Raw genomic sequence first — 274,371 nt, forward strand, 5'->3', positions numbered from 1 at the left:
TTAAGAACCTTTGCTCCAAGGCATAATTTTGTTTTTCAGATTAAAATGCCATTTTTATAGTTGTCAAAAAAATAAGTAGTGGGAATAAAAATAATATTTTGCATAGTCATAAAAGTAGAGTGGGATTATGTATTTGATGCAGTTTTCAGTCAGTTGTATGACTGTAAAGGGGTGTTCTGTTGTAGAACATCAAATGAGGAAGTCTTCATCAAGGATGCCATTGATAAGTGTATAGATTATTCTTATAAAAGGATCGTAGAGCTGGGAAAGTAGATGCATAGGTAAGTAGTTATTGATTACCTTTTGTTAATAATAAAGAATTCATATCAAGGAGGCAGTATGATACAGGGGTTAGGGCCCTAGACTTAGAGTGAGGAAATTTGGGGTTAAAATCCTATTTGTTTCACTAGTTGTAAGACAGGACAATTCACTTAATCTTTCTTGATCTCAGTTTCCTCAGCTCTGAAATGAGGAGGTTGATTACATGTCTTCTGAGGTCACTTCCAGTCTAAATCTAAGATCCTGTGATCCTTTCTCTCTGATATCTTGAGAACTGATCTTTCAATGCCCACAAAATGTATCCCTTCTAGCAAAGAGTTCCTGTGTATATGCTTGCTCTGAAAGCTATTCTCCTCAAGTTTGTTTTCTTTAGTACCACCTCTATTCCCTGAAGCAGAAAATTAGGGACTGTGATGTTAGAGTCCAAATAGAAAGGTCTTACTGCCCTTGATGGAAGGAGTGATTTGTTACATAATCTTGACAGATATTTTGCATTTTTTTTGCTTATCATCCTTCTTTAAGTGTCATTTTCTCAGGAAGATCTGCCTTAATTGGGTTTCTTGCCAACTTTTCTGCAAGCTTGGTCTTTCTCTCCACCAATTCTCATTCTCTTGTGAGATGATATTATTCATAAACTTCAAATATCCTCTTCTATAAGATCTTACAAATAAGTTTTCATTCTCAAATGGTATTGTCTCTGACTGCCCCACTCTCTTCTGAGCAAGGAGATTAAGTGTTTTCTGGCTGAAATCCTTTCCAAGGTCTTGGCAAATGGTTTATAGCAATTAAACTTCCTTAGGATGTGATGAGTGTGTGTGTGTGTGTGTTGATTTATATCTGTTCTTTTATCCATTTCCCATTTTTCAGAGTCAATAGTTTGTTCAGTTAAATCAGGTTGGAGTTACTTTCATTGTATGCCATATCTTCATTTTTAATACTCAAATTTAATCTTTGCTTTATTGCCATGTAGGTAATTGTTTCCTGTCAATTTCATTTTTTGTGATGCTATGTGGTACTCTCTATAGACTCTCCTTGAAGGAAAAATTATTTATAGGAGCGAAGTTTTTGTGTAGCATACAAGCCTCTGGCCTCTTTTATTTCTTAATTAACTTCTTGATTTAACATTTCCTTACATCTTCACCTTTGTTTTAAAATCATCAAGTATTTTAAGTCCTTGCTGTTATTTGGAGGATTACTTATCAAGTTCTTTATAGAATTTCTGTGCAATTAAACTGCAGTTATTTCAGATGGTCTTTTTACAATTTGGTGGGGTTTTTTTGTTTTTGTTTTTTTACAATTTTACAGTCATAGTGGTCTCTGTAATATGAGATAACCAATGGTCCTGTCAAATGTTTTTTATTACCTTTGGGCTCATTATTTGTCTCTCCAAAGAGGACCTATGAAATAGCCTCCCATTTAAAAGAATTTTCTTTTGTCTCCTATTTTAATTTACAGTTAGAATGTCTAGATTGCCATTTTTCAGTTCCTCTACTAGTAAGTCTTCTTATTGGCCACTGGACAAAGTTCTCACATTTATAGTGTTAATAGCTAAATTAATGTTTAAGACATTCTGAAAACTATACAGCATTTAGCAACCTCTAGCCCACTTTTTCTTAGCAACTTCTAGCCCATTTTTTTAAAAAAAAGGTTTTGATACATTCCATTTTGACAAGGACACTTCTTGACACGACATACGTAGACAAAATACTGATTAGTTTGTCCATTGCTAACAGAAAAGAGGAGTAACTCCTTTAACATAGACCATGCGGCACTAACACTGACCTTTGTAATTAACCTGAACTTTGTTGTCACTCTGCATTGACTTCATTTGCAGCCATTGTATGTCTCCCATGTTTCTCTGCCTTCTTCATATTCATCATTTCTTATGACTACTTTGTGCCCCTTTTCCTGTTCTTCCATAGATGCTGAAGAAGTGTAAAGTATCTATGCAGGACAGAGGACGATTTTGTATTTTTCTTTGTTCCATGTGTTGCTATGCCCAAGAATGCATCACCAAGTATCCATAGGGCTGTTGATGGAGCTTTTCTATACTTGCTCAGATTATTTCTCAAGGAATAGGCACAGTTGATTGCTGGGACTATACTCTAAGTCTTTCCAACATGGTAGAACTTGCCACAGGTGGAATTGCACTAGCAATTCTGAGAATCCAGGTCCATGATATGATGATTGGAACTGGGCATTGGGATAGAATATGGTAGAGGGTACCTGTTTATCATGCCAGAAATCCAACTAAATATTCAGGTAATACATATTAAGTATCCATTCTGTGAACACAGATAGACAAAAGGAAAAATGGCACAGTTTGTGTTCTTAAAGAACTTATTTATATTCTATTTATATGATTATACATTGATATATTGTACAATGTAGAGTATAGTTTATATGGGGCAAAAGAAGATCCTAATAAAGACTTAGAGGAGGACTGATTGAAGAAAAGAGAACTTTCAGCTGAGCTACATCTTCCTTGAAGATGAATCTCAGAACCAGAACAGAGGAAAGAATGTATATTGATGGAGGGAAGGGGTAGCTGCCATGAAAACATAGGGGCAAGAGACCACAGAACAAGATCAGGAAATAAATAGTCCTATTGGAAAAGACTGGAGTTTTTGAAGGAGAGAAAACAGAGCTATACGTACTAGTTTTGACGCCTAGGACAAGTAACATCCTACCTTCAAATCTACTTTGAAATTCATGATGCAAAAATAAAACAAGTCATCAAGACAAATTCAGGGCAATCAGTTATTTTAGAGACTCATAGATTTCTTTTTACAATCAAGAAGCATTCATTGAGGGGCAGAGTCAAGATGGAAGAGTAGAAAGATGCACACACTCTAGCTCTTTCCCCGTAGCCTATAAAATACCTGTAAAAAATGACTCTCAACAAATTCTAGAGCAGCAGAAGCCACATAATGACAGAGTGAGATTTCCAGTCAAAGGTAACATGGAAGGCCAACAGGCAAGGTCTATCGCACAGGACGTGGAGTGGAGCAGAGCCCAGGCCTGGCCATGTGGCACTGGGAGGATCAGGACTGGAACAGGACTCCAGGGAAAAATCCCCAGCAGCAGAGGGTCTCAGATCCCTCAACTCACAAGTGCCAAAGAAAGCTTCAAAGGTCAGTGAGAGCACTTTCCCAACTTGACAAGAGGAGAGTAGGGTCCCCTAGCACTAACCCCAGGTGGTGGCAGCAGTTGTGGCAGCATCTGCAGCATCCATTTGTGAAGCACTCCACTTAAAGGCCCTGGGGGAATTGAGTAGTTGGGCTGACTCTCAGCCCTGAGCTTGGTCCTGGGGGGAGGAGGAGCACTAGGACCCTCCTCTTTACAAAGGACTCAGAAGTCAAGTAACTGCTTGGGAAAATGCCCAAAAAAGGGGAAAAAAAAATAAGACCACAGAAGGTTCCTTTCTTGGTGAACAGGTATTTCCTTCCATTCTTTCTGATGAGGAAGAACAATGCATACTGTCAGAGGAAGTCAAGGCTTCTGCATCCAGTACCTCCAAAATAAATATGCAGTGGTTTCAGGCCATGGAAGGGCTTGAAAGGAGAGTCAACAGCTTGCTAAAGGAGAACCAAAAAAGTGCTGAAGAGAATAACACCTTTAAAGATAGGCTAACTCAAATAGAAAAAGAGGTCCAAAAAGTCAATGAGGAGAAGAAGGCTTTAAAAAGCAGAATTAGCCAAATGGAAAAGGAGGTTCAAAAGCTCACTGAAGAAAATAGTTCTTTAAAAATGAGAGTGGAGCAGATAGAAGCTAATGACTTTATGAGAAACCAAAAAATTACAAAACAAAACCAAAAGAATGAAAAAATAGAAGATAATGTGAAATATCTCATTGGAAAAACAACTGACCTGGAAAATAGATCCAGGAGAGACAATTTTAAAACTATAGGACTATCTGAAAGTCATGATAAAAAAAAAAGAGCCTAGACATCATCTTTTATGAAATTATCAAGGAAAACTGCCCAGATATTCTAGAACCAGAGGGCAAAATAAATATTGAAAGAATCTACTGATCACCTCCTGAAAGAGACCTGAAAAGAGAAACTCCCAGGAATATTGTAGCCAAATTTCAGAGTTCCCAGGTCAAAGAGAAAATATTGCAAGCAGCTAGAAAGAAAGAATTTGAGTATTATGGAAATACAATCAAGATAACACAGGATCTGGCAACTTCTACATTAAGCGATTGAAGGGCTTGGAATAGGATATTCCAGAAGTCAAGGGAACTGGAATTAAAACCAAGAATCACCTACCCAGCAAAACTGAGTATAATACTTCAGGGGGAAAAATGGTCATTCAATGACATAGAGGACTTTCAAGCATTCTTGATGAAAAGACCAGAACTGAAGAGAAAATTTAACTTTCAAATACAAGAATCAAGAGAAGCATGAAAAGGTAAACAGGAAAGACAAATCATAAAGGACTTGCTAAAGTTGAACTATTTACATTCCTACATGGAAAGATAATATTTGTAACTCTTGAGACTTTTCTCAGTATTTTGGTAGGTGGAGGGATTACACATACACACATACACACACACAGACACACACACACATATATAGACAGAGAGCACAGGTTGAGTTGAATCAGAAGGGATAATAGCTATAAAAATAAAATTAAGGGGTGAGAGAGGAATATATTGGGAGGAGAAAGGGAGAAATGGAATGGGGTAGACGATCACTCATAAAAGAGATAAGAAAAATCTTTTTCAATGGAGGAGAAAAAGGAGGAGTTGAGAGGGGAAAAGTGAAGTTTACTCTCTTCACATATAGCTTAAGAAGAGAATAACATGCTCACTCAATTTGGTATGAAAATCTATCTTACACTACAGGAAAGTAGGGGAGAAGGGAACAAGTTGGGTGAAGGGGATGATAGAATGGAGAGCAAGTGGGAGAAGAGAGTAATTAGAAGTAAACACTTTTGGGAAGGGACAAGATCAAATGAGAGAATAGAGTAAATGGTGGAGAGGGTAGGATAGAGGACAATATAGTTAGTCTTACATAAAAGACTAATATGGAAGTCTGTTGCAAAACGACACATATATAGCCTATATTGAATTGCTTGCCTTCTCAGTGGGGATGGGTGGGGAGGGAGGAAGGGAGAGAAGTTGGAATTCAAAGTATTAGAAACAAATGTTAAGAATTGTTATTGTATATAACTGGGAAATAAGAAATACAGGTAATGGGGTATAGAAATCTATCTTGCCCTACAAGAAAAGACAGAAGATGGGGATAAGGGAAGGGTGGGGTGTGATAGAAGGGAGGGCACATTGAGGGAAGGGGTAATCAGAATGCAAGGTGTTATGGGGTGGGAGTAGGGGAGAGATGGGGAGAAAAATTGGAACTCAAAATTTTCTGGAAATGAAAGTTGAAATCTAAAAATATATAAATAAACATTAAAAAAAGAGAAGCATGCATTAAGCATTTTCTATTTGCTAAGCACTGGGAATAAGAAGACCAAAAAAATCCTTACTCTCAAGGAATTTAGAAGGCAAGTGACTACATTTAACACATAGAACACAATAAGTTCCAAATGCATATGTAGCTAAATATAAAAGGTAACATCACAAACAAATTTAGAGGAGGTAGCTCCTTCTATTCTAGAGGAAGAATGAAATAAGGGATAGAGGTGATCATAAAAAAGAAAATAGACAATTTTGAATATATGAAATGTTAAACTTTTGCACAGATCTTCACCCAGTCTTGTTCAGTTCTAAGAATGCTGGTCTTGGGGACTTCTATGCTCACCTGAATAGTTTGCATATGCCTGAATGTATCAAAGGCTGAATGAATTCCACGTCCCCTATAGTTTTCAGACAATCATTGATCTTTCCCTCAACTCAGCCTTCCTTAGGAAGCACCAACTTATCGTCAAGGGGTATGTGGATTTGTGAACTTCCCCAGTTAGTAAAAGCTCTGAGCTCACCTACAATCCAAACCCTGCCTCCTTCTTAGACTTCCCATATTTCAGTGAGCCTAGTCACATGGCCTTGGCAAAATGGAATTGACTTGCTATAGCAAAAGACAAACGTGCTCAGATAGTTGACATACAATTGGTCTTACCCTTAGCAAAGAAATGATAAACAATTCAATAGTACAAAGCAAAAGAATGGTGCTCAGTGAATGCCTACCAAACACTATTTCCAACCCAATGCTTTCAGAGACCCCGGGAATCCTTCAGACACAGAACTGATCTGAAAGTAGGAGTTCTAGGAAATGTACAGTTTGAGTTTGTCTAATTCCTCACAGCTGCATCTGTGCAATCTGTCAAAGAAACACAAGCACTACAAATTGAGAAGGCTGTAGTGGTTGCAGGGGTTGTACATTTGTCTACAGGCTCCAGATAATGACAGAAGTTCTAGGATAAAATAGCAGCAGAGGTATGGCTTTGAAGTTCCCAAGGATATTGTTACATAGGTAATAAAACACAAATGTATAAGACCAAGGACCCAATATATGACCATTTCTCCTCAATACGTAAATAGTCAAAGAATATGAGCTATTTTCAATTCTTCTTTTCAAAATTATCAAAAACTAAAAGAAAGATTGTTCTAAATCACTAAGAGAAATGTGAATTAAAAAGTTCTACTTCATCCAGCAAACTTGCAAAACTGACAATGAATGGCCAGTGTTGGAGGAGAATACACTGATGGTACATTGAATCAACCATTCTGGAAAACAATTTGTAATTATGCAAAAAAGTGATTAAATTATTCATTACCTTTGAACTAGAAATCCCAGTATTAGATTATGGCCAAAGAAGTTTAAGACAGAAAGAAAGATCCAGTATGTACAAAAATATAGCCATACTTTTTTTGAGAGTGAAAAAAAATGAGTACACATAGATTAGGGAATGACTGAACAGATTAGGATATACAAGTAAAATGGACTATTATTGCAGAGAAAAGAACAATGAATGTAAGAAATTCCAAGAAGCACAAGCAGACTTGTGTGAACCAAGGAAGAGTGAAATAAACAAAAATAGGAAAACAATATACACATTGACTACAATGATATTAACAAAAAGAACACTAAAATAAGACCAAACTCTTAGTAATTGTGATGACCAATTAACAACTCCAGACAACAGGTAAAGAAACAGACCTGTCCCCTTTTGGTAGCAAGAAGGGGCACTAAGGATGCAGAATGCTACAAGCATTGTCAGATGAAGTTGGCTGGTTTGGCTTAACTGTTTCTCATTAATATGAGGGAGGGTTCATTGGATAGGGGAGTGATATATCTAGTGATGACTATGTTATAATAACAAAGGCATCTCCAAAAAACATCTGGTTCTTCAAATTTCCTCAAAAAAAAAAAAAAAAGGATGGTTCATCACCTCGAAGTGATTATAGAGCAGCAGAAACAAGCAAAAGTCAGAATAAAGCAGTTGCCCTCATAGGACAATATGAGAAGACCCCGGGGAAAGACTTGTCCTCCAAGGATGAAGGTTTGGCCTGAGTAAAGTGCAAAGACCTCCAGGCTGATTCCACACAATCAACAAACAACAAGCTCTGGGAGCAATTGAGTAGCGAAGGTAGTGTCAAGAACTTTCACCTAAACAAGAGGGAGGGGGTGCTGATGACTGAGTAGGGGAAAATTGAAGGACCTTCCACTATTGAGGGGCACCAAGCACAAAGAAGGTATATAAGAGGATGTCACCACTCTACTCCTTTGCAAAAGGACAGGAGATGGGGTAGTCCACAGGTGGTGTACATTGCACAGAAGATCAGATCAGATTTTTTTTTCCCATTTATTGACCAGTTTCACTAATTTTCTTTTCCTTCTCTTTTTTCTTAAAACAAAACAAAATAAAAACCTTGGTAATACAGAATGATTCTGGGGGAGGGGGGTAAGATAGGCTAGGATACAAGGGGAAATCTAGGAGATATAAAAAGATATCAATAAAAATTCATTTTTAAAAACCAAAAAAGTATCAATAGGAACTATTTTTTAAAGACCAATACTAGTCATCTCAGTAGCTTTCTTTAACATCTTGCTAACTAGATTTTAAGTTCTTAGTTAATGACTAGACATTTATAGCTGCTAAAAAAAAAAGTTGCTAAATCTTGTGTCCCTCTAAATTTCAGTGCCCTGACCAAAGATCTGCTTTCTCTTCCCTGAGGTTGATTTTAGAAGTAATAGGGCCAGTCTTTCTGAAGGCACAGTCTTGTAATCACTGATACTTGGATTTCAGGAATTCTGAGTTGTAGTAGGATTAAAATGAAATGTCTGGCACAAATATAGCGAACCTGGAAGCAGAGGGTCACTAGACTATCTAAGGAGGGGTGAATAAGCCCAGGTCAGAAAAACAGAGCCGATTAAAACTTCCATGACAATCAGTATAGGATCCAGCTATGAGTAGCTACTACACTTGTAGCCTGGGTAAGATGGCAAGACTCAGTCACAAAAAAAAAAAAAAAAGAATTTATCTAAAAGTAATATGGTATCATATATTTTGGGGATTCAACAGGGAGGGGTAGCAGGAGGGACATATTGTAAATGCATGTTAAAATGAATCTTTTTTAAAAATGTAATATGTGCTGTAACATGTAAATTCTTAAATGAAAAGTTAAGTTGCACAGAAATAGACATAAAATCCTAATAGTGGAAGACCTTAATTTACTCCTCTTGGACCTAGATAAGTCTAACCAAAAAAGAAATTAAAAATAAGTATAATTTTAGAAACGTTTAATATGATTGCTCTCTAGAGGTAGAAAGGAATACACATATTCTCAATTGGAACCTTTATATGAAACTTTCACAAAAATTAAGCATATGTTACAGATTAAAAACCTTGCAAACAAAGGAGCAATACTAAATTCATATGTTATGGTCCACAATACAATAAAATCATGTTCAATAAATGACCTTTGAAGCAAAGATTAAAAATAAGTTGGAGGCTAAATAACAATCTTAAAGAATGAGTCAAAGAACAAATTATAAAAACAATAATTTCATTAAAGGTAATGACACCAATGAGACAACATACTAAATTAAAATTCTGGGGATGCAGCCACAGTGTTCCTTAGGGGAAAATGTATATCTCTAAAAACTTCCATCAGTAAAAAAGAGAAAGAGAAGATCAATGAATTGGATATGAAACTAAAAAAACTAGAAAACTGATAAGTTAAAACCCCCTTGGTTAAACACTAAAATAGAAATCCTAAAAATTGAAGAAGAGATTGACAACACTGAAAGAAAAAATAAAATCAATTGAATTAATAAATAAAACCAGCAGCAGTGTTTTAAAAACAAAAAAATAAATAAAATAGATAAAGTATTAGCTAACTTGATTTCTAAAAAACAAAAAAAGAAAAGAAAACCAAATTATCAGCATCAAAAATGAAAACGTGAGTTCATAATCAGTTAAGAAGAAATTTTTTAAAATTAGGAACTATTTTTTCCAATTATATACCAACAAAACTGATGATCTGAAAAACTGAAATGGATGAATATTTGCAAAAATACAAAATTTCCAGATGAACAGGGTAGGAAATGTAGGGCTTAAATAACCCAATCTAAGAAAAAGGAAATTGATCAAGTCATAAAGAATTTCCAAAGAGGCCGGAGGGGGAAAGACAGAATCAGATGGTTTTATAAGAAATTTTTACCAAACATTTAAAAAAAAAAGAAAGAATTCCAAAACTACACAAATTGTTCGAAAAAAAAAAGGAAAAAAAGGGGTCTTGTCAAATATCTTCTATGATACAAAGATAGTCTTGATACCTAAACCAGAGAGAGTTAAAACAGAGAAAGAAAACTATAGATCAATATCCCTAATGAATATTGATGCAAAAATGTTAAATATAATATTAGCAAAAGGACACATGTTGTATATTGTGTCTAGTATATACTGAATTTATACCAGGAATGCAGGGCTATTTCAATATTTGGAAAACCACAGACATAACTCATTGGGTTAGTTTTTTAAAATCATAGGACTATATTAATGGATACAGAAAATGATTTTTACAAGTTATAAGATTCATTCCTGTTTTTTTTTTAAAGCACTAAAATGCATAGGAATATGCTTAATATGTTAGGTATGTAGTATCTATATAATACCAAAAATCAGCATTTTCTGTAGCAGTTTTAGACTACAGGCCCTTCAATAAGACCAGATTAAGCAAAGATGTGCATTATCATCATTACTATTTCATAGGCTACAAATGCTAGCTACAGCAGTAAGACAAAAAAAGAGAAAAAAAAGAAATTGAGGAAATAAGCATAGGCAAAGTGGAAAGGAAATTATCACTTTTTGCAGATGACATGATGGTTTACTTAAAGAATCCTAAAGAGTCAAGTGAAAAAGCTAAAATGGAAACAATCAACAATTTCAGCAAAGTTGCAGGGTATAAAATAAACTCACATAGATCATCAGCATTTCAGTATATTACCAAGAAACTCCATTAGGAAGAGAAAGAGAAATCTCATCTAAAATTTCTACAGGAAAATTAAAATAAAATAAAATTTCTACAGAAAGTATAAAATTTGGGAGTCTACTTGCCAAGACACATAGGATCTATGTGAATACAACTATAAAGCACTCGACCCAAATAAAGAGAGATCGAAATAATTGAATAAATATTGCTCCTGGATAGGTCAAGCCAACATAATAAAAATCACAATATTACCTTAATTAATTCAGTTATTCAGTGCTGCACCAATTTAAGTATCAAAGGATTTGTTTATACAGCTAGAAAAATAATAACAAAATTCATCTGGTTAAACCAAAGATCAAAAATATGAAAGGGGAAAAATGGGAAAGGAGGGGTCCTAGCAGTACCAGATCTCAAAGTATGCTGCAAAGCAGAAATCCAAAACAATTTGATACTGGTTAAGAAATAGAGAGTTTGATCATTGAAACAGATTAGGTGTCAAATTTATAGAAGCAAATGAGCTCCGTAGCCTAGTCTGAGAAACCCAAAGATCCCAGTTATTGGGGCAAGAAATCATTATATTCCACAGAAACTACTGGGAAAACTGGAAAGTAATCTGACAGAAACTAGGTATATAGACCAACAACTCACCATATGCCAAGACAAGTTCCAAATTGGTACATGACTTAGACATAAAGGGTGACATCATATGCAAATTAGAGGAGAAAGGAAGGAATTACCTGTCAGATTAATGAAGAGGGGTAAGAATTCATAACCAAAAAGAGATAGAGAGAGTCACAGGGGATAAAATTGACAATTTTGCTACATAAAATTTTAATAATTTGCAAAAAAAAAAACCCAAAAACAATCCAGCTAAAAGTAGAAGAGAGCCCAGGTAACTGGGGATGAGAGATGGGCAGGGGGAGGAGGGAATCTTTGCAGCAAATTTCTCTGATAAAAGTCTCATTTCTGAGATATGTGATTCAAATTTACAAAAATAAAGAGTTACTGCCCAATTAGTGATAAATGACCAAAGGATGTGAACAGGAAGTTTTCAGAGGGAAAAACTCAATAACCTGAAGAAAAAATTGGGGGAATGGCTGAACAAGTTATGGGGTGTGTGTATATGTGTACACACACACACACACTATATATGTATATGCATGCATATGTATATATACACACACATACATACATGATAGAATAAGAAATAATGAAATGAATGTCTCTTCAGAGAAACAAGGGGAGGCATATATGAACTGATACAGAGTGGAGAGCAAAATCAGTATAATTTAGATAATGACAGCAACATTGTAAAGATATCGTTGGAAAAGGGCAGCTGGGTGGTACAGTGGATAGAGTTCTAGACCTGGAGTCAGGAAGACTGCTTTCCTTGAGATCAAATCTGACCTCAAACTTTTGCTAGCTGTGTGACCCTGGTCAAGTCACTTCACCCTGTTTGCCTCGGTTTCCTCAGCTGTAAAATGAGCTAGAAAAGGAAGTGGCAAACCAGTCTAGTATCTTTGCCAAGAAAACCCCTTATGAGGACACCACTGAAATGACTGAATAACAACTTTAAAACCAGGAGCTCTGATCAACACAATGACCAACCGTAATTCCACAGGACTCAGGATGAGACATTATTCACATCTTAATGGTGAAGTCATGGTCTCATAACGCAGAAACTTAACACACACACATATGTATAATGTGTGTATGTATATATGTGTGTGTATATATATATACACACATATACATATATATAGGAAAGGGCCAATATGGGAATTTATTTTACTTTGACTATACATATGTGCAACAAGGATTTTGTTTTTCTTGTTTTCTCAAAGGGGAAGGGGGAAAGAGAAAATGTAGATCTGAAAATAAAATGCAGTTTAATTTTTTCAAAAAAAAGAAGTGGTATGGGGGACAGTTTCAATGAAAGCAGAGAAAATGTGTACAAAATTATCCAGAATGAGGTGAGCAAGACACTAAGAACAATTTGGATGTTAATAACAAAATTGTAAAGACAACTGATTGTAAAAGATTTGGGAACTCTGATCAACCAATGACCAGCCACAATTCCAGAGAGTCATGATGAAACATGCCATTCACCTCCTGATGGTGAGGTCATGTACTCAGAGGGCACATGGGACATTTTTTTGACATGGTTAATTTGGGAATTTGTTTTACTTGACTATACATGTTTGTAACACGGGTGTTGTTTTTCTTGTTTTCTTAGTTGGGAGTGCCAAGGGGTGGGTGAAAAGGAGGGAAGACAGATCTTTAAAAATAAAATAAAATTTAATTTTTAAAAAGAAGTAATATAAAATAAGGTTAAAAAGAGAGGCTGAAGTCATATGTCCTTAAATGATTAGCACAATGTTTATAGAAATGCTAGACTGAGGATTTTGTCTTCTACTCTATAGGAAATAGCCACTGGAAATTTTGATGGAAGGAGGGAAGGAAAGGAAGGAAGGAGAGGAGAGGAGAAGGAGAAGAGGGGAGGGGAGGAAAGAGCATTTTTATGAAGCATTTATTAAGCACTTACAAAGTTCTAAGGACAGTGCTAAATCAGCAGATACAAATACAAGGAAAAGCTAATTCCTGCCTTCAAGGAACCTTTATTCTTATCAGGGGAGTCATTTCTATAGGGAAGCAGTGGACAAAGAGGCATATTTGGGGTTTGGAAAAGTACAGGGATTGTGAGTGCGGGAGGGGGTTGGCACATCCTTTCCAGGAACAATGACAAGGGTAATTTGATTATGGCTCCATGGCTAGAAAAGGAAGATAAGGTGGCAGTTCCCACAGAGCTTCATGATGACTGCAAGGATGGAGGTGGGGAGTGAAGTAAAGCCAGGCAGGAGCCAGACTGCCACCTATCAGGAAAGAGAACCTCCTTGGCAGAGTTCTGGAGAGGAAAGGGTAAGTCTTCTGTGCCCTGGATTCTTGTCCAGACAAGGAAATGGACTGGAAGGAGGTGGTATTGTCAAACCTGGGCTTTAGATTATTTTGGCAGCTGTGTGAAGGATGGACTGGAGAGGGGAGATGCTGGAGGCAAGGAGATCAAAAAGTGGGCTCTTCCAGCAGCACATGCAAGAGGTGATGAGGGTTTTTTGAGTGGAAAAGAGGAGACTCATAGAAGGGATGCCAGGAAAATAGAAATGAATCATGATGGGATATGGAAGATTAGGGAGAGGCAAGTTGCAGAGCTATAGGAACTAATGTGAATTTGGATTTTCCATCTTTGGGATCTTTGGGCGTAATAGTATTGTTTCCCAGTAAAATTCTTTGGCTCAAAGTTATCCTTCAGACACTAGGGGCTGGGGCCCCCCAGGGTAGAGTCTTTTGGGGGATAAGTCAACCACTGGCATGTGTTATAGGAAAGGCTCCAAGCCTCCGATGGACAATAACACACAGTAGACCCAAATGTTGAATTTTGCCTTGTCTGAGCTCCGACAAACAGTGCAGTGAGTGGTCAGGGAAAGAGATCTTCAGTGGCTGATATTATCAAGTGACAAGCATTGAGTAAGCACCCTATTGGGAAAGGCTATGTAGGAATGAATAACCTAGTGCTCCCTAGCCCTACTTCTGGGGAAATAGCTCAAAAACCACACCTGGATGAGGGTGGGGCACAGCAAGGAAGAGGAAAGAAACCCAGGTCCCTCAGCTCCATCTTGTGTTGAGGTTGACTCAGGAGTGAGGGCCCTCCTCTGCTCCCTGAGTCACTGGCCTCTGGGCTAGCATTGTTGTTGGGTGAGGATGAGCAAAGCAGGGAGGGGCAGAGACTCTACCCTGGGGGGCCCCAGCCCCCAGTGTCTGAAGGATAACTTTGAGCCAAAGAATTTTACTGGGAAACAACAGTATTATGCCCAAAGATCACAAAGATGGAAAAGTCAAATTCACATTAGTTCCTGATAGAGCCTATGTATCAGATTTTTGTTAGAAATACTGCAAATGTTTCCTACCCATTGCCTATTAGACAAAATATAAACTCCTCAGTCAGCCTGGCATTCAAAGTTCTCCACTCTCTGACTCTCCCTTACATTTCCAGCCTAATTTCATACTACTCACCTTCACAGACTTTCCTTTTCAGTCAAACTGGCTTAGTCGCTGTTACCTGAACTGGACTGTTCATCTCCCTTCTCCATGAATTTGGATGAATCATCCCCTCTGTCTGACCCTCCTCCTCCTTCTTCTTCTTCTTCTTCTCCTCCTTCTTCTCCTCCTTTTTCTCCTCCTTCTTCTTGTTCTTGTTCTTCTTCTTCCTTCAGGATCAGCTCAGGGGTCACCACCTCCAGAATTCATCTCTGACTTTTCTTCCTAGATATTAATGATCTTTCCCTCCCTCCTCAATCTTTCTTGTGCTAAATTTATTTGTGTGTATATATATATATATATATATGTATATATGTTTTATTCCTAAATGGCTCAGGAGGAAAAGTGAAGGCTGGTGTCCTGCACAGCCCTCTCTCACTCAAAACAAATTCAAGTGCAAGTCATGTCCTCATTTCTCTGATGGCATGGTTTTCTTCAAAAACAAAGGATGAACACAACAACAAAACAGAAACATTTTGGGGACAAGGCTTGTTTTGTTTCTCTCTTTGTATTCCCAACATAGTGCTTTGAATGTAGTAGGGGCTTAATAAATCATAGGATCATAGGATAATAGTTTGAGTGTAAGAAGGGACCTCAGAAGCTATTCAGATCAGCCTTCTCATTTTACATGTAACAGGAAGAGCCTGCCAGGGAGCATGTGTAGAGATTTCTTCTGGCTGGTATTGAAGGAACTCAGAGGGTTTGGGGATGATAAGGTAAACTGTTCTCACTTGTCTCTTCTTCCCAGTTGCAGATCGGGTCAGGAATATTAGCATCTCTCCCACAAGAGGTGGTGGATGGTAGTGTCCTTCCTGCCCCCACCCCCCGCACCCCATCCCCTGTGTTGGCCAAATGGCAATCGTATACCCCAGGTCACAACCACAGTAAACATGCAGCTAGGTAAGCTGAGCCTGGGCATTGGGGCCCCTTGCTACATCCTCCACTGCATTTCCTTTACTGAGTACAGCTGATGAGACAGTCATGCTGAAACAGATGATTCCAGTCTCTCGGAATCAACCCTGCAAATTGGAGGAGTTAGAGATTCTGAGTCTCTTGGTCATAGCTGATGTTGTGATGAGGGGAATTTTATCAGCAGAGATCAACAGAGGAAGCATGCAAGTCCCTGGTAAAGCTTGCCAAAAGATGTTTATCTGAGGGAGTTGTTTGGATGGTTCGGGGTAGATGTGAAATGCAAAATGAAAATTCATCCGTCTCACAAATTGCATCATTCGTTTCTTAGCATTTTAACTATCAGCCTCCTGAGAGAGTTTAACTACTTATAAATTATCGAATCCCATTTTTAAAGTATTTCTGTCAAAGCAGGCATGCTTGGAGGTCTTGGATGTGTTGAGCATTTCTTTTATGTATAGGAAATAAAATAGCTGTCCCATACCTGATTTGTGTTGTACAATGAATACTTTTCTAGTGTCCCTTTGACATGAACCAAATCTAATTCATAAATAATGGATTAGTTAATAGTTTTATTAGTTTAATTAATTAATTATTTAAGTGATTTTTTTTTTTCCCTATTGTGATGAGGTAGGGGTATAAAGAGCCAAAGAGCTCAGAAAAAAGAAGTTGATGCTCCTTCAGTTCTGAGTCAGATCCATTCATGATCCATGGGTTCAGTGAGAAAGATCCCTTAGTGGAAAGGAAGTGGTGCAGTGTTCAAGCCCCTTAAACAGAGCTGTTGTTAATGTTAGATACAGATGAGGAAACTGAGGCCCAGAGAGAGGTTAAGTGATTTACCCAAAGGTACACAAGTATAAATGGCAGTGGTAGAATTTGAATCCAGGTTCTCTGACTCCAAATTCATCGCTTTCTACTATTTGAGCTAGACTGAATAGAACGGAATTAAATTAAATTGGAACTGGCAGTTTTAGAGAAAATTCTTAAATAAATGTTTAATAATGGCAGCTCTGGTGTACCCAGAATCAGAAAACCTGGGTGTTGGGCCTGTCCTTGCTTTTTATCAGCTCTATGATTTGAGGCAGGTTATTTCCCCTTTCTGGGTCTGTTCCCTTATCTGTAAAACTAGAGGATCTTTAAACTTCCTTCTTGCTCTAATATTCTGGGATTCCTCACTTTCCACTGGGTTGCCCTCCTCTGGACTTTTCTCTCTGTCTGACAAGAACCTTTTCTTCCTGGAAGATCATATCAGCCCTGGTACTTAGAGGGAGCCTCACGGGTGCCCTCTGCCCAAGTGGAGGACGGAGTACAAAGACACCCCCCAAAAGGTCCACCTCTTCATTTCCCAACTGAATGTCTCCATCATGCCCCCACGCTGGGTACCTTCCCTCTCCCCCACACCTTTTCAGCTCCTTTTTTTGCGTTCTCTGTTCCCATTGCATTGGAAGCTCCCTGAGGATAGGGTCTGCCTTTCTTTTTCCTGTATGTATACCCAGAGCTTGGCGCAGAGACTTGTACCTCATAAAAGTTCATCGACTGACTGAATCTTTAATAAGAAACCAAGCTGGAGCTAGGAATCTCTCCCTATCTCAAACACTGGAGCTGTGGGTCAGGGCTCTACCGGTCTGTAGGGGAGTCCCTCACCTCCATGATACATTTCTCCCTGCCCACACCATCCATCTCAAAAATAAATGGATTCCAGCCAGGGACTCAGGTTTATGGAGCCTTGGGGATTAGCAGTGGCCAGCAATTATTTTCTGAACGCTTATGGTCTGTCTCCACCTATCCCTGTAGCAAGACAGGATGGACCTCATGACCTTTCAGGCTGACTCACTGATCCTCAGCTTCAGAGCCTGCTGATGTCAAAGTCCAGGGTTTAGGTCTTCAAACCCCTTGCTTGTTGGAGGGGGTTCCCTCCACCCTCCAAATCTCAAGAAATAGACACAAAAGACTGAAGTCTAGGCTTTAGAGAGGGGCAAATGTGTCCTCCTCTCAGCAGGAAACTTTCCCTTCAGAAAAGGAGGAAGCCAGTGAGTATGGTGGGCACAGGGCCAAGCAAGGTCCAGAGCTTATCAGATTCAGACAAAAGCCCTGGGTTCCGGTGACAGGCTCTGATGTATTTACTGGCACATACCAATCTGTGAAATTGGAAACAGTTCAGGGTATAGCCTGGGGCCCTGACTGAATTTTATATCCATGTAAGCCTTCTTCATCTGTAAAGTGAGGGAGTTAGTATAGATACTTTCTAAGATCTCTTCTCAGCTCTGAAATCCTCTGTTCTTAAGTTCCTTATAGTTCTGACATTCTGTGTTCTAAAGACCCTTTCAGTCCTGACACTGTGTTGTAAGGACCCTCCCAGCTCTGACATTCTCTGTTTTAAGGATTTCCCACCTCTGACATCCTGTGTTCTAAGGGTCCTTCCAGTTGTGACAATTCTGAGTCCTTTCCTTTTTTAGGGAACCAAGAGAGAAAAGAGCCTGGGATGGAGAGCTGGCTTTTCTATTGAAGCTATTAGAGGCCCCAGAGACACATATGACCAGTGGGGGAGGGGAAGACAGAGTCTCTATGGACAAGAGCTCTCCTCCACTCTCCTCTGTCCTCAAAGGTGCGCATAGCTCAGGGGGAGGCAGACTAAATGCTATTTGGATAGACCTGGGAAAGAGGTCTGGGATTCAAGGAATGGGGACTTAATAGAAGTTCAGTAAGAGAACAGGGCTAAAGTCAGGGACACAGAAAGCTCAGTAAAGGGATGAGGGGTCTCAGTTTGCCATTTCCTTCTCCAGTTCATTTTTACAGATGAGAATACTGAGGCAAACAGAGTTATGTGACTTGCTCAGGGTCACACAAATAGTATGTGTAGGAGGCTGGATTTGAACTCAGGTCTCCCTGCCTCCAAGCATGGTACTCTATCCACTGCACCACCTATGAAAAAAGAAAGTGAATGCCCATGCACTAGGAAATGACTGAACAAATTGAGAGACATGAATATAATGGAATATTATTCTACCACATAAAAGAATAAATGTGAAGGTCAGAAACATTTATGAAGACTCACATGAATAGACGCAGAGTGATATGAACAGAACCCGGAAAACCATCTAGGCAGTGACCACAACAATTTAAGGGAAAAGGAAATGGCAAACCACTCCATTATCTTTGCCAAGAACACCCCACGGACAGTATTGGCATGTGGTTGTCCCGTGGGTCACAAAGAGTCAGACATGACTGAACAACCACAAAAATAACAATTTAAGAGAAAAATAATCCTGAGAGACTTCAAAACTCTGATTAAGGCAGTGGTCAATTGTGACTTCAGAGAAGTGATGATGAACCATGGCTTCCCCATCTTGGCAAAGTGATGGTGGACTCCAGGTGCAGAATATGGTATACGTTTTCAGACTTGGGCAATGTGCTGTGTTGTGTTGCTTAGCTAAACTTACTTTGGGGCAGCTAGGTGGTACAATGGATAGAGCACCAGTGCAGGAGTCAGAAGGATCTGAGTTCAAATCTCACCTCAGACACTTGACACTCACTAGCTGTGTGACCTTGGGTAAGTCACATAACCCCAATTGTCTCATCCTGGGTCATCTCCAGTCATCCTGATGAATATGTGGCTAGTGGATTCAGATGGCTCTGGAGGAGAAGTGAGGCTGGTGACCTGCACAGCCCTCCCTCACTCAAAACAAAGTCAAGTGCAAGTCATGTCATCATTTCTCTGATGGCATGGTCTTCTTTGGCAACAAAGGATGAACACACACATACACTCACTATTACAAGGGAGGGTTCTACTGAGAGATGGGGGAGCCATTGGGAAGTGACAATGATGTAAAATAGAGAACAGAGCAATAACAAAACATCTAAAAAGAGGCAGGGAAAGAGGGTGAGGTATGGGGTCAGCAATTCCCAGACAAAGTGAGCTGTGGGCAGTATTTATGATTCCTAGCTCTCTATAGAGGGCTTCTGAGAGACAGTTAAGGATAGAACAGGCCTCTCCTTGGCCTCTCTACCTCCCAAGCCCTAGTGCCCTTCCGTAGGGCAGTCTTCTTCATGAGGGGTCTGTGGGAGGGATATGTTTCTACTTCCTTGGGCACAAGGGTCCCTCTCCTCCTGCCTGGATTTTGGGCTTTGGAGGAATATGTGCGTTGGAAGTATTGGTGGTGATGGAGGAGGGAGGTGGGGAAATGTCTGGCTCCAGACAGCCTCGGGCAGGGGAGCAGGCCCCCAACCGTGGGAATGAGCTGGGTTAGAGCACAGCTGACTCAGGCCTCTGGAATCACTGAGGGTTTAATGCCGAGACAGCTGTTGACATAGCCCTACTCCCTGGCAAAAGGGCTCAGGGAAGGGGGGTGGGAAGTTGGATTTTCTGGTGGGTACCTCCCCTGCCTGTAGCCCGGGGTCCTCTGCTCTGAAGTCCAATTTGAGAGATCTTTGGAAAACAGAGGCGGAGGAAATCATACTAGAAGAATAAGAGGTGGGGGTGTGAAGTATCTTTTATGAAGACTTCCCCAGTGCCCTAAAGGGTCCATCATCTCATGGAACTGTATATTCCCTCAAAACATGCAGGTCCCAACTTGTCCAGGCCTGCCCAGCCTGAACAAGGCTCATTCATGACATCCCATAAATTCCCCACGGGCCCACCCAAAGCTGGGGGTTCTCCTCACTTTCTTTGGACATGGAGAAGATGCCAGTGGAGCGCACAGGTTATCCATCAGTTATCTGACTAACCCATTTCTTTATTTATTTTAATGTTTTGTTAAATGGCATTTTTCCCAATTACATGTAAAGATATAGTTCCCAAGATTCATTTTTTACAAGATTTTGAGTTTCAAATTTTTTTACCCTTCCTCTCATCCCCCCTCCCTAAGACAACAAGCATTCTGAAATAGGCTATACATGTGCATTCACATAAACATATTTTCACATATGTAGAAATAAAAAAACAGAACAAAAAGGAAAAGTCACCAATAAAAAGTAAAAATAGTATGTTTTGATCTGTTTTTAGACTCTAGTTTTCGCTCTGGGTGTGGATAGCATTTTCCATCATGAGTCTTTTGTAACTGTCTTGAATTGTTGCAGTGACATGAAGAGCTAAGTCTAGCATAGCTAATCATCGCACAATGTAGCTGCTACAATGAACAATGTTCTCCTGGTTCTGCTCATTTCACTCAGCATCAGTTCATGTAAGTCTTTCCAGGTTTTTCTGAAGTCTGCCTGTTTGTCATTTCTTATAGCACAATAGTAATCCATTACATTCATATACCACAACTTGTTCAGCCATTCCCCAATGGATGGGCATTCCCTCAATTTCCAGTTCTTGGCCACCACAAAAAGAGCTGCTAGAAATATTTTAGTATATGCGGGTCCTTTTCCTTTTTTTATGATCTCTTTGTGGCCCATCTTCTTTAGTGACATTTCTTTGAGGATGGTTTTTATGTAATTTTTCTCCCATGATCCTTTTTTTTTTTTTGTGGTGACCTGCATGAGCCTCCCCAACGCATCCTTAGCTCTTGATGAGATTGTAGGAGTCTACAATCAGGGCTGTGCTGGTAAATATTTAACAACCAGCTCTCCAAAAATTCAGGACACACTTCTAAGGTAAATCTGCATTAGTGTCATTTTCTTCATCATTTTCTTAAATCTAAATATGCAACAAAACAATAAATCCAGCCCTCATATGTAACCTTTGCTGCTTTCTGAGGTGTGAACACTCACACTGAAAATCTAACAGCCTGAGTCATGTGGTTAAAACATATTCCAGCCATGACCTGAAGCCATCCAATTTCCCTGGAAGAATATTGGCTGGAAGGCTCTGCCCCCCTGAGTCATTGAGGTAGGATTAATATGAAAAGTAGCTGTCACCCCTAAGGAATACAGTCCAACCAGAGGCTTTGGAACCCACGGGCCCAGTCCTGCCCTTCCCATGGATATAAAAGAGACGGTAGAAGGAGAATAAGGAATTAAGAACCCTTCCCACTTGTAGTTCCTGATGTCCTTTTCACAGAGTGGTAGTAACTGATATTTATACTCTGCTACAGGGTTTACAAAGCTTGCAACAACCCTATGAGTGCAAGGATTACTATACCCATTTTATAGATGGGGAAAATGAAACCAAAATATGTCTTACCCAAGATCATACAGCTGGTCTGCAGTATATGACAGACTCAGAATTCAGACTGAAGTCATCTGGTTCCAAAACTAGATTCCTTCCTGCTATACTGTGCTCTTTCACATCCATACTATTTCTGATGCTACAACATCTCCTTTTTTATTTTTATTTTTTTGAGGTAATCGGGGGTAAGTGACTTAACCAAGGTCACACAGCTAGTAAGTGTCTGAGGTTGGATTTGAACTCAGGTCTGACTCCAGAGCTTGTGTTGAATCCACTGTGCTACCTAGCTGCCTCCCACATGCCTCTCAAGTAAATATGCCCAGTCCTCAACCATCATGCTTTATCTCCATTTTATAGATGAGGAAACTGAGGCTAAGCTTCAGGGACATTCATCCATTGATTCAATAAACATTTATAATTGGGTTAATTAGGGGTATAGCCTGATCTGCTGACTTGGCACTTGGTCATGCTCTCCATGGGGAGAGTCAGGAACTCTGGCTCAGCAATGACCCACTGACACTTTGAGATGGTGTGACCAGCCCCAGTGATTCCCCCGGTCCCCATCATGAGAGCTATGTCAAGATGACTGTCAAAAAGAAGCAGGAAGACCCAACCACCCATTCAGGAGGCTTCAAAGGTGAAACATCTTCCATTTTTTTCCCTCTCTTCTCCTGGGCCTGAGTAAGGAAGTCTCTTTCCCATTAAAGGTCCCAGTTTTGGGGAGATACAGTTTTTCTCATATTCTCTGGGTTGTTGCTGCAGTTGTTTCACTCCCACACTGGGAGTTATTCCAGGAAAAGTTCCTTGAACAAAGCATAGATTTGGTTCACAACTATGGTCTCCTTTGTTGTTAATCAATTGTGTCTGACTCTTTGTCACCCTATTTGGGGTTTCCTTAGCAAAGATACTGAAGTGGTTTATTGTTTCCTTCTGCAGCTCATTTTTTTACAGATAAGGAAACTGAGGCAAACAGGGTGAAGTTACTTGTCTAAGGTCACACAACAAGTAAGTATCTAAGGCCACATTTGAACCCAGGTCTTCCTGAGTCCAGGACTAACACTCTAGCTGTCCTTATTCATAAATAAATACGTTGTACTATACTAATAACTATAATTAGGCAGCTAGGTGGAACCTGCATTCAAATGGAACATTAGATACTTACTAGCTGTGTGAATCTGGGCGAGTCCAATGGAGGTAGTAACAGTATCTACCTCCCAGGATTCTTGTGAGGATCAAATGAGATAATTGTAAAGTGCTTAGCACATAGTAGGTGCTTAATAAATGCTTATGTCTTTCCCTTCCCTTTCCCCTTGTGGACATTAATAAAAGTTAGACAGAAACACAACTTAAAGATAGATGGCATAAAGAGAAAATAATTAGGGAAGGGAGAAAGGGGGAGAAATTTTGTAAGTCAAAATCTTATGGAAGTGAATTAATTTTTAAAAATTTTTAAAAGATGAAACAATTATTTGACCCTAGAGAATACAGGGAGACACTATATTTTATTGAGAAGGTGGGTTGGCATGGCCAAACCTGCACTTTAGAAAGATCAATGAGGTAGCCTGGGAAGAGACCTGAGGCAGTGAGAGTTGGGGGCTGTAGCCATGGGGTGAGGTGACAAGGGCATGCTCCAGGGTGGTAGAGAAAAGGGGTCAGATGTGAGAGATGTTGTAGGGTCAGAAGACAAGATCTGGTGACTGATTAGATGTTTGAGTGAGGGGGAGTGAGGAGTCCCATCCATGCTGGCTCATCCTGGGAGACCCACTGTCACTTGAAATGTAAGGAGAGGAGGTACTGGGGCTCGTATTCGCTACTGACCTGACTTTAAGTCCCTCCTAAAACCTCACCTTCAAGAAGCCTTTCTGAGTCCTTCCTACAGCTAGGGCTGTCTTCTGTTGATGATTTCAGTTTTATCTTCTATACAGTTTGTTTGCACATGGTTGTTTGCATGTGGTTTGCTCTGTTAGTCCGTCAGTCTGTGAACTCTCTGAAAGCAGGGGCTGGACTTTTTTCTTTTTTTTTGCCTTTCTTTCTATCCTTGGAGTTTAGCACAGTGCCTGGCATAAATTCTTAATAAATGTGCATAATAAAAGTGCTTAATAAATTCTTGTTGACTGACTAGGACTGTCCCTGCCCTGTACCACCTCCTAAGGGGCATCAGCTGCCAGTAAACTGTGGAAACGGTGATGGTTATTGGTTGTGGGGCAAGGGAATTCTTCCATTTTTTGCAGCTATTGTTACTGTTGGGTTATAGTGTCTGGAGGGATCAAAACTCAACCCAAAATGTTGAACGTTGGGAGACTGCACAAGAGAAGGGGTGGGGGGAATGTAGGGGGCTAAGGGTAGATGCTGTGTCTGAGACATGTCCCATAATTGGCTATTGTGGGGAGAATAACTGGTGCCCATCTTCCCCTCCCCTCTGGTTAGTGATCATAAACCTCTTGGGATCAGATTACAGTCCCCCAGGAGGTTCGAGGCACACTTTCAAGAGCACTAACCCAGAAATGCACATTCTGTCATCGCCATATGCATGTATCTTCCATAACTGCTGATGAGGAGGGGGGAAGAGAGAGAAATCCCTTTCCAATGTCCTCACTAGAACTCGTATGAGTATCTGGCAAGAGAGAGACAAACAAAAGGAAGAGAGGAGAAGACACAGAGAAACCAAGAAAGAGGGAATCAGAGAGAGAGAAAGGGAGAGAAGAGGAGAAATGATGGACAGAAAGAGAAAGAAGGGGGAGACAGGGACAGAGAAAGAAGAGAGATGTAGGAGAGAAAGAGAGAAGGAGGGAGGGAGAAAGAGAAAGAAAAGGGGGAGAGAGAAAAAAGAGGAAGAGAAAGAGGAGACAAAGATCCCCTACCAGAGAGAGGGACTTAAAATATAGAATGAGACATGAATTTTTTTTTTAAATGTGGGAATGGGCTTTGCTGAACTATGCATGTTTATTGGGAGGGGTTTTTTTTATTATTATTGTTCAACAGGGGAAGGAAGCAGATGGGGAAAATAAATTTTTTTCAATACATTAAAAAAAGAAAGACGAGGGAAAGAGGGAAGGGAAAGTGGAGGAGACAGATACACATGCACACAAAGACAGACAGACAGAGACAAAGAGGGAAGGAGAGTGAGAGATATGCAGAGAGACATATAGAGGAAAGAGGGGGTTTGGATTCTCCCTTTGCGTCTCCTACATTGCGTAGAGGGCTATTCCTGCTCCATCATTTTTGACACAGACCCCAGTGACAGAGATCTCAGGCACCCATAAGGGATGTGCATGTCTTTCCTCATGCATGGCCATCCTCCAATGAGAGGAGCCCCATTCCAGTTAGCCAAGGTAGCTTCCCTGATTACCACCATTACACATTTATTAAGCACCTTCTTTGTGCTTAGTTCCAGCTTCACAATGCTGAATACTATGAAGATCTCACCCTCAAAGAACTTACAGTCTAATTGAGGGAAAGACAATTATACAAAAAGCTGAGACAAGCCACGGCTCTAAGCCCAAAGTAGAGTTGATTGGAGAGCCTGAAGGAGTAGGGACCACTGTTCCTTTTCTGGAGGCAGGGAGGAATCAGAGAAAGCTCCCAGGAGGAGGTGGAGATACCTTAGTTACTCCTTGAAGTGAAAGAAAAGTGACAACAGAGAGAGAAGACACACATGCTTGGAGAACTATTCAAGTGGGCAGAGGGGATGTTTGGGATTTCCTGAGGCTACCACCCTGCGTCCCCGCTTCAGCCCATCACTGAGGAATTGGGAGGAGACGCTTGTAGGAAACACAACCGGGAGCCTTGAGGGAAGACTGGGACATGAGAGACTCCACAACCAGAGGAGGGAAAAGTCTACCATCCATTCCTTATTGAATCAGGTCCTATCTTGACAGTCTTCTCTGGTTCAATGGTGACCTCACCTTTACACAGCTCCTCACTCTTATCAATGCTTTTTCACAGCCACGATCTCATTTGATGCCTCACAACACACTCATTTACAGGGGCAGGGAAGAAATTAGCCCCATTTGACAGACTGGGAAACTGAATCCTAGAAAGGAGAGGTGATTTGTCTGAAGGGTCATTAGTGATAAAGCTGGGACTAGAATCAGAGAATGTCAGAGCTGGGAGGGCCCTTAGAACACAGGATGTCAGAGCTGAGAGGGTCCTTAGAACACAGGATGTCAGAGCTGGGAAGGATCATGAAACATAAAGTGTCAGGGCTGTTATTGTTAATATAATCCCTCTTTTTACAAAAGGGGAGCTGAGCCTCAGAGTGAGGAAGACAGTTCATAAAACTAATTAGTCGGAGGGGTGAGGCTAGAACTCAGGTCTCTTGTTTCTCAAAATGTCCTTTTCACCCAAGCATACCATCTAAGGCTAGAGAGTATAAGATTCCCTCTGAGATACAGAACCAGTGCTACATTAGACAACATATCTAATCAGTTCCCTCCTGGGAACACTGACCTCTCTCTTCCACTTTCCCCATCCCCATCCTAACCTAATTCTTGCTTTACTGATTCTCTGAACTTCATAGTGCAAAGGGACCTCAGAGGATGTGGAGTCCAACCATACCTAAACATGCATCCCTTCTACATCCTACCTGATTAGTGGTCATCCAAGTTTTGCCTGAAGCAAAGCCTCCAGTGAGGGGTAACCTACCATCCTGGGGCAGGCCACTCCATTTTTGGATAGTCCAAACTGTTAGGAAGTTTTTCCTTGACATTAAGTCTAAATATTCATCCTCTCTACTTCAGTAGCTAAGGGCTCCTGAAGACTAGCTAGCTGTGAATCCAGAAAGAGTATTTCTGCGTCCTGCAACCCTAGGGTGGTTATCTTCACAAACACTGAAACTCTGGCTGTAGCCATAGCAGCTGTACCCTGAACATAGTCCAGCCTGCTGGGTTCTAGACATGAGCAGAGTCTGTGAGTGCCCAGTAGGTGTTCCAAAACCCAACTCCAAGATGGTGCACCATCAACAATTCCCCTTCTTGCTTAGAGCTTAAAGCAAAGGGAAGGAAAAGCTCAGAAGCCCTTTTTAAGTCCAGCCTCAGTTGTGTGTGAGGTTAAAATCAACCACAAGGTATAAATTCTTTATCTATACTGCTTCCCTCTTGCTGGAAGGTAGTTCTGTAGGAAAGACTCTGCCTGTATCATTCTCTGACTGCAACTTTCCAGTTTTGTGTCATTTGTACAACTGGAGTCCTGATCTGGAGAAAGGAAATGGGAGAAAACTCAAGGGAACAGCACAGGAGAAGGGGTAGGTGGGAAAGGAGGGGCAGAAGAAAGTGGAAGAGGAGGATCCTGGAGAGGGGGAGGAAGGAGAAGGAGAAGGAGGAAGCAACCAGCCTCCAGAGTCTGCCAGCCCTGGGATCAGGTGAGCCCCATTGTGGGCCAGAAAGCTGATCTTTCTCCTTGAGGAGGGTGGAGTCACCCAGACGGGAGGGAGACCAGGCTAGGCAAAGGACAGAGTCTCCTTTTTCTCTGTCTTGCCCTCCATTCTCAGGCAGTATGGACTAAGGCCCTATGGACCAGCAGGAGCCCCCTCCTCGAGGGAGCCAAAGATCTAGCACTAGGGGCACAGCTGGCTGGAACTGTTTCCTCCCATGTAACCTGGGTTGTGCCTTCCAGAACTTCTGCAGTGAAGTCTCCACCAAGACTCCCCCAGGGAGTTAGAAAGGAGGGTCACATCTATATCATTTTCACCTATTTGCATATAATTTGCATATAGCTGACAGAATTTGTCCTGAGCCTTTCTCTCTCTCTCTCTCTCTCTCTCTCTCTCTCTCTCTCTCTCTCTCTCTCTCTCTCTCTCTCTCTCTCTTTTTCTCTCTCTCTCCCTCTCCCTCTCCCCTCCCCTTTGAAGTGTATAGAACATCAACACCCTATGAATTTCTGACCATCTTCAACTTGAGGAGTCCAGCAGTCTCTTGGCCAAGTTACTTCCCTTCTGTGGGACTAAAGTTTTCTCAACTCTAAAATGAGGGGATTAGATTGGATGCTCTTTTCTAGGAACTCCCCACCTTAGGGCCCAGCTGGCCAGATAAGTGAGTCAGTGAGAGCAACCTTGAAGCATATGTAGGGTAATAGACATCCTACCTTTCTTCCTGCCCTCCACCTGGCCATCTTCTTGCCATATACTCTGTTGCCAAGTACGTTGCCCCTTCTCCTCTTTCTCTGAGAACTAATTCAAAATACCGTTGCTTCTAGAAAGGGTGTACAAATGGACTTCCCTGTGGCTCTGCTCCCTGTCCCTGTGACTTCCTAGACCAAAGCACCCTTCCCCATTCACTCCAACCCACTGTGTTCTTTATTGCCAGTCAGATTATAAGCTCTTTGAGGGCAGGGACTATCAATTTTACATTTGTATTCTCAGTCTTTGGCACAGAGCCTTCAAAATCCATTTCATTTGTTTGTTCATTTTCATTCCATTTATCTGTGATCCTGTGCTCAAAGGTCCTTCCCTGCCCCAACATTATCTCGTCTAAGGCTGCTCCCAGCTCTGACACCCTGTGTTCTAAGGGTCCTCCCAGCTTTGACACTCTCTGTTCTGAGTTCCCTCTCAGCTCCAGGGTTCCATCTTCTAAGATACCTCTCAGCTACAAGGTGCTATGTTCTAAGGTTTCTTTCACCTCGGACATTCTATGTTCCAAGGGCCCTCCCAGTTCTGACATTCTGTGTTCTAAGGGTCCTCCCAGCTCTGACATCCTGTGTTCTAAGGCCCCTCTCTCCACTCTGACATCCTGTGTTCTAAGGGCCCTCCCAGCTCTGACATCCTGTGTTCTAAGGCCCCTCTCTCCACTCTGACATCCTGTGTTCTAAGGGCCCTCCCAGCTCTGACATTCTGGGTTCTAAGGGCCCTCCCAGCTCTGACATCCTGTGTTCTAAGGGCCCTCCCAGCTCTGACATTCTGGGTTCTAAGGGCCCTCCCAGCTCTGACATTCTGGGTTCTAAGGCCTCTCAGTGCTGACATTCTACATTCCGGGAGCTCCCTCCCAATTCTGAGCTCTATGAGGGTTCTTCTAGTTCTGACCTTCTGTGAGTCATTTATTGGTTATGATGTAAAGGAAATTGTTTTTCCAGCATGGGTGGGACTAGACAGCCTCCCTCCAAGGCTCCTTCCAGCTTTGACTCTGTAATTCAGTGATCTGGGTTCCAATCCCAATTCTACTATTAATTTATTGTGTGACCTTGGGGAAGGAATGCCATTTCTCGGGACCTCACTTTACTCTTCTATAAAAACAAAGGGTTCAGACTCATCACCCTCTGATGGTCCCTGCTAGCTCTCAATCCTAGGATGCTTCCAACCCTGGGTTATGAGAGGGGAATTTGGGCACAGTGGGCCTCAAGGGGGCCTCTTGCAATCAGACAATGTTAGCCATGTTATTCACAATATGGTCATGGGATAAGGTTCAGGTCTACCTCATGACTGCTTGGCACGAACAGAGCACAGAAGGCCTGCAGCCCCTTTGCCACTGTCCCTGGTCTCTCCCTCTGACCAGGGGCCTAAGTACAGCCCTTCTAGAAGATACTCCACTCCCATAACTTGAGCAGCCACTGGTTTTAAACAACTGGAGTCCCAATCTGGAGAAAGAGAGTAGGGGGTATACTTTTGAGGGAAAGGGAAGGAGAATGAACACCTGGAAAGAGAGTGAGCCAGCCAGAAAGCCTGGTGAGAAAATTCAGAGAGCTGGGATTATTTCTTAGTTTGCTTCCTGCGTTTTCATTCCAGGAAGTTTGCCACTGATGACTACACTGGTAATGAAGGAGAGATGTTTGCAGCCATGACCCTGATGGGGCCAAGTCAGCTCCAATGAATGGAGATGGAAATGAGGAGCAGAGGAGGGGCTGATACCAGGATAGGGACAGTGAGAGGACCTTCTTCACCTGATTCTGTCTCACTTTTAGAGAGAGCCATCCATACCCTATGGGAAAACCATAGTCTAGGGGATTTTATGATTCCTGGCTGATTGGGCACTTGGGGGGTCTATAACCCATGTGTTATAGGACCACCAGATGACAGGATCACAGACTTCACACTGAAATGGATGTCAGAGGTGACTGAAACTAACCTCCTCCTGTTTACAGATGAGAAAACTGAGTCCCACAGAACTAAAGTGACTAAGGTCCCACCACTAGTAAATGTTTGAGGCTCGATTCAAATTCAGATCTTCCTATGTCCAACTCTCTTTCCTCCTTAGAGATAATCTAAGCTGAGGGGCAGCTAGGTGGTGTGGTGTGGTGGTTAGAGCACTGGACTTGGAATCAGGATGACTCATCTTCCAGAGTTCAAATCTGACCTCAGACACTTACTAGTTGTGTGACCCTGGGTAAGTCACTTAACTCTGTTTTGCCTCAGTTTCCTCATTTGTAAAATGAATTGGAAAAGGAAATGGCAAACCACTCCAGCTTCTTGACCAAGAAAACCCCAAATGGGATCACAAAGAGTCAGATATGACCAAATGACAACAAAAACCTGATGAACTAACCATTTTGTGTGTGTCTTGGACCACTTGGGCAGCATCTGGTGAAGCCTATGGACCCCTTTTCAGTCTGTTTCTAAATGCATAAGATAAAATACATAGAATTACAAAGGAATCCAACTCTATTGAAGTACAATTATCAAAATATATATTTTTAAAAAATACTCCAATTCATGGACACCCAGTTAAGAACTGGATCTAATCCATCCCATTCATTTTACTGGGGAGAAAATGGAATTGTTGGGATCTGAAGGGTTGGCCCATTAGCCTGGAGGGTCCACAGGAAACATCTCTAGATCATGGGAGACCCAATTTTGACTTCCAACTCTAACTCTCCATATTGCCAGACAAGTAGCACTCAAACCCTTTCACTGCCTCAGTATTCTCCTCTGAAAATGGGGATAACAACCCCTGTGATTTCCTTATCCTGTTCATGAAGTTGGCTGACTAGAAAGATGTACCATGACTTGTCAAAAATGGAAAACTTGTAGACTTTGGGAAACTTGGGGAGAAAACAAAGACCCAAGGTGAAGGTTTTGTAGAATGGATTTTGAAAGTCGGGCAAAGAGGAGAAAGTATAGGGGATAAGGGGTAGAAGGTGGGCCCTTTTGACAGATCTACAACAGTCAGTCAACAAATGTTTATTAAATGCTTACTGTATACCAGGCACTGTGCTGAATCCTAGGGAGACAAAAAAGGGCAAAACAGGGCTTCCCCTCAAGAAGCTTACAACCTGTAAATAGGTACACATAAGAGACTGAGGGGGAGAAGATGGAAGTCAGTGGGTTATCTGGGCTCATTTCAGTTCAATTCAACAATCATTTATGAAGCGTTATGTGCCAGGCACTGAGCTTTGAAGATACAAAGACAAAATGAAAGAGTCCCTGCCTGCTCTTAAGAAATCCTTGTACTGGGGAGATTAGATGTATGCAGATAAATAAATTTCCAAACCTTGGATTTATGCATGAGTAGTTTTGTGCTGGAATTTTCCTGCCACGCATGAAGCCTGGGGTTCAGTTCCTGGTCTATGTCTTTTTAATGAGGAGAGGGGGAGGGACAGTTTGATAGAATGGAAAAAGCACTGATTTTGGAGGAAGGGGACCTGGATTCAAATCCTGCATCGACATCTATGAAGCTAGAATGATCTGAGTTTCTTCCTCTGTAAAAATAGCCATTTGGACCAGATAGCCTTTGAGGTCCCTTTGAGTTGTAGATCTCCAGCCCTCAGGACTGAGGGAGTCAGAAAAGGGCATCCCTCAGGAGTGGGCAATCAGAAAGCTCTCCCAAGTCTAGGGGTGATTTTAAGGGTCTTGATTCTCTTGGGGGTGTGCCTCTCTCAGTGCGGGGGGAGGTCCCCTTTGCTAACTCCCAGACAGCCGATCAGTGGAGGGGGCTCCTGTGTTGGGTGAGGGCAGTTTCACCAGTAGCTGCAGCTATGTGGTTTTAATCTGGGAGCACCAAGGCGGAAGTTATTGTTTACATCCAAATTGGACTCAGACTTCTCATTCCAGCTGCTTTGCTGAAGGCTCGCAAGGCCTCTGGAGAAGAGGTGTCCCTTGTCCCTTGCACAGGCCCCACACAGTCCTTAGCCTGTGGCCCCATGAGGCCTTCAGGGGACCATCTCTCGACAGCCTGAAACAGGCCCCCATTCTCTTTCTCTGCCAGGGCTAAGGAGGTCCAGGGAACATGTTAGCCCCTTTACAGGGCATTCATGGGGGTAAAATCGGGTGTGATGGCAGGACAGGAGGATTCAGAGAAAACTCAGGGAGGTAGAAAACCCAGGCGACCTGATTCCCAGCCTTGGGCTCAGCCTGCTGGCTCTCACCCAGATCCTTTCTCCAGGGGAAGGGAAATCACACCTCTGGGGGGACGATAGGGACAGGGACTCTCGGGACAGTCAGCAGCTGGGAAGGGGGTCAGCGTGGAACTCGGCAGTCATCCGAGGGGGCAGGACAGCAATAGGGGTGGGGTAGAACTTCTCCACCCTACCTGCCCCTGGCCAATCAAACCAAGAAGGGGAGGGGGGAAGACAGTCCAAGGAAAGGGAGAGGGGGATGGGACAAAGGGAAAGGAGGCTAGAGAGATTTCTGAGCAGTCAGAGTAGGGGAGAGGGGGTAGTGTTGGGACAGGGGGAGCGGGGCGCTGAGCCCCGGGGCAGGTAAAGGAGTTGTTTCCTGTCAGAGGTTCCCCCTAGAAGTCTTTCACCTTTTATGGTAAAGGGATTGCTGTGGGACCGGCTGGGAAAGAGGGAGGAAGAGAAGGGAGTGGGGGAGGGAGAGAGGGAGGAAAGAAGAGGAGGAGGGGAGAGAGGGAGGGAGGAAAGAAGAGGAGGAGGAGAGGGAGGGAGGGAGGCTGGCAGGCTGGGGCCGGGAGAAAGGAAAGGGCTGTGATGTCAGCGGGGAGGCTCGCTTACCTCCCTGACCCCGGCAGAAGGCACTGCGGGGCTGCCGAGAAGGCGTCCGGGACTGGCGGCGCCCGGAGCTCAGGTGAGCGGAACAATGGGGACTCCGCGGCAATGAAGGAACAGTTGGGGAGGTCCGGGCGGCCGCGCGGCTGCAGGTTCGAGCCCCAGCTCCCCTCGGGATCGGGGGAGGGGTGAGGAAGGAGTCTGGGGGAGACCCTCTGAAGGACAGAGACGGACAAAGCCAGGGGATCTGTCCCGAGTAGTGCCCGGGACCGGGGGAGGTACCGGTCCGGGGGTGGGATGGGGGAAATCGAGGAGGTAGGAGATAATGCTCACCCCAAGGGCAGGAAGGGGAGTGAGTGGCAGCACCAGTGCTCTACAGACCTCAGCTGCCCGAGCATCAGCAGACACCCTACCCAACTTCTTACCGATGGTAAAGGAATTGTCCCCGTCTCTGTAGAGACATCCCCCAGGCCAACCCAACAATCCAACAAGATTTCGAGCTAAAAGAGCGCTTCGAAGTCTTCTCGGCTAACTCCTTCACTCCACAGACAAGGAAACTGAGGCACAGAGGGGTTTAGTGACATGCCCAATGGAGATTCGAACCCACGTCGTCTATTGTAAATCCAGAGCTCTCCCACTATATTAAGTCGAAGCATCTGCTTCTAAATCCAGACCCTGGGACTCTGCCTGGTTCCAATCTCTACACTCATGGAGGGGGAGGGGAAAGGGGGAAAGGGAGAGGGAGGGGAATGAAGGGAAGGGGTAGGTGGGGGTTGGTGGTTCATAGCTTCACTAGTCCCTTCAAAGGATAACCTACAGTTCCCCTTGTCCGCTTGACAAGGACTGGGCGCTGCCTATCCCTGGGACACCTCCCTGGCTGGGAGTGGAGAGTTTGTGGAAAAGGTCAGCTCACAGGAGAGGACCTTCAGAGAAGGTTGGGGGTCTGAACCAATCCTCAAAGAGCTAGGGAACAGACGCCTTCCAGAGGGCTCCTGGTCCTCCTTGTAGATAATAGAATTTTAAGCTGGAGCAAGTGCAGAGGTCATTGATATGACCCCTTCATTTTATGGGTGAGGAAACTGAGACCCAGAGAAGGCATACATACCTAAGAGGCACAAAGCAGTAGAGCTAGGACTCCCTCAAATTCAGGACTTTTCCTCCTACAACAGTCAGGCAGGGGGTCCCCTCTCCCTGCCCCTCACTCCATCATCTCTGTGCCCACCCTCCCCCTGAGTAGGGCAAGACGTGGAACAGTCAGTGAACATTGCCCAGCTTCTTGGGGCCTCCCATCCACCCCCAAGCTCTGCTGAGTGGAAGGAGAGGCCAGAGAAAAGCTATTTTTGTGACTCCTAATTATCACAGAAGATTAAAGCCCAGTCTGTCCCCTGGGACAGGACCTGAGCAGCCCGAAGTACTGGGTTTGTGCCCCTTCTGGAGTACCACCCAAGCTCTGCCGCCCTCCCCAACCCCAACTCCACCGACTCTGTGTATGTGTGTTTGATGTCTCTTGTTTTTACATCACTTTCATTTCCAAATAGAATCATTCCTCCTTGTAGCAAAGAATAAAAAGGAGAAAAAAAGGAATTTATCAAAACTCACCAAAACATCAACCAAGTCTGACAGTCTATAAAACGTCCTTACACATAGTCTTTCACTTCTGTAAAGGAACACCCACATCCCTCCCAGTGATTAGATTAAAGTATTTATCAATCCCTTACTAGGTACCAGGCACAGGGTTGACTATTCCATACCTCTCCCCTTCTCAGACCCTCCTAGCTATCCTTTCTAGAACCTGTCAGTCAGTTAACAGGCATTTTAATGGTATTTTTCCTCATTGCAGTTCTTCCCATTTTCTTGCATTCTTCCCATTTTACAAAGAAGTAGACTGGAGTCTGGGAGCTGAAGTGACTTAGCCAAGGTCCTACAACCATTAATTGTAGAGGCATATTGCCTGGATTCGATTACTTGCCATTAGTGAGAATCCAGGCAAGTCCCTTTGCTTCTCTGAAACTTGATTGTCCATATCTGGAAAATGGGAATAACTCCATACTTGGACTACATCCCTCAGAAAACCTTTGTGAGAAAGAAATTTGTAAAAGCCAGAACTTTTTTTTTTTTTTAGCACAATTGAAATGGGAGTGGCAGAATGGAAGACTTGAACCCAGGTCTTGTGACTGGCAGATGGGAAGGGGAAACTTTCCCCCACTTGATTTCTCTAGACTAGCTCTCAGTCACTGTGTGGGTAGCTGGTTCCTCTGCTCCTTGTCTATTCTGACTTGGCTTATGCATGTATGTGTTTGTATGTTGGGGGGAAGTCCAGTTCTTGGGAAAATAAGAGAGGGCAGAAATGGTGAAAGGAAGAGTGGGGAGGGAATAAGCATTTATATAAGTGCCTACTGTGTGCCAGGCATTGTCTCTTTTAAAAGGAGGTGAAGGGGCAAAGTAGTCCATTTATCCCAACTCCATGACCCAGTTTGGGCTCAAACCAAAATGCTTTTTAAGCCACTGAAACATACAGACTGCATCCAGCTACAGATTTTCAGGGGTGACTTGAAACACCCCCATACTATTAGGCATTGGCAAAGCAAAGGACCAGGATACACCCCTCCAGTCCGTCTAGGTGCTTTGGGGATTCTGCTTCCTTTGCAAGTCTGGGTGGGGGCACGGGTGGGGGGCCACAACGCCTCCGCTGCCTGCTCCTGCTAGCACCGGCTCCTCCCTCACCCCTGGACTGAGCCCTGAGGCTCAGGCAAGAGCTGCGTCCCAGCCGGTCTGGTCTCTCTCTTCCTTCCTCTGGGCAGGAAATGACTTTCTTTTTCTTTGTTCTTACTTTCTCCTTCTCCACCCCCAAACTGGATATCCGCTTAGTCCATCGAAGGAGGAGCTGAATGGGGGACGTGAACAGTCCCAGGTTGAGGTGGGGTCCATTCAGATCCCCAGCCATGGGGTGAGATACTCCCTAGTGGGGAGACTAGCTGTTCTCCAGAGAGGTCTGGCCCTTTAAGGGAGGGAGAGGATAGGGTCTGACTACACCACCACCACTCCCCTCCCGCAGAATTTAGGGGATGACCATCGAGGGAGGTAGGGTTCTCCCCACCCCCCAGTCCTCGAATGGGGTCAGGCCTCTAGCTCTGCAGAAGGGTCTGGGGCTTTGAAAATTCCAAGCTCATCGTTCCCATGGGGACTGTCTGCTCCACCAGTAACCACAAGCAAGGCCAAGGGAGGGAGGGAGGCAGGAGAAGGGGGAGTGGGTTCGCACAGCTGTCAGCATCTGGTTTGCAGGGCTGGATTTCTCTGCTCCAGGCTGCTGTGCAGTTTTTGTAAAGAAATCCAGTAAGAATGACTTTCACAGAGAGAATGTGGTGTGTGTGTGTGTGTGTGTGTGTGTCTGTGTGTGTGTGTGTGTGTGTGTGTGTGTGTGTGTGTGTATCCCCATTAAGATTTGGGTGGATGAGGATCTGTCTGGACCTTGCTTGGAGGTGGTGAAGGGGTCCAGAAGGAAGGCTTAGGATAAGACTGTTAAGGAGTTTATATAACCACCAGAACTGGAAAAAGGATCCTCTTTTTCAGATGAGGAAACAGAGGCTTAGAGAAGGAGAGGGTCCCACAGCTAAGTAGCACATTGGGAGATTTGAACCCAGGTCTTTTGACTGAAGCCTTTTCCAACACCTCAGAACTGACCTGTTTGACCATCACCCCATCAAGGGAGGAGCTCATTCTCAATGACTATAACAGTTCTCTTGGGCCTCACTGCAACTTTCCCAATGGGTACAGTTACATAGAGTGATTTTCAGGCCTGGGGTATGAGAATTTGGGGTCTTTATATCATCCAGTAAAAACACAGAGTCTTAGTTAAAACCCCCTACGCTGAATGTCACCCTGCAGACACCTGGAATTCTAAGCTCAGATTCATAGGGTCATAGCCTCATAGATTTAGAGCAGGACTGAATTCAACCCCCCTCTCATTTTTAGGAAAGTGAGAACCAGAGAGCTTGGGTGATTTATTTGCCCAAGGTCACCTAGGCAGTAGCTGGGAGGCAAACCCTGGTCTTCAAATCCCAGTTCTGATGCTATCTGAGTGAATTTGGAAAACCATTAACAATCTGAGCCTCAGTTTCCTTATAACCATATAGAAATGGGAGCTAAGAATGGAACATGTGATGGAACAGTCTGAAAATCACATTTTGGGCCTTTTCCCCAGGCCTATAGTCTAGGATGTGCTGGTCAATGTTTAACAACCAGCTCTCCAGGGAGAGAAAAGTAGATAAGAGAAGGAGAGGGAGGGAGAAAGAAAGAAAGGAAGAGGGAGAGAGAGGGAGAGGGAAGGAGAAGGAGAGAGGGAAGGAGAGAGAGAGAAAGGAAGAGAGAAAAGGAAAAAGAGACACACACTGCTTAATTTCTCTCTGACTCAGTTTCTTCAACTGTAGGTTGGGATAACAATAGCACTCCCTCACCAGATTATTGTAAGGATCAAATGAGATGATGTCAAGTGCTTTGAAGACCCTGAAGGGCTCTTCATCAATGCTCGTTATTATTACGTTTATAACACACTGTGCCCCGACTAGGGAGGGAGGTTAAGAGCTGAAGCGGGCTGGGTGGGACCACAGAATTCCTATGTTCCTATTCTGATTTCCTGAGTTCCTTCCCCTAAACACTCCATATGAGGGATCAGGCCTCAATTTTCTGTCTCCCCACTTCTAGAGACCCTAAGTGGACGATTCCAGGGGACTTTGATCACGGACTTCAAATAGTTCAAGGATTGTTATATGGAAGATTGTCATATGGAGATTAATTTGATCAGTTTGGCCCTCAGGGGCAGAACAGGGAACAATGAGAGGAAGTTATATCAGCTCCACATGAGGAAAAGAACTCCTAACACAGCACAACACTTACTAGCTATGTGACCCTGGGCAAATCACTTCACCCTGTTTGCTCAGTTTCCTTATCTGTAAAATGAGCTGGAAAAGGAAATGGCGAACCACTCCAGGATCTTTGCCAAGAAAATCCCAAATGGGGTCATGGAGAGTAAGACATGACTGAAAAATAACTTAGCAACAAAAATACCTGAGCAGAAGTGAAAATCCACTGCTTTAGGGAGTATGAGTCCTGTCAATAGAAGGCTAGAAGCCATAGAATCTGATCTAAATATATAGATCGTATATATATATATATATATACATACATAGATCTATATCTAAAAGGGACGTTGAAGACCAGCTAGTCCAACCCCCTCACTTTACAGGTGAGAAGACTAAGGCTCAGAGAGGTGGTGACTGGCCCAGGGTCACACAGATAGTATCAGAAGTAGAATTAGAATCGAGGTCCTTTGATTTGTCAGGGATGTTTTAGGAGGAATTTTTGTTTAAGGGGACTAAGCAGTCTCCAAGGTCCAAGCACTCTGCTGTTCTGTGCTTCCATTCAAAGACTTCTTATAATTCCTAGCCCTTGGGGTTCCTGGGGCCTGGGTCAATGGCTGTAAGCCCCTAGATGTAAGAGATTTTGGGAACACTCTCCTACAACCAGGTAATCTGCTCATCCTTTTCCCTAGAATGTCTTCCTGAACCCTGATTACCAACTCCAACTACTCTTGGACCATTGTAATCTCCTCAGCAGAACATCACTGACCAGGGAGACCAAGAGCTAAGTCACCGAGCCCAGGAAAAGTTGGTAAGTCCAGGATGGGGATCCTTAGGCAGGGACTGGGTTAAGCAGGCATCTGTTCTTGGGTGTGTATGTGTGTGTTAGGTTGTGATGGGAGGCTGAGGAAAGCCTGGGACTCTTGCCTCCAGGCCGCAGAGCCCTTCCTTCTCCTGAGATCCTTGATGGAAGAGAGATCAATCATTAATGTGACAAGTAGGGAGTGGCTGCCCTTTGCTCCATCTGACAGGGCAGGTAGAATGGGCAGGGGGCAGGGTTCCTGCGTTCCATTCACATATCCTGGTGCCCTGAGGCCTTCTCAGAACCTCAGTGGATCACTTTACAAAATGGAGCTCCTGGTTCCTGCTTCGTTCTTTGGAAAGACAAAGAGAAGAAGGCAAGAACAGAGGTATCTGAGAAAAATCTCCTGCCCCTTAGGAGAGGAATGAATAAATCAAAGGAAATAATAATTTCTTGCCTATGTATATCTTCCCTCGCCCCATGCCATTGGAGGCAACTGTGACCTGATAGCGAAATCTTCTTTTTAATTGGGGCAATTGGGTTAAGTGACCTGCCCAGGGTCACACAGCTAACAAGTATCTGAGGCCAGATTTGAACTGAGGTCCTCCTGACTCCAGGGATGGTGCTCTATCCACTGCAACACCTAGCTGCCCTGATAATAAAGTCTTGGGGGTTTAGAGCAATGAAGATGACCTGACTTCAGACCTGCCTCTGACCTTTACTTGGCTATTTGACCCTAGGGGAAGTCATCTAACTTCTACCTGTCTAGGTCACCGCCTTATCTATAAAGTGAGAGATGATTCACAATCTGAATTGAGAATTTCCACCCTGGATTTCCTTTTTATTTTAACAATGACAAACTTAACACCTCCCCATCACCACCCCATACTCCGTATCTATATGATCACAATTGATTTAGGGCTGGAAAGAATCTCAGAATATAGAACATTAGAGCTGGGAGGAGCCTGAGAATTAGAAGGAACTTATAATATAGACCAGGGCTGGGGAGCCTAGTTTGGTTCAGTCAAAGGGCCACTAACTTCTAACCAAAATTTAGCATGTTTTTCAATAATGAACTTTTTTTAAAAAGCTATTCTAGGAATAATAATAGTTAGCACTTACATAAAGCTTTAAGAATTGGGAAGCACTTTATAATTATATCTCATGTGAGTTTCACAACAACTTTGGGAGGTAGGTGCTATTATTATCCCCACTATATAGATGGGAAACCAAGGCAGATAGAGGTTGTGACTTTCCCAGGGTAAATACCTGAGGCTGGATTTAAACTCAAGTCTTTCTGACTCCAAGTCTAGCCCTTTATCTTTAGTACCACTGAGCAGCCAGACTGCCCTCCCCCCAAAAAATCCAACACCCTCATTTTACAAATGAGGAAAATGAGACCCAGGAGGGAAAACTAAGGTCATTTGTTGTTGTTCATTCATTTCAGTCATGCCTGACTCTTCATGACCCCATTTGGAGTTTTCTTGGCAAAGATACTAGAGTGGTTTGCCATTTCCTTCTCCAGCTCATTTTACAGATGAGGAAACTGAGGCACACAGGATTAAGTGACTTGCCCAGGTTCACACAGTTTATAAGTGTCTGAGGCTGGACTTTAATTTTGGAAGATGAGTCTTTCTGATTCCAGGCTGGGCTCTATCCACTATGGTGCCCCAACTAAGGACATAGATCTAGTAAATGTCTAGATCTGGGGTTTGAACCCAGGTTTTTTGACTCTAAATTCAGTGTTTATTTGGTGTTTTTTTAACTACATGACATCACCCCCAAGTTTTTGGAGAGAAGGAACTGTACTAATCAGTCCTAGCCTCAAACACAGTACTATGCACACAGTAGGGTATTGCACTGTTTGTTGTATTTGAACTGCCCGACTCACATTTAAATTTGACCTTCTGCAGTTTATCCAGTGCTTGCAAGTCATAGCCCCCCTGTAAGACAGACAGTACAGGTGGTTATGCCCATTTTACAGATGAAAAAACCGAGGCTCCGATAGGAGTGATTTGCCCAGGACTGCACAGCTGTGCATCAGGGGGCAGCAGTTTTGGAGGAGCGATGCTTCTGTCTTCCTCAAGGGAGGAGCCCTCCAATTCATCACAGCTGGCATGTGTCTGAATCTGCACATATGTGTGCTGGCATGTAGGAACTTGTATGTGTAGCCTTGCAGCTTGGGCTCTTCTGGAGCAAGACTGCTAGCAGCCTGAGAGTGGGAGAAGTGAAATCAAATCCCTAAATGTTGATTAAGCCCAGATTAGACCCTGAGTTATAGATAGAGAAGGGGCTGACATGCATCAGGAGAAGGAGCTTCGTCACTGGGGAGGGAATCATGGGCTACGCTCTATCTTCATCACTCTCCTAAGTTCAAAGTACTGTGCTTTGTGCTGGGGTTTGTTGTTGTTTTTAAAGGGCAGAAACAACAACAAAGTTCTTGCTCTCAGAAGCAGTTTGTTAGAAGGTAGAATGTAAGAAGGGATGTGGGAAATCAGGGAGGACTGCATGGAGGAGGCAACTTCTCCAGCTATGGACCTTGAGAGAAGGGAAGGAATTCAACAGATAGGAAGAAGGAGGCACTGAAAGGTGGAAGAGGGCAGGACAAGAGTAGGGGATAGAAAATATTACTGTTTGTCTGGAACATAGAATATGTGAGAGGTTGTACTATGAGATAGGGGTGGACAGATAGATCAGAGCCAAATTGTGGAAGGATAGAAAGAGGGAAGGAAGAAAGGAAGGAAGAAAAAAGGAGGGAAGGAAGGAGAAAAAAGGAAGGAAGGAAGAAATGAGGAAAAGTAGGTAGGAAGGGAGGGAAGAAGGAAGGAGGGAAGGGAAGGAAGGAAGGAAAGAAGGAGGAAAGGCAGGCAGGAAGGGAGGGAAGAAGGAAGGAAGAAAAAAAGAGAGAAGGAAGGAGAAAAAAGGAAAGAAGGAAGGAAGCAATGAGGAAAAGTAGGTAAGAAGGGAGGGAAGGAAAGAAAGAAAGGAAGAAGGAAGGAGGGAGGGAAGGAAGGAAGGGAAAGGAGAGAGGAGTAAGAAAAGAAAGAAGGTGGGAAGGAAGGAGAATTAAGGTAGTTCTAAGGGAAGGAAGGAAGGAGGCAGGGAGGGAGGATGCATTTAGTAAGCATCTTCTCTGTGCCAGGTATCCTGCTAGGTGCTTTCCAAATACTCTCTCGTTTGATCCTTACAACCACCCTGATCATTCAAGGTAGCTGCTTGAATTCAATGCCAGGGTCAGGAGTTTGTTCTCTGTCCACTTGACAAGAGCGAGCCAAAGAAGGTTTCTCAGCAGAGGAGTCTCCTGATCCCATATATGTGCCCGGTAGATCTAGGCAATGGGAAGGAGTGAGAGCAGGGAAGGCTCATTCCCCAAGTCCCAGGCCATTACCTCTCCTCTTTGTTTTAGCTGAGCTCCGAGAGAAAAGCTGGAGAGAGATGATGGCCGCGAAGCCAGAGAAGAGGATGGCTTCCTCCATCTTCATCACCCTGACTCCCCCTCGCCGGGACACAGCCGTGGTGGATGAGGTGAGGCAGGCAGTCTGCTCAAGTCGGGCCAGTCGGGTTTGGGAGCCTGCCTCGGGCAAGACACCCCCCAGTGACTTCCTAGTGAGCAGACAGGACCCGAGGGTCCCCAGCATTCCGGCAGCACGACCTCCACTGGTTCTTCTACCTAATGGAGGTAAGACAGACATGATGCCAGGGAAAACCTGGGACAAAGAAGTGGGGCAAACATGGCAAAGAGAAATCATGGGACCAAGAGCTGGCCGGCATCTGAGAGCTCATCAGTGCATCTAGCAAAAAGCAAGCATCCACCAAGTGCTATGGGAGGGAGGGAATAAGCATTTACATGGCACCTACTATGTATGTACTGTTTCTAGTTCTGCTTGCTGCAGTTTTATAAGCCTTTCCAAGTCCTTGAATGCTTCCCATTTGGGGGTGCTCATGGCCCGCTACTCTTCCATTACATTCATGCATCACTGTGTTGTGTTTAATCAGGCCTCAGTCGGTGGGCTCTCTCTTCTTTTCTAGTTTTCATACAATTCAGTGAAATTCAGCAAGCATTCTCTAAATGGCCACCACATGTACTAGGTGCTAGCCTTCAAAGACAGAGACAAAAAGTACCTTCCCTCGGGAAGCTTTCTTTCTATTGAGAGGAAACAACTTTTAGGTAGAAAGTTAAATGCATACACAAAGCATTTCGGGAAGAAGGAATGAATGGCCCCTTCAGGACCATGGTCTCTCCCAAACTCTTCTCCCAACCCAGTCCTCTGTACTAATCATTATTTACAGACAATAGAATTATTAAAGGTTTTTTAAAGCACTCTATAAAGTTACCTTATTGGATCTCCACAACAGCCTTATGAGGGAGGGAGTAAACTATTCTTACCTCCTATTTTACAACTTTTCTGAACCCATATCTTCCTGACTCCAAGTTTACAGTATCTCATGAAAGGCAAAGTAGGAAAGGCCCTCAGAAATCATTGAACCCCTTAATTTTACAGATCAGGAGCCTGAGGCCCCAAAAGATCAAGTTATTGGCATGAAGTTACACAGTTAGTGGTTGTTTGGTGAATATGGCCCTCTTTTGAATGAATCTAAAAGATGAAATTTAATAGAGTTAAATGTAAAGTCTTTCGTTGTTATTCAATTGTTCCAGACATGTCTACCTCTTTGTGACCCCGTTTGGAGTTTTCCTGGCAGAGATACTGGAGTGGTTTGCTGTTTCCTTTTCCAGCTCATTTTACAGAGGAGGAAACTAAGGCAAACAGGTTGAAGTGACTTGCCCAGGGTCATATACCTACTAAGTGTCTGAGACGGTGTTTGAACTCCTGAAGATTTACTCAGGAATACTCCTGAAGTATTTGACTGCAGGCCCAGTGCTCTGTGCACTATGATGCCACTTGGCTGCATGTAAAATCTCAGAGCTGAATTAAAGAAATTCACTTCTCAAGATAAGATGGGGGAGACATGGGCACAGGAGTGTTCTAGTTAATATTTAACAACCAACTCCCTCCCTAAAGAAATGTATGCAGCACCCACTCTTAAATTTAACCTACATCGTTAATATTTTCTTCATTAGTTCCTTAAGTCTAGGTAATCAGCAAAACATGTTAAGTCCTGATTTGTAGCATTTTCAGATTTCTGAGACTGAAATGTTCACAGTGAACACTTAACAGTCAGGGGGTAGCTAGGTGGCATAGCAGATGGAGCACTGACCCTGGAGTCAGGAGGATCTGAGTTCAAATTTTGCCTCAGATGTTTGCTAGCTGTGTGACCCTGGGCAAGTCCCTGCCTCCAAAAAATAAAATAAAATTTAACAATCAGTTTTCCCAAGCTAGTTCAGCTGGCTCTAGCATACCCTTGCATGAACAATAGTTTCTGAAGAAATTTGGGGAGTTTTGTGAGGGGCAAACTCAACAAAAGTCATCAGCGTGACAAAAACCCTAATGTGATTTGGAGTTTTAATGAGAGAGGCTGAGCTCTGAGAAATGAAGTACAGATGACCCCACCGTCCTCTGCTGAGTCAGGTCACATTTGGATAGCTGTGGCCCATCCTGGGCATCAGGGTTTAGGAAGGACATTGCTAAGCTGGGGAGAGTCCAGAGGAGGCAACCAGAGGAGTGAAGGCCCTTTCCATGATATATCGAAGATGGGTGGAAGGAATCAGGGGGTTTTTCCTGGAGAAGAGGACAGGACAGCTAGGTTCCAGTGTCTGAGGACTGTTCATGTAAATGAGTGATTGGGCATATTCTGAATCCAGAGAACCATCAGGAGCAGTGTGTAGATCTAAGCCTATTGTCAGAAAATCCTCCTAAAAAAGAGTTGTCTGGAGAGCAGAGGCTGAATGGCCACATGGTGGAGATGCATTCCAGGATGCGGACCTCCATGGCTCCCCACCTACCCTCCAATTTCATCATTCTGTGTTTCCTGGGTACTCCCATCCTCCCAGAGCAATGGGGAGACATCCCTCAGGAGCTTGCTCCCTCTCCATTCTGGAAGAGGCTAAGTGAGGTGTGAGGGGGAAGTGAGGTGTGGAAGGGAAGATGACCCATTTTGGGAGAACCAGGGAGAGAGATAGCCTGGGACAGAGAAGATACGCAATGTGATGGGAACATGGTACAGCAGCTGGGAGCATGCATGACTCAGAGAGCTGTTTGGCCAGGGATTTCTGGAGACAGCAGCTGCGCCCTGGCTTTCCTCAGAATGCCTGGGCAGGCCAGCCTCTTCTCCCTCCCTGGCGGGGTCTCTGGGCCCAGCCTGAGCAGCTGCCCAAACCCACAGACACTAGAGCGGAAAATGCTGGTGACTGGAGCCAGGGGCTGCAGCTGGGGGAGGCCCAGGGGACAAATTCTGCTGTCCTCAGAATCCCAGCTGGGAGGGATCCTTGGGGAATGTGCTAAAGTGCGTGTGTGTGTGTGTGTGTGTGTGTGTGTGTGACTAGGTGGGCCCATATGTGGGGTGTCCTGACCAGACTGCTCCCAGTCCCTAGCTGTCCCAAGCAGAAGGCCTCCCTGTTTGTCTCAGCCCCTCCCCACAATCAGCACCTATGGGAATCCAGACAGGGCCTTCTCCCGATCACAGCCTTAGTCCAAACACCATCCTCTTCCTAAGAATAGTTTTCAGTAGACAGCTTTGTGTTGCTATCTTGCCAGTTCTCACAAAGACCTTATGAGATAAGGATGATCTTTTTATCCCCATCTTGCAAACAAGGCAGCTGAGGCTTTGACCCTAAAGGACATGATTGTAAGTCACAGTAAATAGTAAGAACCTCACATGCAGGATTTGAAGCTGGGTGTCCCAATTCCAAATCAAAGTCTCTTTCTCTGTAATACATTCATTTTAGCCATTTAGTCCTTGAAACTATTTTCAGTCAGTCAATTTTTAGGCATGTCTGCCTCTCATGACTCTGCTTAAGGTTTTCTTGACAGAGATCCTGGAGGGCTTTGCCATTTCCTTCTCCAACTAATTGTACAGATGATGAAACTGGGAATGATGAAGCAAACAGGGTACAGTGACTTACCCAGGGTCACACAGTAGAAAGTGTCTGAGGCTGGATTTGGACTCTGGAAGATGAGTCTATGCTCTGTGGCACTCCCTAGCCACCTAGACACCTGAGAGGGAGATTAGTTCAGAAGCTGTTAAAATAGCGTGAAATTCCTTTCCCTGCCCTTCAGCCAGTGCCAGATTATTTTGCCTAGAAGGTTGAGCATTTTAGGAGGGTGAGCCTGGCCTTCAAATCCCTTCCCATTTCTGGGCCTCAGTTTTTTCATCTGTAAGGTAAGTAGGTGATTTCTTTTGCTCTAAATCCAGTGATATCCTATAGTGAAAAGAGTCATAGCTCTCAAGTTGGAGAAGACCTAGGTTTAAACCCACCTCTAATGCTTACTACGTATGTGACCTGGAGTAAACCCCTCACCTCCCAGGACCTCAGTTTCCCCATCTGTAAAATGAGAGGGATGGCCCAGAGGGCCTCAGAGGTCCACACCCCCCCCCTCCCCCCAGGTCTAGATCTGTGATCCTATAAACTGGGAGGGGATGTTAGGAGGAGGGACTGGACCTGTGGTGGTGACATTCTTGGTGACATCATAAAGACAGAGATAGACCTCAGCAGCAGTTCCTGCCCTCTTAGGCTCCTAAATCGTGATGCCCAATGCCCCCTTGGGGCAGCCTGGCCCTGCTTCAGGACTGTCACTAGCCCAAGTGTCAGGGTTACCAGCAGCAGGTGGCCCTGGGTGGCTCCCTCCTTGCCAGCTCTTTCACTGGACTGAGATTTCCCATCCCTCCCATCTGTCTGGCTCAGGAGGTAAAGCTAGTGATCCATTCAGCCGCTGGCATTTGTTCCCACAGCAATTATCCACCATTGTTGTGGCAACCTGGCCGATGCTGGGCGTGGAGCTGGGAGGAAGGCTCCCTGGTGTTAATTACACCCGGGGTAATTGTTAGGAAACAAAAGGAGGAGGTTCAGAATTGCTGGGTGACCACTAACTTAATCCTGCTCCTCGTTCTCCATGCCCCATCCCTGGAGCTTCAGAGAGCCTGGAGAGGCAGAACATTGAGTGACAGGCAGGATTTCTGGGGCCTCTGCCTCTAGCCCCAGTCCCTTACTGTGCTGGCTCATCTTGGGCAAGGCCTTCCAACTTAGTTCTCTCTGCTTCTTGGTTTGTTCTTCAGTAAAATGACCTCCACAGGTCCTCCTAATTCTAACATTCTGTGTCCCACCCAGCTCTGACATCCTGGGTTCTAAGGATTCTCCTAGTTCTGACATTCTGTGTTCTAAGGCCCCTCCCAGCTCTGACATTCTAAGTTCTAAGGCTCTCTCAGCTCTGACATCCTGGATTCTAAGGTCCTCCTGGCTCTGACATTCTGCATTCTTAGCTCCCTTCCAGCTCTGACATCCTGTATTCTGATGCCTTTTCTAGTTCTTATATTCTATGTGTTAAAGTGCATTATCTCTTCAGATTAGCTGTTTAGCGCACAGGACCCTGAGAAGATTGGATTTGGGGGCTGGGATTTGATGGGGAAGAGAAAGAGATCTGAGGGTCGATGCTGCCAGTGCCAGGGAAGGCCTTAGTGGCATGAGATGCCTCCTGGGGTAGGGAGTATCCAAGACAACGTACACCTCATTTCACCAGGAGTCAGGCCCTTCCCATGAGGGTCTGATCTCTATCTCATGCTTCCTTACACTTATTCTTGCAGGCTCATCCCTTCCTCGGCAGGTCCCGGATGTTGAGGACAGCTTTCCTGACCTGGATCTCCTTCCTCCTCCCCCTCCCCCTCCAGCCTTCCTGCTCCCACCAGATGAGGAAGGCCTCACCCATGCTGGGGATTCACTCTCAGAAGACCTACAGCAGCTGCATGTAGTCCCTCCACCTCCTCCCCCACAGGTACTACAGCCCTGGGAAAACTCCACAGCTTCCCTGGAAGCCTTGTTGGGTGGGCAAGGACAGAGGCTGAGAAGGAGAGGGGGGATCTTGGGCCCTGGAGACTGTTGGACCCACTCCTTAACCTCCATGGAGCTCCTAAAGCCTGATCAGTGGAAGAAGATGTACCGTGCTTATCAAGGCCTCAGAGAAGGGGAGCCCTGGCCCTTCCCAGCATCCTTCCCAATATCCAATAATAACAGTAATGGTGACAATAGTAGTAGTCAGGATGACGATGATGATGAGTCACCTACATTCCTTCCTTATCAAGCAGCTCATGTCCTTCCCTCATTTCATACTTGCAATGTCCCAGGGAAGTTTGTCGTGGAACAAATACGGATAAAGAAACAGAGGCCAAGAGCCATGAAGTTACTTACCCAACGTCACGTAGCTTGTAGGTGCAGTCTGGGGCTCAGACCCATTCTTGATTCTTTGGTTCAGGCCTCTTCCCCTATACTACAGCCCGCACCGTTTGGAAGACTTTCCTCATGTCTGTCTAGAGCCTCCTATACAAAAGAAAATCCCTTGTTTCTTAATCTGCAAATGAGGCATTAAATGATTTCTAAAGTTCCTCCCAGCTCTGACATCCTGGGTTCTAAGACCCCTCCCAGCTCTGACATCCTGGGTTCTAAGACCCCTCCCAGTTCTGACACCCTGGGTTCTAAGACCCCTCCCAGCTCTGACACCCTGTGTTCTAAGACCCCTCCCAGCTCTGACACCCTGTGTTCTAAGACTCCTCCCAGCTCTGACATCCTGGTTTCTAAGACCCCTCCCAGCTCTGACATCCTGAGTTCTAAGACCCCTCCCAGCTCTGACATCCTGGGTTCTAAGACCCCTCCCAGCTCTGACATCCTGAGTTCTAAGACCCCTCCCAGCTCTGACATTCTCTATTCAAAGGCCCTCCAAGCTCTGATATTTTATGTTTTATGTAACCTTTTTTGTCATCGATCCCTTGGGTGGTCTGATAAAACTTAAGTACTCTTTTCAGAATAATGTTTTAGATGTTTGTTTCAAATTCATTATTGAAGAAAATAAGAACTTCCATAAGAAAAAGAAAAAGTTGTGATATTTTTCCATCCCCATTCATGCACCCCTTTGAGGTCTGTAGACCCCAGGCTTAGAACCCCTATTCTAAGGTCTCTCCCATCTCTGATATCGTGTTCAGAGATCAATTCCCACTCTCATCAAGTATCTGAAAAAAGATGAGCATTGTTCTTGGCCCCAGAGAGCGTAACTGAGAGCCATGGGAAGATGAAACTGGGAGGAGACAAACTGAGGCTTGAAGTCAGGGAATACTTCCTGTTAGAGCTGCCCTAGAGTGGAATTAGCTTCCCCACAGGGAGTAGGATCCCCCTCACTGAACATCTATAGGCCAAGCTCAGATGTCTTCTTGTCTGCTACAGCTGGCTGCTGACTCCTTTCCAGTTGTGAAATTCTGTGACTTGAACACTGATGTCCCCAGCTCCCTTGTAGCTCTGACATTCCATGTTCTATGGTGCTACAAAATCTATTTCTCTTGCTTTTGCCCTCAGCGGAGAGAGGAACCAGCTGGTTTCCCAGGCATCCTATGATAACCAGACAGTTTGGCTTGTTCTTAGGCCAGTGGGAGCAGAGGGGAAGGGTTGGAGAACGGAAGAGCAAGAAGTGCCCACTTGTCTACGGAGACAGGCTCAGGCCAAAGGCCAAAGGGCTCAGGGAAAAGCTGGGTCTTAAGCAATGTCTTGGGAACTAGGAGTAATAAGCTGTGGTGTCATGGGAAGGGCCTGGGGCTGAGAGCAGGGAGAACTGAGTTTTAGTCCTAATTCTGCCACTAATTTGTCCTATGACCTTGAGGATGTTGCTTCCTCCAAACCCAGGACTGTTTCCTCATCTGTAAAATGATGATGAAAATAGTGACACAGTCAGGGCGAGAGTCCCATTGCAATAAGTGTGCTTTGTCACTGCAGAGATGCGAAGGCCATTGATGCAAGGCATTAATGGTGACAGCATGTCTCTGCCCTTCGCGGGGCATGGGCACTGGTTTTTTTTCCTTTTTGCGTCCATTACAGGCCCTACCTGAGTCCCATCAATTCAAGCCTCAGCCCAATCACCTCAAGGGAGTAGAGGAAGAGTTGCCACTACCTCCTGAAGAGCCAGACCGTGTCCCAGAGAGGGAAGAGTCTACAGGTATCTCCATGGGTGGTGGGCAGGGGCAAGAGCCTTCTCAGGCAGTCAGGTCCTGGAAGCTTGCCTGCTCTGCTCTGGGACAGCTAGAGACATCAGGAACAAGGAGGAGAGAAGGGAGCTTGTCACTCTCCATGCAGGCAAAGCCTCAGAGGGCCCAGGCTTTAGCTTTCCCTCTCAGAAATGAGTGTTGGACTGTGCAATTCCTAAGGTCCTTTCTAGCCTTGATATTATGTGTCCCAAGGTCCCTCCCAGCTCTGACGTCCTGTGTTCTAAGTGCCCTCCCATCTCTGACGTTCCATGTTCTAAGGCACTTCCAAGCTCTGCTATTCTGTGCTCTAAGGGCCCTCCTAACTTAGATATCCTCTATTCCAAGGCCCCTTCAGCTCAATAATGCCTCTACATTCTCTGTTTTTCCAACAATTCAAGCCTGACAGACCACACAGTGTCCTCTCTTTGTCTGTTCACATCAGAGATTCTCTCTTAGCAGTAATTAATTTTTCATACCCACAAGGCACCACTGCAAAGGGGATTGTTGTTATCATCAGAGAGCAGCTTTCTTTTGCCTGACCTAGAACAATGCCAGGTTCTTTGCACCAGCTTTAGTTAAGGGTACTCTGGTGCTTTGGGAAAGGTTTTGTGTTCACTCGGGATGGACTCCTGACTCTCCCTCTGTGCCATCCCACAGACATCTGTGCTTTCTGCCACAAAGTAGTGTCCCCCCGGGAGCTGGCCGTGGAAGCCATGAAGAGACAATACCATGCCCAGTGCTTCACGTGCCGAGCTTGCCACCAACAGCTGGCAGGCAAGCGCTTCTACCAGAAAGATGGACGGCCCCTCTGTGAGTCCTGTTATCAAGTAAGTATCCCCTGGTTGGCCCTTGTGGAGTGCTGCTGCAGAAAGGCAGAAGGAGAAAAAAGGTAGAGGAGCCATGGGATCATTGGTTTAGAACTGTAAGAGACCTTTGAGGCCACTCTAAGAGTCCTATTCCCTCATTTTACAGATGAGGAAACTGAGGTCCAGAGAAGTTAAGTAGCAAGGGCCAGTTCAACCCAGGTCCTCTGGTTTTGAATCCAATATTCTTGCCCTTGAGCTATGATAGAATGGAGGATGGGGGGTGGGGGGAGAGAGGTAATGAGGGGAGGGGGATGGAGCTCCAGAGGAGCTCACAGTGAGAGAGTGGGAAGGGCCTGGAGGGGCCCTGAGAGGAGACCCTGTTTGGAAGAAATTTAAGTTTATACTGGCCCAAAGGGTGTTCACTGCACCTGGAGGCCTTCCAGAAGAGACTACAGGACCACTTTTCAGCCATGTTGTACACAAGGATTCCTACTGCACACCCAGATTTAATTAGAAGACTCCTGAGCTATCTTCCCAACTGGAAATGCTCTGATTCTTTAGGAAAACAGAAAGGCTAAAATCAAATAAATGGAAGAAAGTGAGGAAAGAAGGAAAGAAAGAAGGAAAGAAGGAAGGAAGGAAGGAAGATAGGAAAGACATAAAGAAAGAAAGAAATCTGGTCCATAAACTTCATGTTAACTGGGCATCCTCTGGCCATCCAAGGAGGAAGGAAAGGAGGAAGGGAAAGAAAGAAAGAAGAAAAGATGGAAAGAAGGGAGAGAAGAAGAGAGAAAGAGGAAGAAAGGAAAGAAGAAAGAGAGAAGGAATGAAAGGAAGGGAGGGAGGAATAAAAATAGAAGAAAAAAGAAGGGGGAGAGAGAGAGAGAGACAAAGAGAGAGAGACAGAGACAGAGAATGAGGGGGGGAGGGAGGAGGAGAGGGAGAGAGAGACAGAGAGAGACACAGAGAGAGAGAGAGGGAGAGAGAGAAAGACTTTGAGGGATTTGGGTTCTTTGCCTTCACTAAAACCTACAGACAAGATTCAATCCTTTCCCTTGGTCTCTTCCACTATACTTTGGTGGATAGTTTGTAGGACTTGTAATCAGGAAAACCTGAGTTCAAGTCTTTCCTCAGCCCCTCACTAACTATACAACCATAGTTACCTCTTTCAGCTTCTGTTTCCTCCTCTATAAAATGGGTTTAATAATAGCACCTCCTTTGCAGGGTTGTTATGAAGATCAAATGATTTGAAATATGTAAAGTGCTTTGTAAGGCCTGGGTGTAGTTTTGTTATGGTTTGGTGAGAAGAAAGGAAAAAGAGGGGAAGAAGGATATGCTTGAGGGAGAGGAAAGGAAAAGAAAGATAAGGGGAAATTATCTCATAATTGTTGTGTACTAGTAGATACCTACATATACAAAGAGAAAGGAATGGGAGGAGCAGCTGACGCAACCTCCCTCTCAGCTGAACTGGTTAAAGGAAGAATACACACACATGCATGCACACACACACATACACACATGTACACACATATGCACACATGCACACAAACACAGAGAAACACACATGCACACACATATGCAAATACACATAAACACATATGCACACACACGGACACATATACACACACAAACACACATACAAGGTCAGGTAATACATTTCGCTCAGAAACACATTTCATTCCACAGAAAAGTAAGAGGGAAAAGGGAAAAGTGGGGAGGGGAATTAGAGAAAGGGCAGACCAAGGGAGGGATTAGTCCTAAGCAAAACAAACTAAGAATGTACAAAATATATTTATAGCTTCTTTGAGGCAGAAAAGAATGGGAATTTGAGAGGGTGCCCATCAGTTGGGAAATGGCTGAAGAAGTTATGGTTTATAAATATGATGGAATAGTATTGTGCTAGAAGGAGTGATGAAGGGGATGGTTTCAGAGAAACCTGGGAAGACTCGTATGAATGGATGCAGGGTAAATGAAATGAGCAGAACCAGGAGCACAGCTTTGACAACAGCTATATTGTAAAGGCAAACAACTTCGAAAGACTTAAGAACTCAGATCAATATAATGACCCATCAAAATTCTACAGCACTCAGGATGAAACATGCTACTTACATCTCGATGGACTCAGAGTGCAGAATGTGATTTTTTTTTCAGACATGCCCAATGTGGAAATTTGTTCGCATTGACTGTACATGTTTATAATTGTGATGGGATTTTTTTTCTTTAGTTCTCAAGTGGGACAGGGGGCAGGGATTGGGTGGGAAAGTGAAAAGGCAGATTTATGTTCATTGAAAAAATAGAAAAAAAAGTGCTTTGTAAATCTTGAAGTATGTTAGCTATTATTATATTTGACTTTTTTGTAGAAAGTAAAATTTTGCAATAATCTCACCTCTCCTTTTCAGCATCCATGAAACCCCCAAGGATAAGCCCAAATAGTACCATGGTGGAAAGAGGACAAGATTTGTAGTCAGAGCCCGGGTCTTTTCTGGACCTCAGTTTCCATATGTGTAAAATGATGGGATCAGTCAAGGTCCCTTACAGCTCTAAATCTGATGACTCCCAGAGTTCTCTTTCTCTGTCCTCTGTCTTTTCAGGGGCAGCCCCCAGTGGGTAGCCCCTTCTTCAACTGTGGCCCTCTTCCCCCAGGACACTCTAGAGAAGTGTGGCCGGTGCCAGGCAGTGGTCCTAGATCATGTCATCCGAGCTCTGGGCCAGACCTTCCACCCAGAATGCTTCACCTGCGTAGTGTGCTCCCGGTGCATTGGGGACGAGAGCTTTGCCTTGGATGAGCAGAATGAAGTCTACTGTCTGGATGACTTCTATAGGTACATGTCCATTGGGAGGTGGGATGGTGGGAGGGATGACCACTAGAGTGAGAAAAGATGGAAGGAACCAAAGGAGAGAAGGTGGGGAGGGGAGGAAATGGTGAGGCAGGGAAGGAAAAAACATGACCACTGGCTTCAAGTATTTGAAGGATTGTCATTCCACTGGTCTCCCAGGACAAAACAATGGAAGAAAAAAAAACATGAAGGGGAAGTTATACAAACAGTCAAATGGATTCATGATTTCATTGATTTAGAAGTTCCCTCCTGGGAACTTGGACATTCAGGGCTTTCCCATTGTACTAGTCAACAGTCAATCAATCAACATTGATTAAGCACCTACTGTGTGCCAGGCACTGTCTTCAATGCTATTTATTAAAGTCTTACTAGGTGACATCATAGTGCATACAGCATTGAGCTTGGAATCAGGAAGACTCATCTTTATGAGTTCAAATCTGGCCTCACACTACCTATGTGACCCTGGGCAAGTCTGTTTGCCTCAGTTTATTCCTGTGTAAAATGAGCTAGAGAAGGAAATGGCAAACCACTCCAGTATCTTTGCCAAGAAAATCCAAAACGGGGTCACAAAGAGTCGGACATGACTGAATAACTGAAGAGATCAGATACCGTATTAATAGCAGGGTTGATGAAAAAAGACAAAAACGGCCCCTGTTCTGAAGGGGCTAACATTCTAATAGTGGAGAAAATATGCAAATAACTAGGTATATTCTAGTTATTTGGAGTAGATGGCTGGTAATCTCATAGGGGAAGCCACTAGCTGCTGTGGGGACTGAGAAAAGCCTTCTGAAGAAAGTAACCTTTGAGCTGCATCTTAAAGGAAGCCAGAGATTCTCACAGTCAGAGGTGGAGAAGGGGGAATGGAGTGTCATGTGATAAGGAGGCCAGGGCAACAAGGATTGGAGAATACCTGAAAGGAAGGAAGGAAAGAAGACTGGGGAGGTGGGGGTGGGGGGGGGCAGGTTATGATGAGCTTTAAATACCAAACAGGATTTTATATTTGATCCTGGAGATAAGAGAGAGCCAAAGGGGTTTACTGGGGGTTAGGGGAATGTGGTCAGACCAGTGCCTTATGAAAATCACTTTGGCAGATGAATGGAGGATGGGTTGGAGTGGAGAGAGATTCAAGGCGGACAGACCCACCAGCAGCTATTGTGGTGGTCCAGGTGTGAGATGATGAAGGCTGCCACCAGAGTGCTGGCCGTGTCAGGAGAGAAGGAGAGCAGTGAGGGTATATAGTTGTTTGTTGGGAAAGTAGGTGTGACAAGATTTGACAGTATGGAATGACTAAAAGGAAACAGAGGTGACACCAGAGTTGCAAGGTTAAGTGACTCAGAGCCCTTGAGTAATAAGGAAGTGTAGAAAGGGTTTGGGGGAAAAGATAGTGAGTTCCATTTGGGACATGTTGGGGACGTCCAGTTCAAGATGTCCAAGAAGCAGTTGGTGATAAAGAATTGGAGCTCTGGATGGATCCTAGGGCTAGATTTATTGAGTTGGGAATTATGTACGGAGTTAGGGGTCACAAAGTAAGAAGAGGGCCCAGAGCAGAACCTTGGGGGACACCCATGGTTAGGAGGGATGCCATGGATAGCCAGCAAAAGAGAGTGAGAAGGACTTTCCTTAATTCACCCAATTAAAACCCATTGTTTTTACTTTAGTGGAAAGGGAATGAGGCACAGCACTTAGCATGGTATTTAGCGCATAGCAGGTACTTAATAAATGTTTCTTGATTATTGATTGAGATAAGTTTTGGTGGGAGGAAATACCTCAGTGAGAAAGACCTAAACTAGACAGTGGTATCAAGCTCAAATAGAAACTCATTCCTGCAGACTGCATAGTGATTTAGAAAACCACAAATTAACATCATCGATATCCTATGTATTTATATTTTGTCAAACAATTCTCAATTGAATTTTAATCTAGTCTCGGCCTTGCTGGGGAATCCTGTGGGCCTCTTGAGGCCTGCTACCCACCAGTTTGATTCTTCTGGTCTCAAGCATGGAACCCTGCCCGGGCTCTCAGTTTTTTCATCTGTAATACAAGGAGATTGGGCTAGATCAGAAGTTCCTAGCTTTGTGTGTGTGTCCTGGGCCCCTTTGGCAGTCTGGTGAAGCCTGTGGACCTTTTCTCAGAGTTGTGTTTTTAAGTGCATAAAATAAAATATGAAACATTACTAAGGAAACCATGCATACTGAAAAATGGTTACCAAAATAAATAATACACCAGGTTCATGAAGCCCAGGTGAAGAGCTCCTAGACTAGATGATTTCTAAGGTCCCTGAGGACCATGAGGCTCATCCTTCTAATTTGCAACCAAAACTTCTTTTAGGTGGTATCTCCCCCTATTAGAATATAATCTCCTTGAGACCAAAGACTGTCTTTTTTAATGTGTATCTTTAGTACTTTGCATACAGTAGGCACTTAATAAATACTCCTTAATTCACTCTTATTCTCAAGTCCTCTGATCTCAAGTCCCTAGGGTCCTAGCAGTTCCCCTTTCCTCTTGGGGAGGCCTGAGATTCTGAGGGCTCAGGGGTCTTTAGTTCTGAGGTCTTTGGGTCCCACAATCAGGAAACCAGGTCCCTTCCCACTCTAAAATGTGATTTTCCTATTAGGTTAATAAAGGATTGGTGCCCTCATAGGAGGCAGGGAGAAGGACTGAACAGGGCTGAGTCTGAGAACAGTGACGATGGCTATTAACTAGCCAGATGACCGTATTTAAATGACCTTTCTTCTCTGGGTCTCAGTTTTCTTCTCTGTAAAATGGGGATAATATTTGTACTGTAGTACTTTTAATGACATCCCAAACTTCTTTATGAAAGACAGTTCCATCACTCCCTTCCTGGTGATGTAATATAGCCACAAGTCATGGAATACCACAATCTGAAGAATTATGGGCTGCTCAAAAAAGTAATAGAGAGGTGAAAGGTGGGCATGTGTGGGCTATTTCACATTACCAATGAAGATCCATTCAGGAGAAATGCTGTAAAAGATTATGGATCTAGAAAGTATCTCAGAGGCCATCTTGTCCAAACCTCCTTTACAAATAACAAAACTGATGCCCAGGGAGGCTATGATGTGAATTGTCCATAGTTATACAGGTAATAAACAGCAGAGGTATCATTTGAAGCCAGGTCTCCTGATTTCAAAGCCAGTATTCTTTCTACTGTCCTATGCTGTCCTCCAGTAGAATCAGCTAGATATGCTACTAGAAGAGGTGGGCCAGGTATGGAGTTGATGGGATGGATGACCAGTGGGATATCTGCATTCTGAGAGAGAGCTGGCGCCATGTCAAGAGATTCAGAAGAAGGCCCTTCCTCATTCATCCTGCACTAATCTTTCCAAAGTTACCAGTGCTCTCTTCATTGCCAAATCCAATGGGCTTTGCTCTCTCCTTCTTCTCCTTGATCTCTCTGCAGTCTTTGACACTGTGGATCCCTCTCTCCTTCTGATAATCTCTTCTCTCTAGCTTTTCAGGATACTTCTGTCTCCTGGTTCTCCTGCCTATCTTACTGTTGCTTCTCAGTCTTCTTTGCTGGATCCAGATCATGCTCTCTAGTCGGAGGTGTCCCTGAAGGTTCTCTCCTGGACCCTCTTCTCTTCTCTCTCTTTACTACTCTGCTTAGAGAATCCACCCCAAATATTCACATGGGCTACTTGTGCCTGATCTGTGGTAGAGCATTCCAAGCTCTGATCTGATCAGCCACAGTCAGACACATTGTAACTTGAATCTAACATAGTGATGCCATTTTGGTCCTCTTCAAGAATGAAGGACAACAACCAAACAACCAACTTCACTTGGAGATATCATCAGCTCCCATGAATTTAATTACCAATTCTATGCAGATGATTGTCAAATCTACCGGTTCTGCCCCAGCTTCTCTACTGCCCTCCAATCTGGCATCTCCAACTGCCTTTTAGACATCTCGAACTGGATGTCCAGTAGACATCTTAAACTCAATGTGTTCAAAGCTGAATTTATTCTCTTTCTCCCTAAACTATGCCACGCTCCTACCTTCCCTATTACTGTAGAGTGCATCAGCATCCTCCCAGTCCCTCAGGCTCATAACATAGGAGTTATCCTATGAGTGAATACTCTTTCACCCTGTCTCCCAAGGGTCTGTTGCCAAGGCCTGTTGATTTCACCTTTGTAACATCCCTCAAATCTGCCCCTTTCTCTCCTCTAACACGGTTACCACTCTGAGGCAGGTCCTGATCACCTCACCCCTGGATTATTTGGTGCATCTGCCTGCCTCAAGTCTTTCCCCTCTCTTCCCTTACACCTATCAGTTTGGCTAATATAACAAAAAAAGGAAATGATAAATGTTGAAGTGGATGTGGGAAAATTGGGACACTAATGCATTGTTAGTTGAGTTATGAACTGATCTAACCATTCTGAAGAGAGCATGGAACTATAGAGATATGGAACTATACCCAAAGGGTTCTAAAACTCTGTGTGCCCTTTGACCCAGCAATAATACTACCAGTTCTAAAACCCAAAGAGATTTTTTTTAAGAAGGGAAAAAGGATCTATTTGTACAAAAATATTTTTTTGTGGCAGGAAAGAATTAGAAATTAAGGGGATGCCCATTAACTGGGGAATAGTTGAACAAGTTGTGGTATATGATTATAATGGAATGCTATTGTGCTATAAGAAATGATGAGGAGGATAATTTCAGAAAAAAACCTAGAAAGACTTACATGAACTGATGCAAAGTGAAATGAACAGAACCAGGAGATCATTGTATACAATATAGAGTCTGAATGTAGATCCAAGAATATACTATTTTTCATTTTCTTTACTTTTCTATGAGGTTTTTTTTGTTCTGTATTTTCTTTCACAGTATGACTAATATGGAAATATGTTTTGCATGGTTGCACAGGTATAACCTAAATCAAATTGCTTGCTCTCTAGAGGAGGGAGAGAATTTGGAACTCAAAATTTTTTTAATGTTAAAAATTGTTCTTATATGTAATCGGGGAAAAAATAAAATATTATTCAAAATGAAAAAGTGTCTCCCTATTCCTGTCCATCCTCCATTCAGGCACTAAAGTGATTTTCCTGAAATGTAGGTATGTTACCCCCTACTCATTAAGCTTCACTGGCTGCCTATCACCTCCAGGAACAAATGCAAAATGCTGTTTGGTATTCAAAGCCCTTTCTAACCCAGCCTCTTCCTACCTTTCCAGTCTTCTTATACCTTACCCCCCAATAAGTATTCTTCTATTCAATGACACTAGCTTCCTGGCTGTTCCACAAAGACTCCACCTCTTAGATCTGGGTATTTTCTCTGGCTTTTCCCCCATCCTAGCCTGCTCTCTCTCCTCAGCCCGAACTATTGACCTCCCTGACTTCTTTTTAAAAAATAACTACATGATTTATTTATTTTAACATTCATTTTAATAAGATTTTGAGTTCCAAATTTTCTTCCTCCAGTCCTCTTCCACCTTTGAGAAGGCTAGTTATATATCAATTACACATGTGAAATCAAGCCAAACTTATTTCCATATTAGTCATATTGCAAAAAAAGGAAGAAAAATAAAATGAAAAAACTACACTTGAATCTTTACTCAGAGCTCATCAGTTCTCTCTGGAGGTGGGTAGCATTTTTCATCATAAGTTCTTTTGGAATTTTCTTGCATCACTGTATTGATCAGAGTAGCAAAGTCTTTCACAGTTCATCATTGTTACAGTATTACAATGTTCTCCTGCTTCTGCTCAATTCACTTTGTATCAGTTCATACAAGCTTAACTTCCTTTAAATCCAAACTAAAATCCCATCTTCTACAAAATGTCATTCCTAATCCCTCTTAATTCTAGGGGGGCAGCTAGATGGTGAAGTGAATAGAATGCTGAGCCTGGAGTCAGGAAGACTAATCTTCCTGAGTTCAAATTCAGCCTCAGACACTTACCAACTGTGTGATCCTGGTCAAGTCATTTCACCCTGTTTGCCTCAGTTTCCTCACATGTAAAATGAGCGGGAGAAGGAAATGGCAAACACCTCCAGTATCTTTATCAAGAAAACCCCAAATAGGGTCAGGAAGATTCCAACAGGTCTGAACAAGAATAAACTTAATCCTCTCTTTCCCTCTTAAGTATTTCCTGTTTATCTTGTATATATCTTATTTGTGTATATTTGTTTGTTGTCTCCCAATTAGATTGTGAGCTTCTTGAGGACAGAGATTGTCTTTTGTCTCTTTTTGTATCCTCAGAGCTTAGCACAGTGCCTGGCATATAGTAAACATTTAATAGATATCTATTGACTGACTTGACTGAGGAAACCCACAGAGGACATCCCTTTGTTTCATGGAGAATAGTGTTTTCTGGCATTTAAAATATATGCAGTTTTAAAAAGTCCCACTTAATATTTTCCATTGTTGACTTTACAGTCCTGTTTTTAAGTGGGAAGGGGGAGGGCATGTTGTGATTTGGCAGGATGAAGGGGGCTAGTTAGCATTACCGATGCCATTAAAAGAAGGCTATTGAATTGGACCACTAGGGGACACAGCGGATTGAGCACTGAACCTGGTGTTAGAAAGACCTGAGTTCAGATTCTGCATGAATTAGCTCACCTGTTCATCGGAACTCATAAGAGCACCTCCTGGGTTTGTTTTTTTTTAAGTGCTTTGTAAATCTAAAAGTTCTATATGAATGCTAACTATTAAAAACACACAAAGAACCAAAAATAAGTTGTACGGTTTTAAAAGTAACATACAGAATTTCTCATTTCCTTTCTTTTTCCCTCTAAAGTAAGCACTATAGAATAGAAATTCACAGTTTCTTATATTCTCTTTATGGCCTATTTTTTTTAATGAAAATGGTCATCTTTTGGGGGGCATTAAATTCAGAATTTTTAGAAATGAAAATAGTTTTATGATATATTTATTAAAATGATAATGCTTATAAAAGGGGAAAGTTGACCCTAGTGGTCTTTCTAATTTGTATTGCGCCCTAGGAAGCTGCCTACATGGCCTATCCCTGGTTTTCTTTGTCCCAACTTCACTGTGACTCTAGAACATGTAATATTTCTCTTCTTCTTCCTTCAAGGCAGATGGCCCCTCTAGCCATTTCCTCATCCCCAGGGAAATGATATCCTGAGAAACTAATTATACATGTCCCTCCCCTCAGCTCTAGAGAGAGACCACAGGGATGTCAGTGGTCAGAGTTCCATGAGCATCCCTAGAGACAACCACTTGGAAGCAGGGTATAATTGGACTATGAATTCCAAATGCTAATTGCTGTGATTGCCCATTTCCTTCCCTTTCTTCCTTCAGGAAATTTGCACCGGTGTGCAGCATTTGTGAGAAGCCAATCATCCCCAGAGACGGGAAGGATGCGTTCAAAATCGAATGCATGGGACGGAATTTCCATGAAAACTGCTACAGGTGTGAGGTAGGTCTGAGAGCTCAGAAACCTGTTGGGTACGAAATGAGGTTGCCCATTCCTCCATTCATTATTCACTAAGTGCTGACCACAGGTGCCCAGGAAAGGCAGGAAGTTGGGGCAACTGGGTGATCTCTGCCTTAGAATTGTAAATTTAGAGCCAGAAGGGACCTCAGTGGTCCAAAGCTGCTCCTTTTACATATGAAGGAACTCAGGAGTTCAGTGAAGGGAAGTTGATTCCCTGTTGTCCAGGAAATAAATGGCACAGTCAGGATTTGAACCCAGCTCCTGGGACTCCAAAGTTACCATTCTTTCTTCTTTTTCACATGTGTTCTCTTCCTTGGGCTCCCAATCTAGTAAGGAGATAAGATAAAAGCAGAAATCATTATAATTCTATTCAAGAGCCATTTACTACTTTGTGTGAGGCATTATGTGGTCTCACTAGTTAAATATTTTCATATATATGTGTACACACATGTATGTGTATATGTGTATACATATACATATACAAGAATATGTGTGTGGGTATGTATATACATACAAATACACACATATGGGTGTGTGCATGTGTATCTATGTGTATATATTCATATACACACGTATGCATGCATTCATGCACATCACACACACATATAATGGAGGAGTGGATAGAGCACTGGGCTTGGAACCAGAAAGACTCATTTTCATGAGCTCAAATCTGGCCTCAGACTCTTACTAGTTGTGTGACCCTGGGCAAGTCACTTAACCCTGTTTGCCTCATTTTTCTCATCTGTAAAATTTGCTGGAAAAAGAAATGGCAAACCACTCCAGTATCTTTGTCAAGAAAACCCCAAGACGGGGTCATGGAGAGTTAGTCACAAGGGAAAGATGATTTAACAACAAGATTTATAAATATATTTACAGATATAAAAACTCTATAGACACACACATATACACACAATATTACATATAGCTACATTCGAATGTGTTGTTGTTTTTTTAATGCCATGTGAGTACTTGGGGACAATATTGTTATAGGTGAGAAGGATTAGGGAAGGCTTCCTGGAGGAAGTGGGACTTATTTGGCCATTAAAGGATGGGTAGGAATTCAGCAGGCCAAGAGGAAAAAGGAGAGTGTGGTTGGCATAGGAGACAACTGGAGCAAAGGCTTGAGGCATTTAGGGGAGGGCAAGAAGTTTACTACTAGAGTAGGATCAGTCCCTAGTAAGAATGTGAGATCCTTGTGGCCAAGTTTTGTTTTGTTTTTGTTTTGCACACCAAGTGTGCTCATGGACATGGAATCAATGCTTATTGAACATATGGTTTTATGGGTTCTCCAGGAGGGGGTATCCACAGCTTCACATCCTCCTTCTCTATCCCAGTTGGAACTAAGAGCCTACCCTTGTGAAATGGTGAACCCCAAGTAGGTGTTGTCTTGGAGAGACTAAAATTAAGATTCTGCAGCTCATTCTAGGTTACACTATGGGCTGGAACAGTCACAGATGAGTAGGTAGTATTCTCACTTTTGGGATTCTCTCTCCTCTAGCAGGAACAGGTCACCACTCTTACTTAGAACCTCTCTGATCAGTCGCCGGTACTTGCAAGGATGCTGGCTGGGGCTGGGATGGGGAGAACCAATCTGTGTGGTTGAGGAGTTTCTCTTTTTTCAAAGCTAAGGTAATTCTGTGACCCTGGGTTTGCTCCCCAGTGTTTGAAGTGCGAAGGAGGAAAAGAGAAGGAAGAACTTCCTAAAAACTAGATTAAAAGTAAAATGTACTGCCTTGTAAGGTAGTGAGATCCCTGTTACTAGGGGCCATATGTTTTAGATCAGGAAGGTTCCTCAGAGATCACTTAGCTGATGATATCCCTCATTTTGCAAATAAGGAAAAGAGAGATTTGTCCCAGAAGCCTAGCTCAGAGTGAAGAAATTTAGACCCTGGGTCTAGAGTTGATTTGAGGATACACTGTGCTTGCCCCAGGAGCCAGAAAGGCTAGTTTTATATGCCTTTGGCAGAGCTGGACTTTGAACTGTGGTCTTCTGAATTTCAGTTCTATGTTCCTTCTACTGTACCACAATGAAGTCTGGATGGAATTTTTGGGACAATTTTAGAGTTGATTTGTGTGAAAAACGGTGTGTGACTCGAGGAGGCTGAATTAGAACCAATGGGATTCACATTTCTGTTAAGTATTGAAAGGGATGGCTGTAGAGGTGCCTTCCAAAATTTTATAATCCTTGCCATGACAAATTGTGTTAATATTGTGAACGTAAACAGATTATAAATTCAATAGAATGTAAGCTACTGGAGAGCAAGAACAGTTTCAGGTTTTTTCTTTGTGTTCTCAGGGACCTACTCAGTGACTGGCATATAAAAGGCGCTTAATAAATGTTTGTTGGATTGAATTGAATCGTGATTCAGAGGAATAGTATATCCTTATTCAAGACCCAAAATGATATTACACTATGGGAACACAAGAGGGTGCTCTAACCAACCAGGAATGAGACAGTTACGAAAGTTTATCACTGTAAGGCATTTCTAAAGCTCTTTAGAGTTTGCATCAGGATCATTTGAAAGCAGTACAAAGGACAGGGCAATGGATTTGAGGTCCTGGGTCCCTCTGCCACTCACTACTTGTGTGGTTTTAGGATGGTGTGCTGGTAAATGTTTGTTTTTGGGTTTTTTTTTAATCAACCAGGGGAAGTGTTATCTCCATTTTTAACATTTTTCCCCAATCACTTTCTTAAGTCCATACAGTCAACAGAACAACAAACCAAGCCCTGATTTGAAACATTTGCCTATTCCTTAGGTGTAGATATTCACACTGAAAATTGAACATTGTCTCTAGGAAAACCTATAGGAGCCGACCTCTGGCATATTACTCAAGTGACTAAATCTTTATGGTCCTTTCATTATCTACTCGGTAAAATGAGAGGGTTGGATTAGATGGCCTCTAAGTCCTGACCAGCTTTAAATCCTATGAATAAATTTTCCCCATCTTCAACAACTCATAGGCATCACTACTTAGTCTGTGTGTGATCGTCTGGGCTCTAGTTTATTCTTCAATAAAATAAGGGATTAAACCAGATGGACCGTAAGGTCCCTTCTATCTCTGCAGGAATGGTTCTATTAGGTTGATGGTGCGAGTCTTAACATCTCCATTTGACAGATGTGGAAACTGAAGCTCTGACAGCTACTGTGATTTTTGCACAAATCTAGCTAATGGAAGCTACACATCCAATCAGGAAATACTAGAAATCAGGGCTTAGTGTTATTATATTTAAGAAAAGGATATCGAAAATGTTAATAACTCAGATTAAACTTAAAAGTGTGTCCTAGGCATGTTTTTTTTTCAGAGGGCCAGTTGTTACACATTCACCAGCATATCATTGGTTGAATCTATATTAAGTTGGGAGTGAAGGAGGAAGGTTTATAGACTGGACTTTGAAGATCATCGTGTTTAATCTCATTTTACTGAAAGGAAAACTGAGCTCCAAAGAAGTGAAATAATTTGCCCAACATCTCATAGCTAGTAAATGCTAGTGGAAAAATAGGAAATAGGGAGGGGGGTGTTTGAAAGACCACTGATTGTGGAGGCTTGGGTTCAAATTCTGCTTCTGCTACTCACTAGCTGAGCAAGTGATTCACCATCACTGAGCTTTAATGTCCTTGCCTGGAAAATGGGAGTAATAATGCATCACACCTGACCGTTGGGAGGAAAGCACTCTACAAACCCTAATGACGTGCAAGAAGCTGAGCTGTTATCTAGCAGATTATAAACTCCTTGAGCACAGCCCCTGTCTTTTTCATGTGCATATATTCCCAGCATCTAGCCCAGAGCTTTGCACGGAGTCAGTAAGTACATCAATGCTTTGTGGAGTTGCTACTGGAAGACTTTCCCAAGTTTGGCTGATATCTTCCCTAGAATCCTCTTTTGAAGTTAAGGGAGTTACAGGAAGGAATAGACAGCAAAACTATACTAGTGGGGGATCTCAACCTCCCTCTCACTGAACTTGATAAATCTAACCTCAAAATAAACAAGAAAGAAGTTAAGAAGGTATATAGAACTCTGGATGAGGAAGATATGATAGACCTCTGGAATTTATCTCTTTTTCAGGATTGCAGGATCCTACTGTCTGTTGAGCCCACAGACCAAGGCTGCTATCCGCTGAATGACCGTCTCTTCTGCAAACCATGTCACATCAAGCGCAGTGCAGCAGGATGTTGCTGAAGGTGCTACATGGGCACCTGGCCCCAATCATCGAAAGGGGCATTTATGATGACTCCTGCCCTGGAGCCCTTCACGTACTGTTGCAGAAGCTTTCCTAAGGCATAGGGAGATGCCCACCTGTAGGAACACCAGAGGTATCTGAACAGAGTGATGGCAACTCCCCTCCACCCCCAAACTTATGTTTCCAGCTTGAGAAAAAGCAGCATGGTATCAGTGAATCATCAATAAAAATGTATTAAGCACCTGCTATGTGCCAGGTACCGTGCTAAACCCTGGGGATACAAAAGAGACAAAAGACGGGCCCTGCCCTTGAGGACTCACAATCTAATTGGAAGAACCTTGGATTTGGAGATCAGGAATCTGGGTTCAAACTCCAGCTCCACCACTTAGCTGTGTGACTATGGACAAATCCCTTCATCTCTCTGGCCCTTAACTTCCTCTGTCAGATTAAGGCTTTGGACAAGATTCTATCTAAAGTTCCTCCTGGGTCTAAAAAAAAGACCTTTTCTGTTCCTCAGGGTAATGCTACTTGAGGCATGAAGAGGAACATGTATTCACATCCCCTACAGATTTTTGGTTATTCTATGCCTCCCTCCTCTCTCTCCCACCCTGGAGTGAGGGATCCTTTCTCCATGAGAGCTTAGTTGCCCAAATCAATTATGGAAGGAAGGAAGAAAGGAAGGAGCGAAGGAGGGAGGGAAGCAGAAAAGGAAGGAAGGAAAGATGGAAGGAAGGAAGTAGGGAGGGAAGGAGGAAAGGAAAGAAGGAAGGAAGAAAGGAGGGAAGGAATGAAGGAAGGAAGAAAGGAGGGAAGGAAGGAATGAGGAAAGGAAGAAGGAAGGAAGGAGGGAGGGAAGGATGGAAGGAAGGAAAGAGGGAAGGAGGGAAAAAAGGAAGGAGGAAAGGAAGGAGGGAGGGAGGAAGGGAGGAAAGGAGGAAAGGAAGGGAGGGAGAGAGAAAGGAAGGAAAGGAGAGAGGGAAGGAAGGAAGGAAAGAAGAAAGGAAGGGAGAGAGGGAGGAAGGGAAAGAGGGAAGATGGCTTGGAGGAAAGGAGGAAGGAAAAGAAGGAGGGAAAGAGAGGAGAAAGGAAAAGATTCATTAGGGGCACAGAAGAAAGAGTCTGGGAGTTGGGAGACCTGGATTTGAGTTTTGCTTTTGCCATTTACCTTGCTATGTTACCTTGGACAAGCCTTTTACTTCTCTAGTGCCCAGTTTCTTCATGTACAAAATGAGAATGTTGACTAGAAGCCAAAGCCCTTGATCTCATGACTCTGAAAGCCCCTGACTTTTTGTGCTGTCATGGCTGGGTAGCCTAAGCAATATCATGGTTTCCCCTGGGGAAGCCCTTGTCTTTGCTAGATACCATGAGGTAGAGAAGGGAAACTTGCTGGTGGAAAGAGCCAGGAAAGTCAGAAGACCTTGAGCTCTTTACAGGTTGTTGTTGTTGTGTTTGTCCTTTGTTGCCGAAGAAGACCATGCCATCAGAGAAATGATGACATGACTTGTACTTGACTTTGTTTTGAGTGAGGCAGGGCTGTGCAGGTCACCAGCCTCACTTCTTCTCCAGAGCCATCTGAATCCAGTGACCAGATATTCATCAGGATGACTGGAGATGACCCAGGATGAGCCAATTGGGGTTAAGTGACTTGCCCAAGGTCACACAGCTAGTGAGTGTCAAGTGTGTGAGGTGAGATTTGAACTCAGGTCCTCCTGACACCTGCACTGGTGCTGTCTCCACTGCACCACCTAGCTGCCCCTCTTCACAGGTAACTGCAGGTACGCACGTACCCCCATGTACATGGAGACCCCAAGGCAAAGACAGCCAATATCTCCCTGCTCCCCTACATGTCAGCGCCTCGGGGCAAGTCTGTTGTTGAGAGTGTCCTAGAGGAAAGACCTCAGGAGCTGGCTATAGGGTGCTTTCCATGATTCCCCTCCTGCTTACCCCAACCCCTTCCATCCTAACACTCCTCCGAGAGCTTCTTGAGAGACCCAGGCTCTAGCCTGACCTTCAGCCCTTCACTAGAGGTTAGGTAGATGGATGACTTTTCTCACTCCTCCACCATGGACCCCAGAAGCTCAGTACTGGGAAAACCTCATTTTCAGGCCAGATCCAGTTAGCCTTGGGACTCCGCCTGATCACTACCCCTGCTCTCCCATTGAGGGTGGGGCATGAACTCCAAACCCTCCACCACACCTCACCCTACCCCTTTCCAGCTTCCTTAAGTACATTATCTTTCCCTAGACCTTGTAAACTCCTTGAGGGCAGGGATGGTATTTTTGTCTTTCTTTGTATCCCCAAGACTTTAGCATAATGCCTGGTACCTAGTAGTCCTTAATAAATGTTTATTGACCAACTGATAGGAGGGCAGGGTTGTGCTGAGCTCTGCCGTGAGTCCCTAGCATTGACAAGCCCTAGACTATGCACAAAGCTTTTTTAGGGTCCAGAAATACTAGTTTCAGAGTCAGAAGCATCTAAGGAAATTAAAATAACAATAATAAGCCTCAAAAGACCTATGGTTTACTTCAGCATAATTCAGAATTAATTACACTTAATTCAGAATAATGAAATTCAGTTCACCAACATTTATTCCCTGTGTGACCTTGGGCAAAGCACCTCCTCTCCCTAGGCCTCCCTGTCCTTTGTAGAATTAGGGATTTGGATGGTCTCAGAGACTCCTTCCAGGCTGAAATCTATAACCCTCTGTGCCAGGTATTGTGACCAGCCTGGGTGATACAAAAGCAAAAAATGGGAAATCGGTTATCATGTGCCGTTTCTGTCCTTGTCTTTCTACCAATCCTCCACAAAGGGTCTGTCCCATTCACTGGAGGCCTTCCTTTGGTTCCCTGCTCACTTCTTGGATTTCAGGGATACATTGGGAGCTGTCCATCTATCAACTGCATCAATGTGACCACTGCTTCCTGGCTAAATGACTGGCTCAATCCTTATAGTGGGATTTCCTTGGAGGAGACTCTTTCCCCCCCGACATAAGGAAGATGGTTTTCCAAATCCTGACAATGGCATGATCTGACGTGATACGACCATACCCCTGGTGCTTTTCAAAGGGAGGATTGTGCAATTAGGTTCTGGAATGAATCTTGGACAGTTTAGACAGAGCTGGGACACTTGTTGCCTGCACTTCTCAGCCTCCCACCCCTGACCCTTCCTGGCCCTCTTTCTGGGGTCTCTATATGCTCACCTGTAAAATGATGTCATATTCCAAAGGGTGTTTGTGACGTGTACTTAAAGTGCTATTCAAATGTCAGTGATTATGACTGTGGTTACTGTTGTTACACCGAACCCTATGTGACCGATGACTTTGCCACGTGCTCGAAAACTGGGGAACTCTGGGGCTGTTCCATGCCTAGGCCTTCCTAGGCCTAGTTTTGTCTCCCCTGGGGCAGCAATGTGTAGCTGGGAGCCTGCTTACCTCCTGGACAGAGTTTAAGGGATCACAGGGTACAGTGGAAAGAACCCCAGGTGTGGAGACACAGGACCTGCGTTCAAATTCTGCTTCTGCTGATTAGTTAGTTAACGGTGTTTATTAAGACTCATTGTATGCCCAGCACTGGGCTGAGTGCTATGGATACAAAGAGAGGCAAAAAATATGGTCCCTTCTCTCAAAGAACTTACATTCTTTGGAGGAGGGGTAGGGAAAGGAAGGAAGGACAGGTAACATTGGGACTAGCTATGTGCATGTAAAACATGTACAATGAAGATGTGATTGACAATTACGTAGCTTCAGTTTATCAGTAAAATGAAGACAATTGAACTGAGGACCCCTGTAACTCCAAATCTCTTCTGTGATGCTTTGAACTTCCACACTGAATCATGCAGGAAATGTCACTCTCTCCCATTCACCATCCTGGTTTTCACATCTAAGAATTCATTCATTAGACAAAATTGTAGTAAGTGACTCCTTGTCTCACTTGCACAGCCCTGTCTTGGGCACTGAGGGAGCTACCAAACCAGTCTAGTGAAGTGGGTGGTGAGGTTAAGATGCAAACCCACATAGCTCTGCTCCTTGACTACTCAATAAACCCATCATAGAGGGTCAGATCAAAGTGAGATCCCAGGGACAATATTCGTTTCCAAAGAGGGGAGGCTTTCTGCGGGAGATGGCACTTGGATTAGGCCTTCAAGGGTGAGCAGGAACTGAGCAAGCAAAAAGTAGGAGATGACCATGACCTTGCCTGCAAAGTTGTTCGGTTTGGCTAGAGAGAGTCAGAGCTGGAAAGGAGGGCCCTGAATGCCAGGCACAGGAGTTTGAATTATATCTAGTCAGGGATAAGGAGACACTGAAGACTTGAGAAGCGCTTTAAGAAACCCCTCCATCGTCCTTCTGATCTTGGAAGACAGCCTGGTGGAAATGCCTTTGGCCCCACAGAGTATGATTTATTCATTGACTTCCAGCTTGCTATTTGTGTCTCAGTACGAATCCCCAGTGACCTTTCTGCCCCAGGAATCTCAGCCCTATGCAGCGCCTTCCTCCCTCTCATAGAAAGTCATTGTTTCTAGGGGACTTCCAGCCAGTGCTGGTGTGGAATGAGTTCAGTGTGGGCTGGCTGTTTTTCATTTTGCTTTTGGTTTTAAATAAAGTGGACTTTCCCTTTTTGGAATGAGTTCCCCAGTATCACATGTGTCTGGCCAGAGAACTCAGTAAAGATGACTTGGATTCTCTGTGCCTGTGAAGTGTCTCCTTTCAATCTGAAATTCTGGGTCTGGGGATTAAGTCTCAGAAAGGGAGTTGGGCCAACTCACTTCAAAGAAGACCCAAAAAAATGGTGAGTATGTGTGCATTTTGGTAATGGGTGGGTGGAGTTGGAGAGCTTGCTTCAGTAGGCTTTAGTCCCGGCTGAAATCTCACCTGCTTCAAGAAGCCTTTCTGATCCTCTTCATGCTGGTGCCTCCCCTCAATTACCTTTAATTGACTATGTATGTATCCTGTGTGCCTGTGGTCTCCCCCATTAGAGAGTAAGTTCCCTAAGGGCAAGAACTCATTTTTTTGTTTGTTTTGTCTTACAGTTCTTAACATCCCCAAATCCCTATTGTTTAGCACAAAGTCTGGCACTCAGTAGGTACTAAATAAATGTTTATTGGCTCCACTTTCAGAGAAAGTTTCGGCCTTCAGAGAAAGTCCCTTCACACATTCCCTTTTCAAGCTATTTCACTTTGGGCCTTCATGGAATATCTATCCTTTTGTGAGGTCACCAGGGGCCACCCAAAGTCTGGTCCTGAGCTTTATATTGGCCAGTCTGCCTGGGTGATTCAAAGGAAGGCCCTTAGTAAACCCTCATGTTCTATAAAAATGTAAATTTTTATGACTACTGGTCCCCAAACTAGATTTTTATCAGTTCATAAAGGGGCCTCAGGAGTCTCGTTTCGAACTGGACCACCAATGTATTTGTTTACCATGGGAATATGGGTGTGTGGTGTGGCAGACTGAGTGCTGGGTGTAGACTGGGGTAGAGGAAGAGCAACCTGGATTGAAATCCCAGCTCTGATGCTTACTTCCTGTGGGGTCTGAAGCAAAACATTTTATTTCTTCATTGGCTTCTTTGTGTGTAAGATGGGGAAAAGTGACTGTTCATCATCTGCCTCCCACGGTGGTTCTGTGTTTTGTCCACCTTAAGAACTGTAGAAATTGAAGTTATTATTGGTAGCCATATTGTAGTAGTAGTACTGGTAAGACTATTTCTACCAAGTCATAACAGTCTGATAAATTGACTTCTCAAGTAATATCTCTACTAATTAGCCAACTAAGACGGTCCAGAACCCAAGCACCCTCCCCAACAGATGCCAGTGAGACAATGGCAAAAATTCACGACCCTATAGTTCTCTTTTTTCCTGTTCCTTATCAGTTGCTAAAAGTATATGACTCTTCCTATCCACTATTTGTGTGAATACTTTTCTGCCAGCTAGTGAGTGGATACCTCCTGACTTTGACCCCAAAACTATGCTTGGGAGCCCCATTGCCTTTTATGTGGCATTTATAAGCTGCCTGCCATGTATACAATGGTGTGATAGATGAGAATGAAAGAGGCAGAGAGAGGGGGAGGGAAAGGGAAGGAGAAAGGAAGAAGAAGAAGAAGAAGAAGAAGAAGAAGAAGAAGAAGAAGAAGAAGAAGAAGAAGAAGAAAGAGGAGAAAGAGGAGGAAGAGGAGGAGAAGAGGAGGGGAAGGAGGACAATAAGAAGGGGAGGAGGAGGCGGGAGAGAGGACATGGATAGGCACTGTATTTCAGTGAAAGCAGTTAATCTATATGTCTGGAGTTATAGGATTCTAGGTCCAGAGCTAGAAAAGAATTCAGTCCATTGAGTCCAACCCCCTCACTTTACAGATGAAGAAACTAACCTGCCCATAGTCAGCATCAAAGGTGGCGTTTGAACACAGGTCCTCTGACTCCAGAGCCAGATTTTTCTCCTGGACTGCTCTGCCCCTTCGTCTTGGGTCTCTGTAAAATGAAGCAATATTTGCTACAGAAGGAGGCCCTTATGATAATGTACTTAAAGGACAATGCAAATGTCAGTTATTGTGATATTACATGAATGACTGATTGCTAGATGAAAAGTTGGGCTTGGTGAGCTCATGTGAGGGAGATCATAGGAAGTCAAAAGGGTCTCAGAACACAGAATGTCAAAGCTGGGAGGGCCCTTAGAACACAGAGTGTCAGAACTGGAAGGGCCCTTAGAACCCAAATGTCAGAGCTGGGAGGGCCCTTAGAACCCAGGGTGTCAGAGCTGGGAGGGCCCTTAGAACCCAGGGTGTCAGAGCTGGGAAGTTATCTAGTACTTCATTTTACAGAGAGGGAAATTGGCCTCCAGGGAAGTTAGTTGGATGGAGTATGTATTGATACGGGAGGCCTGCATTTCAGTCCTATCCTAACTCCATTTTTAGTTGCCTGCTTCTCCCCTTGGAAAGACAGAAGCAGTGTGGTTTATTGGAAAGAGTCCTAAATTTGGAGCCAGGGTGGGTCTAGCATTCAACACCTGTGCTACCTTGGGCAGGTTGCCTAGCCTCTTTGGGCCTCAAAGGAAGGAGCTGTTCCTCCTGACTCCCAGATAAATAGTCTTCATTCTTCATTCTTTTCTTGTTTTTAACACTTTCCCCTAAAAGTGTTTTGTTGAAATATTTGTTTCTGTTTGTATGTTAAAAAAAAAAAAAGCACTTCAACAAAACACTTTCTCCATTGCAGCCTGGGAAATCCCCTTTCTCTTCTAGAAGGCTGAAGTCTCGGTTTAATCTACCCAAGAACTTGACATTGCCAGGAAATCCCCTCTCATTTAGCCTGGGGGCGGGGTTCCATCCCTTCTCAGCACTGGCATCTAGCTCCAACATGCTTTTGCCCCAAAGCAGCCATTATCGGCTGTCGATAGAGGAGGGAGTGAGAAATGGGAGGGGGATGCTCCCCTTAGCTCTGAAATTCCCCCCATGAGAAGGGAAAGGGCTGGATCATATGCTGAGCATTCCCCCTTATAGGCCAGCACAAAGTGGGTAGCTCTGACATAAACCAATCAAATCATCCGTAATGCCCAGGGGCTATTCTTAATCTCTGAGGTTGCCAACCCTTATGCCGTTCACCCTCCTGGGAGATGCTTCAAAACCCCAAACAAAGGCTCAGCATCCATTCAGCTACTTCAATTAATTTGGGACTCCCCAAATCAACCCTTTACATGCAAAACAAAATAAAGAACAGAAAACAAAAATCTTCCCCCTGCCAAAAAAAAGAAACTCCAACCAACCCAGATTTCTTTCTACCTGCCCAACCAATACCAGTATAAACAAACGCACCTCCCCATTGCCACCTGAAGACAGACAGAAAAAGACCCTGCTCTTTGTTGCTAAGTACAATTTGGCCTCCTTGCTGGGGGGACCAGAGAAGGGCTTCAGTTCCATTAAAAAAAAAAAAATCACCTTCATTTTACAACTCCCCCCTCCCTCCTCTCCAACCCAGGAGCCATAGTTCATGAGAAAAAAGAAAAAAGAACGTGGAGGAAAAAGCAGTTCACCAAAACTAATCAACAAATAAACTAAGCCTGACCTTAGATTGTTGAGTTCCAGACCATTAGTCTTCAAAGTTACTAGGCTGGGCAGCAGATGGAGTGCGGAGCCTGCAGTCAGGACGCCAGAGTTCAAATTTGGCCTCAGGTACTTCTTATGGTGTGACTGTGGGCAGATCACTGGCCCTTTTCCTACCTCAGTTTCCTCCACTGTTAAATAGGGATGATAATAGCCCTGAATTCCAGGAGGATAAAATGAGACCACCAGTAAAGCGCTAGGCAAACCTTAATGTGCAATGTAATTGCTAGCTATTATTAGTTTCCAGGAACTAGGCGTTGTCTCAATGACCCTTCTTCTGAGCCAAGTTTGGTCATTATAATTACGCGGTATTCCTTTCAATTTCCATTTTTTTGTTCTTTCCATTTACATTGTCTTGGTGGAAGTGGTTTTCAGTATCTTCTGAATTCATTCTGCATTCACCCAAACGCTTCCCATTTCCCATCACAAAGCTCCATCAACTAAGCCAGGTGGGTCTTACCCAGGGGGCTGCCTGCATATTACAATTTAAGGGGTTTCCGTAGCACTTCCACCAAAATACCATTCCCTTCAGAAGATGCAAATTTCTTTCACAGAGAACAAAGTCCTTTAATTTCTACCACTAAAAATCAGATTTGAAACACAAATGACTCTAAACTAGCTTCCATTCACGTGGAGCTAAGTGACTAAGTGTCACAGGAAAAAGAACTTTGGATTTGGAGTCTGAGGATTTGGTTTTGAATCTTCTCTGCCAGCCAAGAATGCCAAGAACTAGGTGTGTGACTTTGGAGAAATCGTTCTAGCCTGTAAACCTCAGGATAGATAGATAGACAGACAGACAGACAGACAGAGAGATATAGAGATAGCTATACATACATATAGAAATACACACACATATATGTATACATATATTTTTATATATCCTGTTTTATAAAACAGTAAAGAAGTTAGACTAGACAGCCTTTAGGGTACCTTCCATCTCTGATTTTGAGAATGTAAGTATAACACTAGATCCTTTTCTGAGAACAGGTCTTTGTGGTACATTGGGCAGTAGAACCTAAAGGAAAGGAAAAAAACCATTGGGAGGAAATGAATGAAGTGGAGCATTTATTAAGCACCTTCTATGTGCTAAGAGCTAGGGATTAAAAGAAAGGCAAAATTACAAGAAGCTCGCATACCAATAGAGAAGACAACGTGTAAATAGTGTGTACATACGAGATACATTCAGAATAGGTGGTAGGTAATCTCAGGTTCTGGAGGGTGGGGCAGAGGTGGGGGGAACCAGGAAAGGTCCCCTGCAGAAGGTGGAATTTGAGCTAAGTCTTGAAGAAAGCCAGAGAGACAAAGTGATAGAGTTGAGGATGGAAAGTCTTCCAGTAATGGGGAGACCCTGTGCAAAGACAAACTCAAACGCAAAGATGGGAGGAAGATGGAGTAGGCCACTGTGGATAAATCATTGAGAGGGGTACACTATCTCTAGTGTGGAAAGGTAAGAAGGGGCCAGGACCTAAAGAGCATTAAATGCCAATCAGTATTTTATCTTTGAGCCTTGAGGTAATAGGGATCTACTAGAGTTTATTGAGTAGGGGAATGAAATAGTTAGGTCTGTGCTCTAGAAGAATCACTTGGGTAGCTGAATGGAAAAAGACCTGAGGAGTTTGATTGAAGGCTGTTGTAATTGCCTTGGCAAAAAGATGATGTACCAGGTGGTGGCTGTGTGAGTGAAGGGAATGAAATCTAAATGCCTTGTTGTGAAACTAGAAAGAACAGAAATCTCACAAATGACTGGACACATTGAGTGAGAGAGAAAAGTCATTGAAAACCCTGAAGTTATGACCCCAGATTATGGGTTATAGGGAGAATGATGATGCCCTAGACAGGAATAGCAAAGTTTGGAAAAGAGATTGGTTTTGAAGGAAAGATAGTAAGTTCTATTTTGCCCTTGTGTCTGAAATGTCCACCAGGCCTGGAGGAGGAGAGGGAGATGGCAGACGGATTTGTTCCTGAAGGCACAGATGGCTTTAGGAATGGTTTGTCATCTCTAGATAGAAGGAAATAGGAGCAGAATTTAGAAGAATGGTTTAGGGGCTACTAGGTGGTACCATAGTGCACAGAGCAGGTCCTGAAATCAAGAAGACCTGAATTCAAATCCAGCCCCAGACACTTATTAGCTGGATAACCCTTGGCAAGTCATTTAACTTCTGCCTTCTTCAATATCCCTTAAAATGGGGATAATCATAGCACCTACCTTTCAGGGTTGTTGTGAGGATAAAATATAGAATAAAATGACAATATTTATAAAGTACTTTGCAAGCCTTAAATTGATAAATAAATAAAAGTTTAGAACTCAAAACCTTATACAAGTTAATGTTGAAAATTAAAGATAAAAGAATTATTTTAATTGATATATAAACAATACTGTTTTTATTATTATTTTTTAAAGTCTAGGAGTCATTGTGTAGAGATGATCATTTGATCATTGAATTTATAAGAACTGATGAGGTCACTGAGAGAAAAGCAAAGAAGGCCCAGAGTCTTGGGGGACCCCTAAGTTGGTGGGCATGTGATCCAGCAAAGGAGACTGAGAAGAAGCAATCGCATGTGTAGGAGGAGACCTCAGTGAGCATCGTTGTAAATACCTGGAGAAGAAGGTGAATCACCTTCTGAGCAAAGGCTGCAGAGAGTCAAGAAGGATGAGGACTGAGAGGCGGCCATTTGATTTGGCCATTAAGAGATCATTCAGTAACTTTGGAAAGAGTATCCAATGAATGAAGTCAGAAGTCACATCTTGGACAGCTTTATCTCCCAAAGGGGTGAACTGACAAAAGGTAGGGAAGGATAAAGGATATTTGCTGGTAGGGACGGTGGGATAAAGTGAGGGCTCTTTAAGGATGGGGAAGACATGGGAATATTTGAAGATAGCAGGGAAAGAGCCATCAGGCTGGGAGAGATTGAAGATTATTAACTAAATCTATTAAGGTCATCCTACGTACCAGCTAATATGCTCTGCTTAGAGATCAAATCCAGCTCTTCCATTTTAAAAATGAAAAAACAGAGGTCCCAGATGGGAAGGGACCTGTCCAACATCACATAGGGTAGTAAAAACATTTGAACTCAGGCCCTCTGAACCCAAATACAGTGTTCCTTCCAGTAAAACTGAGGTCTATTTTCGGTTGTTGTTCAATAAAATTTTTATTGCTTTTCAATTATTCTATTTAAAAACAACATGGAAATTCTTGGCTTTGGGATGCAAAGTAGTACTGAACTATAGTCTAGCAGTGTAGCCATCATCCCGGGAATCTGGGAAAGGTCAAGACTTGTGTGATTGAAGTCTTTCTTTAAGCTCTAAAAAAACCTATGATCCCTTCCTAGGGGAGAGAAAAACAGTGAAAGGGGAGAAGTACTGGAAATGCCAAGAAAAACTTCCCAGTTATTCCCTGGGCTCTTACACAAGCAGAGTCATGTCCAAATTAAGCCAGCATTACCCTGCTCACACAGGAGCAGGCTGACAGAAGAAGAAAGGGACTGAATAAATTATTGCCCTCCAAGGTATGCTGGGATGTTATCGTCTTAAAGCTTTACCTCTGTCCACCAGAGGTCAGGTGTGCAGTTCCTTAAACAAGAGGCTGACTTGGTTCATTTGCCTGAATGGTGCAGCCGTCTGTCCACCTGGAGCAAATTCCATCTGAGGTCACCGGAAAGTAGATGAGATCTCTCTTAAAGCAAGACTCCACTAAAGCCAGACCAGGGGCCCAGACAAGGGCAAGACTTTTCAGTCCTGTAAACAAGGCAAGCAAGACTTCCAAAGAAAGCACAATGGGGCTGAGAAATATGCTTTTGACCAAAAGAAATTCTACAAAGCAATTTTTAGCCTGGAGGGATGGGGAGGCTTGGAAAGATCAGTTTTGGGGGGCTGGATGAGAAGAAAAGGAAAATAGGAAAAACCCATCAAGGCGCAGGCTTGAGGAAATCCAGGTTGGTCAAGGTCAGGGTGGGCTAGAGAACAGCTTATACCCTTGGATAGACCTAGCCAGGGGAGATGAAACAGGGGCTCCCAAAGGACTGACCAGTTTATAATTCAAATTAATCATCTTCTCTTGTTGGCCAGACTACCCCACTCTGGCAGCTTTTGGAATGATCCTGACCTTGGAGTACTGCCTTCTGCCAAGAGATAAAGATGACAAACACCATTCCTAAGGCAGGCTGGGCCTTCTCTAACAAATCCTTTTGATCACCTCCCTCTCTCCCTCATCAGATCTTTAGTTCCCAGACCAAGGACAGCTTTATTTGTAGACTAGAAAAGCATGTCTGTCCTTGCTTGAGTTGTTCAGCTGTTCAAAGAGAAGCGGTAGAGAGGCACACGTTGAGAAAGAATGGTAAAAGAAGAAAACAAGCATTTACTAAGCCTTTGATAGATTTATCTCATTTTATTCTCACAACAACCCAGATGGTAGTTGCTATTATTATCCCCATTTTACAGATGAGGAAACTGAGGCAAACAAAGATTAAGTGACTTGCCCCACTAGTGAGTCCATATTTGAACTAAAGTCTCCTTGATTCACAGTCCAGCACCATCTACCTGACAATATTATACAGTCCTCTTTAAGTCATGACCTACTGTGTTCTCAGGTTCACTTTCAGCTTTGATATTCTGTGCTCTAAGGTCCCTTCCTGCTCTAACTTTCTATGATTGAGCAATTGTTGTATTAGGACTCCTAAGAGGGGCTTATATACCACCCCAAATATTCATGCGGACTATCTGTGCCCAACCTGTGGTAGATCATTCCGAGCTTGTATTGGTCTGATCAGCCACAGTCAGACACAATGAAACTTCACTTTATCATGGTGATGTCATTTTGGTCCTCTTTGAGAACAGAGGACAACCACCAACCAACCAAAGATATAATTTGGTGGGGCAGTGGATAGTGTGTTGGGCCTAGAGTCAGAAAGACTTATCTTCCTGAGTTCAAATGCAGCCTCAGACACTTAGCATCTGTGTGACCTGGGGCAAATCACTTAATCCTGTTTGCCTCAATTCCTCATCTGCAAAGTGAGCTAGAGAAGGAAATGGCAAACCACTTTAGGGTCTCTGCCAAGAAAATTCCAACCGGGGTCACAAAGAATTGGTCACAGCTGAACAGTAACTTGAAAATGGACCTGTCTCTGCCCCCAGGGCAGTTTATATCATAGATGGCAAAGTGAAACAGACCAGTCAGTCAGTAAATATTTATTAAATTCCTACTATGTGCTAAGTACTGTAAAAGCAAAGGAAGGTTAAAAGAAAATCCCTAGACTTGAGGAGCTCACAATCTAATGAGAAAAGTCACATGCAAATAACTATACACAAACAAGATATATTATAGGATAAATAGGAAACAACCATGAGAGGGAAGGCATTAGAACTGATGAGATTTTAACTGGGTCTTGAAGGAAGCTAGGGATGCGGAGGGAGTACATTCCAGGCATGGGGGACAGACTGGGGAAATGTCCTGGCAAAAGATGGAGTTTCTTGTTTGTGGAACAGCCAGGAGGTCAATGTCACTGGATCAAAGACTATCTGGTGGGAATATTCCTTGAACATATCTGTGCATAGATACTTGAATCTCAGTAGTATCAGGAACTTTCAACTACCTATTTTTACAAATGAGGAAACTGAGACCCAGAGAAGTTTAGTGTGAGTAGCCCAAGGTCACAAAATTGACATGATAGAGTTGGGATAAGAAACGAGGTTGCTACTATCCAGGCCTCTTTCTATTCTGCAATATTATCTCTCTACTACTTCATGCCTAATCTTAGGGGGGAAATCTATTGATACCTTTTGTTATTTCTAAATATACTCCCATGCTACCCAGGGAGCCATCTCTTGGAACAAAAAATAACAAAGAAAGAGAAAGAAAACAGTTCAGCCCAACTAGTTTAAGTCATCAACCTTATATGTTGTTATTGTTGAGACTTTTTCAGTACTATGGACTCCTGGTGAACCCATTTGGGGTTTTCTTAGCAAAGATACTGGGGTGGTGTGCCATTTCCTTCTCCAGCTCATTTTATAGATGAGGAAACTGAGGCAAACAGAGTTAAGTGACTTGCCCAGGGTCACACAGCTAGTAAGTGAACTGAGGTCTTACTGACTCTAGGCCCAGCAGTCTATTTACTTCCCACCTAACTTATATTCTTTTAAAGACATGCCCATTTGTAGAGGAATACTTCTGAACCAAGGTGGAGCAAGGCCAGTGGGTTAAATTGGAGTCAGTGGTGCAAATGAGTTTAACAATGGACCAGGACAATTCCAGTTTATTGTGGGTAAGAGTTTAATTGCTTAAGAAGGCAGGCACTTTCGGAGTTGGTTAAGATTTGCTCAGTTCTCTGATGCTTAGCTTGATGGATCTCCATTGCGTCTTTCAGTCATAGCCATTCAGGCTAAGGGTCCCTGAGCCAAGCCTTCATTATTTAGGAACCACAGTCTCTCAGGCAGGATTGTCTGACCTAAGGTTGTTTAGTCAGACCCTGAGTGTGGAGGGTGGAGGCAATCAGATAAACTTAGGGACATGGAAATTCTCTTGGAAGCCTCAGGAAATTATCTTGAAGATAGCAGTAGTGACTCTCTGAGGGACCACAAGCTAAAAGCTCCAAAAATGATCCCCAGATTGGCTTGGGGGAGACCCCTTCCTCTTCAAGGAAATGGCCAGGAGAGCTTTGAATCCTAAAGAGAAAGGTGTCTGTAAAGGACTTCACATTAAAAGGCACACAGAGTCTCCTTGTCTATATTTCCTCCTGAGAGAATGAGCTGATCTTAATAGAAGAAACAGTTTCCATCCTTAGGATCTGGAGCCCAAGCTGGAGCCTGTGACTGGTGCTTCTAAGGGCAGGGACATCTTCTTCATTTGAGCACCCAGATATGCAGAAAGGACCTTAGAACTATTATCAAAATGAACAACAAACAAAAACAAAGACAGTCTTAACATATCAGTATGGAGCAATAAGTTTCACTGATAAAATACTAGTCAAACTGGTCAAGAACCTGCCCAGTGGCAATCTTACTCAGAACACTGAATGTCACAGCTGGGAGGGCTCTTAGAACACAGGTCAGAGCAGAGAAGCATCTTAGAACACAAAAGGTCAGAGCTAGAAATGACTTTAGATAACCATGTAATCCAACATCCTCATTTAACAGAGTGGGAAATGAGGTCTAGAGAGGTTGGCTGGCTTGCCCAAACTTATACAGTGAGTTATCTGCAGCTCTGGGCACTACTTCTAAGTGCCAGTCCAGGACCCTCCTCTATTCCACATTCCTTTTCTACCTTTGGATAATGGAGTAGTGAGATCTGGCTCCTGGAAGATTTTCTACAGGTTTTATTTACAGTGAAGGAACTCCATGGAGACCAGTCACCACCCTCACTCTCCTACAGTTCAGGGCTTTTGAAAGAGTTGAGGTTTAGTCAGTAAAGATCCTCCTGGAAGGAGGAAAAAGGATGGTGTGGTACTGTGCATCTTCTCTGAGGTTCCTCTGTCTTGTTAATTCTACCTTCCCTGATTCTTGGATCTCACTTTCCAAGTCAACACACAAGGTGGGAAATGAGTTGATGTCCAACTCTTGTAATTCAATTACAGTGAGCCTACAGGGCCCCCAGCTGAATCACAGCTTGAATTATAGTTTAGACACAAACTTATTGGAAGAATCCTGACTGGACAGCTGGTTAATTTTTAGCCAAAGTGATTCGTTTGTCCAGTTGAGCTTCTCTTCCCTCCCACTCACTGCCCTTCTGTCTCCTTCTGCTAAGATTAAACTGTTCTTTCGGAGGGGAAGAAACTGGAGACTAATGGGAGGTGACAGGGGAGACTTTACTTGAATCCTGCATCCAGTACTGACTGACCCTGTGACTCCTCTCTTCCGAACCTCAGTTTCCTCTTCTGTAAAATGAAGACAATAATAGTCATACAACTTAGCTCTTTGATGTTGTGAGAAAAACACTTGTATACTGAAAAATACTAGAAAAACAGGAGCTGTGATTCATTTCTCCAGATATTTTAGTATCTACCCTGCTGTGGAAACAAAAAGGCCATATGTGTGTATAGGTAAATCTACATGCATATGTGTATGTGTGCATTTATTATACATGTGTGTATACAAACATATTTCTAACCCACGTTTACATAGTGCTTCAGGGTATGTAAAGCATTTTACAAATGTTCTTTCATTCCATCTCTGAGAGACTGTTGCTATTGTCTTCATGGACCATTGAACACCAACGGTGTTCATAAGGTTTTCTTGGCAGAGATGCTGGAGGATTTGCCATTTTTTTCTCTAGCTCATTTTACAGATGAGGAAACTGAGGCAAAAAGGGTAAAGTGACTTGCCCAGGGTCACATAGCTAGCAGGTGTCTAAGGCTGGATTTGAGCTCAGGTCTTCCTAACTTCAGGCCCACTGGGCTGTCTCCACCCTGGGAGGCAGGTACTATTATTATCTTCATTTTATAGATGAAGAAAATGAGGCAGACAGGTAAAATGATTTGCCCAGGGTCACACAGCTAACAAACATCTGAGGCCAGGTTTGAACTCAGATCTACCTAACTCCAGGTCTGGTATCCTATCCACCGTACCACCTACCTACCCCAATCACCTAATAACGAACATTGTCCAAAAGTGAAATGAATTCTCTCAGGAAGTTATGGGTTTCCCTTTATTAGAGGAAATTGAGGCTCAGAGATTTGCCCATTAGTGAGCATCTAAGGCCAAATTTCAACTCAGATCTTTTTGACTCCAGGTCCAGTGCTTTAAACACAGCCTGATTGTGTCTACACTTCTAATTCACGCATTATGTCCATGGCCTCACTACTGATGTCTCTCTGGACTTAAAGGCCAACATTCTATGTGGTTCCATGTGTTCCCTTTCCCAACTTCTACCTCCCCTGGTTGATGGGAGTGGATGATAAGGAGTCAGAAAAAATGATAAGGGCAGGAAATATTTTAGGAATTTAGAGTGGAGGAGGGTCTGGAGACCTTGAATATTCTGTGGGAAATGGAACATTTCCTGGGGCATTAAAGTGAGAGTGAGGAGAGACACATTTCTTTTTGCTGCAGTCAGAGGGACGAGGTAAAATAGGTCAGGACTAGGAGAGACCATTTCTGTTTCCTGTTTGGGCAAATTGGGTGGTATTGGGAGAGTCATCTGGACAGATGACTCTCAACTCGGGCCATGGAGACAGGTGTGGCTCCCCTTGTGGGCAGGTGTGAGTCAAGGCTGGGATAATGGAAAGATCTGGCCACTTTCTGGGCAGGGTGGATCTCTTTGAGCAGAGCCTCTCCACTCTCTCTGTGCTCCCATCTACTCAGCTGCACAATGAGACAACTGGACCCTAAAGGGGTCCCTCAGAGGCATCTTGGAGGTACTAGAAAGCACTCTGGACTTGGCCAGCCTCCTAGCTCCCTGGCTTCCTCCAAATCCCAGTTCAAAATACCCCCTTCTAAGAGGAAGCCTTTGTGATCCCACTTAATTTTCTGTCTGTTAATGATCTCCAATTTGCCCTTATATAAGTAAGATACAGAGTCGTTTGCATACGTGGAAAGCTTTGTTGACTGACTCCCTGATTAGGGTCAGGAGACCTGGGTTTGAATTGTGAGTCTGGTGACCCTATGCATCAATCAATAAATGTTTGTTTATTAAGTACCTACTATGTGCTAGTAAATATGCTAAGCACTAGGGATATAAAAAGAAGCAAAAGATAGCTCCTGCCCACAGGGAGATAGTAATCTGATAGAAAAGACAACATGGAAATAGGTACAAAGCAAGCTACATACAAGATAAATAGAAAATATTTAACCAAGGAAAGGCACTAGAATTAAGAGGGATTGGGGAAGACTTCCAGTGAAAGATGGAATTTTAGTGGGGGCTTAAAGGAAGCCAGGGACATCAGTTAACTGGACTTGAGGAGGGAGAGAGTCCCAGGCATGGGGGATAGAGAGAGAAAATGCCCAGAATCCAGAGATAGAGTGTCTTGTTTATAGAACAGCCAGGAGACCAGTGTCATTTGGATGGAAGAGTATGTATTGGGGAGTACAGTGCAAAAAGACTGGAAAGGTAGGTGGGAATAAGGTTATAAAGGGCTTTGAATGTCAAACAGGTTATTTTATATTTGTTCCTGGAGGCGATAGGAAACCACTGGAGTTTACTGAGTAGGGGAATGACATGATCAGACCTGTACTTTTAGGAAAGCCACTTTGGTGGCAGAATGGAGGACAGATTGGAGTGGGAAGAGATTTGAGGCAAGCAGAAGTTGTTGAAATAATCTAAGGGTGAGGTTATGATGGTTACCACTAGAGTACTGTCAGAGTTAGAGGAAAGATGCAGGGTGGGGTGGGGAGACTATTTGAGAGATGTTACAAAGGTGAAACTGATAGGCCTTGGCAACAGATTGGACATGGGGGCAGGGTGATAGTGAGGAGTCCTAGATATCTTTTAGGTTATGAGCCTGAGGGACTGGGAGGATGGTGATGCCCTCTATAGTTATAGGGAAGGTAAGAGAAGAGGAGAGTTTAGGGAGAAAGATAATAAATTCAGTTTTGGACATACTGAGTTTAAGATGTCTATTGGACATCCAGGTTGAAATGTCTGAAAGGCAGTTGGAGATGCCAGATTGGAGGGCAGTAGAGAAGTTGGGGCAGGATGGGTAGATATTCCATGGAAGTTGATGAAATCACCAAGTGAAGTAAGATAATGGGAGAAGAGAAGAGGGCACAGTCCAGAGCTCTGAGAGACACCTACAATTACAGGGTATGATCTGGAGAAGGATTCAGCAAAGGAGACAGAGATGGAGCAGTCTTCTAAGTGGGAGAAGAACCAGGAGAGAATGGTATCATGTAAACCTAGAGAGAAGAGAGTATCAAGGAGGAGAGAGAGGGTATCAAAGGCTGCAGAGAGGTCAAGGAAATGAAGATGGAGAAAAGGCCATTGAAGTTGGCAACTGAGAGATTATTAGTAACTTCGAGGAGAGCAGTTTTGGTGGATTATACTGACTTAACCCCTTAAGGGATTAAGAAGAAAGTAAGAGGAAAGAAAGAAGAGACATCTATTGTAGATGGCCTTTCCCAGGACAATGATACATGACAGGTAGCTGAAAACCAAGGGAAGGGGGAAAGAGAAACCCACAAAAGCAAGGTTAGAAAATGGAGAGTCAGAAGATAGGGTTGGCCTGGGCATCCTTCTTAAAATGGAGGTTCTGGGAGAAAGCAGCCAATCAGAGAAAGAGGCCACAGAAGGAGTGGGGTACTTCCAATGTGAGAAGTCTAAAAGTTGAGTGAACTTGCAGGAGTAAGAAGGCATGAGAAAGTCCAGAAAATCAGGAGCATGTCCTAGAAGAAAATGAAACCACGGTCATGAGGTGTTTGGGAAGGTCAATGAAACCTGTGCTTTTAGGAAGATTATTTAGGCAGCTGTGTGGAGATGCTACGGAGTAAAGGAGGCAGGGAGATCAATGAAGAGGTTATTGCAATAGTACAGGTGAGATATGATGAGAACTCAAGTTAGGATAGTGATTGATGGAGTGAAGACAAGGAAATGGATGGGAGAGATGTTATGTAGTTTGGATAGACTGGACTTGGCAATTGATTGAATGTAGGGAGTGGCGAGGGAGGAGTCAAGAATTGTTCTTAGGATGCAAACCTGGGTCCCTGGGAGGATGCTGGTGCCTTCAGGGATGTGGAAGGGAAGAAGAAGAATTCCTTTTTGAGTATTTTGAGTCTATGGTGAGTTAACTTCTCTTTTGAAAAATTTAATTTCAAGTTGACTCAAGCAAGCAGTATGTGCCATGTTGCGACCAAGCGAGGACATGGCATAATATAAGGAATTGCCTAATTCATTATCAATAGCTTCTAGATCTCTGTTGAGGTGACTTGTGGTTTACTCAGATGAGTTGCTTCTACCCTTGATGATCTTCCTCCAAATAAATATTTGTTTCCATGCTACTAGCCTTGTCTTTTTCCTGACCACTATTCACTCTAACTAGGATTCCTTCCTGTTCTTGGATTTGATTTGAGCTGTTCTAGACAAAAACAGCAACACAAGAGACCTTGTCTTACAGGCTATCCACTTAATGATAACAAGCAAAAATCACAGAACCCCAGCATCCAAGAGCTGGAAGAGACCTCAGAGGACATCTAGCCCAACCCACCCCAGATGGAAACTCCCTAAAACAGGTTTGCAGTCTTTCTTGAAATCAGCTACCTTACAAAATCACTCATTCCATCTCTACACCCCTTTTCTGGCATTGGTCGTCCTCCGAGGCCAAGCAGAAAAAGTGATTCTCCTTCCTAACAGGCCTTCACATACTTGAAGACAGTTCTCACCTCTCTTCACTTCTTCTCTAGTTTAAATATCCTCAATTTCTTTAACTAATCTTCAAATGGTAATTTGTTGAGCACATTATTTGACAAGGATTGTGTAAAAGAAAGCAAACTGGAGTTAAGAGTAAATAGGAAAAGTATGGTACAATGCAAAGAGCCCTGACAGTGGAGTCAGAGAATTTAGGTTCAAATTACACCTCTGACACCACTTATGTGTAAGTCACAATCTCTCTGGGCTTCAATTTCTCCACCTTTAAAATGAAGGGGAAGGACTAGATTTTGATTTCTCACAAGGATGCACTTCTGATGCTCACCCCAGGCACCTTCTCCCTCCCTCTGCTTTTAGGCTCTTTTTTAAGTATTTCACACACACACACACACGAATGCAAAGTTCTTGAGGGTAGGGACATCTTTCTTTTTGCTTGTTGTGTATCCCCAAAGCTTTCTTAGCACAGTGCCTGGTACAGAAGAAAGAGCTTAAGAAATGCTTGTTGACTTGACCTGACTTAACCAAACTAGCAACATTGCTCCAGTGCTTAACGTGTTTCCATAGATATATAGAGGTTATATAGACTGTGTGTGTTTAATTTCTCATCTAACCAGAACGGAAAACCCAGAGGTCAAATGGATGACTTGAGAAACCTAACTTTGCCAAGGGCGCCCACATAAAGTTGTTGTTTAAGTCCTAAGAGGGAGGAGTTGAGGAAAGAATTCAAGCCTCACCAACACATAAATAGTAGTTTTAAATAGGTCAGTATGTCTGTGTCATCATCCCACATGTGTTCCTTGCTGTGAATGGACTCAAGAATGACTCTCCATGCCTTAGTTTAACCTCTTGGGGTTGGTAGGGTTGGTGCCAACTTCTTCTATAATTATAGTTTGCCAAATGCTTTGAGATCTACCAGATTAAAGGTACCCCGCGCAAGAAGCAAGGCAGCCTGGTGTTACTGCTGCTGCCGTTGCCATTTGCTGACCTGGCATGGTCACTCTCATAGTTTCCCAAGCTGATGGGAAAGTAGGTTGAGGCAGTATCCTGGAAAGGGGTCTTTGGAGAATCTCCAGCAGCACTCACACATCCAAGCAGAGAAATTTCACGGAGAATGAACAAACTCCTGCATCATGCCCAGGAGATCTCCTGGGGGACTAATTAGAGAAACCCATATGCTACTTTCTGTTCGACATGGGGGGTGGAGGGACTGGGTTTGCATTGCTCAGCAAATCTCTAAGGTTTTCTGAGAATTTTGTATTTCATCTGAGGAATCCTGAAAAGCCCCATACTCCGCTCCAGCAAATGCTAGTAACATAATTAAGGGTTCCCACATTGTATCACTTAGAAGAAACACTCATGGGAATCCCAAAGGATTCTAAACATCTAATTCTCAGGAGTTTAATCGGAATGCATCTTAGTGGGAGCTGGAAGGTCAGACTCCAGTGACAAGGTCTTGCATTTTGAAAATGGCAAGAACAGTAGATCTGTTTCTCAAGGTTGACCAAGAAGCAAGAGGAACAAGTAGCTTAGCCTACAGAGGGCTTACTTCCTTACTCTGAGGAAGATCTGAGTTTAAGTACTGCCTCTCACACAAACTGATTGTGTAACCCTGTCATTTAGCCCCTTAGTTCTCCCAAGGAATAATTTAGGAGTTGCTCAATCACCACTGGTGAAGGTCTGTTTCCACACTTAGACTTCCCCCATAGCTATGACAGGAGAGGTTCAGAAAAATAACAAAAATCAGGACCAAAGCAAATAAACCTTATTAAGCAACTCCTGTACCAAGCACTAGGTACTGTGCTGGACAATACAAAGGGGAAAATAGACACAGAACCTACGTTCAAGGATATCATTCTTCTGTATTGGAACAACATATATTTGGATAAATAAATACATTTTTTTTTTATTTTTGGAGAGGGAAAGGTAACAGAAAAAAAAGGAACCAGGAAACAAATGATGAAATGAAAAGGCATTTTATAAAGTAGTAAGTGCTGGGAATCCAAAGAAAAGTGAAGACAGTCCTTGCTTTCTAGGAGCTTACATTGTAACTGGAGAGATAACTGATGACAAACCTATGGGACTGAAAGAATGGTGGTGATCTAGGGAAATGTAAGTTCAGTTTTGCACCTGTTGAACTCAAGGTGTCTGTGGGACATCTAGATAGAGATGTTCAGCAGGCAGTTGAAGATGCCTGAACTGATGTGGGACCCAACGTCAGGAGAGAGATGGAGGGCACATAAGTAGATATGGGAGGCTTCTGCAGAGTGATGATAATGAGTTGAGATCATTAAGTAAATTCAAGAAATCAAACTTCATTGTTCAGAAACAAATTCCTGCTTTTCTTCAGACCTTAACAACTTTGACCAATCCTTGCTTAAATCATACTTGCAGAACTCTGTTTGTTTCTAGGGACTACAATTTTGGAAGGGTATTGGTTAGCTAGAGAGCTTCCAGAGGAGGACAACTTGAATAGTGAATAGTCTGCAGTCTCTACCATAAGAGGGTCAGTGGAAAGAAGGGACTGAGAATGTTTAGCCTGAAGAAGACTTAGTGGGGTCGGGAATGTGGAGTGGGCATGAGGAGTATGAAATAGTATATCACTATTTCAGTATGAAATAGTATATCAGTATTCAAACATATGAAGTGCCATCATCTGAAAAAGAATTGAAACTTGTTTCCTGACCCTAGAGAACAGAACCCAGAGTAAAAGGTACAAAGAAGAACATTTGCAAAGAAGCAAATTTAAGACTGATTTCAGGAAAATCTTCCTAATAGAGCCGTCCAAAAGTGAAATGGGCTGCCTTAGGAAGTAGACATCTTAACAGAGAGACTGGAAGACTGTTGAGTAAATTGAAGCAGCTCTTGTTTATCTGTGGGCTGGACTAGATAGACTAGACTCTGAGGTCCTTTCCAGATCTTAAGTTATTCCTAGAGAGAATATCTGTGCCCAGAGTCTGTGGAATGTGTACAAATTTAAAGGGTGACACACAGGAACAATTTTCACTTTTCAGTGATATGTGGCTTTTTTTTTTAGTTTGCTCTTGTTAAGCTAACGTCTGAAGTTCTTGGTGAAGTTAATCAGAGTTATTGCCCAACAAGACCCTCATTTATAGTAGCAGCAGAAGATTAAGGGGACCTGGAAAAAAATTAGACTTTTTCTCCTTGACCTCAGAGGGCAGTATGAGGAGCAGTGAGTGAAAGTTGGAGGCAGATTTAGGTTGGAGGGCTGAATAAACTTCTAATAGAGTTGTACCAAAGTGGAAAGAGTAGGTTGCTTTGAGAAGTAGTTTATTTCCCCTCAAGCAAAGGCTGGATGACCATTTGGATGGTATGTTTCAGATATGAGCTGGATTAGGCGGCCTTCCAACCATGAGTTTTTGTGATTCTGTGACTCAGTGGAATGTTGACAACAAGCCCCAGCATACCTCAGGGATCAAAAAGTTGGCAAAGAATCAAGAATTAATGAAACCTTCATCTGATTTCTTCTGCTCAAGCTCCCCCAGATACCAGTTGTTTTTTTTCTAGACATATCATTGGCCAAACCGGTGGGTTAAAGCACAATGCCAATCAGAACTATATGACAAATTTGATAATGTAAAGGGCAGCAGAGAAAAATTGTTTCTGCTCCATAGAAACCTAAGTGTAATCCACAGCTTTGGGCAACTGTTTCACATTATGTACAACTGTCACTGGTGAAAAGATGGGTGTTGATTATTGAGGGTATGGACTGAGAAAAAGGCAGCACAGTAGATATGAGCTCTGGGCTTGGAGTCAAAGAAGACCAGAGTCTGAATCCAGCCTCAGATACCTACTGTTTGTGATCCTGAGCAAGTTACCAAACCTTGGTCTCCCTTATTTTTTCATCAGTAAAATAGGATAATAGTACCCACCTCCCATGGTTGTTCTGAGGTTCAAATGAGATAATATTTGCAAAATGTTTTGCAAATCTTTACAGTATTACATAAATATTAGCTACTTTTAAGAGAAACTAAAACTACAACTATCAGGAAAGAAAAGACAAAATTATGTCTAGATGAACATATATTAGTTTATGTAAAAAACTGAGAATGAACAAGGAAACTAATTCGGATGATTAACAGCATTAGTAAAGCAGCAAGAGATAAAATAAATCCAAAAATATAATTTGCATTTTTATACAGTAATAGCAAAAATCAAGAATCAAAGAAATCCTGTCACAATATATTTGTAGTTACATAAAGATAACTAACAAGACACTCAAACAAAAATTTAAGTATAATTGGAGAGATTTATTGATCGTGTTTGAGCCACATGACAAAATTGATGCTACTAAACTTAAGTAGCTAAATTTAGTACCATACCAATCAGAACACAACAAATTTACACCAGATCTCAATCTATATAGAATATCCAAACATCTTCAAAACAATTTGGTACTAATTAAAAACAGAAGAAAGGCTGTGAATAGCTCAGTGCAATACATTTCTCATTACTGGGGAAAACTACTGAAAGCCTATTTTATTTGCCAAGAGAATTGGTGACATCATCTTCCTATATAAGAAGTAGCAAAGCAGGCTGTTTAGAAAGAACAAGTGTGATTCAATGCGACAACTGGAGCAGGAGAGCTGACTTGCATTCCTGTTTCCAATGGCAGCCACGTGATTGTGGGTAGATATTTGGCAAGAGGCAGTGGGCCCTGTGTTATTGGAAACTTTTCGACTTGATGATTGTTTAAAGGCCTGGCTGAGATCTTTGGAAAAGAAAGGGGTGTGGAGAAATATTTAGAATGAAAAGTATACTCATGCTCTAGATTGTGCATGGAGAGGGGAAAAAATGGCAGAAATCCATTTTGTAAACATTTGGAAATACAATGTTGAAAAGAAAGCAATATTGTCACCTGGGTGATCTGGGGCAAGTCATTACAGTTTTCTCTGCTTTGTTTATAAAATGGGGATGGGTTGGATTGGATAATGCATAAGGTTCCTTCCAGCTCTAAAAACTGTGGTCCTAAAATCTTATAACTTCCTTGAACTCTCATCTTACAAATGGGTGTAGTATCACAGGGGCCTGAGGAAACTTTGATAATGCAAAGTACACACACACACACACACACACACACACACACACACACACACTTTATACACAATATATATTTTAACAGTTCTCCATAAGGATTATTTTTAACTCACTGAAAACTTTATTCTTTTTTCCTCCCTTTCCTTCTCCTCCAAAGGAAAACCATATCCTATCCTGAATGGATAGGAGCCTACTTAAGCAACAGCTGGCAGGCAGCCATGTAGAATTTTTAAGGTTTTTGAAGCTCTTTACATACAAACTTTTCATTTGATCGTCATGATCACTGAGGTAGGTGGTACAGATATATCATTTCACAAATGAGGAAACTGAGGCTCAGAGGTGACTAGCTCATGGTCATACGGCTGTCAAATGAAATCCAACCCCAATCTCTCCTGATATTGTGTGGTCCTCTTTCTACTACGACACTATAACAAATAAACATTTTAAGTTAAACTTAGAATTTAAGGAATGACAGCCAGCAAACAGGTTAGGGGTCTAGCTTTCACACCTACTGGGCAATTTATGTCACAGAATATGATTTAGAGCAGAGGTTCTAAACCTGGGCTTTGCATACTTTTTCTGTCTTCCTCCAGAGGCATTTGGGGTTCAGTGACTTACCCAGGGTCACACAGCTAGTGTTAAGTGTCTGAGATCAAATTTGAACACCAGTTGTCCTAACTCTAGGGCTGGTACTCTGTCCACTTCGCCACCTACCTGCCCCTTCTACAGTTGCTTTTCAAACATATTTTGCTCTCATTTCTAAACAGTTTCTTTTATGACCCTCTTTTATTTTGTGCATTTAAAAACATCCTGAGGAGGAGATCACAAGAGTTGATGAGTCCCTGATTTAAACCAGCTCGTTTGTAATCCTTTCTGAGCACTAAACCAATCAGAAAACCTGACTTGGTTCTTATTGCAACCCTTGATATTCATTCATCTGACAAGCATTTATTAAACATCTTAAAGTTTGTAAAGCACTTTACTTATTTTACTCCAGTCTTGAAATCACCCTAGAAGCCAGGTGGTGGTATTATTCCCATTTTACAGATAAGGAACCTTAGATAGAGGTTAAGTAACTAGCATAAGGTTACACAGACAATAGTGTCAGAGGCCCTGCTTCCTAGAAGTTTAATAGGATTTATTGAGACAACAGTAAGAACAAAATGTACATAGGAAAGCAAACAAACAGGAAAAAAAGTGGGGTGGTGGTAATTAGGGGAATCTAGAGCTGAACTTGAAGGAAAGGGATTCTAAGAGGTAGAGAGTAGTACATTCCGGTCTTGAGGGTCAGAGGTGTGCTTTGGGAACATCACTTAGCAGCTACGGTGAAAACTGAAGGTAGGCTGATGAAAGCAAACAAGGTATCTTAGCTCCCAGCTCATAACTAGTCTCTATACTATTTGTTGTGTTTCCTATCCGAAGATCTCAGAGGAATTAGCTGACCATTCTCTTGACCCCAAACAATGCCCTGGGTATATAGGCAAGCCAGACTCTTCACCTCATAGTTGGGGAAACTGAGGCCCAGCACATTTAAAGGTTTTGGCCAAGTTCCCACACACATTGGCAGCATCCCTTTCAGATGTGGTTGGTTGGACAAGGCCATTTAAACTAGGGCATCTTACGGTGTTGAAGGCTATATTGTCACAATAACTACCCAGGCTCCATGTAATCTACATACCCCTAACAGGATTCCTTTTGTAAAGGTTACCATTTGCATCCTGCCTCTGGTGTCATGGAAACATTTTGGTTTCCATGGAAAATTTTCTGTACTCAAGAGGTGGGTGTTCGTAGTTCTCCTAAGCAGTTCAAATGAAAGAAACAAAAATACATCAACTTGAGATTTCGCAATATCAAATATGGAATTTTCTTTTAAGAATGAACTGGGAAATCATTCTTTCCATTGCACCTACCACCTAGTGAAGTCAAAGAGGAAATGAGATTTATTTTCACCTAAGAAGTAAAAAAAACTGCTCCTGACTGTATTGTGCTGAAATTCTGGCAGTGTAGTCTGGTACATAGGTCATTCAGGGAGTTAGAAGGAACTGGGTTGAGTCTCTGTGCACTGCCCTTAACCTCTAACTGCCCCAGGCACTCCCTAAAACAGAAAAGTCATTTAAGTCTTTCACACAGGGAGTTGTCACCCAGGTAAGATCACAGATCCGACAGTGAGAAACAAAAGGCAGCAGACTGAAGGTAGTTCTCAAGTCACTTTAGACATTTTTGAAGAATCTGGAACTGAAGCAAATGTACCCTCTGCCTCCAAGGTAAAACATTCAGCATGTTGGAGCTCTAACTTCAGCCCACTGCATTTCCCTGTCAACTTCCCTGGACACCAAAGTGTTTGGTGTGACCAAACAATTAACAAGTATTTAATAGGTCTCTATGTGCCAGGCCTTGAGTATACAAAGACAAAAAACCCCTTAACTCACTTTTCTTTACAGACTAGCTTACTTATTCTCAGAATTTGAATTCTGCGTGTTTTGAGAACATTATTTTAGCAAGACTTGGGTCAAGCTTTTGATTGGGGAGACTATGGCAAGGGTCACCCTTTGAGCTCCAGCTAATGCCAAGAACTGGGAGACTTAAAAGCAATTCCCATAACAAAACACAGGAATGGGCCAAAAGGGATTTAGTTCATACGAGGAGTCTACCTCAAGGCTAACTAGTAAAATAAAAATACACAGTATCTTAGGGTTTTATCACTGCAAAGGGCTTTACATTATCTCACTGGATTCCCACAAACACCCTGGGAAGTATGAGGTAGCTACTATAGGTATGATGCAGATTTTAAGAGGAAAATGGGACTCACAGGGGCTAAATGACTTGCTTCTTGTACCATTGGTAATAAGTAGAATTAGAATGGGTCTGAATGGGTTTTCCTTACTTGACTGCTAAGGTAAAGGGAAAACAGGGCTTTCAGTTCCACTTAGCAAGAAAGATCAAATCTTAGTCATAGCTAAGAGCTTGAGTTTTTTGGTCTTCAACAGCAAGTTAGTTTTTTTTGAACGGATTTTTATAAACACCATTGGCATAACTGTGGGAATAATTAGAGTGTTGCTAGCTATCCAACAGTGTACACACTTCCGTTTGCTCAGCTGGTTAGAATGGGGGTGGGAGGGCATTCAAGGTCAAAAGTCAGAGTTTTGTTCCTGAGTTGTCAGGTTAGCTTTATACCAATTTTCTGCTCTTAAAAAGAGGGAAAACTGCTAAAATGACTTAGAATGTGAGCTTATTAAAATAGGGTTATTTTGCCTTTGCATCCCGGACAACTTAGCATAATTAACAAAATGGACATGGAATAAATCCCTGTTTAATTACCATTCTGAAGGTATGGGAGAAACTGGCCTGTAGTGAACCATATCACTTACTGAAAAACTCAGCAGTCTTCAAGAAGGCAGCTCAGAAACCTCATCTTACTATCTGAAAAGGCAGTTTTTACAACGGACTCTAAAGAGACACAGTGTTAAACCTCCATGGACTTGTTTCGTGTAGGATCCTCATGCACACTGATCAATAATCAACACCTAAGGGTGCCCAGAGGTAAATCGTTCCTTGCATTGGTGCATCAGCCCACAGGGGCAGAACATCGTGTCAGCATCATAAGGACCTTGCTCTTCGTGACCCTCCTCCTTTGCCAGCGTTCCTTCCCTTCTAAACGGGCTGCTTGCCCGCCTCTCGGCAGCCAAGCTTGCACAGGACCGTGCTCGACGCGAGACCCAAGCTTTGCAGAAGCTGAACTTAACACGAGGCACAAGCGCTTTTGTAACAATCCTCGTCCGTTACGTCCGAACACGTTTGCAATGCGTCTTCCCCGGACGCCATCGGACGCAGACCGGTCGCCCATCCCGGCAGTGACTCTCTCTCCGTTCTCTCGTCTCCATCAGGACAGCACACATCCGAACCCGCGGGATATTAGGCGCCCGTCCCCGCACGGTCGGCCCGAGGGGCTGGCTCAGCCGCGGCCTCCTGCCGCTGGGAACCGTCCCTCCCCTCCCCCACCGCAAAGGCTTCCTGCGCTCTCCGTGGCAGCGTTTCAGGCCCACTCCTTTTCAGCAGCACTCCGGCTCGGGCTCATGTCGCCAGCTTCCCGGGAGCACTCCCGCAGCCTCGTTTAACTCTTTCCCTCGGGCCGTACCCGACAACAGGCATTTCCAGCCGCCGGCCCGGAGGGCACGCGAGGGGAAATCGGCCGGCTGCCCACCCCCTTTTATTGTTCAGGCTCAGGCCCCGAGGGCACAAGGTGTGGGCAGGCAGGGGGTGCCCGGGCGGCACGCGGGCTTCCACCACCTCGTGTGCCCCCAAGTCTGGCCCTCGGGGCAGGGCCGCCGTTATTTCCCAGCGGAGTATTTGGGGGAGGGGAGGGGAGGGTGTGACCCACGGCCTAGACTTCGGGGCTTCCCGCAGCCCGGGGAGGGGGTGGTGGTGGCTTCGACACGTGCTTACGCACACGCTTCTCCCCCTCCCCCACTGCTTCCCACGCCCGCCAGTCAGCCCCTGCCCAGGGGCTGCTCCTCCTCCCCTCCCCCCGCCGCTCGCGCTCCCTCCCCTTCGCCTCCACAAAATGGCGCCCGCACTGCCCTGATTTACAAAATGGCGCCCGGCGGGGCGTGCGCAGGGAGACTCCGGCCCCACCCGGGCCTGCTCGTGGCGTCGGCGGCCCGGCCCGCTCAGCCCGCGGGCCAGGAGGCTGCGGCCCGGCTCCTCCGCGTCAGCCCCGGCGCGCTCCCCAGCCTCGGCGGCCCCGGTTCCGCTCGCGGCCCGCGGCAGCCCCGGGCCTGGACTCGTTATTCCCCCACGTCGGTGTCCGTCGGCCCAGCCCCGGCCTCGGTCCGGCGCGAGGTGGGCAGAAAGACAAAGAAAGCGGCGGCCCATCTCGTAGTGCTTGGGGGTAGACGGCGGACGCAGTGGCTGCTCGCCCCGGCCTCCCTGCCGGGGATTTTGCTTCCCCTGCTCCCGGTCTTGCTTTCCAGAAACTTCTTGGGGAAACTCAGCAAAAAAAGAAAAAAGAAAAAAACCAATTTAAAAAACCACCCAGTCACGCGAACCACCCCCTAGCCGCGCATGCGCGACAGGCTAGTGCCGGGGGGGAGGGGAAGGCGAGTGGGGGAGGGGATTCTTCCATCGTTTCTCCCAGGACCAAGCGAACTTTCCCCCCTCCCCCACCTTTTTTTTTTTTTTTTTTTTTTTTTTTTTTTTTTTTGCCGCATAGCCGAGCAGTCGCAGTGCGGACCTTCCTAGGTCGAAGTCGACGGGGGTGGGGGAAGGGCGCGCCTGCGCCTTCGGGCCACCGCAGTTTTCCCTTGCACTTCAGCGGCGACAGCGGCGGCAGCGGTAGCAGCGCCTTCTTCTCTTCGTTCTCGTCGCCGTTCCCCGGCCTGCCTTCAGGCCCTACGTCGGTTCCGAGTGCTTATAGCTTCCATAACGCGGTGGCCTGCGCGGCCTTGTGTCTGCCTCTTCGTCGGGACTGGATGTGGACGCTCAGGGTGGGGGGGGTCGAGCCGGAGCCGCGCCCGGGGGAGCCTGCGAGGCGGAGGCGGACGCTCGGTGGGCGTTAGACGGCGGACTGGGGCTGCGGTTACCACGGCAACGGCCGTTGGCGCCCCCCCCCCCCCCCCCCCCCCCCCCCGCTCCCGGGCTGCGTTCTCTCTCGCCTCCCCTTCTTCTCAGCCGCGCCTTGGGAACGTAGTGGAAGCGACTCTCGCCACCGTGTGACATTAAAAACAAAACCAAAATCAAAACCCCAACAAAACGAAAGCACCGCCACCCGACCCGAGCACCTTAACCTTGCTCGGCCTTGGCTCTGGCACCCGCGCCCCAAGTGCAGGGCCCAAGGGCACCCTGGGTCCCGGAGGCGAAGCCGGCCCCGCCCGAGCTCCCCTCCCCCTCCGCAGCCGCTCCACCGAGAAGGGGGGGCGCCGGGCGTGCGCCCTGCCAGGGGGTCCTCACCCCGTCATCTGCCCCTGCCCCCAGAACAAGCAGCCCACCCCTCTTTCCGCGTACCAGAAAACTAGGACTTGGTTTTGGAAGGAAAGCTTGACACGTCATTTCCAACTGGGTATTTGGTGAGGCTGTTGGCCATGACCTTGCCCTGAAGTGTCCTGGCGGGTGCCAGCATGCCCACAGGTGTGTGTGTGTGTGTATGTGTGTACACGGGCTACACTGAGGTCACTTTAGGTCACCTTTGTACGAGCCTTAGCCAACGAGGAGAGGGACCTTTCCTGCTGGTGGGAATTGTGGCTGGCTGTGCCAGATCCCTTGGAAGGAGCTCGCTTCATAAAAGGCCTGGAAGACAGAGGCTCTCCTCTCTTAATATGGCTATAACTGAGGCTTCTGCTACAATGTTGCGAGGTTCACCGTCTGAAATATTTCTGTTGTGAACTTGTCTTGCAAAAATAACAGCCTAGGTGGGTCTCCGCCAAACTGCCACTGGAATGAAGTTGACAAGGAAAATTCTTAGAACGCATACTTGCAGATGTCCTTAAGTAGGAAGCTTTTATATGGTTGTTTCTCAGTGGTAATGTCAGAAAATTAGATTTTTGAGGGAAGTTAGTGCACTGATGTATAAAATTATAAAGAGTAGAAAACATTTTGGGTTTAAAATAATATTGTGCTGAGGTAGGGCCACTAAGTATCTTTTTTAATGTGGAATTTGTGAATCAAATGGTATGTTCTGAATTTTCCTTTTTTTTTTTTTTAATTCAAGTATGTTGTAAGGCTGGGGGAAGTAACAAAGAAATTCTCCAGTGACTAGATCGCACCGATAAAGAATACTCTTCTTTAGAAATTCTGAAATTTAGGCAGCTCGATAGGTTTGGAGGTTTCTCCCTTTTTCTTTTTCTTTTGAGAAAAAAATGTGAATACTCTGTTAAGGTAGTCTCAGTTTTTTAAAATGCTGAAGTATTTTCAAAATCACAGTCTACAGTACTTAGATCTTGTGAATGTGTCTTTTTACAGGTATGTGTATGTAATATTTGATCCACGAACACTGGAATTGAATTTTTCTTAGCCATAAAATAAAATCATGTTATTGTCTAATTCAAAAATGCTTCCTGTTCTGCTTGGTTTCTAAATGGAGGTGTGGTGATTTTCTTTTAAGTTTGAAAGGTTCCAAGTTCCCAATGGTGGAGTAGTACAAAAATTAGTAATACTATACCAACCTGAAGATTGAATGCCCTTAAAAATTTTTTTTAACAAACCAAAAAAAACAAAAACAGGGGACTGTTAATGGAATTTATTTGTTTTTATTTTTTGGTCTGTGTTTCCAATAGAGTGCTTAACACATAGTGTTCACTTATTAAATGCTTCTTGAATTGAAATGTTGGGTATTTAAATTCTTGCTTTCTGAGGGAATGCTGTTTATAGCATAACTATTTTTCAGCTTACATTCCTCTTCAATCTTTTGCTGAACCTGGAATCATAGAAGTCACAAGGTAGCTTTAGACGTTTGGTTTTGGGGTCAGTTAAATCTCTCTAAGCCTTTGTCAGGTTACTTGGTATATTTTATTTAGAATGATACTATTGAGGTTCCATCATATGCAATGGGGTGCATTTCTCTGGATTCATAGATAATCAATAAATAGTACATTTTGTTTACTTTTGCAGTAGTTTTAAGAGTTCCTTTCAGCCTCTTTAGTCCATGGGGGTCAGGCCTCAATATGATGCAATGTTATGGTGAGGATCTTTGCTTCAGTGGTTAATTATTGGTTGAGTTTTGGTGGTAGTATGCTTCCTGTTTTGGAATTAGTTCTTGTCTTAGGTGAATTCTTCAAATGAGCTCTCAGAACTTGTGCATGTGTAATTTGGCAAATATATTTCAGAAAGCTCTTGAGAGGATGAAAGAATTTGAAGTAATAAGTAACTGCTGAAAGAATCTTCATCAAATGATTTGAAATGTAGTCATTAATACTGAGTATCAGGAGCAAAGCAGTATTTTCTGAAATGTAAGAGACAGGTTATTTTAGTGGCCTCCTGAAAAAATGCTAGAAGCATAAGAATTCACTTAAAAATGTAAAGCAGGTTACTCCTATTTTTTTAAAAAGGAACTCCAATTTAATTTTCCAGCATTCTTGGAAGAATGGTTTAAGTTAGTTTACAAAATGGCTTCAGGGCCTCTGTATACCATCTGATTAAAAAAAAAATCATTCTAGGTATTAGAGGGAGATTTAGCAATTTATTTATAGATCAAAGGACCATAGAGATGAGATTTAGAGCTGGAAGGTGAACTTTAGAGGAAATATAGTCCCTGGAACCTCATTTTACAGATCAGGAAACTGAAGCCTAGAGGAAGAGATTTGCCTAAGGTTACAAAGGTAGTAATTGGCACAAGCAGTCTTTGAATCCAGATTTCTTTATACTCTGCCATTGTGCATAATTCCACTTAGATCAGCCTTCTGTTATCGGTACTATTCTGTTGAATTAATGAGTGAAACTCCCATTTTTGTGCTTTAGAAATGGCAAGAAGGCAAACATCTTCCTAAGTGTTTTAGCTTCTGATAACAGATTTTATTTGCTATTCTCAAATGAAGCTGCTTTATATATAAGATATTGTAGCAGAAGGAAGCGCTTACAATTACCATTGATTTATGGCTACAGTGTTCTTACACAAATATGGAGAACTCTTGTACCTTGAGCTTTGACTATTTGAGAGCTTTTTTGATGTAAGTGTCCTATTGCCCACAGTGGGGGGAGTGTTTGATCTGGAGCCTTAAATGTGATTCCTGACTCTGACCTCCAGCAGCTGTGTGATCCTGGGCAAATCACTGGATCTCTTTGTGGCTTAGTTTTCATATCTGTAAAGTGGCAATGATAATAGTTACTATTCACCTCACAGGGTTGAGGAAAGAAAACATTGTAAACCTTAAAGAGCTATGCAAATGTTAACTGCTAATGTTACTAATATTATATCCATAACATTTATGTTGTTAAGGATCTTTAAGGAAGAAATGTTTGCTTGGGATTTAAAAAAAAGTATACTGTGAAAAAGATTAATTTCAGTAGGTTAGAGCAGGAAAGGAGTTCATTTATGAATGTATCCATACAGAAATGAACAATATTTGTATTCAATTCAACATATTAAATTCACTGAAACTACAAAGACAAAATGAACATAATTCTTGCCATGTAGGACTGTTGATACCACTGTGATTGGTGGTGATAAATGTTAAAACATAAAAACAGATAATTATCATTTGGAGAGAGAGTACTAACAATTAGGAAGGAGAAAACTGAGTTAAATCTTGAAATTTTCAGAAGTGGAGGTGAGGAGGAACTTATTAAATATCTGGTCACTATTCTGTACCTTTCCTTAACGACTGAGGTATTGAGTACCTGCAGGAGTAGCTAACATAGCATTCTGATCACGAGTGAGATGCCCAGATGCTTTCACCAACTACATTTCCATATGCATGAGTGAACCCTCTGAGCATGCCCAGAATCCTAAAGCCAGTAAGCATTCAGTGTGAAAAGAAGAGCTGAATAAAAACAAGTATTTTAGAAATTTCCTTTTGCAAATGGCTGTTTTAATGTCACTTCCTAAATCATGCGCAATGCTCAATGAGGAAATATACTTTACTGTCCATTTATTTTACATGAAAGAGATCACACATCCTGCTTCCTGACCTTTTTTGTTTTAAAGACATCAATGATTTATTCTTTAAGATGAACATGATGTTGTCAGAGATTAACAAAAAGCATGTTATCTATTTTTGTATATACATATATATATTTTAAAAGGTTAATTCTTTTGAAGAATTCTGTTCTTATGACAAGACTTAGGAAAGAGAAGAGGGTTGGCCAATTTCTCCTGATGCGTTGCCAGTAGACAGGAATAAACACTTGGTTTGGGGCTTTTCAAAGTGCATTGCATAGGGCAGTTTTAAAGCTTTTGAAGGTTGTGAAAGCCATCACAACAGGAAAGGTCAGTCCCCAGTTACAGGGGCTGACTCCAAGCTTCATATTTCAATCATCGCTACACACTGATTTGAATTGGACTTTGATAATAGAAGTACTTAGAGGGGTGTGTGTGTGTGTGTGTGTGTGTGTGTGTGTGTGTGTGTGTGTGTGTGTGTGTGTGTGTGTGTGTGTGTGTGTGTGTGTGTGTGTGTGTGTGTGTGTGTGTATTCTTTGGTTTTACCTTATATTTCAATTAATTGCATTTGTTCTTAATGAGATTAAAGGTGTTATAGTTCTCTAGTATTTTCCAAAGTTTAATGAAAAATTGTATTTGTTACCCAGAAAATATAGATTATTTTCACACACAACCCCCTCCCCCACTATTCTTCCTGCAGCATTATCTTTTTTTAAATAAGTTTTTTTGAAGTCTTTTGCTTCTTACATCATCTTATTTATCCCCAGTTTCCCTCCCTCCCAGAGAACCATCCCCTCCGACAAATAGTATTTTTAAAGAGGAAAAAAATAACTACAACTGATTGATACATGGGAAAAGTCTGAAAAATGTGCAGTGTGGACTTCTCACCTCCATGAAGGGGTGTTTTGGAGGTGTCTTTTCATATCTCTTCATTTGAGTCTTGCTTTATAATATTGTTGTCCTCACTTTCGATTTTTCAATATGTGATAGTTCTTTCCATTTACATTGTTGCCGTCATGGTGTAGTTTGTTTTCTTGGCTCTACTTACTTCAGTCTGCATCAGTTTATATAGGTCTTTCCAGGCTTCTCTGTAATTCCTCACACACGTCACACACATCATCACACATCTTACAATGCAGTAATATTACTGTGAAGAATATTACTTACAGGGTAGTAATATTCCATTACATTAATATACCATAATTTATTTAGCCATTCTCTAGTAGATGGGCATCTCCTTTTTTTCTAATTCTTTGTATTAACTTTTTTTAAGAAACATATTCAGTGTTCTCCTGAACTGTAAGTTTCTTTAGCTCAATACTAGCATAATATATGGTGGAGTTTTTTCCAGTAAATTTCCTTAATTTAGACTAAGCGGCTTAATATTCTGTCAAGGGGCACCTTTTTGTTCTCAGAAACAGTACACTATTTGTTTTACTCAGGCGAGTAACATGAAAATACATCTGTTTAGACTCATATCCTTTTTGATAACATAAGCTGAGAATTATTTCAAAAATCTCAAACTGAGAAACATGTAGATTTGTTTTTTAAAAAATTAACATTTTGTTTATATAGCTATTTTGAGAGTTTACTGAAAAGGGGATTTTGTGATGAGTAAACCAGTTTGCCTGAGTAACTAAGGGTTCAAAAGTAGTTTTGTTTACTTTAAATGTAAACCATTAAATTTCTTTTGATTGATTTTAGAGCTAAGCTGGTTTGTTGCCCTCATTTGATACTTGGCTGTCAATTGTCCTGAGATCCCCCAAGACTTTTATTCCTCTGTATACCTTATATGCATTTTCAAAGTGGCAGTTTAGGCCATTTTACCACCTAAACAAAAGAGTAGTCAAAAGTACAATTAAGAATATTTGTAATTTCAAATGGAGTTTTAACAAGGGGTGTATGTGTGTGTGTGTGTGTGTGTGTGTGTGTGTGTGTGTGTGCATCCGCGTGCACATGCTTTTTCATAGGGAAATAGGTTTCTGCCAGAAGACCTTTAGCCTACTCCCTGAGTACTGGTTTTTCTTTATTATGAATATGATCCCTTTTAATTTCACTGTGTTCCCATTATTCTTGTATTCTCAGGAAAATAAATAGCTCCAATTAGTTTTTCTCTGGTAGGCATTCTTTTTATATCTCTATTCTAGATCATAGATGGACACAAAATATATCATTATTGTCAACACTATTGTATTATTGTGCTCTCTTCTAATTATAGCAAGGAGGTGAAAACTAGGTTTTTCCATCTTTTTCAGATCCTGGGTTTTCCTAGCATTCAAAGATATATTATTTGTTTGCATAACTGCATGATGGTATTTTCTGAACCTTGTCAACTTCCATGTCACTTGCTTAAAAAAAACCCTGTGTCTTGTGCAAAGTCTTGCTCTCCATGGTAATGTTTTGGTCTTTCTAAGAGGTTACAGCTAATTTATAACCCATTAGGTTTTATATGAGTAATTTGCATCATTTCTTATGTGCCTTACCCTGTGGTTGCTTGTACTGAAACTTATGCTTCATTGGAAGAGTGCAGGACAGTTCAATCTCTCCAGCTGTCATCTCATATATTGTAGACCAGTGGTGTCAAAGTCAAAGAGAAACAGGAGCCACAAAACTGTACGTAAGGCTCTCTGAGGAAGTTGCGTATTGACTTAGTTTTAAAATGTGATATTACCTATGTTTTATTCTACTTTATTTCGTTACATATTTCCCAATTACAATTTAATCGGGGTTGGACCCCATGAGTCCTGTGAGCTTCATGCTTGACACCTCTGTTACTGTCCATTAAAGTTTCTGTAATAGTTTGCTACCTTTCAGACTACTTATTGAAATGTTCTGGTACAGAAATGACTTGTATTTATGCTGAATCCTAAATCTCAAAGCAGGCTGTTTTCTCTTTTCTCCCCTATTACTCTTCATAGTTCTTTCACTGGCAAAAAACTTGCATTTCATTCAGTGGGACTTTTGTTTGCTTGAGGACAATGAGAGTGGCCCCTAAGGGTGCACTGTTTTATGTTTCTTTCCATTATATTATGAATGAATGCCACTGCTGTGGTTCTTTGTGGCTGTTTTCAACCCTAGACCTTTTTCTGTCCCTTCCTCTTACTGAAGTCCCTAAAATAAGCAGGGAAAAAATGGCTGTTAAAATAGAAAATGGAAACCACACACTTGGAAAACTCAGCATAGAAAATAAGCCTGTTAAATCAGTAGACCTACAATTTGGAGAATTTATACGTAACTTGTCAAAGTCCCAAACCCAATTTGATGAAAACAAGTCCACCAAGTTGGCAAGGTTGCCCTTGACCTAGCTTATCATGTACTGTAATTGTTGCCGTGTTGTATTTGTTTCCTGGAGCTTGCAACCGTGTAACTGCGGGGCTTTGCTAAGCCCCGGAATGTCCTCAGAGATAGTGGAGAGAGACTAGGTCAGTGGATCTAACTTGGAGACCGCTTGCTAAACACAGTACAGAGCGAATAAAGAAACGGATGAAACTGGAGTATAGTGTGATGCTTTTATCGCTGTGCAGCCATTAAGAAATTATTTGGTGATTAAAACAGACTAAAGCACAGAATGCATTTGAAACTTGAGACACTTCTGAAAAAAGTTAGTCTGAGGCTCGTTTGACTGTAGAATACAAGAGCTAAGTCTTACTAGGGAAAAATTTTCCTTATCGATGCTGATTTTCTCTGCTAATATGAAAAATAAAGCTCATTTCAGTCTGTGAGAAATGTATATTCCTTAAAACAATACAACCAAGTGTTTGTTTTCCAGGGAACTACCTGGCGTTTCCAGTTAACAGCGAGGTGTTAGCTCTAAAAGGCGTTCCGTCCCTGCGGGCCCCTCAGATCTTTCGGAGCTAGCTTCCCCTCCAGGCCCTTCCATTCCCCGCTCATCGGTGGCAGTGCCTGCGGCTGGCCCAGTGCTGTGCCAAGGGCTCCCTTAGGACTTTGCCTCTTAGCTGAGGAGTCGCGTTCCTTGGAAGAGGGGAGCAGCCCGAGGACTACCCACCTTTCCTCTAAGTACGGCTTCCAAAGTCTTGCTCTTGGAGAGGTCTGACCGTCTCCCTCCTGCCCTCGCCCCGAGGTCTGTTCTTGGCAAACCCTCGGCACGCTTCACCTACTGAACAGCCTTTTACCCGAGGAGCTGCCCTGGCTTCTAAGATAGCAGCCACTGCGGTGGTTTGGAGGTGCTCGTGGGGGCCAGGGCAGGGGACTGCAGGGGGATGGGCAGCGCCCCCAGCCGCAGTAATCCTAGCTGGCGTTTACAAGCCCCCTCGGGCTTGGCCGGCGCTTTCGGCCGGTGCTCTCCTGCGAGCTCGTGGCTCTCGTCCCCCATTTCACAGATGAGGAAGCTGGGCCTGGGGGTGGGGGCAGGGGCTTCCTTCCCCTCCCAGAAGGGCGCTCCCCCTACAGACTCCTTTCCTCGCCCCGCAGCTGGCCAGGGGCAGCGCATGCTTTCGGGGAGCCGCCAGCAGCGGCTCCGCCACCTCCAGGGCTCCCTCCCTCGGGGCCTAGCTCCGGGGGGCAGGGGAACCTTTTCGGCTCTCTGGTCGCGCGGCTGCGCACAGAGGGAGCGGCCCGCTTTGGTCTCTCCGTCTCCTCCCTCCCGCCTCCTCGCGCCTGCGCACCGGCCGAAAAGGCGAGCGGGGCCGAGGCTTCACTGAGCGCGTACCCGCAGCCCGGAGCAGAGGAGCGTGCGGGCGGGCTGGCGCGCGCGTGCGCCGGTGGGAAGCGTCCGGACTCAGGCAGGCGGCGAGCTCCGCCGTCGACGCCGTCGGCGTGGGGCTTCGCCCCTCCTCCCGCTCCCCCTCCCCTTCCCCCTCCCCCTCCCCTGCTCTCCCTCCCGCCCCCCGGAGCCGCCAGTGCGCATGCGCCGCCGCAGCGCGAGGGTCGGGTGCGAGTGTGTGGAGGAGCCAGAGCGGAGCGGGGAGTCCGGAGAGTCAGAACCTGGGGGAGAGGAATGGTGTCTGCACGGGGGGGAGCCGGAGGAGCCGCCGCCGCCGCCGCCGCTGCCGACGCCGCCGCCGCCGCCGCAGCTGCCGCCGCCGCCGCAGCTCCCGCTCCGGCTCCGGCTCCCGCTCCGGCTCCCGCTCCCGCCTCCCGGGGCTGAGGGTCCCGCACGGAGCCGGGGGGGCAGGACGAGGAGGAGGCGGAGGAGGAGGAGGAGGAGGCGGCGGAGGAGGAGGAGGAGGTGGCGGAGGAGGGGGAGGCGGAGGAGCCGCCGCCGCCGGAGCCGCCCCCGGGCCGCTGCCCAGCATGGTCCGGGAAACCAGGCACCTCTGGGTGGGCAACTTACCGGAGAACGTGCGGGAGGAGAAGATCATCGAGCATTTCAAACGGTGAGTGAGCGAGCGAGCCCGTCCGCCTGCGCCGGGCCCGCCCGCCCGGGGCCTCCCCCAACTCGGAGCCGGCGCCGGCCGGGGCCCGGCCTGGCCCGGCTCCGGGAGCCCAGCGGGCGAACGGCACCCCGCCCCCGCGTCCCCGGCCCCTCGAGCGGAGGCCCGCCGAGCCCGTTGCTGCCGGCGGTCCCCGCACTGGCCCGGGGCCGGCCCCGACCCGACCCCCGAGATCTGCTTGGGCAAGGGAAGAGCGGGGAAGCCGACCCGGCCGGCCCGGGCACTCACCTGCCGGCCGGGGGAAGCAGAGCCTTGGCCCTCGGACCGATGGGGCTCACCTAGTCGGGGGGTGCCCGGCCCCTTGGGGATGGGAACTGCTCCTCCCTCCACCCCCCTCCCCACCCCCCCTCCCCAACAACCCTCATGGACTCCAGGATGGGAAACTCTGGAGTCGCATAGCAACTCCTGCTGCCGCCGCCGCTCCTGCCCCGGGCTCGCCCGCGCCCTCGCTGGGCACGATCTTTGCCTTTCCTAAAGGGCTTTTGTGCGAAAGGAAAACAATACAGAGGGGCATTGTAGGGTGTGCAGAAGCGTGGGCACGGACGGCGCTGCGGGACCGTGGGCAGCCTCGTACGTGGAGGACATTAAGTGGAAATGGAAAACTTGGATTTTCATCGATGCCCGGAGATAACCTTTGGAGCTGCCTTCTCCGCTCGTTCGAATGAGGAAGGAGACTGGTGGGAACTAAGCGGTGGCGGTGTAAAAATGGTTTTATTTTTTTGAAGAAGTCAGCCTCCACTGCGGCCTGCTGGTCTACAGGAAAGCTGCGGGGTCTCTAACACCGCAGCCGCGCTGGCCCCATCCGTGGCGTGCCTGCCCCTAAAAACGTGGTGTTTGTGGTCCCGCAGAGATGCCGCACGCCTCCGAGAGCCTTGTGGTCCCTGCGCGGCGCCCGCTTGTGTTGGGTGGCACCCCACGTCCGTGCTCTTTGTGAGAGGCCCCCCGGATTTGCATTGCCAAGCCTCTTTAGCCAGGACGACGGACGGGGCTTGTTCACATTGTCTGGAAGGAGTCTTGCTGGCGCACGTTTCCAGGACTAGCCCTCGCCCTCCCCCCGGAGTGTAGCTGCCTCCTGATGCCTTCTGCCACTGCTTAGGGTAGCGAGGGTAGGAACATTGTGGAGCGTCCTCCCGAGTGAGTCACCATGGGAAAAGCAGAGTCGGTTGCTCGCACATGAGCAGCTCGGATCAGGAAATGGAAGCGGCCCGGGCCCAGCGGCTGCCTCGTAAATGGAGGCTCATTGATTACTGCTGGCTGCGGGCCGCCTCCGAGCTGGGCGAGCTGGCCCGGGAGCGCGCCGGGCGCGCCCCCGCGTGTGAAAAGGGCCTGTGCGGGGCCCTGGGGGAGGCGGGGCGGGGGCTCCTCATGACTTTCACCTTACTCTTGACTGGGGGGGAGGGCGGCCGCGGCCTGGGAGGGGGCGAGGCTCGGGCGGGGGGGGCGGCCGAGGAACGCACTCCCTCCCCCCTCGCCCCGGCAGTTGGGCCCCGCTGTGGCTCCGGGGGTCGGGGTCGGCCCGGCTCCCCTCGTGGTCCTCGCCCCGACGTCCGGGGCCGGGAAATGCCCGTGGCCGGCACGTGCCCGGCCGCCTCGGCGTGGCCGGCGTGTGTGGCCTGGCGGGCCGGCCCCGGTAGGGCTCGGCGGGCGGCGTCCGGGCCGGGAAGCGGAGCCGGAGCGGGCGAGCGGGCGGCTCTGAATGGCTCTAAAATGGCGGCTGGACCCAGTTTACGTGGGAAACGGCGGAGCCGCCGCGCCGCGGGGGGGAGGGAGGGGGAGGGGTGGGAAGCGGGGCCGCCTGCCCTCCCCTCCCCCTGCGGGACTGCGGACCCCCTGGCGGCCCCGAGCCCCCTCCTCTGCCCCCCCCCCCCCCCCCCAGCCCGGACACGCGGGACGATGCGGGGAAAATCGAATAGCATTTTTGCCTTCCCCCCCCCCCCCCCCCCCCGATGCCCTAGTGGCTCGTGGGCACTCGAGAAGCCACGCGTGGGGCCAGCCCCGAGCGGCGGGGCCGGGGATGGCTGCCTTTGTTTCCCTTCGCGGCTCTCCGTCCGCTCGGGGCGAGGCTTCCTTGTTGTGGCTTTGGCCGCAGCTCCTCCAGCCAGAACCAAAGCCTCGGAGAGGGGCCCGCGAAGCCTGCGGCCCGGGGGCGGCCCGGGGTCCGAGCATGCAGAGGGAGGATGGGAGGGAGCTCCGCGGCCCGGCTTCCTGGGAGGTGCTGTTTGCACAATAGAGCTCGTCCCTGCCTTTGTGGGGGAAGGGGCCTCGCAGCCTGGGGCGGCGGGGTCCTGCGCAGCCAGGGTCGCCCCCCGAATTGGGGCGCCGACGGAAGCTTGCTGTCTTTCCTAGAGAGCCCTCCGTACCTTAAAATGGCTTTTCCATTTTCCTGATCTCCTCTAGCAAACCCAGTAAGATTCCCACCCATCCCCCCGTCCGAAGAGACCGTAGAGAATATGCAAAGAGGTTGAGCGAGCAGAATTCCTGAATTCCTCTTACTCAGGCTGGAATGTTTTTCAAAAGCTGTCCCTCCAGCCCAAGCATAAAGGATAGCAAGCCATGGGGGGGACGGACCCTGAAACGTCACAATGATGCTGCCCCCGTAGTTAAAAGGCAGTCGAGTCGGTTAAAAGTTGTTTATTAAAGCTTTCTCCCCTCCCCCTCCATGATAGTATAGTAGTAGGTTCCTTATCTATATTTTATATCGATTAATAATTTCTACTTGTGTTTTTAATTTATGACTGAAAAATCTTTTTTTCTGAAGTCAAATATACAGAACCACCACCTGAGAACCGATTTTACCTTGCCATATTTTAAAATTTGGGGGGTGTGTGGGAAGAGGTTATTTTTTGTAAATAGAGCTTGTCTTAGGACTGCCTAGAAGAATACTTTTTTCCCCTAAACGAGCACATATTGTTTAAGATGTGTTGGTACTTTTTCTGTGAACGATGCTTCTCTCAAATTGGGAGGAAAACATTGGGCTGAGTGCCAAGGAGAATGACTAGTATTTGACTTGAGTGTAAGGCATCTTCCTGCCCCACCATCCCAATTTATATTGTGGATTTTTTCTGTTCGTCTTTTTTTTTTGTATTGTTTTGTTTGATTTTGAAGAGATTTCAGGCATTTGTTGGGAAGGTTTTAATATTACAGACCTCTGTTTATCCTTTTGGAAAAATTAGTAGAGTGTGGAGGTAATGTGGGCAGTGCTTTTTCAAAAAGAAAATGTAAATCACTGAAGGATTAGATTTTGAAATTTCCACCTTCCTACTGATATTTGGTCTTTCAGGAATATTAATTTAGGCAAATGGAGCGCATGTTCCCACAGGCCTTATTATATGTCACTTTTTGGTTTCTGGTGCTTAAGATTTGAATGACAGTATTTAGTTATTAATGTTGCATTCTAGAAATACCTTAAACGTTTGTGCTGGTCCTCATTAAAATGAGGACCCAGAATTGTAGTCTGAGATGGTTCGAAATAAATATCATCCAGCACCATTGAAACAGATGCAAGGAAGCCTGAGGAAAGAGACTAAATATAGCAACGTGTACCCCAGTACAAGTGCCAACCTTCCATACTTTTTTTTCATGATTATTTTCCCCTTGTTATCCACGAATCTGCTTTTATTGTCTTTCAGTTTATCGCATTTTGAACAAAAATACATACTGGTAGAAACCAATTAGAATATTTAATCATTGTTATTAGAAACTATGTTATTTTTGTATGATAGCTAGCTGGCTTTCAGTGCGTGGGAAATAGGCTTGGGGGAGGGGAGAGATGTTCTCAGAACAAATGAATTCTTTTAAGAATCCAATATACTGATTTTTTTTTCCTTCCTACTTATGACCAGCAGTTTGAAAATGTCAGTATTTGCCAAGACAAGCAGTCTAAGGAATGTGACTGTCTTATAGTCAACCTTTTAGACGGTCTCCTCAAATTTTGTATTTAGGTGTTTCATTTTTAAAAGCGTGATAGAAACTGAACCAGCAGGTTTAAGGTTTATTTAGTGATAATATTCTTAGGAATGACTGAATTCTTTTGATCCAATTGAAGATTTCTAGAAAAGACCAAATTTGGGAACGGTGTTGGAGAGTGCCTATGTTGTGGAATCTGTTTGGCTTTTTCCTGGAGAAGTAAATAGTTGTGGTAGAAAAAACACTGGACTTAAATTAAGTATATGCTACATTCGTGCAGGTACTATGCTGAACATGGAGACCTAGTGGAGTCATATTATCTGCCACTAAGTATGACTCTTTCCTCATCTATAAATTAGACCTGATATTGCTATATCATGTCATGTGGATGTTTTCAGGAAGATGGTATATGAATGGGCTTCCAATGATTATTTGTAAAGTATTTCAGGTAAGATTCAGGCACCATGCTGAAGAATGGAATGTTTGACAAAGAGAAATAACATTGAGATGTTTGAGGTTTTTCATTTCATGCTCAGGTATTCAAGTAGGTGCTTTGGTAATATAGACAAATGAAAACAAAATTTTCTCCTTATGCCATGCATTATTTTGGTTTATAAGTTCTATGATATTGATATTTAATCAATATTTTTATTAATCAAAAATGCTTGTTAAACATTTACTTTGTGCCAGGCACTGTGCTAAGCACTGGGGAGGGAAAGCAGGGCATTAACAATTCTTGTCCTAGAGAAACTCATGTTTAAATGGGAAACAAAATGTAAATTACTAGGTTTGGAGATGACTGATTTTTTATATATTAATATTACATTTCTGTATTGACAGTAATATTACTGACTTTTCTATATTGACACGTGAAGTCAAGTTTGGGATTTGAATCTCAGCTGTTGTTTACTAATGATCTTGGACAGTCATTTAGGCTTCAGCTTCTTCTTCAGGCCTTAGGTTTTCCTCATTTGTGAGGTGTGGATGAGAATAGATTCTAGCTCACCTCTAAAGTTCTTCCAGCTTTAAATCCTACCACCATTTTCATAGATCTTAGTGTTCTTCAGAACCTCAGAGATCAGCTCTCCTGGTTTATAGCTGGGTGGACTCTTAAGGACCAGAGACATTAAATGACTTATTCAGAGTCTCACATGTGACACTGTAGCAGGGCTGGTTGACTATAAATTCAATACTCTTTCTTTCCTCTGTCCTTTAGTCTCCCACTTTTGATTTTTGTGATTGCCTTTATTTAACCTGGGAAGCAGTACGTATTCTATTTGTCCTAAAGCCTTAGTAATACATACATGTCTTATATATTCCTTTCATTTAAAATCTAAGGACCTCCAGGAATAAAAGTTGATTTTTACAAAGACTGAGAAGAGATTGCCAACAACTACATAACTGATTAATTTTTAAAGCTCTCAGGGTATGCATGTACTTAGAAGTTTTGGGTAATGGTTTACAGTGTTCTATGAAAACCAAAGAAGAACCAGGTGATGTTAATTATTGAAGCTGTCTCGTTTTGGCCCTTGTCTTGAAAAGGCTGTTGCCTAGATTCTACTTGGGAGGTAGATCAAGGCAGAGCAGATGGCCTCATTTTAAGTTCAGAGGATTCCATGACTTGCAGAAATTGTGACTAGGAACTCCAGAGCAGCTTTTCAGCAATTTGGACTGATTGGTTAGGCCAGAGGTTTATCTCTTATGTCTTTGCAGGTTTTCTACAGTTTGCTCTAGAACAAGATTTCTTAGCATATCTGCTGTCTTTTCCCCAAGGTTGAGTTTGAGTGGATTTCTATATGTAATCTCTCTATTCCTTGGATTCTTAGCTTTTGAGGTTATTGCTTTCAAATAATTACAGTAGCTGCCGTTAATGTAACACATTCACGTTTACAAATTGCCATCTATCTCCCAGTGTTGTGAAGAAAGCAGGGATGATTATTAGCAGGCAGATGGGTCCCAGGCTGGGGCGTGGCCCCAAGGTCAGTATCAAGACTTGGAAAACCTTGGCCTTCCTCCTCATCTCAGCATGCTTTCACCTATTCTGCAGCATGCTCTTAGTGTAAAATATACCCATCTTGAATTAGAATTGACTTCTGTTATATTGGCAAATACTGCTTGAATCATAGAACCTCAACTCAGAGGGTTCCTCAAGTTCAGACGTTGATACCATTCATAACATTTCTCTTTATGGATGATTTTTTTAAGGCAAAGTTAGATAGAGTAGCATATATTTAGCTCTATTTTTCCCACATACATTCTCATTTTCCACTTGATGTTAGTGTTTTTCCCTAAGTCTTTCAGACACACTGTTTCATTGTTGGCCCACAAAGCAGCTCAGTGGCAGTTGTATAGTGGATAGAGCCTAAAACTAGGGAGACCTGATTTCAAATCCTGCCTCAAACACTAGCTAATAAGTGACTCAGAACAAATCACTGAATCTCTTTCTGCCTTACTTTCCTTGACTCTAAGATGGGGATCATAAGAGCACCTATCTGTCTCTCGACTTTTTTGAGGATTAAATGAGGTAACTATGAAAATCTTAATACCTTTACTGTGCCTGGAACATAGTAGGTACTTAATAAACCCTCTCTCCCTTCCTTTCCTTTTCTGAAATTTGAGCTTCACACTTGGACCACTCATGATGTGATAGTAAAGACATAATTTTGGGGGCCATTGAGTCATTTTGTAATGTTGAAATTGTAGTTCTTTTTAATCTAACAAGCCTTTTAAAAAGTTTTCTTGAAATGCTGAATTATGTTAGAGTGCTTATATGCCAGATGATTGGGATGCTTTAAAGTTAAACAGGAGGAGGCATCTCTTCGAATGCACACTTTTTCCCAGATAGACATGGATGTTCATTTCACATAAATGTTTGCTGTTGGGATAAATTTTTAATAAGGTGCAAATTAAAATGGACTTAAAAGGTACATTTTTAAATGATACTCTTCTCCATGAATATAACAGCAGTGGGATAGAGGAGTGACTGAGTTGTGTGAAAACATGACGTTTCCTAGATTCAGTCAGATAGATGTGTGTTTGTATCAGAAATAAAGGGAAAGAAGGTTGGGTGGAAAATCTCAGCTGTGTGACCATTAAGCAAATGCATATTGTGTAGTAAGTATAATAATCTAATACTTCATGCTAAAGGCTAATGGCATTAGTTTTATTTTTTTATAATGATCTTCCAGAGGTAAAGACCATGGTCTGAGAAAAGGAGTACTGAACAAGGAGTTAAGTGATCTGAGAATCTAGTGACACAATTGATAACTAGTGCTAGGTGTGGCATCAGGAATGTTTGGATTCAAATCTAACCATAAACATTTACTAGCTGTATGATTTTGGATAAGTCATTTAACCTCTTGGCCTCAGGTTCCTCATCTATAAAAAAAGGCTGGATTTGATGACCTCTGATGTCCCTTTCAGCTCCACATGTATAATCCTGCGATCTATGATACTACTCTGTTTCTCTCTGGACCTCAGTTTCCCTCTTCGTACCATGGCTGTGGGCTCTCCAAGGTTGCTTTAGCTTGTACCTCAGCTGTAAAAGGAAGCTTGCCCCAGTGTATAGTACTTTGGGTCCCTCCAGGGAGTAGGAGGGCTGGCAGAACCTGGATTGGCCAAGTCCTGGAACCTGTTGATTTGGCCTTGACCATCTCAGACCCATAGCTAGTTTTTCCTATGTATCTTTTATGATCTCCTCCCATTTGAAATGTCCAAAATCATCATCCCATTAAAGTTCTGTGTGCTGAGAAAATAGACTGTGCAAATGTAATAAATTGAACTTGTTTTCACAGATATTTTTCCTTAACTAGGAAAAAAATAGCTGATTACTGACAAGGCATGAGGTAAAGCAGGAAATAAGGGAATAAGCTTTTATATAGCACCTCCTACTTACCAGGCACTATACTAAGAGCTTTACAAATATTGTCTTATTTAATCCTCTCAACAATTTGGGAGGTATATGCTATTGTTATCCCCATTTTACAGATGAGGAAGCCAAAGACAGACAAAGGTAAGTGATTCTCCCCAAGTCACAGATAGTAAATATCTGAGGCAGGATTTGAACTTGGGTCTTCTTGACTCCAGGCTTCCCGCTCTACTCACTGTACTATCCAGTGGCTTCTGAGAATGTAAATTGCCCAAAACATTTCTCAATTATTAGCATTACCTGCACACCCTGGAAATACAAGTGTTCCTAAGTTACTGTATTTATGTTTAATTCTGGTAACAGGAATTTCTATTTTTCTCTTTTGTGGTAGATAATAATAGAAGATTCTTTCAATTTTGGTAAGAACCATATGTTCACCTTTACCTTATGGATCTGATTTTTATTGTAAAAGTCCCTGGACATCTTTTTGATTTACTGGAAAACACTGTTTACTGAGAGGTCTTCGTTGTCCTTATGGTCTTGATCGACTTGGTAAAAGTTAAATTTATCTTACTAAGAGCTTTTCATTTAGTCTAGCTAATGACAATTAAATATTCCCCAAAGTAACTTTTCATAACAATTTCAGAGATTTCTGTCAGTAAATCAGAAAATGCTTTTTTTTTCCTAAGAGCCATACCTACACATGCTCATTAAATGCGTGCATTTAATGAGTTCACCTTGAATGTACTGGATTAAGTGGCATAATTGAATTGGTTGAATCAAAATGACTAGAGACACATTTTCTGAAAGATTTCTGAGTAGGTTCAGTACAGTATTTTTCAAATCAAATCACACATTTACTGCTTTTTCTGTTACTATCTTCTAAAAAACTGACCTCAAGGCTTTTCAACAAAGATTGGTAGTTAGAATCAGAACATTTATGAAAATGAGCAAAGTTGTGCCCAAGATGTGGTGTCATTGTCTAAAGTAGAGTCTTGGTTTTGAGGGTAGTGGCTTGCTCTTACCTGGGGAAGTTGCTGTGATGTTCCCTTCCTGTGGCCCTATAGCCAAGAATGGTGGGTGGTGGTTTGTTTGGCTTAACGGAGAATGACTCAGCCAGTTAGACTGATGTGCAAGAGAGTAACACTGAAATTAGGAGGTATGGAGAGGAATTGGATTAAATAGTCGATACCAGAAAACTAATTTGAAGGTTCAGCTTGAATCTCCATGCACCAGCTTTCGGGTTCCCTTAGGGGGAAGCACATGATCATGAGGGTGGGAACCAGACCTTGTGCAACTTGTTGATGCTTTGAACTGGAAAGAGCTTTGTGTTCTGCCGTGGTAAATGGTTACTGAGAACCGGACAAAGGTTGGATTTTATGTAGCATCTTTGTAAACTGGACTTGAGCAAAGCTCCTCCTTCATTGCCATGTTTTATAGGACAGTGTTGGGGACATGCTGAAGTGATTTGCTTTCTGTTGACTAATCTTTTGAAATGTTTTTCTTTCATGGTTGTGGGTGATTGTTGGTTGTGTGTGTGTGTGTGTGTGTGTGTATGTGTATGTGTGTATGTGTGTGCATGCCCCAGGGAAATTGACTTATCCAAGGTCACACAGAGTAGTAAGTAACAGGTCTAGAATTTTATGCCAGGTTCTTCAACCTAAGGAACATGACAGGTTTTGACTATATTGAAGAGAAAGCTCAGCCAGGTCTAGGTGTATGTTTGAATGTACTTTTGGCTCTGCCTAGAGCCTAGAGTCATACATTTGTAAATTATTAGAACAGTTAACCCTTACTACAAAGAAACTGTAGGATGGGAGCAGACCAATAAGCTCAGGACATTTTAGCATCGAATCGTCTCCAAGAACAGAGACAGAATCTTGTGCCTGCTGTTTGGAGGCTTCCTTTTGAAGGATGAGATCACCCTTGAAAACATACTACCTTTTGTAGTGGAAGTTAATTCTAAGAATTTCTTGCCTTCTTTTAAGACTTTTACTATTGCCTTTGTCATTTTCTTCTTTGTAAAAATTTATAGTCCACCACTCTGACCAGTTGCTTGAGTTTTTAATTAGCTCTAACCATTTCAATGGTGAACCTCAGAATCATTAGCGTATTTGTTCTGTAATTGCGGTATAGTGTAGGTGGAATTCCACTCCATCATAACAATGCCTACCTGAATATCAGTGTTATTTCCCTTCTTTTCCAGAAGTTTAATTTATCAAATACTATGGTTATTTCATAATTATCATCCTTCAACACTTAAAAAGATTTATGATTTATTCCTCTTGGAATTTTCCCTCCACTATGCCTATGCTTACTATCTGTGCCTATGCTATTACCATTATTAAATAATCTTGTGCAAGTTGTGCAATTTTTTTTGGCATTGCAAAGTTTTACTTAGTTTTAGTATCACTTTCTTCAGGTAGCTTAAATTTTTACTTAGTTGATAATGGAATTAGATTAAGTTAAATCCAAGTGTCTGAGGATTCCTTAAATTGGAATTATTTTTCTTAATTCTGTTCAGGTCATTTCAGACATTTTAAAAGACTTTATGATGACATGCTTTTTTATATATGAAAGAAATATTTGTAAATGAGGGGAATCTGGCTTTCCTGATTTTTTTTTTTTAAATTAGAGATAGCAGTTTTTATACTGAAGCTATGGTAAAATGACCATTTTGCAGCTCTGATTTAATTGTGCAGATTCAAACTCTTTACAGAGCTTTAGGGTAACCAAAATTGGAAAGCTAAATTGATATTAGAAAATAGTCTCTCCTGAAACTGATTGGGGACCAGTCTACATGCAGGCAGATGGTATGGGCTGCAAATGTGGTATAAGATGGAGAATTGACCTCAGAATCAAGATCTGGGTTCAAGTTGTACCTTTGACACATACTGGGTTCAAGTTGTACCTGGCAAGTCTCTTGATTTCTCAATACCCTGTACAACTTTGCACATTAAATTGTAGAGAAAGTACAGATCTGAATTGTTAGAGGGAGTTTCCACTCTTGGAAGTTCCTTATATCAATTAGTAATAGCTCTCATAAAGAATTTTTGAATATGTGACAGATATTGCCCTGTCTTTTCAAGTAGAGTGAACAAGAGAATGTGGCTCATACAAGTCATAATGGATTGAAATTTGTGAACTCACTGCCTGGGCCCCAAAGGAATTTTTTTGTTATGTGGAAAAAATTAATTGGCCCTGCTATACTAATAGCCCAATCAGACCTATGTTATATTGCTTCCTATGGCTTTTTTATGTTGACTTTTCATTTTACATACAACATTCACACGTAGCTTTAGCATTTTCTTTCTTTTTCAGAATGGTGGGGTTACACACAACATTCACACGTAGCTTTAGCATTTTCTTTCTTTTTCAGAATGGTGGGGGAATTATGCAATGTCCAGTATTATTATTAGTTTGATGTACCAGATAGTTACTCCAAACATGCTAGGTTGGGATTTGGTTGGTTTCTGGATGCACTGAGGTCTTACTTCACAGGGACATAAATCTCTGAATAGGGAGTTCTTCATCACTGGAAGTATTGAAGCAGATTGACTGTATGACCCTTTATTAGGTAGGTTGTAAAGTGGGGCATGCCTGCTGTGTATCAGACACCATGCTAAGTGTTTTACAAATGTTATCTCCTTTGAAAGCATTTATCTATTGAATTGGGAGTTGGACTGGATGAACTGGAAGGTTCCTCCTCAACTGCAGTTGGTGGCAAGACAATAAGTCTGCCAGAGCTACCTAACTTAGGTACCATCTCACCCTGTAAAGCTCTTGTGGACCAAGACAGTTGGAAAGTTGGACATCAGGAAAGATGTATGCAGTTTGTATAGTTATCACTTAAAGTTTTGAGCTGAGGGAAACCATTTTCCTCTGGGGTGTAGCTATAAAAACCTATTTCATGGTATGACTCAGGAAGGGGATTATTCATTGGTAGGAGGGGTTATGGGAAAAAGAAGTATGTGCTAATTCTTTACTCTGACTTAGGATCAGTTGCAAAAGTCTTTACTGAAGTTAATCATTGTATCTGTATGGCTGATCCACCTAACAAAGACCCAGCAGCGGGTCCTTTTGGGAAATAGTTGAGAAATGATTAATTTTATTTACTCTAGCAAACTGATGACCCAGGTCCTTAGTTTTGTACAATTGATACTCCATTGGAAATCACAAAATCAGTTTCTTTTGGTTCTAAAAACTAGAAAAGGGCAGAAAAATCAGTACCATTCATTCATTTGAACAGTCTAGTTGAGGCCTTGAAAGCTGGGACTTCCCCAAGGTCATATTGTTAGTTTTAGCCAGAGTTCTTTTGACTTTGTCTCCTGTCCGCTCTCAAACACAATATGAAGGTGTGAGCAAGGACACTGAAATCTTTTTTCCTTGAAACTTGTTAAGGAGAATGAAAACTTATTGTAGTAAACTAAACATTTTGGAAATATGAAATATTGTCTTGAATAGTTTTTGTATCAGGAAAATGGAATGCAGTGTGGAATACTCTGGACCATGGTTTTGATGATGTGGTTTAGGTTCCATCCAAATAAAACTCATTGTGTTTCTGTATTTTGAAATGTGCTCTTTGAGGTGATGGATGACCAACTGAGGTTTCTTTGGGGACAATCTGCAATAAAAATAATTTCCTTTAAAAGAAAACTTTAAAAATTAATTTCTAGTGAATAATGTTTTTTTAACTGTAGTCAGACAGTTATTAAAGTGGTAGTCTAAATGAGATCATAATAGGTGTTTGAAATGTGTATTCTTTCAGCGATACAAAAGAAGAGCATTTTGTGCAGATATAAACTGGAATGTTAGTTATTAATGGAGTCTTTGGCAATATGAAGGTTAAACCATCATTTTTCTTCTGGGAGTTTTGTGGTGATTTTATATGCTAAATTAGTCATTTATAACCCATTAGAGGTGCTCTTAGCCAAAATTGTAGGTGGCTCTGTTGTTTTCTTTCCATTCTGTTCTGAAAGGGTACCATGATAGACTCTTGGTAGGGTTTAACCTTCAATTCAACATCAGGGCATATAAAGATCAGGAGAAGGCCTTGGAGATAGTGGACCTGGAGAGATGAATCCTCAGGTAGGGATATGATTGGATAACTATGCAAAGTCTGAAAGCTGGCCTAGTGAAGGACTATTAGACTTGTTCTATTTGGCCTCAGAAGGCAGAACTAGGAACAAAACAGAGAAAGTTGGAAAGAGGTAGGTGGATTTACATAGAAAAATACATGACATGCTCCTTGAGGACATTAAACATCTTGACTTCTGGGTGAGGCCACTTGTCCCTAACCTCCTGACTGCCCACTCCCCCAAAGGCTGCTTGTGGTGAGACAAAGGATTTTCTCTCTATACAAAGGATGGTTTGCTTTGGTGTGCCTCAAGCAGCCCTAACTTATGCAGGCCGGGTCTGCTTGATCTACTGGAGTAAGCACTGAGGAGGTTGCAACGATATGAACACAGAACTTTTCCCTCTAATGGCCAGCTTACTTGAAGGTGGTTGGCTAATATTGGGTTTCCTACAGTCTGGTCATGGAACACAGCTTCATTTGTTGCTTTGTGCTTTCAAATTAATAGGATGGTGACACTTCTGTGGCACTTTGAGGTTTGCAAAGCACTTTACAAATATCCACATCTTATCCTCAGAATAACCTTGGAAGGGAGGTGCTGTTATTATCCCCATTTTACAGTTGAGGAAGCTGAGGTTGAGGGAGGTTAAATGATTGGTCCAGGGTTACACAGCTGAGTGTCTGCGGCTGGATTTGAACTTGGGTCTTCGTGACTCCAGTAGCAGGGGAAAATATCCATAGTACTTTGATGATCCTTGTTCCCAGTATTTATCTACTTTAGGAGTTCTTAATCTTAATCTGGGGTGCTGTGTGTGTGTGTGTGTGTGTGTGTGTGTGTGTGTGTGTGTGTGTGTGTGTGTGTGTGTATGTGTGTGTATGTGTGTGTGTGAATATCAGTGAACTTGGGTGGGAAAAAACAATTACGTCTTTATTTTCACTAAGTAGTAACTGAAATTTAGTGTTTCTTAAATTATGAATGTAGGCAACAAACTACAGTAATATTAGGCTTCACCAGATTACTAGAGGAGTCCATGACACAAAGATCAGGCAAAAAGGTCTGTTCTTCACATGTCTTGGATTTCAGTGGTGGAAGTACACTGAGCGTTGACTTAGACAGCAAAGCCTCTGATTTACTAGATGACTGGGGTGAGTTGCTCTCTCCAAAGAGGATGCTCTTTCCAGGCTGGTGATGAGAGTTTTCCCAAACCCTTAGCTTGACTAATTCTTGGGGCAATTCCTTCTGAGTCATGTTTAGGCATTTCACATCTCCAAGAGTCTAGGTGGTACAGTGGATAGAGTGCAGAGCCTGGAGTCAGAAAGACTCATTTTGTGAGTTTAAGCCCTGCCTCAGACACTGGCTGTGTGATCCTGGGCAAGTCATTTAACCCAGTTTGCCTTAGTGTCTTCATCTGTAAAATGATCTGGAGAAGGAAATGGCAAGCGCTGCAGTATCTTTGCCAAGAAAACCTTAAATGGGGTCATGAAGAGTTGGTCACCCTGGAAAAACCCTTGAACAACAATTTCTATTCTCCTGGTGTAACTGGGGAGAGCTGAGCATCATTTCTACCCTAGGGCTGAGCCTCCAAGGAGGACTTGGGTCATGGTATGAATGAAATCTAAGGGAAAAAGCCAGCATCATTATTTTAAAATTAAGTATCTGTGGAATTCACTTTTGATAATACCATACCATGTGTCTTATCTAGCATAGATATTTATAGTCTTTATTGAACTGTTTTCAGCTTTCTGGGGTGGGTAGTTTGTGGACAGCATCACCAGAAGTTACCAGTAATTTATTATGTCTTCCCACAAGCTATGCATTAGCAAATTTTCTTTTCCCTTTTTTGAACTTCATCCTTTTTACATATTGCTTTTTTATGTGCTCAGTATTTAAGCTGTTTTTTTTTTAAATTAACTTTTGCTTTGTGTTCAGTGCCTATGTCTTGTGACTCTTAATGTTTGTAGGCTTTTCTTTCATGTGATTTTGATTGTCATTTGTTCCCTACCTTTCTTTTTTTTCCCCATAAGTATTTTCATTTTTAGATCTTTATCATATAAAGAAGTTATAATTCTCAGTCCCTTCAAGAACATTGATTAGTTATGATGATTATTGTCCCAGGAGGCTCAGAAAATCATCCTTATATGGTTTAGGTGCATTGGGTGACATCTTTGCCACTGCCTGCCAGGGCAGTTCACTTAACATTTCTGACCCTCCTCAGCTTTATTGCTTTATAAAATGGAGATAGTTCTTGGTCAGCCTACCAAGAAAATCTTTGAGAACTACAAAGCATAAATAAAAACACAAACTTATTGTTCAAGGACATTTGGTTTAGCCTTGGTGCTCACTTAACACTTACAAGAAGTCATATGCCTTAGATATGTCTTAGTTAATATCTTCATGAGTTACTGTGATCTAAACATTTGCTTGGTGGCTAATTCTCAGGTGACAAACCTTACCAAACTTGGTGGGTCATTTGCCCAATTCACTGCTAGACCCAATAGGGATGACGTAGTGAAAAAGAATTTGGAGGCTGACAATGTCTAGATTTAATATGAGTGTTGCTTCTTTTTTGGGGTGGGGGAGAGTCAATGGGGTTGACTTGCCAAGAGTTACATAGCTACTAAGTATCTGAGGCTGTATTTGAACTGAGGTCCTCCTGACTCCAGGGCCAGTGCTCTATCCACTGTGCCACCTAGCTGCCCTTGGTATTTGGATAAGTCATCTTACTGCATCAGACTTTGGTACCCTCATTTTTAAAATGATTGGATTCTAAGGTCTCAGCTGGGATTCTAAGCTCCATCCTCTTAGTGAGCCATGGTGAAGATTTAAATGGAATGAATCTTTTTTTGTTACCATTAACAGCCCTTCTAGTTTCTAAGTCTCTGATTTCCTGTCCTTGAATTCCAGATATGCAGTTGATGGGTCATATTGTATTTGGGTGTATTCATTGAATTAAGAGCCATAGGGTAAAATTTTCCATTTTCCCCAGAGTATTGAAAATAAGATAGGTAGTTTATGCATTTGACAAGGTAAAACTTACCAGGTATTCAGATGTCTTAATAGTAGCAGCTCCTGAGATAGCTGCATTTTCTTTTACGAAACCACAAAGATCTGTATTCCAGAAAGAACTTGGTATAAATTTCTAGAAGCTTACGTTTATTAACAGTTCTTTTCAAGGTGGGTTTTCATCTCTTTCAAGATAGATCTAACCATTACAGATATACTTTGCAATGTTTAGTGTGCAGGAACAAGAAACAAATCACAATATGGGAGGGATGCTAGCAGGTGTCTTGCATTATATTTGATACTTTCAGAATTTACTAGTAGTACAGACTACACTTGTCAGTGCCATTGCATAACACAGATATGTCTGTTACCAATCAATTGGTAATAAAAGTGGTTACCTAACTGCTTTGGTCAAATCCCTCCCCTTGGCCTCCATTTCCTCATGTATAAAATGAGAGAGATTGAATTTGAACTTTCGTAGAGTAAGTATTTTTCATCAATATCTGATGTTCAGTGAATCCAGGCAGTAGAAATAGGCTATCTGCAAGAAAGTTTTGGCTTTGGAGGGAACTTTTAATGCTCTTTCTTCTTCATAGGAGTGCTTTTTTGCTTCGCCTTTCCACATAGGTGGAATTTTTTCCTTCCTTTCACTGGTCCTTCTCGTGTTGGAAAAGAAAATTGCTTAAAGAATAATAAAACTTCGGTAAACTGCTGTCTTTCTTTTCTCCCTCTCCCTCCATAAGCTGAGGATGCTCCATTGACACATTCAGAGGGAGGCAGGTTCTATAGGGATGCTTGTCATCATTTCTCACCTCAGATTCATTGTCCTTAGAAAGAGAAGATGGAGAAAAATGGAACCCAAAGCCTGATACATTTAAGTGGCTTGATTACCAGGGATACTTGAATCCAAAATGCTGCAACTGTGATTTTTATCTTCTTGTGTCACCACTGAAGAGTCATCCTGAGTCAGCTGAAGAGTCATCCAGGGTAGCAATCTACAAGGCTCTCCCATTTTTGATCTGGAAGCTCTGGAAGGTTGAGGTGGGAAGGCTCCAGAAGGGTTGCAGTTGCAAGGGAAGGAGGTTCAATTTGCAGGCCTTAACAAATAATGACCACAGTTTAGGTTTGGGACAGAAAGGAAAAGGCATTTTTGATCTTTGTATTGTTAGCACCTACCACTGGTGTCTTACACACAGTAGGCAACCACTTAATAAAAATTAATGGAATTAAGAGAGCCCACAGGTGGGAGTTATTACCTAGGCTTTTGTATTGTCTTCTTATCTTTCTTAGGCAGGACCTGAGACCACCCTGTGGCACTAAAACCTCAGAGAATGCCATCTTTAGAGGAGTCTTTGCCAACTTTATAAAAAGTTGTAGAGTCTGTGTTGTCCCTTCCGTTTTACTCTTAAAAATAGCTCGAAACACACACCCTTGTTGCTGTTTTTGTAGCATGTGTTTAATCATGTTTTAATATTGGAGTGTAGTCATTGCAGGGGATGTGTCCCCCAATTTTACATTGAAATATTGCTTTCTTAGAGAAGTCATATGTGTATTATGTTTTATTAACATGTGTCTTCTAAATAACATTGTAGTTCACCCTTGGATCAGATGACATGAAGCAATGTGGTTTCCTGGGAATCTAGCCAAGAAAGATGTAGTTGAAGTCAAGGATGGAGCTGATTTGATTTTAAGACAGATTTTATCCACACTTGGGACATTAAATGGGGGGTTGGGGGTTGGGGGGTGGGGTTGGGTGTGTAATTAATGGACATTAGGGGGATAGAACAGGAAAAGTACATCTTTCATATTGTTAATTGAGGCTGTCCTCTGATAGGTTCCTAAGAAAACTTTTCTAGCAAAGAATGAGCTTTAGTTTTTCCCCCACTAGTGTTGGGTACAATCAGATCCAGTAGAATAGCGAAATTGCAAGAGAAATTAGAATGTGCATAGATTGGTGCCACTTATTTAAAATTGGATGTCATTACTTTGGTTCAGTACTTATAACCAGAATAACCAAATCTCATCTCTTTTCCCCACCTAAAATCATATGCCCCCCAAAAAGTCCACCTTGCTTTAGAGAATAAATATTGCTGGTTTAATGTTGACCTTTGACTACCCGACGTATGAAAAGTTGGCATTTTTTCCCAGTCCCAAAAAAATCTTTTTATATCTCCTATACAAATCTTATAAAGAAAACTGTGTAACAATACATTGAAAGTCTACAACAAATGACAGATTTTTAATTCATTTAAATTACTGATTTTTGCACTTAACTATCTTTTTGGACTTTTTGACTTTGTTGTCAAGTTTATTTTTTGTACATAAATTTCTATCACATCAACAGAAAAATTTGGATTTGAACCTAAAAGGCACATTTGCAGCCTTGTGATGAGCTGCTGCCTAGATGATCAATGGCTTCAGAGAATCCATTGGTGCTCCGTCCACTGGTGTAGATGAGATTTCATCCATTCCGTCTCGTCCGGTGCTGTTCTTGTTCACAGCTTTCCATAAATTTTCCTATAAAGATCTTCCAGTAATGGGGGGAGGGGGGAAGAATGACAAATCTGGTACTAAAAGCTGAACTTGTGCCACATGATTATCACCTATGTAGAATGATTTTTGTGGTGGAATTTAGGTTTCATCAATATGTTCTGATTTAAAAGTATTTTTGAAAATCAAATTGAATTTTCATTTCTTTTTAGGAATATTTTTGTTATTGCCTGTAAAATGAAGACATCGGTAAAAGATGAAAACTGTAGATTAGTCGTGAATGGTGTGTAAATTGGCAGGGAGTTGCTTTCATTATGTTAGAGGAAGCTTTTCTTCCTGGTGTTGGTTTAAAGACCTGGCAGAAATTTCTGGAGGGGAGAAGGGTGACTTGAAAACTAGATGCATATAATAGATGCATAATGATCATGGAAAAAAAGTTGTCAGAAATCTATTTTGTAAAAACTTAGAATTGATGGTGTTCAACTGGAATTTTTCCTATTCTGTATTCCCAACTGCCACTGCCCTAATACTGACTCTCATTACCTCTTGCTGGTATGGCAGAAATAACTTTATTAAATAGGAATAATAGCCTCAACCTTCCTTCCTCTTCACCATCACCCATGCAAAAAAAGGAAGGAGCGGGGGAAGCCTTTATAGTACTGCCAGAATAATCTTCTTTATGCAGAGTCATGGTCATGTCACTCAATCATTCTTGCCTGTTGGGGTAAAGTTCAACCTTTGCTTTAGCATTTGAGGCCCAGCCCAATGTGCTTCTGCCCTACCTCTCCCATGTTCTCACTCTGCTCCTCCAAGAGTATGCTGTGGTTTGTGCTGCTCGTGTGGGTGTCTTCTCTACTACTGTCATTAGTTGTAGACTTCCATTCTCTCTCCCAGTCCTTTTCCAGGGACTGTATATCTTTTTTAGGTGCCTCCCCCATCTCCAAGTAGTTACTGTGGACACAGGTCCAAATTAGATTGTTTTAATGTTATGCAGGAGGAGTGGGCATCAAGTTTTTGTTGATCATATATTTATCTGTTACTGTGCTAGTTACAATAACAGTCTCATTGTCCTCCAATTAACGGAATCTACCTGTGGATCTGATTAAAACTGGAAGAAGGGGAACCAAATTACTCTTCTACTCTCATGAAAATCTCTAAGACTTCCCTTGGTGACAGTTTATCACCTCAGTATTTGATTCATGAGTTGAGAGTGGACAGAATGATAGTGCCACTGTGTATTTTCGTAGTACATTTTTACCTTGGTAAAGCTTGTCTAATTTCATCCTCAGAAATACCCAGTAGATAGCTGAAATTGTGAAATTGTTGTTCAGTGAGAAATGATAGTCAAACAGCAAGTTAGGAGTTACAAAGCTTGGAATAGAGCTCTGATTTTGTAACCTGGAAAGAAAACAGAGTTTTCTTTTAGGTATAGTCATCATTAAAATTGCTTAAACCACTTACATATATTTTCTCTAAAGGGCAGGAGAATATATTATTTTCTACCCATTTTGGTATTTATATCCATTTGGGGGGATATTTTAGTCTTTAGTTAAATGCATTAATATATCAGATTCCTATTTTCACTCTTTTGAATTTGGATACAAAATTCTTGATCTGAAAAATTTTCACCTTTTTAAAAATATGTAAAAAATTTTTCCTATCATGCTTTTAGCATAGAATTAATAATCTTTCTAAAGTCTTAAAATAATGAGGTTGAAATTTGCATTAGATTAACTATTTCTTTCTTGCAATAGATCAGGGGCATGACCCTTGGCTGTAGTCACTTAATGTCAGCACATGTATTTTTTGGGATATGTTATGTTTCTTATAAAGCTTCATGAATAGACTCTATGTGTTTGTTCCACAATGACAAGCCTCATTTAAGTCCCATCAGCATAAAGGTATATTTTGGGGTCACACTTATGAGTAAAGTTTGTTTGTAAATAAATAGCTCTTCTGTCTTCTAAAAGTTGTCTTTCTCTGTATATAGAGAAAAACGTGTTTCCATATCTTTTATGTATTCAAAATAAACCTACAGAACAAAACTTATATAAAATCCACCCACCAAATTTCTTCATGCAACCAGAGTGAGGAAACTCTTCTTCCACTTAGCTGGCAAAACCTGCTTTGGGGAATGGATAGTATGAGGAAAATCTTACTGTGTCTGTGTGCGATCGAAGTTTCTGCAAGGGAAGCACAGAATTGTTGTGACATTGGTAGTTTATTTTACAAAGACTATATCTTAAATCAATCTTGCTAGCATTTATTAAGTACCTATGATGTACCAGGAAGTAGTCTTAAACACCAGGGATACAAAGAAAGGTCAAAGACACTCCCTGCCCCTAAAGAGCTCACAGTTTAGCAGAGGAGGCAATATGCAAACAGCCATATATCTGTATGTGTGTGTATACATGCATGTGTATATGTATATGTGTGTATGTATGTGTATGTATACATGGTATAGACATGGTCTGTTGGAGATAATCCATAGAGGGAACACACTAACATTAAGTGGGAAAAAGCTTCATGCAGAAGGTAGGATTTTAGTCGGGACTTGAGGGAAGCAAGGATAAGGATTCCAGAATAATTTCTTCTGTTCATTTCTGCAGTGTGTAATAATGAAATACTCAAATATGAGTTCTTGAGCCTGAATGAATATATGAGTTCATTATTCCTTAGAAAAAAGTATAAAGGATTTGAAAAAAAAAACTAAACTGACTTAAAAGAAAAAAATGTACAAGTTTCCCTAAGGAGCACTACATAAATTTATTTTGTATTAGCCATAGAGGAAACTTAATGGCATTTGAAGAGATCTCAGTTTTTCAATGAGGTCATTGTTTGGCTCATAATACTGAATTAAACTGGGATGAAGTTTGTAAAACAGCTATATATGGTCACAGCTTTGATTTTAAGGAAGGTGTTGGGAAACCTTATTTTCAATCCCTCTGCTTTAGTTGTTAGGTTAATCATCTTCCTGCTAGACCTTCATAATTTCTTAACTTTTAGAGGTTTATCCTAGCCAAAGGTCTTTGGAATTCAAGGCCATTCATGTTATAGAAATGAAAATATTTTTCAAAAGTTTTATTGATTATATTGTCTGTAAAGGAAACATGAATCTTCAGCTGGAGTGGTTTCATGACCTGACGGGTTCCCTTGTCCACTTATATATTGTTTTGAAAATTTTTTTAAGTTTGTGTTGGAAAATGCTTATTCTTAAATTTATCTGGCATGAATTTATGGATTATCATTAATATATTGGCTTTATCTTTTTTCCCCAGATATGGACGTGTTGAAAGTGTCAAAATTCTCCCTAAAAGGGGATCTGAAGGTGGAGTGGCTGCCTTTGTGGATTTTGTGGACATCAAAAGTGCTCAAAAGGCTCACAACTCAGTCAACAAAATGGGTGATAGAGACCTACGGACGGATTATAATGAACCAGGCACCATTCCGAGTGCTGCTCGGGGATTGGATGATACAGTTTCCATAGCATCTCGTAGTAGAGAGGTTTCTGGGTTCAGAGGAAGTGGTGGAGGGCCTACTTATGGCCCCCCACCATCACTTCATGCACGGGAAGGACGCTATGAGCGGAGACTTGATGGGTAAGTTCCAAGGTTACACTAGGCAGGTATTTTGTATTTGATATGGTGAGAAACACAAACTCATATGTAGGGGCCCCAGATGGATTTAAAGTTTGGGCATTCTCTATGTTGGGTTTGGAAACGGAAGTGATTACTCTCCCAGTGGCTGGTGTCTTGTGGAGTCGTGGAGGATGTTTCCAGCATCTGGTTGGATATCAACTCTTGAGCTGTGGTGGTGGAAGATTTCCTATGGCAGCAGGATTATTGGAGTTACCTTTCTTCTAGAGCCGGTGATTTCCTTTTCCTGGATAACGTTAAGGCCTTCCTGGGATGTATATCTACGACGAGATGGAGCTATTTGGGTTACTGATTATGTTCCAGTTCCTGTGGAATATCTTTGGAATATTACAGCCTACAGCTTCTTGGAGAATTTGATGTCTGGTTCTTATTTCTCACAACCTACAGTTTACATGTTAATTGGGATTGTCAGCCCCCCAGAAATTTAAGCAAGTTGCAGTGGTGCAACAGCTTGGATTCTACAAACAACGATTTAGACCTGGAAATGTGTAATTGGATGGAGAAGAGAGAAGGCAGTGTTTGATTTTGGATCTACACAATTTCCAAGTGATTGGAATTATATTTTTTGCTGGTATGAGAAAAAAATGAGATGATGGATGTTCCTAAATCTTGGAATTATAGCAATTTATCCTTTAAATGCTGGAGTAAGATTCATGGCTTCGCTTTTGTGGAATGGCGTGCAGACAAGACTTCACTAGCCCAGGGGGAGTGGATTACTATCTAGTTTCTTAAGCGGGTTGCTGCACAGTTAAAGGTATTTTAGCTTTAAGGACTTGGTGATAATCAATTTGTGGATTTGTTTGTCCGAGGTGGACTTCTGGCCTGCAACGATGCATTTCTCATCCATTTGGGTATTTCTTCCAACTGCTTGTTTAAGACAGGGGTGGAATTTTTTGATATTTGGATGGAATTATAAATTTGCTATCCCAAGAAAGAAGCCTGGGGTTTGAGAATTACAGTCTGTCTGGGACTACTTGCTTCCAGTGGATTTTTTTTTTGGTCTTGTTACTTTTTTTTTCTTGGTTCATCTAAATATGATTTGACACCCTTGCCCCTTAAGAAGGTGGATTACCCCCATAAGAGGGGCCAAAATTGGGGAAGTTATGTTCACAATTCTCTCCCTAGATTTAATTGGGATTATAGGTCGTGTTTCCACAGTTGAAAAAGGTTGGTATGTCCTGCCCTATGTATTAGCCCCTCTCCTAACCCAAGTCAAACTCTCTTTCCACTAACTCTTAATAGTACTTAGTACTAATAGATAAATCAAAAAGCATTGTAGCCACTAGATTGTTAGCTCGGCTAGCTCTTATGCCTGTCTTCTGTGTCCTTTTTAATGTATGAGGACTTTTCATGTCAGCTCTAACCCTTTTAGAAGTATTGCTTCTGTTACACCATTAAATCATCTTTTATCAAGTCACATTTCATATGGTGCTAAATGCACTTTTTTATAAATGGTGGATAGTGAGCCTTCAAAAACATCCCTGTTTAGACTTTGAAATATCTTAAATGCCAAAGTTGTAAGTAGTTAATAAAAGGAGGTCACAATGAATTTTAAGTTGGAAAGACTTTATGGAATTTTATTTTTCATTTGACAATGTTTGGTTGGTTTTGGGAAGTAGGGAAAAAAAGACGCGTATGGGGCTGTTTCTCAGTGAAGCAGAGGGTAAGAACAGAGGTTAGAGAAAGCTGAAGAAGCTGGCATGGAGGAGACCACCCTCATCTGGGGTGCCTTCATATTGAGAATAGAAACTTACCCTGCCAAACACTCATTGGGGAAAGCCTGATTCCATGTTCCCTTTAAATAGAAGTATACCCTGAGTGTGGCAGTCCAAGAGGAGAGAAACTTGCTAGTTAAGTTGTGAAGGAAGGGCCAGGGAGTTGGACATTTGTGGCACAGCAAGCAGAGGGTGGAGGTACAGTGGGAAAGTGAGGGTCGGGGTTCCAAGGCTCCTACACCCTTTGGAGCTGGTGACCCTCATGGTGCTGTCTTCTCCACCTCCCAGGACTGTTGTGAGCAGTGAAAGAAATAATTCATGAAGGACTTTGTGAAGCTTTCAAAGCTCTTAAATGCCAGCTATTCCTATCACTTGGCTGTGTCTATCACTATCCCCACTGAATTGCTGTCATCATAGTAATTGGGAATTAATGTGTTCCAAGATATCTGTAGAAAGACAAGGGAGAAATGATGTCTATAAAACTGGAATGTTAATTTTTAACATTAATGCTATATACACGGGAATATTTTAAGTCGTGCATACTTTTTACTTAACCCTCAACAAATTATCATTAAATGCCATGTTACTTTAGAAAGACATTGTTATAGATATAACATTGCTTAAATTAGAATATGGAGCTATTCAAATGCTTCTAGTAGGAATTTGACAAAAGCAAAGATTAAGAGGACAACTTTCTCCTGTCAACTGCACCCAAAATAATTAAGTGAACTTCACATTGGAAATTATGTTTTAAAATTAACTTGTCAGCATTAGAGAGACTGAAGAAGCTTTCGGCCATAGCCAATTCAACATTAATTTTGCACAGAACAGCATGTTTTATTCATCTAATATTTTAGAATCTTCAGATTTTTATGAGACTATTCCTGAGTTAATATTCTTTGGCCTTAGCAGTTGGCACATTCTAGTGAAGTTGGTAACTGGAGAATTTTCCTAGAAGGATCCAGTGACCCCAAGAAGCCAAGATCTAGTGACTCTTTTAAAAATGTTTGTTATAAGATAACTTGTCATTTTTCTGGACTTCTTTGTGGGACATTTAACTCTTTGGAAGTGGCTTCTTTTTGCTGGACCGTGCTTTGCACCGTGGCTTTCATGGCTGTGGTAAAAATGTATCTGGACAATTTGGCACAAAGAAATACTTGGCAAAAGTTTAGAAACAATTTAAACAAAACAGATGACTGTGATGTTTCTTAGCTACAATATAGCCTTGCTTAATGCTACTAAGCTTGAAATCAAAGAGCTGTAGCAGTCCTTCTATGTGAAACTAAGAATTGTGATGAGTGACAAAGTCATGGTCATGAAAGCCCAATATCTGATTAAAACAAAAGGATTGCTGAGCTACACTCTATCTGAAAATATTTGATGTTAAGTACAATGTTCAGCTTGTCAGTGTTTGCTTACGAAGTTAATGCTATTTAAAGAAACCAATTGCTGGGAGGAAGTCAGTGCTGAAGTGAATGTGTTTGCATGACTTGCTTGTAGTTCTGCTTGCCCCTCTCTGATTGATTACATATTTTTCCCCCTCCCAAATGCAGGGCTTCAGATAACAGGGAGCGTGCTTATGAACATAGTGCCTATGGACACCATGAACGGGGGACGGGAGGATTTGATCGGACGAGACATTACGATCAGGATTACTATAGAGACCCTCGAGAGCGGACTTTACAGCATGGGCTCTATTATACTTCTTCTCGGAGTCGAAGTCCAAACCGCTTTGATGCACATGAGCCCCGTTACGAACCTAGGGCCCGGGAGCAGTTTACACTGCCCAGTGTGGTACACAGGGATATCTACAGGGATGAGATTACACGGGAGGTACGAGGCAGAAGGCCAGAACGGAATTACCAGCACAGCAGGAGTCGCTCACCACACTCATCCCAGTCTAGGAATCAGTCTCCCCAGAGGCTGGCTAGCCAAGCGACTAGACCCGCCAGGTCCCCTAGCGGCAGCGGCTCTAAGAGTAGATCTTCAAGTAGTGATTCACTCAGCAGCAGCAGTAGTACCAGCAGTGACAGGTAGGTTAACCACCAGCCTTCGCGTGGCAGGGGAGCTGTGCAGTCAAACTCACAGCCACTCTCAATGGTCAATGGTTGTCAAGGTAATGGGCTTTCCAGAGCACAGTCCTTGGGTTTTACTTCTGGATGATCTGTGTATTCATTTCTTCATTAGTCAATGAAGAAAAATTTCAATTGCTAGCGTGTGACTGCTGCTCTCACCATTTCTTGTACCTGTTACAAAATGAGTATTTGGAAAGATTGTTTTGATCCTTTTAGTGCTGTGAGAGGCAGTGTCGGGTAGTGGACAGTCCTCTGGGCCTGTTTCCCAGGCCCAACTCTGCTGCTCATTAGCTATGGGACCTTGGCAAGTCAGGTGATCTCTTTATGCCTTAGTATCCTTATCTCTAAAATGGGGATACTTCTCCAGCTTCCCCCACAGGGCTGATGTAAGGAAAGTCCTCTCTCTTGTGAGCTCTGTGGTAGCGAGGCTCTGGGATAATCAAGTGCTGGGTTTGGCATCCCAGGATCTAACCTCAGATTCTGGCTGTTGTGATCCTTCCTCCCTACCATATATGGGTTAGGTCTGATAAAGCATCCTTCAGCTCTAGAGCTAGGAGCCGATGCTAAAGTCCTAGGCTAATGAAGCATCAAAGATTGGAACTTGGGGTTTGGAAGGCTATACTCTTGGAACATCAGACTCTGAGAGGAGGTTCTATCCAGCTGGAAAGGCGGCTTCTATTAGCCGTGCAGGCTAGGCCAAGGATGACCCAGTGTATTGTAGACAGGCTTCTCACCAAAAGGGTGCTCACTACAGGATTCCATTTTTGGCCACAGCATTTCCTGAAAATCCTCCAGGTGTGAACACTGGCACTCTGATCTGTGGGTAGTCAGTCACTTGTCTTTGTGAAATCATGAAGGAGTGAGGCATGGTCAATGTTAGTGTGTAGCCAGAGAGAATGTTAACCTTTACATTTTGGGAAAGATCACCTTACCTGTTGTGAGCATTTCACTGGCAGATGTTTTGTAAAAGCTGGAATAGCAAAATAGATGGTATAGACACCTCTATATGTGTTACATTGATTCCTGTTCACAGAAAGGGTTATCACAAGAAGATCCACTAACGCATACATGCAGTGTAAGTTGGCAGCCCAGGTTTTAACAGCCCAAGCCGAGATGTTCTTTTGAAATGGAAATTGTAGCTTTGCTCTGTCTATGGAAACAGCATATTTCTAGAATTGAGGAAATAAATTTTTATAGACAGTTTATATTTAAGAGGTGAAAATTTTAAGATGGGTGCCTTTTGTAAGTTTAGAATCAGGGAAAATAAATTGACAATTCATCATTACCAGGATTAAAAGTAAAGAAAACCCTCAGCTATCCCAAAAACACACTGGTCAAGGGGGTCATTGCCTTTACTTAGTGGAAACACCTTAGCCTGGGGGCAGCTCCTGGCTGGGCTTTTACCTTCTTGGGTTCTCCTCCTTACCCACTTCGGCTGTAGCCCCTTAGCACAAAGTCATCTTTGTCATGGAGCCTGAATATGCTTCTTTCCTCAGTTTGACAAGATAGAATTCTGTTTTTAAAAATCTTAATGTAAAATATTTTTTAATTTGTATCATATGTACTTTGGGAATCAGGAGGCCCTATAGCATTCTCCAGCCAAGTAGCTGTGTGACATTGGGCAGATGTATTCATTTCCTTTGGTCTCAGTTTTCTCAACTGTAGAATGAACTAGATGACTTAAGAAGTTCCTTTCAGAAAACTCTATGCTTAAATCCATACTTGTAAAAGCTAAAGCTGTATGACACCTGTTTCCCACCACTGTTGTTCTCAGCATTGCATTAGGAATAGATTTCTAGCTAATGGGAGTCATTTTATTCACTCTTATTTCTGCTGTCTTAATCTCTACTTCTGTGGGATGTCCGAGCTCCCTGAAAGCAGGGGCCCCGTGAGGTGGGAGAGAGGTGGGGTGGGAGAGAGGAGAGGACAGGATGGGACTGGCCAGTTTGTTTGATCTTTTGTTTCCCAGTGTTTATCAATGCTGAGGGTGACATTCATGATGAAGTTTTTTTAGGCTTTAAGATTTACAAGTCTCATTTCGTATCTTGTCTTACTCAAATCTCCCAATAGCTGAGGAGACAGGCTCTGAAACTGTGACTTCACTCTTAACAGACTCCCCAGTCTCTGTGTTGGGATTTGATCAATCCACAAACATTTATGAAGCACCCCCCTGCTGGTTCAAGGCTTTCTGAAACAAGGCCAGCACTCTCCAGACCACAGGGCCATTCTGCCCTTCTGCGTAAAGGAGATTTGTTAGTCGAAGCAAAGTATGACATACAGTTGCAGTTAAATACAGCTGAATAAAAGTTTAGGGAAAACCAGTTGAGGTGACTAGATATTTGTTGTTCATTTGTGTCCACATCTTTGTGACCCCATTTGGGGTTTTCTTGGCAAAAAATCTGGAGTGGTTTGCCATTTCCTTCTGCTCATTTTAAAGATGAGGAAACTGAGGCAACTAGGTTTAAGTGACTTGCCCAGGGTCACACAGCTAGTGTCTTGAGGAGATTGTGAATTCTGAAAGATGATTCAGCCTGACTCCAGGCACTGTATTCTGTGCACTGTGGTGCCACCTAGCTGCTCGACCAAAGATTGCTAGTGAATTAAAAGTCATAAGAATGTTTCAGTGTTCAAAGCAGCAAAATTATTATTTTCACTGTTATTTTAACTCCATTTGTAAATAATTCCTCCAAATTTGACCTGAAAGAAAATGTTTTTGGGGGCTGCTCACTAAAGTAAGATGATTTGATTCCTTTGATATTAACAATTTTTTTTTCATTTTTTTCTTAAAATCATCCAATTATGAGACTTTCTATCTTTAGAAATCCTGAAGGGTATTTGAAGTAACTGTTCAACATTCACTTAGTATTCCCTGTCCCTTCTCCCCAATACAATGAATTTCTCTACCTGAGAACAGTTTTTTCCCACTTGTACGGCTGACTAGAGAATGCATTTTTTTTTATTACTAATTAAGTATATAGCTTCAGCGATTGTTTAAACATTGGCTTACTAGCAGCCTGGTTGTGCAGTCTTTCATGTTTCTGTTAGAATCTTCTTCATAGTAGTTGACCGGTGTGATACAGCTTGTCATTCCCAGGATGCTCTCCTGTTGTCTTTTATTCTTTTCCATTCCTTAAATGAGGCACTTAACTTTCGTAAAGGATTTTGATCTCAGTTCGGACAAAGGTATTTGTTTTGAAGCCCCTTGATTGAAATAATTTTCTGTCTCCTTTAATTTCTTAGTGCTAGATAATGGCAAATGGAAAATGTTTTTCTGCTACCAATTTTCCGTGCTTTGGTAGTGTACAGAAACTATGAATTGACAGCTTATTCCTGAGGCCCCCTGGCAGTCTCAGTAATATTCATATAGTATTTTACTTGATCCACACAAGAATCTAATGAGATACACGGGACCATTGTTACTGTTTCATAGATGAGGAGACTGAGGAATAGGGATAACATGATTTGGCAAAGATTACACAGCTCTTAATAGTGTCTGGGTTTGCACCTAGGTCTTCTGATTCTAAATTCATTGTCCTTTAAGAGGTTATTGTATTATCTTATTCCTAACTGTTCCCTAGCTAATTAGCTAATTGGACTAATCTTAACTAAGGATCAATGGTCAACTTTTGATTATCTGCCCGATTGGAAGGGAGCAGAAATTTGGATAATTTCTGATTTGTTTGACTTTGAAATATATCATCATAGCATTTTGTTTATAGCAGTCCTTTCCTAATTTTGCTTTAATTGGGCTGATAGTACATTTGGTTTGAATCTCTTGTGGGGTATGCAGCTTATAATGGGGTGAGGTGTGCTAGAAGACAGGAAGATCTAGTCTAGGATCAAAAGTGGACTGTGGGCAATTGAAAGGAAAAGGATAAATTTACATGTGTATAATTTGAGAGTTGATGTTAATTAAATTGTGAATGCATGTTAATGAATATTGACAGTATGGCTAGCACTTTCTAACTTTAACAGGTTATCTCTGTTGTGTCCTCCCTACCTGTTCCCTCCCCACTTCTCTCATCATGTATGTGCAGATATTGCTTCTGAAGGAAATCATATTGAGTAATTACAGTTTATTATTTCTAGGCCAAAAAAGCAAACATTCAGATGAGTTCCTTTAAAGGGTACCATGGTAGTAATAAGCAAAGATAGATATCTTTATGAAAATAACTGATGAATTTCTTTCTTTGTCTAGTTTTGCTCCATGGCTTTCAGCAAGCTACATAACATTTAGAAACTATGAGCTTGATTAAAGATTTCCTTCTCTGCATGGGCTCTTGGATAAAGGTGACTTCAAAACTACGTAATGCAGAATTTTGAACACAACTATTTTTCTTTTTTTTTTTTCCCCACCCTTTTGATGTTACCTTTCTTAAAGTAGGTTTGGGATAGAGGGTGTGTGATTTTTGTTTTTGTTTTGGAATGAAGATTGAAATGGCCCTTAATTAAAAGGAAAATTCTTTCCATTTTCATTTTTCTTGAGTGATCCTAGATTAATTTAGAAGATAAAAAGTTGGAAAAAGAGGAAGAAAGTAAAAGAGACTATTGGGCTCTCCTGAGTAAATCAGACAGGAAAATTTACTTATGTGAGAGGCCTGTGTAATTCATATCACTTTGAGTACAATCTACAGAGCATTGATAAATGAGCTCATAGGGAGTTTTCTCTCTGTTAGGATCTATAGAATGATTTTATTTTTCCCTTCCATAAATTGTATTATAGAAATTCATTTCAAATTTTTTTTAAATTGAAAGAGAATTGCTTATGTATGTTTCTTGTAGCAGACCCTTACCAGACATAATTTAATACAGTGATTTTTCCCCCCCTCGGTCTACCACTTCCCTGCTGTTCCTAGTTTAATTAACTTTGTTTGTTATGAAGCTTTGAATTTTCATTGTAGTCACCTCTGTCTCCATTGGTTAAGAATTCATTTCCTTAACCATAGCTGTGAAAGGCACTCAAACTAAGTGACTAAAGTGTCACATCCTTTAACTCAGTGATTTTCCTCACTGGAGCATAAACCTCAGGAAAGTCACAGATAAAAAGAACCCCCCTCCCCCCCATTTAAATATGTAAAAGCAGCATATTTTCATTGACACTTTCTGTAGTACTAAAGAAATAGAAACAAAGTAGATGCCAGAAGACTGGGGAATGGGAAATCAAGTTGTGGCACTGGAATATAATGTAAATGTTACTACACCTTAAAAAAATGATCCTTACAATAAATAAGAAAAGCATGGAAAGATTTATAAACTGATACAAATTGAAGTAAGCAGAGCTAAGAAAGTAATTTACACGTTAAGTACAATTATGTAAGTGGACAGAAGAGCAGTGAAACAATTGAATCCAGTGAACGCTGTGAAATGAAAGTGACCGGGCTTGTCCCTGAGACACCAGAGAAGATCATCTCCAAACAATTGGCTCTATTTAGAGACTGCAGAAATAGTTTCTAGTTTTCAAGTTGTTGCATTGCTGATGTAGCACTTACTGTATGTGTGCACAGAGAGCTGGGTTATCCCTCACAGCATTGAAAGTCGAGGAGGCAGGAGGAGGTAACCAGAGAAAGAGAGATGGACTAATGGCTAAGAGAGTTTTGGGGAGCAAAATTGATTCCAGAGGGGAAAAATGGGAGGAAGTTGATCAAATGAAATTTACTTTTAGCAGATGGTTTTCTTATTAATTTTATTTTCTCAAAGGTCACATAAAATAGTCTTCTGATGCACTTCATATTTTAGTTTGCATGCACTTTTTCAGAGAGGGGAAAACCATGGCACATAGAGATTTTATTTGTGTTTTGGTGCCATTTGAGTTGTTGAACAACTTTGAATAGACTGTGTCCAGAGTTTGCCTGAGGTGTGGGGGAAGGGATCATCACACTTAATTACTGACAGCAGCCTAGGGCTGTGATGGATAGCGGTCATCACCTGGAAACCCCGATTGGGGAGATGGAAGGAAAACTGAGGGGCCCGGGAGAGCAGGACGGACTGGTCCAGGGAGTTGGTGGCATGTCAGCTTGTTTAGGCATGAAAGCATGCTTCTGTTGGTCATTTACCTGGTGAGCCTGAGTGGACAGAATTTCTTTATTAAATTTGAGCGAGCATTAAATTTTGCTTCATTGCTTTTTTCAAGTAACAGCGCATGTTTCAGCGATGCAGATATCTGAAAATCACTGTTTTCTTCCCTCCCCTGTAAAACACAGAGAACACGACTGTCTCTGGAGTTCGTGTGCGTTAGGGCTGCTTTGGGAGCAGGCGGTCCGAGGGCGCTCCGCGCGTGGGGGTGGAAGTAGAAGTGAACGAGCTAGCGTGGTCGGGGGGAGGGGAAGCGCTCGGTTTTGGGTGTGAAGAGATGTCTGTGCTGCACACATCTGCGTTAAGATAGGATGTGCGGCTTGGGTGTGAGCCCACGGGCCCCTCCCGTACCAGGCAGCTGCGGGACCCTGAAACGGCATGTTCGGCCCGGGAGCGTTAGGGACTCCTTGGCCGCCCTGGGCAGGCATGCTCAGCCCGCGCGCCTGCGCACTGGGCTTCCCCAGGAGCCCGGCCTGGTCCTGGGGGCGGGGCGGGCGCTAATGACCCGTCCTCGCCGCGGCCTGGAGCAGGTGCCTGGAGCTGCACTTTATGCTCCAGCTCGCCCGGCTGCTACGTCCACTCGTTTTCTCCCTGGAAAGGACACGTGCCCTTTCCGCCCGGGGCAGCTGGGAGGGCAGCGTCCGAGCACACGCGAGATCGAGGAGCTATTTGTTTGTGTCTCCACAACCAGTCCGAACTGGAATGCGCCGGCCTGAGTCGGCTCCTGGCCACCCCTCCCCCACCGAGGAGGCGGGGCTGCCTCGCGCCCTCCCGCCCTCCTGCCTTGTGACCGCTGGGGGTGGCGGGGCAGGAGTCCGGCTCCCACCCCGGGCCTGGGTGGAAAGTGGACCGGGAGAGGGCAGAGGGCGGGGAGGAGGGGAGGCGCCCGCTCCGCTGGAGTTGTGCCAGTTGTGGGGGCAGCTTTTTGTTTAATTCTGGGGAGCGGATTAGACCCCGCCGGGTCCTCCTCCCTCCCCTGCCCCCCAGCTTCTAGCTTGGCCCGGCCCGGTCCGAAGTGCCAGGGCATGGGGATCCTGCTTCACCGACCCTGTTGAGAGGCTGGGCTTCGGGGCTTTTACTGTGAACGTTTCTGGATCGTTCAGAACTCCGCAGACTTGTATTGAGAGATTTCCCCAGTGGTCTTAGCTGTCTGGGCCCGAAGGCCGAGGGGAGGGCGCCGGGCATTGACCGGCCGGGCCGCGGCGGAAGCGCAGCTGGAGCCAGCTGCCTGTCTGTACAGGGGTTCTTTCTTAGGCCGCCTTTTCATGTAGCCAGAGGACAGGCTTCGATAGCGGAAGAGGGTAGACACAGGCCCAGGGAAGGCCCCGCGGCTCAGGCCCAGGCTGGGGCAGCCCCCAGTGCCCTCCTGATGGAGGCCCAGCCTGCGGGTGCCTTCCTTCACCTCCCATAGTTGGAAGAGCCTCCAGGGAGGAGATGGTGATGGAGTGCTGGGACATTCGTGGGCAGGAAGTGGGTGGGAGGCGCTGCTCTATATTTAACCTAGTCAAGTCATAGGAAATTTTTGTCTGCTGTAAATTTAGGGGATCTGACTTGGTAAAGCGTTGCACCATTTTTGCTCAGGGTTGTAAACTGGAAAGAATGTTTTACCTTGTGTGTTCGTTGTTTGTTTATAACATTTGACTTAACGTTAAGGTACATTCTTGTTTTTTTCTTTTGGAATCATCATCCAGTTAACTATTGTGGATAGACAGTGACAGCACAGAAAGGAACAATCCAGTGTTGAATAAACACATTCTTCTTGTTCCTGTAATTTTCTCTGCTTGTTAAAATGGAAGTTAAGCTTCATGTACGTAGGAGCCAGTTGTCTAGCTGCAGGACTTTGTATTGAAAGCAGGGCCACCACCAGTATTGGGACAGCGATGCGAATTGCCACTTCCCATTCATTTCCTTGTTTGTAAAGTAGCCACCATTTTGAGAAGTTTGTAACTTTCACCAAGCTATTCTCATAAATGAAGTTTCTCTATTAAAACCTTGTGCAAAATTTAGGCTTTGGTTTTGAGAAGCTGTGAATTTTCCGTGATTTTTACTTAGACATTTAATTGAAGACCATTTGTGTTTGTTTCTTTGGAGAAGTTATTGGAGATGGTCTCTAGATCCCAGTCTCCTGCAAAACAGAATTTTTTTTATATCAATATTACACAGTGATCTTTGTGATCCTTTCTGCTCTTCCTTTTAATTTTAGAGAGGAATGAACATTTGTCCAATTATCTGTTTCATTTGGTCTTTTTGAATTATCACAGACTCTTGTGAAATCTTAGGTTTAAAAATAAACTAAAATTGGCGGATATTGTATTTGGTGAATTTGGCACTGGTCAGTCCAGGACATGTTTAAGGTGTTTTGGTCTCTATTACACCTGAGGGAATTTTTCTTCTGTTGAAAAACTTTGACATTCAGACCCTAAAGTAAATAGCTTAGATTCTCAAAGTGGAGAATTTTTGAAAGTAAACTTAAATCAGATTTTAAAAAATTAAAAGCCCCTCTTTCATTTTTGAGAGCTATTTTGCCAGTATTTAAGCATTTCAAATGATTTAAATGTACTTTTAGGAAAATCAGTGAAAGTTTACATACTTTTATTGTATAACATCATAGATCCAGAGATAGAAGGGACCTTAGACCTGTTTCATCCAACGTCCTCATTTTAAAGATGAAGACACAGGCCCATGTAAATGATATAATTGTCCAAGGTCACACAGGTGGTAAGCGATAGAACTGGGATTTGGGCTCCAGTCCTGTGACTCTTTAAATTTGGTTTTCTAAACTCTCCATCTTGTACCATTCTGCCTCCCTATAGTTTTTAATACACAGTTATGAACAGATTGTAGTGATGGCCAAAGATTTACACACATAATTTTAAAGGAAAGATTCCCAACCATGCTTCATTCCTCACCTGGACACTCTGGATGACTCCTTGCTGCATTGCCACTCTTAGAGATCTCCACCTGTGGACCCTTTTTTCCCCTGGGACCGCTGTTTTAGGAACAATCTTGGCCATGCTTTGCCTCCCTCATGCCTGAATGGTCCCAGGAGGACTCCACATCATTTTCCTCAGAATACCAGCCTGCTGAATTGTCACCTTGAGAAGTGTCTGCCCTGGTGGTGTCTCCAGTCATTGATGCCTCCTCCCTCACTGGATCACCATTTAAGGAAGGATCCCAGCCATGTTTCACCCAAGTCGTGCCTGGACTCTTTCAGGACTCCTTTTTTGCTGCTTCATGGTCATCCTGACAAACATCTACTGGGGTGCCCTCCTGTCCTCAGCGATGCCCCCTTCAGGACCACCCTTTCAGTTTACTGATGGTTGGATTCTATGGACTCCCTGTCTTCCTCATCCTCCTTGAAAGTAGCATTACTTCTGTGAGGGCACCTTCCTCTGCTCTCCTTGTAGTTTCCCTTTATGAACTGCCTTCCTCTGTTAGAATATAAGCTTCTTGAGGTAGGGATTATTTTGTTTATATAGATCTGCTGTAACTTGACATACCTTCCCAAAAGATACAATGCTATGCAAAATTGTGGAGCATAAACCACAGAACTTATGGGAAAATCGGGTTAGAGGCAAATGCTCAAAAACTTAGTCTTTGACAGATAATCTATTTAAACAAAAACTTGCATTTTCAAACAAACATTAAATGATAAAGAAATGCATATGTATTATCCTAAATAGTGACCTCAGGCTGCTCAACTGTCCCTCCCTCTTGACCCTCCAGAGTAGGAAAGAGTCTGGGAGTGGCTTGGAGCAATCCTTATCTCTCCTGGAAATACCTACCCACCCCCACCAGCTCTTCTTTCATCTGAAGGTAGGATGAAGACTGAGGAAGGGTCCTAGCTTGGGAGTCATTGGAATGTGAAGTGAAGTTTTCTGCTTTGTTTTAGAAGAAGTCAAGCAAGAGCAGACTTGAAATCTGCATCATGTTCCAAAAGTCTCCCTGATATTTCAGTTGCATTGAAATGGGCAGAATTGAGTGATTTGTATTTGTAATGCTTAGCTGCGCACAGCCCAGAGACAGTGCTTAATAAAGGCTCTCCTGTCACCATGTTTTTTTTAAACTTTTGAACGTTGAATGAGGCTGTGTTTTAGCAGTTAGAATGGTAGCATTGTGTCCTTTGGAAGAAATTGTAGTCAGATTGTGCAAATTAATGCAGAAAATATTCAATTTGGTGTTTCTTATTCAACTTTAAGGTATTTCTGTGATTTGAAAAACATATTTTTGCCGATAAAATCTAACTTGTTTGCAAGCAAACAGCTCTAGAAGTTGTAATGCTCTGTCTCCCCGATTCTCTCTGACCTCCCCCACCACCACCAAAAAAAAAGATAAAAAATAGGTCCCAATCCCCTGATGACTAGTCCCTTGCTTGGTGGTGAGCTTGTCTGGTGATTGATACTTTGTCATTGGGCCTGGTGCTTTTACTGTCTATCTGGTTTGGTGTTAGACCTCCATTAGCTGGCCCTCTGCCAGCTTAGTCCATGAGAACCCAAGTTCAGAGCTATACCACAGCCTTTATATGATTCATACATTTAAAAATATTTAAACATTTTGTTTTCCAAACCAATTACTTTTTGACATCATGTGTCCTCTCTCCCCCCAGTCATTCTCTGTTTTTCTGCAAGCAAGATTGGTCTTTGCATTTTAACGAGTTCAGAGGAGTTTTCATTTATATTGGTGTTATCGTGGTATATATTTTGCTTCTTTCTTTTTTAGTTCATCTAAGTCTTCCATATTCTAAATAGCTCTTTGTCATTATGGTACAATACAATATTCTTATGTTACTACATTACAGTTTGTTCAACCATTCTCCAATTAGTGACTATCCAGATGTCCCTCCCCACCCTCACCCCCCCAACCACAAAAAGTGTTCTTGTGAATACCTTGGTAGCTGTGATACCTTTTGACCTTTGACCTTTTGGACTATGCCCCAAATAAAATCTTGTTCTGCAGTTCATAGACTAGCCAGAATTTGTATGCCATGTACTTACTTAAGACTTGCTTGCTTGTTATGGGACTGTACTGTATTAGAAATGAGTACTTGGTCCCAGGGATTTTTTTATACTTGCGTACATTTTTAGGCACTCTTGGAGTGTGGGAATTTCTGTTTAGGTTTGGGTTGGTGCAAGTAACATCTGGGGTTCTTTGTAACTCTTAGATTCTAGAGGGGAGAATTGACAGTACTCCCTCCAGCTGCCTTAACATTGCAGTTGTCCAGTTATGAAACAGTTGTCAGAAGTTGGCAACAGACTCCATGCTGATGTGAGATTGGACAAGGAAATTAAATAGAATGATTCAATGTGGTACAACTGCTAAGGAGCCAATGTAAATGGCATTAAGCAATGACTGATGCCATAATACTGGGTTATAGTTTGGAAAGGGCATTGATAAAGTTGGAGAGCCTCCAGAGGAGGACAGCTAAGATGTTGGAGGGACTTTGAGGTCCTGCCATATGAGGGATGGCTTCTAGAACCAATTTGGAAAAAAAACAAATGGGTTTTCAGAGTGGCAGTTGACAACTATCTTCAGGAAGAGCTATCTCCTGAAGAGGAATTATTTTACTTAGTCTCCACCTAGAACTAGTAACTGGGTGGAAGTTGCAAAGAGGTGAATTGAGGCTTCACCTAAAGTTTGTTGGTGAATGTAGTAAGTTGCCCGTCTTTGAGAGTCTTCAAATAAAAACTTTATGGCTATTTAATTTTTACAAACTTTAGCTCCTATCCTAAATACTAGACTAGGTGCTAGGGATACAAAAAACTGGGGGGGAAAAGCAAAAACGAAAAACAAAAAAAACAAAAGCCTGCTCTTAGGGAGTTAACATTCAGCATGTACATCTGTATATTAGATTTTGTACAAAGTAAATAGATGCCTGTTTTCATGTTTGTCAGGTCTAAGTGTCTGGGAAATGAGAAGCCTCATTTAGTGAGCTTCAAAGGAAGCTAGAAATTAATTGTAGAGGAAGCTAGAAATTAATTGTAGGAGGGGAGGCAGAGGATATGAATGTTGTGTGTATAGAGTACACAGGACATGAGGGCTAGTCTGATGGGACCACAGCCTTCTTCGGTGTAAGTTTTGGAGTTCTTGGGTATGCTGTAGATCTGAGATTCTTGTTTAGGTGACCAGCGTTCTGTGATTCTTGTATTAAAGCCATCAAAGAAGTGGGATTTGCTTGAGGAGTCACTCAAATTAGTAACACCAAAGGAAGGCCCTGGTGTTGGACCTACTTCTTTCAGATTTGACGGGGTGATGAGTTTAGGTCAGTGTTTATGTGGTCTGTATAATTTGTTTCCTTCAAGTTTTGAAGAATTCAAATTTGCTGTTATAAGAGGAAACATTTCTTATTATGTAAAACGAGTGCGGTTGAAAGAATGAGGAAACCCCACAATTTCATATGTGTCTGTTGAGGGTAACTTTGATGCCCTGTTCCTTGATGTCCCTGTTTTGGTGTCCCAAGGTTTGTGGTGGTAGTGCCCTGCATTTGCACAGTAGGCTAAGGTCACTCATATCTCTGAGATCTGGTTGACTCCACCTTAACTTAGCAGCATACTTTCAGGCTTATTTTGTATTCTCAGCTGAGGTTTCAGTGAATTAGTGAGTTGCTAGATTGTCAAGAATGGTTCGAGTTGCATTCCATTCATTTTTGTAGCACACACATGTATGCACACGCAAAAAAGCCATATATATATATGTTGTAAGATGCAGATTTTGAACATAGTTCAAGTACGTGGAAACAGATGGCTTTTCCTGACCTCCTTTGAATCTTGTTTATTGGAGAAGCAGAACCTTCATAATACTGCCACAAAAGACCTAATTGAGAAGTGATGGAGTCCTTGATCATTCATTTATTGTTCCTCTTCACATTTTAGCTAATTAAGGCATTGTAATGTAGAATTTAGTAAAATCTGTGTGCATCTGAATAATCTAAAAGTTGCTGAGCGACATCTCTTTATTTCAGCCATTGTTACTTAATCAGTTTTGAGATCAAGCATGTTCAGTTTTTATGCCAAGGCTTATGGTCTACAATAGCCAAGACTGGTGGATAGCAGTTCTATTGACATGCGTCAGAGCTGTGGAACATGACTTGGAGCTGGTTTTCCCCCTCCAACAGGGAATGCCTTGTTGAGCAATGCCAGGTATATTGATTTGAGTTTTTTATAAAGAACTGTTGGAATTATTTTTTTGTCTTCATTTGTACCATATTTCAAAGAAAGTACTTTGTACTAGATAAAACCAGAGGATTGGTGTTCAGTTCCCAGATTTACTATCTCCTCTATATATAGCAAATAATTTCCCTTCAGTGAATGTCAGTTTCCCCCTCAGTAAAATCAGGAGCTTGGATTAGATCTGGGATTCTTACCATTTTTTGTGTTACGTACTCCCCTTGCAGTATGGTGAAGCTTATGGACCCTTCCCCAGAATATTTTTAAATGCGTAAAATACATAATTACATAGGAAACTAATAATTGAAAATCATGTTAAATGATTAAATGAAAATTATATTTAAAAAACAAAAAAGGATCTCAGCTTAAGAACCTCTAAGCTTAGATGAACTCTAATGTGCTTTTACCTTCTAGATCCTAGTGTTCTAGGGACCTATTATAGCTACATGCCACTTTGGGAAATATGATTAGAATAGGGGTACTTTATTGTTTTTGAGAAAATAGGCATCATTAGTAAAACTGACTGGTTTAATTTCTTAAGTGTGGAATTTCAGCTTTACCTAGAAATCCCCAAGGAGTAATTTACTGCCAGTTTTTGTTTATTTGTAATAAATAGAGGTATGCCAAAGCCTTGTGGTAATCTGGGAAGGTTACACCCTCTGTCAGCAAGAGCCTGGGCAGTATCCAGAGAAATAAGATTGATAGCACAATATCCATTAGAAGTAATCTTTATTGTAGATAGTTGATTCTCAGGTTATTCTGAAAGAAAAATCTATCTTATCTCAATTTAAAAAACAAACAAACACAAAATAACCAATACATCTTCTAGGTAGAAGCCATTGTAGAAGTGGACTTTCCTAATCACTGTTTTGTCTCCTTAGAAACAACTTGAGCCTAGGACTTTGGATGACTTTCAGGGAGCTTGGTCTTTATAAATAGGTAGCTGTTAAGTACCCTCTCTTGGTAATTTATTTAATTTAAAATCTAAGCCAGTAATGCTTCCCCTTTTCTATTTTGAGAACAAGGACATCAAAAACAACAGCTAAAGCCAACTCAGAGCACGTTGAAACTAATTCTGAGAAAACAGCAGTTGTATTTCCTCACAAAGCCAGGGCTGGTGGTGAGCCCTTGATTTGGTTCAGCCCATCCTGTTATTGATAAATAACAGCAGGTATCCTGTTAAATTGACTGATTTGGAATCTTTTTTTTATAATCACCTTTTCCTAGGGAACAAAAAGAACCATTTGCTTTGGGTTTTATTTTTCTAGAAGTGTTTATCTTTGAGAAAGAAATGTAATTCTTAAAATGTACAAAACCAGATTTTATCCATATTGGCCCTTGGACGATGTTATTATGTGATGATGGTCCTTTCTCCTGAAATGGTACTTGGGTAGCTGGACTGTGATAGGAAAGGAGAGCTTCAAAACTTAGTTTTTCTACTAGAAAATCCACTTAAACATGAGTAGAATTATTTTGTTGATGCAAATCCGTGATTGAAAAGGAATAGCTGAAGGGAGGTTCTATCCCGCCAGAAAAAAAGGTACATACATATATATATATATATATATATATAAACACATACACACACTTGTAAAATACTAGGGATTTAAATGAACGAAAGGTTTCACCTTACTATTGACTATAGTTGGTAAAGTACATAGAGCATACAGAAAGTAATTTCATAATATCAAGCACTTTCTGAAGCCTGGCTTTCTCTTGGACCATTTTATTCTCTGAAATTCTTAGATCTCTTGGTGATTCTGCAAAATACTATGATCTGTGACTAAAATGGCAGAATTCAGTGTTGGGTAACCCTTATTTGCATGACCAAATGACAAGAGAGCAAATGGGATCTTCAAAATGAGGAAAGTCCAGGTAGCAGCAAGGGTTCCCTCAATAAAGACTTCTGGGCTGCCCCACCCCAGGAAAAGCTTTGTAGTCACCAGCCCTCTTTGGGGCATCACTCCTCCCCCCTATTGTTTTATTCCTAAGGCCCTTAAGTCTGCTTCTTTTAGAAAGGCTTCCTTTCCCAAATGCTAGGATGCTGTCCCCAGGAGCCCAGGGCGTTTGTTTTTGCTTTGAGTTCTCACCAGATGGTTCCTTACATAAGACACCTTTGGTTTTTTTCTGTTAGGTCTTAAGCTGTTGAGTGGAACAGCAGAGGGATTTTGACAATCAAATTTCACAGCTTTTGTGAGCAATTGGTATCTTGTAAGAAAGTTCTCACTTTTCTTCTTGACATATGAATTTTACAGAATTTTCTGTATTCTTAAACATCAGATAGTTTTGTAGAGGTCCCCAGTGATAAAAAAAAACAACCCCAAAATGGGTAGAACTGTGTAGAATTCTTTGAAAAATCTAGCTGAACTGCAGATGAGCTAGGCTGGCCAGTGATACTTGGTAGAGAAATACATGTGAGCACATGCGTGTACATGGCCATCTGTACATACATTATATATACATGTGTGGAGGAGGTATTGCATAATGGGCATGAGACTTCAGTTCAGATTTCACTTCTGATTCACTAGGAGTGTGACCTTAGGCAAAGTCATTTTCTATCTCTGTCTCTTAGGCAGTTCTGCAGGTCTTGACTGCTAAATCATGGGTCATGTTGGTGGGTCTTTTATTGCTAAGAGACATACACATATGCACCAGTACCTACAGATACATTAATCTAGAAGTATTTGTTAAGCACCAACTACATCTCAGCTTCTAGGCTGGATGCTGAGGAAACAAAGACAGGAATTAAACAGTTGCTCCTCTGGAGCTTACAGTCTAACCCTGGGCAACCTCATGAGCCTGTACAGGTGTGTGCAGAATAACAGCTCATTTGTATGTAGAGCTTTAAGGCTTGGAAAGTGCTTACCACATATTGGCTCATCTTGAAAGGAAGTAACTTCCCTTCAAGGGAAGACTTTATGAAGGAACTCAACAGAGTTTGAGCTGAACCTTGAAGGAAGCTGGAGAGTTGGTGACCATTTTAGACAGGGGAATTGGAGAGTGCTGTGGACAAAAAGGCAAAGGAATGGAAGAAGGTCTGTCAAGTATGTGAAGGGGGCAGTTTATGCTAGAGCTAGAAAAAAGGTGGGCTTTTGGGCCAGGAGAGGAAGGACTTTACATGCCAAACTGTAGTTTCTGTTGGATCCTATGGGAAATAGGGATCCATTGGAATTCAGTAAGTAGAGGTTTGACAGTCTTTTGAAGTTTAATTTTCCCTCTACTTAGAAAAAAGTATAATTTAATTTATAGGATCTCAGAATCTCTGTTGGAAACAGTTCTCAGAACAAATTCCTTGACAACTGGTACTTTTCTGCAGCTATTAAATCCTGCCTTACCAGAAGATCTGATGCATTAAGGCAACCCATTCATTCCCCTTTGGGAGAAGTCCAGTGGTTGGGACATTTTTCTTTATATTGACTCAAACTGCTTGCTCCAGCTTCTACCACTTCATTCCTACTGATCTCTGGGACCAGGGAGAAGTCTTCATTCCTTTTCAGGTGATAGCCTTAAGAATTCCCAGACCTAACATGACCAGTTTTTTTTAAAACATGCTTTGAGGGTCCTTTACCCTCCTGGTTGCCCTTTCCTGGACTCTAGCTTATTGACTTTCCCCCAGACCTGGATACAGTTCTGAGATGCGCCCTGGGCCCAGCCCATGGCAGAATATAACAGTGTTCTCCACTTCCTAGTTGTGGGCACTACCTGTCTTAATAATTGGAGCTAAAGATCATATGGACTGCTTTGGCTACAACACTGTAATGTCGAGTACTGCATTAAACTTGCAGTCCACAAAATTCCCTGGATCTTTTTCCAGATGAACTGTGGTATAGAAGTCCAGTTTACTTTTCAGTTTCATTACATTCTTTTAATTTTACTTTTAAGTGTTTCAGATGCAATTCACAATTATTTTAAACCGTGCAACTCTTAAAATGTAAAATTAATTTTTAAAAAATTGTCCCATGTAGAAACTTATGGTTTTTGTTCTTGGAATCTGAGTATTTCCTCATAATTTTTAAGACAAGATTGAAAAGAACAATTTCTGTTACCATTTATTGGGAGAGGCTTTCATCTTAAAAATACCAAACTGTATTTTTATACATAATAATCTGTGATGGGCCTCTAACTAATGAAATGTTATTAATGACATAGAAAGAAATTTTGTGTACCAAAAAAATCACCCAACTCCTGGGTTTCCCTCAGATTCCTAAGCCCAAAGTTGTAGGAGTCCAAAACCAGTGTAGTTATTTAAATGCAGGAACCTTTCAATCCATGAGAAATGGGAAGCAGAAGAGGAATCTGCTAGTACAGTGTAGATGTCCGTGCCTGGCAGTGTGACGAGCATCGCAGGTTGGCTTGTAGAGAAGTGATTGCCTCTTTTTGCACCACTGATGATTTCCTTATCGATGCATTTTTTACTTTGCTTTTTTAAAAATACATTTTCTTTTTAAATTACAGACATTATCATTAACATATTTCAGTATACAAAGAAAAACAGAAAACTCAGTAGCTTCTCTTAGGTGCCCCAAGAGTTGAGTGACAACGAAATCATGATTTATCCAGTACATTGATCAGAGTTTTTAGTTATTTCACAATGTTTCCCTTAACGCTATTTTGATCATTGTTTGAGTTGTTCTCCTGGTTCTGCTTACTTCACTCTGTATCAGTTCATACAAGTTTTGCCAGCTTCCTCTCAAACCAATTGATTGGCACACATTTTCTAATTCTTAATACAATAAACTGTGTTTCTGAAAATATTTTTGTATGTGTGTGTCCTTTACCTCTGTCTGTCTTAGTAGAAAGGGAGGAGGTATATACCTAGTGGTGATGTTACTTGGACAATGATCACTTTTTGGTTCTTGTTCCATATTATAATGTTATAATGCATGGATCCCGTGTGTGTGTGACCTTCACAGTTTCTTTAAGTTGTGCTGAACCAAATTCTGTTCTTGATTCCAAATTTTGCTTTGCTAGCAAAAGGAGTCTTCAAAGGAATTGCTTTTACTCTGATGTGTATTTTATTGTAAATCCTTCTTCAGATTGTACAGTTACAGCATTTTGGAACTGGGAGGGAGGAGTATGGAGCTGAGATCTTCTGGTACAAATCTTTCATAAAGAGCAACAACCAAGGCCCCTAAAGGGGAAAAGTAGCTTCCTACTTCCCTGTAAAGTGGGTATCAGTTTATTCTGCCTACCTTAAGAGTTGGTGGAGTCAGATTCTTTTAAAAGCTATAAAAATGTAAGCTGGAATTATTACCTTAGCAATCCAAGCTTGTATTGAGCTTTTGTCTTTTGTGTTCCACTGTGCATTATTTTACTATCAAATAATACGGTATTCTTTTACTTTGCAATTTACTTCAGTGTTTGCTTATGTATTCCCCATATATTGCTATGGAATAGTGTTTTGTGGCAAGTACCGTAAGGAGGGAAATCCTCATTCTTTCTCGGTGGACTAATTCACACTGTCTTCTACACTGTAGAGCCTCTTCTCATTTTTAGTCATGTTACAGAAACTCTTTTCTTGGGCTTCTCGTGTACTGTTTGGTGTTCATGGAACAGCAGGTACTTCCTTCCTTGTTAGTCTTTCTGTGGCTGCTATTTGCTGAAAACGCAAGGTGGGAATTGGTTTTATTAATTTCTGATTTCAGCCATTGGATTTCTCTTGTGTGAGTAATGGTTTTTATCAGGGATTTTCCAAGATCACAATAGTAGTAGTCAGCTGTGTTAGTAGAAGGGGAAAGTGAGTGCAACCAGGTACTTAGACTCTTGGGAGAAGTTGGGTGAGTGAGGACCTGCTGCTACCCCAGTGGTCTTCTAGACCTGAATCTAGGGTTCTTTTTCTACTGCAGGTTGACTTTTATTGTAGTGGAGGCTAACCAAACCCATCTTCAGTCTAGGTAAAACTTAAAAGGATATCCCAACTCTGAAATTACCACCATTTTTTTTCCCCATGTGCACTAGTTGGGCATTCATAGGACTCTTCATCTTTCTGGGCCTGTTTCCCTATTTGTAAAATGGGAAAACCATTTCTAGAACCTCCTCTCAGGGTCTTTGTAAGGGGAAAATGCTTTGTAAACTTGGCAGAATCATAGGATTTGACTTTTTCAGTATCCTCATTTTAAAGATGGGGGAGTGAGATACTGAGGATTTACGTGACTTGCCTAAGGTCAGACAGGGAGGGGTGGGGAATGGAATCTAAGCCTCCTCACTCTTAAGTCCACCATTACTTCTGGTATGTTATACTGTCTTAACCTTCTCTATAAATGTGTGCTTTTATCAAATCTTGACAGCTTTAGGAAATAGAGTATCTGTGTTATGTTATGCTCTGTTTGCCAAGCTACCTTCCTCTCTCTCTCCCTGTAGCTGATTATGGTGTGGCTTGGGGACTCAGTTTTGTTTCTCTGGATTACAGATTTTCATACACATTTAATTTTTAGTTGAAAATAATTGGCCAAAACTGTAGTGGATTTTATATGTGATCATTGTGATTATTATTATTACTAATAGCGTGTCTAATGCTATTAGCTCCCCTTTCTTTGATTCGAGCGTTCTGTTTCCACAGGTGAAAAGGAGTCTATACTCTTCTTATTCAAATTCCCTAAATTCCCCAGTCATTTTATGAGATGTAAATAAGCTTTCAGAAAAAAAATTTGGAGGTAGCTACCACATAACTCTGGTACATTTCACTTGTGGTTTGTGACACAAGTGAATTATGACGTCTGAAACTGTTGTCCCCCCAAACCCTAAAATTGATCTTTGATATTTATTTGGTTTTAGAGGGCTGACCACCATGTGGCCACACTTGTTGACCATAGGAACTCATGAAGAAAACCTATTAAACATAGAGGGTGGGCTGGTGAGCTTCCTCTCTGGTATCCCCTGTAATGAAGTCACAAGTCTTTTGAAATAGTGACCTATTCAGGTTTAATAAGCTCAGCACTCCTTAGAACCTGGTTCTCAATGGCAAATGTTTATTTTGTTCCTTGAGCCTGTTTCCTTTGTCTCCCCCCACGATATTTTAGGATATTCTCTTCTATTTTTAAGAGCAAAAAAAAAAAAAAAAAAAAAAAAAAAGGGTGGAGGTGGGGGTGGGGTAATGGCTTGAGAAGGTGTTGAGTTGATAAGAGAAAGGTTCTTGAACTGTAGTGTGATGAGTGTATATGTGGCTGAAGTTCTGTTTTCATCCTCTCACAGCAGTGATTCCAGCAGTAGTTCAAGTGATGAGTCTCCTGCGCGGTCAGTTCAGTCCACAGCAGTGCCAGCACCCACTTCTCAGCTGCCTCCATCTCTGGAGAAGGAAGAGCCTCGAAAAAGTTTTGGAATCAAGGTTCAGAATCTTCCCGTGCGCTCAACAGGTAACTCTCACATATCCCCCCACCTGGGGGGAGCAGAGAAAATGAACAGTATTTTAATTTAATACTTTGCAGTGAAGGCAACATTTAACGTGTTGAGGAAAATGCAAATTCATCTTACCTGGCACTGCTTCAAACCTCTTGGTTTCTAAGTTGCTGCAATTATAATTGTAGAATGATCCACCTAGAAATGAAGCTATATGAAGCAGTTCCCCCTATCCATAATATTTTGAGTTGGTGTCAGAAGTGTACCTTGGTTTGCATCCCAGCTCAGATGCTTAGTTACTGTAAGTAAGCAACCCTGAGCTCGCCGTTTTTTAGCCTCAGCTTTCTCATCTAAAAAATGGGGAGAACACGTGTATTACCTACTTTTCAGTTTTGTTGTAAGGAAAATGCTTTGTAAACTTTAAATCGCCACAGAAATGGGAACCGTTCTATTTCACCAACTGAGAAACTGAGACTCACTTTAGGGCACTTGGTACATTACAGTGGGAACTGTGGTAAGATGTGGCTTTAGGAGAACTCTGGCCCCCTCACCGGCCGCTCATCCTCCAGGCATAGGACTGAGAAGCGAGTCAGCACACTAGCTGAGGGCACGCTCGCTCGGAGGAGCCACCAGAGCCAGCACAGCGCACGCCATCTCTAACGTGAATCCCTGCACTCACACAGAGAGAGAGAGGGAGAGAGGGGAGGCCTGCGCTGACGCCTTGCTTTTTGAGTTACTCAGTTACAGTAGAAAGAGAAATGACTCTGGTTTCTGTTGGGGCGGGGATTTAGACACAAGCCTTAAAGATGGCCTTTTCCATGAGTTTAAGAAGTATGGGAAAGTGACTTCGGTGCAGATCCATGGGGCCTCGGAAGAACGCTATGGCCTGGTATTCTTTCGCCAGCAAGAGGACCAGGAAAAAGCACAGAATGCGTCAAAAGGAAAACTCTTCTTTGGCGTGCAGATTGAAGTGACAGCGTGGGTAGGGCCAGGTAAGAAAAGTAGACACTATTGACCTCAGTGTGAATGACGTGCAAGCTTATGCAGGGAAGGGGTGTTACTCCAAACTGCGAACCGAGCTCCCCTTTCCTTACCGACACAATCTAAGGGGGTTGTGCAGGAGCTGGCAGTGGTGGATGCACTTGTGTTCAGTTAGGAGCTTATTGTGGGGGAAAACCTGGATTCTTCCTCTGGGACCCAAAGTTCCAGGCTTGCTAAGTGGCTTGCTAAGAGAAGAAAGCCATTTGTTCAGAGTTCTAGAGTTGATCGAGACGGTCAAGGTGTGATGATCTCCTGGGAGCAGGCAGCATGCAGAAAGGATCATCAACCCGAAGGGAGAGTGTGGTTGGACAGGTTCTTTCCATTGTGCAGAAATCTAGCAGAAGTTAGATCACCTTTCATGACCTGGATGGACTCACAATGAAAGAAAAATATTTTAGGTGGAAACTTTTGATTTTATGGGATTCATTGGCTGTACCCCATGAAGCATTTGACTTGTGAAGACAGAAGAGGTCTTAGGGCGTCATTTGAGCTTAGTTCTTTTAGTGTAAATCCCAGTATGATGAAGCAGGAGTCTAAAGTTGATGACCCCTTCAGACCTAGACTCTGTTAATAGTGGTACTTCCTCAAAAGTCTACTCTTAAATGCTGTATACACAGCATAGCATTATGCAAACAGATCTGATTTTTCTTTTTCCCCATGTGCTGCAGTTTGTAACACTCCATCTGAGCCTTAGATGGCTATAGCCCTTTTTCTTCCTGGGGTTTTTGTGGTTCAGACACTTGGGTATCCCTCCTCCACCGTTTCTCAGGGCTTTCTTCTTCAGCTCCTGGCTTTAGGCATACCTCCTCTCCCAGGGGATCTTAGGCGATTGCTGTCTTTTTGGAGGAAAATGTTTTTCCTTTGCTCTGAGAAAATTCCTTAGATAAACAAAAAAATGGATTTGATAACTAAGCAATATTTAAGAACCACTGCATGGTGCTACTTATCATTTATGGTTCATTAAGTTTTGGGCTTGGTTTTTTTCTATTAAGAGAAGGACAGTACAGCCCTCTTAATATTTTCCTTTGTGAAAATCATATTTGACCTTGTACATTTTAATTTCAGGCACTTTGTCAAATCAAAGATCACCTTAACTTTGAGGATTATATTTGGTTAGGATGCTGTGACTTAGTAATGGCTGTTGCATTGGACTAGATAGTAGATTTTCTCCTTTGTTGCTGAACGATAAGATTAATTTTTTCATCATTTGATGATTCTTCCAGGGCTTGGAACAAAAGTGTCTCTGTTTTTTTTATTTAATTTACTCTCAGAGAGGCTTTGTTGTTCACGCAGTATTTCCTTTGCAGCATGGTTGGACAATCCCAGTGGTTTGAGAAACTGTGATCATAAGTCTTAGTCCGCCTGTTAGGTTCTCCTGAGTCTTCAGTGGGCAGGGTTTGGTAGCTGAATGATTTATGAAGAAGGAAAAAGGAGGCATTCTTAATCTGCTAAGTAGCTTCCTGTGTCTCTAGTGGAAGACCGATATTCCTCTGGCCTCGCAATAAAGGCCCAAGGCTATTGAGTTCACTTAGAGTACAATTTCTGAGTATTTCCATGTTATTTTTTTCCTTTGAAAATTGCTGAGTGCCACTAAGTAGGAATTTTTTTTTTTGTACTTAATACCAGTTTTTAGAATGTAAGGAAGAGAATCTGGTAGACTTGAGGCAGTGTGTTTATCTTGGAATTTTGAGAACCAACAACCCTGGCTGGAGGCTATTGAAAGTCAGAATATATCAGAGTTTTCCTTTAAAACCAGTTAATATGAATTGACTTGAGAATTGGCACTAGTAATTTTTAATGCTGTTTCATTATATGATTAGCCAGAGGTTAGATATAAAAGTAATGCAGCTGTGGATTCATTGTTGTGTTGTATGTCAGCATTGTTACACTGTTATAGATAGATACGAGAAGAACCCTATCAGCCAGGTCGTTAGTGGCTGAATTGGAAATTGAATCAGGGTGACTGCCTACGTCCTCTCTTCCCCATCACATTGCACTTAACATAGACCTTCCGAAAAACACCAGTGTCCTCAAGCAAAGATTTTTTTCAGCCATGTGACATCAAAGAATGATTTCCATATTTGATAAATTTCTGCTTTCATGGTATTGGATCATTAGGTTAATTGGTATGGCAGTAACTATCAAGGGTGTTAGTTGAGAAGATTTTTTTGTTGAATTAAGAATTAAGCTAAATTAGTTTTTAGCTGATTTCAATTCTGGGTGTTTTTTAGGTTTTGGGGTTTTTTTTTTTGTATTTTTGTTTTTGTGTGTGTTTTTTTGTTTTTGTTTTTTTTTGTGTGTTTTTTTTTTCTTTTTTTGCTTTGCCTCCTGAACCTTTTGCTAAAGGGTCTGCACAGCAGCTGGGAGTCTAAGGTTGAAAGAAACTGATCACTGTTTGGGGTTTAAAAGGGACCAAGATGTTGATTGATTTGTCATTTAACCAAGCTCAATGAGCAGATTCATTTCTGTTTTGGAAGGTTAGAAGTTCAGTGGGTACCTTGAAATGAGACTTCACCCATAGGTATCTTTTGACAGTGATTACCCTAAGAGTTGCAGAAGAAGGGGAAGCCAAGGCTGTGTATATGAACTTGGGTGTGTGTATACAGATATTCATATAAACATATATTTTATATATATATATGTATATATATATATATATATATATATATATATATATATATAATATGTATATACACACACATATCTGTACACGTGTATACCCTATTTGCCTGTTGGATAAGCCTGTCAGATAAGCCTGTCATTTATTAGATTACTAGTTTCCTAGGTATAGATTCATCCTAGAAACTAAATATACTGTATACAGTTGTTACACGTTTATTTAAAAAAATCTATTTTCCTCCTTTTCCCCTCTTCCCATGTCTCCCCTCTAGAAACAGAAAGTGAGAATGAATTTCGTCCCCTAGATGAAAGGATAGATGAATTCCACCCCAAAGCAACAAGGACTCTCTTCATTGGCAACCTAGAAAAGACCACCACCTACCATGACCTTCGCAATATCTTCCAGCGATTTGGAGAAATTGTGGTATGTTACTTTCTAGACTACAAAAATGTTTTTAACCTTTGCCAAAGCGCATTCCCTGTATAACTTTTTGAGGGATCCAGTTAATTTGGTTTAATTTGCGTCTCACTTCTCTGTGTGAATCTAAATGGTTTATTCAGCTGAGTGGCTCTTTCTAAAAGTAACTCTCAAAGATACACATTAGATACTGTTTTTGAGTATGGTTTTTGTGCTCTGGGGTTGAAGGTCAACAAGCTCTGGAGGAGAGTCCTAACTTCTGTTACTTCAGGAATAAGCTTTATGCAGATTGGCCTGTAGGATGAGTTGGATGTGAACGGTGCTGGAAGTTCCAGTTCAGTGTCAATATTTGTCATGATGACTTGTTCTAGTCTGGGAAGCTGCTCATTGACTTTAAGTATCAAAGGATTTGCAATTCCCTCTGTAACGTTGCTGTTGTTAAACCATTGGATTGGTTCTAGTTGTGCTGAGCGGTGAGAGTGCAGCATCTTGGCACCTCTGAACTCCGTTAAAAAAACAAAGTAGGAGAAGGACTAATGCTGTCTTTGTCTAGGCTTGTTTAGAGTTGTGGCCAAAGAGGAGTGTGTCCTAGGTGCTTTAGTGTGTGTTCAGACTTTTTTCTAGGTTAATGCTCTTATTTATGCTTTGGAGAATAGTCACCCAAAGCATCTTATTTTAAGCAAAGGCCTCTTTTCTGTTTGTATGTGTTTCATATGAAATGTTATTTGGAAGTAAATATTTTCCCACTGAATGAATCCATAACATAGCATCTTGTGGGGGCGGTCATATGTGTTCGGTAAACAGTCCTGTTCACTGCATATGACTAGAATGTTGCTGCTCCTCACCTTGTTTTATAGGGATCGGGTGTAAGAAAGGGAGTGGAAGAAGAGATAAAGGAAAGGGGAGAGAGGTGTTGGTACTTGGGGAAGTGGACCAGTACAATAGCTGCCTTCCTACTCTGTTTAAAAGGTTAAATTTTTTTCTGTATATTAACATTTTTGCATAAGTGGAATATGCTTGTATCGCAAAACAATTTAATTCATTTCTGCCTGATGAATGTAGCTACTACTTCACAACCCAGAAGATTCGAGAGTTGAAAAGAATCCTAGATTTTGGCATAGGTGTGACTAATAAGATAGTCAAATAAGGGATTATTTGAAAGCACTGGATGCATTCTGATGCTGAAAATAGAATTACTATTATGCCATTTTAAAAATGATTAATTCTTAGTGGGATGGGCACATCTGAGTATGTTGATTCAGAGTCATACTAAGTCTTACCATAGTGTTAGTTGATAAAACTTAGACCTAACAAAACTTACTGTTTTGATTGTCATCCTGCCTTGGGCAAAAAGGCCCACTTATCATTAACTGTAGCATTGATTTATAGCAGCCCTGCACAACCTGCTTGTGAGTGCACCAAAGGATTTAAGGAGACCTGCAAACCCCCAACTGCCAGAAATCCTTTGGCCCTCCACAAGTGGCCCACAGGTGCAATTGTGCAGCCCTGCTTTATAGGCCAGTTGAACTTGTTTGCCAAGTTCTTCCCAACCATTCTTTAGTTTTTAAAATATATTAATCATTGCTTTCTATTTAATTCATTATTCAGTGGTCTTACATTCCACATACTGGTGAACATTGGTTTCTGTTTTCTGCTGTCTTTATCCGGAAGTTGACTTGCCTTGGAAAAGCTCTACCTTACATGTTTTTTTCCCCAGTGTTGGTATATAACTTACTGAACTCAAATGGTGGTTGTCTGTCTTCAACTTGGAGCAAGTTGTTGTCATTTAGTCCAGCGTAACTTCATTTATTTGGTTCTTCTCCCCTTCTGTGTCTCTGAGTTACCTGGTCCACTGATTGGAACAGGACATCTCTATTTCTTTGATAAGGCAGATTGCTGATTCTAACCAGTTAGCACACTAGCTATCTCCCCACATTGTTGATCCTTGTTTGACTCATTTCAAGGAAAGAATCTGGAGACATTTATGAATACGTATTTTTATAAATCTGAATTGTTCTGACCACAGTCTATGTGAATGTAAAGTTTTGCATACTATATTTACCAAGCAAAACAGTATGCTAGGCTCATTTATTGATAGGATACAGTTTTTCCATGGAGAGAACAAACTTACATATTTAAGTTTCAATAAAGTAATTTTTGATTGGACATTTTAGAAGTGCTTTTGAAAACATTGTATCTTTTTAATTTTTAGTCTGAGCACTGTTTTGAAAATTACTGATACTTAACAAAAATTACAGTATTGGAAGGAAAATTTAACTTTTTTTTTCCAGTTGATTTGACATGGAAAATAAGACCGAATCATAAACAGACTCAGGAATACTCTGGTGTGATTATTATACCTCTTGACCCATTGCCACAAATCTGTATTGACCTGGGCTATCTTAGGAAAGCAATTTCCATGTGGACTAGGGTTCTGTGCTGCTTCTGAGGAAGGTGATTTTCTCAAAGAGTTGAGTCTTGGTAGGTGTTGCAAATGGCGCCCGATGTCCTAGCATCATTCAGTTGAAGTCTTTGAGTAGTCATGAGCACCTTTTTGGGGTTGGTGGAGAGAAGAATGTTGGGGTAAATCTTGACTTTTGAAAATAGATTGTTGTGGTTTTAGTATCTAGTCCATAAACTTAAAGTTGCATTGAGATAAGCATTTCAATTAAGAAATCCTTGTCAAGGGTACTTGGAACATTTTGGGAAGAAACTCCATACAGGTCTGATTTTTACAGTGACCTATGTATGTACTTACTGGCATATCATTGAGTGTTATTGGTTGGCTTTTTCCAGGATATTGACATTAAGAAAGTGAATGGAGTTCCCCAATATGCATTCCTTCAATATTGTGACATTACAAGTGTCTGTAAAGCTATTAAGAAGATGGATGGGGAATACCTTGGAAATAATCGACTCAAGGTAAAGAAACCTCTATTCTTATTGTGCTGTGACTTTTGGTAATTTTGTTAGCTTGTGAAATTTCAGCAAGGTAGTTTGATTGTACATCACCTTTGTATTCTCATTACGTTATGGGGTAGTATTATCCGGTTGAGCAGGTTGGATTTCAGTATTTTAATTTTTAATTTTTTTGTTTGTTTTTGTTTTGCATTGATTTGTTTTCATTTGAGGAGCTAATTGGTGTGCTCAGATCCCTATAGAAGAATAGATTTTCTTTTCCTCAGAATTTTGTGGCTATGAAAGATTGTGAATTTTATTGATGGAAATTTTGCCCTTTTATATTTAGCTGGGTTTTGGAAAGAGCATGCCTACAAACTGCGTGTGGTTAGATGGGCTTTCTACAAACATAACGGATCAGTATTTAACAAGACATTTCTGCCGATACGGGCCTGTGGTAAAGGTAGGTGGGAGGCATTGGTGTGTGGTTTGAAATTTTTACTGTTTTCCTTTCTTTATCCTGTCCTTTCAACCCCTGTTTCTAGTATATTTTTATATAGCTTATGCATAGAAATTCTCTCTGGGCTGATAGTATTTTTAATATGTTAGTTTACAGTATAGGCTAGTGTTTTTTTGAAAGACAAGTATTTTGAACCAGCCGAGATATCAAAATTTTTTAAAAACTGATCTGCACTTAACAGAGCAGTATAGGTACATAGAAAGTTTTCTAGGGCTATTTAGAATTTCATTTTTGCCTTAAAATCAGTCTAATTATGTGATCATACATATTTGCCTTAATTGTATATTTAAACTTAATTACATTTTTGGAAATAAACTATGGTTTTAAAAAGAGAAATTCATACAACAGAAGATTCATCTAGAGTATTACAGTTGTGTGACACACCTGCAAACACAATTGGAAACCTTAACTGTATACTCTAAAGGTTTAAACCCTTTCTAAAAGTGCATTTCTCATATTGTGCAGGTGTGTGACGTAGAACTTTAACATTACTTGAATGTAGCTTTTGTTGTCTGAACATCGTCTCATCAGGGCCAGCCATGTGAATGGCTATTCACACTGCTCTGAGATACTCGTCACCTTTGCCTGCCAGCAGAAATGACTGGAATTTTGTTCTTTGCCTCAGTATTCCTGTTACCTTTTTTCTCCCCTTTAGGAGGTTGATTTTTTTTTTTTTAAACCAGAAAGCCTAAACAAAGTATATAAGTAATAAACTCCAAGGAAAATCAAGTAAAATACAGAAAAACAAAATAAAGGCATAATATACCTCAAGCCACAAAATCCACATTAAAACCAGTCCCTGCTCCTGTGATTGTCTTTACTTCATTGTGCATCATCAGAAAAGCTTGACAATTTTCTGGAGTTAAAAAGAACTATTTTCTCCAGGGTATCCTCATGACTTAGGATTTTGTTGGGACTGACCTTAAGTCCAGTGGATGAGGCGCTTATTTGGTTTTTGTTTTGTTTTTTTGTTTTTTACAGGTGGTGTATGACCGCTTAAAAGGCATGGCCCTGGTTCTCTACAATGAAATTGAATATGCACAAGCAGCTGTAAAAGAGACCAAGGGGAGGAAAATCGGTGGGAATAAAATTAAGGTGTGCAGAATGACCTTTCAAAAGAAAGGAGCAAAATTGTATTGAGATCCTGCCCTCCGGCCTCCCTTCTTAGTTACCTGGCGTTTTTTTTGCAAACTGCCAGTCAGGGGACTGCTTAATTAAGGACCTAGATCACAGGTCCAGAGTTTTCCATAGGTTTCTTGGATTTTTTTTTTTAAATACTCGGCTTATTGAGGATTTTAGGGTATTAGCCAGCAAGCCTTCTCTGGGATCCTCTCATTTGTCTGATCAAAGATCCTGGACGCTTGGTGGTGATGGGATTTAGTAACCATCATTAGCTGATAAACAGGCACACAGGGACTATAGAAATCCAGGAACATGGAATGTCAGTCCAGCCTTCTGAATCATCCTCTTCTCTTCTTTTTTTTTCCTTCTCTCCTACAGAATGGGTAACCCATTCAAATATGATTCTTTTATTTGGTGTATTTGTCAAAAACTTTGGTGTTTATGGTGATTTTGAAGGAGTTGATGCATTTCATAACAGATCATTTAAGTAAAAACATCTTTCTGTGTGATTCCTGGGACTTTCACTGATAGATGCTCCCTGATAACATGAAGGTGCAGTGGTGAGGGATTTTAGATATGATACTGCAGCAAACATTTGTACAACTGGAATGAGTGGATTTAGTTGGAATTTTTCACCAAAAGGGACAGGCTGGAGTCCTAGCATAAAGTATTATGCTAGTGATTAGCCGTTTGGATGGGGATGCCTTTTAAGTATTTACACTGAGGTCAAGTTTTGAGGAAGAGATTTCACTTCAGCCAGATTTCCTTTCTCTTTTCATCTTTGCTCATTTTTTCAGGATCTAATTATTATGTCTATTAAACAGGGTTAGAATTTATGGATTTAATGTTTTACATCAATACTTTTACAATATCTGATTTTTTTTCTTTGTATTTTAGGTGGATTTTGCAAATCGTGAAAGTCAATTGGCATTTTATCATTCCATGGAGAAATCAGGTCAAGATATCAGAGATTTTTATGAAATGTTATCTGAAAGAAGGTATGTATCAAATATAAGCTGATTTACAGATTTCATGAAAACCTCTAATTATAGCTTGAAGTCAGTGGTGTTTCATTTTAGTATCTGAAATTGTAAAGAGGATTTTTTTTTTTAATACGTCAAGCCTCCCCTCTTCCTCAAACTCACTGATAACCTGACAAATTCAGATTCTGTTTTGACTTTTTTTGGTTGTAATATGAAGTGACCTGCCCACATTGCTCCATTGCTATTCCTAAATTTGGCTGCACATATTCTGAGCATTGTAAGAAATTGCTATTTAATATTTTTTTATTGGCTTGGGTTTCATTAACATAGAAATTTCATCCATTTGTAGGATCCACCCAATTATTTAATATTTATTAGATGACAGTGAAACCTAATTAATAGTGAATAACTTGACACATAAGTAATATATGACAGTTTACAAAACACTTTTCCTCCCGTAACCTTTTAAGGTTCCTAGTTCAGATACTTTATCTTGTTTTATTAATTAAGCAATTGTCCCTGTTAGTGTCAAAGCAAGGACCCATGCCCAGGTCTCAGGGTTTCAAAGTCAGCCTTACCATGAGACCCCAGTCTGATTTAAAGGCTAAGAAGAGGACCTGGACGTTGGATAGTTCTCAAGTCTAAAACCCACTCTTGATGGTTTAATGGGAAAGTAGTTCAAATATCTTATTTTAGGTTCCTTAAAAACCACTCCAAAATGGTCCAGAATTTTATGAATTGAATGCAGCCCCCTAGAGAAGGTCTTCTTAAATAATATGTGAATTTATATATGAAAACATAGTTCGAGTGGGGAGCATATTAAAAATTGACAAAGCTAACAGTAGTGTACACATCCCTTCTTTCTAGGGATGGTGCTTGTTCTTGGTTAAAGGTCTTGAAAGTTTATTAAAAGCCTTTTTCCTCTTGCTGTTCTGAATCATTTTACAAGCATTCCTATTGATGCTTGAGTAGTCATGAACTTAGCACTCTCCCCAAAAACTTAGAAAAGTCTTCCTTTGGGCCTGAGAAGCACTATCATGGTATTGCTAGGTTCTCTAAGAGCCAATTGGATTTGAAAGTGGAAATAATGACTTCTGTGTGATAAAGCATTTTGCTTCTTGAGGCATTGCCAAAAGGATTTTTATTGCAATTCATTAGACTCCAAAACATGCCTGTAGCTAGGTCCCCTAGAGATACTCTTGGACTTCTTTGAGGGAGGTATATGTGTCCTGTGTCTTCAGATGAAATGGATGTTGTGAGAAATGTCTTTTCACACTTGGATTCACTTTTGCTTTTGGGGGCTTTGAATCCATTTTTGCTTTCATTCACATTGACTTCCAAATGTGATTATGGCATTCTGCTTAATATAATTTTAACATATAATGTCTCTGTCATTGAAATATTTAAGCTATGAGAATGGACTAATTGTTCATTTCAGAATCTTTTTTACATAAGAAGTGTCCCTCATTGCTCACCCTTCTATCTATAGTGTTAGAAGCCCCCACCAGCTGTAGCCCGTAGTCATGATTGCCATGGGCTAAAGAGAGTGAGGTTTGAATCCCAGTTTTCTTGCTTCTGACTTTTGTGACTTTAGGCAGGCCAGTTCAGCCTCTTTGGTCCTCCCTTCCTACTTCTGTCAGAGAAGAGATGATCCTTGGAGGCCTTTCCATCACAGAATCCTCTGAGGACATAAATTGTTAGTATACTTTTGGTACTCTGTTTAGCTCATTTGTGTGGAAGTGGTTGAAAAACTACCTGCTGTAGTAGTTTTATGAAGACTTTATGAAGTCTCTGAATTCAGAGTTTTCATTTATAAAGTACAGCTCAGATGCCATTTCTGCCACCAAGCTGTTCCTGATAACTTTCCTCTATAAACTTCACATACCATTTAATTTCACAACTCTGTAATACCCTTAATGTGTAATAATTTATATTACAGCAAATTGTATTTCTATGAATCATAGAATGCAATAGTTTTCTTGAAGAATGAAAAATGTGCCTTACTCAGGAGAGTGGGGAGGTACATGTTAATTTTGAATAGGATACAACATATAAAATATAAGAAACTTGAGGAGTCAAAATAATGGTTTGCATTAAATCAACTAACAGTTATTAAATACCTGCTATGTGCTAGGAACTGGGGTACATAAGTGGGCAAAAATACAGTCCCTTGGCTGCAAAGAACTTACAAATGAGGGAGACAGCTTGCAAACATCTATGTGCAAACTATATACATACATACACACATACATGATAAACTGGAGATTATCTCAAAGGGAAGACATGAAGACTAAGGAGAACTAGGAAAAACTTTCTTCACTTATATCCAAGAAAACCAGGAGGCAGATGTGAGACAGAAAGGCGTTTGAGGCATGGGGGACAGCCAGTGAGAAGGGAGGGAGTGTGGGGGAATGGAGGCTGGATCACCCAGAGTATGTGGAAAAGGATGGAGAGGAAAGGGGAGAAAGACTGGAAAGGTATCAGGGAGCCAGTTTATAAAAGTCTTTAAAAGCCAAACAGGCTTTTATATTTGATTCTGGAGGAAATAGAAAGCCACTGGAGTTTATTGAGAGTTGTATATGAGAGTGAGACAGAGATGTGGTTGGATGTGCATGCAAAGAAGATCCCTTTGTCAGCTGAGTGTAGGTGAGATTAGATTGGAGTGAGATTCAAGGCCAGTACAGGAAGCTGCATAAGGCTGTTGTGAAAGTCCAGGTGTGATAGGATGAAGATCTGCACCAGGGTGGCGGTAGTGTCAGAGGAGAGAAGGGGGTGTTTAGCAGATGGTAGAATGGACAAGATGTGTCACCTGTTGAGGATGACACCTAGGTTGTGACTTGTAGTATGATTGAGTTCTGGATAGCAATTGACCAGAAAGGAGGGAAGGATTTTGGGGAGGAAGGGGGAGAAAGATGGTGAGTTTAAGATGACTACTGGACTTCCGGTTAGGAATGTTTCATAGGACATCTCCATTAGTTGGAGATTTGAGATTCTGGAGGTCAATAGGAACGTAGACAATCACAAAAGATGATGAGAATAGAGAATCATTAGCAGGTAATACTTATGTAGTCCCTCAGCATCCCTGCCATGTCAGGATAATTTGGGAAAGACTGCTTCCCTTTATCACAGAAAATTAGCTAGAACCCATGTTTTCCAGGAACTCACAGGATGAGCCCACATGTGTTGGTTGTGAGTTGTGTCACTAGCGGCATATACACTCTGATGATATCAAAGCTCCATTTGACTATGGGAATCCGTATTAAAAAAATGACCACCAAGATGGCCACCAAAAAATGTTGTCACTACCATCTGAGCATCCTAGGAAGATGATCAGCATTTATAATGTGCTTCATTCTGCTCAGGGCAAGCGGAGACAAAGTGGTTTAGATACTCAGCCCTTGCCCTCATAAAACTGACAAGAGGGATGAGACAACAGCATAGCTATAATACCTTGGAGATTATGAAACTTGTATGGAGGCTCAAAACAGTCTGTTATCATTTAGGAGCAGCGAGAGGAGGAGTTCAGAAAGAGATAGCCTTTTATGTTGGACATTAAAATGCAGGTATAGGTTTTGCCAAAGTCATAGCTGATAGGCCACCTTTTTTTAAAAGCTGTTATGTGTATTCATTCTCTTGGGCTTGTAAGAAAACTATACATCTGTGTTTACGTGGTCCACTTTTAAAGAGTGTACATATTGTACTGTGCTGAAAAAGTAACTGAATGACCAATTATGTATTGTAATTGGTTATTTAATGTAAATTCATTTTCAGTGTACTCTTGATTGTCTCTGTTACCTGTCTGAAAAAAGTGTATATCAAAGAGTTATATTTTATGGATTTATTTATTTGCAATTGGACAACCTTCAAGAATAAAGAAATATAAAAAACATTCCCAGAAATAGGGAACAGTCTGAGTGGAAGTGTGGTAGCATTATCTGCATTTAGGGGACAGTTGTCTAGACTTGCTAGAAGGGAATGATAGGATATAAGTCTTTTGTAAGGTCAAGTAATGCCTTTCATTCAGCTCTTACGTGCAAGATAGTGTTTTAGACAGAAGATTACAACATGCCCTGAATTTCAGTTAAAGAAATTTGTACTTTGATCACTGGATAGCACATAACCTTTGAATATTTTTTAACAGAGGAGGCATGAAATGGAAAAAACCCTAATTGTTGAAAAAGTTGAATTATGTTCTATGTGCAGAGAAATGTCAGCACATTTTAAAGATGTAACTTTGTAATTTCATGTTCCATTAGTGAGGGAAAGAACTAACGTACTTTCTTTTTCCCCCTTTTGTATTTTTTTTCTTGACAGAGATGAAAGACGAGGGTCTTATGAATATACCACTGATCGTACATATTATGAGTCTGTTCGAACTCCAGGGTCATATTCTGAAGATCCTCGGAGGGAATATCCAGCTCGAGGGAGAGAATTTTATCCTGATTGGGATTCCTATCAAGGAGACTACTATGAGCCACGATATTATGATGACCCCCGGGAATACAGAGATTACCGAAATGATCCTTATGAACAAGATATAAGGGAATACAGTTACAGGCAGAGGGAGCGAGAAAGAGAGCGAGAACGATTTGAATCTGACAGAGACAGAGACCATGAAAGAAGGCCAATTGAACGTAGTCAGAGTCCAGCCCACTCTCGGCGGGCCCCAAGCCCTGTAGTTCCATCTCCTCAGTCAGAAAGACACCAAAGTGATTCTGAGCGGAGGGTTTACAGCAGGTCTTCAGATCGGAGTGGAAGCTGCAGCTCAGTTTCTCCTCCGAGGTATGATAAGTTTGAAAAAACCCGCATAGACCGTTACACAAAGATTGAAAAGCCTGACAAAGAACGTACTTTCGATCCAGAGAGAGTTGAGAAAGAGAAACGCCCAGTGAGGAAGGAAAAACCTGAAAGAGCAGAAAAAGACAAGCCTACTTTTCAGCAAAGAAGAAAAGCCAAAATTCACTCCCCGGGTTCTCAATCTTCAGAAACAGATCAAGAAAATGAGAGAGATCCCAGCCCTGAAAAATTGAAGATTATCAACAAACAGAGCAAAGAGAAAGCTGACAAAGAAGGGACAGCCAAAAACCGACTAGACCTGATGCCCTGCGTGGTCTTGACTCGAGTGAAAGAAAAAGAAGGGAAGGTTATTGAACAGCCTTTTTTAGAAAAGTTGAGAACCAAGATTGATAATGACTCTGCGAAATCTCCCTTTCTGGATCAGAGATTCCAGCTCTTCCACGCTGATACAGCAAAATCTGGTGATCAGACTAAACTTGACTCTGTCAGATCCAAAGTGCCCAAAGAAAAGGTCCAGGTGAGCCACTTGGAAGCGACTGATAAGGAGGGAAAGCCGAAACCCAAGAAGCATTTAAAGGACTCTACAGCCGAAGGAGTGAGTGCTGTGGATCAGGACAAGCTGGAGGCTCGAAAAAGACGCTTTGCTGATGGGAATTTGAAACCAGATAGGCAAAAACTGGAAGTCAAAAAAAGTAATTTGGATGAAGATGATGCCAAAGCAGTATTTAAACGGCAGCCTGAGACATCTGCTAGAGAAGTGACAGTTTTAAGGGATGCTGAGCCTGAAAAAAAGCCCATAAAGAAAGACATTTTTAGAAGAGAACCTAAAAAACTGGAGAGAATCAAACTGGAAAAACTTATTTCTGCTCCCAGTCCCAAAGAGTGTCAAGAACTTGCAAGTATTTCTGTGGGGATTATGTCAAAGCCTCCCCTAGACCTACACACTAGGGTAGGAGATACAGTTGAAGAACCAGTGGAAAGTCCAGAAATTTTATCCAAAAAATTTAACCTTATAAAGCCACAACACAAACAGCCTCAACCATTAGATGATCAAGGAACAGAAAAGGAAGAAATTAAGAAAAACTTGAGTGGCGTTCCTGAAGAAATGGCAGAACACAAATCTGGCCAAGAGAAACCACAGTCAACAGATAATGAGGAAAAAATTGGCATAGATATTGATCACACACAAAGTTACCGAAAACAAATGGAGCAGAGTCGCAGAAAACAGCAGATGGAACTGGAAATAGCCAAGTCTGAGAAGTTTGGCAGTCCTAAGAAAGAGGTGGATGAATATGAAAGACGCAGCCTTGTTCATGAAGTGGGCAAACCTCCTCAAGATGTCACAGATGACTCTCCTCCAAGCAAAAAGAAAAAGGTAGACCATTTTGATTTTGAAATTGGCACTAAAAGAGAGAGAAATTACAGAAGTTCCCGCCAAATCAGTGAAGATGCAGAAAAGACTGCTTGTTCACCTAGTATCCGTCATTTTCCTTTTCATGAGGAGGATGAGACTGTAGATTCCCCTAGGTTAATACCACTAAAGGAAACCAAAGAGTCTCCCAAAATAGATGAAAAGAGTGTGTCATATTCCAATGTGACCATCAGGGAGGAGGCCCTAAAATTTAATCCTTATGACTCCAGTAAGAAGGAACAGATGGCAGACATGGCCAAAATAAAGCTCTCGGGCTTGAATACTGAAGATGAACCAAGTCGGTGGGAATCTCAAATGAAAGCAGAGCCCAACAGAGTTGATGTTAGCTTTCCCAGCAGCATAATTAAGAGAGATAGCCTGCGAAAACGGTCTATACATAGAGATTTGGAACCTGGAGAAGTCCCTTCTGATTCGGATGAAGATGGTGAACAGAAATCTCATTCTCCTAAGACTTCATCATTATTAGAGAACTCTCGGTTGTCTTTTTTATTGAGAGAGAGAGAAGACAAAGTACGTGAGAGAGATGAAAGGTTGTCTGGTTCTTTAGAAAGGAACAAATTTTATTCTTTTGCACTGGACAAAACAATCACTCCAGACACCAAAGCTTTGCTTGAAAGAGCTAAATCTCTCTCTTCTTCTAGGGAAGAAAATTGGTCTTTTTTAGATTGGGACTCTAGATTTGCTAGTTTTCGAAACAACAAAGATAAAGAAAAGGTTGACTCTGCACCAAGACCTATCCCATCATGGTACATGAAAAAGAAAAAGATTAGGACTGATTCAGAAGGGAAGTTGGATGATAAAAAGGATGATCACAAAGAAGAAGAACAGGAAAGGCAAGAATTATTTGCTTCTCGGTTTTTACATAGTTCCATCTTTGAGCAAGATTCTAAACGATTGCAGCATCTAGAAAGGAAGGATGAAGAACCTGATCTCCTTTCCAATAGGATTTATGGGAGGCAGACATCATCTGATGGGTCAAACAGCACATCTGATTTGATTCAAGAACCAGTAGTTTTGTTCCACAGCAGATTTATTGAACTCACAAGAATGCAACAGAAAGAAAAAGAAAAAGACCAAAAACCCAAAGAGGTTGAGAAACAAGAAGATAAAGAAAACCGACCTGAGACACTGGAATCTGTTCCTGAGCATAAAGAGCCAGAATTGAGATCACCTTTTGCTGTTGGGCCACCTCTGAGCTCCACTGTATCCCAAGAACCATGCCCTTTGTCATTGGAAAAGGAAAAAACAGTAGAGGTGCCTTCAGGAAAAGAAGAACAAACTGTAGAGGTGGTTTCTCTAACAGAACCAAAATGTATTCCTGAACATGCTACTGTAACTATGGAGCAGCCAGAAAAAATTGATTTGCCCTCAGTATCAGAGACCAACAAAGAAATTGTTCCTGTTCCTTTGGTTTCACAGGAAAACTTGTCAGCTGAGCATCCTTCTTACTTAGATACCAAGCCTCCAACTCCTGGAGCCTCATTTTCTTCTCAGGTAGATATTAGTATAGATCCAGAACCTGAAAGTACCCCACTAATCTCACCACTTTCCAAACCAGTTCAGAAGCCTGAGGAGCCTAGTGAAGTGAAAGAGGAAAAACCTGCCCCTGCTGCTAAGACTAATTGTGATACAAGTCAGAAAGTTGAGGTCCTTCCTGAGGTTCAGCCTCCAGGTTCTGATAATGACTTGGAAGTGGAACCACCAGTTGTTGCAAAAGATAAAAAGTCCAACAAAAGCAAACGTTCTAAGACACCAGTACAGCCAGCTGTAGTTAGTGTCCCAGAGAAGCCAGTCACAAGAAAGAGTGAGAGAATTGACCGGGAAAAACTCAAACGGTCTAATTCCCCTCGTGGAGAAACACAGAAACTCACTGAGTTAAAGATGGAGGCAGAGAAGATTTCAAGAAATGCTGCTAAATCGCCTAGTTCTGCTGTAGAGACTGAAAATATTGAGCCAAGTTTGCCACTCAGTCGAACTCGGAGAAGAAATGTGAGATCTGTTTATGCCAACCCAGGGGACAGGGAAGAACCATCTCCTGTTAAAGACCCAGTAGAACAACCAAGGTCAACCAGAAAACGGGAGAGAGAAGCCCAGGAGATGGTATCGCTTGCTGCTACTCCTAGGAGGGGGAGACCTCCTAAAACTCGCCGGAGGGCTGAGGAAGATTCACCTGTCAAAGCTGAACAGGATGCAGAAGAGGCAGAACCCAAAGACACAATGGAGCCTCTCAAACTTGCTGAAGGCTGGCGATCACCTAGATCTCAGAAATCAGCAACTCCCACTGGACTGCAGGGGAAGAGAGGAAAAAGTGAGCAGAAAGTAGATGTTGCAGCTGACCCACCTGAAGAAGCTAATGAGATGGGTGACCAAGAGTCCAATATCAATGATAGTAGTACAAAGCCCAAGTCAGACAAAGAGGAGACAGAGGCAGGAGGAAATGAGCAGAAACGAGACAAAAAAGAAGTAGATCCAGACAAGAATTCACCAGAAGCTCCCTCAGTTGAGACTGTGGAGAAAAAACAGGTTCCAGAAAAAAGTTCCAAATATAAACGAGGAAGGTCTCGAAATACCAAGCCCTTGGTGGACAAAGCATCTCTGTGTCTGAAGAATGTAGAAATTCGTCTCAACGTTGATGAAGTAAAAGGAGCTTTGCGACCCACTGAAGAGGAAGGAGAACCAGTGACAGTGCCACTCTCAAAGACTAAAAATTCCCCAAAGGAAGACAATCTATCACCCCAATTTAAGAATGAGCCAGAAGATCTTGTTAACGAGTCAGAAAATGAAGTTGTACGTGAGCCCAAGCAGTCCCCAGAGGCGGCCCAGTTAGCAAAGCAGATTGAGCTGGAGCAGGCTGTTGAAAATATTGCAAAGCTGACAGAGACCTCCCTCACTGCCTACAAAGAACCAGCGGCTGAGGTGACGGAGGTCCATCCTGAGGAGGAGGGAGACAAGCCTGCCCACCAGGCCAGCGAGACAGAACTTGCAGCAGCCATTGGGTCCATTATCAATGATATTTCTGGTGAGCCAGAAAACTTCCCAGCTCCCCCAACTTACTCTGCAGAATCTGAAGCTGAAATATCGACAGAGCCCCTTGTGCTGCCATCTCCTCAGGCAGAGATGGAGCCTGAAACCGATCAAGCTGTATCTGGCATCTTGGAAACAGATGCTGTGGTAGAACCTTCAGTACCACCTGCAAGTGACTCTGCCCCATCAGCACTCCCGGCCGACCCCAAAGACCCTGAAGGGACCGTGAACGCATCTCCCAGCTCTACCCAAGAGCCAGAGGTGGTGTCACAGGATGCAGAAGTTTCTCGGAAGGATAGAGCACGGCAAAAGGCTGCTCGCTCTCGCCGGAAGAGAAGTAGTAGTAAGAAAGGGGATGCTGTGGAGGCAAATGCTCTTGCATCTGAGCAAGCCCAGAACAAGTGTCCTGTCACTAATGAACAGAAGCTAAAACCCCCAGAAACACCAAAAGAAGACAAGCAAAATAAAAATCCCCATCCCATCTCCTCTGAGGCAAATCCCGCTGACTCAAACAAGAATCCAGCCAATGAAATGATTTCCACCGAACTTGCTGCTGAAGAAGACATGTCTGCTAAAGCTCCAGCTCCACTGGACCTACCCCCTCAGGCAGTGCCAGTGGATGATGGGAGTCAAGCTAGTTTCAAGGTACGTTCAGCTAGTGAGAATGCACCAATTACCCCACCCAGTGTTCCAAGCACACCCACTCCCACGATTCCTTCTGCAGCTTCAGCCAAGCTCCCTACCCCCATCCCATCTGGGATGGTCCCACATCATTCAAGCACCACTAAGGTGGCAGACTGGATTACGAGGCATGAAGAGGCCCGGGCACGTTCCACCCCACCTCCAGCCCTTCCCCCAGACACAAAGGCCTCTGACATTGATACCAACTCCAGCACTTTGAGAAAGATCCTCATGGAACCCAAATATGTTTCAGCCACAAGTATCACTTCCACTCATGTCACAGCAGCCATTGCTGAGCCTGTCAGTGCCCCTCGCCTAGAAGAGGGACCTCACCCCCCAGTAGAGTCCATAAAACCACTTTCAGAAGAGAAGCCCGCTGTTCCAATCCCAAATACCTCTGATCTGCCTGCAGCAGAGGTCCCAGTGTTTACTGAGAAAGAAAAGGTCACTACAGTCATTGCTCCCAAAGCCACTTCTGTCATCAGCCGGATGCCTATAAGTAACGATTTAGAAGAGTCTCCACGGGCAGCTGCCATGAAGCAGACTCAGTCAGTTCAGACATGCCTTGGGAATGCTCTTTCTTCTAAGTACAAGCCGTGGCCAAGCACTAATGAGAACAGTCGGTTTCACCCAGGATCCATGTCTGTGATTGAAGATCGACCCTCAGAAACAGGCTCAAGTCCAGGACTTAGAGTAAATACATCAGAAGGTGTGGTGCTCCTGAGTTATTCTGGACAGAAGACTGAAGGTCCCCAGCGAATCAGCGCTAAGATTAGCCAGATTCCCCCAGCAAGTGCCATGGACATTGAGTTCCAGCAGTCAATGTCCAAGCCACAGGTCAAGCAAGAATCCGTTATGTCATCCCAGCCAACTCCAAAATTGGGTTCTCAAACTCCCACAGGCTATGGGAATGTCCCTACTCATTCTTCCCTGGTCCTAGGATCCCAACCATATTCCACATCTCCTGTGATAGCATCCATTAAGCAAGAGCGCCCATCCTTGGAGAAATTAGAGCCAAGTCACTTGTCTGTGTCCACACCTGTCAACCAGGCTGGCCCAGGGAAAGTCCTTTCACAGGCAGCAAACACTCCACCAGTGTTGGTTCACAGCCAGTTGGTACTCTCCCCAAGTATACCTTCCACCAACAAAAAACCTCCTGACCCTGTCTCACTCAAAGTGGAGACCAAGGGCCTCCAGCCATCCAATCTGAGTCCTGGGCTCAGTTCACATCACCCACCTTCCCTCTCTGGCAAGCTACACTCAGAAGCAAACCATGTTGGCTCTGGACCCAGTACCCCCACAGATCGAGCCATCTCTCATTTGGGAGTCTTAAAGCAAGAGCCACATTCTCCCCGTACAAGTGGGCATTCCCCATCTCCATTCCCAAGGGCTTGTCATCCCAGCAGCACCTCTTCTCCAGTTTTATCCAATAATGCATCAGTCATGTTGGCACCAGGCATTCCTGTGCCTCAGTACATATCTAGCATGCACCCAGAGCAGTCTGTCATCATGCCCCCTCATAGTATCACCCAAACTGTGTCCCTCAGCCATCTCTCCCAAGGTGAAGTGCGAATGAACACCCCCCCTCTACCCAGCATCCCCTATGGCATCCGACCTGAGGGACTGCACTCTCCAAGGGCCACTCTGCAGCCCCAGATAGAGATTCGACCTCAGCGATCTGGTACTCCCCAACCAGCCCCTCTTGTCTTGCCCCCACTGTCCTCTCAGCATCCTTCCGAAGATGAGATACACTATCATCATCCTGTGTGCAGAGGGTCAGCTCCTGTGCAGCCTGAAGTGTTAGTCATGCAGCCTGAATACCGGATGCACCCCTATAACATGCCCCGGGAGATGAGGCTCATAAGGCATCCACATGTGGCCACTGTCGGCGAGCACCACCTAGACACGAGGCAATCCCGCACCCCGGAAGGGTCAGCGAAAACACCACCAACCAGCAAGACTCCTCAGCCAGGGAAGGAGACCCCAACCCCCAAAGCACCAGAAGTCACAATGGCCCCCTCCCCCCACAGTGAGCCCCGTCTCCTTAGCGTTCCCCCCGGTGGTGGCCAGCTTGCAGGGCTTCCTCTGACGCCACCTGCGGGCGTGCCCCATGGTGTTCAGATTATCCGTCCCACTGGGGATGTGTATCATGAGTACAGATATGGTGATCTCCGGAGCTATCATACAGCGCCTCAGCTTGGGCACCCCCAGTTTCCTGGTGCTTCCCAGATTGGACTGTCTTCTCGGAGCATGACCCCATCTCAGGTGAGAAAGCAGTGCTCTTCTTTCTCCTTGGGGTGTTGGGTGCACAGACAGCTGCTGGAGAGCGTGAAGGGATTTCTCAATGCCATGTTAGCAACCACATGGACTCAGGTGGGCCTGAAGAATGAAGCGTAAAAGTTGAGAAGTCTCAGTCCTGCCTGGCATAGGGGAGGATGGTGGCTGGGATGTAAGGGAAGTGGACAGCCTTTTCTCAGAAGCATTTGGAATTTGTGAAGGGTTTTGAGAGAGGGATTGACTCTTAAAGCCTTCCTCTGATGTCTCATTCTGGCTTGGAGTTGACCCTGGGCTCTCCAAAGGCTGTGCCAGTGAAATGCAAAGCCCTGGGAAGTCCCAACATGCAGAAAAGGCCTCAAGTCTGAGCCTGGTGATGGACTGTGTGCCTCTTGTCCAAGGAACAACCTGGTTCAGAGGCTCATCACCAGAAGGTTGATCACCAGGTGATTTTTTTTTTTTTTTAATGGCTGTAGTAACTCATGAAGACCATCGGCTAAAATGTGAAGGGGTCATGATCTGCATTGGTGGAGAGAGCGCCCACCGATGAACTCACAGGTCTTTACAGTATTGTGTCAGGGCTCTAAAGGTTCCTAAGTAGGTGGATGAGACCTATTGGATGAGACCTATTTGATGTCGTTATTGAGGCTTTTTAGGACAAAGATGGTTATCTTAAGGATAGTTCCAGTATTTATTCCTTGAGGCCAAGAGATGTACTTAGATTATCTCTGGATCTCCTACAGCCTGACATCTCCAAAGCACATGGTTTAGGTGCCTCTCATGTAGGTTGAAGCATAAGGAGAAGAAACCTCCAAACCTTATCTGGTCCTTCCTCTCTGTAGGATCGTTTGGGAAGTCGGTTGAGGGAAATTTTTGGTAAATGAAATAGATTCTGATGCTTGTTCCCCTATTCCGATCCCACTTTTTCATTCCTAGATCCCGGCTGAAGGGGAACACACTCATCCTGGCCAGCCTGTGCGAAGCAAAACTCCTCAGGTTTCCCAGGAAGTTAAGGCCACTCAGACAGGAGCCCCTGAGCAGACTCAACACATGGCTGGGAATAGACACTCAAGTCAGTTGGACTCCCATCTACACATTCAGCGGGCGCAGGCAGAAGCCAGTCAGACCTCCTATCCATCCCCTGTGGCCGTCTCCATCAAGACAGATCTGCCATCCCCTCACACCCCCCAGGCAGGGCAGAAGCAACCCCTCTTGATTCCCACAACCTCTGGCCCTGGGGCCCCATCAGGATTGCCACGCCCTGAATCTCAGCCAGTTATCAAGCAAGAGTTATCTCCTCAGCCTATTTCCCAGAGACCTGTTGATATGGTCCAACTTTTGAAGGTGAGTGTAGGGGCATTGTGTCTTGGCTGTGTGGAGCCTACTCTTGGTTCCCCCTCTCCCTTTTCGTTATGCTCACACCCCCTTCCTTCACTCCTGTAGAAGTACCCAATTGTGTGGCAGGGCCTTTTGGCTCTAAAGAATGACACAGCCGCTGTGCAGCTCCACTTTGTTTCTGGAAACAATGTCCTGGCTCATCGGTCTCTCCCCACTTCGGAGGTGGGCCCCCCCCTGAGAATCGCCCAGAGGATGCGCCTGGAGGCCTCCCAGCTGGAAGGGGTTGCTCGGAGGATGGGGGTAAGTGTGGCTTTGCTCCCTAGATTAAGAGGAAAAGCTCCTGTAAACCTTCCTTAGAGAGAGCCATGGGAATGGCTCATATTAACTATCTGATTCTCCCCTTGGTGCAAGAAGTTTCTGAGAACTAAGGATTGAATGGTAGACTCATTGGCTAGGCCTGGCAGTCCTGCCTTTAGATATGCTTATCGTCTGTGGAGAAGGGCTGTGGTTTTCTCTTCACCTGGGTGGGGTACCTGAGGACTAAGCACCTCAAGTTCATATATGAGTCCTCATTTTGGAGAGAAGTCTTGGCTACATAGGGCTGATGGCTGACTAACTGACTGGAATCTCTGACCCCAGGTGGAGACCGATTACTGCCTGTTGCTGGCCTTGCCCTGCGGCCGAGACCAGGAAGATGTTGTGAATCAGACTGAGTCCCTCAAGGCTGCATTCATCACCTACCTGCAGACCAAACAGGCTGCGGGTATCATCAATGTTGCCAACTTGGGCTCAAATCAGGTCAGTGCATACTCCCCTAGGTAGCTTGAGCAACTTAAAAACCTAAGCCTCCATGGATCTTATGATGGCAAGAATGAGAGACTTTGATACAGACTTTGGTCATTGACACCCTAACTTGAAGCCCTGAGAGGTTTTAGGGAATGATTTCCTATCTTAAGGTGTCTTTCTTCCCCTTCAAGAATCTGTTTCTTACTGAAGAATGAAACTCTGGCCAAGTTTATGTTGGTATAGTCATTGGTGATGGGACAGGAGGACAAAATTCTTGTGCCAGAGAAGTTTGCAGTCAGTGAAGGGGAGTGGACAAGCCAATGGAGCTCAGATAAGGAGGGCCCTGAGAAACCGGAGAAAGGACTGAAGGAGCATGGTCCCCGAGGGAAAGGTGGAATTTCAGGTGACCTGTGGTTTGGGGGTATGGATGCAGTGAGGGAACCTGGAGAGACCATTCCTTGCCCAGCTCTTTGTCTTGGGGGTCTCACTTGAATGCAGTGATGGGACTCCTCAGTGCTTGCAGAGGATCCGTTTTAGCAGCAGTGTCATGGCCACACCAGTCAATGTCTTGTCCCTTTCCTCTTTGGAATGGAGCTTTTTGAGCCTGTCAGATTGAGTCTGGGGATGGATAGGAGGAAATCATCCAATTGTGGTTGGGAGGTTATCATCCAGAGAAAGATCTTACTTAAATGTTCATTCTCCTCATCTCTTCTCCAGCCTGCTTATGTCCTACAGATCTTCCCTCCCTGTGAGTTTTCAGAGAGACACCTCTCCCGTCTGGCCCCCGACCTCCTTGCCAGCATCTCCAACATCTCCCCCCACCTCATGATCATCATTGCCTCTGTGTGAGCCACTGACAGACTGCTGTTCTGAGTTGGTTAATTCTTTCCAAGGCCCTGCAGCAAAAAAACAAAAACCCAACCACCACCACCACCACCAAATCAGACAAAAGGAAGAAGAGGATACAGAAGCAGATTGTGAAGACGTTGCTGCCGGATGCCCAGCCTCCTGCCCTGCATGGCCTCGATCAGACTGTGTGTCGCTGGGTGTGGTGCTGCTACCTTGTATGTTTACATGACGCTTTAGCTTACGGACAACGATGCACTCAGCAGGCAGATTGAGGCCTGGGCCTGGGCTGGGGGTTAAATAAAAAACGTTTTTTAAACAAACAGAAAAAGAAAAAAAAACCTGAACTGCCTTTGCACTAAATTAGTGACTTGGACTTTTGCACAGTTGAAGACATGCTGTGACGTTCTGGATGTCTTGATGTACATTAACATGCATCGCGGACTCAAAAATGCAGAAATCTAGGGGTCAAGGAACATTTCATTGGATTGTTTTTGCCCCCTTTCCCTAACCCCAGTTCCCCTTCTCTTCTGGACCCCCGTCATCCTCCTTAATCAGCTCTCCTGCTGCCACCATCTTTAATTCATCTGGGATGTACAGTTTACATTGGGGGAAAAACAGCCGTGGGGAAACCGTGGTTTTCCTTCCTGGCGGGTTATGCAGAACTCAGCGGGTGTGTGTATATATAAATATATATATATATAATATATATAAATATATATAATACTGACTTTAAAAAAATCAAATCCCCTGACATACATTTTTTTTTAATCTGTGCCAAAAATGTGTTTTCAGAGAAAATCTTATTTTCATACTCAGACTTTGTATTGTCACTCATTTGTAAGTGCGCTTCATTTAAACATGGCTCACCCCTCCCTCCATCCATTCTCCCAAACCTTCGTGGGCCCCCCCCCCCCCCATGCCCTGCGATGTGGGAGTGTTACACACTTGTACAAAGAGACTTTTTATTCCCTATCCCCTCCTCTAACACTTATTAATTTATGGAACTGTTTTTTCTCAGCGCAGTTTTGTTTTGTGTGTCCATTGGATTACAAACTTTATTAAAAAATACAAAACATGTTGAGCTTGAATGTGATTGTCAATCTTGGGGGGCTGGGGAGGGTAGACACTGGATCTTTTGTAGGCTTCTCCTGAAACCCTAAATGACGTTTGTGCACAGGACAAAGTGAATTTCTCAGAAACCTGCTCTCTTCTGACCATTTCATGCTTGATGCTTGATCTCCTTTTTTGTGAGTTATTTTATCTTGTACAAAAGAAGAAATTTTTATCACAAGATCAAGTTGGACTTGGACCATGTTTGTTTTGTGGTGTAAATTATTTGTAAAACTCAACAGAAGTCCTGATTGGTTCTTGAGTAACACTGAAGGCACTTATAATTTTGATACAAAGAATAAACCACTGGAAGGAACTTGCAAATTTTAAGCAAGCTTTGTTTCCTTGTTTTCATCTCTCCAACCCCTGAAATTGGGTATCGGTTCATGAGGGAGGTCCCCAAATCCTTTCTCTTAAGATGCCTTGGAAGATCAGCCCTCTCCAAGTCATAACTTGCTGCTCAGATTTAGGACCAGTCATGTTTACTGGATGGCCCCTTGGGAATGTTCTGGGCTTGTATATTTCCTGAGCTGTGCTTCAGGGATGGTCCCAGGGCAGCCTCTGCAAAAATGTGCTGGGAAGGGGGTGGCAAGCACAAACTGTGGCATGAACTAAGTAAGGTTTCTGCTTTCCATGCCTGTCTTAAAGTTATATTTCACTACTCCAGCCAAAAGGTATGCAGTCCAATTTAGCAACTGATTCTTACATCAAGAAAAGGGAGATATAAGAAGGCTGTGTCCATGGGTATAGCAGCCACCATGAGAGGAGAAATGGCTGGAAAAAGCTTTGTAAAGCCTGGAACTTGGGAGAGAAGAACAAGGTCTTGCGAAAGATGAGAACAACATCTTCACCTCATGCATACTGTGTTAGGTGCTGGGCCACATTAGGTCATCGCTGCAATTGACCCCCATTTTACTGATGAGAAAGGTAGTGGGTTAAGTACAGTGAGAAAGATTTATGGAGATGATCCTGTGACTGTTGGAAGCTAAAATATTTGCAAAGTTATGCCCTTTCTTTATCTTCCTTAAAGGGGGAAATGGAAATGTGAACTGTAAAGCCAACCCTCACAAGACCTGGACCAGGAGTGGGGAACCAGCGGCCTCAAAGGCCACATGTGGCCCTCTTAGGTCCTCAAGTGTGGCCTTTTGACTGAATCCAAACTTGACAGAAAAAATTTCCTCAATAAAAGGATTTGTTATGTAAAACTTGGACTTGGTCCAAAGGCTGCACCTCAGGACATAGAAAGCCACAGTGCTGCAGGTTCCCCACCCCTGCCCTGGAATGATAAAACCTATCGTGGCTGTGCAGTGTGGGATTCAATGGTATTACTCCTGCTGACATCACATGTACCAAGCAGCTCTCATGCAAGAGTATGAGTGATTGCTAAGTTGCCAGCATTGATAAGGATGAGAGAATAATGGTAGACAGAAAGGGCAATGGTCCCATTTTAAAATAAGAGAAAGAGGAGGAAGTCTTGTCAACTACAAACCAGTGAACTTGACTTCCGATCCTGGCAATGCTATCAAATGTACCATTTAAGGAATGGTTGGTGACCTTGCAGTAGAGCAAGTGATCATCTGCAGTTTTTTATTTAGTTCTGGGCATTACCATTGAAGGAGGCCATTGGAGAGAGAAAGCCTCAAGGGTCATGCCAGGGAAAAGAAGATGAAGGAGGTGAGGTTAAAGGGCAGAGAAGGCTTAACGAAGGTCAAGCAAGACAATTCTCATCTCTGTTCTTGACAAGGGTGGCTAGATCTTAGCAAAGCATTTAATGGTCTCTGACGCTCTCCTCATGGAGAAGATAGCTGTATGGGATAATCAATAAATGGTTGTTGTTAAGACAGAACCCTAAAGTAGTAAGTGGTTCTATGTTCACATGGTGAACCCTACTTGGAGTGCTCCAGAGATCTGGGTTCAGCTGTGTATGATTTAATATTATCAGTGGCTTGGATTAATAGCATAGCTACTACAATGCTTATCAAATTTCCATGACACAGTGGGGAAATTTAGTTAAGAAACACTGACAGTAAGCATAAAGATCTTTGAATATGGCCAGATTTAGCATATGATGAAATTTAGAGATAAGTGAGTCCTACACTCAGGCACCCAAACCCAACCTCACACAGAGATGGGGAAGGTACGGTCAAGAGCACAATCTGTCTCGGAGAAGTTAGATGAATGGGAGAACACTGGCTCCAATATACTGAAAGCTCAATGGAAGTCACTGAAGGTGGCATGACTGCCATAAGAGGCGGTGCCCAAGACTAGACAGGGTGGGGGCCTCGCTGGGCACTGTGCCAGGCCAGACAGCCCTTGGAGTCTCACTTAGTTGTGAGTGGCATGATTTTGGAATGGTGTGGATGAGCTGGAATGCGACTCAAGGAGGGGTGACAAGATGACAGAGCCGTGGGTGGCACCTCACAAGGGTGGGAAGCCATGAGTTTGCATGCCCTTCATTGCTAGTTTGGGATGGCTGTGCCAGCTAAAGACACTTTGGTGTATTTGGAGGGTCATCAGGTGAACAAGGGACTGGACTTGTTCTGTTCAGTCCTGGAAGGCAGAGTGAGGAGCAGTGGGTTGGAAGGAATAGACAGATTGGGGCCCTCAGTCCCCAAGTGGGATGGAGCAGGCCAGTGGATAGTGTGGGACCTCTAGTCAGGAAGATCTGGGTTCTAATGTGGCCTCGGATACTTGTAGCTTGTGTGACCCTGGATGTCACTCAGCCACTCTCAGCCTGTTTATACCAAATGGGAATAACAGCTTCTCCCTCTCAGGATGGTTGTGAAGGTCAGATGAGATAACGTGCGATGAGGCTGTTTACTAGTGGCCACAGGCCAGAGGACCATGTGGGTGTGCTAGAGAAGGGGCTCAGGCAGGATGGCTTCGGAGGGGTCCCACAACAGGCCCAGGCCTAGAGGAAGAGCTGTTGTCAAGGCCTCACAATTTTCAGTAGAGGTGAGATTCCTAGCTGTGTTTCTCTCCTTCCTCTTGGAGGAGAGGTGGGGCAGGGCCCTAGGCCTGAATCCAAATGGCAATGAGACCAAGGGAAGGGCAGGGAAGAGACATCTCCAGATCACCTGGTCTCAAGTTTCCAGAGGTGTAACTGTAGATCACTTCATCCCAGAGCTGGCCAGCTCACACATCCCACACTCCAACTGCCCAGGGAGATAACTGCTTCTTCCCAGCGCCAGAGTGGCCCTGACTGGCCTGCAGTGGCCACAGGGCCTCCTCACAAGGGTGTATGCTGAGTTAAGCAGCAACATGTGGTCTTGCAGCCTGGCAGTGCCTGGCCCAGAGCCCACAAACATCCCTCACTTGCCAGTTCTTGATGGCTCCCCTCCCGTCCCTACCCAGTCCCACAGCAACTCCCAGAGCTTTAGAAAATAATCCAATTTATTCTCTCTAGGGATCCAGGGTGCTCTGTCCATCTTTAAATAGTCAGGAGGGGGGGGGTGTCTGCCACAGCCCTTGCCCACCCACACCTCCACTCCCTTCATTCAGCCACAGTGGGTGGAGGTGGCTCTGCCAGGGCAGGCTGGCCCTCAGCTCCTTCCCGGGGACGGAAAAGCAGTTCCCCAGCCTGCAACACCTGCTCAGCTTGCCATGTGCCACCCGGGCCATACTGCTGGTAGAAGTCCGTATCTGCTTGAAACATGACCAGGGCCTGGGCTGTGTGGATCCGGACATGCTGGGCCAAGCTGTTGGCATCCAAGAACTTCTCACCACATGAATCACAGGCGTAGAGGATCTGCGTGTTTGGATCTGTCAGAGAATCAGAAGACAAGCCATGCTAGGATTAGAGCCCTGCCATGGAGTCCCAAGCACTGCCTCCCAGCCCTGGGGGAAGGGACTGGCTGGAAAGTTCTGGTCCTGGAAGGTATGAGGAGCCCTGCCTCACTGGACAGAATCTTAGGGCTGGAAGGAAGCCTCCAAGGCTCCTAGTCCAAGCTGTACCCAAGAAGGGACACCCTCTGCAACATCCCCACTAAGTGGTCATCCAGCTTTTGCATGAAGACTGCCAGGGTCAGGAAGGTTCACTACCTTCCAAGGCAGCTCATTCCATTTTTGGACAGTTTTCCCTTACACTGAGCTGAAATCTGCTTCTCAGATGTCTGCACCATTACATCTAAGTCCTCTTGAGGCCAAGGAGAACATAGCTCATCACGGTTTCCTATGACAGCCCTTCAAAGAGCTAGAGGTGGAAACCATGTCTTCTTTTTCCCCTATTCCTTTCCACTGATGCTCAGAAGATGGACCCCATTTCTGTCCCTATTCCGGTCCTTTGTCTGGATGTGCTAGCACACAGAAGAGGCCCCCAGAGCAGAGTACCGTGCTCCGGGGCAGATCGAGTGCAGCAGGACCACCATGATGAGCCTAAACAGAGCCAGTGGTGATCATGAGCCTCAAGAGCATGATCATCCCCAGATTTTTTCCACACAGACCATGCCTGCCACCTTCTCTGAGTGCCCAGGGGATTCCTTTGAAGCCAAGAGCAGAACTTGGATTTTTACTGCTAATGAATCTCCTCTGACTCAGGTTGCTCACCAGCTGAGCTCCTCCAAGACCACAGTCCTGCTGCATCTGCACACTATTTCCAGTGTCCTAGCTTTCTGTTCCTATACAGCTGATATACATGCCCTCTATGCCTCCACCAAAGCCATGGGGAAAGTGTACTACCTGTGTGACCTTGAGCTGGTCACAACTTCTCTTCATCTGTAAAAACGAGGGGGTTAGGAGGCAGTGTGGTGTGGTGAAAGGAGCACTGGGCTGGAGTAAGGAGACCCGAGTTTGAGTCTCAGCTCTGCCAATGACTAGCTGTGTGACCTTGGGCAAGTCCCTTGGCTTCTCTGGGCCTCAGTTTCCTCATCTGTAAAATGAGGAGGATGGACCAGATGACCCCTAATGCCCTTTCCACTACAGCAATCTATGAATCTCTAAGTCCATACACACATAAAAACTGACAGTAAGAGTTATCCATTGGTGAAAGTGGCCACCTCAGCAGGCAGCAGCTTCAAATGGAGTTGGGATGACCATTTGTGGGGATATTGGACAAGACATTCCTGTTTGAGTATGAGCTGGACTAGGTGCTGGCTGAGGCCTGTTCCAGATCTGTGACTACAGACTCTCCAAGGCTCCTTCCTGCTCTCTAACCCCTGGCTGAGCCCCCCTCCAGGCTGACATCTTTCTACTCACTTGTAACTACATCTTCCTTACCTGCTTCCTGCACCTGCTTCACGGCTTTGGTGATCTCAGCTTTGAGGGCTTCTGTCTCATCCGCCGTCACTGCGGCCCCAACAGGCACCACTATGGGGTAGGGAGGAGGACAGGAGGGGTGCTGAGGGAGGCCATCCCCACCCCCTGCACAGGCCACCTCCACCCCAAGACCCACCCCCAGTGCTCCCCTCCCCTCTGCCCCCACCTGTAAGCTGGGTGACAGCCGTGGCGGCCAGTGCTTCTGTGGCCAGGGTGACCATGTCATCTGAAGCGACGGTGACAATGTTGACCTCATCACCCTCGTCTGGCTCGACGATCTTGATGCCTGCCTTACCCTGGTGAACCGTCTTCACGTGGGAGCGAAGGTTGTCTACACGGTTGAAGCCGCGTCCACACTTGTCACAGAGGAAGGGTTTTTCCCCTAGGTAAGGAGAGGGACACTGTGGACACAGCCCCAGCCTCCCTTCCAGACACACAAGTACATCTGAAGACCCTAGGAGGTCTAGGAAGGTCATAACCCACTGTCCTCTTGGGACCCTGTCCTGGGGCTGCTGCCATGTGTGAGTTGACTCAGAGGCAAGTACAATGCTTCCTCCTCCCAGAGCTGCCCCAAGGCAGGAAAGACCATCAGCGCATGGGCCTATCTAGGCAGTACTTCTGGATCCCACCACGAGGAAGCTGGGGATGGGGCATCAAGACCCTGAACTCAGGTACACGCTCATACTTCTTAGGGAGAAGCAGCTGGAGAAGAGAAGCAAGGTAAGGTCCCTGATGCCCTCCATGGCCTGAAGGCTCCCAGTCAGGCACCTGTACTTGCCCCTCCCTAGAAGAGCCCAGAGAATTCTCCCCTCCAGAATGTGCTGCACCCCAGACCCAATTGTGCAGAGGGACAGGATGGAAAAGAATGCAGAAAGGTGCTTCAAGATGCTTGGGTTCTCTTTGTAGAGAAGGAAACAAGGCCCAAGCAGAAGCAGGGAGTTGGGAGCCCAGTGGGGCCCCTCAAGGCTGGGAGGAAGGGCTCTCCAGCTCTCTACCCTGTGACCCTTGGGTTCAGATGGCTTTCTCTGGTTGGGGTCACAGACTCCCAAATGCTTCTTTCTCCCTCTGCCTAGGACCCACCTGTGTGGATGATGATGTGCTTGGACAGATCCCCCACGTTGACAAAGGCCTTGCTGCACACGCTGCACTTGTGTGGGCGGATGTTGTCATGGTGGCGGATGTGGTTGGCCAGCTGGCTAGACTGGACAAACCTGCAGAGAGGGGGCAGTGAGACTGAAGCAAGAATGAGCCAGTATTCAACAGGAAAAACAGGCTGAAAAAGAATGGGATGGGCTGCAAAAGGAACAGAGCCAGGATCTGAATCCAGATCCTCTGACTCCAAATTTCAAGGCAAAGAGCCCCATGGAATGGAAGAACAGGCCCTAGTCTGGACATGTGGACGTTGGGAAGGGGAAGGCAGTAGGATCTGGGCGTCACACTGTGGTGGTGCCTGGGAGCTGACGTCCAAAGGCCTGAAATTAAGTGGTGGGCCGGGGAGGCACTGGATGGTCAGGGAGCTGGGATGGGGAGGGGCTGCAGGCAGTGACCTTTTACCGCAGCGCTCACAGACGTAGGGCTTCTCGCCAGTGTGCTGGCGTACGTGGGCGATGAGGGAGCTGGCCTGGGTGAAAGCCTTTCCACAGATGAGGCACTGACATGGCTTCTCTCCTGCAGCAGGTCCGGGATGTAGGAGGGGAGAGGGGTGAGTGTGAGTTCTCCCTCCCCCAGCCTGGAATGCTCCCTCACTTCCCGGGGGCACCCGCTCACCTGTGTGGATGCGGACGTGCCTCTGCAGGGCACCGGGGTCTGCAAACTGCCTCTGACAGTGGACACAGACATAAGGCTTCTCCCCACTGTGGATTCGAAGGTGCCGCTTCAAGTTTCCTGAAAGAAGGGGTGGAAGGGGGGCAGCAGAGTGGGAGACTGAGAGTCATGGGGGTGGGGAAGTGGGAGGGGAGTGGGAGGTGGGGAGAGAGGCAGGAAAGAGGCAGCCAGGGGGCCCCAGAGCCAGGGCTCTGGGGAATTGTCTGCCTGTGAGGGGCCTGAACAAGGCTCAGAAGGGGGAGGGGTGGGGTCTCTACCTGAGGTGGTGAATTGCTTGCCACATTCCCTGCACTTCAGGGGTCCATCCGCAATATGTATCTTTAGATGCGCTTTCAGGTTGCCAACCTGTACTTGGGAGAGGGTGGGAGAAGCCCCTCAGAGGAAGCACTCCGAAGAGAGTTTCTGCAGGCCCGCCCCAGCCATGCTGTCCACAGAGGCTGCTCCCCCAGACATGGAACCCTTTTGGTGCTCAAGCCCATGGGCTCAGGGCAAGACCCGAAAAGGCTGGGGAGGCCTGCCATACCTTCCCACAAGTAACTAAACCTCAGGCCAATCATGCCTTTAGCCCCCTGGGCATTCTGTGCTTAGGCCTCAATAGATTCCGTGCACATGCATGACCCACACCAATGAGAATGGGGCTGGATGCCCAAGGGGCAGCCTGACCTCTCTTCAGGGCAGTGTCATTGGCATGGTGAAGCCTATGCAGCCTTTCTCAGAAAAACGTTTTAAATGCATAAAATACATGGAACTACAAAGGAAAACAATGGCATTCCTCCAACATTTCTGAGACCAAGCTCCTGAATCCCAGGTGAAGAGTCCTGGGTGGAGGTGCTGTTGGCCTAGGGCCACGCCTCGTTGTGCTGGGACCTCACCTGGTTGAATTTCTTGTCGCAGTGAGGACACTTGTGCTCCTTGTCTGTGTCGTGGGTCTCCAGGTGCCGCATCTTGGAGGTGGGGTCAGAGAAGGAGCGCCCACAGTAGTCGCACTGGTAGGGCTTCTCACCGCTGTGCACCAGCTGGTGACGCTTCAGGTTGCCAGAAGTGGTGAAGAGCTTGCCACAGTCGTCGCAGCGGTACCTGGCCTCGCCCGTGTGGCGCTTCTTGTGCAAGTTCAGCAGGCTGATGAGCCGGTAGCTCTTGCCACACTCCTCACAACCGTAGGGCTTCAAGGGGCTGGGAAGGGGTGGCCAAAGTGAGCAGGGGCTGGCTTGGGACAACCAAGGCCCTGGACCAGTCAGCTTTCCACAGGGGTTTGTGGCTGCCCTCCAGCTGGGGCCAGGAGGGAAGCCCAGACCTGGGGGGAAGGTGAGAGTGGGGGCAGGAAGGCAGGGCTAAGGGAGGAAGTCATCCCTTGTCAGAACTGCTGGAGAAGGAGAGACTAGATGGCCTCTGAGGAAGGTCCTCTCCTAAATTTGGTATCCTGAGGAGCTAGGTGGGGGCTTCTCCACATGTGTGGTCAGGGAGCATGGCCATCAGCTGTGGCCCCTGAGGATGCCTGTACCTGTGGGTTTTCTCATGGGCCTTGCAAGCCGCGGGGTCAGAAAAGGCCTTGTTACATTCCCGGCATGAGAAGGGCTTCTCTCCCGTGTGGATGCGGATGTGCCGCTTGAAGTTTCCTGTATGAGTGAACTCCTTCCCACAATCCTGCAGAGAATGGCAGAGTTCAGGTGAGGGGCCAAGAGGTGGCTCCAAAGAACGAGATGGATTGACAGGCTGAAAGAAAAAGGGTGAGCTACCTCACACTTGTGGATGACAGAGCCATATGCCTTGGACTCAGTGCGGTCGCTGTAGGTGCCCGAGCGTAAGACCCGAGCCTCCCCCAAGTTCTCCTGCCCTGAGTCAGTGCCTCCAGACTCCTCGTTCTCCTCAGGGGCTTCTCCATTCTCCAGCCGAGGTCCGTTCTCCTCGGCTGGGCTGATCTCCCCTAAGGCTGCTCCTTCGGGGCTCTTGTCATCCTGTTCCTCATCCTCCCTCACTGGCTCAGCCTCGATTTCTGCAATGAAACAAGCTTTGGAGAAACTCTGGGGGACACAGTGGAGTGGGGGGGGTTTGCCCTGCAAGCCCCTGTCTGCCCAGGGATCTGTATGAAGGAGCCACAGACATGCTGCCGCCTAGCCTTGGCTTTGGGCAGTTCACAGAAAGGGAGGCAGCTGAGGACCTGAGACTGGGAGAATGAGTGAGCCTGGAGACCAGAGCTTCCCTGGGACAGTCTCCCCTACAAATTTGCTCTAAAAGATGGGAAAAACTTCCTGATGAAGGTTCAGTCAGCAAAGATTCACCATGCGCCTACCACGTGCCCAGTAGCGTGCTGGTCACGTCTAAGGTCCAAACAGAGGCCTTATGGTTTCTTTCGCGAGACAAAACGTAAGCAGAAGCGCTAAATGACATGCTTCAGGTCACCAGTGCCTTCAGGAATTTGGAAAGGTGGAGTGTAACTGAGGCAGGGGAGATGGGAAGGGCCTTTGTGTTGGACAACAAAGTGCAGGAGGGAGAGGCTGCAGGGGGTCCTCAGCTGGTGGAGCATGTTAGTGCCCCCTGGCCACTGACCTGCTGGGCCATTTGGGGGAGTCACTTCACTTCTCTGGGTCTCTGTTTCCCCCTCTGAAAAGAGAGAATGATGAGAAATAGAAGGAAAAAAGGTTAAGGTGGAGATCTAAAACAAAGAGTGCAATTAAGCTCCTACTGTGTCAAAGTGAGCATGAACATTGTTAGCCCTTAAAAAAAAAGTCTACTTTCATGTACAAAACTAGTTTTATGCATTTGAGAGACTGTCTTTGACAATGGTCACTAAGTTTATGCTAAATAAAAAATTAATAAAATGGAGTCAATGGTTCCTGTCTTACCTCACAGCAACCAAGTGAAATAGAATATTTTTGTGTGTCTATGTCTGTGAAAGAGAGACAGAGAGAGAAGAGAAGAGGCAGAGAGAAACAGAGACAGAGAGAGAAGAGGGAGACAGAGAAATAGAGAGAGGAGAAATGAGGACTGGCACTGGAGGGAGAAGGGTGAGAGGCAGAGAGAGCATTCTGGGAAGGCCTGCACAGAGAAGAAGGGACTAAGGCAGTAAGTTCTTCAAGAGCAAGATTCAATAATTCAGTTTAATGAAAATGCACATCCATTATCAGCAAAGTACAGCACTAGGGGCTGTGGGTCCCGCACCCTGGAGTGACCCCATGTTTTCCCCCCATGCCCCATCTCTATCTTTTCCCTTCAAAGTCCAACTTGGACACCATCGCTGACCCCTCTCCACCAACCTCCTCCTCCAATCTCACTTGGATTGGGTTGGGCCTGTCCCCTGCCCTTCTCTCTCACCCTCAAGAGACCCAGAGTGAGCCCATCCTCACCCTTCTTCTGGAGAAGAGGGCCAGTGCCCAGCCACCTTCTCCCCAGGGGCAAGCTCAGTGCCTTGCCCATAGGAGGTCTTTAACAAATGTTTATATTTTCAAGGAGGTAGGACCTGAGCCTACAAGGGGGGAGTGGGGAGATCCTAGGAGGAACAGATGGCACCAGGGAATCAACCAAGGTGTGAAGGAAAGGCCAGTCTACCTTGCGGTGATCTCTGTGACAGGAATACCTCAAGGGGTGTACCCACAGAGCTGGGGCTGGATTCTGTAGGCAGTGGCTCCTCAGACTTGGCATCCTTCCCCTCTGCACCTGAGTACAGGGAACCCCATAAGTGAATGAGCAAGCACGCAGGGCAGGGATTCATTCTTAATAACTTCATCCCTGAAACCTGCTCAGCCTTGAGCTGGGATGTTTGTCTGTCTTAGAGATGTCCTAATTCAAGGAAAGTTCTTGCCATGGAGAATGGGCTATCCAGAGCTTGGCACTGAAGCCATCCCAGGGCAGGAACTGCCCAGGTCAGGTCTGAGGCCTCCTCACATCCCGGGTCTTCCACACCACTCACCGAGCCCAGCCCCGCTACTGTTGGCTTGGGCCTCTGGCTCGCCACCGGTTTCCTCGCTGGGTCTCACTAGAGGGCCATATTCCACTCGATCCAGCTCACTGAGGGTGGTGGCAGCAGCCTTCTTTTCCTCCTCTGCTTTCTTTTCCTCTCCTAAAGACAGAGGCATTTGCTTGTTTTCCAATTCACCCTGAGGAGAGGAACCCCAGCTGGCCCCTCCCTAAAAGAGCCAGCCTCAGCAACATGCCCCACAGCCTCCTCCTCTCAATATTTCTTACCAAGTCACCCTCTTCTGAGTACTCAGAGACAGCCATCAATGAAAGACCTGAGGCAGGAGGGGCAGATGGGGGAGGCTGGGAAGGGGCGTGGGGAAATAGCAGTGGAGGTATCAGAGGTGTCTAAACTGATCATAGACGAGGAAATGAAGGTCTCAGGGGTGGGATGACTTGCCCACAGATACATAAATCACAACCAGCAGAGAGAAGATTAAGACCCAGGTCTTTTTTATTCCACATCCATTTCATGCTTTCCAAAGCCTCTTCCTATCCCTTATCCCACAGTAACTGATCAATCAGGAGACAGATACCACTAACCTCCATTTTTACAGATGAAAAAATTGAGGTGAAACATGAAAGGACTTCCTATGTCCTAGGACTTGGCTAATGACAAGCAGGACTAACCCAGGCCCCCTGACTACCTGGACCTGTCTACCCTAGGTAGGCTTACCCTCGGGCTCAGGCGCTTCTAGTTTCCCCGACGTGCTGGAGGCTGCCACGGGAAGGGATTTGAGGGCATTGCATGCGCTGACAATGTCCTGCATCTGGAGGAAGCCTGCCACAGCCAGCACATCCTCCACGTTCTCAGGGCTTAGGCTCAGTTTGGCTGTGTACATGAACTCCAGCACCTGCCCCAGACCTGCGAAGACACAGATGCTGGGTCAAGCCAGGGAACCAAGCCTCTGAAGGACAAAACTGCTGCTCACGTAGAGGTTTTCTAGAAGAAAATGCTAGACCTCTCCATCTTTCTGCCCTAGAGATTCCTAGTCTTGTTGGTAAAGACAAACTGAAAATGTGGAGGCATAAAGTTGGAAAGTTGTATGGGTCCCTGATAATGATGGCTGGTGAGGAGGAAGCAACTTCATCTAGGGACTGGAGAAACCTCAGCTCTGGTGCATCCCTGCAAGAAGGAGAAGGAGCGCCTGTCTTCTTTCTCACTGTGGCTTGGAGCTGACCCTAAAGTCTTCAAGTACGCCTGCAAAAGCTGGCTAATCTAGGAAGGTGGCCAGGCCCTCAGGGACTCTCAGTGCCTGCCTTTAGAGAGGTGATCAACCATCGAGCCCTCTTGTCCTGAGCTCTTTTCTAACCTATATTCTCAACTGTAAGTGAAACAAAGTCACTAAGGCCCCAGAGGCACACTGACTCCTTCCCTCTTCAACCTGCTCCTTTCTCCTCTGGACTTGATTTCTGTGAGTGGCACCACTATTGGCCTGGTTTCCTGTGTTCAAACTGTCTCCTCTCCTTGTCTCTCATCAGTTACCAGGCTCCATTGATTTCATTTGTCCAACATCTTCCAAAGCCATCCCTTCCTCTCTATCCCCACTACGCCCACCCAAGCAGCCCACCTGGACCAAGCTCCCAAGCTTGTGGGCGGCTCTTCTCCTGCACTCTCCTCTCTCCGGCACAGCCTTCACATGGTACCAGACAACCATTCTACGTGGAGATCAGGCCACATCACTTCACTGTTCTTCACTGTCTATCAACTGAGGTTCAGATACCTACAACCCTACCTTTCATCCTTCTCTCATGTAATTTCCTTCTCCACTGCTGCAGGATATCTGTGATTTCACTGGAATAACAATGATAATCTCTCACAGATATAGCCCTTTAAGATGTACAAAGCACTTCACATATATTTGATGTGATATCTGACCCTCAAAATGACCTTGTGAAATAGGTACCGTGACCACAGCTCCTTTACAGAGTGAGAAATGGGAAGCTCAGAGGTGAAGTGTCTTGCTCAGAAGCCCAGCCAGTGAGTGTCTTAATGGAGTTTTGAACCCAGTTTTTCTGGGTCCAAGTCCAGCTCCTGCTACCAGGGCACTCCTAATAAAAAAAATGCCTGCCAGCCATGCAGATTAGCACCTGCTCTGTGTCTGATGGAACTAGAGAATGACCAGGGACAATGGCCAGACTGGCCAAGGGCCACATGGTCACCATATGTCAGAGGCAGGATTGGAGCTCAGGTCTTCTGGAGTTGACTGCCCACTGCCCACTCTCCCACCCTACCTCTCCCCGCTCCATGCTCCAGTCCAGACGGATGACTCTTCCACCTCAGTAGCACCTTTGGTTCCTTCTTCCCTTTGCCTTCAATGTCCTCTCCTCCTCCTTCTCTTTCCCCTCTCCACATCATCCACAGCCACATCCCAAAGCAACTTCCCCCAAACCCACACAGAACAATGCTTGCATGGCCCTGGTGATTATCTCTATGCTGGGTGTTACAGCAATCTGAGTTGCTGTCTTATCCCACTACCAGACTCCTGGTTTCCCTAAACTGTCTATCTCTCTGAACACCTGGCAAAGTGCTCTGCACATAGCAGATCAGATGCTGAATGATGGTTTTTTATATTGCACTATGTATATGCCTCGTGAGGCTGTATGTCTGTCATCTAAAGGTCAGCCTTGTTCCTAAAAGGGCTTGTACCTGCTGAAGAATTTTGGGGGGACAGCAAATGACTGGAACCACTTACAAAGGGGATGAGGAGGAGCTCCCTCCACAGAAGAAAGGAATCTGTGAGACACTGAGTTTCACTCCTTTCTAAGCTTGTCCCTCCCACTCCCAACAACTGTACTTTATCCCAAGGCCTGTAGGGTGTGATGGAGCTGCATCCCATCAGGGTGCCCTGGCCACGTAATGAAGACATTCCAGAGGGGCTCACGGTGCCATGGCTTTCCTCAGTGCATTGGCCAGCACTTGATTGGGGTGGAGCTTGGAGGACAGAAGACTAAGAGTATGAAGGATAAATCAACTGTCACTGAGATCAGAAAGGCAGGGAGGGAGTTATGTGCCCTGACAAGTTCACAGTGCATTGAAAACCCTGGTTCTAATGCCACGTCCTTCTTCTGTCTCTGTCTCTGTCTCTGTCATCCTCATGTAGGGAGCTTTGGGAGCCTGGGTTTTAGAGCTTATGGGGTCTGAGTGACATGGAAATCGGCGAGAGCAAGAATTAAGAGTCAGGTTGTCACCTAGGACACACAGGTACAATACTATTTCAATGCTCTGTTTTAGAATGGGGGATGCAGCTGTCTTTTTACAGAGAAGGGCCCAGAGAGCAGTTAAATGACTGGCTCTGGGTCACACAGAAACTGAGAAGCTGAGCTGGAGATGAAAACCTACGCACTCCAACTCAAAATCTAGGCATCTTTCCCCTTTAAAAAAAATGTTTCCAACATCAGAAACGGCCACTCTTCCTGACAGAAGTCACTATTTGGTGATTTTCAAGCTGAAACACGGAAAGCTCATGCTTCTCATGGAAGTGAACATGGAGAATGAAAGGAGGGGTCACACACTGAAACATCTTGCCAGAGACACACACAAGGGTGCATACTGGCTTGGGACCCAGACGTCACAGAAGGGGCTTTCCTAAAAAAGAACACCTACATATGTATGAATCTATGTCCACCATCTCCATCCTGCTCACTGTCGCATCTGCTATGCCCCTGTTCTAATCTGCTCTCCCATTCCAAGTCTTAACCTAAACTAGACAGCAGAGGGCTAAAGCATCCAGGTTCCCCCATGGCTATGAGGGCTGGGCACGGCAGTTAGAGGACAGGGCTGTGGTGTGGTGGGAGATTCAGCCCCCCAGGGTTGGCCCAGGAAAGCCCTGCAGCTGCAGACTGGCTTCCCACCTCCTAGCAGAGCTCAACCGAGGACAGCCCGGGTACCTGCCGCATTACTGATGTCCAGATGCACCACGTCCTTTTGGTCCACAAAGAGCATCCTGAAGTACTCGCTGCAAGCCGCCAGCACAGCCTTGTGGGCCTTAAAGTTGATTCCGTCCACCACAAAGGTGCAGTCACACAACAGGCCCAGCTGCCGCTGCTGATTTAACTGCTCCAGGACCAGCTGGCTATGTTGCGGGAAATCCATGGCTAGAAGAGGAAAAGCCAGAAGGACAGCTGAGCCTGGGACCTCAACTGGCCTGCATTTGCTCATCAGTCAGTGGGGAAGAATGGGAACCACTCCCCCTGTGCTTAGAGCTAGAAGTCAACTCTTAATGATCTTTGTGGAAGAATCAGGGAAAGGGGGAAAGAGGCTTGATGGAGAGTTGACGTTAACGTAGAGATTTATAAAAATGAAGAACAGCCAGTTTTTTGGCTGTGATTTCACAGATATACTCATTGGTCCCTCTGAACATGCCTGACTCCACTCTTTTGGACCAATGACTTTCTCCAAGGCCAAGATCACATGCTTACTTTACTGCAGACCAGGGACTAGAACCGAGGCCTCCTGACTCCTGGTCAAGTCTTAGAACAAAGCACTACAAACCAAGGTTAGGACAAAGATGTGTATGACATGATTGGGGTGGGCAAGATCACAGTCTGTCTGCTCTGGGAAACTAGAGGACGCAGGACAGCAAGAATCTAAGCTGGCTGAGGGCTGGGCCCGAGCCCACAGCACAAGGATGTACAGAAAAAAGACATCAAAGGTGCTGCCTGAGATGAACTAAGTGCCAGTCCTCTATGCACAGCTAATTATTACAAGGCTCCAATTCCCATGACAATTGTTAATAATAAAAAAGCATGAAAAAGTTTCTACTAGGTGCCAAGCATGGTGGAAAAACTGGGGATACAAGGAATAAAATCCTTGCCCTCAAGGAGTTTCCAATCTAATGGAGGAAGACAACACATAAAGAAGCTAAATAGAGTTGGGGGTGGGGAGGAAAGGAAGGGGAGAAGGCACTTGGGCTAGAAGGAGATTGTCCTGAGCCCCACCTCAAATAGAGGCCTTGGAGTCCCTGGCTCTGCCCTCCAGCAGTCTGAAAGTCCAATCAGACGGGCACAAGGTCCTGATGAGATAGATGTGAGGACCAAAGCACCTCATTTTCATCACTAACCAGTGGCCGCTCCTTGTCTGGCATGGCTTGTGATAGTCTTTTGGGTCACAAATTCAGTGAGAGATAAGGATGGAAGCAGGAAGTTTGACATACTAGGAACCTAACAACAGCCACCTTGGAAGGCAGTATTCTTCCTCACTGCCACTTACAACTGGGCTCAAGCCTAATGGCCACCTCCAAATAACCCTTGTGACAATCCTCAACACCCGCAGCTTCAGAACCAACATGTTTCTGGTTCCCCTCCATCCTCTCTATCTTCTCGTTTTGTTTCTGACCTCTCATTTCTGCCATTTTAAAAGTTGATGCCTTTTGTATTAGTCATTTCACTATGGGCAACTCAGTGGCAGAGTGGATAGTGTCGGGCCTGGAGTCATGAAGGCCTGAATTCAAATCTGGCCTCAGACACTAGCTGTGTGACCCTGGGCAAGTCACTTCACCCTGTTTGCTTCAGTTTCCTCCTCTGTAAAATGAGCTGGAGAAGGAAATGGCAAAGCACTCCAATGTCTCTGCCAAGAAAACCCCAAATGGGGCCACCAAGAGATGGATATGACTGAGCAACAACTCAAACATTTCCCTTTATACTTCACATACCCTCCATCCCGAGTCTTTCAGCAAGAGAACAAGTATAGCCAACCTTCGAAGCAACCAAGCACAATGCAGACCAGAGTGCCTCTACAAGAAGGGATGTGCATCCCATCCACTGTTCTTCAGAATCAACACTAGTCATTTTAATTCATCTAAAATGAGCTGCCTTTTAGCACTGTTTTCATTTTTCTTACTGTCATGACCCTCTAAATGTTGCTTCCTTTGCAGTGAATCACTTTCATACATCTTCCCATACACCTCCCTGTTTCTTTAAATTCTCAATATTCATCATTTTGATTATAGCATTCCATCATGACACATGCCACAATTAGTATAGCCATTCCCTAATCTCAAGGAGGTGATGAGCACCCACTTTATTTCAAATTGTTTGACTACCACAAAGAATGCTGCTCTAAATATTTTATTACAGATAGGGTCATTCTTTAAGTTGTTAAGTTTCTTGGGGTGTCTATCCAGGAACACGATCACTGTGTCCTGCAGTTGCAAATTATTTTTCAGGCCCACTGGACTAATTCAAAGCTGCACCAAAAGTATATTAACGTGTCTGTGTTCCTACAACCTCTTCAATTTACCAGTCTGTCAAAGAGGTCCATGATAACAAAAAACTTAAGAATTTCTGCTGAACAGAGGATTAAGCTGTATTTATGTAAATCCTGTTAGTGGGTTATCACACCCATATTTTATATATATATATATATATATATATATATATATATATATATAATGATTCTGAAGGGAATTCATATTTCTGGCTTGTCTTCCTGGGTTTTGTTAGTAAAACTGAATGCTTTATACACATTATCTTATTGTAAGCTCACAACCTGCCTGTGGCAGAAGATATTATGTCTTTATTTAACAGATGAGGAAACTGAGGCTGACAGGATGTGTTTTAATCCAGATTTTATTCAGTCATACCACAAGTATCTGAGCTAGAATCAAAACCCTTCTATCATCTTTACTTCTTCACTTCAATCTTTCCTAGACTATTGCCTACCTGCCTACCACCTAAACACCTGCCCATGTGTCCCTCATCCTCAATAAACCCTCACCTGACCCATCAATCCTTGCTATCATCTCCATCACTACTCCCTTTCCTGTCTCAACTACTTGAGAAGGCCATCTGTCCAAGATGTCTCCTTTCACTCCTCTTAGCTCTCTACAACCTGGCTTCCAGCTTTATCATTCCACCTAAACTGCTTTCTCCAAAGTTACTAATAATCTCTTAATTGCCAAATCTAATGACCTTTTCTCAAGCTTCATCCTTTTTGACCTCTGTGATGCCTTCGACACGGTCCATCATTTTCTTCTCCTTGATACCTCTCTTTCGTCTAGATTTTAGCGACATTACTCTCAGTCAGTCACTAAGCATTTATTATGAAGCTACTATATTCCAGGCACTGGGCTAAGTGCCGGGGATACAGAAAAAGGCATAAGACAGGCTCACAATCTAGCTGGCGGGGAGAACAACACATAAAAAGAAGCTTAAAAGGTGGGGGAAGAAGGAGGTTACATGGTTAGAGGCATGATGAAGTCATGCGACCTAGGAGGGAAATGGTCTGAGATGTGGGGCTGATTTCATCTTGCAGAATGATGACTTTATGACTATGCCTATCTTCCCACAACCCCACCTCCAACTGACATTTCCCATCTTTGCCAATTTTCAGTGTGTGAGGGGAGGGCTGCTTTGATTTGCATTTCACTTACTAATAGTGATCTGGAGCATTCTTTCATGCGGTTGTTAAAAGTTTGCAATTCTTTTGAGAATTATTTGTTTCTATCCTCAGACTTCTTGCTTACGGATTTCAGGAAAAGCTTCTGGTGTCTGTTTGTATCTGTCCCTATCTCATACACACCCCCCCATATTCCAAAAGTTTTAGTGCAGTTTTACACCTCAGAGTCCACTAGGAGTTTTGGAACACTCTACATATATCTATTAATTCTTGGATACCAGTCCCTTATTAGAGAAATCCAATACAAAGCTGTTTTTTTTTCTCATTTGACCATTTCCCTCCTTATCGTATGTGCACTAATTTTGTTTTTGCAGAAGCTTTTCAATTTCATATACTCAATTATATATTTCATCCTCTGTAATCACCTCTATTCCTTGTGTAGTTAATATCTCCTACCCATAGTTTTTCAAAGATATATTGATCTGTTTCTCTTTTAATGTTTTCATAACATGATCTTTAATATGAATACCATATTAACTACATTACTATTTCATATTAAGTTCACATATCAGTTATTGTAGAATATGGTCTAAAGTGGTAGTACAGGGTTCATTTCTTCCATATTCACAGTTTTTCCAGTAGTTTGTTTTTTAAATCAAACACGGACTCTTCTGAGTAGTTTAAGTTTTCTGGTTTAGCGAACACTGCTATAGAATTCCACTGTTATTGTTCCTTGTCCATTCTGCTCCACTGAGCTACCTCTCTATTCTTTAGCCTTTTACTATTCAAATAAGCAAGTGCTACACATTAAGGGTTTTTTCTTGCATCTATCAATATACAATTTTTATTTTTTGCTAATAACGTGACTTGTTTGTGTTTATAGTTTTTCTAATGTTGAAAAATCACTGTATTCCTAGTATAAAAATCTAACCTGGTCCCAGTAAATCATTTTTTGAATATATTGTTAAAGTCCCTTTGCTAGTATCTGAGTCAATAACCGTTAATGATGCTGGTCTACAGAGTTCATCCTCTGCTTTATCTCACTAGCCTGGGCCTTAGGACCACATTCATCTCATGGGAGCAGTTTGGGTATGTTATTTCTCTAATTTCGTGAATACTTTATGGAGCAGAAGGGTAAACTTTTCTTTAAATGATGGATGGAACTGATGGAATTTAATCATAAATTGATTTGGATATGTGCTTTTTGCTTTGGCAGTTAATTTATGGCTTGCTTCATTTCTATTTCTGAGATTGGATTGTTTAGATTATTTTTATAAATACCCATTTCTTTTATATACTTTCAGTTCTGTTGGCATATAACCAGGCATAGTAGTTTCTAATTATTTTCTTTAAGGATTATACATTTAGAGCTATAAGACTGGTAAATCCTCTGGTTCTTGGCTTTGATTTAATTTTTTAAAAATTCAGATTAGCTAATTATAAGCTTCTGAACTGGTCTTTTTCTTGGGGGGGGAGGAACCACTAGATTTTATTCAACTCAAAAACCATTTTGCTTTTAAATTTCTACATGTCTTTCATTTTCTGAAGATTTTATTTTACTATTTTAAAGATTTTATTGATGTCTTTTGTTTTTATATCACAATGACTTCTAAACATATTAAACCATCCCTATTAACAAACAAAAGAGCCCAACCCAAAACAGTGAAAAGCAGCTAAGCAAAGTCAACCAATGATTTTATGTGGTGGTGCAGATGAGACATTATGCCCTGGCATCCCCTGGGCTCCTTACTGAGAGGCAGGCAATATGTTCACCTCCTGATTCTTGAGTGTCATCCTTGGTCTTCCAATTACAAGTCAGGCCTCACTGCTGTCACTGTGGACAGATACTGCTGTTCTGATTCAGCTTATTTCACGCTGCATTATGTTTTCCTATATTTTTCTTGGTTCCTCATTGCTGACATTTTTAATGCATGCTACTATTCTATATATGTTCACATATCACAATTGGTTCAGTCATCCCCCTATTAACAGACATCCACTTGGTTTTCAGTTCTTTGCTTCCACAAAAGTACTGCTACCACTATTTTGATATATATTGGACCTTTCTTTCCATTTTGCACCTTCTTGGGAGACATGCCTCATGATCAAAGGGTCTGGGTTTGGCCACTTTGATCACTTTTGCTGTGTGATGTGCCAAACTGCTATTCAGAATAGCTGGACCATTGCACCGCTCCCCTGACGTGTCACTGCACCCTTCTCCCCAAGGCCTAACATTGACTTCCCCATTTTTTTCATCTTTGCTAATTTGCATGCTCTAAGGAAAAACCGTAGTTGTCTGAATGTGACTTTTTCTGGGAGTCGGTGATCTGGGGCATGTTTTCATGTGGGTTCTTATCATTTGCAATTTTTCTTCAGAGAGTTCTTCTACTTCAGTATTGATAGCAACTGTTATTATGTGATAGATGAGGAAAGACGCATTCGATATTTCTGCCTTTCTGTACTTGTGGCATTTCTGTGCCTTAGCACAGTTTAACTTCCGTAAACATGCTGTGCTTAAAAAATATTCTCCTTAAGATTCCTATTCAGCAACTGCCAAAGGCAAACTTTGTCTGGTTGTTCTAATGTTTTATTTGAACCTTTAGCTTAGTTTCTATCCTTCTTTGTTTTTCACTACACTAGAGAAAGACACCTACTGACGTCCCCATTAACGTGTTATTCATGTCTTCCTGTAATTCAATTAACTGACATCTCTTAAAGTCTTTAGATGCAATACCTAAGTATATATCGAATTAAAATGAATATCGTTTCATTATCAGCCTTGGTACTCATACCTCACCAGTTTCTGAAGCTCCTCTGATTGGAGGGCAGAGCCATAAACTCCAACCCCCCCAGACTGTAATCCCCTTGAAGGAAGGGACTATAATTTATTTTAAATTTCTACACCACACTTTACTATGGTGCCTGGCATGGAGCAGACCCTTAATAAATGTTTGCTGATGAACTGCATCTGCCCTGCTTGTCTCAACCGTTTATCTTGCTTTACATTTGCTGCCTTCTCTAAGATCAAAATTCTCCTCTGGCCCCTCATTTTAACTGTTCAAATCATGCTGTTGTGTTTCTTGCAAACCACAGATAAATGACTTCATTCCATTCATGTTCATGGTTATAATGATTCAGGTTATCTTGTCCTCTATCAATCCTATTAAAATGTTTCCTCTCTTCCCTTCCTTCCCCCCTCCACTTGAGAAATGTCTTCTCCCAAGTTCAACCCTTCCTCTCCTCCAAGTTCAGTCTCCTGCTTACTTCACTATTTCTACAGATTGCCTGTAGAGTTTGTCAATTTGCACTTTGCCTCCTGGTTCCAATACTTCTGGGTGTTTTGGGGTTTTTTTTTTGATGAATTCTTGAAATATGGTGTTCAAGTGATTTTTTCTCTACAGTCTTGTGGGAAGCCTGATGAGTCTTAGATTATGTCCCATTCCTTGTTTTCTAGGTCAATTATTTTTTATATCTTACTCATTTTCCTAAATTTTTTTGCTTGTTTTATTTTGCTCTAATAGTATTTACTGTATCATAGAAATTTTTAATTCAGTTCTGTGTGCTTCCTTCTCCCCCCACTCTCCCCCAGATCCCTACTCCTGGGCCAAGGGGCCTTGGTTTTTGCATTCTCGTTCACTCCGGCTGATTACTCCTTTCGGCCACTTTAGGATTTTTGTGGCCACTGTCTGTTTTCTTCTGGAGTTTGTGCTGATCAGATGCTCTTGCATTTCACTAGCTTCCCTCTGATCATTTTGATGCTGACTTCCCTCCCTCTGATGGACTTTGATGGAGTTGCTGCTAAGAAGAGACAGATGATACGAGTGCCTAATGAAGGCTGGGAGGTATAGGTTTGCCCCCATCTGCAGCTGGCTGGTTTCCAGCTGTTTTTACCTCAGCAGTCACTGGGATTACTACCTTGAGAGCGCCATCAGCGGGAGCAAGGTGGGTAGCTGATGACTACACAAGGCAGTGAGAGGGGTTGGAAAGACCTTTGACGATTCTGTTTCACCTACATACATTCACTGCAGGATTCTGACTCAGGAACCACTGTAACCAGTCCTCTAAGCAAGGACCCCAAAGGGGTAGGCCCTAGGAAGACAGAAGAGACACTCCCACTGGGATGGTCACAGAGCTCTCCAGAAAACTCCTGTTTTCCCTCCTCTTTGGAATTGTTTCTCTTTATGTTTTCAGAATTTCAAACTTGGGTCTCCTGATTGATCTTGGGCTGACTTACTTACTCTGAAAAGTTTTAGTCCATGGGATCTATATATCCCTTCCTCTGAAACCTCTGGAATCTGCTCTCCCAAATTCAGGGTGTGTGTTAAGTGTATATATTTCTTCTCCAGCATACACTCTAGGAGGAGTCACTTCTCCCCAAAGGCTCCCATCATTTCCACCACACCAATCCATTCTTCCCTCTTCAAGGAAATCAGATCCAGAATAGAGACTTCCTGTGCTGATTTCTCCATTTTAGGAAGGATGAATTAAGGTAAGGATCATGAAGGCAAGTCAAGAGTTAATAACTGCTGTGCTATAGGCATACACTTCCAACAGATGTCTGGATAAATGAAATCTCTCATTATTATGACATCATGCCATATGCTAGGTCATATTTCCTCTTTTTACCCCAGTGGTCTTACTTGTTGCCCAAATGCTCTCCATCATGCTTCCCCTCCTCTGGTTCCTTCCTGGATTTCCTTACAAACAGTATGACCACACTTTCCACACTATTATCTCTCGTTTCTTTTGAATGAAGTACAGCTATCTACACCACGGGCTTCATCCCACAAATGTAGGTGGTTCTAGGACAAATGTGCCTCTGTGTTTGAACCTTATGTGCATCTTGTTCACTGCCTACACTTGGGGCATTAGAGCACAGCCACTTGAGTCAATGGATTTTTACTAACAACTTCCTTGGATTTGGATCCCTGTAAAGTTCTGGACATTTCTTATTGCTATCTCTCAAGCCTGAAATGCATTCCTTCTTCACCTCCACCTCTTAGAATCTCTCATTTTCTTCAAACCTCAACTCAAGAGCCATTTTTTTTTTGCATGAATCCTTTCCTAGTCCCTTGATTTGACTTGACTCCCCTCAAATGCTAGTGTACCCCTGATAAATTGTTTTGTATATACTTACATGTGTAAAGGCAGCTGGTGGCACAGTGGGTAGAGCGCTGGGCCAGGAGTCAGGAAGCCGTGAATTCAGATCCAATCTCAGGCACTCACTAGCTGTGTGACCCTGGGCAAGTCACTTCACCTCTGTCTGCCTCAGTTTCCTCCTCTGTAAAATGGGGATAATAATAGCACCTCTCTCCAAGGGTCATTGGAAGATCAAAGGAGAGAAGATTCATAAAATGTTTAACATAGTAACTGGCACTTAGTAGGTGCTATATAAATACTACCTATGATTACTGTTGTTATCCATGTCTTCCTAATAGAATGGACACTCCTTTAGGGCAGTTGAGTTAATTTTTGTCTTCCTATCCACAGGGCCCAGCCCAATGCAAGTGGTCTAGTGAGTGCTTAATGGTCCCTCTACTGTTGCTATCGGGTTGACAGCATTTCTGAGCAGGGAGTCACCAACCAGCAGTATTCTTTTCTTTCTTCCTCCCCCTCTTTACAATTACATAACTCATTTTGTTTTTTAAGTCAATAAGCATCTCTCCCTTCCATTCTTTTGTCACTCCCATTAAAAAGAGAAAGAAAACACGTGAATATATATAGTCAAGTAAAACAAATTCCTGTATTAGTCAAGTTCAAAAATCTATATTTTTCATCACACAAACTGAATAAGACCTCTCTGTTGCAAGCTGGGCAGCATGGTTCATTATTAAGTCTCTGAAACCACGGTTGATCATCATATTGATCACAGTTCTCAAGTTTTTCAAAGTTGTTTATTTTCACAATGTTTTTGTTTAGTGCATAAATTATTCTCCTGGTTCTGCCGACTTCCCTCTGCATCAGTCTAGACAAATCTTCCCAAGTTTCCTTGAAACTATCCATTTCATAACCGCCTGTAGCACAAAAGTGTTCTACTACCTTCACATACTATAACTTGTTCAGCTGTTCCCCAACTGATGGTCACCCCTTTAGCTTCTAGTTCTTTGTCACCATGAAAAGAGCTATTATCAATATTTTTATACAGATTGGTCTTTTTCTTCTTCGCTTGATCTCCAGGGCATAGGCCTAGTAGTGACGTTACTAGGTAAAAGGTTATACACAGGTGGGTGACTTTGGGGGCGTATTTCCAAATTTCTTTAGAAAATGGCTGAAGCATTCCACAGCTCCACAGTGTATGTATGTGTCAGTTCTCTTGCAGCTCTTTCAACAATTGGCATTTCCTCCTATCTGAGAGGTGTGAAGTAAAACTTCAGAGCTGCTTTAATTTATATTTCTCTAATGATTAGTGACAGAACATTTTGTCATACAGCTGTTTATAGTATGAATTTATTTCTTTGAAAACTGCCTGCTCATATTTTTTGATCAACTATCAATTGAAGAATGGTTCTTACGTATCTTGGAAATAAGACCTTTTTCTGCAAAGATTTTCCTCCAGTTAACTGTTTCACTTCTAATTTTAGCTGCACTGTATAAATGTGTTTAAAGTTTATACAATCAAAATTATCTCCTTTATCATCTATGATCCTCTCTATCCTTTGGTCATGAAAATTCTTCCCATAATATTCATTTGGCACTTATCTTGGCATATGGTATGAAATGTTGGTCTAAATTTAATTTCTGCTAAACTCCTTTCCAGTTTTCCCACCATTTTTAAAAAGAAGTCAGACAGTAAGTCCTTCCCCCAGTAACTAGGGTTTCAGGGCTTACAAAAGTGATGATTTTTGTGGTATAGTTTGAGATTTTATACTGCCAGTCCCCCTTTCCACTTTTTATCATCACCTCTTTTTAAGATTTCTTGATCTTTCATTTCTCAAGATGAGTTCCATTATTTTTTCTAGATCTATATGGTAATCCTTTGGTAGTATATTTGGCATGGCACAGAGTAAGTCAATTCAGGCAATGCTGTCATATCATGTTGGGTCAGCCTACCCATGAACAATTAACACCTCTCCAATCATGTAGGTTTATATTTCCATAGCGTGTTGTATCTGCACCCTGTGTGTCTTGGTAGACAGACTTCCAAACATTTGATACATTCTGTAGTTAAATGGAATTTCTTTACCTATCTCTTCTCACTGTGTTTTGTTGGTATTATACAGAAATGTTGATACTTTTATGTGGAATTATTTTACATCTTGCAACTTTATCAACATTATTGTTTTAATCTATCTTATTGCCTCAGAAAGGCAATCATTTGCTTTTCTTTTCAATGCCTTCTTTTATTCTTTCTTTGACTCTTACTGGATGCTCTTTCATGCACCTAACAATTCAATTCAGTCATTCCTTTGGGGATCAGCAAGTCTAAATAGCTAGGTGGCACAATGGATACAGTGCCAGGCCTGGAGTCAGGACACCCTGAATTCAAGTCTGGCCTCAGATACTTACTAGCTGTGTAACCCTGGGCAAGTCACTTAACCTCTTTTGCCTCAATTTCCTCATTTGCAAAACTCTTCCCAGAGTTGCTGTGAGGATCAAATGAGATAATATTTGTAAAGCACTTAGGATAATGCCAGGCACATAGTACATGGTACTATATAAATGCTTATTCCCTTCCTCTATATAAATGCTAAGTCCCTTTCTGCTCCGAAGCAACACTCCTATAATCTGACTTAAAACTTAAGTGTCCTTTTCCCTAAGCCACACTGCTTCTACTTTAAAACATAATTTTTCTTTTGCTTTTTCATCACTTTCATTCCCTTCCTCCTCTTCAGGGGAATAATGAATATTATTATTCATTAATGTAATAATGAAAACAAGAAGACAGAAAGCAGTTCAGAAAAACTAACCAAACATATCAGCCAAGTCTGACATTATGTGCAATGTTCTACCTTCTCTGCAACGAATGGAGAGAAGGACACATTTTTGCCTTTCTCTGTCCAGTGCAACAGAGGCTAATGCACAGTAGGTGCTTAGTAAAGGCTTGGTGACAAGGCTTCTCTAGGACCAACTGGATCATTACATAACATCCTGGCTCATTTTTTGTTGTCATTCTTTCCATTTACATAACAGTTGTCATTGTGCATATTATTTTCCTGATTCTATTGATTTCATTTCATGTTAGTTCATAAAGTTCTCCCCTTGTTTCTCTGAATTTATATTCACTGTTTTTTAAGATGCAGTGTTCTTCCTTCATATTCATGTCCCACAATTTGTTTAGCCGTTCTCCTGGTAATGGGCACTATGTTTCCAGTTCTTTGCTGCCTCCATTGCTGTGAGACATATTCATGATTGAGAAGTTCTCAATACTTCTCTAGTAAGTGAAAAATGTTGAAAGGAAGGGAAGGTGGAAAAGAACAGCGACCTGGAGCAGCTTTCATGCCACTGAAAAAATGAACTTCCCTTTCTTCCTTGGCACAGGGTCCTAAGTTATTACATAGCCTCTCTGCTATGGGTTCAAAAAAGGCACATGAAACAGATGACCCAGGAAAATAGTCCCTCTCTTTCCCTTTCCTCTAAGAACCCCTTTAATCACTAGGAAAGAGGCTGTCTATATGACCTGGGAAAACTTTCCTGGCTCCAGACATCTACAAATAAGCTCTCCAACATTGCAACTGTGCTTCTTGGATAAACCAGTTATGTTAATAACTGCCTGTGGTTAGTGCTCTGAAGTGCAAGGCAAGGGAGGGAGTCTAGACTACCAAGGAGCCACCATGGGCTGCCCTTCCCCTTGCTGAAAGAAGCTTTTGAGGTGGTTTTATGCTTAGAGTGTGCAGGACAACTCATTCTGGAGCCAAACCAAGGAGAAGTAGAGGGCAATGTGAAGCAAAGTTCTATTAGGAATTCCAGGCATCATTAAGAGGTTTTCCCCTAAGACCACAAATTGACATTGAGAGATCAATCTCTCCTAGGTAATGAGGATCCTCTTGACTTCAGTGTTAAAACACTTCAAGGACGAAGGGAAGACGACTATCTGCTCAGTAAATAGGGATGCTCATAAAGAATAAAGAAAAGAACCAGTTTTCTCTTCACAGCTGTAAGTGACCACCCCTGGAAAACAAAGAAGTAGGCAAGGTTTAAAAGAAGTCAGGACGCACACAAGAATGAATCCAAACCAACAAGAAAACCATTTCTAAAGTACTTTAAGGCTTATGAAGGGCTTTTCTCACAACTCACTTGTAAGGTGAATACACAAACAGTCTAGGAAGGACAGGTGTGAAGAGCTCCCTCCATCAACGCATATTCCAACACTTTATATCTCAGTAGAAGTTTATCATGAATAGAAATAATTACTGTTATCTGAATTATATGAGGGACACAAAGGTGAATATGAAGCCAGGCTAAACAAAATTCACAGTCTTTGAGACTTCCTCTCACCCTACTATCCTCTCTGTCTTCAGGAAGCCCCACAGAAGTAGCTGGCAGACACAGAAGGCAACACATAGGGCCCACAATGGTGAGGTGGCATCAATGTCTGTAGTGTGAGGCTGGCCATGAGAGAAGAGCTCAGCCCAGGAAACACAACGTCAGGTCAAACCCTGTCCTCCTGGCAGTACCAGCAGCATGGCCCATGTGACCCAAGCTAGGCCTGCCTGCTCCCTTATTTGCCAAAAGCCAGCTTGAAAATGGAGGTAGGTCTTTGCCAAGCTCTAAACAAGCTCTGTGGCTTTGGAGGTTTTCCATGCCTGTCCCAGAAGCAAGTAAATACACTGAAGTGGAGAAGAGTGCTCTGAGCACTCCTTTGGCAAAAGCCTCTTTGAGTCAGAAGCCTCAGGCCTGGAAAATACCTGAGTCACTAGAAAGGACAAATGTGTGAAACGACTTACAGCCAACAAGTGAATCCAGGCCTGCCAACCTCAAAGGTTAGATTCTTAATTTGCCCAGAGACTGAGCTGTGGTGAGCGAATAGTCTTGTTTGACAAACACCCCACTGCTCCCACAGAAAGAGCAGGAAAGCATCATCCTGCGCAGACAGTGTTGTCCATTGAGTCCTTCATCTCTCCACTACAAGCTCCCTAGGGTCTGGCCACATGTCATCCCAGCTGAGAAAACATAGAGGGGGCAAGCCTTACACCCAAGAAGTCAACTTCCAGAGGCCACTGGGGAATCTAGGGGAAGGACACTGGAAGGAGGAGGGCTCCCAGGGAGTGGCTCTTGTGGGAACAGCACTAGGCATGAAATGTTTCTAAGCAACTACTGCCAACAGAAACATGGGGAACAGGGTTGGGGCAGGGGGGAGGGGGAAGAAAGAACAGAGCTAAGCTTTGGGGAGGAATCATTAAGTGGCTGGAAACACAGAAAGCAACATTAGTGGTCATTATAATAACTTTTTAGGTCTTTCTTCACTCTGACATTCTGTGTTCTAAGGCTCTTCCCAGCTCTGACATTCTCTCTAAGGTCCCTCCCAGGCCTGACATTCCTTATTTTAAAGGCCCTTCCAGCTCTGACATTCTGTGTTCTAATTTAATTAGTTTTCCATTTTCAACATTCACTTCCATAAGTCTTAAATTTTCTCCCCTTCCTTCTCCGAGACAGCATGCAATCTGATATGGGTTCTACACATACATTCTTATTAAACATGACATTCTGTGTTCTAAGGGCCCTCCCAGCTCTGCCATCCTATGATCCTGTGACTACCAGTGGCTTGGTAGCAAGGTCCTTTACTACCAAATTGCTTCAAGGCACATTCATAAAAGGGCATGCTATCAGCTCCAGCAAAAAAGAGCTCTGTGTTTAAACAAACCAACGAACATCAGTTTAAAAATATGCTCCTGAACAATCTCATGACTACCAGCGGCCGCTTTTTTCTTCCCTGCCAGTCCCATGAGAAAGAGAAAGATGACCGATGACCCGATTTGGGACTTGTACCCAAGAGTTAAGTGATGTGTCCAACAAAATCAGGGAAGTCAGAGGTGCTCAAGAGCACAAAAATAAGACAATGGGTTTCTATCTTGGGTCACATTATTCAGCAGCAAGCCAGAGACAGATCACAAGCTAAAATTGGCCTCTTTCTCTCCCTATGGAATACTAATGTGTTCCCTAAATGCGAGAGAGCACCTGCCAGATGTGACTAAGTCCTCCAAGGAAGCCCTCTGAGCTCTGTGAGGCTCACCTAAATGAACTGCTGTAACTTGGCAACCTCCTTTCTACCCCCTTGTCCCACTTCCAAATACCTATTTTAAGTGAGCTTTGTTTGTATCACAGAATTCCTCCTACTGCTTGTTCTCCATTTTCACCATTCTTCATGGAAAGGAATTGTACCAGGACTGACAGCTCACTAAGATCAGAGTCTGAGCAGATTCTGCCTTTTGAGTGCCTAGAGGAGTACAAACATGGCCAAGTGGCATCCATGGCATGGGCAGCTGCCTTCCTCCAGTGCAGATAAAGGATTTCCTCAGTCTAGCCAGCACTGTACCTCATGTAAGGATTACATTGAGTATTATACTTAGAGCTTCTTTGTGACTAAACACTACAATGGACATGGCTCTGTTTTGGGCTGAAGAAGGTATGAAGAGAAAACAGGGCAAGGCCTCTGTCTCATTGGCCTTACAATGTGGTAGGGGAAACAAGACTGACACAGACGTACTACAAGGTAGAAAAGTGGGCTTTTTTAAAAAAAGAGGGGAAGAGTGCTACAAGAGGTCAAAGCAGTGAGACAGTACTTCTCAAGAGAAATTTAAGGAAAGGTTTCTTGGAGAGGGGAACATTTAAAATGGGGATTAAAAGATAGAATGGATTTTAGCAGGTGGAGACAATAAGGGAGAAGACTTTCCAGGGAATAGCATGGAGAAAGAAGTTGCCCAAGAGTAGAAGCAATTGCTTCAAGAGTCATTAAGTACCCTCTCCTTAGAGGTCTTGGAAGCAAGGGCTGTGTGACCACCTGCTGGGCAGGCAGTGGAAGGGAGGTCTGATTAGGCCTGGGTTGCAGTAGATGGACATTCTCAGCCCCTTCCTGCTTTGTGATTCTGGCCATGTTTCCAGGCTCCCTTAGAAGGGAATATATTGGGTATAGGAAAGCTGGTTCTGTGTTACACTATAGAACAGAATTGTATCACTACAAAAACTGGGTCCATTTTTGGTCTTTTATTTTTACATTATATTCTTTTCTGAATATAGTATCTCTCTATCCTTTATTCTTATAAGAGATCATATTGTATCTGTCATAAGCCATCTCTTGTAGCAGAGATTATATAAAAGAGGGAAAAAGTTTAGCAAAAATGAACATAGTAGCTATGTCTGCCAATATATGAAATATTCCACACCCGTGTTTCCTCACCTCTGCAATGCAGGGGTAGTGGGTGGGGGATGGGGTGGCAGTGTGGAGAGAGAAGTATTTTTTTTTTTTTTTAAGTTCTTCTATAGGAGCCAAACATGGTCATTTTAATGACATGACATTCAGGTTCACTTTAGTATTCTGTTCACATAATGACAATCATTGTCTATATGGTTTTTCTGGTTCTGTTTACTTCACATCAGTTCAGACAAATCTTGCCATGTCTCTTCCTATTTCTTACATTATACTAATATTCCATTATAATACCACAGTTTGTTTAGCCTTTCCCTAACTGATGGGCATCTCCTTTGCTTCCACAGAAAGAGCTGTTACGAATATTGACAGACATCTTCTTCCTCTTTGTGGTGTATGACTAGCAGTGAAGTCTGTGTGTCAAAGGCAATGGTTTTAGTCACTTTAAAAAAATCTAATTCAGAATTGCTCCCCAGAATAGGTAGGCCAAATCATGGCTCTTATTTTAACTTCTCCAACATGGATCATTTCCACATCTGATCATCTTTACCAATGTCCTGGGTATGAGGTGAAAACCTCAGGGCTGTCATGCTTCATGTCTATCATTTGTGATCTGGAACAATCTTTCCTATGGTTAACAGCTTGCAAACTAACTTTTGACCACCTGTACATGGTCAAAGGTCTTGGCCTTCTGTATTTGTGTAATGCCCCTTTATCAAAAGCATGACAGAATCTGAGGATTGTGAGGGATCTGTGCCCACTGAGTCTAATGCCCAATGAGCGGTCACTCAGCTTTTGCTGAGTCTCCATTTCTCCACCATGCTGCCAGAATCATTTCATCCTATAAGATGATCCTCCTCTGTGGCCTTCTCACTCTATCCAAAGGATCCCTTTTCCTCTTGACTCTGCCTTCTGGATCCAAACAAAACAAGTCTGATCCCTCTTTCATGTGAAATACTTGAAGACAGTTATCATGTCCCCCTGTGTTTTCTCCTCTTCGGGCTAAATAAGCTTCATTCTTCCAGTGATTTTCATATGACAGGGATTCAGGTACTTTCCCCATCCTGGCTGCTCTCCTCTGAATACTCTCTTCAACTGATCCAGTGTCCTTCCTGGTGCCCAGAACTGAAGACAATATTACAGATGGAGTCAAAAACAGGCAGACCACGGTGGGACTATCAATACAGCAGGATTATCAACTCCTTATTTCTAGCAATTATACTCCTCTTAATCTAGCTCAAGATCACATTAACTTTTCTGGCCTATTGCTGACTCCCTTTCAGCTTGTAGTCTACTCAGAGCCCCAGATCTTTTTCAAAACTATTATCTAAGCATGCCCTATTCCCAACCCCCACTTAGGAAATGTATTTTTCTGTATCCAAATGCCAGACTTTACATTTATCCCCACTGAATTTAATTTTGTTCGTTTCAGCCCAATACCTGTCCGGATCCTTTTAGATCCTTTGTCATCAACTGTTAGTGATCTCTCCCAACTTTGTACCATCTGCAGATTGGATATGCATGCCACATATGCTTAACACTTTAATCAGTTACGTGGATAAAAAGCAGAAAGTCAAGCACAAGTTCCTGGAGTCCTCCTGCTGTGTGGACAGTCAGGTGGCACAGTGGGTACAGTGCCGAGAGTCAGGAAGACCTGGATCCAATCCAGACTCAAACACTTTGTAGTTGTGTGATCCTGTTTGCCTCAGTTTCTTCAACTGTGAAATGAGACTAGCATCCAATTCCCAGGGTATCCAAGTAGAGAATCCAAGCGGATAAAATCTGTAAATAGCATGTCACCTAGTAACTGATACATAAATACTACCGTTGACACAGAATCCTTAACAACTACTCTGACTCAGGCTATCCAACCAGTTCATCTATCCAACTTTATTATTGTATAATCCAGAGGGGGGAACCTGTGGCTTCAAGTAGTTCTCTAGGTCCTCAAGTGTGGCCCTGTGACTGCACCCAAACATCTGAATCTCTTTCAGGAGGTGATGGATGAATTCTTTCCATTTCTATTTTACCCTCTGGTTCTAGAATAACAAGGCAGTTTTCCTTGATAATTTCTTGGAAGATGATATCTAGGCTCTTTTTTTCATCTTGGTTTTCAGGTAGACCAATAATTTTTAAATTCTCTCTGCTGGATCTATTTACTAGGTCAGTTGTTTTTCCAATGAGATCTCCTTAATAAAAGGATTTGTTTGGCAAAGCTTGGAATTCCTGAGAAGGTCACACCCAAGGACCTGGAAGGCCATGTGGTCCTGCCTCACAGGCCACGTGGTCCCCACCCCTGAATCTGTTACTGTTCATCTTCTCTATAAGAACAATATGAGATACTTTTATCAAAATTTTTGCTAAAATCTAGATAAATTCCATCAACTGTATCCTCCTCAGTGTCTAGCACACAGTAGGCACTTACTAGGCCTTCACTCCATTTGGCATCTGCTGCTGTGCTTAGTTTCAACCCCATGGAACAAGATGCCCCTCCCAAGATGAGCTCAGCAGTTCTCAACTCACCACCTCGCCACTAACTAAAGCCTTGACTGACACCATTTCCCTCAGAAAGGAGGGTTGGAGGGTGGAATACCAAACTCCTCCCAGTGCTTCCCTTTATTGAAACTGAACTTTTAGTTCACTCTACTTTGCATTTGCTGCTCTGCTTGGTTTCAGCTCCAAGAAACAAGATATCCCATTTCCAGGTACCATCTGAGGCCATCTGACCCCCTTTTGTGTGTCATCTCCCCCCATTAGATTGAAGGTTCCTTGAGGGCTGGGACTGTTTTTACCGATAGCCTCCCCAGCCCTTAGTACAGTATCTGGCAACTAGTAGGTGCTTGCTAAATGTTGACTGGATTGGATTAACAAATCCTTTTTTCCTTCCTTCCTGTTAGTAATACTGTCAAAAAAAGAAAATAAGGCTAGTTGGTTCTTTGTAATGCCTACTTTTCAGGGCAGAGAGATGGCACAATGTTGGATAGAATGCTGAGCCACTCAACCTTCTGAGTTCAAATTCAGTCTCGAGACACTTACCAGCTGTGTGACCCTGGGCAAGGCACTTAACGCTATTTACTTCAGTTTCCTCATCTGTAAAATGAGCTGGAGAAGGAAATGGCAAACTGCTCTAGTATCTTTGCCAAGAAAACCCCAAACGGGGTCATGAAGAGTCAGACATGACTGAAAAACAACTGAAGAATAATGCCTTCTTGCCTATCTAGATGTTCACCAACTATCTCTTTAATGATCACTTCTAGAATTTTCCCAGGAATATTAGTGAACCTCATTGGTCTATAGCTTGCAGACTGTTCTGTTTCATTTTTTGAAAATTGAGACATCTTTCCCCAATTGATAAATGGTCAAAGGATATGAACATGCAGTTTTCAGAGGAAGAAATTAAAGATGTCTATAGTCATGAAAAAATGTTCTAAATCACTAATGATTGGAGAGATGCAAAGCAAAACAACTCTGAGGTACCACATCACACCTATCAGATTGGCAAACATGACAGAACAGGAAGATAATAAATGTTGGAGAGGATGTGGGAGAGTTGCAACACTAATTCATTGTTGGTGGAGCTGTGAGCTCATCCAACCATTCTGGAGAGCAATTTGGAACTATGCCCAAAGGGCTACAAAAATGTGCATACCCTTTAACCCAGCAATATCACTTCTAGGACTGTATCCCCAAGAGATCATAAAAATGGGAAAGGGTCCCACATGTACAAAAATATTTGTAGCAGCTCTTTTTGTGGTGGTCAAGAACTGGAAATCAAGGGGATGCCCATCAATTGGGGAATGGCTGAATAAATTATGATACATGAATGTAATGAAATACTATTGTGCTATAAGGAATGATGAACAGGAAGACTTCAAAGAGGCCTGGAAAGACTTATATGATCTGATGCTGAGCAAAAGGAGCAGAACCAGGAGAACTCTGTGTAAAGCAATGACATAGTGTACGAGAGTTTTTTCTGGTAGACTTGGAACTTCATTGCAATGCAAGGACTTAAGAAAATTCCCAGTGGTCTTTTAAGGCAAAATGCCTTCTACATCCAGAAAAAGAATTATGGAATTCAATCGCAGAATGTAGCAGATCATTTTTTTTGTATTACGTTTTAGTTTGTAATATGATTTCTCCCATTCATTTTAATTCTTCTATACAGCACTATAGTGAAAATGCATTTAATAGGAATGTATGTGTAGAACCTATATAAAATTGTAAGCTGTCTCAGAGAGGGAGGGGGGAGGGATGGGAGAGGGAGAGGAAAAAAATCTAAGTTATATGGTAGTGATTATAGAACACTGAAAATAAATAACATTAATAAAAATTTTTTAAAAAATTGAGACACCTGCCCTTCTCCAGTTTTCAACGATCTTTCAAAGATAACTGACACTGGCTCAGTCTTCACATTGGCCAGTTCTTTCAGAAACTTAGAATACAATACAGTCTGAGTCAGGGGACTTGAATTCATTAAGGGAAGCTAGCTTCCTTCTTTCTATCTTTCTGTTCTGAGAATTAGCTTCTTCTAATTCGGATGATCTGAAGATGTTTCCCCCCAGGCTAACACGTTTCTTTTATCATAGTTGCATTGATTTTGTTCCTGTTCAATTTCATGTAACATAAATTATCTAGTTTACCTTTTGCAATCTCCTCTAGCCTTTGGTAAAGGATTTCCCACTCAGTCAAAACTACAAAAGACACTGCTTTCAATTTTAAAAAAATGAAATAATCTCTTACATTTGAGTCAAGTAGCCCATGTGGCACTTATTGTCATAAGTGTTCTAAGATATTAGTCTAAATTATTTTTTGCCAAAATGCTTTCTAGTTTCCTGTTGTGTCCCATTTTGAACAATGCTATGAATTTAAGGGAAGCATATGATAGCTCTACAGGAAGGCTCCAGAGTGGCTAAGAACTTGACCACAGACAGTTACTACAACTTAGAAGAAGAAAACAAAGTCAAAACATACAAAACCTAAAGTGAACCGTACACAAGCTCAAAAGAATTCCTGGAAGAGCTCAAAAAGGTCTTTAAAAATCAAATAGACAGGTAGCGGGAAAATTGAGGAAAAAATGAGAATGATGCAAGAAAAGTATGAAAAGAAAATTTTTTTTGATGTCTTTTGGTAAGTGAGGCAGAGTTACACAAAGTCATCAGCTTTTGATGTCTTTTGGTAAGTGAGGCAGAGTTACACAAAGTCATCAGCCTCTCTCTCCTCCAGAGTCATCATAGTCCAGTGGTAGGACAGAGTCAAGACAGCTCGCAATGGCTCAGGTTGCAGTGGATGACCTTGATGTCTTTGATGTCTAACCAAGCTCTAAGCGCTCCACATCGCCTGCTTCATCTGCCTTCATGGCCACTGGAACAAATTGTTCTCATCTGCCCATTCAACTAGAGGAAGTCTTCACATGCTTGGGGTAGACACCCTCCTAACTCACCAATGGGTTTGAGACCCCTTGGTTACCTCAACCTGGTTTGGCCTGTCTGCCCAAACAGTATACCAGGGTGTGGTCACTGTGCATGCTGTGGTTTCCTGGAGCCACAGGTGAGAGGTGGGTGGAATAGGTGAACACCAAAAGTGGAAAGAGCCCCGAAAAGGGTTCAGCAGTCATCACACCAAAGGTACTGGTCCTCCCTGAATACACCCTACACCCCAAGAGAAAATCCATACTTGGTAAAAAAGAGATACACACACACACACACACACACACACACACACACACACACACACACACACACACACACCCCAATACTGAAAAAAAATAACACCTTAAAAAACAGAATTGACCAAATAGAAAAAGAGATATAAAAGTTCACTGAAAAAAAATAATTCCTTAAAAATCAGAATTAGGCATGTGGAAGCTAATGACTTCATGAGACATTAAGAAACAATTAAGCAGAATTAAAAGAATAAAAAATTAAAAGAATATGTGAAATATCTCATTGGAAAAATAACTAACTTAGAAAACAGATCACGAAGAGCTAATTTAAAAATTATCAGACTACATGAAAGCCACGATCAAAACAATGAGTCCAGATATCTTATTTTAAGACACTACCAAGGAAAACTGTCCTAATATCCTAGAACCAAGGATTAAAATAGAAATCAAAGGAATATACCAATAACCTCCTGAAAGAGATCCCAAAATGAAAACTCCCAGGTATTTGCCAAATTCCACTGCCCCCACATCAAAGAAAAAAGACTGTAAGCAGCCATGGAGCCACAGTCAGTATAATACATGATTTATCAGCTTCTACATTAAAGGATCAGAGGGCTTGGAATATAATATTCTGGAGGGCAAAGGAGCTAAGAATACAACCAAGAATCACTTACCCAGTAAAACTGAGCACAATGCTTTGGAGGGGGGAATGGACATTTAATGAAATAGAGGACTTTCAAGCATTCCTGATGGGAAAAGAGTTAAGCTGAATAGAAAATCTGACTTTCAAATATAACACTGGAAAAAAACACAAAAAAGGTTAACAGTAAAGAGAAATCATAAGTGATTCAATAAGGTTAAATGGTTTAGATTCCTTCATGGAAATATGATACTCGTAACTCCTAAGAACTTTGTCATTATTAGGGCAAAAAGAATCAGTATATGTGGACAAAGGGCATGGATATGAATTGACTATGATGGGATGATTATCTAAACAATTAAATTAAAGGGTGAGAAAGAGGGATCCACTGAGACAAGGGGAAGGGAGGGGCAGAACGGGGGAAATCACCTCACACAAAAGTGCAAAAGAAAGAGCTTGTACAGTGGAGGGAAACTGAGGGGTGGTGGGCAATGCTGGAACCTTAATCTCATCAAAACTGGTTCAAACAGGGAATAACATACACACTTGGTTGGTTATAGGAATTTATCTTACCTTACAGGGAAGTAGGAAATGAAGAGAATAAGAAAAGGAAGGGGTGGAGAGCTGATAGTAGGGAAGGAGGTTTAAGGCAGTGGTTAGAAGCAAAACAGACTTTTGAGGAGAGACAGGTTAAAAAAGAGAAAAGGATAAACAGGAGATGTGGGGGGGAAATAGGATGAAAGGAAATAAAAAGTTATTAATCATAACTGTGAATATGAATGGGATGAACTCACCCAAAAAATAGAGGCAGATAGCAAACGGAATAAATGCCAAAATCCAACAATATGTTGTTTACAAGAAACAAATTTGAAACACAGATACGCGCAGAATAAAAATAAGGAGCTGGGGCAGAATCTCTTAAGCTTCAGTTGAAGTAAAAAAAAAAAAAGGCAGAGGTAGAAATCATGATCTGGGGCAAAGCAAAAACAAAAACACGTATCATTAAAAGAGATAATAAGCAGGGAAACTACATTAAGCTAAAAAGCTACCATAAACAATGACATATATCAATACTAAACACATATGTACCAAATGGTATAAACTCTTAAAAGATAAATTAAATGAATTACAGGAGGAAATAGACAGTGGGAGACCTAATTTTCCCCTTTCAGAACTAGATAATTCTAATAAAAAAATAAACAAGAAGTGAAGGAGATAAATGAAATTTTAGAAAAATAAAATATAAGAGACCTCTAGAAAAAACTGAATGGGAATAAAAAGGAATATATCTTTTTTTCAGATGTACATGGCACCTTCACAAAAACTGACCATACTAAGGCATAAAAACCTCACAAACAAATACAGGAAAGCAGAAATGTTAAATGTACCCTTTCTGGATCATAATGTAGTAAAAATTATATTCAACAAAGGTCTTTGGAAGACTAGATTAAAAATTAATTAGAAACTAAATAACCTAACCCTAAAGAATGGGTGGGTCAGAGAACAAGTCACGGAAACAATCATTAACTTCATTAAAGGGAATAACAACAATGTGACAACATAACAAAATTTATGGGATACAGTCAGAGCAGTAGTTAGGAGAAGAACTGTATCTCTAAATGCTTACGTCAATAAAACGGAGAAACAACAGTTGGACATGCAGCTAAAAGAACTAAAAAAGAACAAATTAAAAATCCCCCAAATCAAAGGAGACATTTGTAAAACTAAAAGTAAGAAAACCATTTAAATTAACAAATCAAAGTAGGAGCTGGTTTTACACACACACACACACACACACACACACACACACACACACACACACACACACATACACACACACACGATAAACCACTGGTTAACTTGATTTAAAAAAGAAAAGAAAATTATCAGTATCAAAAATGAAATGGGTGAATTTAACATCAATGAAGTTGCCTTCAAGCAAAGCAATTGTTAGGAGCTATTTTGCCCAATTCTATGCCACTAAACTAACAATCTAAGTGAAATGGATGAATATTTACAAAACATATACAAATTATTCACAAAAATATAAGTTGCCCAGATTAATAGGAAAGAAAATAGGATACTTAAATAACTATCTTAGAAAAAAAACAACTGAACAAGTCTTAAATGAGTTTCCTAAGAAAAAATTCCAAAACCAGATGTGAATTCTACCAACCATTTAAAGGACAATTAATTCCAATACTATATAAACTATTTAGAAAAACAGGCAAAGAAGTCCTACTAAATTCCTTTTATGACACAAATATGGTGTTGATACCTAAACCAGAAAGAACAAAAACATCGAAAACTATAGACCAATTTCCTTAACGATTACTGATGCAAAAAATTTAAATAAAATACCAGCAAGGAGATTATAGCAATATATCACAAAAATCATATTCTATGACCAGGTGGGATTTATACTTGGAGGGCAGGGCTGGTTCAATATTAGGAAGACTATTAGCATAACTGACAATTATCAGTAACTAAAAACCACAAAAATCATACGATTATCCGAACAGATGCAGAAAAGGCTTTTGACAAAATACAACATTCATTCCTATTAAAAACACTAGATGGCATAGGAATAAATGAAATTTTCCTTTAAATGATAAGTAGTATCTATCTAAAACCAAGAGCAAGCATTACCTGCAATGGTCATAAGCTAGAAGCCTTCCCAGTAAGATCAGGGGGTGAAGCAAAGATGCCCATTATCATCACTATTGTTCAATATTGCACTAGAAATGCTAGCTATAACAATAAGGGAAGAAAAAGAAATTGAAGGAATTGGAATAGGCGATGAGGAAACAAAACCATCACTCTTTGCAGATGATATGATGGTATACTTAGAGAATCCATTAAAAAACTAGTTGATAATGAACAACTTAAGCAAAGCTGCAGGATATGAAATAAGTCCATGTAAATTATCAGCATTTCTATATATTAACAACAAAGTCCAGCAGCAAGAGATAGAAAAAGAAATTCCATCTAAAATAATGGCAGACAATATAAAATATCTGGGAGTCTACCTACCAATACAAACCCTGGAACGATATGAACAGAATTACAAAACACTTCACTCACACAGATAAAGTTAGATCTAAACAACTGGAGAAAAATTAATTGCTCATGGGTAGGCCAATATAATAAAAATGACAATTCTCCCTAAATTAATTTTAACTACCAAACTACCAAACAAACCAAACTACTAAAACATTATTTTATAAAGCTAGAAAAAACAGTAACAAAATCCATCCAAAAGAAGAAGAGAATATCAAGGGAATCAATGAAAAAAATGTGAAGTAAGGTGGCTTACCAGATCTCAAACTATAGCACAAAGCAATAATCACCAAAACAATGTGGCACTGGCTAAGAAACAGAATGGCTGATCAGTGGAATAGGTTAGGTGCACAATACACAACAGTAAATGACTACAGTAATCTAGTATTTGATAAACTCAAAAATCCAAACTTTTGTGACAAGAACCTACTTTCTGATAAAAACTGCTGGGAAAACTGGAAAGCATTTTGGCAGAAATTAGGTATAGACCATCATCTCACACCAAGATATACCAAGATAAGGTAAAAATGGGTACATGATTTAAACATAAAGGGTGATAATAAGCAAATCAGGGGAACATGGACAATTTTGCCTGACAGATCTATGGATAAGGGAAGAATTTATGACAAAACAAGATAGAAAGCATTACAGGATATAAAATGGTTATTTTTACATTAAATTAAAAAGGTTTTGAACAAAAAAGTCCTAATGCAGCCAAGATTAGAAAGAAAGCAGAAAAATAGGGAAAACATTTTTACAGCAAGTTTCTTAGATAAAGGTCTCATCTCTAAAATATACAGTGAATCAAATCAAATTTATAAGAATGTGAGTCATTCCCTGATTAATAAATGGTCAAAGGATATGAAGAGGTAGTTTTCAGAAGAAACCAAAGCTATTTTTACTCACATGAAGAAAATGCTCTAAATTACTATTTGATTAGAGAAATGAAAATTAAAACAATTCTGAGGTACTATCTCACACCTATCAGACTGGCTAACATAACAGAAAAGGAAAATGCCAAATGTTGGAGGGGATGTGGAAAAACTGGGACACTAATGCATTGCTGGCGGAGTTGTGAACTGATCCAGCCATTCAGGAGAGCAATTTCAAACTACGCCTGAAGGGCTACAAAACTGTGCATACCCTTTGATCTAGCAATACCACTGCTAGGTCTGTGTTCCAAAAAGATTTGCTCAGGAGGAGAAGTGAGGCTGGTGACCTGCACAGCCCTTCCTCATTCAAAACAAAGTCAAGAGCAAGTCATGTCATTATTTCTCTGATGGTGTGGTCTTCTTCGTGAACGAAGCAAGAACACACATACAAAAGAAAAAAAAGGAAAAGGACCTATATGTACAAAAACATTTATAGCAGCTCTTTTCGTGGTGGCAAAGAACTGGAAATTGAGGGGACATCTACCAATTGGGGAATGGCTGAATAAGCTTTGGCACACGATTATGATGGAATGTCACTGTGCTATAAGAAGTGATAAGCAGGGCAGCTTCAGAAAAACCTGGGAAGATTCTATGAACTGATGATGCAAAATAAAGTGAGCAGAGTTGAGAGAACAGCGCACACACTGACACAACGCTGTAAGAGGATCAGCTGTAAATGACTTGGCTATTCTCAGCAGGACAATGAACTAAGACAATTCTAAAGAACGTAAGGAACAAATAAGAGTCTGAAGGCAGAACAAAGGAGACTTTTCAATCTTTATTTTTCTTTTTCTGTTTTCTTCTGCAACATAGCTAGTATGGAAATATATTTTGCATGACTGCATACATATAATCCATAACAAATTGCTTGCCTTCTCAAGAAGGGGGCAGGGAGAGAGGGAGTGATAGAATTTGGAGCTCAAAATTTTTTAAAAAGAATGTTAAAATTATTTTTATATATGATCAAGGAAAAAATTTTAAAAGGAAAGAAACAGTCAATATGTGAATTTGTTATGTGAGATAACACATTTTTTTAGAAGAGGATTTTTTTTTGTAGAAGAGAGTAATGAGGAGGTGTGTGTTAGAGGGCTAAGAAAATAAAGAAAATATGATGACTAAGATGAATCATTTAAAAGCTGAACAGAAATTAAGAAGAAGCACAGAAAAGCTAGGTAATTTAACGAAGTCTGAAATACAGAAAAAGAAAGAGTGATTTATAGCTTCTGCTTCCCTCTTTTTCTTTTTGTAGAGGAAAATGTTGATGTTTGTCAAATTCAAAAGAATCATCATTTTCCAAAATTAAATCAACTCTGAAACTTCACACCTCCTCAGCACCCCAGCACCCCTTGTCCCAAGGCTCTGATTGGAGAAGGTGGAGGGGGGACCCTGAAGAGCTCCTCCCAGGCTCTCCTTAAATGGAGGAGGCCCAGGGCACTTCGCTCAGCACTTCCCGCTAGCTCGCTGCTCTCCTGGACTTTATTATCTCCACAAATTCAATTCCTGCAAGAAGAAATCAACCCCATAACTCACACCTTCTCAGATCATCTCCTGCCCAGCCTGCAGGCCTTCACCAGGCACCCCCCCCCCCCCAGCTAGGTACCCCTCCTCTCCCTGCAGGCCTTCACCAACCCCCCCCCCCCAGGCTAAGTACCCCTCCTCTCCCTGCAGGCCTTCACCACACCCCTCGAGCTAGGTACCCCCTCCTCTCCCTGCTCTTTTTCAGGTCCTTTTTACATATATGTAGCTCCCTCCATGAGCTCCTTGAGGGCAGGGATTATTTTATCCCTTTCTTTGTATCTACAGGGCTGGGCAAATAGTGGGTACTTAATAAATGTTTACTGAGTAATAAAAAAGGAAAATTAAGGCAAAAAGTGTCTTGCCTAACATAAAACCAAAATCTTCTTTCTTCAATCTGTATCCATTGGTCCTAGTTTTTCCCGTTTTAGGCTAAGAAGAACAATTCTAATCTTTTCATGTGACCATACAGGCAGTGTCAGAAAGCTCTGGAGGAAGAACACAAAGGCACTTACAAAACATACTGCATGTACACTGTGGCCTTGAGTTTCAATACAACTGCAAATATCTTCTTTAAGAAACAAAAAAGGTTTCTCTGAAAGATCTTTAGCACTTTGGGCTTTAAATACTCTTAAAAAAAAAACAACAACCCTAAACCAAGAATGTGACCTACACATACATCTACCTGGAGCTGTAAATTCCCTCTTCTTGTCATCAAAGAAATGAGGATTGGTGAGGAATTCAAATATATCATTCAACTATAAGATCTCTGATACAAGACTTACCTCCATTTTTCTCCTTACAGATCCTTACTAATCTATGTATCTTGGTACAGTCAAGGAATAAACTGATTTGACAAAGGCAAGAAGTTACCACAACCAATGGTTCCATCCCTCTTAAATAGGGAAAAGGAAGCTAAACTAATTCAAAAGCCAGTAGAGCTAGAGAAAAGAGGGTGAAAGGAAGCTGGGACTAGGCAAGAGGCATAGAGAATGATTTCCTCTGTGAGAGAGGCACTTTATATTGAACAATTGCTCTATTAAGTGCTGATGCCTGTTCCCAGGTGAAAGCTACAGTACCCACCCACAGCACTAAGTGGCTTTGTACTGTGCTTTTCCATTTTACAGACAGAATGACTACTTTCAGAAATGAAATATTACCCAGATTATTAGCAAGCATTAAAAATGCAAGCAGGATTCTCAAAAATGACAAAGGGGGAGCCCATTAGGGAAAATATCACCAGTGCTAAAGAGGAATGAGACACTTTCCACAGACAATATTATTTGCCTGCAAAAAATGCTTTGCACCCAAACTTCAAACCCTGGACACAAATACATCCACTCCACTTCCACTGGGTCTTTTTGGAAGAGGAAGGCAGGTCAAATTACCGCCTGGTTTTCACTTGCTAAGGAACCCTAGTGCTTCACAGAAGTACAGGGTGCTACTATGCAAAGCAGTATTAAAAATACCATGTTCCTGAACAGAAGGAAGGGTGCTGCAGACTAGTTCAGTCTTGCAAGAATGGATATTTCTGCCAGTTTAAACAAATTTTGCAGCCAACCTATTCTCCCTGCAAGGTATGCACCAGGAATCAAATTAAACAAAATTAGCCTTCTTTATTGCCTGGCACTCATCCAAAATAGATGGTACTCTCTACAGACAAATTACTAGTGGCAAAACTGGTTTGATGTCCCACAAGTCTGGCACTGTTTGGAATCTAAAACTGCTCCTTGATGTGAAAATCAATGAATCAAGAGATTTAGGTCTGAAAGTTCTAGTCCAAGTCACTTTCTTTGTACATCCAGCAAGACTTAGCACAGTACCTGTAGGTGCTTAATAAATGCTTACAACTGACCTGATCTAGCCTTTCTTTAGGGAGGAAAAAAAAAAAGATGAGGAAACTGAGGCCCAGAGAGGCTTAAGTTACTTGCCAAAGATCATATAATGACTCTTCCTCAGGATTGGGGAGAACTGTTCCCATGACTATCACTCTTGTACAAAGGCATGATGGCCTCATGTCTGTGGAGTCAGAAGACCTGGGCTCAAGTACAACCTCCAAAACACACAGACTATGGCTCTGGGCAGGCCAATCCACTTCTCAGTGATCCTAGGCACTCTCCTAAGACACCTCCAAAGGGAGGCTCTTTACACAGAAGAAGTCACAGTCTGATAAAACAAATCCACTACTGTAAGCCTCTGACTAATTGGGGCAGAGGGCAGGAGGTAAGAGCTAATACACAGTCAATCTCGGTGAAGCATGCAAAGTGTGGGGGAAATGGTGGAGGAAGTTTGTACTAGCTTGAGTTGAATGGGGCAATGCGGAGGGTGCTAGCTCCAAAAGCAGAGTTAGGGTTGGGGCTTGGCATGGCTGGGAAGAGGCTGGGTTTTTCTTTCTCAAGTTAGGCAGCAGGACCATATGGCCAGCACAAGGAATGGCTAGGTTGGGAGAGGAGAATACTGATCAAAGATCCAGAGCTGGAAGGGACCTGAGAGATAACCTAGTCCAAATCCTTCATTCTATAGATAAAGAAATGATAATCAACTTGTCCAAAGTCACACAGGTAGTAAGAGGAGGAGCCAGGACTGGAATCTAGGTCCTCAACCAATAGCAAAGAAGCATTCTTTTCACCATCCTATGTGGCTGTCTCTTTATCCCAGGAATTCACAGCAACTATTAATGGCCTCATACTTGGGGATATAATTCCCGTGCTTCTATCACTTCTATCACTATACAAGTCTATTCTTTGAATTTTGTTTCACTTTGTTTTCTTTATCTTATCTAAATAAATATCTTATTTTATACTATATCTAAAAAAATGATTTTAGAAACCCATTCTTGTTCTAGCACTGGACTCTGGGAAGAAAAGGGAGTATCCCAGCTGGGTTAGGCACAGGCTAGTGGTCTAGAGGTCAAATTGAGGAAGCTGACTCAAATTCACCCAAATGGAATGAGGGTATCTCTCCAACATCTGAAGCCCAGGTTGGAAAATATCTGAGGGTGTCCCAGTGTGAAGAGGACTCAGCAAAAGTGGGAGAGTGCTGATTAAACAAAGGCAAAGGTTAGCCATGTGGGTGTGGGGATGTGGGGACATGGTTCTTGCCCCGTTAAAACTCAGCAACATCAATATATGAAGGAATTAGGCACTGAGACGGGCATGCGACTTCATCTTCCAAGGGAAGGATGGCTTCCAGGGTAATATACTAGGGAAAATACTTGAGCTAGACTTAAAAGACCTGAGTTCAAATCCCAGCTCTTCCATTGACCATCTCTGTAACCCTAGGCAACCCACTTCATCTCTCTGGGCTTCAACTTCCTCATCTTTACAATGAATGGGTTGAAGATGGAACCATAATAGCAAAGTAGCAGGAAGAAATACATCAGGCTCCCTCTCACCTGGCCCCCTTATGTTCCCTCCCCAGCCCCCCCTTCCCGCAAAAATCTCCAAACAGATCTAGAAAATACATCAAACTAAAGTCTAATGGAAATATACAAGAAAAAAATTCCAGAGAGTCATTTTCCCAGCACAGGTTGGTAGAGGGAGTAAGAGCACTCCAGTGCAAGGGAGAGGCTGGGCACCAGGGCAAAAGGAAGTCCCAAGGGCCATTTGGAAGCTTTGTCACCAAACCAGGACAAAGAGAAGAGAATGTGTGTGCCAAGGTAACAGCACTGCCACAGGGAACTATCCCAGGCCTTGGAGTGGGTATGGAGACAGGAACAAGTTCAGAAGTAAGCAACAATCAGGTGGCTCAATGCCCAGGAACAGAGAAGGTTCTAAGTCCCAACGTCTAATCCAGTCTGAAGCCTGCAAAGGAACAACCAGGGCAGGAATCCCAGACCAAAGGGGATTCTGTACTTTGTCCCTCGAAACCATTAGGGTTTCCTAGCTGGCTGGCAGCCAGTAGCAATCTCCTGCTGCTCAGACCCAAAGCCAGGTCAGGAACTTGCAGGACTCAGAAGGGGTAGGGGTGGGGTTGTGGCAGTGACTAGACAACTTTGAAGCACTGATAGCTTGCAGGTCCCCAACCTGAGCTGTCTCCAAGAACCTGAAATAACGCAACACTCAATAAACCCAAGAAAGCAGCAGTAGGAGCATCTCTGACCTTCTCTTCAGGTGTGCTAAGCCTGGCCCTAACACAAAGTTCAAAGATAAGAAGTTAGCTGGAAAAATTAGCATACTAAAAAAAAAGGGCAGCTTACCATATGAAAACTCTTATGGTGACAGGGATGCCCAAGACACAAACTCAGAAAACAAGAATGACTCCAAAATATCTAGAAGCAAAGCTACAAAGAAAACCACAGTGCTGGTACAAATTCAACTAGAATTCCTAGAAGACATGAAATAAGAGTTAAAAAGCATCTTAATAAATCAAATGAGAACACAAGGGGAAAAAAAATGAAAGAAATGAGTTGTGCAAGAAAGAATTAGAAAGGGAATTAATAACTTTGTACAAAACCTTGCCTAAGCAACAAACTCCCTAAAAATGGGATTGGACCAAAGGAAGACAATGATTCCATGTGACAACAAAAAATATTAAAACCAAGCTAAAAGAGTGGAAAAATAGAAGAAAATGTAAGGTATCTCATAACAAAAATGACTGGCTTGGAAAATGGATCAAGGAGAATAAAACTTAGGAATCAACGGACTACCTGAACTCCATGATCTAAAGAACCAAAAAAGCCAAGGCATCATATTTCGAGAAAGCTTAAAAGAAAACAACTCATGTCTCTCAGAATCAGAAGACAAAGTGGAAATAGAGACTCTTATCAGTCACCTCCTGAAAGAAGCCCAAAATGGAAATATGATAGCCAGAGCTTCCAGGTCAAAGAAAAAATACTGCAAGCATCGAGAAACAGAGTTCAAACACTGAGAAACCCTGGTCAGAATCACACACGGTTTAGTAGCCACCACTATGAAGAAGCAGAAAGTGATTCTAGAAGGCAAAAGATACAGGTTTACAGCAAAAATAATTTACCCAGCAAAACTGAGTATAATCATATAGGTAAAACAAAACAGACTTTTGATGAAACAGAAGACCTCCAAGCCGTTCAGATAAAAATATCAGAGCTTCATAGAAACTCTGAAGTTCAAACATACAAGTTAAGAGAAGCATAAAAGGGTAAACCATAAGGGACTAAATGAGGATAAACTGCTTATACTTTAACATAAGGAGATGATACAGCTGTACACAAGGAGCCCTACCATCAAGGGCCATACAAGGAGTCTAATTAGACCAAAAGTCCAGTACTGTTTCATCTTGATATTAAAAGAAGAATGGAAAGAGCAGAGAAGGTGAAAAGGAGGTTATGGAATATTATCTCATATCATCAGGGTGAGCAAATGTAAGTCTATACAACAAGAAAAAAGGGGGTGAGGGCAGAAAGGCTGCCAGCTGAACCTCACTGCCATACAGACTGGTCAAGGGAGGGATACACAACTGAGAACAAAAATACATTTCACACAACAGGGAAAGATAAGGAGGAATTAGAGGAAGGGTAGATTAAGTAGGGGATTAGTCTTCAACAAAACAAATTCTAAGGATATACAAAAATGTTTATTGCTCTTTATGAGGTAGCAAAGAATGGGAATCTGAGAAGATTTCTATCTGCTGGGGACTGGCTGAACAAGTTATGGTACACAAATGTGATGAATATTATTGTGTTGTAAGAAAGGATGAAGGGAATGATTTCAGAGAATTATGGGAAGAATTGTATGAACTGATGATGCAGCGTGTTCAGAACCAGAACAATTTACACAGTGAAAGACTTGGAACTCTGATCAAAATGACCAACCATGTTTCCAGAGGACTCATGATGAAACACGCTCCCCACCTCCTGATAGAGGTGAATGATTTAAGAGGGCAGAATGAGACACATACATGTATATATACATGTATATATTTCTTAGTCAATGAAGAAATTCGTTTTGCTTGATGATACAAGTTTGTAACAGGGTTTTTTGTTCTGTTAATGGGGGGGAGGAAACAGAAGGAAAAAAAGGAGATTTATTGATTGAAAAAAAAAATTTTAATTTTAAAAAATAAAATGAATGGGTTGGATTAGATGACCTCCAAGTTCCCTTCCAGTTCTAAATTTATGAATTCATCTTTCAAACCTGAATTTGAATCCTGGCCTTGCTACCTCTGACCTGGGGATTTTTTAACAGGACACTCAACTTCTTTGGGCCTCCAAAGTGAGTGTCATCTGTAGAATGATGGAACTGGACTACTAATCTTTAAGGCCTCTTCTATTTCTAAATCCCATTAGCATAAAATAAGTAACTAGTGGAAGTCACTTTTCACTGCAGGAAGATCTCCAAAGCATAGCTGTTGATGCTTCTTAACAACAGCGAAATTATCTGAAGAACTAACTTTACAGAGTTAAGTTTTTTGTTGGAAGAATCTGAGCAAGAAAAAATGCAGGTAGGTGAACAGCTATTAAAGGTAGACACTAAGTATAGATACTCAGTGATTGAGTTCTCAGTTGTAAAGAAAGAGTATGTACTTGTGGGGGTGGTTATGAGTTGAAGAAGCAGCTGCATCCACTGGTATTACATAATTCAGTACAGTTCACTTTACAATGGAGGGTGCTGAGTCTAGGCTCTCAGGAGCTATTCTAGTGGAGTACAATTCCATTAAGTTGGAAAAGTGTTAAGCACAGGTCCAATAACCAATGCTAGCCATTTAAGCAACAACCTAGCAAAGTCCATCCAGGCTGTCTGCTAGGTGAATTTCTGCAAGTCCCTCCCCCCAACCCCCTCCCCTCCAACAATTCTCAAAAAGTAAAGTGTTGTAGCACGGTCAGTGGGGGTAGGATCCACGATGATGAAAGCATTGATGCTTGAGGTATTGACATAATAGAAATAAACAGGAAGTCACCCTTCAGCATCTTGTGTTTAGAGGCATTTTCCCCCAAAATAACGTCTTAGGGATTCTGACTCACATATGGACAACGATTAAGGCAGTAATGACTGCCACAGCTGTCTCCTCCTTCAACAAGCTAAGAATTAAGTGGAAGATTTGCTAACCTAGATAAGGCAAGGTTTAACAAACAAGAGGGCAAATTTGAAAACCCAAGACCAAGCTCAGCAAAAACTGAACTTCTCAATTATTTTCTTAAAAGTAGTCAGTCAAGAAGCATTTATGAAGCACCTACTACATGTGAGAACTGGGCTAAGCACTGGAGCTTAGATGAGATAAAGGCAAAAGGTAGTCCCTACCCTCAAGGAGGTCACAATCTAATGGAGCATCTCGAAAGTCTGTTGATTAAGGAATACAGAAAACAAATATGTTTGTAACTGAATATTGCTGCACCATAAGAAATAATGAATAAGAAGAACCCAAAGAATCCTAAGAAAATTTCACACAAACTCCTTGAGTCCACTTCCTGTTTTTCTTATTTTCTTCTAAACCTTTTGAAATCTGGCATCATTATTCAACTGAGACCACTCTTTCCAAAGTTACCAATCATCTCTTAATTGCCACACCTAATGGCATTTTCTCAGTGCTCATCATTCTAATCATTTAATATTGTTGACCACTCTCTTCTTTGGATTTTCATGACACTACATCTCTCTCTGGTCTTCTCTTGCCTGTCCCATTGTAAGTCTCCTTTGCTAGATCTTCATCCTTGTCAAGGCCCTACCTGGGCAGGGCTGGACCCTCTATCCTGGGTCCTCTTCTCTTTTCTCAGTACACCATCTTACTTGGTGACTCCATCAGATCCTACTGGTTTAACTATCAACACTACAGAGATCTATACAGCTAGCCCTAGCCTTCTCTTCCACATTCTAGTTTCATCATTAACTACCTACTGGACATCTGGAACACGATGCTCCACAGATATCTCAAACGAAACACACCAAAACAGAACTCAAACATATTTGAACACTTAGTAATACCACCAATGCAATGGCCAGTCACAGTTCCAGATAGCTCACCATGAAACATGCTGCCCACCTTTTAACAGAGAAATGATGGGTTCAGAGTAATGGGGTTTTTTGTGGGGAGTGGTGGAGAACATGGCTAATATGGGGATTTGTTTGGCATCTTTTTGTAACCCTAGTGCTTAGCATGAGGCCTGGCACATAGTTGGTGTCTAATAAATATTTATTGACTTGATCATTGACTAATACTTGCACTACCTTCCTTAACGAAGTGAAAAGTGCTTTCTAAGCCTTAAAACATCTAGAAATAGGAGTGAGTAGGTATAATTATTGTGCCTTAACCAAAAGATCTGTTCTGTTATGCTCTCTCTGTAACTTCTCTGTGTAACATGGGCTTTGCTGCACTTTTGAGGGGTGATTCAAATGGTTTTTCAAGTTTGACTCAGAAAAATGATCTCAAAAGCAGTTTGCTGAAAAAAAAACAATGCCACTGTAAATGATCTAATCAGGTAGCATTCCTATTGTAGGTGATGAGGATTTGTGTCCCCCTCCCCTTTAAAAATGACTTTATTTAATGCCTTTTGTTTTTATATAAGTGATTTCAGAAAATGCCACCTCTAATAAAACAACAATCACAACACCCCTTGGAGTGAACTATCCTACAATGTATAGCTCATTCTGCCACAGTGAGAGAGTGAGGAGTCCAGGATGATTTTGAGATTTCCAGCTAAGAAAGTTAGGAGGTGAGGAGGGTTTAGGGCATTATCATTCTCCATTAACAGATGAGAAAACCAAGACTCAGAGAGGTTAAAGGACTTGCATAAGTTCATGCAGCTGGAAGCACCAGAGCTGGGATTCCAAGGCTAGATCCTGTACCCTCTGCTATACGCTGACAGAAGACTGTAGACTGAATCTCTAGAAAGCCAAATGGGGTAAACGATTTCAAGACTGACTTCAGAGAAGAATTCACATTTCTAGATACAAGTAATTATGTTTGTCAATGGGAAATCAGCTAGAAACCTAATGATTCTGTCCAATCTCACATACTGGGGACACGGTCACAGGATTACATTTTCATTTCATAAGCTCCTCCTCTCCAATTCCCCAATTTTCCCAGATGAATGCTGAATGTCAATCAGGAAATAAGAAGCAAAATATTAGTTCATCTCCCAGACATCCCCCTTTTTCTAAAGGCACATTAATGGCCATTTTGCTGAACTCCTTCACTTGTTGTGACTTTCCATCAGATTCAGTTCCCCCACTGATAGCATCATTCCTGTTGTACCCCAACATATTCACACCTGTTTTTGAAACTGGCTTACAAATTCTCTGGATAAAGGTTGATTTCATCTAAAGGAAACTGAGGATATTCGAAAAAATCCCTGGCTCCAGATTTCTAAGACCTGAGTTTGAATCCCAGCTCCATCACTTAATGGCTGCACAACCTTAAGACAATCAGATAACCAGTCTCTCTGAGCTTCAGTGTCATATCACTAACAGCACATGAACAAATAAGTCAGGGTCCAAATCTGCAAACTCCTTTCCCTGCAGATATGGTATTGAGTGCACACATTTATATAGAATTTTTTAAAAATTTCAAAGCAAATTCTTTACAAAAACCCTGAGGAAAGTAGTATGAGTATTACGGTCCCCATTTTACAGATAAAGGAACTAAGGGTCATAGAGGAAATAGCCTGCCTACAGTCACACAGTCACCATGAGAGTCAAGATATGAACACAAGTCTTCTAAGTTCCATTAAGCTGTGCCCTTGATACAAAAAATGTCTCATTTTCCAATCCTTTAATTCACAAGGGCAAAAGGGTCTGACAAAATGTGCTGTTTAATTGTTTAATGTGTTGACAAACTGATAAAATGACTTTACTGGCTACATAAGTTGTCTGCCCCTGAACAGAGAAGTTTCTGGGCAAAAGAATTCTCACAATGAAAAAGTTTGACGAAGAGTCTCTTTACTTTCTGAGATGACTCACTGATTTGAGTAAAATTAATATAAGCTCTCAGGCACAGTCAAGTATAGTTCATTTATGAATTTTGGAGGAGAATCCTTTCCCATGTAGAAAAACCCAGTATTTTTTTCTTGTCTTAAAATGACATAGAAATTGATGTTCCTACTTAACACTTCACGTGACTAAGACTTCTCATCCAATCCCAACAACTTTCTCTGGCTGTAGCTACATCCATTACTATTATGGAGGGAAAAAAATTGATATGTATTTACTCAAAAGTGACTTTCACTTGCTACAAGCTGCCATAAAAGCTCACCAGGAAACTAAAAGATGGTTCATGGGCTTGAGGGGAAAGGGATAGCATGAAAAATGTGAGATCCGAATATGCAATCAAAATATCCTTGTTGGATATTTTCAAATCTAACAAAGATACCTTGGAGCTCTGCAAAGATATTTTCAGGTTTGGTAAAAGATAGCAAATTATGAATTGGACAGAGGGGCCCAGAGGAAGTGCTGATAAGCTTCCACCTGGAGTTGAGGGTACTTCCTCTGCTAAGGACTAAACTGCCTTTATGTTCTGGGATTAAAACAGGAAGAGTCAGGAATCCTTATTTTCAAGGGGAAAGAAGAGATCAGCTGAGAAAAGTTCCAAAAACGAGGCTGTTAAGAATGCTTGGAGGGCTGACACCCTAGAAGGCATCTGCCACACTCAATCCCCACAAACCTTTCATTGCCACAACATAGGAAGCAGCTCTTGAATTCTAGAGATGTCATTCATCTGATGTCAATTAATTCTTTAGAGAGGGAAAAGAAATAGAGGGAAAGGGCCTAGAATCCTAAGGGACCAAGGATTCATTTTACAGAGGAGAAAACTATGGCCCAGAGGCCAAGTAACTGGCCCAAGATCACAGAACTGTTTAGTGACATCGCTAAAACTAGTATGGTAATGTGATGCTCTTTCCACTAACAGTACATTTATATGGCACTTTAAGGTTTGCAGACACTTCATATACATTATCTTATTTGATCCTGACAACAACCACATGCTCTTAGGATTCTCATTTTACAGATGAGGAAATTGAGGCCAAGTTTAAGTGACTTGACTAAGGTCACACAATTAATAGGTACTGGGGGTAAACTCCAATCTTCTTTCAAGTCTATCACTTTTTCCACTACCCCAGTCTCCTTCATCTTTTCCCAGATTGTCTATACAAGCTAGACCTGGGGATGGTTTAAGAAAAGATCAAGGGAGGATACATGAAAGCTGTGCTCTAACACCTAAAGGGTTGTCATATGGAAGAGGAAGAAGGCCTAGACTGCCCTGCTCCAGAGAGAAGATCCAGAATTCATGGATGGGAGTCAAAAGTAGGCAAATCTTGACCCATTTCACAAAGTAATTTTCTAACAACTAGCATTAATTAACTCATTTCCCTTAACACCAGAGTCAGTCACATGACAACAGCTTATAAAACTCAAGAATGAAATATACCCCATTTCCCAACTTTAGAATTGATGGTTGCCACATTAGGAAAATTGGAAACTAAATAAAAGTATAGCTTGCTTTACAAAAGATAAAATAGATAACTTATTATATGAAGCTTCTGCATAAACAAAATTAATGCACCTATGATAAGAAGGGAAGCGACTGACTAGTAAAAAAAAAAAACACTTGTATAAAATTTCTCCAAGGGTTTGGTATCCAAGATATAGAAATAATTAATAAATATATAATTTCCATATATAGTTATATAACTAATAGCCATTCCCCAATAGATAAGCCATGAAAGGTTATGAACACATAGTTCTCAAAAGAACAACACACGTTTAAAAAAATGCTCTAAATGACTAATAAGAGAAAGACACATCAGAACATCCCTGAGGTTTTTCCTTACCCTCTGCAAATTGGCAAAGATGACAAAAATGGCAAGAGTAAATAGTGGAGGGATTGTGAGATGACAAGCACACTAATACATTGTTGGTAAAGCTGTGAATTGGCACAATCATCTTGGTAAGCAATTTGGAATTAGGCAAACAAGGTAACTAAAATGTCCATACTATCTCACCCAGAGATCCCCTTACTGGGTTTATATCCACAAGGAAGCTACTTCTGAGAAGAAAGTTTCCAAATACCCCAAAATATCTACAACTGCACTTTCTGTGATAGGCAAGAATTAGAAATAAAATAGCTGCCCATCGATTGGTGAATGAGTAAACAAATTGTGGTGAATGAATGTAATGGAATATTACTGTGCATATTGGAATGTCACAATTATAATGTGCATAATGGAACATTACAAATGACTTCCTTGGGGGCAGCTAAGTGGCACCATGGACAGAGTAGGGTCCTGGAGTCATGAAGACTCACCTTCCTCAGTTCAAATTTGTTCTCAGACACTTAGTAGTTGTGTGACCTTGGGCAAGTCACTTTACCCTGTTTGCCTCAGTTTCCTCATCTGTAAAATGAGCTGGAGAAGGAAAAGGCAAACCACCCCAGTATCTCTGCCAAGAAAACCCCAAATAAGATCATGAAGAGTCAGACACAACTGAAAACGATTAACAAGAGTCTTGCATGAAGTGATGCAGAATAAAGTAAGCAGAGCCAAGAAAACAATATACACAGTGACCACAACAAATGGAAAGAACCGCAGCCCCAAAAATCAAAAGTGAGTGTAACAACATTATAAAGATCAAGGAGGGCTTGAGGGGACAGGGATGAGAGGAGACTTCCAACTCCAGACTTTCAAGGGGCTGGGAGCTCCATGGGTGTTGCACATAACACATATTTCCAGACTTTTTCAATGTATTGATTAGTTATGCTGATTTCCTCCCCTTCTTTCTTTCTTCCTCTCTCTCTCTCTCTCTGTTTCTCTCTGTCTCCCCTTTAACTGTCTAAGAATCGTCTAAGTTATATCAACAAATGCAGATAAATGACAAGAACTTTTGACTGTTACAATACAAAGCATCTTACTAACTGGGTATACTGACTGATGAAACTCAAATACCTTAAGGAAAAAGCCTCAAGATCTAGCATCTAACACTCTCATACAGGGAAGTAAATTGTTTAAACCAGCAGTGGATGTTTAAAAAAAAAAAAAAGGCAGCAAGAAAAATCCTACAAGGTCTTAATCTGTCAGCCAACCTAACATATTTAGTAAACAAACTTTTTTTCCAAGTGATTTTATGAACAAAAAAAACTGCCTATAGCTAATCAACACATTGTGTTCTAACAAATCAGTCAAGCCTGCCTTCTTGCTTTCATATTCACCCGTCTTCTCTCTCCTACAAAATTGCCCTTTATGGATGAAACTAGACCCCTCCAATCTCCCAAGCCAAATTTCTCCTGTTTACATCAGAACTCAAGTCCCACACATTAAAAAACCCTCCCTGCTCCTCTACTAACCAAGTGCCAATCCCTTCCACTCAAGTCCTCTTCCAACATCTCAACACGGGTAACCTTGGGTTCTTGAAGGCTGCAGAAGACCACAAAAAGTTCAGGCATATCCTGTTGGAAAATCTCTATATAAGAAGTGCAGGGAAGGCCTGTGGGTCCATCCTGAAGTTTAGAAAGGCCCCCCAGCAGCGGGCAGGCCTTCCTCAGATCTCGCACAACCACCTTAGTCCTGGCTCTCATCACCTCCTGCCTCTTCACTGCATTCCATACCTGCATCCAACATCTCCTTTCACCAACTCACCCTCATGCAGATACAAAACTGTAACCCTAATGCATGAGTCTCAACATGTCACTCTCCTGCTCAAGAAGCTCCAGAGCCTTTGGGCTAAAATACAAGTCTCTTTTGCTTAATTCCATTATACAAATTCTCCCCTGCCCCCCATGCAATCTATATACTTTGACCAAGCTAGCCTTGTCCTTCTATCTGCCACTTCCAAACGCCCTATGCTTAGAATGTTCTCCCGCGTCCCTTTCACTGCTTGGAAATCCTTTGAGGACAGGTGCTGTCTCCCTCATTTTTGTATCCCTACTGCCTGGCAAGAGACTGGTCACAAGAGATTTTTTAGCCGCAACAATTCTGAAAGTGGTCCCCTTCCAATAAGGGGGCTGTAGTCTCTTCTAGAACAGGGTACCCCTACCCTGACAGAAATCTCCAGCACAAACTCTCAGTGAATGTGGGGCTCTAAGTTTGGTGAGAGCAGGGTCCATATCTCACCTTTGCTTAGACCTCTCTTCCTTTGGTGGCTGGCTGAGGAGTTGAGTGACCTTCATTTACAGCAGTCCACTGTCAGTGGTGAAACCACTTAGCTAGGCGGTCATCATCTCTGACCTCTACTTTTAAAACAGTTGCCTTGTTTTAAGCCAAGAAAGGAAGCAGATGATGATCTTTCCCTGTGATCACATTTCACACACAGAACACATATCCCTGGAGATCTCATTTTTTGTTTTTCTCTTAAGGTTGGGGTCTGCACCCTATTGTGAGATGCACGTGACACAGCAAAATGTCACCCTGCCATACACAACCACATGGGGATCATGTTTGTTCTCTATGGGGAGTGTCACCTCATGTGGAATTCCAACAGAGAAAGAGCAGCAGAAAACCTGGGTGAGCCCAGTGAACAAAGCAGTGTCTGAATGATCCATTTGGCTGATTTCCTGCAAATGGTCCAGAACTCAACAGAGCTCCACCCTGACCCGGAAGAGCAAGAGCGTTTGATAGAAAGAGGATCTACTATGTTCTCTGTAGTAAGAGCAAGGGGGCCAGCTAATCCTAGCTAAGAAGACAAGTTCTAAAGCAGAGTTTCTCAGTCTTCTAATGAAGAAGACATTAGGTGGACCATCAGAAAGTTGTTCCTTCCTATTTTCAAAAAACTTAGAAAACTGGGGTATAATAATAGTTAATAATAGCTAACATTTATATAGCATTTACTATATATACAGCCAAGTACTGTGCTAAAAGACTTACAATTACTGTCTTACTTGATCTTTACAATAAACCTGGGAGGTATATACCAATATTATTCCATTTTACAGCTGAATAAACTGAGGCAAACGGGGGAAGTAACTTGCCTCAGATAACACAGCTAGTGACTACCTGTGGCCATATTTCCACTCATATGTTTCTGACTCTAGGCCCAGCGCTCTCCACTGAACCACCCAGCTGCTTTCAGCATTCTTTAAAATCAAATCATTTTACTCACTTTCACATGATCATTTAAATTTTTTTTCCTTCTCTCTCCCTTTCTTGGGTCTCCCATCTCACCATGTCCCAATCACCACACACTGGGATATTTGTAATGAATGCAAACTGGAAAAGACTTAAAGGAGATAGAGAAATTCATCTTTGTGGATACCCTTCCCAATTTATTGAACATGTATAACCACCATCTCCTCTTCTCTCAACTAAGGGCATGGCAGATGCTAACTCCCCACAACCACCTCCCAAATGGACTTCCTGGGTCCTTGGCAGGATACCTGGGACACAGTAAGCGCTTAATAAATGTTTGCTGACTGATATGTATAATTCAAGACAAAATGTGGTGGGGGGCTAAGGAGAAATCTAAGCCAGGTGCTCCAAGAAAAGTACGTCCTGTCCTACTGCTCCGTCCACACTCTGTCCTGGTCCACAAGCGGCTGCCCGGCTCTGGAAACCCTCGCTTGATGGAATGAATGAAAGACCCTCGAGGCCAGGACTCTCAGTCTTAGACTTCACCCACAGCCCGGGCACCAGCCCCTCCACCCCACGGCTGATGTCATCTTGGGGTCCATCCAGGGGCATTTATTAAGCACCGCACCCAGAGCTAAGCTACGCGGTACCAAGAGAGGCCAAACCAGAGCCCGAACCCTCGAGGAGCTCGGGTTCTACGAGCCAGGGGCATTGCCAAAGCACCCACTAAGTGCCAGCGCTGGTAAGAGGCGCCCAAGGTGGGCCAGGCCGGCGCGCTAACTCGCACCCTGGGAAGTGGGGGGAGGGGACCCAGAAGTTTGGCGACTTGCCCAAGGTCACACGGCTGGGGGTGGGGGCCGGACCGCACCCCACCCCCACCCCGCCCTGCACCCAGGGGGCGTTCTGACGGTCAGACGGCCGAACGCAGGGAGCCGGACCTGGCCCTGCCCAGGGTGAGGGCGAAGAGGGGTCACGCATCTCGGCTCAGCGCCGACGGAGGGGCCGTGGGGGACAGCGCTCCCGGCAGGCTCGCCCCTGCCCCTGCCCCAGCCCCAGCAGGCGGCCCGTGCACATGGCTGCCGTCCAGCCCCACACAGCGCAGCCCGAGGCCTTCTCCCCCCAATCCCGCCGCGGCCCCCAGCCGGGAGCGCCACGCGCGCACGCGCGCTGCCTCCCTTCCTCCCCCGCCCCCTCCGAACGCTCTCCTCCAGTCCGCCCCCTCCCCTCGGGAAACTGCCCCTCCCCCCTCCCACTTCGGGGGGGGTCCCCCCTTTCCCCACACACAACTACCCCCCCTTCCTGCCCCTCCCCCGCCGACTTCTCAGGCCCCTATCAACAGGCGCGGCTGTCTTCCCTCCCTAGGCTCCATGCTCCTCACCTGCCATGTCCCGGACCCCGCCGCCGAGGGAGGCGCATCACTGCCGGACGAAGGCCGGGGACGGCACCTCAGAGCAGACAAAGGGCGCCGCCATGTTGGAGCCGGGCGGAACCGACCTCGCAGTGTTTCCCACGGCCGCCGCTTCCGGCGCATGCGCCGCGGTCGTTCCGACGGGCGGGCAAGCAGATAGAACGCATGCGCCGTGTCCCAACCTCGACCCTCACGAACCCTGGGGAATTTAGAGGAACGAGGGCCAGGGAGTCACGTGGAGGCCACATCTGGGAGCTGCCATGACACCGGGGCCGAGCCAAGGCTGGAGGAGTACAGATGAGTTATGGACTCGTATCTCAACTATTTCGACCTCTACTCCGCTCCCTTTTACCCTTCCAGCGTATAACCAGAGACAGGTGCCAATTTAATTAAATTCAAAAAAGTATTCAAATTATAAATTCTAAAACGGCCCACCGTGCCAGACGGGGCACCAGGCACCGAGGAAACTGACAGAAATCAGCCCCTGCCCCCAAGACACCTACAGTCTACTGATACAACTTGTACAGTAACAATTGTGCCAGACGGGGCACCAGGCACCGAGGAAACTGACAGAAATCAGCCCCTGCCCCCAAGACACTTACAGTCTACTGATACAACTTGTACAGTGACAATTGTGCCAGACTGCACCAGGCACCGAGGAAACTGACAGAAATCAGCCCCTGCCCCCAAGACACCTACAGTCTACTGATACAACTTGTACAGTGACAATTGTGGCAGACGGGGCACCAGGCACCGAGGAAACTGACAGAAATCAGCCCCTGCCCCCAAGACACTTACAGTCTACTGATACAACTTGTACAGTGACAATTGTGGCAGACGGGGCACCAGGCACCGAGGAAACTGACAGAAATCAGCCCCTGCCCCCAAGACACTTACAATCTACTGATACAACTTGTACAGTGACAATTGTGGCAGACGGGGCACCAGGCACCGAGGAAACTGACAGAAATCAGCCCCTGCCCCCAAGACACTTACAGTCTACTGATACAACTTGTACAGTGACAATTGTGGCAGACGGGGCACCAGGCACCGAGGAAACTGACAGAAATCAGCCCCTGCCCCCAAGACACTTACAGTCTACTGATACAACTTGTACGGTGACAATTGTGCCAGACTGCACCAGGCACCGAGGAAACTGACAGAAATCAGCCCCTGCCCCCAAGACACCTACAGTCTACTGATACAACTTGTACAGTGACAATTGTGCCAGACTGCACCAGGCACCGAGGAAACTGACAGAAATCAGCCCCTGCCCCCAAGACACCTACAGTCTACTGATACAACTTGTACAGTGACAATTGTGCCAGACGCGGCACCAGGCACCGAGGAAACTGACAGAAATCAGCCCCTGCCCCCAAGACACCTACAGTCTACTAATACAACTTGTACAGTGACAATTGTGGCAGACGGGGCACCAGGCACCGAGGAAACTGACAGAAATCAGCCCCTGCCCCCAAGACACCTACAGTCTACTGATACAACTTGTACAGTGACAATTGTGCCAGACTGCACCAGGCACCGAGGAAACTGACAGAAATCAGCCCCTGCCCCCAAGACACCTACAGTCTACTGATACAACTTGTACAGTGACAATTGTGCCAGACGCGGCACCAGGCACCGAGGAAACTGACAGAAATCAGCCCCTGCCCCCAAGACACTTACAGTCTACTGATACAACTTGTACAGTGACAATTGTGCCAGACTGCACCAGGCACCGAGGAAACTGACAGAAATCAGCCCCTGCCCCCAAGACACCTACAGTCTACTGATACAACTTGTACAGTGACAATTGTGCCAGACGCGGCACCAGGCACCGAGGAAACTGACAGAAATCAGCCCCTGCCCCCAAGACACCTACAGTCTACTGATACAACTTGTACAGTGACAATTGTGCCAGACTGCACCAGGCACCGAGGAAACTGACAGAAATCAGCCCCTGCCCCCAAGACACCTACAGTCTACTGATACAACTTGTACAGTGACAATTGTGCCAGACGCGGCACCAGGCACCGAGGAAACTGACAGAAATCAGCCCCTGCCCCCAAGACACCTACAGTCTACTGATACAACTTGTACAGTGACAATTGTGCCAGACGCGGCACCAGGCACCGAGGAAACTGACAGAAATCAGCCCCTGCCCCCAAGACACTTACAATCTACTGATACAACTTGTACGGTGACAATTGTGCCAGACGGGGCACCAGGCACTGAGGAAACTGACAGAAATCAGCCCCTGCCCCCAAGACACCTACAGTCTACTGATACAACTTGTACAGTGACAATTGTGCCAGACGCGGCACCAGGCACCGAGGAAACTGACAGAAATCAGCCCCTGCCCCCAAGACACTTAAAATCTACTGATACAACTTGTACGGTGACAATTGTGCCAGACGCTGCACCAGGCACCGAGGAAACTGACAGAAATCAACCCCTGCCCCCAAGACACTTACAGTCTACTGATACAACTTGTACGGTGACAATTGTGCCAGACTGCACCAGGCACCGAGGAAATTGACAGAAATCAGCCCCTGCCCCCAAGACACCTACAATCTACTGATACAACTTATACGGTGACAATTGTGCCAGACGCTGCACCAGGCACCGAGGAAACTGACAGAAATCAGCCCCTGCCCCCAAGACACTTACAGTCTACTGATACAACTTGTACAGTGACAATTGTGCCAGACGCGGCACCAGGCACCGAGGAAACTGACAGAAATCAGCCCCTGCCCCCAAGACACTTACAATCTACTGATACAACTTGTACGGTGACGATTGTGCCAGACGGGGCACCAGGCACCGAGGAAACTGACAGAAATCAGCCCCTGCCCCCAAGACACTTACAGTCTACTGATACAACTTGTACAGTGACAATTGTGCCAGACAGGGCACCAGGCACCGAGGAAACTGACAGAAATCAGCCCCTGCCCCCAAGACACTTACAGTCTACTGATACAACTTGTACGGTGACAATTGTGCCAGACTGCACCAGGCACCGAGGAAACTGACAGAAATCAGCCCCTGCCCCCAAGACACCTACAGTCTACTGATACAACTTGTACGGTGACAATTGTGGCAGACGGGGCACCAGGCACCGAGGAAACTGACAGAAATCAGCCCCTGCCCCCAAGACACCTACAGTCTACTGATACAACTTGTACAGTGACAATTGTGGCAGACGGGGCACCAGGCACCGAGGAAACTGACAGAAATCAGCCCCTGCCCCCAAGACACTTACAGTCTACTGATACAACTTGTACGGTGACAATTGTGCCAGACTGCACCAGGCACCAAGGAAACTGACAGAAATCAGCCCCTGCCCCCAAGACACCTACAGTCTACTGATACAACTTGTACAGTGACAATTGTGCCAGACTGCACCAGGCACCGAGGAAACTGACAGAAATCAGCCCCTGCCCCCAAGACACCTACAGTCTACTGATACAACTTGTACAGTGACAATTGTGCCAGACGCGGCACCAGGCACCGAGGAAACTGACAGAAATCAGCCCCTGCCCCCAAGACACCTACAGTCTACTAATACAACTTGTACAGTGACAATTGTGGCAGACGGGGCACCAGGCACCGAGGAAACTGACAGAAATCAGCCCCTGCCCCCAAGACACCTACAGTCTACTGATACAACTTGTACAGTGACAATTGTGCCAGACTGCACCAGGCACCGAGGAAACTGACAGAAATCAGCCCCTGCCCCCAAGACACCTACAGTCTACTGATACAACTTGTACAGTGACAATTGTGCCAGACGCGGCACCAGGCACCGAGGAAACTGACAGAAATCAGCCCCTGCCCCCAAGACACTTACAGTCTACTGATACAACTTGTACAGTGACAATTGTGCCAGACTGCACCAGGCACCGAGGAAACTGACAGAAATCAGCCCCTGCCCCCAAGACACCTACAGTCTACTGATACAACTTGTACGGTGACAATTGTGCCAGACGGGGCACCAGGCACCGAGGAAACTGACAGAAATCAGCCCCTGCCCCCAAGACACCTACAATCTACTGATACAACTAGTACAGTGACAATTGTGCCAGACGGGGCACCAGGCACTGAGGAAACTGACAGAAATCAGCCCCTGCCCCTAAGACACCTACAATCTACTGATACAACTAGTACAGTGACAATTGTGCCAGACGGGGCACCAGGCACCGAGGAAACTGACAGAAATCAGCCCCTGCCCCCAAGACACCTACAATCTACTGATACAACTTGTACGGTGACAATTGTGCCAGATGCTGCACCAGGCACCGAGGAAACTGACAGAAATCAGCCCCTGCCCCCAAGATGGTCTACTGAAAGAACTATGAAAATAACACAAAGTAACGTCATCAAGTCAGTTAATAAATACTTACCAAGTACCTGTTATATGCCACCCAATAGGCTAGTGCTAAGAATTGGGTTCAGGAAGTGCCTACTATAAGAAATTGGCATCTAAGCGAAGTCTTGAATGGATCTAGGGATTCCAAGAGCTAGAAATGAAGAGGGACAGCTTTCCAGGCATGGAGGACAGTCGGTACAAAGACAGAAGAGATGGGCGGCCTATACAAGAAACATCAAAAGCAGGTCAGTTTGGCTGGAATGGTAGTATAAGCAATGTGAGGAAGATCAGATAAGTCAGGAGTATCATTTTATAAAACATTAAATCCGCATTTTTGTGTTTATTTTATTTCTGTTTATCTTGTATGTGCTTAAATGTCATCACCTCCCTTAGAATATAAGCTTCTTGATAATAGGGCCTAGTTTATTCTTTTATTCCCAGTGCCCCACACATAGTAGATGCTTAATGAATACTTGTTGGTTGATTTTTACTGATTTTTAAAAATTTTTTTGCTCCTTTTGATCTTTTGCTTCTGGGTCAAATCAGAATCCCTACCTATACAATGCCTATTGAAAAACTATTACTATTGAAAAAAACAAAACTCCCAAACAGGTGTCAATCACTTGCTGCTGCTTTATAGTAAATGTCAAGAGGGGGAAGCTGAGAAAAAGTTGAAGTGTATCAAAAATCAAAACCTGTACTAAAAATAAATTCAAGCTCGACTGGAAACAATTCAAGTTCAGAAAAGCTAGTCAAGTCATTTTTTGTTTTGTTTTTTGCTGGAGAAATGCCACTATAAACAGGCCGTGGACTATTTGCGAAATAGGGTCAAGTACAGCTGAAGGCTTTCAAAGAGCACATGCATGAAGCAGACATTTGGAATTTAAAGATTTCAGGACAGTGGGCCTTTGCAGATAGCCCTGATGAGACCAAGAACAATGTGGTGCTAGAAAAAGGAGGTCTCAGAAGTTAGCGGTAGCAGGGCATATTGGTAAAGGATGGCTTGTCAACCAGAGACGTGGCTCGTGCCCTCCCAGTAACCTACTGTGTACAGACACATAGCACCCTTCTGTTTGTGTGCAAGCACCTGCCCAGTTATTAAGTAATCTAGTTCTTTCTGGTGAGATTTAAGCTGGGCTTTGGACTCAGGGATTTAGTAAATATTGTCTACATTCAGGCCCAGCCCACATCTCTCTGTAACCTGAATCAGGTGCCAAGTAATAATGAGGCACAGTAGGAAGAAAACTCTGACCTGTCATTCCTGGCTAGAGATTTCTTGTATTACTCCTGGTGTTGTACAGCATGACAGGTTTCTATAGGATATTTGATGTGGGGAGAGGTATGTGTGGCCTCTCCCAGGGGAAGGGTCACCTTCTTGTTCATAATGGCTTGCTTGCTGTCTCCCCCCTTACACTGTGAGCTCTTTGAGAGAAGGGACTGGATTTTTTCCCTCTTTCTATGTATTCTCAGAATTTAGCACAGGGCCTAGTACATAGTGAACACTTAATGCTTATTGACTAACTGACCATCAAGAGAATGAAGTGCATTTATTACTCACCACTGTTTCTGAAAGATCCAAAGTTATAGAATCTTCTGGAACTAGAGAAGCTCATTACTGATGCCATCAGTATGGTCACTATCCAGGGGAGGTTGGACCAGAGCACACAGGACTCGAGGAGGGTTTCTGCATTGGCCCAGAAATTCAAAAGTACACATCAACATTGTCCAGACCATCATTCCATCAAGGAATGGTGTGACTGATGTGTAGCAGTAGCTTCTGAAAGCTAACCAGTCAGTCAACAAGCATTTATTAAGTATCTGCTGTGTATTGTGCTCTGCACCAGGGATACAAAGAATGAGATAATCCTTACTAGGTAGCATATTGGATAGATCTTAGAGTTGGGAAGACCTGAGTTGGATTCAGCCTCAAACTCTTATCAGCTGTATGACCCTGGGCAAGTCACTTGACATTTCTCCATCCCCACTTCACCTCCCCCTCCCTCTCAAAAGAGGATCTTGTCTAGGTTTTATTGTAAAAAAGTGAGGCCATCAGTTATTAACAACTGCATCTTCTATTCCTCATCTCAAAACCAATTTTTTCCAGCTGTGCTCTTGTCTCTGAGGATGAGGTGTTCCTTTGTGGCAAGGCTAGCCCCTCTACTTATGCCCATGATCTCATCTCCTTCAGGCGCTTGATCAATCCCTTCTCTTGCATCTTCAGTCTCTCCTTATATAACAGCTCCTTAGCATCTACCTATAACACACTCAAGTCTACATCCTTTGAAAAAATTTCTTTCATTCCACTCTGTCATCCCCTCGCTTCTCCCTTCCACAGCAAAACTCCTAGAAAAAAGTAGCCTATGGTGTTTGCTCCTACTCCTCATCACATGGCAATCTGGCTTCCTACCATACCACTGAAGAAAACTGCCCTCTCCAAGATTTATCTACCATCTTTCAATGTCTAAATCAATTGGCATTTTCTTAGTCCTCATCCTCCTTAACTTTTCTCTCCTTTCTCTTTCTCTCCATGTCTCTCTCTCTCTCTCTGTTTCTGTCTGTCACTCTGTCTCTCTCGCTCTGTATTCTCATTAGCTTCTATGGGCTCAGGTATCATCTGTGTTCCCTCGAGTGCCAAGTTTCTATAGCCAGCCCTAATCTCTCTCTTGAACACCAGCCCTGTGCCCCTGGCTGCCTTTACCTGGACATTACCTGGATGTCCACCAAGACTCAACAGGTGGACATCTTCCCCCTCAAGACCTGCCCCTCCTCCAAACTTCCCTGTTGAGATCACCAGTATGCTTTTCAGCTTGTCTCCCTACTTTCACCTAATGCCTAGATCCCCATCAGTTCCTCTTAAGAATCCTACCTTTCCTCAAGGCTAAAGTCAAAAGTCACTTCCTTTTCCAAAAGCTATTCATTTAGAATCTACAGAATATGAATAGATTTCATTGATGAATTTAGATGGGGGGGAAATACATCCTATTTCAATATGACTGTGTTCCTTTTTAATCCTGTGCATTGTATTTTATGCATTTAAAGACCACATTCCGAGAAGAGGCCCTTAGGTTTGACATTGTCCGAGGGGTCCCGGGCACAAAGCTAGTAAAGAATCTCTATCCTCACGTGGCCTTTCCTGATCCTTCCATAAGTTAATGCTATCTTCTTCCTCAGTCTAGTTTGTATTTATTAATCTGTGTATATGTTATTAATAAAATAACTAGCATTTACACATGTATTAACATGTATTACATATTATTTAAAGATGTATTACATATTATTTAAATTAATCCTCACAACAACAATCCTGTGAATTAGGTGCTGTTATTATCCCCATTTTCCAAAGGAGAAAACCAAGGCTGAGGTTCAGTAACTTGCCAGGGTCACCCAGCTAGGGAGTGTCTACCTTTCTTCCTCTACCCCAGGAGAATGTAAGATGCTTGAGCTCAGGTGTTCTTCCAAAGTTACCCCTGGTGGTAAGACTAGAATACTTAGAATACTAGAATTGAAATTTCTGCATTTTGCACAGTGCTGTATGAATAGAGAAGGCTCTTGATGGGTATTGTAGACCAAGTCTCTCTTCTCATACATGTTGGACCAGCTGCCCCTTGAGATCCCTTCTTACCAAGAGATTCTGCAGTTTTGGTGTCCCCTCTACAAAGTGCTTCCTCGGGTCACAAACCCCATGGTCTTCTGGAGGGTATCCATATGTAGGTGGAGTGGAAAGGCCTGGCCACTGGGCCTGGTGGAAGGAGCACTGGATTCATTCAGGACACTGCAATTTTATTATTGTCCTAGTGGATGTTCCTGTAGCACAGTGATGTTTACAGTGATTTTCTCATGAGGACATCTTTTGTATCTACTTATCTAAGCACGTGGTGTTTACCCCCAAAAGAATGTCTATTCTTTGTGGGCATATCCAGAACCTGGCTCAATGTTTGGGCACGTAACAGCTGCTTAATAAAGACTGCATAGCTCACAACCTTGTGAGATAGGAAGTGCAAATATTGTTAATTGTTTCTGTTTTACTGATGAGGATTTGGAAGTTTAGATAGGCAAAGGGACTTTGTAAGGCTGAACAACTTGAAAGTAGCCAAGATGGAATTTGGGTGTAGGATTTGATAGTGGAGTTCTCATAAACACAACTCTTAGGTCACAATGTATAGGAAGTAGGGTCAGGAAAACCTGAGTTTGAATTTGACCAGACCCCTACTAGCTGTATGACTGTAGGCATGTCACTTAACTTCTGTGTGCCTCAGTTTCCTCATCTGTGAAATGGGAAAAATAACAGCACCTACCTTCCAGACCTATTGTGAGAATCAAATGGGATCATATATGTAAAGTGCCTTGCAAACCTTAAGGTGCTATACAAATGCTTTCATCATTCTTATTAAAGTTAGTAATAAGAATTTTTTTCTGTCCATCTCAGAAAGCACTAGGATAAGGAAGAGGAGAGGGAGAGAGAGTGAGAGAGAGGCAGACAAAGACAGAGAGGAGAGAGAAGGAAAGAGAGAGACAGACTGAAATTGAGACAGAGAGATACAGAAAGAGACAGACAGACACAGACAGATGGACAGAGAGACAGAAAATAGAGACTGAAACAGGTCGGAGTGGGGGTGGGGAAAGGGAGGAAAAGGAGAAGTGTGGGTAGAAAGAAAACAACATTAGTCAGGGGTGAGGGCTCTAGGGTGTGGTTCCTGAGGTAATCTCAAACTTTGCCCAAGACATGGTGTTGAGACTGCAAACAGACCTTTGTCCACTCCCCCTAACGGGGGACTTTGGTGTTTGGTGTAAAAATAAAAAGGGATACTCCAGACATAAGCGACCCAGGGTCCCAGAGGCTGCTGCCACCCCCACCCCTCTGACCCTCCCACAGCCACTGTCCAGAGCTCCTCTGGATTCTTGGACCCCCCTGAGACCAGACAAATTGTGTGGCTCTGTGTTGTCTCAGGCCTTTTCTTAGCCTTGAAAAGTTCCCCTCGTAGAATAGCCTTGGTACCGAGGACTGCACTGTTGAGCAGTCAAGGCTTCCCAGTGGACTTCCCTGCTGTGATGCTGTAGACAGGATTTCAAGGTCAGGACCATAGGAAGTGCTTATTCAGCGATTCTCCACTGAATCATTGTTCTACCAGCCAGATGTCTCTACCCCATTACTGGTGGCTGGAAAGATCACTTGGCACACCAGCGTTCTATTCCCAGGATACCCCTAAGTAACTCTGCAACTTGGGACACAATATTTCACCTCTCTGTACCTGTTTCCTGATTTATAAAATAAGGAGAATGGACTAGGTGCCTGCCAATTCTGAAATCTTGTGTTCTAAGGCCTCTTCCAGCTCTGACATTCTGTGTTCTAAGGTTCCTCCCAACTCTGACAGTCTGTGTTCTGAGGCCCCTTCCAGTTCTGATATCCCATTTTCTAAGGGCCCTCCCCACTCTGACAACCTAACATTTTATATAGAACCCAGGGCATACTGACTTTCTGGTACAATAGTAGTGCGGTGTTTCTGCCACAACAGAGCTCAGCATTTTGTTGATGAGCACACTGCCTCATTCCTCAAGCTTCTTACCTCCCCCAGCCTCATTCCTCCTGGGACAAAACAAAAAAGAGAGTTGAAAAGCCTTCCCAAAGATGTCAGAGAAGGCTGAAACCCCAGCTGAAAGCCAGGAAGTGTTTGTCTGTAATGGACCTGATCCCAGGAGCCTGAAGTCCGCAGCTCTTCCTTCCTCATCTCTGCCCACAAAAGGACTTGATGGGGTTTATAATGCAAACTTAGTGATGAAAGAAATCCCCTAACTGACTCTCACCAGTTCCTGCTGCTCTGGCCTGATGCAGCTGGGACTTTAAGTCTAATCCCTGGGCTAAGCTGGGTCACTGGGGGCAGGGAGGATGGGAGAGAGACTAAGGGAGGAAGGGAGGCTGCTTTCCACCTGCCAAAGACGCTATAAGCACAGAGGTGGGGATAGCAACCTTCACAGAAGATCCAGGCTTTCCTCTGGGGAGCAGAGTAGGGACTGGAGAACAGCCTGTACCCAGATCTTGCAGCATAGACATGTACTTAAAATCCTACCTGGAGGACAGTGCAGGTAAGTGGAAGGAGAAGAGTTTCTTGGGACTAAAAATACTCCGAAGGAGGGGAGACCCCAAATGATGGAAGGAGGTGTTGTGAGGGATTGAAAAGAGACCCAGGCTTGGAATGAGAGGGACGTAGCTTCACATTCTGTCTCTGATGCTTTTTAGATCTATGACTATTTGACAAATCCCTTGAGTTCTCCAAGCCTCTATTTCTTTCTCTATAAAATGGGCATAATTCAAGTAAGAGAATACATAAAGTGTTTTGCAAACTTGAAAGTATATAAAAGTGTCAATGATTCCTTGTGGGAAAAATATTCATGTTGTACTCTACATTTTAGGCATAAGTCCACCAGAAATAGTTTTATTTAATTTAACATTAATTTGTATCCAAACCATTTCTGGCTTAGAGAGAGAAACAGATGTCCAACATAGCATAGTTCTCCCATGCTCTCTGGTGTGACTTTCTAAGACCATTTGAGGTAATATTTATAGGAATTTTGAAAGAGGAAGTTCACACTATCTAAGATTACGCATTTGAGGTTAATATTCCAAGATAGTTAAGTACCTTAACCAAGTCACCAACTCATTCCCCTTGGGGTCCAATCCCACACTGTCAAGGAAATCTATGGGTCCTCCTCAGATAAATCAAGGATTGCTATTCGGTCGTATCTGACTCTTCTTGACCCCATTTGGGGTTTTCTTGGCAGTGATGTTGGAGTGGTTTGCCATTTCCTTTTTCAGCTCATTTTACAAATGGGGAAACTGAGGCAAACAGGGTGAAATGATTTGCCTAGGGTCACACAGCTAGGAAGTATCTGAGGCTGCAGTTGAACTCCTACTTTCCTGACTCTGTCAAGTGCTCTACCTAACTGGAAAAGAGGGTTGTGTTCTGTCCAGTGCTTTAAAAATATGAGTTGCTTTTATGACTTTGGGGCCATTTTTGAGCTCCACCCCACCCCCAAATCCATTTCACTTTCTTTAGAGTCAAACCTAGGAACTGACTTGTCCTCCATGAGAATTGTCTTAATTTTTACCTTTCCCCAGCCTGTGCCTGACAAATCCTCACTTTAGACCTCCTCTCTTCATCAATCTTTACTCAGTCTGATTTGTAGACATTTCAAAAACATCACCTGAATCCAAACGTCACAGAACAATAGAAGGATTTGTTCTATGAAGTTTGGATTCAGTCAAATGGCCACATTTGAGGACCTAGAAGGCCACGTGTGGCCTCAAGGCCCAAGGTTTCCCCCACTTCCCCCCTACCCCTCATAAGAGAAGAGAATATTAAGAAGGAAAGAGAGATCAACAGTAACAAAGGCTGCAGAGAGGTCAAGGAGAATGAGGATTGAGGAAAGGCCATTGACTTTGGCAACTAAGAGATCATTAGTAACTTTGGAGAGAGCAGTGTGGGTGGAATGATAAGGTTGAAGCCAGACTGTTGAATGATCGTTTGAAAACTGAGAAAGCAGTGTATTAACACACAACTGGCAATTTATATAGCATGTGATGTTCAATAAAATGCTTTAAGTACTTTATCTTTATTTGAGACTCATGACAACCTTGAGAGAGGCTCCATGGGATGTTGGAAATAATGTTGTTTGGAGCCAGAGTACCTGGCTATGCTGATATTACCTGTGTGATCTTGGATGAAGCTCTCTACGTCTCTGGAACTTAATTTCCTCATTGTAAAATGAGGCAGATGACTTCTAAGGTCCCTCCCGTCTCTAATTAAGTCTGTACTTGGAGCCTGGCAAGGAAGGTGCTCCATTTTACAGATGAGGAAAGTGAGTCTCAGAGTAGCTAAATGACTTGTCCATGATTGTAGCTTTAGCACTGGGAGTGATCTTGGAGGTCGTTTAATTTAACCTCCTTATTTTGTAAATAATAAAAAAAAGGACCGGACAGGTTAAATGGTCAAGTAAGTGGCAGAACCCAGTTGTCTTTCCAACATACCTCTGTTTCCCATTCTTTTCCTACTTGGCCAAAGGTTCCCCACCTCTGCTAGGTCTTCAAGACACTCCTCTCTCCTGGTTTTTTCCTGCTTATCTGAGAGCCCATTCTCTATCTCTTTTACTGGATTCTCATTCACATCATGCCCTCTAACTATATGTCTCTTAGAGTTCTGTCCTTGACTCTCATCTCTTCTCCCTCTATACTACTTCACTTGATGATCAGATCAGCTCCCATGAACTTAATTACCATCTTTATGCTTGTGATTTCCAGAACTACCTGTCCTGCCCCAAACTTTCTGCTAAACTCCAGTCTCACATCCTCAACTGCCTTTCAGACATCTCCAATCAGATGTCCAATAGACATCTTGAACTCAATATGTCCAAAATGGAATGGAATATCTTTCCCCCAAACCCTCCCCATTTCCTAGCTTCCCTATTACTGTTGAGGGCAATATCATCCTCCCAATTCCCCAGGCTCACAACCTAGGAGTCATCCTGGACTATTCACTCTTTCTCCTCCTTTCCCCCCTTCCAATCTAAGACTAAAGCCTGTCAATTTCACCTTTCCCACACCTCTCCATTATGCCTCCTTCTCTTCTCTGACACTGCCACTGCTCTGGTGCAGACTCATCACCTTATGCTTAGATTATCACAATAGCCCACTGGTAGATCTGCTTGCCTCAAGTCTCTCTCCACTCCAATTCATCCTTCATTCAGACACCAAAGTGATTTTCCTAGAGCTTAGGTCTGACCATGTCACCTCACTACCCAGTCAACTCCAATGGCTCCCTAGTTACTCAAGAATAAAATACAAAATCTTGTGATATTTGAAGTCCTCCAGGTTCTGTCCCACCTTCTCCATCTTTTCACACCTTCTTCCCTTCACATACTCTTCCATGCTGTGACACTGGCCTCTTTCAGATATTTTGAAAGACCAGTGCTTTTATTCACCCTTAACTTCTCCCTGAAACAAAAGCCCATCTTTCAATCATCTTCCAGCAGTACTACATGGACTGTCAGTCTCCATGGAATGAAAAGTTGTAGGTTATCCAAAAGACAATGGAAAGGTATAGGGTGGGTGTGAATGGGCTGTAATTTATTAATAACAAAGAATTACCCTGGAGAAATGGTGTAAAGAATATAACCAGGGAAATAACTAAACAGAAAAGTTGGTGAACCAGTAATGTACTGAGAGGTAACCAATGGATAGATTGCCTAACTGCTATGTCACTTGAGTCATCTGGGTCTCCATTTCCTCATCTGTGGATGACATCCAGGAGCAGGACACTCCATCTCTCCTCTCCAGGCATTTTCTCTGGCTGTCCCTGATGCCTGGAACTCTCTCTCTCTTCATCTCTCTACACACTGACCTCCCTGACTTCCTTCAAGTCTCAGCTAAAATCCCGCCTTCTCCAGGAATCTTTTCCTTACCTTCTTCTTTCTAGTGCCTTCTCTCTGTTGCTTGCTTCCTATTTGTCCTCCGTATATCTTGTTTGTGCCTACTTGTTGGCTTGTTAATCTTCCCCATTAGACTATGAGTTCCCTGGGGGCAGGGACTGTCCTTTACCTTTCTTTGTATCCTCAGGGCTTGGCACAGTGCTAGGCACACACTAGGTGCTTAGTAACTGCCTGGTATTCATATTCCTTTATAGAATCATCTCATAATATTTATGTCAGTTCATGGGCTTGGAAAGCTTGATGCCTAATTGAACTGAAGCAATCAGCAAATTATTTTCAGTAAGACTTAGTAAGGATTCATCTCCTATTCCTTATGTGTATCTTCCTGAGAAGAAGCTGAGCAAAGACAATGTCCAAACTCAAAGGAGTTGGATTGGATTATCAAAGAAACCTAGCCAGCTCCATCTGAGAAAGCAGAGCAAATATCCCAGTTTTCAAAAAAGGAGAGAAAACAGGAGCTTGATTTCTTTGGGAAAAGCCTAGAAGGAACCATTAAAGAGATGGTTGGTAAAAATCTGGAAAGGGGAGCAGTGATTACAAAGAGTCAGCTAGGCTTCATTAAAAACAGAGGATGCCAAACTAACTTCATTTCCATTTTTAATAGGATTACTAAATTAGTAGATGAGGGAATGCTGTGGATATAGATTTTTAACAAGATTTTAATAAAGTTTCATATACTATTCTCATGTAGAAATTGGAGAGATTTGAATTGGGCAATAATTCAGTCAGATGGGATTCACTTAAAACTGGATCGATGGTTGAACTCAAAGAGTAATTGTTAATGGTTCAATTTCAACATGGCAAGAGGCGTCCAGTGGAATATCCCAGGTATCTACGGTTGGCCTTGTGCATTTTATAGAAGTAATTGATGCAAAAATGTTAAAGGTACATTGAATTTGTAGATGTCACAAGGCAGGGAAAGATAGCCAACACAGTGAATTATAAAATAAAAATCCAAAAAGAATCTTGGCAGGTTAAGAGCAATGGGTTGGATTTAATAAGATGGAATTCAATGGGGATAAAGGTAAAGTCTAGTGTTTGGGTACAAAAAAATCAACCTCACCAGTAGAAGTTGGAGATGGCATGATTAGAAAGCAGTTGTTCCAAAAAAAGATCTGAGGGTCTAAGTGGACAAGATCAGTGGGAGTCAACAGTGGGACTTGGCCAAAAGAACCAATGTGATCTTGGGCTGCATTAAGAGGGGTATAGCCACCAGGTTATAGGGAGGTGATGGTCCCACTGCAGTCTGCCTTTGTCTGACCCCATCTAGAGTACTGTCTTTAGTTCTGGGCACCAAGAAGGTCATTGGTCAGCTGGAGAGAATGTCCAGAGGAGGGCACCCAGAATGGTGAAAGTCCTTGAATCTATTGACATATAAGGATCATTTGAAGGAATCAGGCATATTTTAACTTAGAGAAAAAAAATCACATGGTGGGGGCGGGCCCCAGAGGTTGGAGCCAGAAGCAAGGGGAAGAAATTGCCAAAATTTAAGCTTGATGGGGGATGGAGCTAGAGCTTCCTAACAAATAGACCTATTCCAGAATGGAGGTGGGGGACTCTCCTTTTACTGGCAGAGGCTGAACAACTATTTCTTTGAGCATGTGATAGTAAGGATTCCTTTGAGTCATATGGGTTGAACTAGATGGTTGATGAGGTCCCTTCCAACTCTCACCTTCTGTGACCCCATAATTCCCAGTTGTTTGGAATAAGGAGGTTGGGCCATGGGTTTTCTGGACAGAGTTTTCTTTGTCCTGCCCACAGTTCCATCTCTCCTTTCTGTCCTTAGGAAAGAGCCAGCAGCCTGAGGATCCCCTTGGAAAGCTGCCCAGGAGATATAAATTGGAAGGAGGGATTTGAAAGGGCCAGGGTAGAAGGCTCTGGGTAAATAATCTCTCCTTACATTTGTAGAGGAGTTTATACTTATGATGAATCCAGATAAGGGTTAGAACATGGGTCACTCTGCTTGTTCTCACTCTGAGCTTGTCAGGTAGTGGATGCCAGGGCTGAAAGGAATCCCAGCTCATTACACTTATCTGTGTAACCTTGGGCAGCAGTCACTTCTCTGGGCTTCTGTGTCCTCCAATGTCAAATACTGTAAGTCTTAGACTTCTGTAATGAAGGAAGGAAACTGGCATCTATTCAGTACATATTCTGTTCCAGGCACTATGCTAAGCACTTGACAAGTATTATCTCATTTGATCCTCACAGCAGTCCTGGGGAGGGGGGAGGTGCTCTTATGACCCCCATTTCACAGAGGAGGAAAACTGAGGCAGGGCAAGTGATTTTCTTATGGGTCACGCAGTTGGGAAGTGTCTGAGGCTGGATTCAAACCCAGTTTTTCCTGACTCTAGGCCTAGCATTCTATCCACTGGGCCCTGTGCTTGCTGACTTTTTGTCCCTTTTATTTAAAAATTTTTTTTGGCATCTTAGGCTTTTACATCACTTCCATTTCACAATATATTCCTCTCCTTCTCTCTTGCACAAAGAATTAGACTTTATAACAAAGATTTTTTAAAAAAGAGAAAATAGTTAAAACAGATCAGTTAAACCAAACCACCCAAGTCTGACACTGTATGCAGCGTTTCACACCCATAATCCCCCACCTCTGCCAGAAAGGAAGGGTATCTTCTCTGGACATAGGAGTGATAGAGGTCAGGACTAGGCTTGGAATTTCTTTGGGATAAGGAACTCCTCAAGGAGGAGGAAACCCCTTCTTCCATTGCCGGCTGACACCTTTTCTGTAGCTTATAGTTTTAGAGAGTTGCTGGTAGGGGAAAAAAGAAACAGAAAAACAAATTCTACCCCAAATATTGAAAACCCCCAAGATGCTCTTTCTTCTATAAGTAGCTACCAATTAAGTTTTCTCATTTATAAAAAGAGGGGACTGAACTCAATTGTCCCAGTTCTAATTTGTGTCTGGAATCCCCAGAATGACCCAGCCCATTCTAAATCCTGAGATGCTTGTGATTATGTAATTAAATGTAACTCATTTAGCAGATTCTAACCACCAGTGTTTGGTTTCTTCTCTCTCTAGATGGTGATGGAGAGCTGGCCTGGAGCTGGAATGCCAAAGGCAGGGCACACCCAACTTTCCTCATTGACTGTGCCAGTGGGAAGCCTCTGCCTCTGCTTCTGCCATCCCTACCCTCTCCCCAAAGGCCCCACTCGGGACCCATTCCCCTACACATGGAAACCTACATGCTGTTCTGCTGGGACCTGCCTAGGCCTCCTCTGGAGGTTGCCCCTCATGGAGAAGTTATAGCAGAGCTGAACAGACCACTGAGCAAGGGCACCCAGGACCTGTCTCCCAGCCGGGTCAGGCAGCCTAAGTCCCAGCAGGGGCCCAAGTCCAAGGCAATACCTTCCAAATCCTCCTTGCCCACAAGGGCTTGGGATACAGTCAAGGACTCACTGAAAGCATTCTGTTTCTGCATTTGTGGGCCAGAAGATTAAAGCTGGGGAGTGTGGCAATTTAGTTCAATTCAGCACACATTTATTGAGTGCCTACTGTATGCGTGACTCTGGGCTCAACCCCAGGGAGACAAATATAGAAAGGGAAAACCTCAAGGAGCTTACAGCCTAAAAGCAAGTGCAGCGTCTGTTAACAAGCATTATTTTTTAAAATAAATTTTTATTGTTATCTTTTCTTTTTACATTGTTTGAATTTCTCTCAGTGTTCCTCCCCCCTCCCCCCATATAACAAAGAGTCTTTTTTAAGGAAAAAGAGAAAAGAAATGAAAAGAGAATGGGAAAAAACACTAAATCAGTTAATGCGTTTAAAGTCAGAAAACTGTATGCGGTGCTCCACCCTGACACGGCCCCCTCCTCTGCACAGGGATGAGGTTGGGAGTGTCTTGTCCTAGCTCTTCTTGGGCACCATGAATGTTCTTTGTAATTTCCAAATATTCACTTTAGTTTGTTTTGTGGTTTGAAAGTCTTTCCCTTTGCATCCGTTATAGTCCATGTGTATATTGTTTCCTTGACTCTTTACTTCGATCTACATCAATTCATGTAAGTCCATGTTTCTCTATTCATCACACATATTTCATTTCTTTTTTAAATATATTTTTATTTCATTAAGTATTTCCCAATAATATTAAAATTTTTGAACATTTTTTTTTTAATTTTGAATTTCAAATTCTCTTCCTCCCCCCTCCACTTGAGAAAGTAATGGTGTTGGCTAGGCATGACACGCATGATTCCTTTTTTAAACTTAATTTGCATTTATTTTTTGTCACATTTTGGGCTCTGAGTTTTCTCCCTCCCTCCCAACACCACATTGTTGTTTGGTTCACTGGGCATGTCTGTCTCTTTGTGACCCCATTTGGGGTTTTCTGAGTAGAGATACTGGACTGGTTTGCCATTTCCTTCTCCAGTTCATTTTACAGATGAGGAAACTGAGGCAAACAGGATGAAGTGACTTGTCCAGAGTCACGCAGCTAGTAAGTGTCTGAGGCTGAATTTGAACTCGGGTTTTCCTGACTGCAGGCAGGGTGCTTTATCTACTGTGCCACCTAGAAAGCCAACATTTAATATAGATATATATGTGGAACCATGTAATACATGCTTCCACATATCAGTTCTTTCTTTGGAGATGGATAGCATTTTCTTTCATAAATCCTGTGTAGTTGGTTTGAGTGATCGTATTGCTCAGAATGACACATCATTTCTTGCAGCACAGTCTCGTTCCATTCATTACATTCATGTCCCACAATTCGTTTAGCCATTCCTCAATCCATAGGCAGCTACTTGGTTTCCAGTTCTTTGCTATCACACAAACTGCTGCTTCCAATATTTTGGTATATATGGGGATTATTGTCTGATGAATGACCTCCTCAGTAAGCATTTGCTAATTGATCACTATATACCAGGCACTGGATATGCAAAGACACAAATGAAGCAATCCCTGCCCCCAAGACCAGGTTGACATTCTAAGAGGAACTACAAAGCAGCAGTCAGCAAGAATTATTGTACTCATTATGTGTCAGGCACTGTGCTAAGTGCTCAGAATACAAAGAGAGAAATGGAAAAAGGTCACTGTTCTTAGGGTACCTCTGCTCAAATGGGAGAGATGATAGGGATCCAAATGGGTTGGTGTCCTTTGTTCTCCATGAGGACCAAAATGACATCACTTTGTTAGAGTCAAGGTATAGTGTGTCTGACTGTGGCTGATCAGACCAATACCAGTTTGGAATGCTCTACCACAGGTAGGGCACAAATAGTTCATGTAAACATTTGGGGTGGATTCTCTAAATTTGAGCATCTTGAGTTTCTTTTGAGCTACTGTAATCCTGCTTTGCTCATAAAGCACAGCACCTTCTCTGATGAGGACATGCCATGCTGGGCAGTCCTGTGCCAGTGTCTCCCATATCACATAATTCAAAAGTTCTTTAGAGGGACCATAAAAGTGTCCTTGTATCACTTCTCCTGACCTCCTTGTGAGTACTTGCCTTGTGTGAGTTCTCTGTAAAACAGACTTCTAGTAGGTACTTACAAGAGGCACAGAGTGGAGAGAGAAGGTAAACTCTGAGAGACGGACTGGGGTTTGGTGTGGGGTGGAGGGTGGCTGTGGGGACCTCAGAAGACCTCCTACAGGTGGTAATGCTTGAACTGAAGTAAGTTTTGCAATCAAAACTAATCTGGTCAACAAACTTGTATGGCTCCAAAATGGAGTGAATAATGGGCTCGTGACAATGCAATTACCACTTGTAGGAAAGTGCCCTGCCACCATCCTCAATGTATATGCTTCCACCATGATGAACCCTAATGAGGTCAAAGAAAAATTTTATGAAGATCTGGAGACCTTTATCATCAATGTGTCAAAAAATATAATTCTGGGTGACTTTAACACCAGAGTAGACTCAGACTACCAGACATGGCAGGAAATTCTTGGGGGGAATGGACTCAGAAACAGAAACAGTAATGGTCACTTACTGCTGAAGACCTGTGTGTCTCATGACCTTCTCATCACTAATACTGTTTTTCATTTGCCTAAATGCAATAGAACTTTGTGGATACATTCTCACAGCAAACACTGGCATTTAATAAACTGTCATTATGAGGAGAAGAGACAGAGAGGATGTGAGAGTGATGAAGGCATGTGTGGTGCAGAGTGCTGGACTGATATAGACTTAGCTTCTTCAAGCTAACTATTCCATTCAACAAAAGCTTTGGTCGCAAGGCAAGGCAACTACCAGAAGACTTAGTGTCATCAAATGAAAGAGCTTCTCCAAGGGTGGACAGTTCATTGCTTACTTGGAGGGAAAGCCAAGTCAACACATGGTTGGCAACAGAGGAGCAGAAAAGGATAGGACGTTTTCCAGAGATTTGTTGTACAGCACTGCATTTACTCACCTGGGTCAGAATACTTACAAACTTCAAAACAGGTTTGACAAAAATGATAGGGAAATTCAGAAGCTACTAAAAGAAAAATGAGAATTCCACAGCAAAATAGTTCATCCCCCTCTAACAAGGCAGCATTTAACTCCATCAAAAGCTAAGTGCAAAAGAAGCTTAGAGAGATGTAAGATTCTCGACTCAATAAGAAGGCAGATAAAATCAGTTTTACACTGATAGTAACAACCCAAAGCACTGTTATTATGCCCTGGAGGCTATTTATGGGCCAAAGAACTATTGTTCATCTCAACTACTCAGTGCTGAAGGAGTCACGTTGATTAGTGAAAGGACATGATCCTAGAGAGATGGGCTGAATACTTCCATAATGTTCTCAACAAACCATCATCAATCAGTGCTGAAGGTATTGACCCTGTACCTCAGGTTGAAGTCAATCCCACTCTAGCTGAACTTCCAACTGAAGAAGAGGTTTTGAATGCCATTAGGCTCCTCTCTTGGACCAAAACAGTCAGTGCTGATTCTATTCCAGCTGAGATTTTCAAGGCAAAGGGTCCACTGCTTATACAAAAGCTGACTGAAATCTTTCAGGTTATATGGCAAAAGGAGGTTGTCCCCCAGGAGATCAAGGATGCCTCCATTGTCCATCTCTATAAACGTAAAGGAAATAGGTTGTCCCACAGAGGGGTCTTTCTATTAGTCATTGCTGTCAAGATTCTTGCCAGAGTCCTCCTTAATAGACTGCTCTTTCACCTGGAAGATGGTCATCTACCTGAGAGCCAGTGTGACTTCAGCAAAGGATGAGGAACAGTTGATATGGTGTTTGCTGCCTGCAACTCCAGGAGATATGCCAGGAGTGGAACAGAGGTCTGTATACAATGTTCATAGATCTGACCAAGGCCTTTGATATTGTCAGTCATGAGGTCTTGTGGAAGATCATGGCAAAATTTGGTTGCCCAGAGAAGTTCATCAATACTGTATGTCAAATTCAATTGCACATTATTAATTGGATAATAGATGATGCTCTCAAGCTTCCTCGATCACCAATGGAGTGAAGCAGGGCTGTGCGTTTGCTCCCATGCTTTTAAGCGTGATGTTTTCAGACTCCTTCAATGAGAACCCCGAAAATAGTGTCAATGTCAGCTACTGCACTGATGGTAAATAATTTAATTTGAAAAGACTAAGACTAAAGTGGAGGAAGAATTGGTGCATGATTTCTTGTTTATAGATGATTGTGCACTCAAAACAACTTCTGAAGCTGAGCTACAATAAAGTATGAATTGATTCTCTGCTGCCTGTGCTATTTTTGACCTAACAATTAACACCAAGAAAACACCTGCTGCTCCACCAGCCAGCACCACACCAGTCATACATAGAACCATTGATTATAGTAAATAGAGAAATTTTAAATGCTGTGGATAAGTTCACTTACCTTGGCAGTATACTTTTCAGGGATGTACACATAGGTGATGAGGTTGATGCATGCATTGTCAGAGTTAGCTCAAAGTTTGGGAGACTCCAAAGAAAAGTGAGGGAGAGAAAAGGTATTAGACTGCTTACCAAACAGAAGATCTATAGAGCCATCATGCTTATCTCATTGCCTGCGAAACCTGGGCAATCTACCAGTACCATGCCAGGAAACTGAATCACTTCCATTTGATCTGTCTTAGGAAGATTTTGAATATCATCTGACAAGGTAAGGTACTGAAGTCCTGTCTTGAGCTAAACTGCCAAGCATTTGAACTACTGCATACAGCCCAACTTCAATGGGTTGGCCACATTGTTTGAATACTGAACATACCAAATGTTTGCCTAAAAAACTATTTTATGGAGAACTCACACAAGGCAAGTGCTCACACAGAAGTCAGAAGAAGCAATACCAGGATATTCTCAAGGTCTCTCTGAAGAGCTTTGGAACTGATTGTGAGACATGGGAGATGCTGGCACAAATTGTTTGCATGGTGTGCCTGCATCAAAGAAGGTGCTGTGCTCCCTGAGCAAAGCAGAATTGCAGTAGCTCAAAGGAAAAGTGAGACGTGCACATTTAGAGACATCTCTCTTCCAAATGTTCATGTGGACTATTTGTACCCATCCTGTGGTACATCCTTCCAAGCTCATCTTGGTCTGATCAGCTGCAGTCGGCCACACTGTACCTTGGCTCCAATATAGTAAGGTCATTTTGGTCTTCTTAGAGAATGAAAGACAACATAGGAAGCAAGAAAAGAACCAGTGGATAGGGAGATGTTGGAGACTAGAGAGAGAATGAGAACACAATGGCAGCTATCTGCTGAAGGAAATGGAGTGGGGGTACATGTAGAAGCATTGACCTTGGCAAAGAGAAGTCCACTCCATCTGAGACTGGGGTAAAGGAGACAGTGAACGATCATGTCAGGGATCTGAAATGGTAATGGGAGAAGAGAAAGCTTGGGAGGTGAATGGCCTTGAAAAATCATTTCAGTATAAGACGAAGTCCTCAACTGGGGAAAGACTGGTATGAGTGGATTGAGGAGAGAAGAGAAAATGTAAAATTATACCTCATTGTTCTGGGCTCTGCCTTTGTGTCAGCTCAGTGGTATTGTAAATAGAGTGCTAGACTTGGAGTCAGGAAGACCTGAGTTCAAATGTGACCTCAGACCCTTACTAGCTGTGTGACCCTGGGCAAGTCACTTAACTTTTGTCTACTTTGTTTCTTCACCTCTCACAAAGGGACAATGCTAATACCTGCCTCCTAGGTTGTAGTGAAGTTCAAATGAAATAATATATGTAAAGATCTTGGCAAACTTTTAAGCACTATGTGAATATTATACATACTATTATAGCCTAGATATAGAGATAGTTAACTCTTTAATTACCATCAATCAATCAGCCAATAAGCATTTGTTAAGTGCTTACTATGTGCGATGGACTATACAAGGTTTAGGAAATAAATATCATACCAGTGACTTACATTAAGCTTGTGATCCATTGAATCCCCAATGTCTTTTTCACAGGAATGCCTCCCCTGTCTGGTACTCAGGAAGTTGAGCTTTTTGACCCAAGTGTGGTCATTTACAAAACACATTTACCTTACGCTTGCCATGTAAATTTGTATTTACCTCTATTAAATTTTCTTTTCTTAGATTCCACTAACCAGGCAAGGACATGCCAAGTTGTTTTAAAGCCAATGGTTGTACCATTCCTCAGCTTCTATTTGATCCACTTTCAAGAAACACTTATTAAATACTTGCCTAGTCTGTGTATATTTGCCTTTTTTTCTGCGCTCTTCCTTAATCTCTTCTCATGTTGGGGTCCCCTAGACCATTTACAGGAACCCCTGACCCCGACCCAAGGCTCTTGTCCGGCAAGAGGCCTTGATCTCGTGAGTAATGAAATGGGGCGGGAGACAAAGGTGGTGAAGACTCCGTTGAATTCATCTAAATCACATGCATATATAGTCTTAACTACGTAAAACATTCCTAAGCCTTACATAGGACCAATCACCTATCACCTTTCACATTGAACCTATCACCTATCACCTTTCCTTATATGGGTGTCTTCTCCACTGGACATCCAGAGCCAGGACAAAGAACTGCCACGTTGCAAACAAAGACGAGACCCTTCCTCCTGAAATCCATCTAGTTCCACCCCTACTGACAAGCCCCTAGGTTATCTAGGCAGGCTCTCAGTGTGGCGTCCTGAAATGGATAGGGGTCAGCTCTAACTCGTCCCGTTACATTCTCAAGCTAAGCCAATTGGGCCTCTAGGTGGTACAGTGGATAGAGCACCAGTGCAGGAGTCAGGAGGACCTGAGTTTAAATCTCACCTCAGACACTTGACACTCACTAGCTGTGTGACCTTGGGTGAGTCACTTAACCCCAACTGCCTCATCCTGGGTCATCTCTAGTCATCCTGATGAATATCTGGTCACTGGATTCAGATGGCTCTGGAGGAGAAGTGAGGCTTCAGCCCTCCCTCACTCAAAACAAAGTCAAGTGCAAGTCATGTCATCATTTCTCTGATGACATGGTCTCCTTTGGCAATGAAAGATGAACATACACACAGCTAAGTCAATAATGCCTACTCCCTTTGTGGTTGTTCAGTCATTTCAGTCTTGTCTGACTCTTCATGACCCTATTTGGGGTTTTCTTGGCAGAGATACTGGGTTGACTTGCCATTTTCTTCTCCACCTCATTTTACAGATGAGGAAACTGAGGCAAACAAGGTTAAGTGACTTGCCCAGGGTGACACAAGTACCTAGTGTCTGAGGTTGGATTTGAACTCAGAAACACTCCTTCATGACTTCCAGGCCTGATACTCTATGTACTATGGCGCCACCTAGCTGCCCCATCGCATCTTCTACCTAATACCTTCAACTGGATGTTTTGTAAGCATCTTAAAGTCAACAGTTCAAACTAAACTTATTATTCCTTCACCCTCCCTTCTTTCTTTTTACTGTCAAATCCTCTCAGTCGTACAGGCTCACAACTTGAATGTCTTCCTCAACTCCCCACTCCCTCCAACCCTCCTTATTCAATCTGTCGATAAGTTCTGTGGATTTTAACTTCATAACAACTCTTGTATACACTCCCTTCTCTCCTCTAAGAGGCCACTATCTTGGTACAGGTCTTCATCACCTCACACCTGGACTATTGTAATAGCCTGCTATTGGGTCTGCTTGCCTCAAGCCTCCCCAGCCCAATCCTTCTTCCATTCAGCCATGAAAGTGATTATCCTCGAGGCACAAAGAGATTAGCTTACCCATGTAAAAACAAAAAAAAGTGATTATCCTAAACTGTAGGTCTTACCATCTTACTCTACTCCCCTCCCGGCTACTCAAATAAACTCTAATGGCTTCCTATCACTCCAGGATCAAATCCGAAACCATTGGGCTTTCAAAGTTCTCTATGAATTGACCCCTCCTACCTTTCCATTTTTCTTACGCGTTACTCACCCCACCATACATTTTATGATTCAGCCACATTGGCCTCTTTTGTACCCTGAATGAGAAACTCTGTCTCCTGACTCTAGGCATTTTCTCTAGCTATCTCCAAAGCCTGGGAAGCTCTCCCTCCTCACCTGCCTGCCCTGACTTCCCTTGTTCCCTTCAAGCCCCAGCTAAAATCCCACCTTCTACAGAAAACCTTTCCTGATTCTGCCCCCAAAGCCTTCCATTCCCAATTTATCCCATCTACATCTTGTTTGTACAGAGTTGTTTGCATGTCCTCTCCCTTATTAGAGTGGCAGCCCCCTGAAGGAGCCTTTCTATCCTCAGCACTTAGCATTGGTTGTGTGGTTTCCTGTTCAGTCATTTTTTCAATCATGTCTGACTCTTTATGACCCCATTTAGGCACAAAGATACTAGAGTGGTTTGCCATTTTCTTCTCCAGCTCATTTTACAGATGAGAAAACTGAGGCAAACAGGGTAAAGTGACTTGCCCAGGGTCACACAGCTAGAAAGTGTCTGAGACCAGATTTGAGCTCAGAAAAATGAGTCTATCCACTGCACCACCCTGCCCCAGTAGGAACTTAATAAATCCTTGTTGACTTGCCTTGAAAAGTATGATTCAAACCCAGTTCTTCCTCATTCATCAGCTTTTTATCTCCTACATCATTGTGCCTCTCTGCTTCTCCCACCTTTTACTATCTGGGGGACTTGGGGGGAATTCATTTTCACTGCTCTGGATCTCTTTTTTCTTCTCATGGACAATGAGGCACGCAGACTAAATGAGTTTGGAGGTCCCTTCCAGCACCAAGTTCTGTGAAGTCTAGGAGGAGGGAGAAAAATTGGCCGACCGCTGGATCCATCTGTGTGGCCTCATCACCACTAGGTGTCGCCCCATCACCAAGCTGGAGATGGAGTATAGCCTGGGTTCATATTCTCCCTCAGAATCTTAGTAGCCGATGACTATGGGAGGTTGCAGAACCTCTCTGAGCCTCGGTTTCTTCATCTGTCAAATAATAGCACCTACCTCCCAGGGCTGTTGTGAAGATCATATGATCATATATGCACAGTGGTTGCAAACCTGAAAGCCCTATGTAAATAGGAGCTATTATTATAACCCATCTGGGCTTCCTTGTTCCATCCAAGACTTGTTGCTAGTTGTTGTTAAGTTGTTCCTGACTTTCTATGACTCCATGTAGGGTTTTCTTGGCAGAGATACTGGAGTGGTTTGCCATTTCCTTCTCCTGTCTATTTTACAGATGAGGAAACTGAGGCAAACAGGGTTGAGTGACTTGTTCAAGATCACCTAGCTAGTAAGCATCTGAAGCCGGATTTGAACTCAGGTCCTCCTAACTCCTGGCCCAGTGCTTCAGCCACCTAGCTGCCCCATCCAGGCTTTTTAGCACCCTACAAATTTTCCCAAAGGGATCCTGGTGCATGACACATTGAGAGCCCTCATCTGGGTGGGTACCAGTGAGACCTAGGACTTGCCCTTGCTGTCCAAAGTATTTCTCTGAAAGCTCCTTCCATTCCATCTATTCTGAATGTATCTTGTATGCATCTAGTTATTTTACATGGTGTTTCTCCCATTAGAGTAGGAGCTTCTTGAAGGCAGGGGCCATGTTTGCCTTTCTTTGTATACCCAGTGCTCAGTGCAGTGTCTACTACATAGAAAGCTCTTTCATGAATGCTCATTGACTGACTGAGTTCTTTTTCTGCTCTGGTGTGTCCCTTTTATAACGTTTCTCACGGGCAAATCAGTGCTAGGGAATATAATGTGCCCTGCTTACATCCCCAGTGGATTTTTCTACTGCTCTTTGGACCCTCTGCCATAGTGATGTACCGGCAATCCTGGTGTCCAATGATTTGAAATCACACTGGGAGGGGACATACAGGAACTCACCTCTTCCAAGTGGGCATGCCCTCCATCCAAAGTATTGGCAATCCATCTGTACCAATCCATCCTGTGATGTCTGTTCTCCCACAGATCCTCCATAGTGCATCCACCTGTCTTCCTCAAGTCCCAGTTAAAATCCCACTATCTACAGTAATACTGTCTTGATCTCCCTTGGTGCTAGTACCTTCTTCCTGCTGATTATCTCCAATTAATTCCATAAATTGTTTGTTCATAATTGTTGCATGTTGTCTCCCCATTAGACTCCTTGGGAAAAGGGATTGTCTTTTGCTTTTTTTGTATCTCTAGGGCTTAGAACAGGGCCTGGCATACAGTTGGTGTTTAATAAATGCTGGTTGACTAAGGCTTTCCTCCAGGTTTTTTAAACAATATTTTATTCATAACAGTGGTATTAGCTGTGTATCTACAGTTATCCCTCCCACACCTTGGGGGTTAGGGTCATGGCACCCCCATAATGTGGAAAAATCCACATAAAATTCTTTGGCCCTCCCCTTCTACCATAGAAGAAGTCTGAATTTTTTCTTTTTTTTAAATGGGATATTTATAGCACCTTATTGTAAAATTTGGGCTATATGTAAGTCAATGTTTAGTAAAAATACTGTATGAAAAAGAACTTTTCCTATGTTGTCTTTCATATGCGGCTTCCGCAAAACTCAACACCCCCCCAAGTTTCTACTTAATTTCTTATGATGACCCACAATATATTGAAACTGTAATGGAGAAAGTCATTATGTAGAAGGGAATAACTGAATTATCCTCTAGTCTCAATACATGACTGGCTTATTCTGTTTTCTGATGACACATTTAGATATCCCTTTTAAAACAGCATGGAATGATGGATAACATGTTGGGCTTATTTCAAATCTTACTTCTGATATTTACAAGTAGTGGGACCCCAAATAAATCACTTCACATCTCTGTGCCTCAGTTTCCTCACCTGTAAAATGGAGATAATAATGCTGGCCATGGTATTATTATGAAGATCACATGAGATGATGTCTGGAGAGTGCTTGGTGAAGTCTAAAGCAATAATTAAATGTTACTAATTTTTTTTCCTTCTATAAATTTCTGCTCTGATGCCTCATGGCAACATGAATGTAATCCTGGGTTCTCAAAGGAAATGTCAGCTGAGCACAAGCTTTGGCATGTCCTCCCATGTCGGAGAAGCAACAGACTGAGTCTCCTTTCCTAAACCAGTTTCAGTAAGTACAGAGAGGCTTGTGTCTAACTCCTGAAGATGATAATACTTTCTTTCGTCATGGAATCGAAGAAACAGAGATTACAAAATGGCCCTTGGTCCAGTGCCAGCCTCTTTTGCTCCTATAGTGATGGTGGGAGAGCTGCAAGAAAAGGAGATCACAGTCTTTAGGTCATTTGTAAACTTTACTAACCCATTAGTGCTCTAAGTGGGATATCCTCATGCAATGACCATGCACCTTCTACCAGAGGAATGCGTTGGATCAATCTTGACATTCTCTTGGTTATAAATGAAACCAGGAGTCAGGAGGAAGATGTAACTAGATGGCAAGGATGACTCATGACTTCTTATTAGAAAGGAAGATAAAGGAGTGGGTGGGGTTGGTTTTGTCAGGAACCAAAGGCAAAAAAAACTCCATGGATTCATGGGATATTTGGTCATCATAACCTTGCATCAATATTTACCAAAATACCACTGTGGCCAGGTGAAGTGTTGGTTGGGTGCTGCCTGCTGGGTGGTTACCTGAACAAACAAACAGACTTCTACCTCTCATGGCTACTGGCTTATTTCCTTGTTATATCTGTCTCTCTTGAGTTCATCTGCAGTTTGGAGTATGAATACCACAGAGATTACTAACTAACACTAGCAGAAATGTTCTTTCTGATTAGCTCTCTACCGCCATATCTGCCTGAGATGAGGAAAATCTTTCACTTTTTGGGTTAATTTCTTCTCTCAATGTCATTCCTCACACTTTTGTTGAGTCATTTCAGTCCTGTCTAGTTCTTTGTGACCCCATTTGGGGTTTTCTTGACAAAGATACTGGGTGGTTTTCCATTTCCTTCTCCAACTCATTTCACAAATGAGGAAACTGAAACAAATAGGGATAAGTGACTTCCACAAGGTCACACAGCTAGTAAATGTCTGAGGCTGGATTTGAACTCAGGTCCTCCTGGCTCCAGGGCAGCTGCTCTATCCACTGCACCACTTACTGTCCTCACACTTAAGTCATGTAAAATGACCATATGTTTTGTAATGAAACTTTAAGTAGCATTTAAAGGAAGATATGCACCCAGTCCCAGTAGCTCCAGTCAGTGGGGTTGGGCTTCTTCTTTGTTCTTCCTTCTCCTCCCATCAAGAGGAATGGGTAGGTAAACAGAAGATGACTTTGCCCCAATCCAGAAAGGCAGGAGGAAGGAGAGGTACTGTGACCTGTATTTGTGTCATCTCTCTAGTCATCATAGCTGCTGAGCAATCTGATTCCCTTTCCTCATCTCTCTCTCTCTGGCTCCACACACACCCCTCTGCCATGCTGGGAGGTCTCAGCTCCCATTGCTATTCCAAAGGCAGCAATCTAGCCTCCCTCTTGCCTTCTCTTCCATTGTCAGTGGGCAGCTTCTTGACAGAGAGGAATTCCAAAGACTTGGGGGGCTCTGTGTAATACATGCCATTGGCAGATACGCTAAGACCCACCAATCCCCCTAGTGACAATGAGAGGTTCAAGAACTATAGTATCATGTGAATAGTTGTGCCTTATAAAAAAACATGTGTTGCAGAGAATGAAGAGGTAGAGACAGTTTTACAAAGAATGAGAATATCTAAATTAAATCATATGTTTGTATACATACACAACACACACACACACACACACAGTGATATTGGACAGCTCGTTGATGCAATCAGGAATCAGGAAGACTCATTTTCCTGAGTTCAAATTGGACTTTGGACACTTACTAGTTCTGCTACCCTTAACCCTGTATGCCTCAATTTCCTCATCTTTAAAATGGGCTGGAGAAGGAAAGAAAACCTCAAATGGCATCATGAAAAGTCAAACATGACTGAATGGCAGCAGCAACAGATTCCAGTGCAAAAGATAACTGAGGATGGTGAGAAATATATTGTAAAATATGGGTCAGGAATAAATACTAAGAAAGGACCAAAGTTATAGGCCATGCAGAAACCTTGTACCTATACATCATGAATCTCTGAGAAAAGAATGGATGGACATTGGATATAGTGAACAATGAAAAGAAATGGATTTTATTTTGAAATATTAGAAATGACTTGCTACTGATGGGGAATCATTCCTGAATTGGCTGATCTTTTGAGTCATAGCACCAGTTTCTTAGAACAAAGATCAAAATTGTTACAAAACTAGAAGGAAGGATAAAATTGAGAAAAAGACATGGCATGTAATTGAAAACTCAATCTTAACTTATTCAAACAAGCGGATGTGAAAATGGAATATGTATGTAAGGAAGGAACAGACTATGATAATTTCATAGAGAAATTATCCAAAGTAGATTAAAATGTGATAACCAGGATCCCCCCAATCTAAAATGTACCTTTAGTTAGCAAAACCTCAGTTCCCCAAAGCAGAGAAAGTTGGCAGCCAGAGGCAGCACTGGCTCTGAATATAAACTCATTTGGAAAAGTTTCTAGTAGATGATGGAAGATTTTGGGCAGTCTGGCCTCATGAAACAGAAGGGAACAGTGGAGGGTAGTATCAGCTTAAATGAAGCTTGGGAAGAGACGGTCAACTTAAAGTCCGCTCAAGGTCATTTAAATGGGAAATATCTGAAAGATTTTTGGAATGAAATTTTTCATTTCCAAAACAGTGGAGCCTCTGTACTTGGAGTGTAACATTCCAATCCTGGATATGCTTCTGAATTAGGCAGAAGTGGAACCAGAGAACAGAGAACAGAAAAGCGGCCAGATTAGAACAAACACATAGGAGCAGCTAGGTGGTGCAGTGGATAGAGCATTGGTCCTGGAGTCAGAAGACCTGAGTTCAAATCTGACATCAGACAGACTAGCTGTGTGATCCTGGGTAAGTCCTTTAACCCTTTTTTGCCTCAGTTTCATCATCTGGAGAAGGAAATGATAAACTGCTCCAGTATCTCTGCCAAGAAAAGCCCAGATGGGGTCATGGAGAGTTGGACACAGCTAGAATGATGAACAACACACAACTTTAATACTCCTCTCCAAAGGTGATCATCAGAACATCAACAACTAATTTCCCACATATTTTATAACATCTTTTATATTTTAATAATTTATATTTTTAATGCAAGCATCAAGTGCATTCTTGGTAACAGCGTTAGTAGGAAACAGGCCAGTTTTGGTAAGGGGTAGTCCTCCGCTGGCCACATATTACTTAAGCATCACACAATTACTAAAAGTTATTGAGAACATAGGATTCTACTGTGCTTATTGTCTGTTGGTTCTTCACGAGCATTGGATTTGTTACAGTAAAATACCACCTCAAAGGTCCTCTCCCATCCATCCTTCCTGGAGCCACAATCAGAATTACTCAGACTCTCCTGAACAATGCCCATGCACCCTGGAGAGACAGTGCATATGGACAATGAGTTTGGCCCAGAATCAAATAAGAACAGGAGAGTAGGTTGGATTACCTTAGGAAAATTTCACTGCTCTTTGAATGACCCCAAATTCTTCTTAGAAACAAAGGTCAATCTTTTGCATACCAATATTCTACTAGTGTAGTTGTTGGCTTGCCAGTCATGGGACGCTGTTCTCTGAAGATTTACAAATGAGTGTTGCTAGTTGCTCACAGGGTAATGAAGAGACACATGGTGGGCATAAGGAGGCTGCTACATATACCGAAGTAGGAGCTTTGTAGACAAAAGGAGCAAAGACTCATGATGGAAAATGCCATCCACATCCAGAGAAAGAATTAGGGAGTTTGAATGCGGATCGAAGCCTACTATTTTCTCTTTGTTTTGTTTTTTCTTTCTTGTGGTTTTTCCCTTTTCTTCTGATTCTTCTTTCACAACATGACTAAAGTGAAAATGTTTAATATGATTGTACATGTAGAGCCTATATCAGATTGCATACCATCTTGGGGAGGGGGGAGAGGAGGGAAGGGGGAAATTTAGAACTCAAAATATCATAACAGTGAATATTGAAAACTAAAAATAAATTTTTAAAAAAGAAAAAAGGAAAGAATGTCATCAGAGAAATATATTATTTCAGAAGGATGGGCTGATCTTGTGGCAGGAGTAATATAATTGGTGGCCAGCTCATATATTCTGCTTGTGTGTTTGTGATGATAGAGGAAGTCAAGGAGGGATTCTGGCACGTCGGTTGGACCTCTGGTAATGGACTCATGGAAGGACATGGACAAAATATCACCCAGAAAGTGTAGGAGTAGTTGGGTTGCAATCTGCACCATCGGAGGGAATATCAGTCAGTCAGCAAGCATTTATTAAGCACTTAATGTATGCCAAAGAAAAGCAAAAACATGGTCCCTGCCTTCAAGGAGTACATTCTAATAAGGGATGCAACACAGTAAATAAGTACGTACAATATGCAGAATAGATGAAAGCAATGGGGAAACGGAGGGGACTAGAAGCTGGAGGATAGGGAAAGGTCTGCCGAAGAAAGACAGGAAATGTTGAAAACTAAAAATTAATTAATCAATTAATTAAAAAAAGAAAGCCAGGAAATGTTGAAAACTTAAAATTAATTAATCAATTAATTAAAAAAAGAAAGACAGGAAATGTTGAAAACTTAAAATTAATTAATTAATCAACTGATGAGTTAATTAAAAAAAAGAAAGCCAGGGAAACTAAATGGAGAAGATGAGAGGTGCAGAGCATTTCAGGCATCAGAGACAGCCAAGGCAAAGGCAGGAAGGTGGGAGATGGAGAGTTGTGTCCTCTGGTACAGGTGGGGGTGGGGGAGAACTGATCTAGGACTGGACCCCAAAAGGGAGGAGTGAGGGAGGCATGACCTTGGAGGAGGGCCACACTGACATTTGGCTAGGAGGTGGATATGGAGGGGGAAGGGACCAGGGAGACAAAGAGCCCCAGGCCTTCCCAGAGTCCAGTTGGGTGGAGCTGTTGAAAAGCTGTCACCCAGTCTCTCCAGCTGCCAGCCAGAGCCACAGAGGTGACCTTGGCAGGGGAGAGAGAGAGAGCGAGAGAGAGAAGGAAAGAAGAGAGCAAAGGAGGGAGAGAGAGACAGAGACACAGAGAGAGAGAGACACAGAGAGACACACAGAGAGAGAGAGGGATGAGAGAGAGTAAGGAATGGAGGGGTAGAGGGCAGGAAGGAGAGGTAAAGAATGACAGTCTGTAAGGAAGGTCAGGGAAAGATAAGAAAAGGAGAGGAAGGAGAAGGAAGGAGACCTAAGCATTGCTGAGATAGTCAAGGTTTCCCATTCTATTCACTCCCCCTTCCTCCCACTGTCCCTGAGGGGGTCTGGAGCTCAGTGTCAAGGTACCAGAATAGGATTCTGGGGTGTGATAAGAGACAGAATTAGTATCTGTGCCCACCTTGGAGGGGGGTAGATCTGAATGGACCTTGTACTGTTGATCCTGAGGGTGGTGGGAGGAGGAGGTTGGGAGCCTCTGAGGACTGGCCTTCTGACACTTGGTGCTTCCAGGGGTGCCCCGAGGTCTATGGAATCCCCCAAATTAAGTATTCCCACTTGCCCCTCTCAATTCCCATTCCTTTCACTGTATCTCCCTACAGAAACCTTGAGGAGAGGGAGATGAGATGAGGTTTGGAGGACAGAAAGAAAAAAGGTGACCCAGAGAGGGGAAATCTGTGTGTAAGGAGACCCTGGAACCCGTCTTTCTATTACCCCATCCCCCTACTCCAGACAGCTGAGTGGACTGGGCTGCAAATAGCCAGGGGAATGAATGAGTCAGTGAGGCTGGAAATAACCCCTCCCCCGCCTCCTTAGACAATGGGGGAGGGAAAGGGACAGTGCCCCCAGCTGCCTGGGACATAGAGGCTGGAATCCAGAGAAACTTGTGCCCAACTCCCTGTGCCAGTGGACTCTGGAGTCAGGGAGGGGGTGGACCATTGGGCTAGGAGGAAGCTGCGTAGAGCAGTGAGCACTGGCTCATAACTATGATTGCTGCTACTACTTCTTTTTAAATAAAGAATCCCTCTCCCTTTTTCCACCCCCACCCACAAGTTCACCAAGTCAATTATCAATCAAGTGTTTTTCCAACCTCCAGAGGTGGGAGGTCACTTTTCATGGGCCACCAAGCCAGACCACAGGGCCCTACCCAGGAGAGTCAATGCCAAGATTAAAGTCTGAGCCCCCTGGCACCTGTCCTGTAGATGTGGTGTGAGTCACAGTGTAGCACTTCCCCCACCTCCCCTTTAGCCATGAGACTCTTTCTGTGCCACAATCTTTTCCATTCGCTGTTCTGCAGATAGAAAGGCTGAATCCCACTCTCCCCAACAAAGGACCAGACAACTTAAGGTGCTGGGGGCCCCATGAAAGTTAGGCATCCTGGCTTTCCAGCCCTAATGCCCATCTAGAGGCAAGACGGCTGTGGGATTTATTAGTGGCTTCTATAGTGTTAGAAGAGCCAGTCTTATAAGCCCCCAACAGCGAAAAACATGCTCACCTTAAATAAAGAATAATACCTGTTGTGAAATCAGGAAGGCCTTTATTAATCTTTATGTCCATTCCCCCTGAATGGATGGGTAGCCTCTCCCAGTAAGGTTACAGGAAGATTACAGGAAGACTACAACATGTGCAGGAAGATGGGGCTTCTTATACTGTTTTCTGAACTTTGGATCTCCCTCCACACTGTCCCCTGACCATGTGACTCCATGTTCTCCTCTCTGATAGGCCCTTTCTCACACAGCTCCTTGGGCCTTCGAATTAGTCTCTGACCTCTAACCTGTCCATGCTAGGTCACAACCCCTATCACCTAGGAATGTGGACAACAGAACTTTACTCCCCACATATAGTATCTGTCTTACTGGATATACACAGATACATCAAGAACCTGTGATTTTATCTGTGATATACAAGGACCTGTGAATTCTCCCACTTTGAGGGTTGCCTCTGACCCAGAGGGGTTAAACTGACTCACTCTTGGTCACATAGCTGGTAAGAGTCCTAGACTATATGAGCCTAGGTCTTCAGGACTCCAAGTTCAATGAAGTCCACAGACCATTTTCTCCTTCCTCTTCCCTTTTTAGTTTAAAATTGTTCACCTGGATTTTTTTCACTGGAAAATAAAGCCAAAAAACAACCCAAGAGCAACCTAATTTAATTGTTTTGATTAGAATTGCAAGACTCTAGGCAAATACATTCTTACTATAACCCTGGTTAGGTAGACTCCATCCCTGGTCAGTAGCCTGTCCTTCCTATATTTTAAGCTCTTGTCCAAATATCCAAATCTCTTCCTCAAACAACTTCTTTTAACTGTTTACTTCTCAATCTGCCTTTCTCTTTTAAATTTCTTATCTTCAATGAGCAACCTAAATGAAAATAGCACCTTTTTTCTTAAGATTTTCAGTTTTTTTGCCCAAAATTGATTAATTTTTTTATCAATACTGAGGCTTCTGTTGTGATTAAATATTCCTCTTCCCATGGACAGGAAAGGGACTGGAATAACAGGGGCTTCATATTGATGTAGACTGAGAGTACATAGAGGTTCTAAGTATCAAAGGTGCCAGAAGGAAAAAAGGTGAAATGGTAGGAGGGAAGGTAATTGGGAAAAGACAAGGTTAAGAAGGTATGTTTGTTGTACACTCATTTCAGTCTTGTCTGACTCTTCATGACCCCAGTTGGGGTTTTCTTGGCAAAGATACTGGAGTAGTTTGCCATTTTCTTCCCTAGTTCATTTTACAGCTGAGGAAACTGAGGCTAACACAGGGTTAAGTGACTTGCCCAGGTCACATAGCTAGTGTCTGGGGCTGGATTTGAACTCAGGCCTTCCTGACTCCAGGCCTGGCACTCTAGGCACTATGGAACCACCTAGCTGCCCTTAAGAAGGTCTATCTGACTCCAGTTTACCAAATCAACCTCATCTCACATTATTCCCTTTTATATGCTCCATCTGTCCCAGTCAGAATGGTCTACTCCACCCTTCTCTGGAGTCTTTTTTTTTCCTCTGTGGAATTTTGATGTTTTTTTTCATACTATCCTTCATTCCCCAACCTGGAAGGAATTCCCATCTGGGACCTCCACCATGTCCAGTTGTTAGAGTCCTTCCCTTCCTTCAAGTTCTCTGTTGGTTGGCATCACCTCCATGAAGCCTTCTCTGTCCACCCTTTGCATTCTTCTTCAGTGTGTGACCCTGGAGGATCCACTCACCTCTTGGAACATCAGTTTTCTCATCTGTAAAATGGGAAGGAAAGTGCTTCCCTCTTCCCACCTCAATGCTATTGTAAGGAAAGAGCTTAGCAAACCTATAAGACTTTAAAATTCTGCAGTTTCATCTGCTTGGGTACTTGATGCTGAAGATCTTGACCCTAATGATCTCAGGGAATGGCCTTGGCCCCAAAGATAATTACCCTACAACCAGCTTAGTGGTACACTCAAAACAGTCAGGCTGGCTCTCAGACAGCTATTCAGCTTGTGGTTAGAGCCAAAGACCTGGAATCAGGAAGAGTGAGTTCAAATTCAGCCTCAAGTACCGACTAGAAGTGTGATTCTGGACAAGTCACTTTAGCTTCTGTTGGTCTCAGTTATTTGCATCAATAAAATGGGAATAATGATAGCCACTACCTCCTGTTGTGAGGATCAAACGAGATAACATTTGTGAAGTGCTTCGCAAACTTCGAAGTGCTATATAAACTCGCATTCTTAGACATGGAGCATTGCTGGAAGGAAGCATGAGATCAGTTACTCCCTTGGCGTGGCTTTTGAGAACACAGAGTCACTTCCATATCACAAGTAGGCAACAGAAGAAAAGGAAATAAATTTTAAAGTACTCCAGAAATAGTATGGTTTGTGTGTGTGTGTGTGTGTGTGTGTGTTGTGTGTTGTTATTTTTAAAGCTGAAAGAATGGTGAATGGTGTAGACACAAACTCTATATTCATAGACCTCTAGATGAGAGAGAAGACAGAACGTGGAGGTTCTCTAACCAGGGAGGCCCCCAAACAGAGGGAAAGGTGCGTCTCCCGGGGTCACAAAGGCTTCCCACTCCCCTCAAATCGCCTTGTGTTTATTCTGTACACATTTTAGACAAATGTATGAAAGGCAATGCCGTATGATAGGTAGAGAATCAGCCAAGTCTTGCCTCTGACCTGCAATGGCCTCTTAGGCCCTGGGCAACCCTGGGACCAAAGACAGAGAGGTCTGCTTTGGTGGGACTTTCCTCATCCATAAATTCCGTATACCAATGAAATTACAGGTCTAGTTTATTTTATATAGAGTTCTATGTCTATATGTTGTCTCCTCCGATAGAATAAAAGTATCTCAAGGGTGGTAAGTGCTTCATTTTTTGTCTTTGTTTAGCTTCTGGAATATAGAAGGTGCTTAGTCAAGGTTTTTTCATTGATTGATTAATTGATTTAGGAAGAAACTTGGATGTTTTGGAGCAGGGCACACCACACTAGGAACTAGCAGACAAACGTCAGTTTAGGAAAGGCAGGGACTCATCTGTTAAATGCAAAATGTAAAATCTGTAAAAAATCTCAGACATAAAATAAAAGCACACAGTAGGTACTTCTTGACTGACTGTGAACAGATGGAGTCTCCATGCCATGGGCATTGCCCTGGTGCAGAGGAGAAAACCTTTCATTGAGGAGAACGGCCTGCCCAGTGCGTGGAGAAGCAAAAGAAGAAATATTGTTCACCAAGGATTCCTCTGACCCCAAGACATAAAGCATCAGAAGAGGTATCATGAAGGCATCTGGAGGTGGGAACATCTGACTTCAAAGCCTGGCCTGCAACATTGGCCTTGGGTGGGTTGTAGAATCATAGATCCAGAACCAGATAGGGCCTTAGAAGTCACTTCAAGGGCAGTTAGGTGTTACAGTGAATAGTGTAGCAGCCCTGGAGTCAGGAGGACCTGGTTCAAATCCAGTCCTAAACATTTGACACTGTGACTTGGGCAAGTCACTTAACTCCAATTGTCTTGCCTCCCCCTCAAAAAAAAATCACTTTATCCAAGCTTCTTATTTTGCACTGGAGGAAGCTGAGTCCCAAAGAAGTTAAGTGATTTGTCCAAGGTTGCACAGGTATCAAGT

General features: G+C 43.0%; 3 protein-coding genes and 1 long non-coding RNA gene across 26 annotated transcripts; 2 read left to right on the forward strand and 2 right to left on the reverse strand.

The window, feature by feature from the left end:
- The first annotated feature begins 32,446 nt into the window (after positions 1–32,446).
- Positions 32,447–67,930, forward strand: FBLIM1 (filamin binding LIM protein 1). 3 transcript variants are annotated; one of them, XM_072608991.1, is made up of 10 exons: positions 32,447–32,465; positions 32,683–32,738; positions 38,208–38,326; positions 41,724–41,996; positions 47,015–47,202; positions 49,287–49,404; positions 50,090–50,259; positions 52,882–53,060; positions 60,350–60,467; positions 64,551–67,930. In XM_072608991.1, exons 4-10 carry the CDS (start codon positions 41,753–41,755, stop codon positions 64,662–64,664), a joined length of 1,131 nt encoding a protein of 376 aa, XP_072465092.1. In that variant the 5' UTR covers positions 32,447–32,465; positions 32,683–32,738; positions 38,208–38,326; positions 41,724–41,752; the 3' UTR covers positions 64,665–67,930. The 3 variants fall into 3 exon arrangements, with proteins under 3 accessions (XP_072465092.1, XP_072465094.1, XP_072465095.1); XM_072608993.1 differs by lacking the exon at positions 32,447–32,465 and having other exon boundaries at positions 32,604–32,811; XM_072608994.1 differs by lacking the exons at positions 32,447–32,465; positions 32,683–32,738; positions 38,208–38,326; positions 41,724–41,996 and adding an exon at positions 45,879–46,121.
- Positions 60,462–100,409, reverse strand: LOC140504259 (uncharacterized). 3 transcript variants are annotated; one of them, XR_011967031.1, is made up of 4 exons: positions 98,707–100,409; positions 96,083–98,015; positions 71,019–71,118; positions 60,462–60,811 (listed from the first exon to the last, which is right to left on the reverse strand). It is a non-coding gene; the product is annotated as an uncharacterized lncRNA (long non-coding RNA). The 3 variants fall into 3 exon arrangements; XR_011967030.1 differs by lacking the exon at positions 60,462–60,811 and adding an exon at positions 69,740–70,300; XR_011967032.1 differs by lacking the exons at positions 60,462–60,811; positions 71,019–71,118 and adding an exon at positions 78,963–79,616 and having other exon boundaries at positions 98,707–100,408.
- Positions 100,410–104,801: 4,392 nt separating this feature from the next.
- On the forward strand, positions 104,802–177,641 carry SPEN (spen family transcriptional repressor). Of its 9 annotated transcripts, none has more exons than XM_072608971.1 (15): positions 104,802–105,004; positions 126,682–127,002; positions 130,328–130,807; positions 151,276–151,436; positions 152,211–152,411; positions 155,352–155,503; positions 158,294–158,419; positions 158,745–158,858; positions 159,897–160,010; positions 160,935–161,035; positions 165,335–173,219; positions 174,165–174,572; positions 174,672–174,866; positions 175,206–175,364; positions 176,070–177,641. In XM_072608971.1, exons 1-15 carry the CDS (start codon positions 104,922–104,924, stop codon positions 176,199–176,201), a joined length of 10,632 nt encoding a protein of 3,543 aa, XP_072465072.1. In that variant the 5' UTR covers positions 104,802–104,921; the 3' UTR covers positions 176,202–177,641. The 9 variants fall into 9 exon arrangements, with proteins under 9 accessions (XP_072465072.1, XP_072465081.1, XP_072465074.1 ...); XM_072608980.1 differs by having other exon boundaries at positions 165,335–170,918; XM_072608976.1 differs by lacking the exon at positions 104,802–105,004 and adding an exon at positions 105,835–106,195.
- Positions 177,642–180,686: 3,045 nt separating this feature from the next.
- On the reverse strand, positions 180,687–236,323 carry ZBTB17 (zinc finger and BTB domain containing 17). Of its 11 annotated transcripts, none has more exons than XM_072608985.1 (17): positions 236,138–236,271; positions 200,819–200,962; positions 192,234–192,440; positions 189,019–189,207; positions 188,296–188,445; positions 187,935–188,036; positions 186,936–186,989; positions 186,125–186,381; positions 185,890–186,032; positions 185,261–185,561; positions 184,646–184,733; positions 184,332–184,448; positions 184,112–184,232; positions 183,645–183,775; positions 182,731–182,946; positions 182,526–182,615; positions 180,687–181,073 (listed from the first exon to the last, which is right to left on the reverse strand). In XM_072608985.1, exons 3-17 carry the CDS (start codon positions 192,436–192,438, stop codon positions 180,805–180,807), a joined length of 2,433 nt encoding a protein of 810 aa, XP_072465086.1. In that variant the 5' UTR covers positions 192,439–192,440; positions 200,819–200,962; positions 236,138–236,271; the 3' UTR covers positions 180,687–180,804. The 11 variants fall into 11 exon arrangements, 9 of the variants coding, with proteins under 9 accessions (XP_072465086.1, XP_072465085.1, XP_072465082.1 ...); XM_072608984.1 differs by having other exon boundaries at positions 187,935–188,042; XM_072608989.1 differs by lacking the exon at positions 180,687–181,073 and adding an exon at positions 181,114–182,178 and having other exon boundaries at positions 187,935–188,042.
- Positions 236,324–274,371: the final 38,048 nt, after the last annotated feature.

This window comes from Notamacropus eugenii, chromosome 5 (genome assembly GCF_028372415.1).
Source record: "Notamacropus eugenii isolate mMacEug1 chromosome 5, mMacEug1.pri_v2, whole genome shotgun sequence".
In the NCBI taxonomy this organism is placed as follows: Eukaryota; Metazoa; Chordata; class Mammalia; order Diprotodontia; family Macropodidae; genus Notamacropus; species Notamacropus eugenii.

Coding starts and splice junctions, on each gene's coding strand:
- FBLIM1 (XM_072608991.1), top strand. CDS start 41,753: ATGATGGCCGCGAAGCCAGAGAAGAGGATGGCTTCCTCCATCTTCATC. Junction 41,997..47,014: donor GGTTCTTCTACCTAATGGAG/GTAAGACAGACA, acceptor TTATTCTTGCAG/GCTCATCCCTTCCTCGGCAG. Junction 47,203..49,286: donor CTCCACCTCCTCCCCCACAG/GTACTACAGCCC, acceptor CGTCCATTACAG/GCCCTACCTGAGTCCCATCA.
- SPEN (XM_072608971.1), top strand. CDS start 104,922: ATGGTCCGGGAAACCAGGCACCTCTGGGTGGGCAACTTACCGGAGAAC. Junction 161,036..165,334: donor GAAATGTTATCTGAAAGAAG/GTATGTATCAAA, acceptor TTTTCTTGACAG/AGATGAAAGACGAGGGTCTT. Junction 173,220..174,164: donor GGAGCATGACCCCATCTCAG/GTGAGAAAGCAG, acceptor TTTCATTCCTAG/ATCCCGGCTGAAGGGGAACA.
- ZBTB17 (XM_072608981.1), bottom strand. Junction 186,033..186,124: donor CTGTCATCCACAAGTGTGAG/GTAGCTCACCCT, acceptor CATTCTCTGCAG/GATTGTGGGAAGGAGTTCAC. Junction 184,734..185,260: donor GCGACAAGAAATTCAACCAG/GTGAGGTCCCAG, acceptor TCCCAAGTACAG/GTTGGCAACCTGAAAGCGCA.